The sequence below is a fragment of the Gorilla gorilla genome, chromosome 1 (assembly GCF_029281585.2).
Source record: "Gorilla gorilla gorilla isolate KB3781 chromosome 1, NHGRI_mGorGor1-v2.1_pri, whole genome shotgun sequence".
Taxonomy (NCBI): Eukaryota; Metazoa; Chordata; class Mammalia; order Primates; family Hominidae; genus Gorilla; species Gorilla gorilla.
Window position 1 is genome coordinate 56,523,012 of NC_073224.2, and position 288,358 is coordinate 56,811,369.

Sequence of the window (288,358 nt, forward strand, 5' to 3'; positions counted from 1 at the left end):
ACTCTCTGATCTCCTTGGAGCCTTTGCCTTGGCCACCTGTAGAGTCTTTAGGTTGATGCTTACATGTTGGTGGAGTTTCTAGACATTCTGCTTCTCCCTCTGATAGGTCACTACAGTTCTTAAAGTTGAAGGGGAGGCAGAGACTATTGGCAAAGGCAAGATACTGTGTGGATTTCAGAGTTCCTTGTCATTTGTTGTATTTTCAATCTGAACAGAAACCAAACTGAAGTCTCCAAATCCTAGGATTCGAGAGGGAGGCATTTTTGCAAGGAGTCTGTGATTCCCTATGTTTGTGGGGAAGCATTTTATGTGGAAAACCAAAAACCCATGGCCTGGTATATACAGAGCTTTCAGGAAATGGCAGCTGTAGGCCCATGACTGAGAAGTTTGGCTTCCCACAAAAGCTGGGCCTTGTGCTGAATGTGACTGATACTGATGGAGTTTCAGAAGGATTGCAGTGGAGACAAGTGTATGGTCAGAATTACATTTTTTAGCCAGATTATCAGAGTTTATTATGCATTTATATGGCCAAGAAGGCAGGCAGAAAGAGCAGTTGGGAAGCAATTTGTGATAGTGTAGGAGAGATTTTGGGGGCTATTGTGTTGATTGTAAAGATGGAATTGGTGATCAGGAGTAGGGTGGGGAGAGAGGGTACAGATTCATGCAACATTTGGAAGGTAAGAGGATTCTAGGCTGGCTTTCAGATTTCTGGCCCAAGTTACCAGGGGAATGGCAGTAATAACACTGAACTATCTGTAGAGAGAGGCTGGGGAGATGACGGCGAGGTCAGGTTTGGACAAACTGAGTGTGAGGAACCCATAGGGCAGCCATGTGTAGGGGTCCGGGCGGAGGTGGCCTCACGCACAGATCCTGGGCTCAGGGGAGCAGGTGGAAAACAGTGCTGTGCGGAGTATTTGCCGTTCAGTGAATCTGGGCAGGATGAGAAGCTGGGCCTCTACAACTAATTCTTGACTCAATTATTAAATTGGCTTGAATTTTCTGTTTAAAAATTTCTGGAACCCAATCCGGTACCTTTCGGAGAGGAAGCAGAGGAAGAGAAGGGTTTACGTTGTTGATTGGCAAAGTAATAAGAGACAGCCTGCCATTTCTTCTTTAAAAATGCGAACCTTTAAAAAAGCCCTCCATAGGAAGTGGTGGGTGAGGCGGGGAGGCGCGTGTGTGTCTGAGCTCCTCAGCATGGCATGTCCCCTGGGCTCCGGGACAGTTTCTTTATCTTCTTGGAGGCGATCGGCAGGTCTCTCTCTCTCTTTCTCAAGTGACTCAGCTGTCTCGGCATGTCGGCTTTCTGAGTTCTCTTGGTCCAGAGAATGATGCGTTATTCTGGGGAGAGCCCGTGAGCACATTAAAGAAAGACAGAAGATTAAAAACTGGCTGTTTTTGTTTTCCTTTCAGGCTCATTTTTACAAGGTTGCAATTCTTTAAAATGTTGTATTTTAGAAAAATAAAATAATTTCCTACGTACTGAAGCCTAGCTTGTAAATAAGTACCTCTCCTCCAGATATGGGGATAAATAGACTTCTCCACTCACACTGACAACTGTGTGAGGAAAAGCCTCGTGAGATGATGGAACTCCATTGATTTTTCATAAAAGTTTAATAAGATGATACAGGTCAAAAGCTTTGTAAAGTTTGCTATAAATTGTAGTGAGGAATTGAGCAAGATGTAATTGGATAAGAAAATGTGAATGAAACTTGTACAAGTGTGGCAGAGTTGATGGAGAATAATGAGAACAAGGCCCCTCTTGACCATCTCAGTGGTATTTTTCTAAACAGGTGTCTGACCCTTAAGTGCAGGCGCTTTGACTCCAGTCAGCACCTTATCACTGATGGGTTAATATATTGTTACCCATCGGTTTTTTTAATGTCATTAAAATTCATCAGATACAGTTTATGGGTGCAGATCATATAGGACAATCAGTGTGTTTGCTTTTCACTCAGTTTTCAGGTTGTGCTTGTGGTGATGTTGTCCAATGCCATGTTAAAGAATAGTGTAAATGCTCTTTTGTTAACCAGCTACTGTTCAATTTCTAGTACCTGTAATTGATGTAGTATTGATTTACTTTAGATTCTCTGAATAAATGCAAATACATTTCATTTTTATATGATACTATTTCTTTTTTAAACGATTGCTATGCTTTTCACTTTCGTAATGTATCTTTTTAAGATTTTCAAAAGTGTATTTTCTTGCAATGGCATTGAGAGTGATATCAATCCTAGCATTCCTTTTTTTCTTCTTATTAAAAAGTGATGCTGCTCTCTTTAAAGATTGTTGGATAGCGTCTGTCATTGATTTAAATTTTGTTGCTCAACAGTGTACACTCTACCTAATCGATGTCTTTATAATCAATTTAACATGAAATGTCATGCACCAACTAATAATATTTCTTACACACACAAACTAATGATATTTCTTACAACTGTTGTTTCTGAGGAGGTATGAAAAAGGTTTGTTAAAGCCAATTCCATGTGAATTTGTTTGCCATACTCTTTCTCGATTGTCACATAAACTTTCTCTTTCCCTTGTTGGTGAAATTTAGGATATCGTAATATGGATGATTTCAGAATCTGTTCTCTGATCTGCAAAAAGCAGCTAATTCCTATTCTAGTTTAAGAGACCCAGACTTAAGTGAGACTGAGAGGGAAAAATGACTCAGGCAAAAACATTTTCAAATAGCAGCCTTATAATTTAGGCTACCAGTAAATTACTAGGAAGTTGTGCAACTGCTATTTAATGGACATGAACTAATTATAGCCTAAGAGTGGTGAGTCTCATCCTGCGGATATACAATATAATTCCTTTTAGAGAAGCAATAACATATTGTTCATAACATGCCATATTAGCTTATATACCCAAAATTTCAAAGAGATTTCTCAAAAAGGGGTATGGCAAAGAATTAGCATGTAGCAATCTGAGCTTTGGACTTTGAACTATTCTTTGGTAGCTCTTTTGTAAATGGATTCACATAACTAAAAGTTCTGAGCCACAATTCTCTAGTCTCCAATATTTGTATCTATAACAACCACTTTTATTTACAAATGACAGCAATAATTACAATAGTCACCAATGATTAAGCCTTTTCTCTTTGCTAAGGGCCTGATACACCTTGGCTCACTTAGCCCTGCCAATAACCCTGAAAGAGTATTATTCCATTATTTTATAACCGATGGAAAAAATAGTAGCTCTGAGAGGTTAAGGAACTTGGCCAAGTTCACACAGTAAGTGGAGGAGTCTGGATTCAAACCCAGGTCAGTCCATGCAGTATCACTCATTTCAGCTTGGGATGGGTAATTGTAATTGTACCATTACTAGTTCAGGGGTGTGACAGTGACTTTTCCTGTGCCTTGTAACTTTCAAGGATTTTGGATGCTTTTGGAGGGATAGAAGGTTTCCTCTTAAGCTCCAAAAGTGATGTGTTTTGTAATCTTGATCAGAGATTGTCCTCAGAGCAGGAGTTTCACGCCATTGTGTCTCCTGGGTGCTGCTCCAGGTCTTGGAACCTGTGGACAGGTTCCAAGAGGAGAAAGGTTTCTAATGTCTCCCTAGTGGAAGGCATATGTATCTAGATATTGCATTTATGTCTCACAAAATCCAGGAAATACCTAGGAGTACAAATTTCTGAACCTGTTGGTTGATTTGAGATACTCTGGTAAAACTCAAGTCCTTTTGGCTCCTGTAAGAACTCAAGTTCTCCATAGTTCTTCTTGCTAAGAAACTTGTCCATTCTAGACATCGATCCTTTTCAGGAATTGAGATTCCTTTTTGCTGCTTTGGGTAGATCCTCACTTCTTTATGTGCTCAGTTACAGGTAGAAGAACCTTTCTCCAAGGAGTGCTCCCCTTCTACCAGGTCAGCTCCTCAGCCATCACCTGGACAGCTGCTGAATGTCACCTAGAGTTTATTCCTTCCTTTCAGAGTGTAACAGCCTTAGTATACTCCAGGGTGACTTGGGTGTAAAAGAATGCAAAGTGAATAATGTTATTATCAATAGGTGTCATGTAAACCTAGTGGTTTTTCTAGCTGATTTTTAAGCATGTCTGGAATTTTTCATGACTTTATTTATTATTTTAATTTTTGTAGAAATGGGGTCTTGCTTCATTGCCCTGGTTGGTCTCAAACTCCTGGCCTCAAGTGATCCTCCCGCCTTGGCCTCCTGGACTGCTGGGATTATAGGCATAAGCCACCACACCTGGCCTCATGATTTTTTTTTTTTTTGAAACAGGGTGTTACTCTGTCACCCAGACTGGAGTGCAGTGGCATAGTCATAGCTCACTGCAGTCTTGAACTTGGGCTCAAGCAAATCTCCCACCTCAGCCTCTGAGTAGCTGGGACTACAGGTGCATGCCACCATGCCTGGGGGATTTTTTTTTTTTAAATTTTTAATAGAGATGAGGTTCCTCCATGTTGCCCACGATGGTCTCAAACTCCTGAGCTCAAGCGATCCACCTGCCTCGGCCTCCCACAGTGCTGGGTCATGATTTTTAATTGTTTAAATTTTTAGATACTTTAATCCTTCATTCATTCATTCATTCAGCGTCTACTATGTGCCAATGAAGTTTTAGGCTCTGGGGACATGGCTGTGAATAAGACAGAGAAGCCTCCACGCTCATTGAGCTAACATTCTAATGATGGTGGAGTGACACAATAAATGTAGAAATAAAAGATCAGGTAGTAATATGAGCCATGCAGAGAAGTGTGACAGGTGAAACAATACCCAATGCTTCGGTAGCGCATTTAGACTGAAAGGCCAGGGGAGACCTCACTGACCTTTAAGCTGAGATATGAATGGCAAGAAACATCCAGCCATATGAAGACCTGGAGGATGAAATTTTAGGCAAGAAAGAGCCATGTCTCTCTTTTTCTTTTTCTTTCTTTTTCTTTTTCTTTTTTTTTGAGATGGAGTCTTTCTCTGTCTCCCAGGCTGGAGTGCAGTGGTGCAATCTTGGCTCACTGCAACCTCTGCCTTCCATGTTCAAGAGATTCTTCTGCCTCAGCCTCCCGAGTAGCTGGGACTACAGGTGCGTGCCACCATGCCCAGCTAATTTTTTTATTTTTAGTAAAGGCAGGGTTTCATCATATTGTCCAGGCTGGTCTCGAACTCCTGACCTTAGGTGATCCACCCACCTCGGCCTCCCAAAGTGCTGGGATGACAGGCGTGAGCCTCCGCACCAGGCCAGCCATGTCTCTTTAAGGAATGGAGAGAGGACAGGGAACTGGAACATGCTGGATGACGGGGAGCAGAATTTAATCGAGGTTCAGCTATTTGTGTAGGAATAATTCCCCACTCCTCTCATTGTATGTACTACAAATTGAGTACATCATGTTCACTTATTCCAGAAAAATGTAGTGAGTGTGTCTGCTATGTGCCCAGCACTGTTAAGTGCTGAGTGTATAGTAGTAAGAAAGATGGAGTCCCTGTCCCCAAGAAACCTCAGCCTGGGGAGGGGGCTTGAGAAGGAAGCAGACATTTACAATGAAGGGTGAGAGATGGTATGATAAGGAAAAGCGCAGTGGGCTGTAGGAAAATCATCTACCCTCATCAAGCGCTGGACTATTGAGAGAGGCGTCCTGGGGTAAGCAAAGCCTAATTTGAGACTTGAGGTACAAGTAGTAATTGGCCAGGCAAAGGATGAAAAGACAGCATTTTGGTGAGGAATCACCTAAGCTAGGGTCAGGATTTGAATGAGAGCAGAACTTATTATGGGGATTGCATAGTGCCCTGTGAATGGAGTAAAGGGGTGGGTTTTTACAAGATGTGTTAATTGCACTTAATAATGTAATACATGGATCCTTTTTTTTTGTTTTTGTTTTTGTTTTTTTTTGAGACAGAGCCTCACTCAGTCACCCAGGCTGGAGTGCAGTGGTGCCATCTCGGCTCACTGCAACCTCCACCTCCTGGGTTCAAGCGATTCTCGTGCCTCAGCCTCTTGAGTAGCTGGGACTACAGGTGTGTGCCACCAAGCCTTGTTAATTTTTGTATTTTTAGTAGAGACAAGGTTTCACCATGTTGGCCAGGCTGGTCTCGAACTCCTGACCTTCAGTGATCTTGGCCTCCCAAAGTCCCAGGATTATAGGCATGAGCCACTGTGCCCAGCCCATGAATCCATTTTTAAATTCCAGAAACAGTGTATCATCACGAGAGATTACAGAGCATAAAAGGAGGAAAGAAATTTAAAATATTTGTAGTTTTCATAGCAAACTTTTACTCTGGGGTAATTCTTGTATCCTAGTGACAGTTTTATAGGCTCACATTTTCTTCATGATAGAAGTCAATGTTCAGAAAGGAGAGTCTTCTTTAGTTTCTTGCTTGATCCTGGCATTTACTTTTGTAATACACCCCAGGTAAATCATGTGTCACTTGTTTTCAGTAACTGATACAGCACTTTTATAAACAAGTTATCTTGGTAACAAAGGATATAGCACCAGCAGGAAGGAAGGTCAAGAAGAGACGAGGGTAACTGGGGAAACATATAATGCCTGACCACGTTTTTTTTTTTTTCCTGGGGAGAAGTGTTTTGCCTCAGAAAAGTGTCACGTGGGCATCACTTTGTTCCATTTAATGTATGCATTGATGCTGAGATTTCGGAAGTACAGAGTTCTATTGTTTGTATCTGCCTGACACACACAATCATTGGAAAGTGAAAAAGGAAAGGAATCTGTTCATTGTATGTGAAGCAAAAATGCAACATCCTGACCCTGACGGGAAACTCAATTTTCGTGTTGTTCTTGTCAAGCATTTGAGTGCGTTGGAATACTCCAAGGGCCGAAGGCACACATTCGGTGTGGTGAATGGAATTAGGTTTAGTGAAACTGATTCATTGTGCAGTCTTGCTAGATTGGAAAACTATGGTATTTAGTCTTCTGTTAATATATGCAATACATTAACAGAGTAGCTGGCAGATCCTTTTTGAAAATATCGTCTCACAAGGACATGTTTTACAAATTTAAAGATGAATGCTTTGCAATGAATGTGCCTTTTCTTATATCATGAAAATTCAGTTGACTCTGAATGATTATCTGAATGGTTTGCAGTAAAAGTTGGAATTAAGGCAGAGTCTTCTGTTGATGAGCGTGAACTTTTGTGTACTAGAAGTAATTACTCGTTTATGTGTGTACAAAAAGACAAGTCTCCTTAGGAGACTGCATATAGAAATATCTGTTTCCCAATAAGAGTTCCAGAAAAATCCATTGATTTCTAATTTTCTATGAAGAGTCCAGATGAAAATTACCAAGTATTTTGTAGTCTTTATTTTAGTGTGTATTTTAAACTATTATTTATGAAAGATAAAACTGCAGTTTTGTATATATCTCTATATATCTAACTATATCTGCATATACCTGACTATACATAAAAGTGATACGGTACCATTTCAACTTAGAACTTTAAAAAGAAATGATTATAGCAGAATGGTGAAAAGAGGAGCCAGAAGTTCTGGGACACAAACGTTTTCTTTTGCACTCTGATTTCAGGAACTTATGTCAGAACTTCCTTCATTTGTACAAATAACCAACATAGTCAGGTGGTCCACAAAGTCTGGACCCAGGCAAATATACAGGATGGCATTAGGAACATCTTCAATCTTTACTAAGAATTGTATTATATGATTTGTTTCCTGACTTTATGGACAGCCTGTATAAACAGCTGCTTTGTGAAGGTGCTGTGCAAGAGAAGCACACAGCATGTTGCAGTATGCCTGCTCCTGCAACCCAAAGTCTGTGTCTTCACCTGCTCCCACCACTCTTCTGCCTGCCCGGGGCAGGTGCATGTACCCTTTCCAAAGTTTCTGAACTTGAAATTATTGGGCAAATACATCTTAGAAAGGGAAAATGATAATACAAAGTAGCAGATAATGAAAATGAAGGGACAGTCAGCTATAGGGGATCAGAGGCAGGGGGAAGTCATCACAGGCTTGGGTGAGTCAGGAAGGCTTCCTGGAGAAGGTGGGACTTAGACTGAGCATTTTGGGTCAAGTACAGATGATGAGGATGGGGTGGCCCTTCTGGGCAGAGAAAAACATATGCTCCTGTTTGATCGCCACTGAATGTAATTTGTGAACTTCTCTAAAGGTGCTCCAGGAATCGCAGGTGCTACCCAGCACTTCCTGTGCCTCATTTGTAAAATCGGGGATTGAGTCTAATCTCAGAGGCCCCTTGTAGCTCTGTGGTTAATTGTGATTTATAAGCAACAAGGCTTCCTGCCTCTGGTTACCTTCAAGAACAAACGACAAAAACCATTTGACACATTTTTTTCTTCAGTACCATCTTATTGCAAACCTCACATTTCTGATGCGAAGATCTTTGTCATTCTTCCCTTTGCCAGGGCGAATCTTCTTGTCCCTTCCCCGGGCCTTTTCTTTATCTGCTGATTGAGACTAAACTGATCATTTAGCACATGGCAGGAAGCCGTGGGTGCTGAATCATCATTTCTCGCCTAATCTATTCTCATGCAGCTGGCTCCCTTGCAGTCCTTCAGCCTAGATGAAGAGAGAAAAGGGGGTGAGAGAATTCAATTCCCAAGTCAGGCACTCGAAATGAGAAAAGGCTTTCCTGCCTGAGAGGTGTTCAGAGGAATCTGGTATGACAGATTTGAGCCAAAGCTGTGAAAAGAGTGAAAGACACCAGGACAGAGAAATCGGGGTGTTGCAGAGTGGTTGATTGGGTGCTTCTAAATTTCACAACGTGAAAAACACTGACAGTATAAAGCTATGTCTTAGAAATTTCAGAAGCAGGCTGTCACCTCTGCCTAGAACTGCATTACCCCTCCCTAAATAACACTAATTCTGAATTTTCTGAAGAATTAAACTTTTTTTTTTTTTTGAGACAAGGTCTCACTCTGTCACCCAGGCTGGAGTGCAGTGGCACAATCTTGGCTCACTGCAGCCTTGACCTCCTCAGGCTCAGGTGATCCTCCTGCCTCAGCCTCCCAGGTAGCTGGGACTATAGGCATGCGCCACCATGCCTGGCTAATTTTTGTATTTTTCGTAGAGATGAGGTTTCGCCATGGTGCCAGGCTGGAGAATTAAATTTTAACAATTGAATTCAAGGGAGTGTGAGTATTAGAATATTAGGGCCTTCTTAAGAAGGCTTGCTTTGAGGTCAGATCTCTGGCCCCAATGTCTTGTTCTCCCATTTTGTGTGTGTGTGTGTGTGCATGCGCACGCACACAGGAAACATGTGATTGCTCTTCAAACCATTTTCAAGTGAGTGGAACTCTTGTTAGACAGTCAAGATTTGTCATGAGGATACGGACTAAAACATTTTCCTGTTTTTATTGATACTGATACTGTTGCAATTGGTGCAACTCCAGTAATCTAATTTCTTGGTCAACTTTCATTGTGCTAAAAATAGTGAATGCTTAAGGCTGTCACATGGAAGATTTGAGATTTAGGTCTATCTCTAAATCCATCTTATATATTGGAAATCTCTCAGAGAGGACATACAATGTTATATACAACACACACACACACTCTCTCTCTCACACACACACTAATATGCCAACAAGGAGGAGAAGTTAGAGATACAGGGGATTCAGACATCTTATACAAAAAATCAAACTTGCCCAAGAGTTTCTTGGAGGACATTTTGGCCTGGACAGTGTAGAATCCTTTGGAAAGGTGGGTAGAAAATGCTTAAGCTACCATTGGAAAAACAACTGCTCTATAAATGTGCAGCTGTAACATTAAATTGGAGATCCCTGGGATACTTATAGAATCATAAATTCAGTAGCAATATTACTTTTAGGAGATTTGGATAAAGTAGTTTAAAATGAACTTAGGAGCCCGGTACGTAGTAGACAGTGGGAGGAGGATGACCAGGGAAGCATCTCGTTGCTTACTTATCAGGAGGCCTTGCATCCTCGTATTTCGTTTGAACACATATTTTATTGTGGAAACTTTAAAAAAGATTATATTTACTGAGAATAAGTTTTAAAAATACAAAACTTATCTTGATCTTTCTAGCTGTTGCTATGGTTTTGAGTAATACATCATTAAAGCTGTGGCACTCCAATGATGTATTAAAGTAATATATCATAACAATGCCATGGCTTTGATGATATATTAATGTAATACGTCGTTAAGGCGCCATTGGCCTCATGATGTATTACTCAAAACACTACCAATTGGTTAGATCAACACACAGAGACCCGTGTGTTAGGAACAGAAGAATGGCAAATGATTTTGGTCCAAAACACAATTGAACTTCTTAGAGATGTCTCACCCACAAAAGCAGTTCTGTTAAGATTGGATGGGCTTCAAAGGCTTGCTCAAGAATGGTGGGGTTGAATCACAGTGAAGGGCAACAAAGACGTCTGCTGTGACTGCATTAGCAACCTGTGCCTGGGGCCAAGTTTTCACGCGGGGGAAGAAGAACATGCCTATGTTTTACCTAGCAACAAACAATGTGGTTTACTTGCATGATTTCATTCAATCCCCACTGAAATACTATAAACAAACTCAATTTTAGAGATCAGGAAGCTGAGGTGCAGAGAAGTAAAGTGAGGTCTCATAGCTGATAACTAGTGGAGCCAGGACTTGAGTCTATGTCTGCCTAACTCTAGAGCTGGGTTGGGTGGGGTCATTCTAATTTTGTGCCCCCAATTTAGGAAATTATTTTTTCTATCTTTAAAGAAAAACTTGGGAGTGAGCTGGCTTCCTGTCTTCTTCTCCCATACCCTCCCTCATCCTCCATCCTTTTAGGTATACAATACGCAGAGAAGGTACTTGGAAAAGTAGATCTGGAAAAACATAGGCAATGCTAGACAGGTATTTGGCAGTTGTTTTTTGTTTTTTCTCAGGGTCCTACCAAATGCCTAAACAGTGGTTGAGGGAGGAGTGGCCCCTCGTAGGGGGGACTCTGCTGGTGACCAAAAGCATACCTTTGCTCCAAGCTCCCCTATTGTTCAATTGAAAGGCCTCCTCCCTAGCTTCCTTGCTTCCACTCTTGCTCCCACTACAAATCCATCCTCTACACAGTAGCCAGAGTGATTACTTAAAAATGTAAAATGTCATGTCATCATTTTTCCCTAGTTCTTTTCAGAAACTTCCCGCTGCACTTAGAATAAAATCCAAACTCATTACCCTGGCCTCCAAAGCCTGGACTTTCTTGTGGGGCTTCACTGGTCTTCTTTCTGCTCCTTGAACAGGCTCGTTGCTTCTGCACAAATCAATGGACTTTTGCACTAATCTATGAAATTGACCAGCTTTGTGTGGTTGTTTCTTTCTTGTCACTCAGGTGCCACTGAAATGCCACTTTTTCAGAGAGGCTGTCCCAGATCACCTGTTCACTCTTGACCACATTCCCTGCTGTTCTCGTCTTCTCACTCCCTAATATTTGACAGTTTATTTATCTGTTTATTGTCTTTCTCCTACAACTACCAGTGGAAAGTTTGGACCCTGCCCCTCATGTTCCTGGCTGTATCCCCAGGGCTTACCACAGCCTGGTACATAGGAGGGGCTCAATAAAGGTGACTAAAACCAAAGACTTATTTATTTAAAAAACAAAAGACTTGTTTATTGTGTGATTGACCATAGTGAAGATTCAAACATAAGGTGTTACAGAGCTAAAGAAAAATGAGATCGAAAACAATACAAAAGGAGTCTGAAAAAGACGTTTGACACATGTGTATAAAATAAGAAATGGGCCCTCTCCACAGGAATTAGAAGAGACTGAGAGCTGAACTAGGATTTAGTGAATGCCGAGGCAGACTTTGCAGGGCTCCTTCCATGCATGGCCCATTCTGAGCCTCCGGGGGAAGGGTGTGTGTGTGTCACATGGTTGTATGTGATTACATTTATTTTCACGTGGTCATATATTTGTGTGACATTTGGTGAGAAATTTTAACCATACCACTCCACTCTCATACTTCTTCCCATGTTGGGTGATTTGGGATAGCTGTGGGTATTTTGTACCCACAACCATCATGGGCATTTTGTATTTGTACTTTTATATATTTTTCTTAAACAAGATCCCTGAATTATACTAGTTTCAGGCTCCCCCCAGTTTAGATCCATTCCTGGTTGAAAGTATGTTATGGAAAGGTTAGAATGGGAAAAAGGAATATGGTTGCTAACATCTTGATCAATCTATATGGTAGAAACTTAATTAATTTTAAGTAACCATTTCATTTTACAGTGAAAAGGAATTATAGCTTATGACTTATTATAACTATTTCTTGTCAGAGAAAAAGCTCAAAGCCTGGAAAATATTGGGAGGTTTCTAGAACTTTCTTCCCCTTTACAACTCACATGTTCTTTACCTTATTTTCTGGGGGTCTTGTAAAGCAATTGACTTTTTAATCTTGGATAAATTAACTCACATTAAGATGTTATTGATTTAGTGTTTCCCTTCCCAGAGGAATTTGTGGTTAGGGAATACTCGAGGGATGGCAATGGAGTACGAGTAATTTAGGGCAACATGGTACTTAGAGGCAAGAAAAATTTAGACAGTCCTCAAATTAAGATAAGTCCTGACTGAACTGGCCCTTAATTACTAAATGAACTAATTAAGGCGATATTTGCTGAGTGTCTTCCCTATGCTAACTGTTGGGGATTCAATGGTGACCTAAATCAGAAGCCGCTCCTGTTCTCATGGAGTATCCAGTATAAACTACCCTCCCCACCCCTCATCTCCCCAAGAGAAAAACCAAAAACTGTGTGACACAGACCTAGGCAGAGCTTGGCAGGCAGAGCCCAGGCAGGACTTTACTGGACAGTGACCTGGGCTGGGCACCTTTGTGCAGGGCACAAACCCAGTAGGGTTGGCTCTGCCCACAGTCAGCTGTGGGAGACACAAAAATCAAATAATTGCTCACTCAGCCAAAGCTGGGAGGGAAAGGTATAAGGTCCCTACTAGCTTATGACCGAGATCCTTGCCTGGACAAGGGCATCAGCAAAGGGCTCCCTGAGAGGCTGCCCATGGCACGGAGACTTGAGAGATAAAGATGAGAGTCTGAGGAGAGTTCAAGGGGAGGATGTGGTTTGGAGGTGAGACCTGGGGAGTGTACCAGACAGAGGGAATAGCATGTGCAAAGGCCCAGAGGTGGGAGGGAGCACGACAAACTTGGAGGACTTCCAGAAAGCCTGTAGAGCTAGAGGGCACAGAGAGATCACGGAAGCTGGGGGAGAAGGCAGGGCCACAGCATGCAGTCCTGAGACTCTACTCAAGGGCTTCATCTGAGGGGCAAGGGAATATTTTTTGAAGGAATGGTGACATTCAGCAGACATCGAAAAGATAGATCTGGGCCAGGAGTGGTGGCTCATGTCTGTAATCTCAGCACTTTGGGAGGCCGAGATGGAAGGATTGCCTGAGGCCAGGAGTTTGAGACCAGCCTGGCCAATGTAGCAAGAACCCATCTCTAAAAAATAAAAAAAAATTTTAAAAAGACATTTCTGGCTTCAGTGTGGACATGTGGCAGTAGAGGTTGTGGGGAGACTAGTGGGAGGCTCTTACTGTATCATGGTTTGGGTGAGAACACTGGCTTGGACTAGGGCAGTGACACAGGCAACCCCTTCAGCTTTTTATGGTTACCTGTCACGGTCATTATGTGTATCCTGGACTCTTTTCGCAAACCAAACAAATCAATAAGACCTCATATAATAAAGTCTTCAAGATTATTTTCTTTTTTTGCTTGAGTTTTAAAGTATTTTCTTCATATTTCAGATATAAGTTCACTCAATCCATCTCACTACAAGAAACTCGTTTTTCCCTGATTGTCTTTTCACAAGACTCTTTTGATCTGTACTTACAGCATTCTAGTTTGTCATAGAAACTCTCTTTTTATTATTTACATTAAGTAAAACTTTCTATCTTCAGATGTATTAGTCATATAGTAAAATATAGCAAATTCCTCCAAAACTTAGTAGTTTAAAATAACAGTGAACATGCATAATATACAATTCTGTGGGTTAGGAACACAAATGGTTCTGGCTCCAGTTCTTTCAAAGTGATGTTGACCAGGCGTGGTGGCTCATACCTGTAATCCCAGCACTTTGGGGGCCTGAGGTGGGCAGATCACCTGAGGTCAAGAGTTTGAGACCAGCCTGGCCAACATGGCAAAACCCCGTCTCTACTGAAAATACAAAAATGAGCTGGGCGTGGTGGCAGACGCCTGTAATCCCAGCCACTTGGGAGGCTGAGGCAGGAGAATCATTTGAACCCTGGAGGCGGAGGTTATAGTGAGCTGAGATCACACCACTGCACTCCAGCCTGGGCGACAGAGTGAGACTCCATCTCAAAAAAAAAAAAAAAAAAAAAGTGATGTCAAGTACAGTTGAGGCCGCTGACATCCACAGATGTGGAGGGTCTGCTTCCAAGTAGCTCACTCACATGGTTGGCAATTCAGTGCTGGCTGTTGGCAAGAGGCCTCAACTTCCTGTCCTGTGGACCCCTCTATTTGTGTGTCCTCATGACATGGCACCTAGCTCCCCAGAGTGAGTGGCCCAAGAGAGAGCAAGGGAGAAGCTGCAATGTCTTTTCTTTTATGATCTGGCCTTGGAAATCACACTCCATCGTTTGTACGATACCTTACTGATGATGCAGGCCAGCCCTACTCAATGTGGGAAGAGACTATGGACTACTTGGAGCATGAGTACCAGGAGGCAAGAATCCCTGGGGGCCATCTTGAAGGCCGGCCACCATAAAAGGTGAGACACAAAATAATACATCCTCATATGCACATGGACAGATATCAAAGACCAATTAGATGACGTATCTTTCCTAATCTTAGGAATTACACTTCAATTTCTAAATTGTGTATAAAATACTCAATTTAGAAATAAATTAGTACTATAATTAGCACTATTTATAGTACTATAATTAGTATTATAAATTTAGTACTATAAAGTACTAAGTTCAGTACCAAAAGGTCATGTTTCACGTGTCATTCACAATTGCTAAAAGATGAAAAGAGAAAGCTTGACTTTCCAGTGTAAAAAAATGTGAAATTACAAAATTCTAGCGTGTAAAAATAAACCTATTTGGTTTTAATTAATAATGAATATCAATTACCTATAATTAAACAATATACATAATTAGAATTCTAATATTCTAGAATTAATAAGAATTCTAATATTCTAAATTATAGTGGATGAATATTGTTTGTACTTTTTGTGAGACCTATTTAAGACTTTAGAGATGGTGGTAGGGAAAAAAATTGTATGGTCCCTGAAGAGATTAAGCATAAACTCATAAAAAATAGAACATACCCACAAAAATTTTCCAATTTTTTTTTTAATTTAAAAGGCACAATACAATAGCAAAAGAATGATATCTCATGGTGTGTTGCTGAATGGATTGCACAGCCAATAGGTGCCAGTTCAAAAGAGGAAGGGATCCCTGTAGGCAGGTGGGCGATGAGCTCCTATGGAAGCAATGGACTCTGAGCTGTGTATCACAAGGCTGAAGAGAAGTCATCAATCAGTTAATCCAAGGATTAATCACCTATTATTCTCAAACATCAAGTTAGATGGGTATAAAATGATTCCTTCCTTCAAGATGCTTTCAGTTCAGTACTGAGGTAAATAAAAAAGAGGAGGCTTTCTGGGCAAATGGAGTAGTATGAGCTGCAGTACAGTGGAATGGGGGTTTCATGAGTGATGAGGGAGAATCAGGTAGTGAATTGACAACGGACTTTGAGATTTTTTCTGCAGATGCTGAAGAATCAGTTACATAATATGATCAATATATACTGTACTGTTTTTATAATATATATATATATACACAGACTCTTTATATGCATACACACACACAGACGCACACGCACACACTCTTTTAAGTGATCTCAGCAGGTGGTGACCTGCTGACCATAATGCTAACATATTTTATGTGTTGAGGAGAGTAGCATGAATAAATACAGGTCTGCCTGATTCCATGTATTCAGATGAGGGGCTGTTCAGGTAGAGGTGGTGGTGTGCAGGGTGGACCTAAGTAAGGAAGAACTGACAGCACAGACGGCAGGTGCAGCAACGCAAGTGAGGGAAAGAGGAGTGGATTCAAGAAACTATATGTAGAGCAGAACTGAGAAAAGCATACCTTTGAGCTAAATAGCATTAACAAAAAATTATCAAATCTTGATCCTGAAAACAGGATCAAGGCTCAATTGCCAGTGGCTTTTCCTTGTAGGCCACCATGGCCAACATTTCATTATTCTTGGGTTCAGTGTTTTCTCCAGCCATCGCTGGGAACACACAACTGGAATCCACTGGGCTGCCACCAAGGCCAGGCCTAGCCTTGTATAAGTATCATGGAGTGTTATGGACTGAGTGTTTGTGTCCGCCCTCCCATTTCTTTTTTGAAATATTATCCCCAAAGTGATAGTATTAGGATGTCGGGCCTTTGGGAGGTAGTTTAAGTCATGAGGGTGCAGCTTTCATGAATGGGATTAGTGCTCTTATAAAAGAAATCCCAGAGAGCTCTCTAGCCTCTTACTACCATATGAGGATACAATGAGAAGACGGCTTTCTGCAACCTGGAAGATGGCCCTCCCGGAACCCTACCATGAGGGCACCCTGATCTCAGATTTTCAGCCTCCAGAACTGTGAGAAATAAATTGTTGTTATTCGTAAGCCACTCAGTCTGTGGTACTTTGTTACAGCAGCCTGAATAGACCAAGGCATGGAGCCGTAGGAACAGCTGAGTGAAATGTATCAGTGGTATTTTCCTCTTGGGTTTTCCAGTTCCCTTTTGTGTCTGCCTTTGATTTTATTGATACCAAAAGATCGAACATTGAAAGGCGAAGGCTACAGCCTTTTTGGTCCCCAGGACTCCTGCAAGTCTTGACAGCCAGACACAGTTAGGGCTGCTGTTACATACTGTATTTGCTGTGGGTCACAGCCAACCTGTCCTGCAGCAAAGGGATGAGAGGTGTGTCCAGAACTAACAGATGCCTCTTCACTGTGCACTGCGCACACCACAGCCGCTCGTAAGGTGTCTCGTTGTAACTGTCACTTTCTGTTTCAGGTCTTGTTGGATGACTCTGAGTCTGTGGTAGGTGTGGCAAGGAAGTGTGGTGTCTCCTTAGGGTGGGCCCCAGGCAGAGCCCCCAAATCTCCCAAGATTTATGGACAGTTTGAGGAGGTGGCTGGCAGTGAACTTTCACAGTGAGAGAGTGAGCGGGTGCAGGGTGCCCACAGCCAGCGCTGACCCTGGGCTTGATGAATTAATGTGGTGAGCAGCGTCTCACTGAGCTCCTGGCCACTAAGTAGGGCATGTGATGGTGACGTCTGTGAGGAGATAAATGGGAACATCTTCCACTGAGGGATGAGGGTTCCTCCTGCCAGTCACGTTTCTGGGATGGTTGTGTTTGCATATGTGTTAGAAATTCACATTTGAGGCTGGGTGTAGTGGCTCACGCCTGTAATTCCAGCACTCTGGGAGGCCAAGGTGGGTGGATCACTTGAGGCCAGGAGTTCAAGACTAGCCTGGCCAATATGGTGAAACCCCATCTCTACTAAAAATACAAAAATTAGCCAGGTGTGGTGGTGGCTACCTGTAATCCCAGCTACTCGAGAGGGTGAGGTGGGAGGAATCACTTGAACCCGGGAGGAGGAGGCTGCAGTGAGCTGAGACTGTACCACTGCACTCCAGCCTGAGTGACAGAGTGAGACTCCATCTCCAAAAAAGAAAAAAAAATCACATTTGAGTGATAAGTAGTGAATATGCTGTTTCAGATGCAATGGACTGATGTGTACCTTGTTTATTGAATTTCCCTGTGACATACAGCAGTTTCTTGGGTAGTAAGAGACTATTTAGTGAGTGTTAACCACTGAAACAGGATCAGGATTTCTACGCCTGGAACTGCAGTTGTCTTATGGCTACAAGATGTTGAACAGCTATTAACAACTACGAACTAGGAACTTTCAGAGAACAGGCCATTTTCAATTTTTTCCATTTTGAACATATTTTAAATTGCTAATGTTTAAGAATTTGGTAAACTAGAAAGAAATCAAGAACGAGAGAAATAAAAGAAAAAATAAATTGGGCTGCTCACTTAAAGGTTTCTTCTGTCCTTATAATTCTTGCCTTATTATAGTAATTTATAAATATACAGACATCAAGCATTAGAGTAGCAGGTTTGAGTAAGGCTTTGTGTGGTCTCCTGCAGAGCAGCAGAATAGATGATGCAGAGCATAGATTCCTAAGCCTCAAGTCTTCTTGCAAAGCTTGGTCCTTCAAGTTTTGCAAGAAGAGTTGAGGCTTAGGAATCTATGCTCTGCATCATCTATTCCAAAGTTTTAATATCTGCAAAGACCCAAAATGTAAGAAAAGAAATAGGCACAAAAAGTATTCATGTCTTACATATATTTAAGACATATTTGTGTCTTACACAGAGGCAATGTTAGGATATTGAAAATTAGAATGATTGCCCCATGCAACAAACATTTCAAGGAGTTTCTGCTCTCTGCTCGACCCTGTACTAGGACTGGGTGGGAGCATAAGGAAACCACAAGCAAAATGATGAAAAATATTTATGGTAAGTGCTGCTGCTTGGGAGTCCACACCGTTGGGCAAAGGCTTAAAAAGGCACTATGGGCTCTGCTGGCTGTTGAAGAAATTACTAAGGTGCTTACATTTATAGAGAGTCTTGGATGAAATTAATAGAATAATTCAAACCAGCTCAAGGAAAAATGAGAATTTATTAGCTCATATAAAGTTTAAGATAACAGAAAAGCAATTAAGAAGGGTTCTGCATGGCTGGATCCAGGTGCTCTGTGTCCACAGGAATCTGTCTCTCATCACATAAGCTCTGCTTTCCTCTGTTTTGCTTTATTTTCAGGAAAATATCCACCCAGTGGTGGCAACAATGGTCAAAGCAGTTTCAGACATTTGTTCTAGTACTCCTGCACTTAGAGGGAAGGGGAGAGCCTTGGTCCAGGAGCACTAGCTGAAGTACTGGAGGATGTTCTTATTGGTCATGCTTGAGCCAGTGCCCCTCCTTGAAGCCATTGTGATAGTTCTGTTGTGCCCTGGCCAGCCCAAGGTCAAGGCCCACTTTTGGAACTGGGGGTCAAGGTCCAATTCCCAACCTGAAACATGGACTGAGGGGTGGAAGAAAAGCAGTTGCAGAAAGGAAAATGGGTCCTGTTACTAAAAGAAGGGGAAAGGAACACTGGGAAGGGAAAAAATAAAAGGTGTGCACCAGAAGGGAGGTCTTAGCGTGTTTTCTGTTGCTATAACAGAATGCCTGAGACTAGGTAATTTATAAAGGAGAGTTTACTGGGCTTATAGTTCTGGAGGCTGTAAAGTCCAAGAGCACAGCATTAGCATACCACATGGCAGAAAGGAAGAAGTCAGAGGCAGAACATAGGGACTATCTCACTTTATAACAACGTGCTCTTGAGATAACTAATCCAGTCCTGAAAGAGAGTGAGAGCTCACTTACTCTCATGAGAAATAATGCATTCCCTGGAGAGTAGCATTAATTCCTCTTAATGACCTAATCACCTCTTAAAGTCCCTACCTTTCCAACTGCCACACTGGGGACCACATTTTCAGCACATGCACTCTGAGGAACATACTCAAACCACAGTGGTGCTTGTGTTCACAGAGTCCCATCATCTCCTGTATGCCACACCGGCAGCCAGGGTCCAGACTGGCCTCAGGGCTAACATCCCCCCTGCAAGGCATCAGAGTGCATGTGGTTATTCATGTAAATGATCATGGTAAAAAAAATTCAAATAGAAAGTATAATAAAATGAGAAACAAAAGATGTGTCCCCCATCCTCTAACCACCAGTCCCAAGTCTTTAAATGACCAAAATGGTAAATAGTTCTAGAAAATTTCTCTTTGAAAACAATCATCCATCCATCCATCCATCCATCTTCAGCCCCCTTAGTAGCTGGGATTACAGACATGTGCCACCACTCCCCGCTAATTTTTGTATTTTTAGTAGAGACAGGGTTTCACTGTGCTGGCTAGGCTGGTCTTGAACTCCTGACCTCAGGTAATCCATCCGCCTCCGGCTCCCAAAGTGCTGGGATTACAGGCATGAGCCACCGCACCTGGCCTTTTTCTTTTTTTTTTTTTTTTGACTTGCATCACCTTTTTTTACACAAAATAGATTGCAGCCACATTGCACATTCATTCTCGCTATAAATCTGGCTTTAAAAAAATCCCTAGGGATTCAGTGTCATCGATATCATGATTTTCCTTTTATTGGCATCATGCCTCTATTGTAGTCAGAGTCCTCTCAAAGGACAAAAGCAGATGTAGCTCCTTTGGGTCAGCTGCACCCAGTGTGCTCCCGGCCTGCCTGCTGGAGGCGCAGCTACCATCATCATCTGGACGGCGACTGCTAGGGACTGTCAAAGCGGCAGCATGTCATCGCCTTCACCAGCCCTTCTCCAGCAGCACAACCAGTCCTCCCAGCTGGTCCTCTGGGGACCAGCCATCATAGCGATGTGGTGGCAATGTCCCCAGGCAGCTGACCATCCTGGGCTTCTCTTTGGGCAGGCCTGGGCCAGGGCCTTAGGGGATCTCTGTGTCTATGGTATAAATCTGAATGAGATCAGACACAATATTATCAATGATTGGCTTGGTAAGGTCGTCACTAAACGCCTGCCACCACAGCTTCTCAGCCTCGACCTCGGCGGGCACCTTGACTCCATAGACCTGCAGGGCCAGGTAGAGCACCACCACAGCTATGTGCTGGGCCTGGAAGGGGAGGCACAGCCCCCTGTGGTAGCTGTCCCGCAGCAGGGCCCAGGCAGTGACGGCAACGGGGGTCCGCTGCCAGCTGTGGCGGTTCAGCCAGTTCTTGAGGGAAACCAGGTAGTGGAGTAGGTACTTGTGTGGATGCTGGAAGGAGACCTGGAAGCGCAGAACTCTCAACATGAGAAGCTCACACTGCACAATGCTGTCCCGGAGCTCCCAGACGCGGGAGTCCAATTCCAGGGGCTCACCGCTTGGGTTGAAGTACCTGTTGGACACATTGATGATGTCATGAGCCTGCAGGTGCTGCTCTTCCACTTTGCCGGCCAAGTAAATGGAAGACATGGCAATCAGGTAAGGGTCATAGGCGTCCAGGATGGTCTCGCAGAAGAACTTATGGTAAATGGTGCAAGCAGTGGCAATGGGAATGGACCGCATCCCTAGCTTGACACCTGCCTCCATGATCAACCTCGCCACGCGCAAGTGCACCCTGGTTTCCGGCGCCGGCCGCTCCTCGGCGCCCTCTCCGGCGTCCTCCGTGCCTTCCATGAGGCCCCGCGGCTCGGGCGGAAGGAGAGCCGGTCCGGGGCGGAAGGAGAGCCGGGGCGGAAGGAGAGCCGGTCCGGGGCGCAGACTGGCGTTTTCCTTCCTTTCTTTTCTTTTCTTTTTTTTTTCACAAGTTGTATCATATTACGCATATTGCTCTCCAACATGAGGTTTCACTTAATAATATTCTTGGCATCTTTCCCTATCAGCACACAAAGTTAAAAAACAAAACAATAAAAACAGCTGCATAATATCCCATAAAATGGGCCAGGCACGGTGGCTCACGCCTGTAATCCCAACACTCTGGGAGGCTGATGCGGGTGGATCACTTGAGGCCAGGAATTTGAGACCACCCTGGCCAACATGGTGAAACCCTGTCTCTATTAAAAATACAAAAATTAGGCCGGGTGCAGTGGCTCACAGCTGTAATCCCAGCACTTTTGGGAGGCCGAGGCGGGCAGATCACGAGGTCAGAAAATCTAGACCATCCTGGCTAACACGGTGAAAACCCGTCTCTACTAAAAATACGAAAAATTAGCAGGGGGTGGTGGTGGGCGCCTGTAGTCCCAGCTAGTCAGGTTGCTGAGACAGGAGAATGGCGTGAACCCAGGAGGCGGAGCTTGCAGTGAGCTGAGATCGCGCCACTGCACTCCAGCCTGGGCGACAGAGCGAGACGCCGTCAAAAAAAAAAAAAAAAAGAAAAGAAAAATTAGCCAGACATGGCGGTGCATGCCTATAATCCCAGCTACTCAGAAGGATGAGACACAAAAATCCCTTGAATTTGGGAGGCAGAGGTTGCAATGAGCTGAGATCGCACCACTACACTCCAGCCTGGGTGACAGAGCAAGACTCTGTCTCAAAAAAAAAAAAAAAAAAATTTTTATAAAATGATATACTATAATTTATTTAACCACTTTTCTGTTAATGAGCATTCATGTTATATTCATGGTTGTTTTTCAAACAATTCTGTCCTGTCAATTTAGTTTATGGATATACTTGCAAAAGCACACTATGCTATGTGTACAGGAATATAACCACTGGTCCCAAGTCTTTAACATGACCAAAATGATATAAAGTTTCTCTTTGAAAATGTACAGGAATGTACACATAGCTTAGTGTGCTTTTGCAAGTATATCCATAAGCTAAATTCCCAGAAGTGAAACTGTGTGTTCAAGGATATGTTGCCGTCATGTGCTGCATAACAATGTTTTGGTCAATGACAATCCTCATATACAAGGGTGATCCCACAAGATTGTAATGGAGCTAAAAATATTCCTATTGCTGGGTGAAGTCACAGCTTTCAGAATGTAGCCCATGATAGACTCACACAAATCTAACATGAAAAAAGAAACAAACCACCATGAGCATCTTTCTGAAAAGAGTGATACCTCCTTAAGAACAGTCTCAGATCGGTCCTTCAGGAGGCATCCAGAAGAAGACATTGTTATCGTAGGAGACAACAGCTCCGTGGTGTTACTGCCCGCTGAAATTCATCTAGTGGGATAAGATATAAAGGTGGAAGACAGTGATATTGATGATCCTCACCCTGTGTTGGCATAGGCTAATGTGTGTGTTGGTGTATTCATTTTTAAACAAAAAATTTGGCCAGGCATGGTGGCTCACGCCTGTAATCCCAGCACTTTTGGAGGCCGAGGCAGGAGGATCGCTTGAGGACAGCAGCTCAAACCAGCCTGGGCAACAAAGTGAGACTCTGTCTTTACAAAATTTTTTTTAAAAAAATCAAGCAGGCATGGTGGCTCATGACTGTAGTCTTAGCTACTTGGGAGGCTGAGGTGAGAGGATTGCTTGAGCCTTGGAGTTTGAGGTTACAGTGAGCCTTGATTGTGCCACTTGCATTCCAGCCTGGATGACAGAGCAGACCCTGTAGCTAAAACAAAACAAAACAACAAAAAGTTTAAGAAGTAAAAAATAATTAACATTTCTAGAAACAGAAAAAAGTATATAGAATAAAGATATAGAGAAAGAAAATATTTTTGTATAGCTGTATAATTTGTTTGTGTTTTAAGCTAAGTGTTATTACAAAGAGTCAAATGTTTGAAAAAAAGTAAAATTTATAAAGTAAAAAAGTGATAGTAAGCTAAGGTTAATTTATTATTGAAGAAAGAACATTTAAAAAATCAATTTAGTGTAACGTAAGTATACAGTGTTTATAAAATGTACAGCAGTGTACAGTAATGTCCTAGGCCTTCACATTCACTCACCACTCACTCATTGACTCACCCAGAGTAACTTCCAGTCCTGCAATCTCCACTCCTGATAAGTGCCCTATGCTATACAGACGTACCATTTTTAATTTTTTTTTTTTAAATTTAGATGGAGTCTCACTGTGTCACCCAGGCTGGAGTGCAATGGCGCGATCTTGGCTCACTGTAACCTCCGCCTCCTGGATTCAAGTGATTCTCCTGCTTCAGCCTTCCGAGTAGCTGGGATTACAGGCAAGCGCCACCATGCCTGGCTAATTTTTGTATTTTTAGTAGAGATGGGGTTTCATCATGTTGGCCAGGCTGGTCTTGAACTCCTGACCTCAGGTGATCCACCTGCCTTGGCCTCCCAAAGTGCTGGGATTACAGGCATGAGCCACTGCGCCTGGCCTCCATTTTTAATCTTTTACACTGTATTTTTTACTGTATATTTTCTATTTTTAGATATACAAATACTTATAATTGCCTGCAATATTAATACAGTAACATGCTGCACAGGTCTGTAGCCTAAGAGGAATAAGTTATACAATACGGCCTATATGTATATAATATATAGTAAGCTGTATCATTTAGGCTTGTGTAAGTTCACTATGATGTTCATACAATGATGAAATCGCACAAGAATGTATCTCTCAGACATATCCTCGTTGTTATGTGAGCGTGACTGTATTTTAACTTTGGATACATATTAACAAGTTGACCTTTGAGAAGACCACCAATTTCCATTCATACAAACAGCATTAAAAGTACCAGTTTCCCCACACTCAGTCACTGCTGAATATCTTTAAACTTTACATTGTTGCTAATCTGATAGGTGAAAATGGTATTTCATTGTATTTATTTGCATTTTAAAATTACAAATGAAGTTGAGCTCCTATTAATATGTCTGGTCCATTTTGATTTCATTTTTGGTGAACTTAAAATCTGTTCTTTCTATCCACATTACAATATTAGCATTTGGATGACTACATCATGCATTTTGCCTATTAGAGTTCATTTAATCCTGATCATGTAATATTATATTTGTAGATTTACCAGTCGTTGAATCCTAGAACGGTAGAGCTCTAGATACACTTGAGATGATCCCATGATACGTTCTCATTTTCAGATGAAGGAACTGGGGTGTCTAGGGAAGCAAAATTAGCTGTCCAAGGTCACACAATTAGAGGCTGGGCCAATACCAGAACGCACACTGCCTGAGGTATTATGTAAGTCTGTTACTTTGCTGTTTACTAAAGCGGGAGGTCTGTCTTGGAAGTTTAAACCACTCGTCTTAATCTATTAGCATCCCAAGGAGCTACTTATAACTGTAACCGCTGACCCAATGAGCCAGCTTCTCCATCCAATGTTTCACTTAATGGTGTAGTTTGTTACAGTTCAGCAGTCCCAGAGACTGGACGTCTGTGCAACGTGTTAAAACTCCTCTTCAACTGCTGCAGTAAAACTTTCTGCATGGCAGTGCCCAATTCAGGGAACGGGAGTTTCTTATGCTCAGTCAACGCGAACTCAGGACAAATCAAGCGAGAAAAATCAGTAGTCTCATCTCTGCCATTACTTACAGTTTTTATGGATTGTTTAATATAATGAAATAGTCACAGGGAAGAAATTCAATACCTCCATATTACATTCTCATACTTTCAAAGAGCTTTTTCAAATTCCTCATGAAATGATACCCATTTAATTTCAGTCTTGGAATTAGGGTTTTATCTTTCTTACACTCCTTACGGGGCCCTTAAATAATTACTAAAATCCACATTAGTCATTAGGGAACTTTAAAGATGAGAATTGCTCTGTCACAGGCTTTAATCCAGGGAGCCCTAAGTGCAGGGGTCCCAGCCTTCACTGTCTCTACACTATCATGTTGGCTTTTCTTCCCTATGAAAACACTAAGACTCTTTATTATGCTTATAATTTAGGTACATCTATGTCTTCTCAAAATTTAGTTTTTAAGAAAATATTTAAAGACTATCTACCTGTTTTTTCTCGCTGTTGTTTGTTTGTTGTTATTGTTGTTGTTGTTTTGAGACAGGGTCTCTCTCTCCCAGGGTGGAGTGCAGTGGTGCCATCACAGCTCACTGCAACCTTGACCTTCTTGGGCTCAAGTGATCCTCCCACCTCAGCCCCCTGAATAGCTGGGACTACAGGCATGTGCCACCATGCCTGGCTAATTTTTGTATATTTTTTAGAGACAGGGTCTCACTGTGTTACTCAGACTGGTCTCAAACTCCAGGGCTCAAAGCAATCCTCCCACCTTGGCCTCCCAATGTGTTGGGATTATAGGTGTAAGCCACCGCACTGGGCTCAACTATAAAGTTATTGATAGAACTTCCCAAATGATGGAAAAGACATAAGATTTTGAAGAATCAAGAGAAACAAAAATAACTGGCAATGTAAGAGTTAAGCTACATGTTGCCACATCATCCATGTTAGGAAAGCAAAAAACTCCAAATAGATTAATAAAAATGAAAAATAAGTTTAAATTTTAAAATAGGGGATATGTATCTTCTAAATGCTGTAATTAATAGAAAATGCTTTAGTACATGGTCTTTAATTTTTTTCTTTTTCAGCCGAGTATATGCAGGTAACTGCAGTTCAGCTCTGAATCTGTGCTGAAGGACCCTAAGTGCACTATTTCTGTTTTCCGAGAGAGTTTAAAAAAAATTTCCCCCGCTTTTTCATTTCCAGATTATGTTCAGTTAATTATTAGAATGCTGAACATTCTGTCCTTAATACTCAAAAGTTCCTGACTTCTGGGTAGGCAAAGGGAAGCATAATGGATCCAAAGGAAATTCTTCCAGCCCTATTTTACTGGCCTTCTCTTCAAGTACATTCATAAGAAATTGTGTTTAAATAAATTGGATTGTACTTTCAATTTCAGCTAAATGCAATTTGGAAGTGGCTTATTAGATACTCATAAAAATGTTCCGGCTTTCCGAAGTTAACTTTCTGTGAAAATAATAGCAAAAAATGGGTTATGTTAACTATGTATTTGGGGAGAACTGATTTCTAACACAGAGGCTCAGGGAGGATGGAGCAAGGGGGTGCACACTACTGTCCTAGGGTGCTGCTTTTGACTGGGGTAGAGCAGCGAAGAGCCGACCTGGGAGTTGTGGGAATTTAGAATGTTTTGGCCTAAGAGAATGCTTAGTCAAGGTGCTGACAGGGTTGGTTTCCTTCTGAGGCCTCTCTCTTTGGATTGGAGATGGCCGCCTTCTTGCTGCTTCTTCACATGGTCATCCCTCTGTGCATGCACATCTCTCATGTCTCTCGTGTGTTCAAATTTCTTCTTATAAGAACACCAGTCAGAGTGAACTAGGGCCTGCCAAATGACCTTATTTAACCTTAACTACCTCTGTAAAGCCCCTAGCTCCAAATATAGTCATATTCTGCGATTTTGGAGGTTAGGGTTTCAACATACAAGTTTTGGGGCAACACAATTCAGCCCATAACAACAGTAAAAGTGATTTTACATGGTGTGTGTCTGATTTCAAAGCCTGTGGTCTTAACATTACAGTTACTACTTGTGTGTGTGTGAAGCTACTAAGGAGGTTGAAGGAAAGGAAATTTAAGCACATCTTTAATGATCGAGAAAGGTTTAGGCCAGGCATGATGACTCATGCCTGTAATCCTAGCACTTTGGGAGGCTGAGGCGGGCGGATCACCTGAGGTCAGGAGTTTGAGATCAGCCTGGCCAACATGGCGAAACCCCGTCTCTACTAAAAATACAAAAATTAGCCGGGTGTGGTGGCACATGCTTGTAATCCCAGCTACTTGGGAGGCTGAGGCAGGAGAATCGCTTGAACCTGGGAGGTGGAGGTTGCAGTGAGCCAAGACCGTGCCGTTGCACTACAGCCTGGGCAACAAGAGTGAAACTCCATCTCAAAGAAACAGGTTTAGCAAAGCAGCTCTCCATGTGAGTAGAGCTTTGAAGGATGGACATGCTTTTTTTCAATTTAAATTATAATTGTTTAAAAACTTAATACACATTTTTCTTTTTTTACTTTTTAACAATTTTTTCTTTTTATCACACTTTGTCCAAAACAAGGAAGAATTTTTCTTACTATAAAAGTAAATGTATTCTTTGTATAAAAATTAGAGAATTAGATAATAAAATGAAAAAAGACACTCAGAATTGTGCCATCAAGAGAAATCTCCTTTTAACAACTTGGCGTATATCTTTTAAAATCCAGTTTTCTTTATTTCAGATAGATTGATGGGTAGATAGATGGAGAAAGCAAGAAGGAAGAAGCAGGATTCTACCATTGTACTCACACATTCATTTTTGTTTCCTGGGTTTTTTATACTCAATGTAACATGATGGAAATAGACCATGGATTCTGAGGGGTGGGGAGGGCAGAGATATTTTTGGCAGAGGATTAGTTTGCACAGGATCATGGCCACAGAAGGATTGTAAGGTCTGACTCAGGAGGAGTGGTGCAATTTGGGCTGGCATTTAGGGTGAAGGGCCATAAATTCTAGACCATTGACTTGGTTGGTTTAATGCCCTACACAACACGGAGACAGATTTGTAGGGTTTTAAACTATCTGAGTTAGGGGTCTAGAATTTATTTGGTAGAAGAGATGAAACATAAAACTATTTTTGAACTTTCTAAAGCTCTGCTCTTTGTATAAAAATTAGAGAATTAGAAAATAATGTAAGGTTAATTTGTGATAGAATGCCTAGCGGATACGAATGTGAGGAGATTGAAGGGTTAAGAGCTTGCTAGAGAACTATTGTCTAGGGGAGAGGAATCAGGAATAAAACCTAGGTAGAGACAGTAGGAAGGCAAATGAGTCACAGACGAGGAAGAATTCATAGAGTAACTGGGTAACTGACTCATATGTATGATGGGGAAGGGAAAAATCATAGAGTAACTGGGTAACTGACTCGTATGTATGATGGGGAAGGGAAAAATCCGAGATGGGCGAGGGCAACAAATGACAGGCCAGCAATCGCTATGGGGAGGTTGGAGGAAGAATTGGCCCCTGGTGTAATAGGATAAGGTGTTGTCTTTGAGAGGTCAGTAACACATCCAGAAAAGAGGTGTCTGTCAGGCCATCACAAATATGAGTGTGTGGTAAAATGGCACATGTCTCTCAATTATCCATAAAAAGCCTCTCAAAGCCAATGGTGGACAATATACCAAAACCTTTAGTCCAGATCTTTGATTTTTGTTGCGCTTTGTAAGAGACTGCCTCTTACAGAGTGTCCATGCCACCCATCCAATTCACTTGACCCCAGTGAACCCAATAACTGGTCAAGTTTAACTGAAATCTATATTCATACTTGGTTCTGGACTATAATTTCATTTTCAGATCCCGTTTTTGGAATAAATAGATCATTTCATTCTTCTTGAAAGTAGTGAAGCAACTAAACCTCAATTACTTACCTAAATGAGAAAGAAATATTATTTGAGCAAAAAGAGAGTGTGGTTGTTAACTTGCTGGCCCTGCTTAAGCACCAGACGGTCCACATTCTGGAATGATCATGTCTATGACTTACTCTCCCTATTATAACACCCCTCAGCCAAATTTCTGCTTATGAAAATGGCATGAATCTTATCCCAAGTCATTAAAAAGATTTCATACTATAAACCCAATGTTTAATGAACCATTGTGAGATTTGAGATTATACTGGTGTCAACCAGGAAGATGTCATTAACTCTTTAAGTCTTTAGGGTCTGAACTAGCAAATGACAAGCTTTAAAATGCTACCACCATATCTCTGGAAAAAGATTCTCAAGGCTTTGTTTCCAGAAACACTGGCTGTGTGCAGCCAGTCCATTTACGGATTTGGCCACTGAATCTAAAACCAGAGTTATGCTTTCTGTTGATTCTTAAGACCCAATCTCATATACAAAAGGTTTCTTGAATCTATTTTTGTGTTTTCCAATGATCACTGCTCTCTGGTTTAATTCAATCCTCTTAACTCTTCTTGACCTTGACTGTTGCAATAGCAATAGCTTAACTGGTCTCTCTGCCTCTAGTCTCAGCCCACTTCATTCCATCCTCCACACTGCTGCCAGCATGATCTTTCTAAAACACAGCTCTCAACATGTCCCTTCCCTACTCAAAACCTCTAAAGACTCATATTGCTTGTAGAGGAGAATGCACAGTTTGTTAGTGTACCAGAGCAAAACTTTCTATGTCTTTAGTTACCTTTCCAACCTTGCCTCCAGCCACTCCCTTGTGGCTTTTCACACTTGTCATTCCTCCATGACTTTGTGCACACTGATTTCTGGGTCGGTGATGCCTTCCGCCTGGTGAATTTTTCATTCTTCAAAGTCCAGCTTGCATGTCGTTTCTGTGACTCTTTCTGTTTCCTCTTCCTCTCCCTTTCTGTGTTGGCTGAATGAATTCCTCTTTTATCTATGTTCCATTAGCTCTTTATTCACCTTATAATAATACTCCTTGTGTTGTGGTATATGGTTAGCTATTTACATGTCTTTTTCTCTGGCTAAGCTCTAAGCTCCTCAGGGGCAGGAACTATATTATATTTACCCCTTCACCTTTGATTTCATCTTTAATTTTATTTCCTTTTCGGAGACTTAAAATAAGAGTTGTTAGAAAAGGCAGGAGAATCATATCTTAAGTAAACCTCAATCTCTAGTTTGAAGTTTGTTAGTTACAAGGCAAACTGAACGAAAGGGTTGAGTTCTGCTTAACAGCAAGCACACATATTTATAATTCCCATCTTTCTATAAAACTGAGATTTTTTAAAGAATATTTAGAAAATGGGATATAATCTGAATTTTTTTCTCAACTCCAAAATCCCCTCTCCAACCATTCATTTAAAAATGTTATTATATTTTAAAAATAAAAATAAAATTTTATTGTATACATTTAAGTTATACAATATAATGTTATAAGATACAGGAAGATAGTAAAATGGCTACTGTAGTGAAGCAAATTAGCATATCCATCATCTCACAGTTACCTATATTTTGTGACAAGAGCAGATAAAATATATTCATTTAGTAAACATTTAATACAATACAATGTTATCATCCATAGTCCTCATGTTGTACATTAGATTTCTAGACCTCCGTATCCTACACATGTACTATTTTGTATCCTTTGACCTACATTTCCCCCATTTCCTCCAGTCACCCCAGTTAACCACTGTTTTATTATCTGTTTTTGCATACTTAACATTTAAAAAAAGATTCCACATATAAGTGAGATTATGCGGTATTTTTCCTTCTGTGTCTGGTTTACTTCACTTAGCATAATGTTTTGTAAGTTCATACACTTGGCAAATGGCAGGATCTCCTTCTTAAAAGCTGAATAATATTCCATTATAGATATGTAATACATATGTATTACATATATATACACACATATTACACACATACCCCACAGTTTCTTATTCATTCATCCATTGATGGACATTTTGCTAGTTTCCATATTTTGGCTTCTGTGAATAAAGCTGCAATGAACACGGGAGTGCAGGTACCTTGAAATGGTGGTGATTTCATTTCCTTTGGGACTATGCCCTGAAGTAGGATTGCTGGGTCATATGGTAGCTCTATTTGTACTTTCTTTAGGAATCCATACCATTTTCCACTATTTCCACCAATGACACTAGTCTACATTCCCATCAACAGCATGCAAGGATCGCTTTTCTCCACGCCCTTGCCAACACTTGTTACCTGTCGTCTTTTTGATAATAGCCATCCCAACAAATGTGAGCCCACCCTTCCTTTTAACTGTCATTTTAAATGTAGCCCAGTGGCCGGGTGCAGTGGTTCATGCCTATAATCCCAGCACTTTGGGAGGCTGAGGCGGGCAGATCACCTGAGGTTAAGAGTTCAAGACTAGCCTGGCCAATATGGTGAAACCCCGTCTCTACTAAAAATACAAATTAGCTGGGTGTGGTGGTGGGTGGCTGTAGTCCCAGCTACTTGGGATGCTGAGGCAAGAGAATCTCTTGAACCTGGGAGATGGAGGTTGCAGTGAGCCGAGATCGCATCACTGCACTCCAGACTGGGCGACAGAGCAAAGTAATTTAGTCTTTTGTCAATGATTGAGAATTTTGATAATATGTATTAAGAATCTTTAAAATGCTTCTACATCTTGATGTGATAATCTATAGTAATCTAAGGAATCAACTTTAAACACAGAAAAACTTTTTTTTCAAATTCACACAAAGTTTGAGCTGAGGTCTTGTGGCAGGCATGGAGGTGTCACACAAGAGGACCTGGTGAGGGAAGTGAGTTGGCCGGCAGCCTCCAGCTGCTGCACCTTTGGGATCCAGCACAACATTCAGGCCGAGGCCACATGGATGCTGGTAGCCATCAACCTGGCTGAGACTTTCTCAGAGCAGTTTGCTGCTCTTTGTATCCAGCCCTCTTTCCTCCCTTCTTTCCTTTCCCAAGCATCAGACCTTCATCATGCTCAAAGGCTCTCTTGGTTTATGCCAGCTCCCTCCCCTTCATCCTTCAAAGAAGTTTTCCCTGCTAATTCTCCTGCACTTCTAAATCCATCTTGGCCTCCACTTCCTAGAGGATGTGAACTAGCAGGCCTATAGGATGAATAGGATTTACACAGGTAAAGAGGGGGTTCTGAGAAGTCCATGTAGAGAGGAGCACATGATGACCTTGAGGGACTGAGAGATGCCAGTGTGTTGAAGTCGAGTGAGTGGAGGGAGGGCAGGTTTTGAATAAAGCTGGAAGAGGAGGCAAGACCACACCCCACAGGCAAGGATTTTTCACTTTATCCTATCAGCAAAATCTGTTAAGGATGTTCATTAGAGAAGATGATCAGACTTGCATTTTGAAAAGATTATCTGGGCACCCGTGTAGCAAAGGCACCATTTTGAGAGGCCAATGCAGTAGTCTAAGTCAGAGTGAATGGTAGCCTAGACTAGGTTGTTGGTGGGGAGATGAATCCATTTAGATATATTTGAGAGGTATTTATGAAATAAGATCCATGAGACTTGGTGATGAGTCAGAAATAAGGGGATGAGGGAGAGGAAGCTTAAAGGCTTCCATGTTTGGGCTTTCATAACTTAATAGGTGGATGTGCTATATGTTGAACTTGGGAACCCTTGAAGAGAACTGGGAGTAGAGGGAAGACTATGCCCATTGAATCTGAACAAACTGCATTTGAGGTGTTCAAGAGGTAACATTCAAGAAAGGAGTCAAGTAGGCATTTGGCGTTGGACCAGGACTGGTGAACAAAACATGCGCTTGCAAACGTAATTACAGTTTTTCCCATTGAAAGTAATGGCAAAAGTCACAATTATGTTTGCACCAACCTAATACACCTGTAGATCATTGGTGCTGCTGCAGAAGCTTGTGATCCAGGAGCCAGAGTCTTCTTTCCTGAGAGCTGGGGAGTGACTGAGAAGCTGGTAGAGGATAGCAGCTCCTCTGCAAGCAGGTGCGTGGCAGGGGTGAAGGACTAGCCCTGGAGGAATAGGTGTTTGTCTTTGATGTCTTTTTGTGGCTTGGCAAAAGGATGAATAAGTAAAGGTCTGAAAGTGACCATGAGGAACAGACACTCATACACACACACACGTGCGTACACACACACACACCCCAAAAGATTTATTTTAAGGAATTGCTCATGCACTTGGAGCTGGCAAATCCAAAATGTGTAGGGTAAGCCAACAAGCTCAGGCAGGAGTTGATATGACAGTCTTGAGGCAGAATTTCTTATTTTTCTGGGAAGCCTCCGTTTTTGCTGTTAAGGCCTTCCAACTGATCTGATGAGTCCCACCCACATGATTGAGGGTAATTTCTTTACATGAAGTCAATTGATTGTAGATGTTTACCACATCTACAAAATACCTTCACAGAAACACTTAGATCAATGTTACTAAGTACCTGGACACTACAGCCTAGCCAAGTTGACACATGAAACTAACCAACACAGGAACTGTGGTGGCTGTGGGGAGGTGGAACTCTTGACCTCAAGGTTCCAATGAAGACCAGTGGGAGGGGAGAACATTCTGCTAAGTTTGAGGATTCAGGGAGTGTGCCAGGTAAGGATTAACAGTTCCAGAAAGCCTAGTGGAAGGATCTGTGAACTCAGTGAAAACTGAAGGCTAGGGAAGGAAAAGGGGTTGCAATGGAACCTCCATTCCAAGCCATCACAATGGCTATGGAGAAAAAAGTGTGTCCAGGCTCCCCACTTCATCTTCATACCTGCAGGTGGGCTGAAGTCCAGCCTGCCTTCTCTGAGGCCTTGCCTGTCTTCAGGGGATTCTTCTCTGGCCATAGTGAAATGGAGAGTTCCCTGACCCCCCCTTGAAGGATGTGCAACAGGGGTGTGGCTCACTGTTCAGTTTCTGTGCATGCTCAAACCCCTTAGAGGAGAGGGAGCATGCAGATGGGCAGGTGCAGGAACTGGGGACAGCGCTTTTTGGACTCCGGCCCCATAATAGTGTCTAGAGGTGGATCGCTGTGACTCCCTAGTGGGCATGCTACAGTGCTCTTTTAGCTCTGCTGTCCACAGATGGCTTAAGTGTTAACCAGCTCAGTGACCTCTTGGCACCCAGGTTCTTGTCCAGCATCCAGGAAGAATCAGGTCACACATGGACTTGAAGGATATTGAATGCAGGGGTTTTACTCAGTGGTGGAGGTGGCTCTCAGTTGGATGGATGGGGAGCTGGAAAGGAGATGGAGTGGGAAGATGATCTTCCCTTGAAGTTTGGCCATCCAGTGGCTGATTTCCTCTCTGACTGTCCCCAGCAGAACTCCTCTCAACGTTCAGATGCTCCTTCTCTTCTCTCCTCTCAGCTGCACCATCTTGCCACTCTTCTGCTCTTCTGTTCATCTGCCTGTCTGCTTGTCTGCCCATGGAGCCTGGGGTTTGGGGTTTATATGAGTACAGGATAGGGGGATGTGGCAGGAGAAAAGGCAACTCCTGGGTGCAAAACAGGAATGCCTGTTCCCACTTAGGGCCATGGGTTTCCAGGCTTGAGGGTGGGGCTTTTGCCGAGGAACCGCCCTCTTCTACCCAGTATTTCCATGTCTCCGGTCCGTATCAATAGTGCCCCGTGCCATGCCACCCCCCATCTACCACTGCCCTCATCATGTCTATTAGGCTGGACTCATAATTCTGCAATGCTGATTTTCTAGCACAGACGGCTGTGTTTTTATATGGCATTCTAAATTGTTTATTAACTATTGCCAACTATGCTGTGATTCAGAAAGGAAATGGCTTTCAGGAGTGTGGAAGCCAATCAATCTAAGCAGGAATTGCCACCTGTGGGAATACAGAAGTAAAAATTGCCAATACTTTTGGTGGTATAAATGTTTATACTTGAAAAGCACAAACTTGCTTAGAAGGAATGAAGGTTTGCTCTATAATTTCTCAAGAACTAAATGTCACACAGAGTGGGGAATAAAAAAAGTCTATTAGCATGATAGATTTGGTGCAAATTTCTTGTCTTTAAACCCCAACTTTAATTTTTTTATTTATTTGTTTGTTTGTTTGTTTTTAGAAACAGGGTCCAAGCTAGTCTCAAACTCCTGAGCTCAAGTAATCCTTCTACTTCAGCCTCCTGAGTGCCAGTTTTCTTCTCTGTAAAATGGGTGGAGAATCACTCCTGCCTGGATTATTCTAGATTATTCTCAGGAATAGATCAAATTAACTGATAAAATTAATCCATTAGAAGAGTTTAAAATACTAGGCAAATGGGAGCAATGGTTGCTATTACAACAGTTCTTGCTACTTTTATTATTATTCTCCTTATTTTCATAGAATCAAAATGCAATTTGGAATTTTAATGTGACCTCAACATAAGGGAAAACAGAATGCATGGAGTAGTGCTTGGGTCTTTCCATATTAAAAATTGCTTATCATTGATTTAGATGTCTGATTTTTTAAATCAGTCTAATGTTTATTTAGATTTTCTCTCCACAGTTTGATTCTCACCCTGTTGGATTAAAGCCCAGGGTGGCCAGGCTTTTTGACGCGAGGGCCACACAGTGGTTTCTGATTGAGCCTCTGGGCCTCCCTGTCCCAAGGCTGCTCCTGTCTGCTGCAGACAAATTGCGCTGCCTCAGGATGTTGACCATTTGTCTGCCGATTCCTTTTATTCTCTCTTGGTTCAGGAGGCAGAATTTGTCTATCACTTCCAATTTGGGAGGCAAATTTCAGTCTTGGAATTATTTACCCTCCTCTAAATTCATTACACTGAAAGTTCACAGGAATTCAAACAGTAACATAAGTGTTAATATGGTTTCATTGGCCCCACAGTTACCTGAGCTGCTTGCAATCTTTAGCTGATGCTGCAGGCTCTTGGTGCTAAGAGCAAACCATGCATCCATCCACCCTAGCACCTGCTTACACACAATGTCTCGACACAGCAGTATGAAGAGCAGGCAGGAAGTTATCATTTGCATCATGCTTGATTTGATGTAACCATTTGGAATTTGTGATTTTTAGGGCAGAGATTGTCTTGAATTTTACTCTTAAAGCTTTACAAAGCAAATTAATTGTATTGGGTTAAACATTTTTGTCTTTATAGAATAAACCTTTTTTCCTCAAGCACTAGTAGATGACTATTTGGAAATCATTGATATGTTGATTCCATACCAGGTACTGGGTATACTATTTATGCAAGTAAGGTCATATAAGCTGCTTACTTGTTTTAAAATGTGTATGTTTCATCTTGTGAGTGAGATACAAGGCTCCGGTGTTTCAATGGTTCTTAGAGCATCTGCCCCTCTCCTTTACTCCCTTATCCTAGATTGTGGCCAAAGTGGCCTTTCCAAGATACAAACCTGATTCTCTTCTGGAAAAAAAATCGTTCAGGGTTGTTTCACCACCTTCAGGTGCCTCCAGCCTCTCAGTCCTCCTTGCTGCCCACTGTCTGCCTCAGTTTCCACCCTCCCCCCACAGGCACTTGCCTTCCAGTCTGGCTGAACAACCTGCAATTACAGAGGGATTTATGAGCTCTCAGAGCTGTGCCTGTGCTCCTGCAGCTCTCTACATAGGAAACATCTTTCCCTTCTGTGGCCTCTTCCTCCTGTGTTTCAAGGCACAACTCACATGCCATTTTTTTCAGGATGGTCTTTCTAGTTATGCACCTCATCCTGCCCCACCCTTTCTTTGGTCCCCCAAGAGCCTATCTATCCTGGCACCCATGGCTGCTATAATTGTTTTTTAATGAAGTTTCTCTCTCAGAGGGAGAAAGCCCAGCATCTATCACATGTTGTGACTCTTAACAGGTACTCAATAAATATTCCTTGAATAAATGGTTCTTAACTATTTACTAAACTGTTTTGTAAAAAAAAAAAGTGTCTCTTCTTAGCCTTCACTTATATGTCTCTGCTTGTTAAAGTGTAGTTTGAGAACCAGCAGCATCAGCATCACCTGGGAACCTGTGAAAAATGCAGAATGTTGGCCCCACCCCAGACCTGCTCATCAGAATCTGCATCTTAATAAGGTCTCCAGGTGATCTGTGCCCACCTTCAGGTTTGAAAAGCACCACTAGAGGTAACTAAAAGGAATGCAATTTTATTTTAGCCAGGCATGGTGGCTCACGCCTGTAATCCCAGCGCTTTGGGAGGCCGAGGCAGGTGGATCACTTGAGGTCAGGAGTTTGAGACCAGCCTGGCCAACATGGTGAAATCCCATCTCTGCTAAAAATACAAAAATTAGCCAGGCGTGGTGGCGAGCACTTATAGTTCCAGCTACTCAGGAGGCTGAGGCAGGAGAATGGCTTGAACCTGGGAGGCGGATGTTGCAGTGAGCTGAGATCGCACCATTGCATTCCAGCCTGGGCGTCGCAGCGAGACTCCATCTCAAAAAAAATAAAAACAATAATTTAGTCTTTTTTTTTTTTTTTTTTAAATACAGATTCTCATTCCATTTCCCAGGCTAGAGTACAGTGGCACGATCTCTGCTCACTGCAACCTCTGCCTCCCGGGTTCAGGCAATTCTCCTGTCTCAGCCTCCCAAGTGGCTAGGATTACAGGCGCTCACCACTACGACCAGCTAATTTTTGTGTTTTTAGTAGAGACGGGGTTTCAGCCATGTTGGCAAGACTGGTCTCGAAGTCCTGGCCTCAAGTGATCTGCCTGCTTCAGCCTCCCAAGGTGCTGGGATTATAGGCGTGCACCACAGCGACCGACCTAGTCATTCGATTTTTAATGCCTTTTCTGAATATTAAAGTAGTCTAAGGCAATTTTAAAAGTTTATTAAAACTCTAGTATGCTAATTTAAGGAGTAATTTGTAATGAAAAATACAAATTGTCATTTACATTTGATACTACTGCAGATACAGGAAATTTTTGCTCATAGAAGTGACATAAAGCCCGCGAGGATGAGTGAAGTATGCCTAATAACAAAATTCCCAGAATTTCTAGGATCTCCAGAATTTCCTCATAGAGGAGGGGGCTTAGGGAAGGCCATGTGTTTGGAAGAGCAGGTTGAACAATTGGCCTTGAAGTTGAATCTGTATGACAAGCATGCATTTTTGCTTAGATTATGTTACCAAGTTCGTATACAATTTTTCTAAACATGAATTTATCCACATCTTATATAGAAATGAGCAAATGTCAATTGCCCATAACAAAGAATGAGTTAACTTCCTCACCTCTTTTACTGTGAAACTCTACATCTGATTCATTAGCAGATCCTCTAGGCATTACCTTTGGAATGTACCCAGAATGTGACTGCTTTTTTCTATTTTTCTCATGATCACTCTACACCAAGCCACCTTTATCTCTTGCCTGAATTATTACACTAGCCTCCTCTTGTTTTCCTCCTTCCACCCGACTTCCCGACAGTCTCTTCCCTACTCAGTTGCCAGATCATGCCCTCCTCTGCCCAAAACCATCCAATGGCTTCCCCTCTTACACTAAAGGACACTGAGGCCCTTGCTGAGGACTACAAAGTCTTCCATGGCCTGGCCTCCAACCCCCTCCAACTTTATCCTCTTCTTTCCCCTTGTTTTCCTTCCTTCCTTCCTTCCTTCCTTCCTTCCTTCCTTCCTTCCTTCCTTCCTTCCTTCCTTCCTTCCTTCCTTTTTCCAAGTTGGAGTCTCGCTTTGTCGCCCAGGCTGGAGTGCAGTAGTGTGATCTCGGGTCACTGCAACTTCTGCCTCCTGGGTTCAAGTGATTCTCCTGCCTCAGACCCCCGAGTAGCTGGAGTTACAGGCACCCTCCACCACACCCAGCTAATTTTTGTATTTTTAATAGAGACGGGTTTCACCATGTTGGGCAGGCTGGTCTTGAACTCCTGACCTCAGGTGATCTGCCCGCCTTGGCCTCCCAAAGTGCCGAGATTACAGGCATGAGCCACTGCTCCTGGCCCCGCCTTACTGTCTTTCTCTTTTGTGCTTGCACACAGGCTTCCTGGACGTTTCTCAAGCCTGGCCAGCAATGCTTCTGCCTCAAGGCCTTTGCATGGATTCACTCCACTGCCAGAAAGCGTTCCAGATATCCTAATGGCCTATTTCCTCCTTCTTCAGGTTTCCCTCATATGGCAGAGAGTCCTTCCCTGGTCTCCTGCCACCCCTTTCACCTACCCCTCCACTGTCACTTTTTATCTCTTGATCCTGCTTTATATTTTATCATGGCAGTTATCACCATCATCTGATATAGTACTTAGTTATTTTATCTATTTTTCTATCTTTCCACTAAAATTCAAACTCCGTAAAGTAGGGGATTTGTCTTATTCACTGTTTTATCCCCAGTGCCCAGAACAGCCTTGCGTATAGTAATTGCTTAATAAATATTGGTTGAATAAAGCCATGAATGACAGCACAGAGGGTCAGTGTTGAGAGGACGTCACCGATGAAGATTAGTGGAGAATGGCTCAAGTCCATTGTCACCACATCAGATGTTACCTACAAGTGTTCAATTCTTTTTTTGTAAACCTGAATACCGGAGTTGCTAATAAATTGCAATATTGTCAGGTTAACAGCTCTTTCTGTCCTTATCAGTGTCATATAATACTCAGAAGACTATATGTTAGAGGCAAAGGGAAAGAAAGAAAAGGTCTTAAATAATCCCTAGTGCTTAGTCTCTGTGTGTCCTATCCTCCTCGTTTATTCTCTTTCCGGCCTAGTTTACCTTTTTATTTTATTTTATTTTATTTTATTTTATTTTTGAGATGGAGTCTTGCTCTTGTTGGCTAGGCTGAAGTGCAGTGGTACGATCTTGGCTCAATACAACCTCCGCCTCCTGTGTTCAAGTGATTCTCCTGCCTCAGCCTTCCCAGTAGCTGGGATTACAGGTGCCCGCCACCATGCCTGGCTAAGTTTTGTACTTTTAGTAGAGATGGGGTTTCACCATGTTGGCCAGGCTGGTCTCGAACTCCTGACCTCAGGTGAGGAGGTACCTCAGGAGCCTTGGCCTCCCAAAGTGTTGGGATTACAGGCATGAGCCACCACACCCAGCCCAGTTTATCTTTTTAAACAGTCTGTGCCACTTTGAATGGATAGGATATTCGCTTTAAATTGAAGGTTTTTAAAGTGACCCAACTATAGTCCCAAACTATTAGCCTAAATCAAAGATCTGCAAGCTTTTTCTGTAAAAGGTCAGATCGAAAATATTTCAGGCTTTGCAGGTAACATGTAGTTTTTGTGGTGACAACGCTGCCATTGTACTGTAAAAGCAGACACAGGCACTACTTAAACATACGGGTGTGGTTTTGTTACAATAGCTTACAAAAACAGGTCTGCTGGAGTTGGCACATGGGCCATGGTTAGCTGATCCCTGGCCTAAACCAAAGTCATACATCTCTAGACTCTGAACCCTTAGGGTACAACAGTGTCTAACATGTATGCTAGGTACAAAGAAATATCTGTCGAATAAGGAAATAAATAGACACACACTAAGAAATCCATTGGTAATTTTAGATACTGTTAGTCATGGTTGGAATGGTTGGTGCCGTGATCCTGCCATGGCCTGAGCATTCGGGCTTCCGGAAAGTGGCTGTGAAGAACCTGTAGCCAGAGAAGTAATGCTTCATCTCACCACTCCTAAGACACATTTCTCACTGTTTAACTTCATTCAAGTCAGGATATATCGTATACCTTTCAATGATATCAGAAACACGTTTCCTTTTCAGTGGTGCATAAGATAATGGTGTGTCTCACAATTGTTGGCATCTTAGATTTGAGGAAATAAGGTATTTCTCACTTGGATTTTCAGATTAACAAGTGACCAAACAAAATGTCCAACTAAGAAAGAACTATGCTGTCTGTGATGTCATAATCTCCAGGGCTGATGAAGGTAATAGTGTCTGGATCTAGGTGCAAAGGCTCTTGCTCACTTTATCTTTCAAGCAATATAGACTTTCATGGTGAACGGATAGACAATGAAAAGGAGGTTTCCATGTGTTGGACCTTAGTGGCTTTAAGAATTATTTTTCAAGTCGTATCTGCTTTATCCTAGATAATCAAGAATTTACTGGCCCAGAAATTATCAGCAAAAATATAATTTTAAATGATTACATTCTCTTTTAAAGTAGTTATAAGAAAGGTAAAGAGGAAGATTTTAATACGAATCTGATCTTTTCATTGTGACACGAAAAAGGAATCTTCCTTTTTCATGGTGACAGAGATCATTAATACTGCTTTTCAAATTATTTGCTTTCAAATACACATTAAAACAGGATAAAAGCACTTAAATATTTGATTCAATCTGAGAAATGTTTTTTGAGCATCCATTATGAGTAGGTATCAAGTTAAAAGAAGTTAAAGCTGGGAGCAGGTTTAGGATCCCTGGTGGAGTGCCTGGCTCCCTAAAACTTCATGATGGAAGAAACAGAGGACGTTCAGTAGACTTCTAATTCCCTTTTAATTCTCCCCATGTGCTGACACATTACACTACTGAGACGTGCATCTTATTTATGCTAGGAGATTTGTGACATATTTTGTAAGCTTGGCTCTGTCTCTCTCTCTCTGAAAGCAAAGTAATTCATTAGAAAATAAGGAGGGAGAACTCAGGGGTGAGAGAGGGAAGGAAGGATTACTGCTTTGGGGCATCTGGGCCAGGTCTTAATTTCCTGACCAAAGATGGGTAAATACCTGTTTACTTTCCTCTGACCAAGAACAGTAGATATCTGAAATTGTCTAAGCGAAGACACAGAGTAGGATTTGGCAACCTGGGAATGGGCAGGGTACTTAATTTGGGGGTCATAATAAACTGATTTCAGGATGGCTGGCAACACAGTGGAGGGCAGGGGAAGAGGAGAGCCTTCCCTGTTGCCCTCTCCTTCCTCTCACCCTCCATCCCTGGGAGTCGGATGGTTTCTCTGGGGTGTTCCCAGATATACAAGTGGCAGATGCCCCTCCTCCATGTTTATAAAGCCACTGTCACTCCCATCTTCCACACTCCCAACCAAGGGCTGAAGGAGGCCTTGACCACCTGAGCTGCTGATGCCACAACCCACCATCCCACCCCCGTGTAGGCACTGATGGGTTGGATGATTGGAGCTGTTTTCCATTCCCAAACACCTGATGGACGGACAGAAGGAAGGGCACATGGCTTTATTCTGTTTGGAGAGCTCAGATGCAAACAGGTTATTAATAACGGGTATTTTACTAACCGATAACAAAATTAGTAGTTTTTGGCTTTCCCTATTCCTATGTAATCACAATGAATTGTGTTCAAACATATAAAAATGTTTGTAGTCCCACGTTCCCCCTGAAGTCCCTTTCTTTTTCTTTTTCTTTTTTTTTGAGATGGAGTTTTGCTCTTGTTGCCCAGGCTGGAGTGCAGTGGCATGGTCTCAGCTCACCACAATATCTGCCTCCTGGGTTCAAGTGATTCTCCTGCCTCAGCCTCCGGAGTAGCTGGGATTACAGACATGTGCCACCACCCCCGGCTAATTTTGTATTTTTAGTAGAGACAGGATTTCTCCATGTTGGTCAGGCTGGTCTTGAACACCTGACTTCAGGTGATCTGCCCGCCTCGGCCTCCCAAAGTGCTGGGATTACAGGTGTGAGTCACCGCGTCCGGCCTGAAGTCCCTTTCTTGAGACTGCAACAGTGCGCCCCTACCATTGTGTTTTAGGTCCTCTCTCATATCTTTGCTTCTGCTCTGAGACTTTGTTGCATGTCACATTATATTTGGGAAAGTTTTCTGCTGTGCTTGAAACACAGGACATTGACATCTCTGTGGATTGTAAATCGAAGTGTAGATGGAAAACCCCTTCCTTTGACTCTGGTAGTTAATAGTATCCGGATCTGAAGTGCAAAGCTCCAACTGCACTTTATGAAAATAAACGCAAACATTCTGAGGATGCTTCAGTCGAGTTAAATATAAAGATATGTAATCATTTAATATCAGCTCCCAACACACTGATACCTTATCTAGCCACAGAGTTTTCCACAGGACGAGGTAATTAATACAAGGACAGTTTTAATCTTAGGAAAAAAATTATATTTCTTATTGTCCCCTGGTCGATCCTAGCTCACAGGTGTTTTTTTCTTTTTTTCTTTTTTTTTTTTTTGAGTTAGAGTTTCACTCTGTCATCCAGGCTGGAGTGCAGTGGCCCAGGTCCTGGCTCACTGCAACCTCCACCTCCCAGGTTCAAGTGATTCTCCTGCCTCAGCCTCCTGAGTAGCTGGGATTACAGGCACCCACCTCAATGCCTGGCTAATTTTTGTGTTTTTAGTAGAAACAGGGTTTCATCATGTTGGCCAGGCTGGTCTCAAACTCCTGACCTCAGGTGATCCACTTGCCTTGGCCTCTGAAAGTGCTGGGATTACAGGCATGAGCCACCGCACCTGGCTAGGGTGTTTCAATGTTGCAGCCTCATCATTACATTTCTTTCTTTCATTTTTTTTTTTTTAAGCCCTGCATGCTTTCAGCTCATTCTCTTGCCCCTTCTATGTCCTTGTCTTCTGGTCTTTTCTTTTATTTATTTATTTATTTATTTATTTTTTATTTTTATTATACTTTAAGTTTTAGGGTACATGTGCACAACGTGCAGGTTTGTTACATATGTATGCATGTGCCATGTTGGTGTGCTGCACCCATTAACTCGTCATTTAGCATTAGGTATATCTCCTAATGCTATCCCTCCCCGCTCCCCCCACCCCACAACAGTCCCTGGTATGTGATGTTCCCCTTCCTGTGTCCATGTGTTCTCATTGTTCAATTCCCACCTATGAGTGAGAATATGTGGTGCTTGGTTTTTTGTCCTTGTGATAGTTTGCTGAGAATGATGGTTTCCAGCTTCATCCATGTCCCTACAAAGGACATGAACTCATCATTTTTTATGGCTGCATAGTATTCCATGGTGTATATGTGCCACATTTTCTTAATCCAGTCTATCATTGTTGGACATTTGGGTTGGTTCCAAGTCTTTGCTATTGTGAATAGTGCCTCAATAAACATACGTGTGCATGTGTCTTTATAGCAGCATGATTTATAATCCTTTGGGTGTATACCCAGTAATGGGATGGCTGGGTCAAATGGTATTTCTAGTTCTAGATCCCTGAGGAATCGCCACACTGACTTCCACAATGGTTGGACTAGTTTACAGTCCCACCAACAGTGTAAAAGTGTTCCTATTTGTCCACATCCTCTCCAGCACCTGTTGTTTCCTGACTTTTTAATGATCGCCATTCTAACTTGTGCAAGGTGGTATCTCATTGTGGTTTTGATTTGCATTTCTCTGATGGCCAGTGATGATGAGCATTTTTTCATGTGTTTTTTGGCTGCATAAATGTCTTCTTTTGAAAAGTGTCTGTTCATATCCTTTGCCCACTTTTTGATGGGGTTGTTTGTTTTTTTTCTTATAAATTTGTTTGAGTTCATTGTAGATTCTGGATATTAGCCCTTTGTCAGATGAGTAGGTTGCAAAAATTTTCTCCCATTCTGTAGGTTGCCTGTTCACTCTGATGGTAGTTTCTTTTGCTGTGCAGAAGCTCTTTAGTTTAATTAGATCCCATTTGTCAATTTTGTCTTTTGTTGCCATTGCTTTTGGTGTTTTAGACATGAAGTCCTTGCCCATGCCGATGTCCTGAATGGTATTGCCTAGGTTTTCTTCTAGGGTTTTTATGGTTTTAGGTCTAACATTTAAGTCTTTAATCCATCTTGAATTTATTTTTGTATAAGGTATAAGGAAGGGATCCAGTTTCAACTTTCTACATATGGCTAGCCAGTTTTCCCAGCACCATTTATTAAATAGGGAATCCTTTCCCCATTGCTTGTTTTTGTCAGGTTTGTCAAAGATCAGATAGTATTAGATATGCGGCATTATTTCTGAGGGCTCTGTTCTGTTCCATTGGTCTATATCTCTGTTTTGGTACCAGTACCATGCTGTTTTGGTTACTGTAGCCTTGTAGTATAGTTTGAAGTCAGGTAGCGTGATGCCTCCAGCTTTGTTCTTTTGGCTTAGGATGGACTTGGCAATGTGGGCTCTTTTTTGGTTCCATATGAACTTTAAAGTAGTATTTTCCAATTCTGTGAAGAAAGTCATTGGTAGCTTGATGGGGATGGCATTGAATCTATAAATTACCTTGGGCAGTATGGCCATTTTCACAATATTGATTTTTCCTACCCATGAGCATGGAATGTTCTTCCATTTGTTTGTATCTTCTTTTATTTCATTGAGCAGTGGTTTGTAGTTCTCCTTGAAGAGGTCCTTCACATCCCTTGTAAGTTGGATTCCTAGGTATTTTATTCTCTTTGAAGCAATTGTGAATGGGAGTTCACTCATGATTTGGCTCTCTGTTTGTCTGTTATTGGTGTATAAGAATGCTTGTGATTTTTGTACATTGATTTTGTATCCTGAGACTTTGCTGAAGTTGCTTATCAGTTTAAGGAGATTTTGGGCTGAGACTATGGGGTTTTCTAGGTATACAATCATGTCATCTGCAATCAGGGACAATTTGACTTCCTCTTTTCCTAATTGAATGCCCTTTATTTCCTTCCCCTGCCTGATTGCCCTGGACAGAACTTCCAACACTATGTTGAATAGGAGTGGTGAGAGAGGGCATCCCTGTCTTGTGCCAGTTTTCAAAGGGAGTGCTTCCAGTTTTTGCCCATTCAGTATGATATTGGCTGTGGGTTTGTCATAGATAACTCTTATTATTTTGAGATACGTCCCATCAATACCTAATTTATTGAGAGTTTTTAGCATGAAGGTTGTTGAATTTTGTCAAAGGCCTTTTCTGCATCTATTGAGATAATCAGGTGGTTTTTGTCTTTGGTTCTGTTTATATGCTGGATTACGTTTATTGATTTTCGTATGTTGAACCAGCCTTGCATCCCAGGGATGAAGCCCACTTGATCACAGTGGATAAACTTTTTGATGTGTTGCTGGATTCGGTTTGCCAGTATTTTATTGAAGATTTTTGCATCAATGTTCATCAAGGATATTGGTCTAAAATTCTCTTTTTTTTGTTGTGTCTCTGCCAGGCTTTAGTATCAGGATGATGCTGGCCTCATAAAATGAGTTAGGGAGGATTCCCTCTTTTTCTATTGATTGGAATAGTTTCAGAAGGAATGGTACCCGTTCTTCCTTGTACCTCTGGTAGAATTCAGCTGTGAATCCATCTGGTCCTGGACTTTTTTTGGTGGGTAAGCTATTAATTATTGCCTCAATTTCAGAGCCTGTTATTGCTCTATTCAGAGATTCAATTTCTTCCTGGTTTAGTCTTGGGAGAGTGTATGTGTTGAGGAATTTATCCATTTCTTCTAGATTTTCTAGTTTATTTGCATAGAGGTGTTTATAGTATTCTCTGATGGTAGTTTGTATTTCTTTGGGATCGGTGGTGATATCCCCTTTATCATTTTTTATTGCATCTCTTTGATTCTTCTCTCTTTTCTTCTTTATTAGTCTTGCTAGCGGTCTGTCAATTTTGCTGATCTTTTCAAAAAACCAGCTCCTGGATTCATCGATTTTTTGAAGGGTTTTTTGTGTCTCTATCTCCTTCAGTTCTGCTCTGATCTTAGTTATTCTTGCTTTCTGCTAGCTTTTGAATGTGTTTGCTCTTGCTTCTCTAGTTCTTTTAATTGTGATGTTAGGGTTTCAATTTTAGATCTTTCCTGCTTTCTCTTGTGGGCATTTAGTGCTATAAATTTCCCTCTACACACTGCTTTGAATGTGTCCCAGAGATTCTGGTATGTTGTGTCTTTGTTCTCATTGGTTTCAAAGAACATCTGTATTTCTGCCTTCATTTTCTTATGTACCCAGTAGTCATTCAGGAGCAGGTTGTTCAGTTTCCATGTAGTTGAGCGGTTTTGAGTGAGTTTCTTAATCCTGAGTTCTAGTTTGATTGCACTGTGGTCTGAGAGACAGTTTGTTATGATTTCTGTTCTTTTACATTTGCTGAGGAGAGCTTTACTTCCAACTATGTGGTCAATTTTGGAATAGGTGTGGTGCGGTGCTGAAAAGAATGTATATTCTGTTGATTTGGGGTGGAGAGTTCTGTAGATGTCTATTAGGTCTGCTTGGTGCAGAGCTGAGCTCAATTCCTGGATATTCTTGTTAACTTTCTGTCTCGTTGATCTGTCTAATGTTGACAGTGGGGTGTTAAAGTCTCCCATTATTATTGTGTGGGAGTCTAAGTCTCTTTGTAGGTCACTAAGGACTTGCTTTATGAATCTGGATGCTCCTGTATTGGGTGCATATATATTTAGGATAGTTAGTTCTTCTTGTTGAATTGATCCCTTTACCATTATGTAATGGCCTTCTTTGTCTTTTTTGATCTTTGTTGGTTTAAAGTCTGTTTTATCAGAAACTAGGATTGCAACCCCTGCCTTTTTTTGTTTTCCATTTGCTTGGTATATCTTCCTGCATCCCTTTATTTTGAGCCTATTTGTGTCTTTGCACGTGAGATGGGTTTCCTGAATACAGCACACTGATGGGTCTTGACTCTTTATCCAGTTTGCCAGTCTGTGCCTTTTAATTGGAGCATTTAGCCCATTTACATTTAAGGTTAGTATTGTTATGTGTGAATTTGATCCTGTCATTATGATGTTAGCTGGTTATTTTGCTCATTAGTTGATGCAGTTTCTTCCTAGCCTTGATGGTCTTTACAATTTGGTGTGTTTTTGCAGTGGCTGGTACCGGCTGTTCCTTTCCATGTTTAGTGCTTCCTTCAGGAGCGCTTTTAGGGCAGGCCTGGTGGTGACAAAATCTCTCAGCATTTGCTTGTCTGTAAAGTATTTTATTTTTCCTTCACTTATGAGGCTTAGTTTGGCTGGATATGAAATTCTGGGTTGAAAATTCTTTTCTTTAAGAATGTTGAATATTGGCCCCCACTCTCTTCTGGCTTGTTGAGTTCCTGCCGAGAGATCTGCTGTTAGTCTGATGGGCTTCCCTTTGTGGGTAACCCGACCTTTCTCTCTGGCTGCCCTTAACATTTTTTCCTTCATTTCAACTTTGGTGAATCTGACAATTATGTGTCTTGGAGTTGCTCTTCTCGAGGAGTATCTTTGTGGCGTTCTCTGTATTTCCTGAATTTGAATGTTGGCCTGCCTTGCTAGATTGGGGAAGTTCTCCTGGATAATATCCTGCAGAGTGTTTTCCAACTTGGTTCCATTCTCCCCGTCACTTTCAGGTACACCAATCAGACATAGATTTGGTCTTTTCATATAGTCCCATATTTCTTGGAGGCTTTGTTCGTTTCTTTTTATTCTTTTTTCTCTAAACTTCCCTTATCGCTTCATTTCATTCATTTCGTCTTCCATCGCTGATACCCTTTCTTCCAGTTGATTGCATCAGTTACTGAGGCTTGTGCATTTGTCACGTAGTTTTTGTGCCATGGTTTTCAGCTCCATCAGGTCCTTTAAGGACTTCTCTGCATTGATTATTCTAGTTACCCATTCATCTAATTTTTTTTCAAAGTTTTTAACTTCTTTGCCATTGGTTCGAACTTCCTCCTTTAGCTCTGAGTAGTTTGATCTTCTGAAGCCTTCTTCTCTCAACTCATCAAAGTCATTCTCTGTCCAGCTTTGTTCCATTGCTGGTGAGGAGCTGCATTCCTTTGGAGGAGGAGAGGTGCTCTGATTTTTAGAGTTTCTGGTTTTTCTGCTCTGTTTTTTCCCCATCTTTGTGGTTTTATCTATCTTTGGTCTTTGATGATGGTGACGTACAGATGGGTTTTTGGTGTGGATGTCCTTTCTGTTTGTTAGTTTTCCTTCTAACAGTCAGGACCCTCAGCTGCAGGTCTGTTGGAGTTTACTGGAGGTCCACTCCAGACCCTGTTTGCCTGGGTATCAGCAGCGGTGGCTGCAGAACAGCATATATTGGTGAGCCGCAAATGCCGCTGCCTGATCATTCCTCTGGAAGTTTTGTCTCAGAGGATTACCTGGCCGTGTGAGGTGTCGGTCTGCCCCTACTGGGGGGTGCCTCCCAGTTAGGCTACTCGGGAGTCAGGTACCCACTTGAGGAGGCAGTCTGCCCGTTCTCAGATCTCAAGCTGCGTGCTGGGAGAAGCACTACTCTCTTCAAAGCTGTCAGACAGGGACATTTAAGTCTGTAGAGGTTATTGCTGCCTTTCGTTTGTCTGTGCCCTGCCCCCAGAGGTGGAGCCTACAGAGGCAGGCAGGCCTCCTTGAGCTGTGGTGGGCTCCACCCAGTTAGAGCTTCCCAGCTGCTTTGTTTACCTACTCAAGCCTGAGCAATGGCGGACGCCCCTCCCCCAGCCTTGCTGCCACCTTGCAGTTTGATCTCAGACTGCTGTGCTAGCAATGAGCAAGGCTCAGTGGGTGTAGGACCCTCTGAGCCAGGTGCGGGGTATAATCTCCTGGTGTGCCGTTTGTTAAGCCTGTTGGAAGAGCACAGTATTAGGGTGGGAGTGACCCGATTTTCCAGGTGCTGTCTGTCACCCCTTTCTTTGACTAGGAAAGGGAATTCCCTGATCCCTTGAGCTTCTCAGGTGAGGCAATGCCTCACCCTGCTTCGGCTCACGCACGGTGTGCTGCACCCACTGTCCTGCATCCACTGTCCTGCACCCACTGTCAGGCACTCCCCAGCGAGATGAACCCGGTACCTCGGTTGGAAATGCAGAAATCACCTGTCTTCTGCATTGCTCATGCTGGGAGCTGTAGACTGGAGCTGTTGCTATTCGGCTATCTTGGCTCCACCCCCTCCCACCCCCCTCCCCTGATGTGTCTTCTTTTCTCTATCTGTGGGTGGCCCTTGGCTTTCTGATTTTCGCTTCTCATGTCCCAGCAGTCATCTGTTATTCAGCCTTTTATGCCTTTGTAAGCAGCATCCACATTTAAATCTTGTACCTTCTGTAAAATTATCTTTGGCTAATAACACTTCAGGCACAAATATGACTGGATAAAGAGCCTGAATGTTAGTGTTGAAGACAAACAAGCTCCTCATTTGAGTTTCCTTTACATTAAAATGAAGCAAAGCAAAAACAGAAAAGAAGCACAAAAAGAAGAAAACACTGTCATGCCACTTTTACTTTTTGCTTAGTTTAGCCAAGATGATTATTTTTAAAGATGTGAAATAAACCCATGATAATGGTGTGTTTTATTGCCTTTTCTTTTACTGGTAGGTTGAGGAAAGGAAGGTTCTTCCCCAAAATCAGATGATGAAATGAAAAGGGAGAGGTGGAGTTTAACAATCCATCTCTTCTATGTGTTGTTTCCTAGATTCTGCCTTAATCCATTACATGCCTGTAATCCTTGCACTTTGGGAGACTGAGGCGGGAGGATCTCTTGAGCACAGGAGGTTGAGACCAGCCTGGGTAACACAGGGAGACCCTGTCTCTACAGAAAACAAAACAAAACAAAATGTTAGCTGTGCATGGTGGTGCACACCTGTGGTCCCATCTATTCAGGGGGCAAAGGTGGGAGAATTACTTGAGCCTGGGAGGTCAAGTCTGCAGTGAGCTATGATCATGCTATTGCACTCCAGTCTGAGCAACAGAGAAAGACCTTGTCTCAAAAAAAAAAAAAAAAAAAAAAAAAAAAGAGAGAGAGAGAGATGACAGGCTTTCTCTCTCTCCCCAGGTGGTTGTGCCACTTTAAGACTTCTTTAAGGGAAGTAGAGAGGATGAGTGAGCACTGATCGGGCATTGCCCAAGGAGCTTGGCTGGAATCCAGGCCACACAATAGTTGCAGGAACATTTGACACTCAAATAACACAAGGCCCCAAGGCAAGAGCAGAGGCGAAATAAAACCTGTTACAGCAACACTCAGGGGGAATGTAACACGTGTTTCCACACTTATTTATAGAAGCTTGTTTCACCTCTATGGCAGAGACCTTTTGGCAGTTTTAATTTACTTCTGGGGAAAATCTTTGGGACAAAATTTTTTAAACAGCCAGTACCTTGCTAACTGCACTGATGGCAAAGTAATGTGAGCAGAAATGATCGACACAACATGTTTTCTCTTCTAACATAATTGCTTTCTATTTGTGTAGTCTCTAATAATTAATGTATAGAGAACATGGCTTAAGTGATTTTGTGATAAAATAAACAGGGAAACTACTAATCAAACCAAGGTATAAAAATTAGTATAGCTCTTATAGTTACAACATAGTCAGGGCTAATAAGTGGTGGTTATGCCAATGTTTCCCGTTGAGGTGGTATAGAAAATAAAGGTCACCACCTCAAAATTCTCATTTATGTAAGACTCAAAGAATGTCTGTGTTGTCAATGCTCCCACGGCACTGAGCAGCTGACCCTTGTTTTAGATGTCTGTGGTTATAACTGTGCTTGTCTAGGCTCTTGTTAAGGTCAAGAAAATTTCTAGTTATTTGGTGTTGCAATTATTAGAAATGTATCTGTCACTATTGCTTCTTTTCTTTTTAATTTGTTATTATTATTTTTTTGAGACAGAGTCTCACTCTGTTGCCCAGGGTGGAGTGCAGTGGTGTGATCTTGGCTCACTGCAACCTCCGCCTGCTGGGTTCAAGTGATTCTCCTGCTTTAGTCTCCCAAGTATCTGGGATTACAGGCATGTGCCACCACACCTGGCTAATTTTTGTGTTTTTAGTAGAGATGGGGTCTTGCCATGTTGGCCAGGCTGGTCTCGAACTCCTGACCTCAGGTAATCTGCCCACCTCAGCCTCCCAAAGTTCTGGGATTACAGGCATGAACCACCATGCCCAGCCCGCTTCTTTTCGGTCCTAAAGAAAATGCTCAGTTGTTGGAGTGAATATTGACTCTACAGGACACCTTGGTGTGTGCTTTCAGGAAGACACTGTAGCTAAGTGGTTCAGGTTCTGAACTCCTGAGGTTTAGAATCAGAACTGTTTTTGAACCCTCACTCTGTCACTTTCTAGCTGCAGGACTTTGAACAAGTTATGTATGTCTGTAAGTTTCAGTTTTCATAGTCATAAGAAGGGGTCGTTATGAGGATTAAATGAAATCATGTTTGCATATTAAGGTAAATGCTAAGCTTTGGAAATAAAGAGACCCCAAGATATAGTGGCTTAAATAAGAGAGCAGTTTATTTCTCTGTCACCTGAGGCTGGTCTGTGGACACTACCAGGCCATTCAGGGACCCAAGGTTACAGCTTTCTTGTTGCTCTTCAATCACTGGTCATCTTGGATTGCTGTCTGCACCTCGGGTCCAGCCAGGGAAAGGGCTAGGCGCCAACGACTAAGGAAAGTGACTCGTTTTTACTGATGGAGAAGACTGAGAAGGTATGCTTGTCACTTCAGCTCACATCCCATTGCCACAGCCCCATCTTACTCACTTGGTCGTGCCTCACTACAAAGGAAGCTGGAAAATATAGTCTTCAGCTGGGCAGCTGTGTGTCCAGGAAAAAAGGAGAGGATACATTTTGGGGAGATAACTGTCTGCCATAGCATATTGCACTCAAAACTCAGCACGTAGTGCTTAAACATAGATGCTGTTATTTTCATGAAATCTCTCTAGTATGTGTTCTTTGGGTCATTTCCTCAACTAGATCATTGCTTGGAACAATTAATATTTCTCAAGTGAGAAATATTGGATACGGAACACATTGTTTTTATTCAACTAATTAATACAAATAAAATTAATAAAAATATTAAGGCATTTTTATGGATGTTCTGGGTTTCTCCAGTGCAACTTTTTCTTTTCTTTTCTCTTCTTCTTTTTTTTTTTTTTTTTTGAGATGGAGTCTTGCACTGTTGCCCAGGCTGGAGTGCAGTGGCGCGATCTCGGCTCACTGCAATCTCTGCCTGCTGGGTTCAAGCAATTCTCCTGTCTCAGCCTCTCCGGTAGCTGGGACTACAGGTGCATGCCACCATGCCTGGCTAATTTTTGTATTTTTAGTATAGACAAGGTTTCACCATATTGGTCAGGCTGGTCTCAAACTCTTGATCCTAGGTAATCCACCCTCCTCAGCCTCCCAAAGTGCTAGGATTACAGGCATGAGCCACTGTGCCCAGCCCAGTGCAACTTTTTCAATTGGCTGTCTTTCATCAGATGGTGGGGTGAGCTGTGAGGAAGGGCTGGGAGGACAAGAACCAGCAATGTTCCTAGGTGACATCATCTAACCAGAGAATGTTTTTGACCCTCACACAGAGGAGGTATATGCATGTGGGAACCAGCACCTTGACCATGAGCTTCTTCCCACTACATATCAGATACTGGAGAAGCAGAGGCAAAGATAGGAATACAATTTTTCCAAAAGGTAGACACATTTTCAGAATGCTAACTCTTTCCTGTTTGTAAACATGAATTGGTCTAACTTGTTTGGCAGGCTGTGATTTTTCTCCTGTGTCATAAATAAATACCAAAACAAGCTTTGTGAATTTCTCTCTTATATACTTAGGTCTCTGGAGTTGGTTGGATTGTGCCTCTCAGTATCTCGCCATTCTAGCAGACTCTAATAGCACAAGCAAATCTTCCCTGCGGGGAGAAGTGAGGAAAGAGGACCTTCCTGAAGGTTTAGACCTGTCTGTTTTGTTGGCCCTGCTGGAATCTTGGACTGTCAGTTCTGGAGGGTCATTAAACATTACCCAGCCACTCCATGTAGGAGTCACATCCCCAACACTGTTGTCAGGTTCAGCCTTAGGTGGCGCAGTTCCTAGGAGATCACCAGCCTTTAATATAGTTAGTTCCATTTTTGGACAGCTTTGACCATTAAGCTTTCTTTTTCCACATTGTGTCAAAATCTTCCCCTTCAAAATATTTACCTGCCTTACTACTATGGGTTTCTACTCTCTGAGCCACAAAGCACAGTTCTAATCCCCTTCGCAGCTCTTTCTTCTGATGTTGTGTAATGATGCTAAACACTTCATATGAATGGCGTGATGCCACTTTCACTGTCTAGTTTTTGGATGAACAACATACTTAGAGTGGGAGCTGACATGCAGTCACACATGTGAATCACCCCTGAAGCAAACATAAAATATGTTTGTGATACAGGGTGAGATAGAAGAGCATATTGGATGGACACTGGATTATCCCAGTCTGGGCCCCATGAAGATGTACATGGTCAAGTCAAGGAGACCACTGGGGAGCAATAGGGTCCACAACTCGGGAAACTTCGATTCTTTTGTGGAAATCATGTGCTGTGCCTGCTCTATGCCAGGCACTTGGCCAGTGGTTTATAAATGACTGAGTCACTGCTCTTGACCTTTCGCTCACAGTTTAGAAGGGCCACCCTGGGAAACAAACACAATGAGACCAGAGCATAATGAACATCAGACATCTGGGGGCCCCAGAGATAGGGGTGTACTGGATGGGGAGGGGCAGCCTCCTTGCCTTGGCTTCTCTAAGCCTGGTTTTTTTTGGCTAGACCATTGGAGAACAGTGAACAGGAAGGAGCAGGCTGTGCTCATGGTGTGGTTGATACACCAGTGGGCCTGGAAAGGAGGCTGGAAGGGGAGGCTGGGAAGGCAGGCAGAGGCTGGGAAGGTAGGCAGAGGCTGTGCCAGGAAAGACCTGGATGCCATAGTAGGAGTTGACTTTTTCCTGAAAATACCAGGCATTGGAGGACTGTAAGTGAGAGAATGACATTATCAGCTTTGAATTAGGGAGATGGCTGTGGGTGCTCTATGGAGTGAGGTTTGGGGTATGTTCAGATTGATAGCAGATCAGCCCGGAGGCTAGTGCATAATTCAAGGCAAGAAATGCCAAAGGCCTGCTCCAAATCTGCAAGGAAGGAAGGGGGAGACTGATTGGGGAGAAAAATAGGAAAAGTTACTGGTAGGGCTTGGATACTGAGGCCATGTGGGAAGAAGGAGAGGTGAGGAAGAACAGCCTGTGACGGCTTCCATGCAGGAGATGTCCATGGTGGCAGGGGAGCTGGAGGGACTTCAATTCCTGTTACTAAAGTACTGAGAGGCCCCAGCCCAGGCATAGCTCCCTGGGCTGGGCTTCACCCTCTGAGGGGTAGGGTGCCCAAGCCCACCGAGGACAGGGGGCTGCTGCTGGGTCAGGTGAGACGAGAGAGTGGGCGTGCTCTGCAAAGTAAAAGTTAGACATGAATCAGGCATCCACACCTCGTCTCCTTGGAAGGACAACTCCTGTCTCTCCTTGGCTGTGACTAACATGATCCTAAGAACAGTCTGGGATCTGATCTAGTGTCTATGGAGCCTGGACCAGGATCCCCAGTGCCTTCTGGGGCCGACTCAGGTCTGATCTGTGCTCCCATCAACTCAGGAAGGGCATGGAGACTCCAGTGCTTTCAAGCCTCCTCCCTTCTTGACAGTTTAGTTTCAAACTCACTCAAGGGAATACTCAGCAATTAGTCTAATTTCATCCCCCTTTGCCCCTTTCTCTCTTTTCCAGCAACAAACATACAATGTTTCTTAGATTGGTTCTTAGCTTTTCTACAAACAAAACCACAATCACAGTCTGTTAGTCACCGAATTATTAATTCCTAACTTAACATAAAACAAATGCCTACATGAAACAGCAATAAAGCATTGCAAGAATATTTATTTTGAGTGACTAAACTATACACTTCCTGTTCAGTGTTAAGGAAAATTGGTCTTTATTATTCCAGGGAAATGTCAAAATCACTAAGTATTGTAGCATTTTGACCCGCGTTATGTTGAACAAACTTTCCACATGTTTCTCATAAAAATATACATCAGAGATGGCTTCAAACTGAACGTCAAACTTTGTTAAAAGTACGAATCTCTTCAAAGTTATTTTGAATATCAGATATAACAATCAAATGCATATCAGCATGGGCCGGTTTTTCTTAGAGGCTGCCTCATGCTGATGGATTTAGCATCTCAGTGCGTGGAAGGGAGGCCTCTGCACTCATCAGAATGAGCCCTGCCAATTGCCAGGTTGGGCTTTGGAGAAACACTCTCTCCACCAATTTTTTTTTTTTAAGTATATAACCGCTTATAAAAACATTTTTTAAAATCCATGTGCTTTATCTTGCTTGAGCTGTGTGATGATTACCTGGATGTATACATATGTAAATATTTCTCAAATTCTACACTGTTCTGTATGATAATTATAGTTCATTTAAATATGACTATGTATTTTCATATTTCATGGAATGTCAGCAAGAATAATTTTAAAAGTTCTTTCTAGTTAGAGGTTGAAAAGGGGGATGTGTTCTGTAGCCCGCTATTTAGTTGCTTAAAAATCTTAGTTTTGGCCGGGGACAGTGGCTCATGCCTGTCATCCTGGCACTTTGGGAGGCCAAGGCAGAAGGATCACTTGAGCCCAGGAGTTCGAGACCAACCTGGGCAATATAAGAAGACCTCATTTCTACAAAAAATAAAAAATTAGCTGAGTGTGGTGGTGCATGCCTGTGGTTCCAGCTACTCGGGAGGTGGAGGTGGGAGAATTGCTTGAGCTTTGGAGGCAGAGGTTGATGAACTGAGATCGTGCCACTGCACTCCAGCCTGGGCAAAAATAAAAATAAAAATAAAATAAGTTTAAGTTTCACACTCACTAGACTCTAAGTGCAGTATTTTGGGTTGGACTCCGTGGTATCTTTTTGTAGGATCCTAAGAAAAATTGGCCTCTGCTTGGGAAAGAATGAGCACTTCCTGCTTATCTTGGCCCGGAGTAGGGATGGGAAGGGTGGAGTGTGAAGTGGGAGACTGGACCGTAATGTTTCCTAAACATTGTTAAGTGTTTTGTGGCTCTTACACTATTTTGTAATAGAGGTTTTATTAATTTTGAAAATGGATTTCATAGTTATTTTATTGCCTTAAACATCTGCAAAGCCACAATGGTACTGAAGGAGGCTAATTTCTAGAACATGGGCATCTTACTTTTTAGGCTTAACATCCATAAAGTATAAAGGCTTTCTGTTTGGGTTATTGATAAATATCTATATACTTTGAGGTAACCTGATGTCTGATTTTCTCCAATATCTTTGCCTTTTTTTTTTTTTTTTGACGGAGTTTTGCTCTTGTTGCCCAGGCTGGAGTGCAATGGCGCGATCTCAGCTCACCGCAACCTCCGCCTCCCAAGTTCAAGGGATTCTCCTGCCTCAGCCTCCCAAATAGCTGAAACTACAGGCATGTGCCACCATGCCCGGTTAATTTTGTATTTTTAGTAGAGACGAGGTTTCTCCATGTTGGTCAGGCTGGTCTTGAACTCCCAACCTCAGGTGATCTGCCCGCCTCGGCCTCCCAAAGTGCTGGGATTACAGGCGTGAGCCACCACGCCCGGCCTATCTTTGCCTTTTGAAGCAAATCTGAAGTGTCCTCCTGGTTTAGAGACAGAATGGTGTAGTGTTTAAGAGTGTTGATTCTGGAGTCAAACTGCCTAGGTTCAAATTCCCGCTACTGCTCTGACTAGTGTTTCGAATCCTTTTGTGCAAGGGGCTTTAATACGAGAATAATAATACCTCCTGGATCTGTTCTGAGGACCAAGTGAATTAAGAAAGCACTTGGGAAAGTTATCAGGACAACATAAGCTCTACAAAAAAGTGAGATGCTATTAAGATTTTTCTGCTTATTGATTATAACAGTAGATGATATAAAATACTTTGTTTCACGTGTAGAGATGATGCGCAGATTGAATTTAATGCTTCAGGTATCCATGGAAGGACAGTCAACCACTCTAGAAGTTATCTAAAGGGAAAAGTATCTATTCCTGTGGAATTCTTTTGATTTCACTCCTAGTCAAGTCTCTTACTTAGAAGCTTTAGTATCCGATAGAATGAGGACAACATAAAAACTTTTAAAAATTATCAGGCTGGGCATATCAATATTTATTGAAATACTGAAAAAAAAATTCCATTTTGTTGAGAAGTTCCTGGCAAGAACTGACATGACAATATGTATTTCATTGATACAGTAAGAAAACATCAACAAGTAACTGACTTCACACTCTAAACATTGCATGGATTCAAGTCCAAGGCAGCTGCAGATCTGTGATACAAATAATCAGACATTAGAGATTGTCTGTTTACAAACATAGAGCAACTATAATAAACCAAGTTAAGCCAAAAACCTTTATATTTGAGTCTGCTTTTACCGGTAAATCCTGTAATTGATAAGGCAGTTGCTAAGTAAATGCCAGGTTACAAATCGGCTAACAATCAACATTAGAGAAACTTCACTTGTCAACCTTGGGTGAACAGATGCTGGCTGTGACGCTTTCTTGCTTATCAGCTCCTGTCGTTGGTGTGATCAGCAGTGTGGATGTAACCCGCTGTGTTGCCCGTCTTTCTAATCATTCTCATGATTTAATCTACCAGGTTAACAACATACCAATATGTGACATTTTTTAGGTTTAATTTTCAGTGGGGAGTACTGTATCTTTAAAATAAGAGAACATAGATTTTAAGAGTCAATGTAGCCAGGTATGCTGGCATGCACCCCTAGTCCCAGCTACCGGGGAGGCTGAGGCGGGAGGAATGCTTGAGCCCAGGAGTTCAAGGCCAGCCTGGGCAACATGTGAGATCAAGATCCCGCCTCTTAAAATAAAAAATAAAATAAATCAACATATTTGTTTTTTTGGCAATGTTAAAGACCCTCCAAATAGTTATAGTCAAATCTTATAATTGTCTCCATCCACATTACACATGCATGATAGAACCATTTCATTAACTGTTGACAACACCATTCCTCTCCATGTATCTTCTAGCCAACTTGTTTTTCAGCTGGGGAGGGCAATGATGCTGCTGTTCTCTGTAATGCTTTGGGTATGAGCTCTGATCGGCGATTTTGCATTGTCCTTTGAGCCATGAAGATAACACGGGTGACTGAGACTGCACATGAGTCAACGCCCAGCTTACCTAATGTGTACCCTTCATGTGGATGAGTATTAGAGGTGATTAATAAACATAATAAAATAATCCTCTTTGTACACACAGAAGTAATAACTAATATCTTTGGTATACAATTTACAATGCTTGGAAAGGAAAACCAGGTAAGACTCCACCTTGTTAAGTTTACTTGAAAACCAGAGGAAGCTGCAAGTCACATAATTTACAATAGATATTAAATAAACTACAGTAGGAATGATGAAGATTTACAGACATTTAATCAAGTGAATGATTTTAATTCATTAAGACTCTTCTATGTCCCTGAACTAAGTTCCACTAACTTGAAGACATGCTACAGTAAACACATATATTTGGTTTCTTCAGTCTTGGCTATATCTTATACAAAGGTGAAACCAAGAAACAATAAATTAGCATCATAATTGTCTACAGTTGAAAGTATGATATACAATATAAATACACTACTCAAAAGCCAGAAACATTTATGAAAAAATTAAGGGACTAGGAGATACTTTTATTTTTTACAGTTTCTACAAAGTGATTGTGCCGCCGATAATCTCAAAAAAATTAAAGTCTAAATGAGATTCCCGTTTTTGATTTTAGTGTCTCACGACATAGAATAATTAAGTACTGTTAAAAATAATTACCAATCAGAAAAATAACATTAAGGAAATTACCGCTTTTGCTATTTTGTTATATCACAGATCCCCCTGCCCCTCAGGACCTAAAGAATGTAAACACTATATCTTATTTGACTTTAAAGTATTAATACTTTATTTTAAACAAATGTTGATCCACATCTGCACAGCTACCTTTTAAAATTGTGAAATAAGGCAAGACTTTCATACCTGTGGCATCGCATGTTAATAATACTGATAATAGTCATTTGAAGAATTTGCGATTCTTTGTCCTCCCATATTTGTTCTACAGCAGACTTTGGTCTATGACTTAGAAAGGTCAGTATCACTCTCTTCCTTTCCCCTTTGGGGAAGATTTGAATTACTTTAATATCTTTCCAGGACACATGTAAAAATCACCATTTCCATCCCAACTTTTGAGGATGTTCAATTGCAGCAAGAATGAACCTTGAGTCAATACATCACCTCATCCTTTCCTTTCTCTTTGCATAGATTAACATGCGTCAATTTTGTTTCCAACTACTTAGAACTGTGACTATTTGACATCCTAGCAAAACGTGTTTAATGTTTTATTTTTAAATGAACTACAAACTTGGATGATGAAAAAGACTGATGTATAGTAACAAGACTTCCTGCCAGAAATTTTTTATGAAATCCAACAATGCCAAAGCCACATTTCAGCAACAGTAGCAGAAATAAGGTCTAAGTTGCTTTAGCTATGGAGCATTTGCTTTGAAAGTTTGTAGTCATTTCCCTTAATATTAATTAACACTTATATAAGATGAGGGATACTGCCTGCATTTTCTTAACATCATGAACACGTGACAAAACAACCCTCAGAACATATTTAAAATGGCAAGCTAACATAGTAATAGAATTTCCTATTAGCTGTTTGCAGGTCTAAGACACAGACACTCAAAATTAGGCTGTTCATGATTTGGTGGAGCTACTACTGGGTGTGGCTGAACACAGGTCCTTAGTACAGATTCGGTGACCACAGGGCAGAGGTGCTGGGGCCTTCAAAGGAAGAGGGAGGGGCTATTGTAGGTACAGCTGATGCATTCTTGAGAATTGTTTCAGTTCAGCTTTACCATGGAGGAATCCTGTAAGCTCAAATCCCCCGCTGTATAAGCCTAATTAATAAGATTAGTTCCTAAATTTCTTCATAGAGGAGATCAGTTTAAATATACAAGAACTGTTCTGTCCGTTTTTCTTCTGACCGTGTTGGTATCCATCTGTGAGTTCAATCCACTCCATTACAATGTCTTTTATATGGAATCCTCTGGGGCTGTGAAGCCTTTGATTCACAGTTTGCAATACAAATACCCTGATACATCATTTATTTGCTATTAAGTATTTGATTATTATGCCTTTTAAAATTCAATATCTTTAAAGCAAGTTTTTAATTAGTGTTGCTTGGAGCAGTTCAGAGTACTTTTTTTCTTCCTGTTCTTCTTCCCCCTCCCCACTCCCCCAATCTCTTTTTGTTTTGAAAGCAGAGCTCCTAGGGGTTGTAACTTATGCTCTTTTGGCATGCAACATTTCAATGAGAAGGTTATTATAGGGCACATCCCCGTTCAGGTGCTTGTAGTAGAGGTATTCTTCAGCCTGCATACTGATGGCCCGGATTTCGGGTAGTCGAAGAAGTAGCTGTCCAAATTTCTCTGTCTGCTGCGGGTAGTTACACATTGTGTAGTCCAGCAGGGCGGCATTGACTTGTTCCTGGACACCTTCTACCAGCTGGAAGTTTTCAAGGTTTTTGACATCTGCATTAAAAAAAAAAAAAAAGCAACATTTCAATAGCATTTCAATTCCTGTTTACTAAAGCAATGTGTTCAATTAATGGATGTATTTTCCTTTTGACATAAACATACTTTACATGCTGCTGAATATTCAGTAAACCCCACTCACCAAGCTTCCTGGGAAAAGGATCACAAAAGAGCTTTAGAAGAATGTCTTGTTGAAATTCTGCATATACCTCAAATCAATTAGACACCAATGGATTTTGAGCAAGGTCAACTCTTTTCATATCTTACAAAAGGAAAGGTTTGAGGATTCCTAAAGTAGAGGGATCTTAATATATTGCCAGCAAATGAGTCCCTGGAGAAAGACCTATCTTAACCCAGTATATTACACAATTCATATAATTCTGTATTAATTTTTCTGACCCAAGGTGAAATCTGTGTCCAGGGTATGATGTAGTTAATTCTAATAAAAAGTGACAGGATTCTTGTTTCTGTTTGACATTTTCTAAATGATTCTGAAAGTCTTTGACTTGTCTAGCCTATGCTAATGAACCATCTGGTACACTCCAGTGACTGCCAACAGAATATTCGCTACTGGGAACTCTCTAAAATATATATCTTGGTGACTAATGATCTTTATCAAATGAGAGCCTTGTCCTTTAGGCAGAACACAAGCCAGGATGGTCGGTGCCCTTTAACCTGCATGTGGTTTCTAAAGTCTGATACTCTGTGTTTCTTTTTTTCTTCTGGTCACTCATGTAGAGAAGATGAGCAAAGGCATTTCATTCCGCCTAACTCCTGATGACTATGCAGTTGTTTTTAGACATCTGCCCTAAAGGTCCTTATAAATACTGAATAAGAGAGAAAGCCAGAATAAAAAAAGACAGACTGACATACAAACACACACACAGACAATAGGCAAGGGAAAATGGTATGCTGGAATTTCTCTTCTGGGGTTGATTTATGTTAACAGTATGACTTTTATATGATGTGTACATAGAAGCCTCTGGAAAAAATAGACAGATACGTGTGTGTGTTTACATACACCCATGCTCAGAAAGTAAACAGATGCAGCCACCCTGCCCTGCTTTATTTTCTAATTGGACAAAAATAAATAAGAAAGAGAATATGGAGAAAACCACACAGTACTATGACTAAAAGGATAAAGATACTAAACTCGGTTCAAGTAATTCATACCCACTATATACTGTTTTGGGCATTATATACTGTTGAACTTAACCTACATATGTGTACATGTCCATCTTGTTATTTCTAAATGGCTTTACACTGGGCTGTCATACATTCGCTGTTGAAGTGTGTTCAGGACGATTTCAGTGTTTACATTTGGGCCATAGCTTTGCATTAAACATGCTTCCCCTTTCCATCCCCAAGTCTCTGACCCAAATTAAAAACAGTGAGGAATTAGTACTGAAATAGTTATGTAGTGAGTTGGTACCACATCTCTTTCAAAGTGAGATGGGAGACTCAAACATATTTGATTATTCATTGATGAGTTGTACAAACAGATAAATACTACACAATAAGGAGCTCTGAGTCTTCCGGTGGCATTTAAATTGGCAACCACATTGGTGTGCTCTGGACATTTTACTCATGCGGCACTTTACAGTTAGTAAAGCATATTCCACCTGTCTTATTTAATATATTTTAAAAATGATTTTAAGTTACTTAAAAATATTTATAAGTATGACTGTGTATCCAGAGTCATACTTGGTTCAAAATTACAAAATATAAACAATCAGAAATACCTTCAATATGTCCTACCTTGGTATGTGATAGAAAAATCTACATTTGTTTTGCATTATAGTGATTAAAACATGACTATTAGAAATTTGAAATGCAGTATTATTTTACGCTACAGTGAAAAATACTCTCACCAGCAAGCAAAGCTAGTAACAGTCAGAGATTAATAGAGAGGATGTAGAAATTTGCATAGAATGAATGTAAAATGTAAGAAAAATGAAGAATACCCTTTTTAGAAAGTTGTTTGAAACTTTCCTTTTTTGATAATTGTATTTTTTTGAGAACCAGTTTTAACATTCTGTGATAAACTATGCTGCTCTGTTAAGGAAAAACAAAAAGAAAGAAAACTACCAACAAACATAAAACAAAGGCTAGATCATAAGTTTTGGTTTATCCACTTACTATTATAGAATGATAATTTAGAGTCTTCAGCTCAGCATTCAATGGTTAACTTCTTTCTTTTTTTTATTTTGAGACAGAGTCTTGCTCTGTTGCCAGGCTGTAGTGCAGTGGTGCCATCTCGGCTCTCTGCAACCTCCACCTCCTGAGTTCAAGCAATCCTCCTGCCTCAGCCTCCTGAGTAGCTGGGATTACAGACTTGTGTCACCACGCCCAGCTAATTTTTATATTTTTAGTAGAGATGGGGTTTCACCATGTTGACTAGGGTGGTCTCGAATTCCTGACTTCCAGTGATCCACCCACCTTGGCCTCCCAAAGTGCTGGGATTACAGGCGTGAGCTACTGTGTCCAGCCTCGATGGTTAATTTCTATGAATACTGGTCCAAACTGACACCCTTTTCCCCCAAAACTTTGGAAATATGTGCAATTTTCCTTCTGGCAGGAAAATATATAGGTGTCTCATATTTTGGCTAAATATACTATTTTTTGCTAAAGCTGATCAGAATTGAATCCGCACGCCTGAATTAATTATCCCATTAAGCTATTCTGATGAATGTTATCATGAAATAATAAAACATATGCTGCTAATTGTCCCAAAGATTCTTACTTGCCGAATGTCTATTTTGTTTCTACATCTATACACATGGCAATGATCCTGAAGAAGTTCTGAGTGAATTCCTCTCATTTACTGACCATGCCATTCCAGGATCATTGCTCTGCTGCCTGCCTTGATGCTGGCTTCTGTCTATTTAACTGTCCGTTTCCCTATGCAGACCGTAAGCTCCTGGGGATAAGGGATATGCTTTAGTTCAGCCATCCCCAGGGAATACACCGGTAACTCCTTGCTTCACATTATTGGTGCATTTGTCCAAGATTGATACAATTGTGAATTTGACCTGTTAAATTATTTCACAAGACAATTTCCTTTCTTTTTCTAACTAGAAACTGATTTTCAAAAATTTGGCATATATGTAACGGATCTCTCCCTGAAATAAAATACTGTACTTTACATGTAATAGTGTTTTCTATTCAGAAAGTCCTCTGATGAATCCTTTTGAGATCTGAATAATCAAGTTCTAATTTACATGTTTTGCAAATGAGGATTTTCACTGGTCAGTTTTGTGTTAAGGGAAACGTGCTTATGTTCTCATTTGGATTGGAATCAGTCCCTGGGATGCTGCAGACTGGACCTGACAGACAGGTAGACCCTGGATTTTCCACTTGTAATTGAGGTAGTTCACAGACAGTTCACCAGGACCTAAAAGCAATGGAAGAGATTAAGTGCCAAAATACAAATGATACCACCTCCCAGAAGACCTGGAATTTTCACTCATTTATGTGGTTCACTTGTATTTACTTTTTAGGAAGAGTTTAGAAACTTAACTGTGTTTCCTCAGTATTCATGGAATTAGTTTTGATGAAAATGCATACTTTTTCATGAAAATTAAAACATGCATCCCACATAAATAGAAATTTAAATTCTCAGAACTTGGGGATGGAAAGGGGAAGCATGTTTAATGCAAAGCTATGGCCCAAATGTAAACACTGAAATTGTCCTGATTTCCATTTTCTCTGGAATGTCCCTCCAATAAAAATCAAGTCCTATTCCATCTTAAGTAATGAATAGTAGCTGGCAACTTGGGAGTCTGAACTCATCTATAGCAGGAGTCTCTAACAACAGAAATATACAAGTGAATTGATATTAAATTATATGAAAAAAACCAAAATCTAGACAAATGATTACATGTTCTGGAGTTCCCAGAAATACATGTTTTTGAAATTTGCTGTTTGGTTCTCATATTAAATAGCATTGTCCCACATCTGGATTTTAGCAAAAAACCCCCAGCTGGAGGAAAAGAGATGGCTATGAGATAAAAATTTCCACCAGTTCTTCTGTGGCATTTTAGGCTGTATTGCAAAGGCTCCTGCATTTGGCACTCTGTGCGTTCCTTTGAAATTTATATAAGCTTCATTTTCATACAATTTAAAAACACCAGTTAATAAACCCTATCATTACAAATTCTGAGTTGGAAATAGTATGTAAACAGACAGAGGCATCCCCAACCCTTTCTCTATAGCCTTTAAATTTTGATGACTGGCAAGAGCATTTTGTGCTTCTCCTCTTAGTATCAATCTCTTATCATCTATTCTACTTTATTCACTCAGGGACTAATTACCAACTTTTTATATGAAGCAGCATTACGATAAGCTCACAGTGGGGTGCTCAGATTTTTTCCATCCTTATTGGAAAGTAAACCCTTAGGTCTTCTTGAATATATTATAGTACTGACTTTTCAGTCACACACAACATTCAGGCTCTCTCTGAAGAGGAAGATACTCATCTCTGCCTCCCTGGTAGCTGCCATAATGGTGCAGCCTATAAACCGTGTCATTCAACACACTTTTTCAGAAATGGGTCCTCGGCTGAGCCAGGGGGCTGGGGGCTGTGAGGCTCAAATGGAGTGTGTTGACTTTTGCTGATAAGGTAATTATCTTTGTTAATTTTTCAAAAGTGGGAAAAAATTCCTTAGTCTTTTTTGTCTTTTTAAAGATTTTAAATATTTTTTATTTTTTTAAAATTACTAATATTATTGTCTGATTTTTTTTTTTAATAAATAGGGACAGAGTCTCGTTCTGTCACCCAGGCAGAAATGCAGTGGTGACATCATAGCTCACTGTAGCCTTGAACTCCTGGGCTTGAGCGATCCTCTGGCCTCAGCTACTCCCGGTCCCAGTAACTGGGAGTTATGTGGGATTAATTACAGGTGCGAGCTGGCTTATCTAATCTTTTAAAGGACACAAAGGTGGAAAAAAGAGGTACCGTTTTGCACATAGAAAATACTTCTTTTCCTTGAGGTCTTTAGAGAGATGACAATCTATAAACTGTCACACGATTTGCCCTCAGAAGGCCCTTTCCTCTAGAAAAGGAGAAAGAAAATAGATTTTCTGTAAGGAGCTAATGTTCAAAATTATTTTTTAAAGGGCTAAATATGGATAATCTGCATAACTGATTTTGTAAGAACTTCTGGAAGTTGCAGAACATGTTCGTTCTTTTCATATGAACAAAGTTCACTTTTAAAAAGAAATCAGGGCTGTTTAGGGATTGGGGAGGGGAGGGCAGGATAATTTTGGTGCTGACACCTAAACTTAGATTCTATCTCCAGTTTCCAGCAAAATCTGAAACTCAAGATTTTAAATTCATTCCCATAAGTCCCTTAGAATAATATAGGTGTGTACACACACACACATGCACACACACTAACCCAAGAGTTATTTTTACCAACTAGAATGTATAATTTTGTGCTTTCATAGGCAAATTAATAATAAGAAAATGCAGCCCTTGGCAGGAGCTGTCTACAAAAATGGAGGATTGCTTCAGCCCAGGAGTTTGAGACCAGCCTAGGCACCACAGCAAGACCCTTGTCTCCCCCCAAAAATAAAAATAAAAAGTTGGCTGGACGTGGTGGTGTGTGCCTGTAGTCTCAGCTACTTGAGAGCTGAAGTAGGAGCATCATTTGAGCCCAGGAGTTCAAGGTTGCAGTAGGCTGTAATTGTGCCACTGCACTCCAGCCTGGGCAACAGAGTGAGACCCTGTCTCTCTCAAAAAAAAAAAGTAGTATAAAGTGTATATACTATGTATGTACACAGAAATAACAGGCCCTTACAACTGATTGGTGCTTTGTAGTTTACAAAATATTCTTAACGTGCTTTATTTATTATTTCATACCTTCGTGTATACACAATGTATACACATTCATTCATTCATTCAGTCTTAACAGCTCTGGTCTGCGTGTTGGAGATATGGAAATAAAAGGCACAGTCTCTGTGTACAGTAGCTCAATTAATGTGATACAGATAAGCAGTGCCCTTACAGGATGGGCAGTTAACACAGGGTTCAAGAGAAAAGAGGGGTCCCTGGGGAAGGTGACACCTGAGGAGTTTTGAAAGATGAGTTAGAATGAGCTGAGCAACGCATGGAAGAGAATGCACATCCTAGCAGACAGTGGCCTATATACAAACCCTAGAGAAGGAAAGAACAGAGAGGTCTTTGGTACACTGTTAAACAGCTCAGCCTTTGTGGAGAAGGAATAGGTGGGCAAGATAAAGATGGGCCCTAAGGTTTAAGACTGTGAAGAGTGCTGCATGTCAGATGGTCTGGATTTTGTTCCGAAAGCAAGGCAGAAACACTGAATGGTTTTAGGAAAGAGGGAAATGGTTAGCTTTCTGATTTAAAAAAAGCATTCTGCCAGAAGTGTGTAGAAGGGACTAGTGTGTGCAGAAGGGTGAGGGGAGAGCAGGCTCATGGAGGGAGACCAGCCAGGAGCCTGCTGCAGGAACACAGATGAGAAATATGGCGGCCAAGGAGGTGGGGAGGGACTTGAAAGGCATCAAGATGGTTGATGCAACAGGGTTTGCTGGCCTTGGGTTAATAAAAAGTAGGAGAGACAGAGAGAAAGAGTGAGGGTCCTGGATGGCTTCCAGTTGTCTGTTAAGGGAAGAAGGTGGTGGCCGTCACCAAGGCAAGAGGAGCAGCAGATTTGAGAAGCAATATTTAAGGAGTCTAGGTATGGCCATGTTGAATTTAAGGGGCACATGGAATATTGGGTGAAGATGTCCAGGAAATGGCCAGACATAAAGGTCTAGACCTCCAGAGAAAGGCTTGGGCTGGAGGTATAGATTTGGGACTTATCAGTGTACAGCTGATGGGTGATGGGTGAAATCCCAGGAGTTAGTGAGAGTATGTAGAAAACTGGCCTAGGAGTGGGATTCAGGATAAGCTAAATTGTAAAGGATTCTATCCTAGAAGGTGTTATAGGTATTATGAAATTAAGAATCAGAGGGATTAAATGGCTTTCCCAGGATCTCAAAGTTAGTAAGAATGAGGGAGGAAATACTGTTTACCAAACACCAATTAATGTGACAAGTGTCTTTAACATATGTTTTCTCATTTAATCCTCTTAAGAATCTTATGGGGAAGTTATTATTAATATCATTTTCCCAATGGAAAAACGGAGGCTTAAAGGGGTTGAGAAACTCATCTAGGATTTTAATGCTAGTAAGAAGATCTTGAATTTATGACCAGGCCTGTCTCACTCTAAAGTCCTTGTATGCTTTACCATGAGACTTCCCTCTGGCGGAGCAGGAATCTGAACCCTGCAGGGCTCATTATTTTAAAGTCCTGGAGTTTTTTTTCCCCTATTATGTCAATGCCTGCAAGTTTCTGTCACTTGCTGGAGTTGGAGAATGGGAAGTGCTGGTTAGTCAAGCAGTTCCGTTTCTAAAGGGTCTCATGATATGCGAATGAATGGTTTTCAGATAATTTGAATGAAATAATATACATTTGACCTTTAAATTGGCATGTAACACAACTTAATGTTTGAGATTTTGAAGGAAATTTAACATCTTAAATGCCACAAATCACTATTATAAATAATAGTCTCACGATGGAGACTGAGCACAGTCTAGTGTTATGGGGCACCTTTGTGGGGACTTCTCTGGACAAGCCCCACCCCAACCCCTTCCAATTGTATTGTACAGGTGCCAAGGCTAAGAAATAAGAATTTCTCCACTTTTGACTTTTTTTGTATACATGGTTTAGAAAAAAAGGTCCCACGGATCAAAAATGTTTGAAAACCACTTGATTTTGTGGTACAATACCAATGTTCAAAGGGAATGGTGGGCTACTCTGGTCTCTGTCACACTGAAGACATTATGCTAAGTGAAATAAGCCAGTCACAAAAAGAAAACACTTATGAGTCCACTTATAAGAGGTACCTAGAGGCACCTGTGTCAAATGAATTTGTCTTGTGTCAAATTCATAGGCGCAGAAAATAGAATGGTGGTTGGCAGGAATGAGGAACAGAGGTTGTTGTTTGATGGGTATAGAGTTTCAGTTTGTCAGATAAGAATTTTGGATATTGGTTGTATAACAATGCAAATGAACTTAACACTACTGAACTGTATATGTTTAAATGGTTATGAAGAAAATGTATGTCTGCACAAAAACATGCATAGGGATGTTTATAGCAGTTTTACTCATAATTGCCCAAACTTGAAAGTAACCAAAATGTCCTTTAGTATGTAAATGGTTAGACTGTGGTGTATCCAGACCATGAAATATTACACAACACTAAAAAGAAACGAGCTGTTGGCCCATGAAAAGACATGGAGGAAACGTAAATGTATATTACTAAATGAAAGAAGCCACTTTGAAAAGGCTCTATATTGTATGATTCCAACTGTGTGACATTCTGGAAAAGACAAAACTATGGAGACAATAAAAAGATGGGTGGTTGCCAGTAGTTGGTAGAAGGAGGGATGACTGGGCAGAGCACAGAGGACTTCTAGGGCAGTGACACTACTCTGTATGATACTGTAATGGTGGATACATGTCATTACGTGTGTCCAAATCCATAGAATGTACAACATCAACAGCGAGCCCTACCTACCTAATGTGAACAGCGGACTTTGGGTGATAAAGATGTGTCAATGTAGTGGCATTCATTGTAAAGGTTTCACTCCAGTGTGGAATGCTGACAGTAGGGGAGGCTTGTGCTGGTAGGGGAATGCTGACAGTAGGTGGGCAGGAGTTATGTGGGGAGTCTCTGTACCTTTTGCTCAATTTTGTGGTGAACTTAAAACTACTACAGGGCTGGGCACAGTGGCTCACGCCTGTAATCCCAGCACTTTGGGAGGTGGGCAGATCACCTGAGGTCAGGAGTTTGAGACCAGGCTGGTCAACATGGTGAAACCCTGTCTCTACTAAAAATATAAAAATTAGCTGGGTGTGGTGGTGCATGCCTGTAATCCCAGCTACTCGGGAGGCTGAGGCAGGAGAATCACTTGAATCCGGGAGTTGGAGGTTGCAGTGAACTGAGATTGTGCCATTGCACTCCAGCCTGGGTGACAAGAGTGAGACTCCGTCTAAAAAAAAAAAAAAAAAAAAAAAACTGCTCTAAAAAATAAAGTTGGCCAGGTGCGGTGACTCATGCCTGTAATCCTAGCACTTTGAGAGGCCAAGGTGGGTGGATCACTTGAGGTCAGGAGTTTAAGACCAGCCTGGCCAACATGTGGAAACTCCATCTCTTCTAAAAATACAAAATTTAGCCGGGTGTGGTGGCTGGCACCTGTAATCCCAGCTACTCAGGAGGCTGAGACAGGAGAATCACTTGAACCCACGAGGCGGAGGTTGCAGTGAGCTGAGATCGTGCCACTGCACTCAAGCCTGGACAACAGAGCAAGACTCTGTCTCAAAAAAAAAAAAAAAGTCTATTAAAATCTATGGAAAAGTGGTTAAGATGGTAAATTTTACATTGTGCATATTTTACTATAATTAATGTTTTAAATGTAATGTATATGTCAGTTTTTAAACATAGTATAGTGAATACCTATGAATCCACCACTCATCAGGAAGACCAGAACATGGTCAGAGCCCTTCAGGCTATCTGTGTGTTCCTCCCAAGAACGAATTCCTGATGCCCCAGAGATGACCATAATCCAGAATTCTGTATTTCCGCTAGGCCGTTCTTGCACTGCTATAAAGAAATACCTAAGACTGGGTAATTTATAAAGAAAAGAGGTTTAATTGGCTCATGAACCTGCAGGCTTTACAGGAAGCATGGTGTTGGCATCTGCTCAGCTTCTGGGGGGGTCTCAAGAAGATTAAAATCATGGTGGCGGGTGAGGTCGGGGCAGGCACATCACATGGTGAAGGCAGGAGCCAGAGAGAGAGAGTATGTGTAGGGAGGTGATACACGTTTCTAAATTACCAGATCTGGCAAGAACTCACTATCACCAAGACAACACCAGGCCCTGAGGGACCTGGTGTTTTGGGTCATGACCCCATGATCCAAAGACATCCTACCAGGCCCCACCTCCAGCATCGGGGATTACAGTTCGACATGAGATTTGGGCAGGGACAAGGATCCAAACAATATCACCTGTTTTCTTACATCCCTAAATGATGTGCTCTTATTATTGCTTGTTCATGACTGACCTTACATTATGCATACATTTGTCTAATTTTAAAAACTGCCAAGCTGGGTGCAGTGGCTCACGCTTGTAATCCCAGCACTTTGGCAGGCCAAGGCTGGAGGATCTCTTGAGCCCAGGAGTTCAAGACCAGCCTGGCCAACATGGAGAAACCCTGTCTCTACAAAAATACAAAAATTAGTGAGTGTGGTGGTCTGCACCTATAGTCTCAGCTACTTGGGAGGCTGAGGTGGGAGAATCACTTGACCCCAGGAAGTTGGGGCTGCAGTGAAGCAAGATAGTGCCACTGCACTCCAGCCTGGGAAACAGAGTGAGATCTTGTCTCAAAAAAAAAAAAAACAAAAACCAAAATTGCCCGTCACCCCCACTAGAATGCTAGAATGAAAGCCGTGTAGGCAGAGACTTGGTCTTATGTGCAGCTGTATTCCTAGTGCCTGGCCAGTGCTCAGCACAGAGGAGATCCTCAGGAAATATGAGAATAAACTTTTTTGTTTAAATTCTTGCCCTAAACCAACATTTTTCTTTTTTTCTTTTCTTTCTTCTTTTTTTTTTTTTTTGCCTTTGACATGCTGCTATTCTTCCATATCAAATTCATGGCCAACTTTATTTTTATTTTGTGTAGAATTGTTTTATAACAGCAAGTGAAAAGCACAAACTCCATTATAGATTGTACTTTCTTGGGAAATGGATTCAAAGAGGACTTTTTGGCTGGGTGCTTTGGCTTGCAGTGCCAAGCCTGCTTGTTTTTCTCAAATCCTTTGGACTTTTCCATGTGTTGAACATTTTATTTCAGTGTGTTCAATGCTTTCACCAGCTCACTCAGTGACCCATGTGGAAGACTGCAGCATATAACTTTATTTGGTTCTATACATATGACTGTTTACTATTTACTAGATGTCTCTACCTGATAGCTAGGGGGCATCTCAAACTCACAGTGTCTAAAATGTAGCTCAATCTGTCTGGTTTTCTAAACCTGCTCCTTCTCCTGCTTTTCTTATACCAATGATTGGACTAAGAATCCATCCCGTTACCCAATATCTACCTGGGATTTCAAGCCTGAGACCCAGATTCATTCATGACTCCTCCCTCTCCTCTTCTTTTCCAATCCAGCCATCACCGAGTTGCTGCCTCTGCTTTCTAATTGCGTCTTGCATCTGTCCTTTATTCTCCATTGCTGCAACCGTAACTCGCCTCTGTTCCTTATAACTGATTCCTCCAATATTGTCCCCGCCTCCAAATGCATTTTCCTCACAACAGCATGAGTGATAACTTTAAATGTGAATCCAATTATGTCCTCTAGTACCCTCTGCTTAAAATCATTCAATGGCCCCCCACTACCCTGGGTTAAAGATTAAAGACATTTATCTGGCCTGTTTATCTATCCCGTTTTATTTCACCCCACCCACCAACTTCTTTCAGTTTCTTGAATGTGCCTGGGCCAGTACCTGGAACTTTCTTCCCCTAACCTTTATTTGGATAATTTTGACCAATCTCCTGGGCCTCAGCGCAGATATCATTATGTCCAGGAAGACTCCTTGAAGTCCTCTCTGCTGTGAGTCTACAGCACACTCTACTTGTCCATCATGCAGGGCATTGGGTATTACATGGTAATTTCACTGTCAATTATGAGGACAGGGATATGTCTATCTTGTCAATTATAACCTTTCCCAGGCCTAGCATAATGTCTGGACAAAGGAGGAGCTCAGTTCACATTTGTCGAATAAGAGAATCTTTTTTCTCACTTGTTTCACACGCCAGTCTTCTTGCTTGCTTGGCTGTGGAACATCTTCCACATATTTGCAATCGCATCTTCCCAGGCAAGCTTTTCTGGATTCTCCGGTTACTGGTTTATGCCTTGCCTCTCCTGCTAGATTGCATTCTCTCAGAAGGCAGAGATTCTGACTTATGTTTCTTATTTCCCACACCACACAGGTATAGCACCACACACATAAAAGACAACCAATGCATTTATTATTGAATTGGCTAATTTGTATTCAGTGCCCATGAATACAAAGCATATGCAAATTAATTCAATAAAAATATATTGAGCACTTTCTATGTATCAATACCCCCAGCTATTAGACTCTTAAGCAACTTTAAAGTTCCTCACCTTGTTAAATTCCCAACCAATTTCAAATATAACAAAGCTCTTTTCCTATAATGTATCTCTAGAAAAAGTGTAATTTGATTCAAGGTTGAAGTAATTGAGCTCAATGAGTAGAAGGAAAAACATTTGATATGTTTGATGTTGTGAAGTGGTAATCTGAGTATTTTCAGGAAACCTGTATTTTGGGGCTGTGTGCTGTGTTAGGGACCACATCACGGGCACAGAGCACTTCCATTTTCCCTCTGTATACACATTTGCAATTTGCTTTCTAGAATTCTTAGGGATAAAAATGAGGACAGAATGCTATACTAAAGGGGTTTATGAAACAGATCGTACATTGTATCAACTTCTGCCTATCAGATGATAGTGAAAACTACATTAAAATATACGGAAAATCAAAGAAAAATAAGGCCTCTGGCTGGAAATCAATGGGATATTCTGAGCCAGGAAACAGAATTTAAAGGGATATAGGATGAGGCAATTTCCTAGTTTGCCCCTAAACCTCAAATAAAGTTGTATTTAAAATAGATTTAACAATAAGGCCAAATACATACGGTGTTTGATAAAATAGGTAGCATGCAGAATTTCAAGCTTGAGACACAATTGCAGCTTGCCTTGGAGGTCTTAGTCCTTATCCTGCTAAAGACCGTCTGCTCCCAAAGCATAGGAAACATCCACATTCGTAAAGAGCAGCCCTCCCTCAGAGAAAACCTCTTCACTTTTTTTTTTTTTTTGTACTCACGTCCTGAAACAGTTTTTGAGCATCACTTTGTATTTGATTTCCATTCAGAAACTTCGGTGGTTTTTGCAAAGTTTTATTCTCTTAGAATAAGATATGAGGTTCAGTTTGTTCAGGTGGCAAGTCAAGACTATGAATAAGCCAACGTTATCATATGAAAGAGAATTAAACAGGCAGATCCAAGTGGGGATATATTAAGCCAAATTTAAGCTCCAGTTGTTGAATTTAGCCCATACTAGATGTCTGGTTTGCCTCGGGATAAATTCAGCTTTCCAGCTAATCGAATGAGGAAAACTGCCTCAGGTATGATAAAATTTACAAGAGAGCGCTGTGGAACAGTTCTTGTTAAAAATATTAGCTTAAAGGCATTCTTATCGTCTTTGGGATGAAGACTGTATTTGCATTTAATTATTTGATTTCAAACTTTTATGAACTTGGATCAAATATTAGCTTAGCCAATTAAAATATTATTTTGTGTGAGTGAGGCTAAGAGCCCGATTCAGCTCCACTTTCTCAGCTTTGGTAGTGCTCGACATGTTTCTTACTGACTTTTGGAGAGATTATTTCAAAGAGAATCTTTAAAAAGGTAAATTTGAGAATGTAATGTGCATTTAGGGGACAAGGTGCTATCTTCAGAATAAACTGTTGACTGGAAACACTTCTCCATGTCAGAGCATTAGTCTAGAAGACAAAAGATGTAGTCTTCTAGATATTTCTACTCACACAATCAATACTCCTTCATAATTCAGCATTTTAAAGAAATCCTCTTCGTGTAAACTATTCATGATACTCCATGGACACAGTGCAGTTGGGATTGCCAGCAGCAGCTTCCTGTTTCTAGGCTTTGTTCCCTGCAGAAGGCAGGCTAGAGCCCATTGTTTTCTATCCCCTAGGTCTTAGAGGGTAGCAAGGGATACCAGCTCATGCAGAAAAGGGACATGGATGACAGTGAGGAGGGTGCCATGGGGAAAATAAGTTTACATGAAACTAAAGAGCAGCAGAACACTCTTAAAAAAATCTTCTCAGACCAGGCATGGTGGCTTATGCCTCTAATCCCAGCACTTTGGGAGGCTGAGGCGGGAGGATTACCTGAGGTCAGGAGTTCGAGACCAGCTTGGGCAACATGGTGAAACCCCGTCTCTACTAAAAATACAAAAATTAGCCAGGTGCTGGTGGCTCGCACCTGTAATTCCAGCTACTTGGAAGGCTAGGGCATGAGAATCACTTAAACCTGGGAGGTGGAGGTTGCAGTGAGCCGAGATGGCACCATTGCACTCCAGCCTAGAGGACAGAGCGAGACTCTGTCTCAAAAATAATAATAATAATAATAAATAATTTAAAAAACTTTTCAAAATGAAAATGTTGAACAAAAGCATTCAACAATCTCTACAAAATAACCAGTTTATTTGGTATAATGTATATTACTCAGCAGTTGACTGGGCAGGACACTTCATAAAACGTTTGCTTGAACTTAGTGCTCAAGCACGAAGGCAAAGTTATGATAGGACTGTCTGCTGCCAGAAAGACACAGGTGAGGTCTCTACTGTCCCGTTGTGCTCTCACCCAACCCCAGTATCCCTGGGTGATGTGGCCCTGGGTGACATCTTTGCAATGAGTTGGTTTCATACCTCCTGTGGAGGGGTAGGATTAGATGTGAATGAAGGGAAACATCTGGAGAACCTCTGATTCCCTGGGCCTCAATTCTCATCTTGTTAATTTAAACAGAAATTGGAAACCAAGATATGACTATAATATATTTGTTGTTTGAAAGAACAAGTATTCATAATTTTAAAAGAATCAAATACATGGCCAGACACAGTGAGTGGCTCACACCCATAATCCTAGCACTTTGGGAAGCTGAGGCAGGAAGATCGCTTGAGGCCAGGAGTTGGAGACCAGTCTGATATAGTGAGATCCCATTTTGACAAAAAATTTAAAAATTAAAAAAAAAATTAGCTGGGTGTGGTGGCATGCAGCTTCTCAGGAGTCTGAGGCGGGGGGATTGCTTAAGCCCAGGAGTTTGAGGCTGCAATGAACTGTGATCGGGCCATTCTAGCCTGGGTGACAAAGACCCTGTCCCTATTAGGAAAAAAAAAAAAAAAGAATCAAACATACTAAGGTCAGGTCAATACCAGAATGCAGAATAGGATAGGGAATTTTGCTTTCCTAACAGCAAGAAATACACTATATGGCAGCACCACGATGTTCTACAGTGTTGGCTGATGGTTCACTAAGTAAGACTCAGCAACTTGAACTCTATGCTACTTCGGAAATTGTATTTGGGTTTATTTTGGATAAGAAGTTTAAAGAATGCCTTTCTGTGGAGGTTGCAGAGAGCTGAGATCACGCCACTGCACTCCAGCCTGGGTGACATAATGAGACTCTGTCTCAAAAAAGAATGCCTTCCTGTTTTAGCCTTTGAGTATGTAACTGATGAAAAATAAATTCTATCTAAAGTCAGCAACAGAATCAGAAATTCAAGGAATGAAGAGTATTATTAATGTATCACCAATTTTAACATCCAATTTTTAAATGTTGAAGATGTTTTAGAGGTATTTTATAAAATGCAGGCTACTTGTGAATTGTAATTTCTGAGAATAATACTTTATATTTATGTCATTCTTTGAGTTTTTATTAAACCCCTTGCATCTACTTTATCTCACTCCCGCCAACACCTTTGGCAGGTCTGGTACTATCCTTTCTGAGACAGATACACAAAACAGATTAATTGGATTGGAAAAAAACTAGGTATTTTAATATTATATCTGATGCTTCCAACTCCTTTTTAATTGTGCCCCACTGTGTTAACATGTTACTTTAAATAAAGCATTAGACTGAGGTTACTAAAATTGCATTTCTTTAAGTATATATAAATTGAGCTTTTTGTTGCCAAGTTGAAATGTCCTGAATTAGTGAAGTTTATTGTACTTGGTACATTCTATTTCTATTTGTGCTAAAAGTAATACATCACAATCAGTAAAATTCTTGCAATTTTATGCCCATATGAGAACTGTTACTATCTACATTCATTCTAAATATCCAATATTTTATGAGTTTGTAGAGTTAAATTAAAGCTACTCTTTAAGAGCTAGATATACTTGTTACTTATTATTACATCATTTCCCTTAGCTATTAAAATTCTGCTCAGTAAGATCGGAGGTTGAAACGAAGGGGGAAAAATCATGCAGTGGATCAACACTGATTCTGAATTATTTGCTTGAAAAATGAAAAGAGAGGGTCTCTGGAGTTGAGAACTACAAGGGAAGGGAAACTAGTTACCTAACAAGATCATTAAAGCCAAATACTTATCCATTTTTGGACAAAACAATAATTCATTCAATTGCTCAGGGATATGTATTTGTTTATGAAAGACAGAAAATCCATATTTCCAATTTGTTTTGTATTTGTGTAACCATGTGGCAGAGAAAATAACAAGAAAGATTATTCTAAGAACTTTTGGAGCTTGAAACATTTTGCAAAAGAAGCTATCCTATTTTTTTTTTCAGTGTTATGATAGATTTTGCTAAGACAGTGATAATAGTAAGATATCTTATTATCTGATCATATTGGTTTCGTAAGTGCTATGCTCAATTCTAAGGCTTGCATGGAAGGAAACTAAGAATATGTGGTGACCATTCCCTTTCACACCCAGAAATCATTAATTCAAGTGTGGAAAATTGTTTGGTTTTTGCAGCTTAATTATAGTCAACTCCTGATTATTTAGCAGAATTATTGATACTTGCATTTCCACAGCTCCAAAGAATGAAAAAGGAAGTGATTTTAAATCCGTGAACACTGCACTGGCCGTAAGACATTGAAATTAGTAAATTGCTCTAAGTTTCAGTTTCCTCATCTTTTAAATGTGTTTTAATAGGAATTACCACAAGGTAGGACAGTGCCTGGCTTATAAAGTATCATCTGTTTCATCTTTCTGCAATGATGACTTAATTGAACAAGAAATATCTCTTCCACCTTTGAAGTCCACCCAGTGCTATTATAAGGAAAGGTCAGATATGATTTATGCCAAGCCTAATGTATCAGTCAGCATATACAGAGAGCGGCTCTGTTAAGATGTCGGCAATATAGATGCTCCAACTTACGATGGGGTTATGTCTCAATAAGCCCATTGTAAGTTGAAAATATTATCACAAATTCATTTACTACACCTAACCTTCTGAACATCATAGCTTAGCCTAGCCTGCCTTAAATGTTTTCAGAACGCTTACATTAGCCCACAGTTGGACAAAATCATCTAGCCAAAAACTTATTTTATAATAAAGTGTTGAGTATCTCATGTAATTTATTGAATACTGTACTGAAACTAAAAAACAGAATGGGCCAGGCGCGGTGGCTCACACCTGTAATCCCAGCACTTTGGGAGGCCGAGGCGGGTGGATCACGAGGTCAGGAGTTCAAGACCAGCCTGGCCAAGATGGTGAAACTCCCTCTCTACTAAAAATACAAAAATTAGCCGGGTGTGGTGGGGGGGTGCCTGTAATCCCAGCTACTTGGGAGGCTGAGGCAGGAGAATTGCTTGAACCCGGGAGGCAGAGGTTGCAGTGAGCAGAGATGGCGCCACTGCACTCCAGCCTGGGTGACAGAGTGAGACTCCGTCTCAGAAAAACCAGAATGGTTGTATGGGTACTTGAAGTATGGTTTCTACTGGATGTGGATTGCTTTGCACCATCGTGAAGTCAAAAAGTTGTTTCAGTAGTCATAATATTCTGAGTTGCTCTGACCTCTCCCCTGAGGGAGGATGCAGGTTTGCTGACGTTCCCACAACTCTAGGTGCCACTCCTATGCCCCCTACAGAAGCTTTCCGTGGAGTTTACCCTATAGAACTATTACTGTCTTATGGGGATTTTCAAAACTGAAGTGTTAAGGAGGTAAAACAAAACCCTAGACTCTTCACATGAGCCCCATGGTGGCTCAGTAAATATACCCACAGCAAGTTCAGAGGCAGCCCACGACCACTCATAGTTCTCTAAGTTTCAGTTGGTAATAAAGCTTTCATCTTGGGAAGTAGTGGATTTAAATAACTGGTGAAAATTTGATTTTTGGGCCGGGCGCGGTGGCTCACCTCTGTAATCCCAGCACTTGGGGAGACTAAGCGGGTGGATCACTTGAGGTTAGGAGTTTGAGACCAGCCTGGCCAACATGGCGGAACCCCATCTCTACTAAAAATACAAAAATTAGCTGGGCATGGTGGCTGGCATCTGCAATCCCAGCTACTTGGGAGGCTGAGGCAGGAGAATCGCTTGAACCCAAAAGGCGGAGGTTGCAGTGAGCCAAGATCACACCATTGCACTCCGGCCTGGGTGACAGAGTGAGACTGTCCAAAAAAAAAAAAAAGTTTTTATTTTTATATTATCTGTGGATTCAGCATTGTCGTTAATCCTCCATTAACAGAAGGAAATCAGGAATAGCTTTTTAAGTTCCAAAATAGTGAAATACATCACAAATAGCAAACTGGTAGTCGATCTGGCAGTTGCCAAAGCCAATGATGACTTTACAACATCTCACTTCTACATGAGGCTTTTCAAGATTTTAAAGCAAACACTTCTTTAAGGCATTAGACACATCTCTAAAAACCAATTCTTGAAAGGCCTGTCTTTCTCCAAGTCTACTGTATAATTATTACAGTAAGATTTATAATTTATATAATTATAGAGTTGCTTCATTTTATCTCTATCTTTTATGCTTCATTTTAAACTTAATGAATGTGCCATTTGGATGCGGAAAGGTTTTTTAAAGAAAAAATGCATAAATGTTAGATTGTGTGCACAGAACCACTGTTTATCTGATGTGATTATTATGGATTGCACGCCTGTATCAAAACATTTAATGCTATCTCAGGATTATCAATCTTAATCCCACTTCTGCATTGGTTGGTGGTGGAAGTGGGATAAGAGCCTAGTACTTACTCTCACTGTTCAGATGACCTTAAGAAGTCCACTGGATTCTAAAGTTTTGCCCTCACAAGCTGCACTTCCATCCTCCTGAAGCTTTATTGAATCTTAGTCCCGGAGTTGTAAACATAGATATTCCTAAATCTCAGTTCACAAAGGGGAACCACCCCTCCTTGGAGGCTGGAATGCATAGAAACCTTGTTGGGTAGGTAAAATAAAAGCATCTTTTTAAGCTTCTGAGAGAGCTTCCAGCCACTAAGGCAGGTGCCAGAAGAGGAGACGTGGGTAGATAGCAGTCAACATGAACTGGACATTAGTGTGTGAACAAGCAGCTTACTGACTTGTCCATCATTATCTCTAGAAGACCCTTCCTAAATGTTTTGCTGAAACTCTCATAATGCCTTTCTTTTTAAAAATTTACTTATTTATTTATTTTTAAAGATAGGGGTCTCACTATGTTGCCCAGGTCAGATTCAAACTCTTGGCCTTGGGTGTTCCTCCCGCCTCAGCCTCTGCAGTAGCTGGGGCTACAGGCATGTGCCACTGCGTCTGGCTCTCCACAGCTCCTTTAATGACCAGTTTATCTACTTGCAAGTGGTGGACAGTGGTGGGGCCACCAGAGACCACCACCATCTCTCTGGTACTTGAGTATCACCCCATTGCTCTCTGGTGACTCATCAGGGCTGGTGATTATTGTTATCAACTGAACCCAATGCACAGCCACAGGTTCCCTCCCACGCTGCAAGACTTTGCATGTTTTGGTCTAGAGGCAGTTAAGAGAGGATGTCAAGTGTGAGCCCAGCTATCAGTAAGTAGGAAGTCTAGCACAGGAAATAACACCATCTGTGAGGCTGGCAATAGCACACTCCCACAAAAGTACTCTTAATCATGCTTACACACACACACAACTTCAGGACTGCTGAAACAACCCTGAAAGGTACATATATTGAGGAGCTGGAGGAAGCAAGAGCAGACAGGGAACCCCTGTGGAAGGAAAGATACTTCTGGAAATAATGTGGTGAAAGTGAAAAATATATTTGTAAAACAAAAATATCCAAAATTATTTTTCTTACCATAATTTGCATAAATAACACACCAATTTAAGAATGCAACTGGATCACAAAATAACATTTATGTCAGTGCAATTTTAGAATCCTCTTTTTGACATATGAACTGATTTTGTTCTTTTTTCTTAATTAGAAAATTCAAATCTTACATGATTAGGGAATGAAATAATTATAATCATAATTGTCTTTGCTTTCATCTGTGTTTGATTTTCTATCTACTTCTCTTTCCTTTTCTTTTCCCTCCATCCCTCTATCTCCCCCTCCATACCTTTCCTCCTTCCTTTTATTTTTTCTTACTTAAAGTAAGAAACAAAGTAAGTACTTGCTCATACATTATTGTCTCATTCTTAGTACATTTTCAATTCCTGCTTAAAATGCATTCTTTCACTATACCTGTTTTAAAAAATGTATTAAACAGCTACTAGATGTATAGATGTCTAACCAGCAACCTCTCTGGCAGGGAGCCGTAAGGTTGATGGCATAATTACTGTCATTCTGGATTTCCCCATCATTTTGACCCTATAGGGCTTGGAACAGCTGGGTTGGAAAGCCCCTACTGTGCATAATATCCTGTTCTGGGTTTTCTGCCAGAGCTCGTACCCTCTGTTGACTGCACATCACAGCAGTGCAGGGATGCTGCGACATTCTCAGAGCCAACATTCTCCTATGTGGCTCAGGGGAAGCACCAGCTTATTTGGTATTAGGGTTCAGTATGTCACGGAAGGATTTCTTTTTAACTATGTGAAAAAAGCATGTGGAAAGAATGTACTTTTAACAGGAGCATGAGTGCTACCTTGAGGAAAGTGTTAGCTGAATTCACAGAGAATCTGTAATCATCCAAATGCTATTCCACTCTACTTAGACTTCCATTTCTTGTAAGGACAACTACTCTAAAGTAGGCTTTAGATAAGTACTACTGCATATAAGTAACATGCAAAACACCAGCCAGGAAAGTAGCAAAAGGAATAAATGAAAGCAAGAATGTAATTAAGATTGGCAATGCATGAATTATTTTCACTGTTTTAATTGTCAGGGACACTGGCAAATAGAAAGGCTAACCTTGCAGATGTCATTGCTACCTGGTTTGCTGGGGAAAAGAGGATCTTCCTCTTGGGCTGTGGTGCAAGAGAGAGCCTGTTGCCAGTTTCTCAGCATCCTCTGATGAAACCAGCAAAGACTAATTAATCTTTTCACAGTCCTTGCAGAGCATACCTTTTGGAGCATTAAACTCTCAATGTAGTGACCATAGCTGAATGGCAGTTCATTCTGTTGTTAGAATGTCAAAGGCAAATGCAAAATTCTCACATAATTTTTGGGTGCATAGAAAAACAAAATAGAAAAAAAAAATCCACAAACTTGGGAAAACTATGAAAAAAATGGGATATTTGAAAATTTTATCATTTAAATATTCCTCCCTTCCCCCTAAAACAAAACAGATGCCCAAAAATCAAACCACTTGTTCAAATTCATCAGTATTTTAAAATGGTATTTTGGGGAAGTTAACCTGGTACTCAAGGTTTTAGTTTGTTTCCTGTTTGTTACTGTAATATTTCAAAACACATTTTTGTAGTTTCTTAACATTCTTATATGAACATAAAAATTATCAGGCACGTTTTTGCCTTCTTGCTAAATATATTATCTCTAAAGATAAAAAATAACTGGAGTTTGGACTTGGATCATAACAGTAACATATGGAAAACCTTTATGTAGATCATAACTATCAGAAAGTAATGAACTAATTACTTAAATATATAGATCTGAATACATTCATTGCACATGTTAAGATTGGGAATTCCATGGGATTTATGATTTGTACATGGTTCAGATTCAGGACTTGCTAGGATTTGCTTTGGAAATCTCTTTATGTTGCCCAAATTGATGCTGAAATGCTAGCGAACTTCTGAGGCCTTGAGAGTCCCCCCCTCCCAGACTATCAGTGCATACATTCTCTTTTTCAGCAGTCTCAATTTACATGCACTAATTGGTAGCTAATGTGCTCCCAAAGGCAAATAAAGGTATTTGTTGCTTTAAAATCCTAAGTCTTTTTCTTTTTCCAACATGTGCTTGGAAAGAGAATAAAACTTTGCATATGTATGTCTGGGACTCCTGGATCTGATTAAGACCCTGGTAATATTACTCTGTATTCACACAGTTCTTAGGGTCCTCATTGCTTGGCTGGGTGTTGAGCGCATGACTATTGCAGCATGCACTTCAGCCAGTGGTGACTTTCTGCTTACGCAGTCAATCTAGTAAATACTAATTCAGTATTTCCTCCCACTATCCTGATGACCTTAAGAAGACAAATGCAAAAGAAAACCAGAAACAAAAACCACGTAGGAATCGCATTAAATACCTTTATATTCACTTTGGAAATGCTGTGCTCATTTTGAAACATGATAATGCCTCCTGTCCATGCCCTTTGAGAGATTTTATAGGGTCTCTGTGCTTCCATGTAGAATATACTATTTTATAATTTTTCTATAGTTGATTTTTCTAATGCAGTCTGGGAAAAAAACAGTTGAGTGTTGTACACCTTCCATGGTGAGCATCTAACAAGGTGTGCTCTTGCAGCGGGGGGCTCTTTACTTGATGTACACAGTAATGAAAGCTCACTATTGATTTTTCTGTAGCTGCTTGTAACTATTATAGTTGATACATCAATAGAAAAGGAAAGCACAATGTTTCATGGGAGGCAGAAAATCAGAGAATACATGATGCTCTGACAGTAAATCATGGCATAATCTTAAGAATTGATAGATGGTTCCTGCTAACTTGAAACCCACGGCTTTCTCTAAAAAGACAGTCCTATAATCGCCCAATATGTCCTAACAGACTGACTGCCCAGAACGATGCTAAAAGACACAAGACAATGTTTCATCTTCTAAAGAAGGCTTTTTTTCCCCTTCCAGTGGGATGAGTGAAAGACATTTCAGCTAGATGGTTTGCAGTCAAGGAGACCATTTTCCTCCCAGCCCCACCTTTCTAGAATTGAAATGCCTTACACTCCAAGAAAGCTCAGAGAGCAGGTCATTTCTGAGAACAGCAAACAACAGGGAGGAAAAACAAACAAATGAACCAACCAAAAAATCAACTACCTTCAATTCTTAACTCCCACAGGTCCTGGAATGAAACAGAGCACTCTTGCGGAACCTGGGCGTTGCTAGTGAAGAGGCGACTAGGCTGAAAGGACTTGCACTGCAGCGGTTTCTGACTTCTAAGAGTACCCAGAGTCCTATGACTCATGGGTGATGTTCTTCTTATGTGATTAGAGACATGGTTGGAAAATGCCTGGGGCATTAGGAAGGCCTGCATTCTGCCTTTCCAGAGCCTTTTTAGAAATCTTAAATCAATAGTGAAGACTTCTAAACTGGTGTGATATCTTATGATCTCTCTTCTCTCTCCCAACCCTCTACTCATCTTCACTGAATATTTTTTTTGACATTTAAATACACAGGGTTAACTCTAAAACAATTATACCTACACAGAACTTTTAGTGTTTAAGCCATTTTACAAGCGTCTCGTAATTAGCCCATTAATTACTGGAGCTTTGAGCATTGTTTGAAGCTCTTCCCCATCAAATCTATGAATTATTTAACAAGAAGCTCTAATTCTAAGTGGTACTGATAATCATCCAGAGTCTTACTGTTGTAGCATAGAGGCATTAAATATAGATGATAGTTACTAGAGTTCAAGATTGTTTTTGTCTTTACACCATGTTGATGCTATAAAAACAAGTTAGTGATGGATAAACTGGTTTACCTATTAACTCCTTGAATGAATAGTACAATTTCATATTTCCTCCACTAAATGTCTACCAAGGATGACACAAGATGGTTTAGGTTCATAAGTTTTAATTTGATTTTGGTTTCCTTTTATGTGTCATTCTGGGGATTTCATGAATTGACATAACAAAACAAGAAGTATAGGAGAGAGTGCTCCTTCAAATTGCTCCACTTGGCTTCTAAGCAATTAATGTTTATCCATCCAACCAACCATCCATCCATCCATCCATCCATTATATGCTGCTTGAACACCTATTGCAAAGCTTTGGAGTTATACGCTTTACATAAGTGATATAAACTCTGGAATGAATGACTTGGATATTATCATTACTGCATGGAGGTAACTACAAAATGCCATAGGGGATTCAAGCAAATATCTTCAAAGAAGCAATATTTAGTGAGACCCTAAATGATGAATAGTAGTTCATATGTAGAAATATTGGTTAAATCATTATAGGCACAGATACCTACTGTATGGTTAGTCTTGTGCTAAGTACAGTTGGGATATAAAAGCAATGCAGGATGAGTTCCCTGTTGATGAGGAGCCCACAATATGTGCACTCCCGGCATCGTGATGCACACACACTGCTGGCGTATGGTTTTCTGAGTATGTGCTATTACCTCCTACAATTGGCCTCAGGTGCTACTGCTGACAGCTGTCAGGTTCCTTTGTGCATGGGCCTTTCCTTGGTCTCACCCCAATATGCTGCGTGTTGAGGGGAATACGTGGATGTGACAACATAGCTGTGGGTTGCTTCCAAGTACTAGTGAGTCAGTGGCCAACAGACTAATGTAATGGGTCACAATCAGAATGAAAAAGAGGCTGTTAGCCTCGGCAGCAGTCAAGTAATCCCAGGACCTAGGAAGGGCAAGGCATAACTACACAGTAGCCAGTGCAGAAGATACACAGTGAATCAAAGCCAACTGTTGTGGGAAACACCTTTGGCCACACATCAGTTATTGCGACCCACACTCATCAGCCATGGCCACTCTTTTGAATATGTGTGCCAGTAAACAGCACGAAGAAGTGCAAAGTAGACTCTGTCTAAAAGTGTACTGCGTGCGGCCGGGCGAGGTGGCTCATGCCTGTAATCCCAGCCCTTTGGGAGGCCAAGGCAGATGGATCACCTGAGGTCAGGAGTTTGAGACCAGTCTGGCCAACATGGTGAAACCCGGTCTCTACTAAAAATACAAAAATTAGTTGGGCATGGTGGCAGGTGCCTGTAATCCCAGCTACTCAGGAGGTCGAGGCAGGAGAATTGCTTGAACCCAAGAGTTGTTGATTGTTTTAAGCTGAGATTGTGCCACTGCACTCCAGCGTGGTGACAGAGCGAGACTTGGTTTCAAAGGAAAAAAAAAAAAAAAGTACCTCATGCCAAAGACTGGGCTAGGAGTTGGAGACAAAAAGATGAAGAAGAAAAAACCTCCACCCTTATAAGGACAGGAAATGCTCATAGGATCCTTCACGTTTCCATTTGTCTGGAGATCAATTTTTAAATCTCATTTGTGTATATTATTTAGCTACTAAAATATATTAAAGAAAAGAGAAAATCATCCACATAGAAATGATTTTAGTGAATTTGAAGTTTACCAGGGAGATTTTTATTTAAAAGTTTTTTTCCCTCAAATTTGCGCTTCACTTAACTTCTTTATTTTTGACTAATTTTCCCCTACATATCCTTATGTATGTATCCTCTCTGGCCCCCTGGCCTGGGGAAAGCCTCCAGACTTACTGCAAGTCTTGTCTAGAGTCTGAGTTTGTGAGATTATTGGAGGGGAGAGTGGGCGAGTTGCTGGCAGGTGACCCCCAGGAGGGGGCTGCCTGGGGCTGGTGTCTTCTCCCAGCTGCTGCTTCCAGTGGGCCTGGGCCCAGGATTGGACTCCTGCTGGCAGCCCGAGTGCCTCCCTGCTAGGCCATGCTGCAGTAGGCCCTAACTGCGTCTTTCTTGGCCTAACTGGCCAAGAAAAGCCTGTCCCCAAGAACAGGAGAGCCATGGCTGCCCTCCGAGGGAATGCTGTGGCCGGCTTCCTTTGGATGCTGCCGCTGTGGAGTCGGGGCGGCGGCTGACAAGCCCAACGGACAGGTTGCAAAAGCGTCCACTACAATCTGGTCTTCCTCTTGGACACCTCCTCCAGCGTGGGCAAGGAGGACTTTGAGAAGGTGCAGCAGTGGGTAGTCAACCTGGTGGATACCTTCGAGGCGGGCCCCGACTGCATGGGGACCGTGCGCTCCAGCGACCTGCCCAACGTGGCCTTCGAACTGGGCGTTTTCGGCTCGCAGGAGGAGGTCAAGGTGGCCGCCCGGTGCATCGCCTACCACAGGGCAACACCAACACCGGCGAAGCGCTGCACCACATCACAGCCCGCAGCTTCTCCCCGCGCCGGCCACCGCTCCGGGGACTGCGCCTACAAGCAGGTGGCCATACTGCTCACCAATGGCTGCAGCCAGGACCTGGTGCTGGACGCCAGGACCTGGTGCTGGACGCCACGGCGGCTGCCCACCGTGCGGGCATCCGCGCCGGCATCTGCGTCTTCACCGTGGACGTGGGAGAGGCGCTCAGGGAGGAGCTGGAGGAGATCGCCTCGGAGCCCAAGTCCACCCACGTCTTCCACGTGTCCGACTTCAACTCAATCGACAAGATCCAGGGCAAGCTGCGGCGCTGCCTGTGCGAAAATGTGCTCTGCCCTAGCGTTCGTGTAGAGGAGATCGCTTTAAGCACACCAATGGAGGAACCAAGGAAATCACAGAAACGGCAAAAGCAGCAGCAATTTTAAGGATGAAGAAACAGATCAAATTGTCCCTTGCCTCAAAGAGCTCTCCGTGTACTGGAGGAGGCAGCCCCATAAACAGATAAGCTGCCTGCATCTCGCCCAGACCCATACAGACTCCGAGAGGAACTAAGGTGGCCTGGGGGAGTCAGCAAACCTCCATGTAGGCCGAGCTTTGCTGGATTAGGAGAGGAGCGCACAGTAGGCGCCTGGCACAGCAGATGCAGCCAGCGAACCTGGGCCATTGCTAAGGTCTCCTGACACCACGTGGTCCAGCGGCCTCGCTGGCTTCAGCGAGGTGCCCCCTCTATTTTTTTGCGTGAAACAATTGCTTCTTTATCTCACAGTACCTTGCATCACAGCCCACTTTTTTTCGGAAACATTTTTTATTTTCCTCACCAGCCCTTATTTATTTTGGGTAATTTATCTTTTCTTTTGGTGCCCTTTGCTGCCACCCAGTTAATTCCTTGTTGTTCCAAGTTTTGTTGTGTTCAACTCTTTTATTGGTTTCAGTGAATAAAAACAAAGTGGAACCAGAAAAAAAAAAAGATACAAGGATAAGGATACATACATAAGGATACATTTTCCGTTCTCTATCCTTATGTATCCTTACAAGGGAATATGAGTCATATTATGTAATTTTTTGATAAGTAAATTATTATGTAAATTTTTGATCAGTAAAAACTTATTTAGCCTTTGCAACTTTATAGCAGACAAATGTGTAATTTCCAAATAAATTTTTGAAAGTACTAAGAATATTTGGGGTAATTTGTTCATTAATTTTGACTTCCAGCCCCAGTTTGAGAAGCATAGGTCTGAAAACCATGATTCCCAGAGAGCTAGAGAAAGGGCCTAACCTAGTAATTTGCTATTTAATAATTATTTCTGATTTAATTTTATTTAATGTTTAAAATGCACGAAGACCTTTTTTATTACTTGGAAAGATCTTAAATATGTCTTCAGTTGCTGTACAAAAGCTCCAGTACTTTCTAGGACAGAGATAAAGAATTCCAGGTGGTTTCCATGATACCTACTGATGGCTATTTATACAGCCTGTTACAATCACAACTGTATCACATTAAAAAACCGACTATCCTGTGTTGGCCTCCACAGAAAATTTCTGACAGTGGTTACAGCTAAACAAGTAGAGCAACAGAATCCACTGAGTAGGGTTACAGGAAGTAAAACTATCATTTTTCTTCTTTATATTTGGAGTGCTGTAGACAGATCAGATTCACCTAGAATCTGAGGCCAATTGTAGCAGGTAGATGAATTTCTTCATCTACCAATGCAAAACTCACAGGTGAACTTCTGCAAGTGAATGGCAAATTAGAAACTCAAGAATCTCATGGTTGATATTTAGTAACCTTGTTAATATTTACTAATCTTGTTTCTTGTACTTAGTAGTCTTTAATATTTAGGAATCCTATAATTTTATTTCATTTATATTTTAATTTTTATTAAAGGGAAGAGATTATATATGAGGTATCTTCAATAAATTTTTGATAAGTAAAATTTTTGAAGAGTAAAATTGTATTTGGTAATGAATCTTTAGTAAAGCTTATATTCATTTATCTGGTGTACTTATATCTGTGTACAGCGTTCTTCTAATATATGAATTTTTCCTTATGTTCAGGCATAAACTGACTGCCCTTCTTGCAGTTACTTTCATTATTAGGGACATCAAAGTATCAAGGCACCTAGAAACCTGCAACATGATAGCCTATAGGTGTGGTAGCATGCACCTGTAGTCCCAGCTACTCAGGAGGCTGAGGCTGATTGCCTGAGCTCAGGGGTTCAAGGCTGCAGTGAGCTATGGCCATTGCCACTGCACTCCAGCCTGGACAACAGAGCAAGACCCTGCCTTTAAAAAATAATCAAACAAACCTGCAACATAAGAACATAGTGTAACCCGACCTTCTAATTTTTTAGAAAGAAACTGGAATTCATATTTTATGTGGATTCTCTTGATTTTAAATGTTGAGTCACCTTTATAACACACACACACACACACACACACACAAATTCTATCAATGGCCTACCAGTTTATGACATTTGCCTAGGTATATTTCACACAGGAATTGGTGAACCACCTGCTTCATACTCATCTGAGAAACTTAAAAAAAAAATTGCCATTACTCTGGAAATTCCAATTTGGTCGTTCTAAAAAATTTTTTTTTTTTTTTTTTGAGACAGTCGTGCTCTGTCACCTAGGCCGGAGTACAGTGTCTCAGTCTCAGCTCACTGCAACATCCGCCTCCCGGGTTCAGGCGATTCTCCTGCCTCAGCCTCCTGAGTAGCTGGGACTACAGACACGTGACACCACGCCCAGCTGATTTTTGTATTTTTAGTAGAGATGGGGTTTCACCATATTGGTCAGGCTGGTCTTGAACTCCTGACCTTGTGATCCGCCTGCCTCAGCCTCCCAAAGTGCTGGGATTACAGGTGTGAGCCACTGCACCCGCCCAGTTCTGAATATTTTTAAGCCACCTCCCTCAACCCCCAGATGATTCTGATGAGCAACGAGGTTTAAACACTAGGAGTGCTACAGCATCATATAAAGAGGTGGTTAAAATGCAGATTCCTGGGCCCTGTCCTTAGCAATTCCTATTTAGTAGGTCTCAGAGAGGTCTTAGGAATCTGCTAGTTTCATAAGGACCTGGGTAAGACTTACTCGCGCTCAATTTCCTTATCTGTAAAATGAGCAAATTTCACCTCATACCGTAATTGGTGAAGGAATTAAATGAGATAACAATGTATCTAAAAAGGCCTTGGACAGCATCTAGTACACAAGAGTTTCTTAATAAACAGTTAACATCTTCAATATAAGACTATGTTAAGTGTTTGAGGCTGGGTAAGATGTTTTAAAATGGTATTTTGATCATGGCAAATGTAATAAAAATTGGAAACAATGTAATGGGTTAATAGAAGAGGGAAATTCTTTCCCAAATGGCAGATTTGGTAGAGTCTTTCCATAGAGGAAGAGTTTGTCTGAGCTTGAAAGACTGGGAGTTGTTTTGAATGGCATTTCAAGAAGAGAGGCAGAACACAAACTAGCCCCAAAGTAGTAAGATATAGAATAGGCTCCAGGAAGATCAAATTGCTCAGTTTGTTGGGCAACAGTGTGCTGACATGGGCAAGGAGAATGGTGAGACATAAACTTGGAAAGGCAGACCGGAGACCCACGGCACAAGGCTTTAGGAGATCCTGGCCTTGAGTGTTGTTCTGTATGTGTGTGTGTGTGTGTGTGAGAGAGAGAGAGAGAGAGAGAAACAGTGGTGGGATGATGGTGGCGGTGGTGGTTGGTGGTGATGGGAGGATTCAAACATTTCAGGCTCTTTGGAAACAGAAGAGTTATGCTGTGCTTCTAGTCAAAATATTGCAGTGAATTCTCATTTTGGTGCACTCTTCCTGTTACAAACATATCAATGACAGAAAAATACAAAGGGAGAGAAAAGGTCATAGCTAGGCTCAAACAATGTCAACATCTCTGTCACAAACAGAGCAGAAACGCAGAGCAGTGGCCAGGATTTAAACGGTGAACAGTAGCTGGGCATGGTGGCTCATGCCTGTAATCCCAGCACTTTGGGAGGCCAAGGTGGGTGGATCACGAGGTCAGGAGTTTGAAACCAGCCTGACCAACATGGTGAAACCTGTCTCTACTAAAAACACAAAAATTAGCCGGGCCTGGTGGTGCGCGCCTGTAATCCCAGCTACTCGGGAGGCTGAGACAGGAGAATCGCTTGAACTCGGGAGGCGGAGGTTGCAGGAGCCGAGATCGCACCACTGCACTCCAGCCTGGGCAACAGAGTGAGACTCCATCTCAAAAAAAAAAAAAAAGTTATGAACAATAGCTGGAGTCCAGTGAACAGTAGCTGGAGTCCAGCTTCTGAAGGGTGTTGGGGCCTAAAGTGTGGCAACCATGCATGTGGCAACCAGAGCTAGGTCTTGCTTAAAGTAAAGCATGGCGCAGGGCTGGGGCAGGAGTTCCACACTTCCACTCCTTTTGTAAAAGGAGGCTATCAGAAGGAATGAAAGAAGGGGGGGAAAAAAAAAACAAACTAATCCTAATTTACTGCCCAAGCTATAGATTTGGTAAGCTGTGGAACTAGGCAAGGTAGCAGGGCAAAAATATATCCCTGGACTGGGAGTTAAAGCAGGGCCCCCACTGCCTCTGTGACTGGATCTAAAGTATCTTCAGTATGACCACAGTGCAGAAGGCTAAACACCATATAGGACTTGCCTCTGGACTCAGGATCTCATAGAGTCAGACAGAAGCTAATACAGAAATGCTAAATACAGAGGAGTGAGCACAGTGTGTGTAGCAAAGAAAACACAAGACAGGAGAAAGACGGAAACAAGAGCAGCCACCAAAAGTCTTACTCAAAGTAAGTCTGCAACTAATAATGTGAAAAACCACACACACAGACACACACACACACACACTTTTTACATACAGCATATACAGCAAGATATATATTGCTAAGGAAAAAGTCAGCAAAAATAAAACATCAACTCACTCCAGAAGAAATTATTTCTATGGAAGAATCTGACAAAAACCTCAAAATTAGTTTGCTTGAGGTGTTTAAGAGAGAAATAGAGATATTATTCATCTAAAAAGAAAGATATCAGTGCCATAAGACAAGGCAAGAAGAAAAAAATCTTAATAAATTGATTAATTAAAAAGGAAAAAATGAAAAAAATTAAAAGATACGTAATGAAACAATAGAAGCCAAATTTAAACATTAATGGGAAAACTGGTCTATTAGAAATCTTTAAAGCAAGACAGACATGGTGGCATGCACTTGCAGTCCCAGCTATGTGGGAGGCAGAGGTGGGAGGATTGCTTGAGCCCAGAAGTTTGAGGCTGCAGTAAGCCATGATCGTGCCATAGCATTCTAGGCTGGGTGACAGAGTGAGACCCTGTCTCTAAAAATAATAATAATAATAATAATATTTTTTTAAAAAAAGAAGTCTTTAGGCTGGGCGCAGTGGCTCACGCCTATAATCCCAGCACTTTGGGAGGCCGAGGCGGGTAGATCATGAGGTCAGGAGTTCGAGACCAACCTGGCCAAAATGGGAAACCCCATCTCTATAAAAATACAAAAATTAGCCGGGCGTGGTGGCAGGCACCTGTAATATCAGCTACTCAGGAGGCTGAGGCAGGAGAATCACTTGAACCCGGGAGGCAGAGGTCGCAGCGAGCCGAGATCGTGTCACTGCCCTCTAGCCTGGGCAACAGAGCAAGGCTCCATCTTAAAAAAAAAAAAAAAAAAAAGAAGAAATCTTTAAAACAAAAAAAAATTATTCAAATACAAAACTAAGTTGATGGTATATGTGCTAGACTGGATATAGTTGAAGAGGGAATTATGCAAAAAGCAGCACAGTGAGATAAAAGGGGGAAAAAAGCTTAAAAACTAGAAGACACAGTAGACTGTGAGGCTCCAACATATGCCTGATAGGAGTTAGCAGAGGCATTTGCATAGAAGTGACATATGAAAAGAGAATAGCAGAATTCTTCAGTGCCCTCTAATTGGATGTGCACTTCCGGTATGCTCAGACACCTTGTAGTAAAAGTATATAAGACATTGGCAATAAAGAAAAACCTTAAAAACTATCAAAAAGAAAAGACAGTAGACTTCCAAAAGACTTCCCAAGTGTTAAGAGACTATATTGTCAACTTCAAGTTTTATATTCATCTAAACTATCTTCCAAGAAGTGGCCAAATTTAAAACATTTCCTACATACAAAAACTGGGATGGTTTATTAGTAAATAGATCAAACTCATCTCTTAAAAAATAGATTATAAACATGTTTGCCATATGACCCAACAAGTGCATTCTTGGGCATTTATCCAAGAGAAATGAAAACTTATATTTACATAAAAACCCATACATGATATTCATAGCAGCTTATTTGTAGTATCCCAAAACTGAATGTATACAACTCAAATGTCTTTCAATAAGTGAAGGGTTAAGCAAACTGTGGTATATCCATACCAAAGAACACTACACAATCATAAAAATGAACAAACTATTGATACACTTATGGATGAATCCTAGGGGAATATTGCTGAGTGAAAGATGCCAATTCCAAAAGGTTACATACTATATACTTATATAACATTCTTGAAATATCAAAATTACAGAGATGGAGAAGAGATTAGTGATTGTCAGGTGTTAAGAATGGAGGGAGGGGAGGGTGCTATAAAAGGGCTAGCACAAAGGAAACTTGTGGTGATGAAAAAGTTCTGTATCATGATTATGTTGGTAGTAACATGAACCTACATGTGATAACATTGCCAGAACCCACCCCCCCAACACATACAAACACACAAACGAGTGCATTTAAACTGGTGAAATACGCAAACTGAATAATTGGTAAACTCTACAGACTATACCAATGCCATTTTCCTGGTTTTGTTTGTTTGTTTGTTTAGAGATGGAGTTATCTCTTGTTGCCCAGGCTGGAGTGCAATGGCATGATCTCAGCTCACTGCAACCTCCACCTCCCAGGTTCAAGCAATTCTCCTGCCTCAGCCTTCCAAGTAGCTGGGATTATAGGCATGTGCCACTATGCCCGGCTAATTTTTGTATTTTTAGTAAAGACAGGGTTTCTCCATGTTGGTCAGGCTGGTCTCAAACTCCCGACCTCGGGTGATCCATGCACCTTGGCCTCCCAAAGTGCTGGGATTATAGGCGTTAGCCACTGCACCCTGCCTTTCCTGATTTTTATATTGAGGATAGTTATGCGAGATGTTGCCATTGAAGAAATTGGATGAAGGGTACTTGGGACTCCCCTATATGTATCTTAACATCCAACTTCCTGTAGATTTAAAATGATCTCAAATTTAAAAGTTTAAAGGGATTGTAGGCTAGATTAAAGAAAAGCCAAATAAAATATAGACAACTGCTGCTTACAGGAAAACCACCTAAATCACAGAAACACAAGAAACCCCACTAAATCAACTGAACAGGAGAAAACAAGGAGAATGGGAAAAAAGATGTCAATGTTAATTTTAAAAAGCTGATAAAACATTCTTAATATCAGACAAAGCAGATTTAAAAGATCAAAACATTAAAAGAAAATAAGTGGCGAGGTGTGGTGGTGCTTGCCTGTGATCCCAGCACTTTGGGAGGCTGAGGCGAGAGGGTCACTTGAGCTCAGGAGTTTGAGACCAGCCTGGGCAACATAGTGAGACCTTGTCTCTATAAAAAGAAAAGAAAAGAAAGAAAGAAAATAAGAAGCACACGATAATAATAAAAGAAATAATCTACACAGAAGATATAACAAATTTATCAATAATGATATAAAGAAATAAATATTGACATCTAAAATTGAGACTGTGTCATATATGCCATATTAAAATTAACTAAATATCACATCAAAAGAAAGTTTCAGTAATATGCATAACCTCATAGTGAAATCATCTTATAATCCAAAAACAAAAAGATAATCAAAACCTCCATTTGTTTGGAAATTTTAAAACCCATTGTGAAATAAATCTCGATTACAATCGAGATGACAAAATATTTAGCACTGGACATAGGGCTACCAGATAGGGCTACTGGTGTTGTGTACCACACAACTCTTAGGGATGCATTGATATATACTATAGTGTGAGTGGTGCCCCCTAGAGTTCTGTACAGTGACTTGCATAAACCCACAGCAGCCTTGAATGTCCGTCTCCAACATCAAAACTTCCACAAATACAACTATGGCTGTGCCAAGAGGCAACTTTCTAATACTAAATGCTTTCATCAAATGAGAAACAAAACAAAACAAAACAAAAGAACAATGAAAATGTATGGCTGAAAATTAGATGAACAAAATTGTCAACTGACGAAGCTAGAACCAGAACAATAAAATAACAAAAGATAAGAGAATAATTTGTTGAAATAAAAGGCAAAGAAAAAATAGCTGTTGGATCTCTCTCCAAGATCAATAGCTTCTTCTCTTTTTTCTATTAAAAAGAAGACTACTAAAATAGACAACACTTTTCATATCAAGTCATTCGACTTTAGAATGATTCCTATAAAAGACTGAAATAAGGCAAGAGTACCTGTTATCACACCAAGTCAATATTGTCTAACCAACAAAATAAGATCAGAAATGGAATCCAGAAAAGCAAAAGATAAATATGTATTTATTTTTAGACTAAGAATGTCTACACGGAAGGTTGAAGATAAATTACAGAAAAGCCATTTCAAATAATAAGGGCATTTAGTAGATTTGTTAAATAAAAATGCAATATAAAAATATCCAGCCACATGGATATTAACTACAGAAAAGGTTTGCATTATAAAAACCAACTCTATATAATAGCTAGAATAAATTAGTAACAAATGATGTACAATACCTCTGTGGAGAAAATTGCATGACTTTATTGAAGGACATCAGAGTACACCTGACTAAAGGAAAGATGAACTATGTTCATGAACGGGAAAGTCTCAATACTCCCAAGAAAATAATTTTTCTCCAAATTAATCTCTAAATACAATGCAATTTTACTCAAGACCCCACTGGGTTCTTTGTGGAACAACAGCAAGCCAAACCTAAAATTCATGTGGAAAAGCAAAAGCCTAAGACTAATGAAGACTATTTTGAAATAAAAGGTGGAGGGACTACTCAAGCAGATATCAAGATTTATTATAAAAATGCATAAAACATGTGAGATTAGCACTGAGATAATCAAATAGGCCAAAGGAACAAAGTAGAAAGTCCAGAAAGAGACCCACACATATACAGATCTTGAATACATAAGAGAGGTGGCATTAAAAACAGTGGGAAAGCAAGCGATTCAGTAAGCAGTGTGGGAAAAACTGACTACCCTTAAGAAAAATAAAATAAAAACTATATCTCCCCCTCACACCATACACAAAATTAAATTCTGGACATTAAAGATTCATATTAAGAAAAGCAAGGCCTTAATACACTTGGAAAAAAATTAAAGGAGAATGTACTTTAAGACCTCCAAGGTTAGGAAGGATTTCTTAAGAAAATTTAAAAAGCAAAAATTATATGGAAAAATATTGATAAACAGGTACTTCAAAGAAACAGAAAGATGTTCAATATCACTGGTAATCAGAAATACAAATTAAAACAGAATAATGACAGCATCTGTATTATAGTGCTGGTGATGACATGGAAAAATAGAAGCTCTCATTTATTACGCCTAGAAATGTAATTTGGTACAGCTACTTTGGAGAACACTTTGACAATTTCTAGAGTTGCAAGTAATTGTCCAACAATAGAGTGATTGTCCAACAATATATTACAGGAAGACATGGAGGAAAATGTTCTTTTAACATTGTTTGTAATAAATATCCACCAATCAGAGAATGAATCAATAAACTGTGGGGTACATTATATAATGAAATACCATGGATCAGTGAAAATCAAAATAGAATCTAAAATACATAAGTTGGAGGAAAAATGGCACATCAAGCTGTTTTTAAATCCTAAAAACCCTATTCTTTTGTAAGACAAGAATAAGTTTCTTAGCTACCTCTTTGAGAGAGGAATTTCCTTGAAGTTATAATTAGAAATGATACTGTTACAGTATCATGGACCCCAATCCCTTTTGATATGGGCTGTCCTGGACAAATGCCAGCACATGTGGTTATCCAATTTGTCCCATAATTTCTTGTAGCAAGTAACAACAATAACCTTTTTAAAAAAAATTAGAAGAAATTGCTAATTACTACACTATCCTGTCTATATCAGAAACATACTAAGAAATTCATATGACACTTTTATTTTGGTATTCTTAAAATACTTAAAAACGTACACAAATTCATGTTTTAATCTTCATTTCTTCTTCTTTCACTCCATTGAGTTTGATGCTGGCAATATTAGGAAAGGCAGAATCTGTTAATAATCTAGGCTAATAATCTGGTAATGATTTTCAATCAATTATCAAATTCTGTTCACAGTAAATATTTGTAAGAGGATAGGAATTTAGACAGCAGATGTTTCTTCATATTAAAAGTAAAATCTGGGCCAGGTGTGGTGGCTCACGCCTGTAATCCCAGCACTTTGGGAGGCCAAGGTGGGCAGATCACTTCAGGTCAGGAGTTCGAGACCAGCTTGGCCAACATATGGTGAAACCTCGTCTCTACCAAAAACATAAAAAAAAAAAAAAAAATTAGCCAGGTGTGGTGGTGTGCACCTGTAACAGCAGCTATTCGGGAGGCTGAGGCAGGAGAACTGCTTGAACCTGGGAGACAGAGGTTGCAGAGAGCCGAGATTGTGCTACTACACTCCAGCCTAGGTAACAGAGCAAGACTCTGTCTCAAAAATAAATAAATAAATAAATAAATAAATAAAATAAAATAAAATAAAATAAAATCTGGCCAGGCACAGTGGCTCATGCCTGTAATCCCAGCACTTTGGGTGGCTGAGGCTGGCAGACTGCTTGAACCAGGGAGGCTGAGGCTGCAGTGAGCCATGATCACACCACTGCATTCCAGCCTGGGTAACAGAGTGAGGCTCTGTCTCAAAAAAAGAGAAAGAAAAGAAAATCTGCTTAGAGTCAGTAGGCCAGCGTAAGGGATTAAATACCCTATAATTTCAGCAGTGCTTCTGACCGTGGTGATAAAAGCTGTGATACTTCTTGAAACCAATCAGTAGAAAGCAGCTCTGACTGAAACCATGGCATGTTGATGAGGGGGAATTATTAAGCATTTAAGAAGGTAGGATTGTTACTCAGCCCTTGTACTTTCAAGTAGGATCTAGAAGGATCAGATTTAGAATGGGTTATCTTCATCATAAATGACAAGCACTGGTATAGTGCCTTCTGATCTACATACTTAATGAACCAGAAAAGTAGCAGTGAATAGTGGAGAAAACCTAGACTTTGATGTCTAAAGTGTGCAAATCCCAGTTCTATCACTTACTAGCTGAGCAATTTTGTATAGTTGTTTGACTTCTCTGATCTTAGGGAAAGACAGTAAAACAGGAATGGTAAATGATACTTTCATCGGAGGCTTGCTTATGAAGATTAGAAACAGCAGGTATAATGTACTCTGCTCATACAGGACAATAAGATGTAGCTATTATAATTGAACATACTGAGTATTGTTTTTTAATATGAACCGTATTCCAGGCATGATGTTAAGTGAAATCCTTATCTGTGCTCTTTCTTGTGTGTGTTCAAATCGCCTGAACCCAGGAAGCGGAGGTTGCAGTGAGCAGAGATTGCACCACTGCACTCCAGCCTGGGTGACAGAGTGAGATTCCATCTCCAAAAAAAAAAAAAAAAAGAAAGAAAAAAGTGAAGAGTTTCCTAGCATAGGCATTCCCAGAGGGCAGGTGTGAGCCTAGCCATTCCACTTTCTCATCATCTAGGGCCTGCACCAACCTAGGAAGAGGCCTAATTGTTTATTATTAGACCTTGGCTTGATTTTGGGATTTATGATAGATGAATTAAAGTGAAGTGGCTTGAGTCTGCTTACTCTGACATATTCCAAAACATCAAGGATAATAATTATGCTTTTGGTTAGTAGATCAAAGATTTCAAACTATGGCTTGGTACTGAATTAATGTATCAGTTATTGCTGACGTGAGAAAGATCTTTTTCACAGTATCTGTATACCAAAGATTGTATCTGAGAAGAGGCATTTCCCGATAAGCAGCCTTCATTTCTATGACTTTCACAGATGTTTTGAGTAATAATCACTTATTAGTACTATGTGCCAGGCATTATGGTAAGTTCTTCCTAATAATTATTGCATGTAACCATCACAATCATGCTTCAGGTAGATCATTATTATTTCAAGTTTACAGATGGAAAAAAGTGAGGTGATACACGTTCCTAAGGATACAATAGAACAAGAATCTGTATTCAAGTTTGCAGTCATCACCATTAGGCCATATCACCTCAATAGTAAGAAACTTGTCATGAACGCCTCTCTTTTTCCTCATTCATGCATTCTTCTTCTTCTTTTTTTTTTTTTTTTTTTTGGAGATGAAGTTTTGCTCTGTTGCCCAGGCTGGAGAGCAGGGGCGCAATCTTGGCTTGCGGCAACCTCCACCTCCCAGGTTCAAGCGATTCTCCTGTCTCAGCCTCCCGAGTAGTTGGGATTACAGGCATATGCCACCACACCTGGCTAATTTTTGTATTTTTAGTAGAGACGGGGTTTCACCATGTTGGCTAGGCTGGTCTTGAACTCCCGACCTCAGGTGATCCACCTGCCTCGGCCTCCCAAAGTGCTGGGATTACAGGAGTGAGCTGCCGCACCTGGCCTCATGCTTTATTATTTCAGGCCCCAAGTCAAAAGACTTCCTTGCCTGTGAGTGACGACAGCAGATCTGGAATCAGTGGCCCTGGCTTGGAGCATGGGCTCTCTCAGATGCCTAGCTGCGTGGTCATGAGCACGTTAGCCATGCTGAGTCCAGTCACATTTTGTATTATAAAATCACTAAACTTTCAATGTTGTGTTATGTGTAAAGGATAATGTTATAAGAATAGGGTACTTTGTAAATAAAATGTTCTCCACAGAAAACAGAATGACGGCTGCAGGGGCTGAGCAGTGGGTGAATTGGGGATTTACTGTTTCATAAGCACAGTTTTAATTTTGGAAGACAGGAAGTTCTAGAGACAAATGGTGGTAACAGTTGCAATGTGTGTGGACTTAATGCCACTAAACTGCATACTTAAAAATTGTTAAAATGGTAAATCTCATGTTATGTAGATTTTATCACAATTTTAAAAATTAAAAATTAAATAAATCTGCACTTAAAAATTCCTACATAGATGTTAGCAGTATTAACACTACTATAATAATTACTTTCTCTTAGGATAAATGGTACAGAGAAAGGATTATTTCAGGTGTGCTATCAATTCTTATATATACAGTCATGTGTTGCTTAATGACAAGGATACATTCTGAGAAGTGCACTGATAGGTGATTTCGTTGTGCGATCATCACAGAGTGTACTTACACAAACTTACTACACACCCGGGATATGTGGTAAAGCCTATTGCTCCTAGGCTACAAACCTATACAGTGTGTCACTGTACTGAATATCGAAGGCAGTTGTAACACAGCGAGTTACATAGAAAACAAGGTACAGTAAAAGTACAGTCTACGAGATAAAAAATAGCACGCCTGTATGGAGCACTTATCATAGGTGGAGACTGCAGGACTGGAAGTTGCTCTGGGTGAGTCAGTGAGTGAGTGGTGAGTGAATGGGAAGGTACAGGACATTCCTGTAGACTACTGCAGACTTTATAAACAGTGTACACATAGGCTACATTAAATTTATAAAAAATATTTTTCTTTCTTCAGTAATAAATTAACCATAGCTTACTGTACCTTTGTTACTTTATAAACTTTTCAATTTAAGCTTTTTGACTCTTTGTAATAACACAGCTTAAAACACAAATACATTGTACAGCTGTACGAAAATTTTCTTTATATGCTTATTCGATAAGCTTTTTTCTATTTTTAAATTTATTTATTTACTTTTTAAACTTTTTTTGTTAAAGAGGAAGACACAAACACATATATTAGCCTCTAAGCCTATACAAGGTCAGGATCATCAATATCACTGTCTTCCACCTCCATATCTTGTCCCATTGGAAGGTCTTCAGGGGCAAGAACACACATAGAGCTGTCATCTCCTATAACAATACCTTCTTCTGGATACCCCCAGAGGGACCCGCCTGAGGCTACTTTATAGTAAGTTTTCTTTTATATACATAGGTATAAAGAATATGCTCTAAAATAACTTCAAAGTATATAGTAGGGTAAATACTAGGCAATAGGAATTTTTCACCTCCATTATAGTCTTCTATCATATATATGACCATATATATATATGTATATATGTACATATATACACATGTATGTGTGTGTGTGTGTATATATATATAGTCCATCAGTGACCAAAACATCATTATATAACGCTTGACTGTATAACCAAGATAGGACAAAATGAATATGATCATTCCTGCTGAGGGATTAGGCAGAATTGTCCAATTTGAGTCCAGCATGGCCACTCAGGACACACTGACCTTTATGGATGGCACAGAGCTCCATGTACCGAGAGTAAAGTGGAGAGAGTCAAAGTGTGAGTGACTGTAGGAGAGATTCTGCCCTCCAAAGTTCAGGGTACCCAGCATGCAGCATGCACAGCTGAGTCCTAACGCAGCAAAAGGCAATGTACATTCCCCACGTTTCTGGGAAATCACTTTTACACTTCACAATGAAAATTTTAGATTTAGTTGAAAAGGATGGCCAAGAAATAGTAGGTCTAATTTTGAAACAAATGCAAAAGCACTATTTCTGTAATATGGAAATCCATATCTGTGCTCTTTTCCTGAGTGTGGAGTTCAAAAATTTCAGTTCAAATCCTGACTCTACATGACTGTGTACAAGTCACTTAACCTCCATTAGCTTAAATTTTCTTACTCAGAAATAAGACGTGTTTGTACTCAGCAACAGCATAGGTTCTTTTCCATGCTGATGTTCTGGGACTCAGTTCCTCCAGGGCTGAGGCCACATTGGTGCTGTCCAAAATCTGGGTAACTTGGGATGTGGGTGTTAGGGACAGTGCCCCCTGCTAAGGCTCCTGGAGGTGATCCCATGCAGTTTCCCAACTCCTTTCAGAGGAGTTGAACAGAGTGGTTGACACAGCTAAAGCAGCGAGAAACATCAACCAAGAGCACATGGCATTCTTACTTGATTTTTCTTGCTGGTTATTCCTAGCTTGCCTGGCCAATATGTCTCTGAAAAATCATCTCCTTTCAGAGGAGTTGGGAAACTGAAGAGGCATGAAGCCTCTGATTGCTGTGAGATTTATGTAACATGGGGGTTGACAAAGGCTTTCTGATTGATAAAATGTAATCAAGGAGAATAGCATGTGTGTGGAACATGCATTAGTTCAGTGAAAACAAGGAACAGAAAGAAAGACAAGAGATGCATGCAGCGTTGCTGATGGCATGGCATGTTTTGGACTCTTCGCTGGTGTACCACGCCTTATTCAGAACAGTGTCCTGGGGATCCAAAATGCAGCTCTGTATCATAGGAGTTTCCTTCTCTTTGGAAAGACTATATATTGCCAGTTCTTGCCGGGCACATTGGCTCACACCTGTAATCCCAGCACTTTGGGAGGCCAAGGCGGGCAGATCACTTCAGGTCAGGAGTTTGAGACCAGCCTGGCCAACATGGTGAAATCCCGTTTCTACTAAAAATACAAAAATTAGCCGGGGGTGGTAGCAGGCACTTGTAATCCTAGCTACTCAGGCGGCTGAGGCAGGAGAATCACTCAAACCCAGGAGGCGGAGGTTGCGGTGAGCCAAAATTGCACCACTGCACTCCAGCTGGAGAGAGTGAGACTCCATCTCAAACAAAAAAAAGACTCTATGTTGTCATTTCATAGCTTGCCTAGTACAATGGTTCTGCATAGTGGCCACTCAATATATTTTGTGTGATTTAATGTTTCAATACTGATGAGAGGCCTTGTACTTCTATTTGTTCTTATCTCCTGGCTTTGGATTGGTCTGTTTGAAATTTAACCTTCTTAACCAAACACAGCCACAACTCAAGATAAGACTTATCAGATTTTTATCAGTAAACTAGAAAGAAGATCTAATGCAAGACTCATATGTGAGTCACTGATTTGGTCCATTGTAGAACAGACCTAAGGCCCTGGGGTGTCCAGAGTCCACTAGAGTGCAGCATCTGGGCTAACCACATTAACCAACTACCCTCTTCTGAGCTGGTACGAAGACAGCCACTCTATTCTGAGATTTGAACAGAGTGGCTGACACAGCTAAAGCAGTGAGAAACATCAACCAAGAGCACATGGCATTCTTACTTGATTTTTCTTGCTGGTTATTCCTAGCTTGCCTGGCCAATATGTCTCTGAAAAATCATCTCACTAAATAGCAGTAGTTAGCAAAATGACAAGATTAGCATTAACAGCTAAAATATGACAAATATTTTTAGGCATAAGGTGTTCAGAAATATGCTTAAATAAATGCTATTTAGGCAATTATATTCTTGTGCCAGCAAATAACAAATGATAATCACTTCTTTCATGGCTGTAAGTTCATATTGATTAAGTTCAAACTTAGAACTCCAAAATGAATTACATCTGGTCATTGCTAAACTGCTTTGCTCACTGGAAGAAAAAAAAAAAAATCCACAACACCTATTATACTGCATTTAATTAAGACAAGCATCAACTTTATGTGCCATTATTTGCTTCTGCCAAATCTCTATGGTGTAAATATTGAACAGTGGCATCTCTTGAATGCTAATCAATCCTTTCTGAATTTCAAATGATTACATAAATTTTAGGAAATGCTTATTTGCCAGCATTACCCTCAGGTGCATATGTATCAGCAAGGCATTAGTATGAAGATATGTGCAGTTATTTGACAAGTGTCTAGTGAATGTTTTTCTAAATTAGAATATTACATATGAAAAGGTAAACACTGAGAATGAATGCTAATTGTACGAAGAACCCTGGGATATTTCTTTTGCTTATCTGACTTCATGAAGAACAATTTAACCAATGCTCTTGGGTAAAGATGTGAGGTAAATGTTCTGCTTCACTAGGCTTTGCAGTCCAGCCAGTGGCAGTGTGTGTGTGGGTGAGTATGTAATCATATTTAGAGGAAGCCAGCAATAAAGCAAATATTGTGACCAGCTTCAGGAACGAGAATTGCCACATAATAGGAAAATCAAGTTTTGCTGTTTCAAAACCAACTTTTATGCAGCTACCAAGTAAAAAGAATTTTATGATGTTTAGACTATAATGCTTATTTCAGAATTAATAAGCATAAATTTTGATGCACAATTGGACATTTTTTACTAGTTTTCCACCCTTCTGAAGCTCTTACAGCACTTCCAGTGATGAGGTAGTCAACTAAGGGATAAGAACAGGCACTGCTATTTCACTTTCTAGAGCAGCTGTAGATTTGCCATATAGCAAATGGTACACCTGGTACTGTCACCTTCTGACTTACAGTGAATGAATCGTTCATCTTGCTTTAGGCACTGCAAACACAATTTAAATCAGTGATCAAATTTCTCTGTTGGATTTTTTTCTTCTTCTTCTTCTTCTTCCTAGTTAGTTCCTGCAAGCAGATCTCTGTTGGATTTGTAAGCCTCTTTTATTAACTGGATGTAATGTTGCAAAAAAGCAAAATGGGAATTCATTTTTCCCTTTGTTTCAGTTGCTTTACTTATTAATAGATTTGTGCTCTCTTTTTCACCTCCCACACAATAGGAACACCTAATTTGGTGGCAGAAAAACAACACAACACAACACAAACTCAACAAGTTGCTGTGCCTCTTCTAGAGAAGTGGACAAAAAAGTACTCTCCTTTTGTAAGCCCTTTGAATTCTCTTCTCCAAAACTGTGTCTACAATATTTCCAGGCTTCTCCAGAAGTGCTGAGGGAAGGGAGCACTCGGACTCCAACAGTGCCCCCCATACACTTCCTTTCTGGGGGGTTCATCGCTTAGCAAAGGCAAAATGCAGGCATCCTGAGCACAGCCCAGGTCAGAACAATTTTTCTTTTTCAAAAAGACAACCCCACAATGGCCAATCATCAGGTGATCCTGCAAAACTGTTTTCTCTCCACAGGAAGTGGCAGAAAAACCCCTTCATGATTTACACCACAATGTCACACTGACATCAGGACTCCGATTAGCTAATGGAACTGCAGTTAAAGCAACGAGTTCACACCCTCCACTGCACAATTAGAACATCCTTGCCAGGGGTAGCAAACAACTGAGCAGTTAGGGTGAAGAGGCTATGCACGGTGAAGTCTTTTCCTTTTATAAGAGAGCACATGCCAACCTTGCTGGTAGATTCAGAATAGTACTTCCTATCGGACAAAAAGGAAGGGTCCTCTTTTAAAGAAAAATAGACAAGGAGAAAGATGTTCTGATTGAAGTGCGGTGGTTTTCTGGGCTACGTTAACACGGGAGCCTTTTGTATGCCTCACTTAATGGCTGAATGTTTGCTATTCCTACAAATCTCTGTTGTCTCTTAAGTGAGATGTGAGATCAGTAGTTGCTCTGCAGTTCTTGGCTTATTTATAAAGCCTTCATTTTCAAATGAAGTGTGTGTGTGTATGTATGTGTGTGTATATATTCAGAGAGAGAGAGAGTCTCAAAAGTGATGAGACAGAGTTCCCATATATGATGGCTTGTGCTGGAGTTACAAGCTCTGTGCGGAGGTCCTGACTGGGCCTGGGGTATGGGGCCAGTCTCCCTATTTGCATTTTGCCTTACCAACCACTCTATAGGGAGCTTTGACAGCAAACCTCTGCCAGGTTCTGATATTGAATGCCAGAGGACAAATGGCACACACTTAAGTAAAGGGAAAAGAAGCATTAGATATTTCTTTAAATGTCAAAGCAGAAGAAATAATGGACAAAATTCAAATAAGAAAAAAATTCCTATATCAGAAACTAAAGACTATTGGAAAACTAACCACTGCAAATAAATTTCCCTATCTAAAAGACTTTTATCCAAATCTTTCAGCTAGTAAACATTGTATTTACTATTAACAATGTCAGTGTCATATTGCAAGAGCAGAGTTATGGTTGAACCCTTCAGGAAAGCGGACAGTTGTACTTGAAAACAGAATGTACAAACTTACTACACTCCTCTCTGCCTGCCCACCACCCCCACTCCACCCCGCCCTGCCCCAGGGAGCTCGTCCACCTAAATCTTAGAGATGCAATTGGCTACTTTAGGATTTTTAATGCCAGTGACTGCCAGAGGGGAAAAGAATGACTATTTGTTTTGTTATTATTTTTCCTTTTACCATCACAAGCAGTTAAAATACATCCTAAAATAGACATATGTATAACGAAAGCTATGATCATTTGGCTTTCCTAATGTCTAGTGAATGGTCCAAAGAAAACATCACACCTAAGAGGTGACAAATCAGCTACAAGGAGGAAGTCTTTAAGAAAGAGGTACCAAAGCTGTGAGGCAAATGCATTCTGGGAGCTTGCTGGAGCTCTGAAACCCAGAGTTCACATAGAGAAAAACAAAACTTACAATATCCAGTTGACCCTTGCACAACACAGGTTTGAACTGCGTGGGTCCACATCTTATGCAGACTTTTCTCAGCCGAACACAGATAAGAACACAGTATTCACAGATACAAAACCTGCCTGTATGGAGGACCAATGTTTTGTATGCTCGGGTTCTGCAGGGCCGACTGCGCGACTTGAGTGTGTGCAGATTTTGGTATAAACAGGGGTCCTGGAACTGATTCCCTGCATATACTGAGGGATGACGGTATTTAGAAACTGAGTGAATTAAGAGCTATATAATTACTTAGCATATTCAATAAAAATTGGAAATTCAGGTGAAGTATTTCTCTGCTTCTACCAATAGATATTGCTTTTCTTTTTGTCCACATTCTTCAGTTGACTGTCGTAATTTCTTATATCATTTTGCCTTAATAAATAAATAGTGTCTTAGTAAGTACAGTCCTCCCTTGGTATACAAGGGGGTTCAGTTTCAGGACCCCTGCCTATACTCAAATCTGCAAATACTCAAGTCCTGCCATCTACCCCGTGAAACCTTCAGATCTGAAAAGTCAGCCCTCTGTATATGTGGATTTTGCATCTGATGGATACTATATATATATATATATATATATATATTTTTTTTTTTTTTTTTTTTTTTTTTTTGAGACAGAGTCTTTCTGTGAAGCCCAGGCTGGAGTGCAATGGCACAATCTCAGCTCACTGCAACCTCCGCCCCCTGGGTTGAAGTGATTCTCCTGCCTCAGCCTCCAAAATAGCTGGGATTACAGGTGCCCACCACCACACCTGGGTAATTTTTGTATTTTTAGTAGAGACGAGGTTTCACCATGTTGACCAGGCTGGTTTCAAACTCTTGACCTCAGGTGATCCACCCGCCCTGGCCTCCCAAAGTGCTGGGATTACAGGCATGAGCCACTGCACCCGGCCTTTTGGATACTGTATTTTGGACTTGCATTTGTACACAGAACCTGCAGATACAGAGGGCTGACTGTATTTACTGAAAAAAAAATTTCGAGCAGAAGTGGACCCACACAGTTCAAATCTGTGTCTTCAAAGGTCTTCTTTACACAGTATTTTTAATATGCTCACTGATGAGATCAAATGTCTCCGAAGAGGAAAGTAGGCTGAATCACAAAAAGTACTGACTGTCATTTGGGGTTATTAGTTCTAGACCTGGATCTGAACCTAAAATGTTGGATAAATCATCTAGTTTTGTTTTTTTAATTACAAAACTGGAGGAGAATGTTCTCTTAGGTCTCTTCATTCTGTAAGAGAGAAACTAAGTGATTTATTCACCTGAGGACATTTTATTATTAACATTACCGAAGAAAAGCATTACTACCACTTCCTTCTATGGCTCATTTTGGTGTTTGACACTGTTAGTGTTACAACTTCAAATAGAACCTAAATGCTGATCATCAGTAACTAATTTCATTTATTATTTTATTTGCAAAGAGGAGGGACTCAGTTTAGTCTCTACATTACTTATACTAATCCCCTTCATAGGCCAGGCACAGTGGCTCATGCCTATAATCCCAGCACTTTGGGAGGCTGAGGCAGGCAAATCACTTGAGGATTTCAGCCTGGGCAACATAGCGAGACCTCGTCTGTACTGAAAATTTAAAAAAAAAAAATCCCCTTCATAATGTGAAGACTTATCTCCCTACTTTCTAAAGGGGAAAAGAAGATGCCAAATCCTCTAATAGGTATCCATAGAATCTGTTTTCTAGTCTCTCTTTCTTCAAATTTTGTGCTTGCATTTTTTTTAGCTAATTATTTTCAATTCCCATTATTTTTTTCTTTTTAATCTAGAAGTTGGGAGGAAAGGCATTCTTTCATTCATGAATGCAATATTTATTAAAAGCCTATATGCCAGGCAGTACACGAGGAGTAAAACATACACTGTGTTCATGGACCTTACAGTTTATTAATTTGACAGATGAAAGAACTTTGCTTCACTAAGAAAACAAGAACATTTCACTTAGCAAATAAAAAAAGAAAACCAGAACAACCATAGAGCCCTGCCCCCAACTTTGTTTGGGGTCAGACTTATACAGTTTAAAGTAGCCACAACAAAGAGAAAAATGTTCTGCTCTGCCTTAGAAATACTGTTTTTTTCCTTCCAAATTATGATTTTAAAGGTCTTTCAAGGGAGGGCCAGATGTTGTGACTCATGGCTGCAATCCCAGCACTTTGAGAGGCCAAGGAGGGAGGATTGCTTGAGGCCAGGAGTTTGAGACCAGCCTGGGCAACATAGTGAGACCCTGTCTCTATAAAAAAATTAAAAAATTAGCCAGGCTATGAGTGTGACCTGTAGCCCCAGCTACTCAGGAGGCTGAGGCGAGAGGATCATTTGAGCCTAGGAGTTAGAAGCTGCAGAAAGTTATGATCATGCCACTACACTCCAGCCTGGGCAACAGAGCAGGACCCTGTCTCTAAAATTAAGAAGAATAAATAATAAAATAAAGTTCTTTCAAGCCTTGAAGGTCTTACCCATCCATTTTGAAAATCCCTTTCAACTTGTGTTCAAGTCACATTGTTTATTAATAAACAATACTGTTTATTCTGAGACATTATAATACTGGCTTAGATGACCTTTTATAATTTAAGATAATGTTCTTAATTTTTTTAAGATAAAGAAATCGTGACTAGACACTACAGAATGCCTGAACTGAACCTGTGGATGAAACAAGCAACTCTTCAATCAGTTTTGTTCTTGAATTATGCCCATTGCTTCTCTGCAGATGAGGATCAGGTGACAGGCTGGTGAGGACATTTAGCAGGCAGTAGCTTTTCTGTCTGGGCCAGCTGAGTCATTCCCTGAGGCAACCATAACTCATCTTCCCTGGGGTGTTTGTCTCCATGAGGACAAAACTTACCTGGGATGTGTATAATCAAATGTCACATTCAAAATTTGGAAATTTAGTATGAAGCAAAGAGCTATCATGATGAACAAATATATTTTCTCCATTCATTTTGCTGGAAACAGGATTGTATCAATGCCAAGAAAGAATTGTACAACATTGTCTTAACTACTATTACTTAACATGGGCTGAAAGCCTATCATCTTGCATTTGCTTGGAACAGAAATGCATTTGCCCCCTGGTTTTAGTCAGTAATATTCTTTCTAATTTTTCTTCATGTTAGCTTTCCCAAAGAGCTTATGAATAAACATCTCCTCTCATAAACTGGGAGAATGCAAACTGATAACAGAAATAATTTAATTTTGAGGAGATATTTATTAGAGAGTTCTTTGGAAAAACTGGTCTCTGAAAAATAACCTGTATTTGAATACGGCTTTTAGCTAAACCACCTCCTATTACCTATCACGAGTTGCTTCGGTAAAGGCTTTGCTTTAAGTTTCAAACTATTTGTTTATTTTTATTTTTTAATTTTCTAAGGCAGGATCTTAATCCGTTGCCCAGGCTGGAGTGAAGTAGTATGATCTTGGCTGATCCTCCCACCTCATCCTCCCAAGTAGCTGAAACCACAGGTGTCTGCCACCACACCTGGCTAATTATTTTGTAGAGATGGGGTCTCACTATGTTGCCCAGGCTGGTCTCAAACCCCTGGGGCTCAATCAGTTCTCTCACCTTGGCCTCCAAAGTGCTGAGATTACAGGTGTGAGCCACCATACCTGGCCCATTTATTTATTTTTATCAGTAAACATTTTTTAAGTCCCTACTATGTACCAAGCATTGTGCTAGAAATGTAAAGAAAACATTAAAACTAACAACTAACAGAGATTGGGCCTACAGAATCTATTATGTTATACACAGAGAAATGTGCTGAGAGGGCATTTTTGACTTATTTCCTTTCTTGACCAGCTTACCCAACTGATGTCTGCTCATGGATACAATCTGAGGGGGGAAACGTCAGAGAGCAAACTAGAAGGACTTGAGTCCACTGTACTTTTCTTTTGAGTCCTGTCATGAGCTTTTTGTGTCAGCAGTAACAAACTTTAGTGAAGAATGACTTTTAGATTAGAAAGTGGATGACTGCTATTGGGACCCGCTTTGAATCAACTGATCAGTTACTGTTCCTGTAGATGTTTCTATTCCAGCTAGACAACCAGAAACCCCAAACACACCCTAGACTTTTCCCTCTCAACTCTGCCACATCTTGTGCCTTGAAACCTATAACTGGTTTATATCCTTCATCTCAGTCCAACCACATGGAGTATTAAAACCACCTCTAGGCCAGGCGTGGTGGCTCACGCCTGTAATCCCAGCACTTTGAGAGGCCAAGGCAGGTGGATCACCTGAGGTCAGGAGTTCGAGACCAGCCTGGCTAACATGGAGAAACCCCGTCTCTACTAAAAATACAAAAAAATTAGCCGGGTGTGGTGGCAGGCACCTGTAATCCCAGCTACTCAGGAGGCTGAGGCAGGAGAATCACTTGAACCCAGGAGGCGGAGGTTGTGGTGAGCTGAGATCATGCCATTGCACTCCCGCCTGGGCACCAAGAGTGAAACTCCGTTTCAAAAAAAAAACCACCTCTAAAAATAAATCACAGCATGCCAGGAATAAAAGCAAAAAAAAAAAAAAAATTAAATAAGTAAAATAAAAATAAAACCTCTGAAAACAGGGTTTCTAGCACTGTTCTTGGTCCAGTCCACTTTCCATGCTGCTACCAGAAAGGCAAATTGACTTAAGTTATTCACTGCATCCCCATCCCCTTAAGAACACTGCTATACTTCCTAATTGTCTAGAGAATGAAAGCCATGGCACTTACTTCTTCTTGCCACTATAGCCCCAGTGCCTTCTTCAGTGCCGGACACATAGTAAGCACTCAATGAGTATGTGTTGAATGCATCTGTGGCTTTCATGTCCATGTCCAGGCTCCTGTCTATGTCTCCAGCCACATCTGCTGCTTCCCTCAAGCCGTATCCATCAACTAACAGTTCCCCAAACTCATTTTGCTCTCTCTTGCCTTTAAGCTTTCACACTGGCAGTGCTTCTAGCTTGGAACGCTGCACCCGCTTGGGACCACACCCCACCTTCTCTCACCAAATCTATCTGGAAAACACTGTTTCATCTCTCACAGGAGAATACTGCTGCAGTCATCTCTCAGAACAGACCCTGGACTCTGACTAGTCCACAAAATCTTCATTTTTCTCCAGGACCAAAGAGTCTCAAGGCTGGGCTGAGACAAAAACATAGCAGGCTTCAGACTCAGGGGACTCGAGGCTCAGGAGGAGCATCTGGGACAGCGGGTACCAGCTTAGGACTTGGCCTTAACTTTCAAGAGTGACTCTGGTATGATTTCACCCTTAATCACAGGTAAAACCAGCATTTGGGGCTAGCTGAGGCACCTAAAGTTAATTATCTATATACCTCAATAAAGGTGAAATTCAAAAAATTGATTAGCCACTGTTTCTATAGAGTAAAAAGTTTTTCCACTCATAAATTAGAAACTACTTGAATTTTACTACTGGTTACTTTTCTCCTGCTTCTCTAAAAAAATAGACTCTCGGCCAGAATTCTATTTGCCTCTGATCTGAAAGCCATGCTTTCCTTTCTTCCTTAAGCAACAAATAGACATGGATTTAATGGACATTTAGGCCAGCTATTCACTGGTGTAGTGGGCTCCTGAAACAATCAAAGTGCTCATTAAACATCAGAGTGTATGACTAAAGTTCTGGTAAATACATGGCCCAGTTGTTCAGGAAGATAATTTTTGAGGTTCAAAAGTTCAAAGCATCTCAGATTTAGCCCAACCCCCTCCTTATAGTATTAGCAGAGAATATAATAATTTTGGAAAATGATGAAGGAAAGTTAAAAGTGCTGAAAACTAAAGATGGCTCATGGTTAATATGTACATCTTCAAATGTAATACATTTCTTCAAGTAATTTAAAATACCATTGAAATGAGATGACCCTCTAAATATTTTATCACTAAGATGCTATACGGTTTCTTATACATATATTACCACATTTTCCATTTAATTAGTGATCAAATGCACTAGTTTAAAAGACTAAGATCTTAACATAAACCAGAATAATTTGTGCGATTATAGCAAGCAGGCCTATGCTTGCTATCTTCCTTTTTAACATTCTAAACACTGTTCTCGGGTAAAAGATGCAGACTTACTTGAACAGAACTTTCCTTTTTATTGTGGTTAATACAGAAACCACACAGGATCCAGTCTTGGCATTGTAAACCTTTGAACGTTACATCCATGAAATTCTATTGTCCGTTTAAATTTTCAGTAACATTTCTTTTTGCTGTATTTATCACATTTTCCAAAATATGAAAATGCTCTTTTTATTTTAAATGTTGACTATACATGAAAAATTAACTCTGGTTCTATTACTTCAAACTACCCTTTATTAGCAACAGTTGTGCAGTCCTGTCAAGAAGAATTTTAAAAATAAAGTACCAAATTTGGAGAGTAGACACATCTGTTTTACTTTGCAGTTTGTTTTATTGTTTTATTCCTTAGAATATGAATTCACAACTATCTTATAACTGAAGACTAAAGAAAAAACATATGTTGGTAAATCTGATTTCTGCATTTTTTTCATTCAAGGGAAGTTGCCTCCCTCAGCTGTCTGCCAATAAGTAATAAATGGACTTGGCAAAAAGTTTATTTAAGTTGGCTTTATTAAGCCAACAAAATACAGAAATCAAGTAAGGGACAGACAGGAAAATCTGTTCCTTTGAAGTCAATAAAAATCCATCTCCTTAATCCTTTTTTTATTCCAAGCAGTGGTGATTTTTCTCAACTGACTCACTGAGAACCTTGATTTAGCTAATCTGTCTTACTTAGTTATCTTTCTTTTCCAAAGCTTTCCTAAAGAATCATCCTTTCCCCTTGACAACTGTCATCTTTTGTACTTGCATAGTGGTGCATCTGGTTATAAACATTCTCTAGTTAATCCCGATAGAGATTTAAATACAGGTTTTTAATTACGATTCATATTTTAGAAGAATAAAAACAGAAGTAAGTAGCAAGTTGAAACGAAAGGTACATAGAAATTATCAATGGGAGAAAGATGGCTAAAATTTGATACCATACATCTTTCCTAAGCTGTCTGTTTTAAACCTTTGTCATAGCTTTATTTGGTTATTGCTTATCTGTATATTATGGAAGAAAAACTAGGACTCATTTGAATGAGTCAATTGAATAACTCATTTTCCATTCCCCAACCTATCCACTGAAGGGCTATGCATCATGCAGAAATATATATGAAAATATATTCACGTTTGAAGATTTCATAATTTGACAGGAAGGGCATTATATTGATAGAACAAAAACATACATGGACCACAAGATATTTGAACTTCAACATCATTTAGCAATCGTTGGTTGAGCACAGCATGAGAAAAGGATTTCTTACCTAAACTAAAGAGCACCAAGAATTTCAGACATACGAACTCTCGTTGATCAAACTGGAGAGAACGAAGTTTTGCCACTAACTCCTGTGCATGACTCATGAGGTTGTTGAGGGTGGCTCCAGCTTGTGATGCTATTATGGAATAGTCCACCTGCAATACAGAATCACAGTTTTAAGGACTATCAGAATCAGCAATATATATTTCACCTGAGTCGTAAGAACTATGGGTAAAATCAGATTGCAATACAGGTTTTTAAAATAGAATAGAGATGTGGGGTCTCACTATTTGACCAGACTGGTCTTGAACTCCTGAGCTGAAGTGATCCTCTGGCCTTGGCCTCCCAAAGTGCTGGGATTGCAGGCCCAAGCCACTGTGCCTGGCCACAATACAGATTGATAACAGAAGAGATTTTCCCCATGAAAGTGGTTTGAGGCACATTCCATGATTCTAAAATGCATCAGAATTACTATGTCTGATAAATATAATCACTTTTGATAAGCTTTGTAGGAAACAGGTTTTGGCTACCTAAATTTTTCAAGTATATATGCCTTTTTTATATTATGAAATTACATCATCACATAAGATAAAAAATTTTAACTCTCATGAATAAGGTGAAAGAAAAACATACTGTCCATGAAAAGTGAATCCAGGAGAGTGTTCTATGTATATACAATATTAACTAGTGCATGAGGAAAATAAAGGCAGATATATTTCTACTTGTATTATGAGACTACATTTTAAAGTAATCATAGTTCAAGATTGGATGTTTGTGGATGATGAAAGAATCCCATTTAAATTATTCTTTATAGAACAGCATAAGTGTTAATTTAAAAATTTAAAATAAATACAAATAAATTATTCTTTAGTTTTCTGTTTCCTAAAAAGCATGACATAAAACTGCTATTCTCAGATGATTACATTAGATTACATCAGATTAATGTGTTTCTCTCTAAAGACAGCAATAACTTTATTTAGGAGAATAATTCCGTTGTCTGGGAGCAAAAAAAGAAAAGGCTTATTTCCCTTTTCATTAAAAAAAAAAAGTGCTGGCCGGGCACGGTGGCTCATGCCTGTAATCCCAGCACTTTGGGAGGCCGAGGTGGGCGGATCGCTTGAGGCCAGGAGTTCGAGGCCAGCCTGGCCCAACATGGTGAAACCCCATCTCTACTAAAAATACAAAAATTGGCTGGGCGTGGTGGCATGTGCCTGTAATCCCAGCTACTGGGGAGGCTGAGGCAGGAGAATTGCTTGAACCTGGGAGGTGGAGGTTGCAGTGAGCCAAGATCGTGCCATTGCACTCCAGCCTGGGGGAAGAAGCCAGACTCCGTCTCAAAAAAAAAAGTGTTGCTAGGCACCAATCTTAGATTATTCATGGGGACATAAGAAGTTCAATTTATAACAAGTTAAGATGTTGGGATGGCTGTCAGTGATAGCACTGGCTTTGCTGCTGCGATTACAGCATAATGGGAAAGCCCAGTTGGTACCTGATGCTCCCATCCTTTTTTTACTGGAGAGCTCTCAGGCAACCAGATACTCTTTTAGGTGCATTTAATATTTGCAGCAGCAGCAAATTTGTCTGGGAGGCAGGTCCTCATCTGCCACTCACCCAGAGCAGACTGTATTAAATTTTTATATTTATTGACATTTCATTACCATAATTGACTGCACTTGCTTCTCTAGGAGAAGGCACAGGGCTGCCTCCTAAGCAGGAGAACTAGTCCCTTGAGTAGAATTTGCAATTAAAAACAAGGCAGAATGGATTTTTTTTATTGTGTAAATATGATGAGTTGAATTTTCAGCTTTAACTAGAGAATACTGGGTGTACAGAAACCTTTTTCAAGAGTGAGAAAAATTATGAGTCAGTGGAAAGATGACCCCCAAAGGTGTCAATCAGTTTATATAGAGTCAACTATGCATGAAAAAGCCACAGTTAATGTGTGTTAGAGGAAAGCTCTTGCATCATGTACAGCACTGTCTACCTGCTTTAGCCAGGTGCTGGCATCTACGCACTAAATTTAAACATCAAGTGTTGTAAGAACTCCTGTGGTTTCTGTTTCAGAATGTGTGAAAGAAGGGTCAGTACCTGGGCAACCTGAACCCTGAGCTGGAAGGAGGCAGGACATGCTGTTGAACTCTGTGGGGCACATTGGGATTATTTGCAGAGCACACAAAGTGACGTCTCAACTATCATTTTGCCAGTTCTCTTACAGGGGAACTTTCTACTTCAAGGAAAGTCCTTACTTTAAAAAGGTGCCTATGCTATAAATTCTTTAAAAACTGCACATAGTCAACTACTTCAGATAATAATAATACAAATTTTACTGAGACTAATGGGATAGATGAGTGAATGAGAGCAGGAAGGCCTGATGGTACAACAGTGGTGGCAAAAGCCTGAGACTAGGTAAGAGACCCGAGCCAATGCTGCCTCTTACAAACAAAGAGCCTTGGACAAGTACGTATAAATCTCCATCCCTTGGTGTCCTTATCTTTAAGTAAGGCAGTTAAGTTAGGTGATGATAATAAGGTACCTCTCACTTCTATGATTATCAAGAATCATAGATGGGACAAGATTAACAATTTAAGCTTGGAATCAACAGAATGCACTGTAGCTGTAGCTTAATATATACAAAGTATATTGTAGTAAATACCACTAGTTAAGATCCGGGTGCAGTGGCTCACTCCTGTAATCCCAGTGCTTTGGGAGGCCGAGGTGGGTGGATCACCTGAGGTCGGGACTTCAAGACCAGCCTGGCCAACATGGTGAAACCCCATCTGTGCTAAAAATACAGAAATTAGCTGGGTGTGGTGGCGCGTGCCTGTAATCCCAGCTACTCAGGAGGCTGAGGCAGGAGAATCGCTTGAACCCAGGAGGCAGATGTTGCAGTGAACTGAGATTGCACCACTGCACTCCAACCTGGGCAACAGGGTGAAACTGTCTCAAAAAAAAAAAAAAAAGAAAAAGAAAAGAAAAAGGCAAGGCGCGGCGGCTCACGCCTCTAATCCCAGCACTTTGGGAGGCCGAGACGGGTGGATCACCTGAGGTCGGGAGTTCGAGACCAGCCTGGCCAACATGGTGAAACCCCATCTCTACTAAAAATACAAAAATTAGCCAGGCGTGGTGGCAAGTGCCTGTAATCCCAGCTACTTGGGAGGCTGAGGCTGGAGAATCGTTTGAACCCAGGAGGCGGAGGTTGCAGTGAGCCGAGACTGCGCCATTGCACTCCAGCCTGGGGGACGAGAGCAAGACTTCTCTCAAAAAAAAAGAAAAGAAAAAAAAATCACTAGTTAAGGCCTGAATCAGGAAGACCATACTAAAATGAAACACAAATATGTTGGTATTAATTTTCCATTATTAAGATGGAGTTAATTAAATACTGTTGTGTATAGTTCTAACAGGTGTATAATAATAAGTTCAAATACTAGAATTTCATATGTGAAAATGTAGTACACTATAACAGAAAGGAATCTAATTTGTTTCATAGGATTATATATTTAGTGAGAGACCTTTAGTGAGATGGACCTCAAAAAATCAATTGGTTTACCAACAAATTTATAACTATACATTTATTTACATGCTAATTTGAAAGCTCAAACATGCTTATTAAATGGGGGCTTAGAAAACATTTCTTTCAAGGATATTTATCAAATTGCACAGCTCTAAAGAAGGATAGGTGATTTATTCTTGAAACAACATTCAGATCTCCAACTTCCTTACATTTTATTACAAACATAATTATATTTTCATTGTTGAATGCAGAGTTTGTGCTCATTTCAGGAGCAGCTGGCCTTGTCTTTTATGTACTTAGTAAAATTAATTTTTTGCTCTCTTACATGTAATCTTTGTGTCATTAAATTCAAGGGAGATATTGAAGAAATACTCTAAACTGATGTCCCCTTTAGATAAATTTCACTCATGAAAAAATAGAAACAGTTTTAGCTAAATTGCTTTTAATTCTAATCACTGAAATTTTGATGACTTGTATAAGATGCCTGTCATTTTAATATGATACACAATAATAGAAGATAATAAGTTGCCAGTAGACCTTTCCCTTAGGATGATGTTACAGTGGCTGTTAATTAGCAACAATATGCAAATACTAAAACCTGACCCCACTTCAAAGTACATTATTATTTTATACATACATAGATATATGTGTGCATATGTGCGTGTGTAGTTTTTAAAATATTGGATAGGAAATAATTCTTTTCATAACTAAGTTGCGACTATATAGAACGTTTGAAGTGCTTAATATTATTGATAATCATAATTTCCTTTTTGCTTAACAAGGCTATTTAATATACATTTATGTAGATGCCTGATTCAAAGATGCAATTAAAACATAATAGCTAACTTACAGGGTTAAGTGAAACACTGAATCCTCATTTCAATATACAATGTACTGGTGTCCTGGGCTGCTCTTGCAGCTCTTTTAGTTTCTCTAGTTCTGAATGAACTATGAACAGACATAGTTCAATTCTGCAAACATTTATTAAGCAAACTTGTGAGCCACTGGGCTTAAGAGAAAGGCTGTGCTATTTTATTTTTCTTCTCTTTTCAAGCTCCAAGGAGCAATTTCCTGGATAGTCACTCATTTTATAAAATCCAGGCTAGTCTTTTTCTTTTTTCTCTGCTATGACAAATCCACCACATTATTTACAGTGAGCTGTGTTTAGTAAGAAAAAGCCAGAAGATTGGGCTATGGAACACCTGGGGTCTTGCATTCCTCTGTCTGTCCAAAGGGTCACTATAAAGCAATGTGTAGACATGACATACATGCTTTCAAGGTGAAACAAAATCACTGTCTGGTGTTCCCTTTGTGTTGGGACTTCATTCCTGATATTGTGGACTAAGGCACATTTAATATTGCTATTTGCCAATCTCAAAATACTCAGTATAAACATTTTCATTTGTTTCAGAAGTAATCATTTTCTCAACAGGGCAGTTGAGAAAATACTATAAGTAAACCTGGAAATCTATAATGAGTGAATTGTATTTCTTCTGGCTGAGGCTGGAAAAGGTGGCGAGTTTAGTTAAAGTTTCATCTAGTAATTGCTTGTCACTGTTCCTCTGACCTAGAAGGATTTTAAGCAATGGTGTCTTCCTCAACTTACAAAGGAGAGTACAATCAAATATCCTCACTTTAGGGGTAAGGCACTTCCTTATAGAAGCTGAATCACCTGGACAGCTTAGAACACCCATCTTATTCTCTTTGCACTTCCTCCTCTGAAATTTCCCCACACTTTCTCTGACCCTGTGTAATGGGGCTTACCTGTGAAAGTACACAGTGAAAAGCACTATTGCAAAGGAGAGTCATTACAGTCATTAATTAGGTGGATGAATTACGCCTCTTATCACTATTGGCTGCAGAGCTGTGTCTAATGTTTTTCCCCTTACATCTTTGATTTCCCTTCATTCATCAGGCCATCAGAAGCATTTGTTTTAACTAAATTAAAAAATGTATTTGTCTCCTACAAGTGAGTACCAAGCTGCCTTTAGGGGAATTTTGCATGCTGTATTGGGGTAATACCATTTACTTTTTTCCCATGATATCAACAACATGGCCTCAATACAGTGCTTCATGGAAACACACTTCTAGCAGTGTTTGAAAGTTCACATTCCACACAAATCCATGATAGCAGGTCAATATGTCTCTGGGGCAGGCGAGTTATTTTATTTAGAAAAATGAGAAAAATCCTCTTTTAAGATACATGTTTTCCCCCAAAGATTGGAAGAGAATTCAACAAAAAGTTGATTCAAGTGGTGGCATTATGAATGATCTTTTCATAGTTTTAGTTTTTTCTTAATATTAGAATAATTTCATAACACTAAGCAACAATCACATTAAAATTGCTTGTGAATAACTTAAATCTACTGTAACAATGTGCTTACAATGCCATATAGAAAATTCCCCCCAAAACAAACTACTAACTAACTAAACCACAAAAAAAGCATATCCATTTAGTCTCAATAAAAAAGGAAATGAATTTGTTTTGCTTGGAATTTCCGTAGAGTCTGTCATGCACTGGAATTACACATGAAGACCATATTAAACGCCGGCGTGAAGGCAAGCTCTGCAGCATCATCTGTGAGTTAATCAGATAAACGGTATGGCATGTTGGTAAAGAACAGAAACTCTGGCACTAGTTGGCCTCGATCTGACCATCTGTTCTACCACTTACTAGATGGGTCTTGACCTTGAATCAACCACTTCATCTCTCTTTGCCTTGGTTCCTCATCTGCCAAAGAGGGATAATAGTCCTTTCTTCGTGGGGTTGTTGACTCCATAAATGTCACCCTTGCACTGGCCTAGTTTTGATGACTTCTAATTTTTGTGTCAGCATTTCACAGAATACTTCCTGTAATTCCTACTGCAATTCTCTCTGGTAGATAACATCATAGTTGCCACTGGACAGGCGAGGACACTGAACCTCAAAAGGTAAAGCAACTTGCTAAATATGACATAGTCAGGAAGTTTTGGAATGGAGACACGAAAACAGGTTTTTCCAATTCTAAATTACACTTGTATGTGTGAATTTTACACACACACACCAGAGAGCACATGGTCTGCACTAGAAAAGAAAATATACTCTAACCACAGCTCAATTGTTATTGGATTATAAACATAACAGGAAGCAGTTCTTTTTTTTGCCTCCTTCAAATACTTTCATATCATATATATGTGTGTGTATACATATGTATATATATATGTACATATGTAGATATATTTGTGTGTATGTGTGTGTATATATATATATCTCCTAGCTTCCACCTCTTTTCTATTTTTTATTTTTTTTGAGATGGTATCTTGCTCTGTTGCCAAGGCTGGAGTGCAGTGGCACGATCTTGGCTCACTGTAGCCTCTGCCTCCCGGGTTCAAGCGATTCTCCTGCCTCAGCCTCTGAAGTAGCTGGGACCACAGGCACATGCCACCATGCCTGGCTAATTTTTTTTTTTTTGTATTTTTAGTGGAGATGGGGCTTCACCATGTTGGGCCAGGCTGGTCTCGAACTCCTGACCTCAAGTGACCCGCCCGCCTCAGCCTCCCAAAGCGCTGGGATTACAGGCGTGAGCCACTGTGCCCGGCCTCTTTTCTTTTCTATAAATCCTCTTTTCCTCTAGCATATTGCTTTACTCTTATACTTAATATATTCCTTTCCTTCCACTCATCATTGTTTTAACTGCCTTCTTAAAATTTGTGTACACTAAGTAATGTTGTTGTAGCAAAAATCTAATTTTCCCATTTTTACACTCAGGGAAGTATTTATAATTCTCAAAAAAATTATACTTAATTTGTTTTAATCAAGCAACCAGGAGAGATACAATAGTTCTCATTTAGTTCATTCAGGTAATATTTATCATGTACCCAACATATTCAGCTTTGTGCTAGGTACTGTGAGGATATAAAAGAAGTACATGTACATGACCCTGCTTTAAGATATCTGTCTCATTCTGATAGAGAGGTTATAGGCTTTTGAAGTCTTCCTTTGCAGCACTTTTGCTTCCATCCGATGAAACGCAGGCAGCACAGAGATAAATTCAAAACGTTTTGTCTAGATATTCCGCAAAAGAAAATAAAGATGTCTACCATAATTGCCATAAATGAGAACGTCTGATTACAATTAATCATTACTAGGGTAGTCACTGGACTGGATGAAAAAAGTGAAGGGAGGGGTTCTGACAGACCTGTGGCACACTTTAAAGGGTGGGGAGGGGAGCTGGAAGAATCCAGGCTGCAGGAAACATATAAGGAAATAACTATTTCTCCACCACGGAGTTCCTCATTCAGTTCTGATGACAAAACACAAAGCACCAGTAATTGATCCAAAAAACTATAATACCATCCATTCCTTGATTGTTCTTGGTTTTGAAAATCAGACAGCAAGAAATGCACTTTTCTCTATTTTTTAAATAGTAATTACCCTCACCCACAGGCAGCACTTAAGGCAAAATGAAATGTGAAATTAGAAATATTTCTAAAGAGCAGGAATGGAAATGCTTTGAGAAAAAGAACGGCACAAACCCATTTCATTTCTGAAACTCAGAAGGAAATGAAATCAAATTAATTAGTGGGCCCAGTCTTGTACTTCCAATGCAGCTCCTAGTTCGGTGAAGGTGGGAGGCACACCCAATGATTAGACTCTGAAAATGGGTACATTTTCTCCAAAGACTTGGGTCCCAGAATGAAAATGCCAAAAAAAATTTGAAAGCACAGGAAGTCAAACCCATTGAGACTTTATTTTCTCCTCTGCAACGCTTTTCTCCTGAGAGGTGCAGATAGCAAGGACCAGATAGTGATGGAGATGCTTGAATTGACCCAATTTGCAAAAACTCTGAAATAGTGCTTGCTTTTAATTTGATTGGGAAATTTTGATTTATTAATAATACAGCAAATGATGTGGAGACAGCCCTTCATTTCCAAATAGCACTGCTGTGGTTTCACAGCACATAAACATTTATGGCTGGACATAAAAGATCATGGTGCCTGAGTACTGAAGTCACCGTTGCTGAACAGTGCAGTGGGACCCTGAATAGGTATGACCCAAAGGATTGAAGGAATCACTGTGTCCCACACATTTATTTAAATAGCACATCAGTTGTAGAACGGAGGGTTAAGAAACTGGAGAGACTTGCCTAAATTCCTGTAAAGTTGCAGTTAGGTCTATTAAGTAGACTCTCTCCGAAGACATTCACAAAGCTGTCTCTCCTCCTTTAAGACTTTGCTCAAATGTTACATTTCCAATAAAGCCAAACCAACCATTCCTATTTCACAGTGCAACTTATGGGTCACACTGCAACACACGTCTGTGGATGAGTGCTGATTTTCTTTTCATTGGTTCTTTCCTTTTTTTTTTTTCTTTTCTTTTATTCAGTAGCACTTTGACCTTTAACATATTACAGGCTTGTTTCTTAGGATTATTGTTTAATGTCAGCTTCTCCCTGCTACAACATTAAGTTCCGCAGGGGCAGGAACCCTTTTATTTTGTTCACTAATATACACCAAAGCCCCCAAAAAGTAACTAGCACAGAGTAGGATGCTCAATAAATATTTGTTGATCGAACAAACATCTGTTCAGAAAGGTGTAGGACCTAACAGTAATTTTTTTCTCTCTATCTTTCATTTGAATGACTGGATCTTGAAAACTGAAATTCCCCTCCCTTCTCATTTGCCTTTATACCAACTATTTCAATTATTCATGACATCCAAATCCATCTCGTTCACCAATATTGTTCCAAAATAGTAAGGACTCCACAAGTTATAAGGTTTTAAAACAGCTGACAAACAAGTGTCTTGGGTTAAAGCAGAAGCTCGAGGAAAAAGAAAACCTGGGTACTAATCATTACATTTGATTTACCAGTTCTTCGGACCCTTGTAAGCAGGACTTTCAGTCCCAGCAGACTGGAAGCAGCAGAATGTTCATGATTATGTTTGCTTTTACAAGTTTAACTATAATCATCAGAGCAGGAACAGAGTGCACCAAGTCATCTTTTCTAAATTATTGGCAGCCAATCTCTCCCTTTCAAAGCACAAGAGTGCTTCTGACCTAGTTAAATTCCGGCCATTCTGAACATGCTTAATAAAAAGATGCTTTTTTTTTTTTTTTGGTCTCTACACTCACTTGTTGCCCGGTAACCAGGAAGATGGATCCTTCCTTTCCATGTACCACTTGTCGGTAAATGTGGTCGAGGATTAAGAGCTCACTCCAGCAGTTCTGAAGCAGCTTCATTTGGTCATCAACCTGCAAAAGAAATAGAAACAAACAAACAAAAAAAAAATGACACTGTTATTCACTATTTTTTTGTTTTTGTGTAATTTTCAACATAAGAGGACTACATATAAACAAGAAAGTCTCCACCCATGGTCACTGAAGCGCAGGTGCCCAGAATTCACATCACTGCTCCTGAAAATCAGGATTTTCATTCGGACAAATAGTTTTTTTTAGGACACATGTAGGTACTTAAGCTAAGTATTTATAATCAATGAACTGCTAGGAGAATGCACTCCATTAAATTGGTCTACCTAACATTAATAGAGCTATTAGAGTTAGGTCCAGGTGCCTCAGGTTGTCCTGAGTAGGCTCCATTAGAATGACCCCAGATTGCCTATGCTTATGTATCTAAAAGTGAATACAGTACATTAAAGTGAAGCTGAAATAGTACATAGATATTAGCAAACTGCCAAGCCAAAAGAATTCATATAAAAGAAAATTAGCATTACAGCCCATATGACTTTTGGAGACAAAGACACACAGCCCGTTTTGTAACCAGTGTTAACTGAAAGTCCGATTGTGCTGGACTGAAGAGAACACTCACCAAGCATGATGTCGGTGCTAACTGGAATTTCTTTTATAATTTGGACAATTTTGCCACAAACTCTCTAAACTTCAGTTTTCTGATCTGAAAAACGGGCCCAAGAACAGTAAGTATCTTCCTGACAAGGTTGCTATGAGGATTACAATGAAAAGTGCTACATTATAACAGGGATCTTATGCACGTTCCACCTTCCCCTCCAGGGAACTGCATTCTTCAATGACAAATGCACATCTGTCTCATGTCCAGTCCTCATATTTAAATATGGACAGCATATTTATCCATTTCTATAGCTATTTGTATCAGTTTACTTTTTGTTTTGTGATGTTTACCAGACAAAAACCTTGGTGTACCCAAATGCAATGACCATGTTTAGACATACACTATACATTACTGAAAAAGCAACTGCCATTTATATGTTGTGTAATATTTTTAAGAGTTTTTGTGTATTTTAGATTTGACATGCAAAACATCCTTTGAAGTTAGCAGAACTGGTACCCATTTTTTCAGATGAGAAAACAGGGTGTCAGAGAGGTTCAGGGGTATGTCTAAAGACTTATGGGCTAGGCACAATGGCTCATGCCTGTAATCCTAGCACTTTGGGAGGCTGAGGTGGGCAGATGACTTGAGGTCAGGAGTTTGAGACCATCCTGGCCAACATGGTGAAACCCTGTCTCTACTAAAAATACAAAAATTAGCTGGGCGTCGTTGTGCACACCTGTAATCCCAGATACTTGGGAGGCTGAGGCAGGAGAATCACTGGAATCCGGGAGGCAGAGATTGCAGTGAGCAGAGATCATGCCACTGCACTCCAGCCTGGGTGACAGAGCAAGATTCCATCTCAAAATAAGAATTCTCATTCTCCCTCTCACAATCTAGGCTGTCTCCAAATTATATCAAGAGGCTCTAGAATTTTATAAAACGAATACATTTAATTCACTTTATCAAATTCATTTTTATGTGGCCATTCCATAAGACTCTGAATAGCTGTCACTGATATATTAGTAGTGATAAGAGTTTCTGGCTAACTTTATTTCCACAAGGTCAGGACACAGTGAGCTCAAGAAAGCACCAAACGTAGAGCAAAAACAAGGATTTGAGGCACAGTTCCACACTTTCTAGCTATGAGAGCTTGGCCAAGCTACTTAATTCTCCAGCCTTATATTTTCTCAGCTAAAAATATATGGGGCAAGTCTTGTGAAGATGCAATGAGATAATGGATGGGAAAGCCCTTTGTGAAGTGTAAAGCAACACACAAATGCAGAAATAACAACTAACAGAAGGCTCCCAACTGGAGGATCATGTAAGTGCTGTTTAGAAGAGAAAAAGAAATTACTAAGAGAAATTGAAGCTATAATCAAGCTCTGTGATCAGGAAAAGGCACCCCCCAGCACATCTCCATCAGAAATGTTTCAAACCAGTAAGTATGTTCTGACCAAAACAGTTACATTCATTAAGTAAATAGCTATTGTTGAGAGCCAATTCTTTGGTGGTTATAAGTGCCAGGCCCTAGCATATAAGGGTGGACAAGATAAATGCAGTCACTGCCTTTTTGAAAATGATTCTGGTGCGGGAGAATGTTCACCCAAACAGTATTTAGTGGTTTAGTGGATAGTGAGAGTTCACATTTTTCTTTGAAGGAAAGTCTCCAGAATGGCATGTGGTTTTACAATCCAGGTGGTGGGCAGCAGCTTATGCAGATCTGCCCAAATGTTCCCTGCCAACAGCTGCCCCAAGGAGCTGTGGCCTAACGTCCTAGCAATATGCATGTCATTGCACGCACAGCAGATTCCAGGAACTGATCCTCTCAGGTGCTAAGGAGTGATTTCAAAGCCAGGTGCACTTTGCTCTCTCTGGGTTTATTATATTCTCATACACTATCAGCATCTTATTTCAGATTTATTAGTCTATGATGGTAATTTGGTTTTGTTATGTTGTTCTTCTGTGATGTGAAGTATTAGTTGTTTATTTAGCACTTATTTCAGGGAAGCCCAAAATACTTTACTTTGAAATTGGCTCCCTAGAAACAATTACCATACATGTTAATGTTGCATCAAATTTCTAAGTGGATGGGGGACTGTAGAATCCCCAAAGTCTATTTATGGACACCTAAAAAGGATTCCAGCTTAAGAACCTATTTATACAACAAGAAAATTTATTATTCCCATTTTGCAGGTGGAAAAATGGAAGAACTGAGACTATCTGCTGGCCATGAACAAAAGGAGAAAAGGTGGGTGAAAATTAAGAGAAGTATGTCAGCCAGGTGTGGTGGCTCACAGCCATAATCCCAACACTTTGGGAGGCCGAGGTGGGAGGATCACTTGAGTGCAGGAGTTCAAGACCAGACTGGGCAACATAGGGAGATTACAGAAAAATGTAAAAATTAGCCAAGTGTGGTGGCACACACCTGCTACTCTGGAGGCTGAGGTGGGAGGGCTGCTCGAACCCAGGAGGTTGAGGCTGAAGTAAGACATGACTGCGCCACTGCATTCCAGGCTGGGTGACACAGCAAGACCCTGACACACACACACACACACACACACACACACACACGTATGTCTTCTAGAACCATCTCATCAAGGGGTCTTCCTCTTCATTTGCATTTGATGGTTCCTGTCCTTCATATACAACTTGACAGAAATAGTTATGGTAACAAGACCTTGCCACAATTAAGGCATACTAAAACTGTAAGACAACAATCTGAGGCCAGGTGCCATGTCTTATGCCTGTAATCCCAGCACTTTGGGAGGCCGAGGCAGGCGGATCCCTTGAGGCCAGAAATTCGAGACCAGTCTGGCCAACATGGTGAAACCCCGTCTCTTAAAAAACTAGCCGGGTCTGGTGGCAGGCGCCTGTAATCCCAGCTACTCGGGAGGCTGAGACAGGAGAATTGCTTGAACCCAGAGGGCAGAGGTTGCAGTGAGCCGAGATCGTGTCACTGCACTTCAGCCTGGGTGACAGAACAAGACTCTGTCTCAAAACAAACAAAAAAGTCTGACTTTTCCTAGATTTCTTTTCTTTTAGGATGCTGAGGACACACTTCAAAATCTGCATATCCTCTGTTCCTCTGCTTCTCTAAAAATTGCAGGAATAGGTGAAATTGAGCCTGTCTGTTTTCTGTAATTAGTACTTCATTTTTGTTTTATATTCTGTGCTGTTCACATTATCCTGTCTTCCTTTGTGTCTAACACTGCATCTCCTATAATCTCCCTGCTTTCGCAAAGTATTATAATTGTTTGCTTATTGTTCTGCCTTCCCTGAGGGCAGGGACGGATTCTGAAGCTACAGCTCCCAAGTGTCTTCCCTGGTGCCTGGCAAAAAAAAAAAAGCCACTTAATAAATGCTTGCTAAATGAAGGAACAAATGACTGAATTACTTTCACTTCTGCAGTTTTCTGTGTATCTTGTGCACCTAGCCCACAACATAAGTAAACAACTCTTTCATTGTTTGTAGAATTAATGACAATCTTTACAGGGCAGTGACTACCTCAGCAACTTGCATCTGACCCTTCTCACACGTGCCCTGCAGGTCTGCACCCACAGCTGGCCCTTGGTAAAGACTTGACTGATTGTTAATTTTAACACCCAACCGTCCCCCCCACCACTCGAGCAATTGATTCCTTGTTTTAATACTCTCCGAGGAGGTTTTCTATGCCAACATTCCATTTCATTATTTTCCATAATTGATTACGTGGTATTTTATATTATCTTGAAATTGGTGAGTGTGCAGCTTCACGGTGCTTTGGATGACATAGTTTTTACGCAGCTCTATGAATAAAAAAATAGGGTAAATGTGATGCCTGGCTTGTTCCCTTGTTCTCAACAATTGAGCAATGTTGACAATTTTGAAGATTTTTTATTTTTTAAGAAAAACAGAGTTATGGGGGTGTGGGTAGAAAAAGGAAGGGAAGAAAAATAATCTACTTCTTTTAAGAAAATTCTCCAGGTATTAATGCTGTCAATAAACAATTTAGAGTGGCATCTAGGCAGTTCTGGGAAGAAGACCAAATAAGTTTAAGTTCCACATTATATAGCAAAACCTCTCACTAGTGGTTAGCAATACCACCTCATATAATCTTGTGTTATCAGCTACAATAAAAGGAAGGGCTTATCTCAGAAACCTAGTTACTTATCAGAGAAACTATTTATATTGATATTATAGATGAGAGTGTGAAGGAATACAAGTCCCATATTGTTATAAAGCACAACTTCCCATAACCCAGAAAGTTAATCATTAGAAACTTGTACTTTTTCATAAGAAGACTGAATCTAGGCCGGGCATGGTGGCTCACGCCTGTAATCCCAGCACTTTGGGAGGCCAAGGCAGGCAGATCACAAGGTCAGGAGTTCGAGACCAGCCTGGCCAACATAGTGAAACCCCGTCTCTACTAAAAATACAAAAAATTAGCTGGGCATGGTGGCGGGTGCCTGTAATCCCGGCTATTTAGGAGGCTGAGGCAGGAGAATCACTGGAACCCAGGAGGCAGAGGTTGCAATGAGCCGAGATGGCACCACTGCACTCCAGCCTGGGCCATACAGCAAGACTCAGTCTCAAAAAAAAAAAAAAAAAAAAAAAAGAGTGAATCTGTCCAACAATTAGAAGAAAAATGTGTAGATCTTTGTCAAGCCCACATTTAGCCTATCAAAACCTTTTTGTGGCTCCCTCCCATTTCCCTTTTAATAGTCCAGCAAGTGAGCTGTTATTTTACTTTCTTTATTGCAGAGGCTTTTTAAAATTGACGTCATAGATCCTTGACCTCCTGGGCTCAAGCAATTCTCCCTTCTCAGCCTCTTGAGTAGCTAGGACCACCAGAACTCCCAACCATGCCGGCTAATTTTTTTTCTTTTTTGTAGAGACGAGGTCTCACTATGTTGCCCAGCCTGGTTTTGAACTCCTAGACTCAAGGTATCCTCCTGCCTTGGTGTTCCAAAGTGCTGGGATTATGGGTATGAGCCCCGGAGCCTGGCCAGTGATTAAACTTTAAGAAAGAGATTTTTAAAGAAAACATTCTACAATATGGACTGGCAGTTTTAAGTAGATATGAACTAATTTCTTATTTCTGATCGTTAATTTTGGTGTGTCAGGTCTTGTGTTAGAAACTTGAGGGAAAACAGATTATTAAAATACAATCCCTGCTTTCATAAAACTCACACTCCAATGAGAGGAGACAGAAGTGTGAATCCATTATTATAATGTCATATGCACAAGGAAAACGGGAGTAGTTTATACCATTCCATTTCTTGGGGAGGCTTCCTAGGGGTCAGAGAAGGATGTGCTGAAGCAGGTTTTAACTTGTAGGATCACTTTTTTTTTCTCTCTCTCTCAGTGTTTCCTGTTAGAATGCTCTTGGAACAAAGTATAATGTAGGAAAAAAATGAGGCTGGGCAAGGTGGCCCACATGCCCGTAATCCCAACAACTTGGGAGGCTGAGATAGGAGGATCACTTGCATCCAGGAATTCAAGACCAACCTGGGCAACATAGTAAGATCCTATCTCTACAAAAAAATAAAATAAAAAGCCAGGCATGGTGGCACACGCATATGGTTCAAGCTACTCAGGAGGCTGAGGCTGGAGGATCACTTGAGCCCAGGAGGTAAAGATTGCAGTAAGCCATGACCATGCCACTGCACTCAGTCTGGGCAACAGAGCAAAACCCTGTTTCAAAAAAGAAAAAAAAGGCCAGGCATGGTGGTTCACACCTGTAATGCCAGCATTTTGGGAGGCCGAGGCAGGCAGACTACTTGAGGTCAGGAATTCGAGACCAGCCTGGCCAACATGGTGAAATTCCATCTCTACTAAAAATACAAAAATTAGCCAGACATAGTGGCACGTGCCTGTAATTCCAGCTACTCGGGAGGCTGAGACAGGAGAATTGCTTGAACCCGGAAGGCGGAGGTTGCAGTGAGCCGAGATCGCGCCACTGCGCTCCAGCCTGGGTGACAGAGTGAGACTCTGTCTCAAAAAAAATAGAAAAGGAAAGAAAATGATTTTGAAGATGCTTCAGAATCATTACAAATTAAGTCCAGCTATTATTCCTTCTTTTTTTCTTTCTGGCAAAAAGAAAAAAAAAATCCCTAAAGATGAATTTCCATCTCTTTTTGTAACAATGATGACATTTATAGAAGTTTGTTCTGAAGATGGGAGAGAAAAATTAAAACCCAAACAAATCAAAATCAACTTACCATATCTTAATGAGAACCTGCTCTGGGCAGGACAGACACACAACTGCATTAATCCTTTACTGTTTTCATAAAAAACACTGATGATTATCTGCAACCTCTATAATAAACTGCTACAAAGTCCAAGAAAAAATGATTTCACATTAACAATGATTAAACAAGCACTAAAAACACTACTGTACAAGAGAACTAAGAGCCAGTAAAACGCCCTAGTCAATTGTTGCAATACTCAATAGATTTATAACCAGAAGTTCTTCCCTGCTCAGTGATAACTGGGGGTGATTCCAATGTGCTTTCTAATTGTGCTGCTGCTGTTCCATAATACAAAGTCCTATCTATCAACACTTCCTTGGATAACTGAGCTATGCTGGCCCCTTTCCATGTTTCTCCAATGCAGCACAAAGGACCTCCCCCTAACCTCCTTTTGCCAGATCTGGACTCTCTCTTTTCTATTCCCACCAAACCCCAGTTTTCATTCATTTCATCTCCCATGTACGTCACGCCCAATAGTCCCCCAGAATCTTGACCTACACCATCTCCATACTTCTCCCTCTTGTTCTGTTTTATCATATACAGTTACTACAACTATCTCTTTTGGTCACACTGTTCCTTTGGACGATCACCTCTTCCAAATTCCCTAGACTTCTCTTCGAAAATCTTCACTAAACCAGATCTCCCTAATCAGTGTATGCTGGGAATAGATAATCCGTGTGCCTACTTCTCCTCTAGCCTAGGTTGGCCTGCGGCAGCCAGAAACTGAGGGCAGTTGCCTCAGACTGCGAGCAACCCGCTTTGTTGATACTGCTGTGACATGTAAATATATTTTTTTAAATATGAGCCATATAATGAAAAAGATGGAGAAGTTTTTCTTTAAATGTCCTTTCCCATGTCAACTTCAGCTCTTATTACATCCTAGTTCTTTGGTAAGCATTTCCTCTTTGCTGTAGGCATATTGCTTATGACTCGTTACTTCTACTACCACTATTGGGAAACCCTTACATTGTACTCTCAGGCACTGTCCTAAAAGCTTTACATGCAGGCCAGGCACGGTGGCTCACATCTGTAATTACAGCACTTTGGGAGGCCAAGGCGGGTGGATCAGGTCAGGAGTTTGAGACCGGCCTGGCCAACATGGTGAAATCCCCTCTCTACCAAAAATACAAAAAATTAGCCCGGCGTGGTGGCATGTGCCTGTAATCCCAGCTACTTGGGAGGCTGAGGCGGGAGAATTGCTTGAACCTGGGAAGCAGAGGTTGCAGTGAGCCAAGACCACTCCATTGCACTCCAGCCTGGGTGACAGAGTGAGACTCCAACTCAAAAAAAAAAAAAAAAAAAAAAAGAGTTTTACATGCATGAACTCATTTAATCTTCACAACAACTCAATGAAGCAGAACTTATTATAATCCTCATTTTACCAATGAGGAAACTGAGGTAGAAAAGTTAAGTAACTTTCCAAATGTCACACAGCAAATAAGCAGCAGAGCCAATATCTGAAGAGTTCATGGTCCTAGCAACAAGGCATATAGCATTATACCTTACCTAAAATATCCATCAATGCATTGAGAAACCATTCTAAAAGGCGCCTCCTTCAGGAAGTCTTCCCTGATCAACTCCATCCCATACTATCATTCCTATATTCATGTAACCTTTTGTAATATGTTAACCTGCATTAATGGATTTGGATTGTGCAAAATTCTTAGAGTAAGCAGTTCAAAACTTGAGTGCATATAGACTGAAAATTAAATTGTACAAAATAAGCTTTCATTGTCTTGGGGCCAGATTTTGGGAACTTCATAAATTGGGAATGGGAGTAAAATTGGAAGTAAAGCAGAGGTAGGGGTGGAGGTTAGTGGCTGTCATTCAGCTGACATCCTTAACCTCCACGGAAGCAGGGCCTCCTCGGTCCTGCCCAACATTCACATGTTTAGGTGTAAAGTGAACGAGTAGAGCAGCAGTCGGGAAATGAACATGATAGCTGTCAGCAGAAGGGGGAGACAGAAAACAAAACAGGCTGGTCCTCTGCTTCTTGAACAGCTCAGTCCAGAGTCACTCAGTACAGGAAGTCAGAGGCCTAGACTTCAGAAACCGCTAAAGGAACCACTCTGTAACCTAGGGTCCAACAGTGAGCATTCGCAACCATGACAAGTCACTGGGAACAGGCTTATCAAATCCTCTGTTTAAAAAGTCATGGAATGGTGCGATTTGTATTAGAGAGTCTTTATCAAATTTTAAAAATTCTTTCAAAGTGCAATGTTTCCAAAGTTAAGTTTCATTCATCCAGAACATCCATCCGCATGGTATACACAGTATACCTAGTCCCCAGGGATGTTAAATGTAACACTACTTTATATAAAGATATGCTAGTGTCACTTATTAAATGTCAGGTTTTTCATCCCCAGGGATGTTAAATGTAACACTACTTTATATAAAGATATGCTAGTGTCACTTATTAAATGTCAGGTTTTTCATTTATATAACTGTGAGGTAATTACATAAGTGAGAGACATCTTTGAGGTTTACAGTATTGTATGCAAATGTTAAACAGCACTGTGAAGAAACATATAATCACCAGGGTATATAATGTAATTTAGTCTGCTCCTTTTGCATAGAATTATAGCTACATTCTCAGAATTTGTCAAACCAAAGGACAAAGTTTGGCCAGCTTTTATTCTTCCTCTTAACCACGTTTCAAAAAGCTTCTTGTTGAAATATCAATTAATTACAAACTAATGATAAGTTCATCATATCTCGGGACTCAGGAATTTTGTCACCGCAGTCCTGGTAGACTTTCCTGTTTCTTAAGTTTCCATATATAGCCACATATAATTTATATGATCTGATTAAGGTGAGCACTAACAGGTAATGGGACTATTTTTGCAAGTGGCTTATGGAATCAATCACATTCCACTGCTTCAAAGTCAAAGCATGTACACATGTTAAGATAGAGGAGGAAAAGGAGGTCTCTGCCACTCCTGGGTTAGCTTTCCCATACTTCCCTGAAGAGTTGTGCTCAACATAGTGATTCAGCTAGTGCAGTAGGGTGACTCTTTCATGAAGTTGCAAAGTAAAGAACATAGCAGTTCGTGTATTGACAAACTTCATAGCCCACCTAGCCCCTGATTTTTTGACACTGGTATGAAAAAGGATGATTTGTACAAGGGCATGTTTAACCTAGGAATCATTTATCTTCTCAGATTGTGGATATACTCCAATCAACAATAAAGCGAACAACATAGATTAGTGCTGGGGACTCTCAAGACTTGAATGAATATAACACCTAGTTGTTATCCTCAAGGAACTTATAAATGAATTGGACCAACAAGACATAGCCCTGCAAAATACTTAGTGCGTCAGGAAGCATACAAAGTATCACACTCTGTGGAACCAATAATTCAACAGTAAATATCTGTATGTATGCATATATAGATATGGATAATGTCACATCCTTAAGAAAAGATTTGGAAGCAGTTTATATGTGAGACGAATAAACTCACATATAAGATGAATGGGATAAATGAAGACATGAGGATAAGGGAAATAAAGGCAGGAAAATAAGTCAAAGCCAAGGATCAGGATCAGCCCCAAAATAAGCTCCATAAGGGTTGTTTCAGTTGTTGGAAATGAGCCACAATTTGGTTCCTTGCAGCCAGAGCACCCTTACTGACATGATTTCTATTTGTACCTGAGATAACAATCAAAGCAGTTATTTGCAAAACAGCTTCTCCTACTACTGGACTCCTGAGCAAAATTTGTGGGTTTTTCCAAGACAGAGAATTCCGGATTATGTAAACAGGGCTCTAACAATATCCCCACAGTAGATACAATATTTAGCCTCACAGAGAGTGTTCCTTTGAATGCCCTCAGTGTACGCTGATGGCAATGTTAAGAAGAGCCAAGACGATTTGGTCCTAGAGCACAACTTTCTAATGGTCTGTTTTATTACAAAGATAAACCAAGACAACACAGAAATGGAGAGAATGCATATATTTTAGGCTCCATTATAGCAGATGCCAGGGCTGCTAAACACTATAAGGAAATGCATAGCTTTGGAGCTCAGAGACCTGGGCACCCATCTTGGTATTCTCACTAACCAGGTAACTTTGGGCAAAGAACTAAAACTTAACAGACACCCTATTAAAAACACCACATAGCAGACATCCTGTTAAAAATACTTAAACTGAAATCCAAATAAATAAATAAAGGCAAAATATGAAAGGTACTAAATGAAGTACGAAGGAAAATATTTCAGGTGATGCAAAATGTTCATGAACTAGAAAAGAAATATTTTAAAGTAGATTAATGAGAAATATTTTCCAGTGCCTTCTCTTTCTGGGTATTGTTTCATTTATGACCACTACCTGTTTCCTGTTCTCCAGTTTAGAAATCTCTTATGTATAATTAAAGCAATGTTCTCACATGTCTAACCTGGCAGATAATATTCAAGTAATGAAAACAGAATCCTTCTCAGCTTGATATATTTTCCTCTGGGTTGCTTGGAATGTCAAGAAGGCAGTTGTGAATATGATGGTCATTTTTCTAATAGCATAATGAGGTTATGTTTGTAATTCTCATTTTCCAGACACCGCCTTAAAGGCAACAATGCCATCAGCCAAAAAAGAATTCCAGGTGTGGCCAGGCGCGGTGGCTCATGCCTGTAATCTCAGCACTTTGGGAGGCCGAGGTGGGTGGATCACGAGGTCAGGAGATCAAGATCATCCTGGCTAACACGGTGAAACTCTGTCTCTACTAAAAATACAAAAATTAGCCGGGCATGGTGGCACGTGCCTGTAGTCCCAGCTATTTGGGAGGCTGAGGCAGGAGAATCACTTGAACCTGGGAGGCAGAGGTTGCAGTGAGCTGAGATAGCGCCACTGCACTCCAGCCCGGGCAACAGAGCAAGATTCCATCTCAAAAAATAAAATAAAATAAAAGAATTCCAGGTGTGCAGCAGACCCCTCATCTGGATATCAGTGATTATGGCATAAATTAAGGAAGATTTTGGTTGCCCTCCAGCTTGTAAAATAGAGGCACAATGAAGGTCCTTGGCATAGTAGGGTTAAGAAGAAAGGGAGAAGGTGAGGGATATTCCAGAGGGCATGCTCCGTGGCTCCCTTGAGGTCATTTAATGCAACTTCTTCCTCTATAGGTTGCTTTACAAAGCCAGGAAAAAAAAAAAAAGGCTTATAGAGGCTAAAATGTCCTTGGGTCCTTTTTGGCTGGCTGCTTCCATCAGGCAGTTGGCCAAAGAAAGGAGAAAAGAATTCGAGTGGCCTAAATATTACTCACCAAAAGTACAACCGAAATTAGGGCAGAGGTAAAGGAGAGGTCCCTAAGGACTGTTCAGTGATGGGAATTCTCTGGGTACAAAGGCTCCTGGGAGAATTCCTCTGCTCAGTTCCCCAGGGACAAGTAGAGGACTTGTCCCTTCACACAATTTAAATTTCCCCTTAATGTCACAGTGCTAAGTGTACAGTCAGTCTATGCCTTCAGAGATTCCCAGAAATGGATTCATAGAAAGTAGTAGCAATTGAAGATGGAGCTCCAACAGTCGAAGTTTGGCCCTAAACTACAGAAAGATTAAGTCTAGGTAAACAAAACAATTTTTGCTTTGTTAAAAATTTCTTAATAGTGTGGAATATTTAGTGGGAAATATTTATGCCAGTGCCCTAAACATAGCATGCTAACAGTAATAGGTCCTATCTAATTTTCTGTCTTTGACACTGTGAATGGTCTCCCCTTTCATTACCTGGACTGGGGACACCCCCATCCTGTTACATGCTGAATCACACCCTGGTACTAGGCTCACAGCAGGTGCTTAATTAATATTTGCTGAATCAATGCTGAAAGTATCTGATAGCTACATTTCGTTCAACTACATCATTTTATAGAAGAGGAAACTCAGGCTAGGCGGGCTGTGGTTTATATAAGGCTACTCAGGTGCCAGAAACAGGATGGGAATCCAGGTGTTCTGAATCCAAGCCCAGTGCTCTTTCACTATGCCTCTTTCATATAAGAATAAAGAACAATCTTCCTATTTTTTTTCTGTAAGTTATTTTTTAAAATATAATATTGCCCAGTTTCTTTCCTGCAAAGAAATACATTAATGGTAATTTGATTTCTCTATTTCAAATGTAAAGAAATTTGTGATTTGGGAAATGAAGTCCTTTGGAAGTTTACAAAATACAAAACCATAGATACCAAATGATAGAACCTTGGAATTATCTGGACATAAAATCTAGATAGACACTCCTTCCGATTTGGGGGAAAGACAAGAGAAAGTGATTCTGGTTGGGAGATGAACTGAGGCCTAGCATTTATTCTGGGTCTCAGTCCCAGAAGACTCAGAGGTGAAGTTGTCAGTGGCCCCTCTTACAATTGCTTACAGCTCGGCAGGGTGGAGTATAGGCACCCACTCCCACTAGATAGCTTAAATCTCAAAAGGAGGGACATGGAAACATCATTTACAACATTGTAAGGCATAAGTTTTGACCAATATTTTAGTTTCCTTGTCCTGGCCGGTTAAACAGGGGAAAACATTCTACACAAGCTGCAAGGTAATGATTTTGAAATCAGAATCACATTAGCTAGATTTTTAGCAAAAGCACACCTAGCTCTTTTGCACTGTCTGAAGAGGGTGTGTCTTATGGCATATTTCTTATTACCTCTACTTTCATATTCTTCCTATTCTAGATTAAAGGAGAAGCATATGCAGGCTATGATACTATACTGCCTCTCCCATTCCTACCCAACATACACACCGCCTACACACTCCCTTCCTAAGATGTCAGCATTGCCCTGTTGAATCTGTCCCCATGAGGCAAGGACTCTGTAGGTCAGTCCCAAGACAATCCCTTTATGTCTTCCATATTTCTAGATAGCCTTTCCTTTACTCACTGTTAGTAATCTCTACAACTATTGGGTTTATATCTGAATATAATGATGAAAGATAACATATCAAGATCTGTAAGAAGTTATGCATAGCACAGCCATCCTGATACACAAAATATAAGTTCCCCAAAGGTGGCTGAGAAGTGAAAGATAAAGTATTGAATTTCTTTTTCCCCAATTATTCTCATCATAAAATGGGAGAAATACTCTTTGTATTAAAGGAATGCATTTCTAACAGAGGTGAGTGACAAAGGGAGTTCTTTTGTCTCCCTTGTAAGAAGGGAGAAAGACAGAACTGTATCCCTTCCCATTGCCTTTGGATTTCACACAGTAGGAATAATATTCTGGAGAGGAGGAGTGGCAATAAAAAGAAAAAAAAGAAGAAATAATATTCTGACAAAGGTTTATTTTAAAAAAAGAAGTAATACCCAATTTAAGTGTTGATCTTGTGTGTGTTTTATTTGAAATATGAATCACACAGAAAACGGGTTTGATATTTATAGAAAGAAATTGTTTACATTTTCCATGAGCATGCACTGTTCTTTGAGGGAAAGCATTTTTCAGAGAAAGAAGAACTGTGTTTCTAGAGGTATTCTCATGGCTTCTCACACACATGCTTACTCATGCATGCAGGTCATGCTTCGCTTAATGATGGGGACATGTTCTGAGAAATGCATCATTAGGTGATTTCATCCTTGTGTGAACAGCAGAGAGTGAACCTACACAAACCTAGATGGTAGCACCTACCATGAACGTAGGCTATATGGAATAGTCTATCGCTCCTGGGCTACAAACCTGTACAGCATGTTACTATTCTACACTACAATACTTATAATGGTAAGTATTTGTGTAACTAGAAAATGGGCAGTAAAAATACATTATTATAATATGTTGGGACCACCATCATATATGCGGTCCATCATTTATGAAGCATTGTTATGCTGTGCACGATGTACTGTGTGTTTGGTTGTTCAATGACATGCTGCTTCTACAGAGTGACTGAGTTGGTTGGCTGTTTTGCTGGAGCGGGCTGGTTGACTCATGTCAAACAAGAAGGTAATTCAGCCAACTCATTAAATCAGTTAATTTTTTAATTGAACTGACCAACAGTTTCTGCTTGTGTAGACAGATACAGGCCTAGAGAAGGGTTGTTACCACGTATCAGTCATACATACATACCACAGTCTGTTTTCCATAGCTGATCATACAACTCATACCCTGTTGTGTTTGAGTGTCAGGAAGGCAGCACAGGCCGGGCACAGTGGCTCACCCCTGTAATCTCAGCACTTTGGGAGGCTGACATAGGTAGATCACCTGAGGTCAGGAGTTCAAGACCAGCCTGGCCAACATGGTGAAACCCCATCTCTATTCAAAATACAAAAATTAGTCAGGCATGGTGGTGCACACCTGTAGTCCTAGCTACTCAGGAGGCTGAGGCAGGAGAATCACTTGAACCCCAGAGGCAGAGGTTGCCATGAGCTAAGATAGTGCACTCCAGCCTGGGCGACAGACTCCACCTCAAAAACAAACAAACAAACAAAATAAAGCAGCATTGTGGTATGGGTGTAGATTGATAACTAGAATAACAAAAATGCAGTAACATGAGAGTAAATTTTCAAAATTAGTCTGTCACATGTCCTTGTCTTAATGATGTTGGCCATTACACACAAGTTAGAGAACCAAAGCATTTCCAGGCCCATCTAGTAGTACTTTTCCTATTATTTCTTTATGTCTCATTAGACTTTTCACTGCCAAAAAATTTTTTAAAAAATATTACTTGCTGGCCGGGCGCGGGGGCTCACACCTGTAATCCCAGCACTTTGGGAGGCCAAGGCGGGCAGATCACAAGGTCAGGAGATCGACACCATCCTGGCTAACGTGGTAAAACCCTGTCTCTACTAAAATACAAAAAATTAGCTGGGCATGGTGGCGGGTGCCTGTAGTCCCAGCTACTCAGGAGGCTGAGGCAGGAGGATGGCGTGAACCCAGGAGGTGGAGCTTGGAGTGAGCTGAGATGGCACCACTGCACTCCAGCCTGGGCGAGAGTGTGAGACTCCATCTCAAAAAAAAAAAAAAAATTACTTGGTGATGGTTAAGGACCTTTACTTAGAAGATACCAAGTAGTAATCATAACCCACTCGTAGGAGACAGTATCTAACAACATTCACCAATGGACATCCAGCCAGGTGCTCAAGGTCAGGTGAATTTGTGCAGCATTGTTCTGTATTTGTTCCCTGAAGTCTCATGCCACTTTATCTGAAGTGCCTGTGCATTTCTCACTAGGCTGAACACAGCAGTTCAAATTGAGGACTCTGGGCATCTCATTGCTATTTCAATTACTCAAAAAGAGCTCAGCCAGGCATGATGGCACATGCCTATAGTCCCAGCTACTCAGGAGGCTGATGTGGGAGGGTTGCTTGATGATAGGAGTTTGAGGATGCAGTGAGCTATGAGTATACCACTGCACTCCAGCCCGGGAAACATAGTGAGATCTTTTTTTTTTTTTTCTTTTTATTAAAAAGGAGGTCAGATGGAGCCTGATTGAAGGGTAAACTATACCCTCTTCCTCATTGTGACCATCTGCCTTCACAAAGGCTGGGGACAGAATTATATCCTAAGATTTGGAATCTTACAAATATGTCCAGTCTTCTTGTTATGTTTAACATATTCCTTTATGTTCTTTTCTATCTATGAGAACTCTAGAAGAACACTACTTTTTCTGAAAGTTATTTTGGTGCCTGGTGTCTAAAAAGGCTATTTTTTCATCTGAAGAACAGTCATATTTTGACATTCAAAGTGGCATTTGGCCGGGCGCGGTGGCTCACGCCTGTAATCCCAGCACTTTGGGAGGCCGAGGCGGGCAGATCACAAGGTCAGGAGATCGACACCATCCTGGCTAGCACAGCGAAACCCCGTCTCTACTAAAAATACAAAAAATAAGTCAGGCGTGGTGGCAGGCGCCTGTAGTCCCAGCTACTCGGGAGGCTGAGGCAGGAGAATGGCGTGAACCCAGGAGGCAGAGCTTGCAGTGAGCCGAGATCGAACCACTGCACTCCAGCCTGGGCGACAGAGCGAGACTCCTTCTCAAAAAAAAAAAAAAAAAAGTGGCATTTAACAGATGTGTATTTTAGAAATACCCATCCAGGCTGGGCGTGGTGGCTCACATCTGTAATCCTAGTACTTTTGGAGGTTGCAAAAAATGGACTGCTTGAGTCCAGCAGTTCAAGACCAGCCTGGGCAACATGGTGAAACTCCATCTCTACTAAAAACACAAAAATCAGGCAGGTGTGGTAGCCCGCACCTGTAACCCCAGCTACTCTGGAGGCTGAGACACGAGACTCACTTAAACCCCTTGCTTAAAGGTTGCAGTGAACAGAGATGGCGTCACTGCACTCCAGCCTGGGCAACAGATCAACACTCTGTCTCCAAAAAAAGAAAAAAAAAAACAATTTTTTTTTTTTGAGACAGCGTCTCACTCTGTTGCCCAGGCTGGAGTGCAGTGGCGTGATCTTGGTTCACTGCAACCTCCGCCTCCCGGGTTCAAGTGATTCTCCTGCCTCGGCCTCCCGAGTAGCTGGGACTACAGGCATGTGCCGCCACGACCAGCTAATTTTTGTATTTTTATTTTTGTATTTTTAGTAGAGACGGAGTTTCACCATATTGGCCAGGCTGGTCTTGAACTCCTAACCTCGTGATCCGCCTGCCTCAGCCTCCCAAAGTGCTGGGATTACAGGCGTGGGCCACTGTGCCCGGCCAAGAAATTTTTAAAAATTTAGAAATACCCATCCAAAGAATGAGGTTAATTCAATTTTGCGAAAGTTTGGGCTAGATACTTGCCTCAGACTCGAGCTTCAAACTCTTCCTCGAGGCAAAATTTGACTTAAAATCTAGGAAAAGGAAGTCTAGGAGGAGTCTATAGACTACGAAGCCACCTGCTCATGTGCACAGCATTGTGCTTAGATTGGAAGAGATTCAAGGATGAACAGGAAACACTTTTCAACGAGCTTATAACCAAGCGTAATGAAAATATCGAGTCTTGGGGGCTTTGGAGGCTGCTGTTTTCTCAATATTCATAGTTTCTCTGGAAAACCGTGTCTCAAAGTTAGAAGGGATCTGAGTCTGCTTTTATCCAGTTTGCATCTGGAATCTATACATCTTTTAAAAATTGGAAATATTTGGCTTGTTGGCTTGTTTCCACCTCATTTCTAGAATTATTTTGGCCCATTTCTTCAAGGAATTAGTACCCACGTGTGTGTTTTATGAGCCGGATTCACCAAGCCCTACTTCCTCAGTGTTTCTGCAATTAAATGACCACATATATACATCAATAGCATTGAGTTTTGACAAAAAGGAACATAGGGAAGACTCTTGAGTCCTGAAGATTGCACTGAGCAGGTATCTTTTCATTAAGAAATGACCTATGTTGGCCGGGTGTGGTGGCTCATGCCTGTAATCCCAGCACTTTGGGAGACTGAGGTGGGTGGATCACAAGGTCAGGTGTTCAAGACCAGCCTGACCAACATGGTGAAATCCCTAAAACTACAAGGAAGTCTAATTGTACTAAAAATACAAAATACAAAAATTAGCTGGGTGTGGTGGCATGTGCCTGTAATCCCAGCTACTCAGGAGGCTGAGGCAGGAGAATCGCTTGAACCTGGGAGGCGGAGGTTGCAGTGAGCCAAGATTGTGCCACTGCACTCCAGCCTGGGCGACAGAGTGAGACTCCATCTCAAAAAAAAAAAAAAAAAAAAAAAAAAAGACCTGTCTTTTAGTAATATCAGTGTTACACTTTAAAGCAAGTCATCTGCCTGTATTCAGATAAATGTGATCCATACTTTTGAGCACACGATTCATAAAAACTACAGAAGAAAAAGAATAAACCCATGGTAGAAAAGCAACTTATTTATTTTAAAACCTTTTTTTTTTTCTGACTAACTGATATACCAGCCCGAGAGCCTAACACCAGAAACCAAAAGGGCCACCCAAATTAGGATGTAAAAACATCCACCTTTTGCCCTGGATGGCACCCCAGCTAGAATTCTCAGGCCCAGAAAGCTATCTCTCTCTCTCCATTCACACGTGAGCTAACCAGTTCATGGAGGGAAGCGCCAATGAGCTATCAGATCAATATGGTGAAGTATGGAGATTGATTTCATCCCGGAGTAAGTGCATTAACGAGCTCCTCTGTGTGACCTTTGCCTAGTGGTACAAATTAGACTCCACCGCAGACCACATACTTAAATGGGATCCTTCAGTATTTGCTCGCTTTTAATAAAGCACACTGCAGACAGACCTCAAAGATGACTACAAAAACTTATAGTGCGTCTTTTTATACAGGGAAGGAGGTCTTGTAGAGTTACTATATTATGTCTGAAATTATATAGCATTAAATAGACAAGATAGCATAAATGCAAACTTTCAAAGTAAAGCATATTCTTTTAAGAAGCGGGCTTTTTGTTTTTTACTAAAGGTGTTGAATATGTGTCTATGCAGGAAACCCTACTAATGGCTTCATTTAATTCTCTCAAAAAAGTTCAGAGAGATACAACTGTGCTCAAGATCCATGTTTCTCAAACTTGAACACACTTAGAGTTCACCTGGGGGTCCTGTTAAAATACACAGTGATCCAGCAGTTCGGGGGACTGTGATTCTACATGTCTAACAAGCTGACTAATGAAACCAATGCTGGTGGTTCATGTACCACACTTTGAATAAAAAGCTCTAGAAAATTCTAGCAAACCAATGCTCCCCACTCCACATGTGCACATCAGTCCTCCACACACACTCACACACCAAAATGTTAGACACAGGAATATGGGATGAGAACAATAACTAAGATGGCAAAGGGGGCCAGGTGCAGTGGCTCACGCCTGTAATCCCAGCACTTCGGGAGGCTGAGGCGAGTGGATCACGAGGTCAGGAGATCGAGACCATCCTCACCAACATGGTGAAACCCCGTCTCTATTAAAAATACAAAAATTAGCTGGGCATGGTGGTGTGCACCTGTAGTCCCAGCTACTCAGGAGGCTGAGGCAGGAGAATCGCTTGAACCCGGGAGGTGGAGGTTGCAGTGAGCCGAGATCGTGCCACTGCACTCCCGCCTGGGTGACAGAGCAAGACTCTGTCTCAAAAAAAAAAAAAAAAAAAAAAAAAAAAGATGGCAAAGGGTAAGGAGGTGCAAAATCAGACAGGTCTGGTACAGAAACAGGCACCAGTGGCCAGCAGATCAGTGTGAACTCGGGCAAATAACTAAACCCCCTGAGCTTTAGTTTATTCTGGCTGCAGTCAAATTCTAATTAATATAGACTCCCCTTGTTGTAAGGGTTTATTGAGCTAATACATGAATAGAACTTAAGGCTTGAGCTCAATAAATAGTAGTCACTGTTAGAGTGCATCACTCTTCTATAAAAGTCAGTCTAGTCCCTAACCCTAGCTTGATCAAATATTACAAAGCAAATAATAATTTAATGCAAATACTGGAGTTGCTGCACGTTAAAGCAACAACTCCAGTCTTTTATTTGGACATGGTCTCCCCGTTAATTCTCTTAATTGTCTCGGGGCCAAGCAGAAAGAGACCATAGCTGCTGGGGAGACCCAGAGGGATATTGATCTCAGAAGAATGAATGCAATGGCACCTACTTTAAAAGCCAGTCAATGTGGTCAAGGCTCAGGATGGCACCAGAACACAGGTTAAGACAATGCTGAAGTTCTTGGAATTTCCATCGCACTCCAGGGTGATTTACTGTGTACGTGAATGTGAATATGTGTTAGGGAGGGGGCAGAGGCTGACACTCAGGGAAACCTGTGTCTGTTTGTCAGTTACCTAGAGACATCTGTGCTGTCCTCAAACTGGCCCTGGTCTCACTCATGCCCCCTACCTCCAGGAGTACAGTCTCACAGCCACTGGGAGAGAAATCCCAGGACACTGAGAAGGGTTTTTGTTCCCCTGGATGTCCCTGATCTTACTTACTGATTTGAAAATTCAAGGTTGGAAAATGTATTCATTTGGCATCAATCTTTAATCCCAATGAAAGAGTAGACACCCACAGGAGTGATAGTATTTAAATCAGTGGCTTTACAAGTATGGTCCAGGGAGTCAAAAGGTTACAACTATTTTTCCAATTACACCAAGATGTTATTTGCCCTTTTCACCCTCCACTTCTCAGGAGTGTGCAGAGGCTACAGGATGTAATGACATCATCACTCTGGTGACAAATGGAATGTGTATTTGTGGATGCTTGATTTGTAACCATTTCTCTGTTTTTAACTCCCAATACATTATATAAACTAAAGGTCTCCATAGTCCTCATTTTCAGAAGTGCAAAGCGTCCTGAGACCAAAAGGTGTGGGAACTACTGCTTTAAATCAACACAAGTCATTTGCATATAATCATAAATGAATTTCTGACAAGTAAAAAATTTTGTGGTGTAACTACCAAATTCAAAACTCTGTGCTAGAGTTTGTGAGAGGAAACAGTGACAAGAAAGAGGTTGGAAAGAGTTGAGGGGGTAGACATATAACTAACACAAACCAGGCTAGGAGTGAGTGTGCAATTGCGATCATCATACATCCCATCCCAGATTTTGCCAGATAATCCCCATTTCAAATAGTCCCCATGTCAAATACGTCCAGGCCTACATTTAGACTAGTCAAATCAATGGCTTTGAGTTTGGCAGGTGGGATGAGATGGAGAGGAAGACAGTGATGATGAGATACCTGGTTGAGGAATTCTAATTTTTTCTGCATATGCAATAGAAAGTTGTGAGTGATATGATCAAACCAGACAACCCAGGATAATAACTGCAGAGAACGTGTTGTTTGACAGTGCAAGAAAGAAAAAGGGCCAGGTGCAGTGGCTCACGCCTGTAATCCCAGCACTTTGGGAGGCTGAGGAGGATGGATCCCTTGAGCCCAGGAGTTCAAGACCAGCCTGGGCAACATGGCAAAACCCCATCTCTACTAAAAATACAAGAAGTAGCTGGGCTTGGTGGCACATGCCTATAGTCTCAGCTACTCAGGAGGCTGAGGCACAAGAGTAGCTTGAACCTGGGGGTGCAGGCTGCAGTGAGCCGAGGTGGTGCCACTGCACTCCATCCTGGGCGACAGAGTGAGATTCCTTCCCAAAAGAAAGAAAGAAAGTTGTACAAAGTTGCAGGCCAGGTGTGGTGGCTCATGCTTGTAATCCCAGCATTTTGGGAGGCTGAGGCGGATCACTTGAGGACAGGAGTTCGAGACCAGTCTGCCCAACGTGGTGAAACCCAGTCTCTACTCGGGAGGCTGTAACATGAGAATCTCTTGAACCCAGGAGGTGGAGGTTGCAGTGAGCCGAGATGGTGCCACTGCACTCCAGCCTGGGTGACAGTGCAAGACTCTGTCTCAAAAAACAAAACAAAACAAAACAAAACAAAACCCAAAGTTGCAGAACTAAATGAGGCTTATTGGAGGTGATGATAATTTATGTTTCAGCAAGCAATTCACGATGCTGCTGTGGAGTTTGCGAGAGAAAGTATGGCATAATTGTGTTTGTGGGAGAAATCACTAAGAATGTGTGGATGAGAAAGTAAGGAAACCAATAAGAGAAAACTAGAAAAAAATATTATTTAAGGTTGGGTAGAGGGAGAGGAGCTAGTGAAGAAACCTAGCAAGGTGCACTCAGAAAGGAGTACTGAGTAGTGACCAAGAAGTCTGGGCCAGAAGGAATTTCAAGGATGGCCAAGGATTAAAATGGGGAGAGAGGATGAGGGCCAAGAAGATGTGGCTAAGGTCCTTGATGATGTTTAAGATTCACAAGAGGCATTTCCCATGGAGAAGTGCAAATGCAGTGAGCTTGCTGCCCGGCTTTAGCACTGCAGTCCTACAGTATTGGCTGTGGTAACACCAAAAAGAGGTGGAGAAAAGGGCAAAGGTGTCATGATGAGAAAAGGTAGGATGGTGACAGACAGGGAGACCCATGTAATGTGGTGTTCTGTGTTATTTTCAGGAGGGGAGCTTTGCACATACATGTGGACTGATGAGAGCCAGTGGAAGTGGAAAGATTTAAATAACAAGGGGCTGGGCGGTCAGGCGTGGTGGCTCACGCCTGTACTCCCAGCACTTTGGGAGGCCAACGTGGGCAGATCACCTGAGGTCGGGAGTTCAAGACCAGCCTGACCAACATGGAGAAACCCCGTCACTACTAAAAATACAAAATTAACTGGGCGTGGTGGCACATGCCTGTAATCCCAGCTACTCAGGAGGAAGAGGCAGGAGAATCACTTGAACCCGGGAGGTGGAGGTTGCAGTGAGCCAAGATCGCGCCACTGCACTCCAGCCTGGGCAACAAGAGCAAGTGGGATGAGATGGAGAGGAGTTTTTTATTGTTTCAATAAAAAAACAAAAACAAAAACAAACAAAAAAAAAAACAAGGGGCTGGGCACCATGGCTCACGCCTCTAATGCCAACACTTTGGGAGGCCAAGGTGGGAGGACTGCTTGAGGCTAGGAGTTCAAGACCAGCCTGGGCCACATGTGAGACTCCATCTCTAATTACAATAAACAAACAAAATTAAAACGTTAGCAAGGGGCCAGGCATGGTGGTTCATACGTGTAATCCCAGCATTTTGTGAGGCCCAGGTGGGCAGATCACCTGCGATCAGGAGTTCAAGACTGGCCTGGCCAACATGGTGAAACTCCGTCTCTACAAAAATATAAAAATTAGCTGAGCATGATGGTGGGTGCCTGTAGTCCCAGCTACTCAGGAGGCTGAGGTGGGAGAATTGTTTGAACCCAGGAGGCGGAGGTTGCAGTGATCCGAGATCACACCATTGCACTCCAGCCTGGGAGACAGAGCAAGACTCCATCTCAAAAAATATATAAAAATAAAAATAAAAAAATAAAATGTTACTAAGGGATGAAACAACAGATAAAAGGGAAATAAAGCTGGGCGTGGTGGCTCATGCCTGTAATCCCAGCACTTTGAGAGGCCGAGGCAGGCAGATCACCAGGTCAAGAGATCGAGACCATCCTAGCTAACACGGTGAAACTCCGTCTCTACTGAAAATACAAAAAAATTAGCCAGGTGTGGTGGTGCGTGCCTGTAGTCCCAGCTACTTGGGAGGCTGAGGCAGGAGAATGGCCTGAACCCAGGAGGCGGAGGTTGCAGTGAGCTAAGATCACACCACTGTACTCCAGCATGGGAGACAGAGCGAGACTCCGTCTCAAAAAAAAAAAAAAAAAAAAAAAGGGAAATAAAGTGGATGGAGAGTACAAGCAGGAGAATTACAAAAGAAAGGACCTGACAAACTCCATGAGGAAAGATGGCTATTGAACTGAAAGGACAAACTTAAACCTTTCTTGAGAATAAGCTTTAAGAGGAAGGGTGTGTGTGTGTGTGTTGGTGAAGAAGGGTGTATGTGTTGAAGGGAGAGGGACATTTGTGGGTGTATGAATATTGGAAGAGGAAGAGTATGCATGGGCTGCAACAAGGCAGATTAAAGGTCAAAGCTGAAAGGCAGAAACCACCTGAATAAAGACCCTTCAGCTAATTGAGAAACTAAAATTTGTCTACCTGATATTGTCCCCAATTTTTTATTTTTATTTTTGAGGAGTCTCACTCTATATCCCAGGCTGGAGTGCAGTGGCACCATCTCGGCTCATGGCAACCTCCACCTCCCAGGTTCAAGTGATTTTCCTGCCTCAGCCTTCTGAGTAGCTGGTATTACAGGCATGTGCCACCATTCCCAGCTAATTTTTGTATTTTTAGTAGAGAAGGGGTTTCACCATGTAGGTCAGGCTGGTCTTGAACTCCGTACCTCAGTTGATCTAGCCGCCTTGGCCTCCCAAAGTGCTGGAATTAGAGGCGTGAGCCACCTTGCCCGGCCTTGTCCCCAATTTTAGCCCAGGTCAGGATTGCAGAGAAAAAGAGGACTCACATTTGTTGAGATTTTACTCTGCTTAGGGAACTTCTATCACTGCACTCAACATATTGTAGTCTATTAGCTGAGTCTTTTATTTCTAAAAAAGTTTCTGGAAGTCAGGCCGGCGCGATGGCTCATGCCTGCAATCCCAGCACTTTGGAGTGCTGAGGTGGGAGGATCACCTGAGGTTGGCAGTTCAAGACCAGCCTGACCAACATGGAGAAACCCCGTCTCTAATAAAAATACAAAATTAGCTGGGTATGGTGGCGCATGCCTGTAATCCCAGCTACTCGGGAAGCTGAGGCAGGAGAATCGCTTGAACCCAGGAGGCAGAGGTTGCGATGAGCTGAGATTGTGCCACTGCACTCCAGCCTGGGCAACAAGAGCAAAACTCCGTCTCAAAATAAAAAAAAAAAGTTTCCGGAACTCATTCTCTCCCCACCCTCTTACCTCTCCATTAATAACAGACTTAATTGTTTGGCATAAATAAGGCTTCTTTGACATAGTAATTAAAGGAAGGCAGAAAGTCTTAACAACAGTAAGTGAATCATACTGGACTCTTGGAGTTGGTCACATTTTCTCCACCCTAACTCAAACCAGCGTTTCAGCATCTTTTATCACGTAGTTAGCCTGATAATCTCCAAACGACTCACGAGTAAAAACACCACCCCCATCTCACCACCCTCTATTCTAGAATGGACAGAGGTGACTATGGACCAAACAGCTCTTACATTAGGCGCAAAGAAAATGAGCACCACACAGACTTAAAAAAATTGTCTCCTAGCATCCTATATAAGTATAGAGATATCAAATGCACATAGATCAACACATTTGTTAGTTTGAATGATAAATTGTGTTGGTCTTTTGCAGATGTTTCTTATCTATTGAGTTTCTGAAATGTAATTTTTGTTTTGGAAATGCTGAGATACATGTTCAGGAACAGCATTCGAACACATTCCCCACAAAAATCGCACTGGGATTCACAGTTTTGTACATGTGTATCCCCCTCTTTAAGGGCAGAGACCATTTCTTTCTTTTCTTTTTTTTTTTTTTGAGATAGGTCTTCATTCTGTTGTGCTCTAGACACCATCTCTAATCCATCTCTTTGTATCCAGATATTCTAGCACACTGCACTCTACAAATATTTAATTTTTTAGATAACCACGTAAGTTATACATTACCCCTATTTTTAGAGGAGAGTGAAGTTACATGCTGAGCTTATGGGAAGCAAATGGAAGGGGATTTGAAGCCAAGTGTGACTCCAAGGCCTGCCTAATTTCCACATCAGGAGGCCTCTATGGTGATGATAAGAGGGAAGTAACTGTATAGCCAGTGCCTTGTGCCAAGCCCAAGTATTTGTTGAATCAATCAAATACAGCACCAGGGGCTTTTAAGCATCAATAAAGGAAGGAGGAAATTGACTTTTCTTGAATATATACTATCTACCAAGGACTTAATTTGTGTTAAGTCATTTAATCCCCAGTAAAATACCTGAAAGAGGTAATGCCATGTTTTACAGATGAGGACACTGAGCCTAAAACGAGCTAAGTAAATAATCTACAAGTAAAAAAGGGTACATACGTGTCACTTCTGATCCTCCTCCTCCTATCTCCACTAGACAGAAGCATTAGTCCCCCATTGGCAGTAACCCACCCTGGAGCCTCCTGAGGGTAGAGCCCCGGATACTTCTGCCTGTCTCTCATCTTCAAGTTTCAACAAGTCATTTAATCTGGAACAATCAGATCTGGTACAAACGGCTCACAATGCGGCACTATGATTGAGTTCTTAATGTATTAGACTGTAGCAGTATTCAACCATAGCATTATTTAGTGGCTGGAAAACCTGATCCTCCTTTGATAAATGTATTTGTGTTCCTGTTACATTTTGTATTTATGGATACAGTATGCTTTGATACCACATTTTTGTTATGCCAGAAATGTTTACTGTTCTTGTATTATCGAATCAATGAATTAGGGAGAGGTTACTACAAAGGGATTAATGCATTTTTAATGAAAATGCATGATAAAACTTGTTATTCATTACAAATAATGGCAGATCTATGAGATTTACACGGGTAAGAGCTTTGTGAGTTTATCTGAAAGCATACATAATGGGTCTCATTTAGCTTTAATATGGAAAAAATTATTCTTAGAGATTCTAGTAAGTGTGAAAATCCATTGTTTATTCAGATGATTTACACCCTTCTCTGTGATCAGTTCACCTATATAAAGTTACTAACTATAAATTTACCTCTAAAAATTATTATTTTTCCCTAAATCATTATTGTTCTTTTTTTCCCTTGATTCCAAGCTTCAGAAAGGAATACAATTAAGATAATCCCTGAGCATATGTGGGAAATGTACTTGAACTCACCATATGCCAGTTGGGAAAACTGGTATGATCTCCTGAAGGCTTAAACAGAAGGAGAGCAGAAACATTCCATTGCTAAGATTAGGCTAGCTTGCCAGATTATAAGTGCTTTTTAATTACATGAGTGCAATTGTCTTAAATAAATGCTCTTAGTCACTAAAATAGATATACAATAAATATGATCCTCAAAAGCAGGGATTTTGTCTATGCTCTTCATGTTGAATCTCTAAGTCCTATAATGTTACCTGGCATACAGCTAATACTTGATAAGTATTTACTGAATGAAAGAAGGAATCTTAAGAATATCTGACCTACCCTATAGTATTTAAACTGTACTTTATTATTATTATTATTATTTTGAGATGGAGTTTCGCTCTTGTTGCCCAGGCTGGAATGCAATGGTGCAATCTCAGCTCACTGCAACCTCCACCTCCCAGGTTCAAGCGATTCTCCTGCCTCAGCCTCCCAAGTAGCTGGGATTACAGGCATGAGCCACCATGCCTGGCTAATTTTGTATTTTAGTAGAGACGGGGTTTCTCCATGTTTGTCATGCTGGTCTTGAACTCCCGGCCTCAGGTGATCCACCCGCCTCAGCCTCCCAAAGTGTTGGGGTTACAGGCATGAGCCACTGTGCCTGGCAATACTGTACATTGCTATACAATATTGCTGTACAATACTGTACAATACTATACATATATATACTTCAACTGTGTAAATGTAAGGCAATCTGGAGAGTTCATATTGCTTAGTAGGTCTTTACGACACACACATGGCGAAGCCTTTCATTATCTAATGACAATGAGGAGGCTGTACAGGAATCCATAAAATGCATAAAAATTCTTATCTCACCATTTGAAATGGTTTTTAAAATGTACACATATATGTAATGTATGGATTACTTATTACTTGTGTGATAAGAACTTTAGAGGCAACATCAAATGAGCATTGTATTGAAAATTACTTGGACAGCAAATGATGACATTTGATACTTAAGAAAAGCCAGTTGGAGTTAACTTTTTAGGATGAAATGAATTGATTTGAATTTCAGAAATAAATAAGCTGAGTATTATAAATTTTTCTTTAAATTATTTTTCTTCTTCTGTGCCTACCACATTTGTAGGTAAACCCAGAAAAATAAAGTTGCTTATACAATAGTGACAGTGAAGTCTCAAAACTACTTTACATTGTTGATAGTTTGATATCTGTAACCCATTGTCTTGCTTAACCTTACTATTAGAAATGTGAGTTCTGAAAAACTTCCATAGAAAAACTGTGACATTTTTATCTTTAAATAAAGATAAGTGTTATGATTTTTAAAAATCAGAATTTCAGTCCAAAATCTTCTAGACTGAAAAACTCAGAGACATATAGTCTTAGTTTCTTAGGGCATATGTTGGAAGGGTCATCTTAGTTCCAGAAAAAAAATTAAATGCTTTTCAGGTAGGTTGCATGCCTTTTTAGATTAAAAACATTAATAAATACGTAAGACCTTTGTAGATGCACAGCAGGTGTTTTGAGGGCTTTACACTGAAAAGCTGGCAACTAATTATAAAAGCCTGACTGGACTAATCAATTATTCAGATCAACATTTGATGCCTATTATATACAGAAACATGGGAATTATATCTCCCTTAATTAATATACTAAAATCATGAGTTTAAAACATTCTAATGTGAAATGTGAAGACATATAAGTCTTAATACTAAGACTCATTCCAAATAATAAGTATTTGTAATTTGTTGCCTCTCATTCAAGAATTAAATTCCTATTGACCCTACATTAGTCACACAAAAGACATTTTTTTCAGTTTGACTCATATGTTTGTAATTTGTTTTATATTCTTAAAATGAAAAACGTAAACCAAATAATTGATACAAAGTACTCTGTACAAAGACACCAATGGCCAGATGATGCAAAACACCTAATGTGATGTTCTTCTCATAACAGCAGCAACAAAATATATTTTTTGTTCTTCAAGGAACTTTTAGAATTGTATACAAAAATATGATCATAATTTTTAGAATGTAAACCTATTCATCTTTTAAATAGTGCATCTGTTTTATCCAAGTCTGTTTTAAGCATCTTTCCCCTAATCAGGAGATTTTTTCTAGAGTAATGAAAACAAAAATTTCCTCTTACAAACAAGCTTTTGGGAAGCAGTTGCCTGTCAAATAGATACTGCTTCTTCCCTCCAATGAGAATGCTGTCTCTGGCATTTGGGGTTGGTGTGGAGGGGAGGACGGGGTTGTAGCAAGTTCTTAAATAGATTCAAACCATACGAAAACCAGAAATAGATGCAACCAGACACCTGCTGACAAACAGTGACAAATCCCACTGACACTGCGGTGACCCCCTGTTAGCTGAGATTTAATTAAGGGGCATAATTAAGTCAGTAGAACAGAACACTAATGAGTGGTTTTTTTTTTTAATATGGGTAATTACACGTAAAAATAAAAAGTGTTATGGAGACCTAAATATATCATTAAAATGAACAGTATAGAATAACAAACAGAGTGCTAAGTATGCCTCTTCTATTGCTGTTAAGAAAAAAAAAAGGTAGACTATGTTTCAGGTTGAATAATACTCAGGCAAGTTTATGTTGGCTTCATGCTGGGAACATTTGTTATTCTAATTTTGCAACAATAAGCGACTATGTGTATTGAGATCCTGTTTTCAATGCAGATTCCATTGCCTTTGAAGTCTTTCTGCATTTAGCATTTTGTCCAACTGCAAATGAGCAATTAAGAGGCTGTTTGCAAGTATTTGGCTTCCTATGGATCAGCTTATGGAGGTGTCCATCTGAGCTGGGAGACTTTGACAGATGTGGAAGACAGGCGGGCATTATTTACTAATTCGGAATGAGCTTTCATTTTAACCAGTTACATGGTATGCTTTGATTTGATGTCTGCTTTAGGCATTGATATAACCCACAGGACTGTGGTCTACTGACTGGGAAATACCACAGAGGAAGGGAAATAGGACTGAAATAAAGTTGGTAACTTTTCAAACATGAAAATGAGGCATTTAGATCACAAGCTGAAATGACGAAAACAACTACATTTTATTCTGTGATTGAAAAGCATGCCTGTGTGGTTTGGGACCTGCCCTTCTGTTGGGGTATTTTAGCTATGGTACCCTCAGCTGGTGGACTGAAGTCCTTGGCAGGCTTTTATCCATTTATCCAAGCAACAAGTGGAAAAACAGATTCTTTTGACGGCTAATGCTCCTCATTCAACTCAATGTAATTGGTGATTCTGAATCTTTCCTCTAAGAAAGTTATTAAATATCTTCTTGCAGGTACTAAACATGCCTCTCCAGTCTTCTTGCTTCTGGTCTAACCTCTACTTTGCAATATTCCAGAGGAAAAGAAAAGGACATCTGTGTAATCATTATTAACAGGGGCCAATGGCCAGATGCTGCATGTTTCTACTGAGGGCAATATGAATAGGGATTGTGATAAGGATCCCTTGTAAATATATGTGAAAAGTATTTGCAATTTGTTGCCTCTCATCCAAGAATGAAATTCCTATTGATACTCAGATATTATCTGATCATTTGTCCAATATTAACTTCTTGTAGTTAAATGCCAGTGTATCTGTGATGATAATGGAAAGTTTCTCCAGGTGAAGAATTTTTTGACAAAGCTATTTGAGATAAAATGTCCACAGATAGGATTTTGATATTTCATACAGTGGTGTGAGAATTCACCAAACACAAGGGTAACGGAACACAAAAGACCTGGAAAGAAAAATCGCCTTTTGTTTAGATAGTGAGTTTACAGAGCTCATTTTTCCTTAATGCTTGCCATAAAATAAGCATTCTCCCTCTGACAAAGCTAGTATCACAATTACCAGGAACTATAAAATCAAAGATTTTATATATATATATATATATCTCAAACCAGAGTTAATAATTTCAAAATACTATAAATCAAAGCATATTAGAATCCAAATATTTTCATGAATATTAAGTCTATGAACATTAAGAGGCTGAGGCAAATGATTTTTGCAGTCTTAGACTCTATAGTACAACTTTGAGAGGCCACACAAGGTTAATTCGGGTGACTGGTTCCATTAATCTAGTGACCAGTTCTATTCGATTGTAACATTTGAGCCATTAGACATATTTCTTGGTAGCATTGCCTGATGGTTCTTGTTAGGCAAATTAATCATGGATCTCTGTGTAAAGCACCTTTTTCCAACTGTCTGTTCTCCTTCTTTCTCCAAATCACCTCAAACTTTTTGGAAATAATAAAGAAAAATAGAGTAAGCCATTTGCTAAAAGCCTGGGAGTGCAAAACAGTAATAAAGTCAAAAGCTATTTGATAGTATCTAGCTTTTATGTAAGCAACTTTTTGAAACCCAAATGACTAAATTTTGGATTGAGCCTGTCTTCCCAAAATGACACATATGTTTGATTCCTAACATCCCTTTCACCATTTTTTTTTTTTTTAACAAGGCCACCCTTATCAAGTCATGTATGAATGAACAGAAGTGTCTTTCATTCCCCACTTGCCTCACGGTTCAAAAGGAACTACTAAAATAGCAGCAACAAAAATCCAACAGCCTGCCAGCGGGCTTGCACCGGTCCCATTCCTAAAGGCATGCAAAAGGTTGGAGAGCTCAGCAAAATTTTTATGTACGGGAGCAGGCCCAAGGAAAACTCACACGCCATAACCAATTGTGGACAGAGGATCATCTATCAGCAGACAAATGCAGGAACTCCAGAATGTCTCTCCTCAAATGAAATAATATATCTTTGAAAGCCAATGCCCGTTTTAGGCCCAAGGCCCATATATCAAGCCTGAGAGGCTTGTGGAATCGCTCCAGGGCCATTAACCTTCCACCTGTTTCCCCTTGTCCTTCAGGATGAGACCCTGCCCTTGATTTTACTCCCTTCCCCTGTTCATCTTCCGACAGAGTGTAAATGTAAAGCAGCGGGCCTGTGAAATAATTCAAAGGCAATGGACCAGGGGCATGGTTACAAATCTCTGCCACTGGCACTGTGACTTATGCAGGCAGTTTGTCACACATGAGCCAGGTGACCTCAGTGACATAACAGAGAAAAATATCGCCAGAGATCAAAGATGGGATTCGGAGCACTCTAAGTAACTCTGCTCCATAGAGTGAGCAGGTTATATGGTATCCAAGGATTTCCCCTTGTATCAACAACATTTGTTCTGGTGAAACAGAAAAGGTAGCCCAGAGACTCCCTAATTGAAATCATTTCTGTCAAGTAGAATTGGGGCCATTTCTGTAACATGAGGATTAGAATTTCTGTTTTCTTGATCATGCCTTATAGTTGCTATGAATGCCAGGAATAGGCAACATAAATCCATCTAATTCAACTTTAATACAGAGAAATTAATAGAAATTGAAAAACATAAAAGTAAGTCCATGAAGAATTTGTCAGCCTGAGTACTTAAAAGCTATTATTGTAAAGGTAAAAGGAAAGTTTTACTATCGCTTATAAATTTGCTAGGTCAAAGAAGTGGTTAAGTAAATTTTTTGAGGCTTACACTATTCACTAAAATGAATTTCACATGTTTATTATGTATTATGTATAACATTAAAGTAAGGTAGTAAATAAAGGATCTAATGAGAGCACACGCATGAAGTTACTTTAAAGAAGTCCAAGACATTCTCCAGATCATATTAGAACTTAAGAAAATGTAGAATGACCCATAAATGGCTAAAAAAAGTAGAGGGGTATATTGGAAGAAAATTAATAGTTGAAATAGTCTTAACTATGAAAGAATTAATTTCTAGTTTGTATTTGTTACTTAAAGTATGATTTTCCTCAGTTGTTCTGTGCATTCAAGTATTCTCTGTTGGGTCTAGAAAATGAACAAGACTTTAACATAGTCCTCCCTAGGCCCATTGTCTTTTCTGTAGCATTAAATTTTGAATTTTTCATAAATTAAAATAACTAAAAACAATCAGTCTTGATTCACTGGTTGAGACAGGCAAGTGCACCTTAGTTCATTCCTTTCCTGTTCTAAAGCAAGGTAGCTGGGATGTAGGTAACTTCCCTTGAGATGCCATACATAACACACACGAGTATCTCTTTCCAAGTGCTATTGAAGTCTTTAGTGGACCAACTCATGTGTTTTTGCCTTCTCCAAGTGTGCTGGTATCAATGCCAAATTTCTAACATGTGGATATGTTAGAAAATAAAAACAATCAACTTTGTTTAATAATCAGAAAGTTCTGATGCCCACGTTTGGAGCAATTTGAAACGCTTGCTTGAATCTTCACAGAAACGTGAGGATACTAACTTTCTTTAACTAGCTTCTTTACCTGGGACTATCACTAGGCTTCAATGGGTCCATGAAGCCCTGGGATTGCATGCAAAATTTCTGTTTTATGCATTTTTCTGGGAAAATTAGTACAAGCTATCATCAGATACTCAAATAATGTTAACAGTGACTGCTAGAGAACAGAATTCAAAGCCCTAAACTAGAATCAAAAACTGCGAGAGCCCTAAAGGTCATCCAGACTGACATACCATCTTGCAAATGAGAAAAAGAAGTCCGAGGAAGAGGGAACCGCACAACTATTAAGTTGATGCAAAATTAATTGCCGGTTTGTTTGTGTTTTTGTTTCTGTTTGAGACCAAGTCTTGCTCTGTCACCCAGGCTGGAGTGCAGTAGCACTATCTTGGCTCACTGCAACCTCCGCCTCCCAGGTTCAAGCGATTCTCCTGCCTCAGCCTCCCGAGTAGCTGGGATTACAGGCACCCACCACCATGCCTGGCTAATTTTTGTATTTTTAGCAGAGACGAGGTTTCACTATGTTGGCCAGGCTGGTCTTGAACTCCTGACCTTAGGTGATCCACCCGCCTTGGCCTCCCAATGTGCTGGGATTACAGGCTTGAGCCACCCAACCCAACCTAATTGTGGTTTTAATGGCAAAAACTGCAATTAATTTTGCACTAACCTAATACAATTTATTAAACATTAGCTAGTGAAAATGAGTTACTGAAACGCCAGAATTTGCTTCTTAATTCAGGACCTCTTCCTCTACGTGTGATACCAATCTTTCCTTTGGCTGTTGTTTAAAAGTCAGATTTTGTTGTATGACCCTTAAAATAATTTTTCTGTGATGCCGAAACCTAATTATGAGAAATACATATGTTTTTAAAACATAAAACATTTTATAATTCTGGCCTTAGGCATCTGTTGGTATGAATAAATGTTTAAAAGACTTTCATTTGTAGATTAAAATTTATGTTTTATAAAAACGGCACTAAAGTAGTAGATATTATGCCTTAAACGCTTGTTAGGTTTTTTCTTGAAAAAGGATAGTTTGTATACACGTCACATGACATGGTCTACGTAACTTTTAAGTAGCTTTGTTGTATCAAATTCATTTTAAGTACATTTTAAACTTCTCTATAATTAATATTTAATTTATACAAATTAATCCATTATCTCTAACAGTGAGTTAGTGGATGTTCCTTTGTAATATTTATGAAAATCTCAAACCAAGATCATGCAATGCCACCTATTACCAAAAAATATGTTTCTACTTAATGTTTATTTTGAATTCTCCAAACCTCCAAATTGTTAACAAAAATGCTAAGCAAGTCATGCTGTTCATTTAAATGGCAACTCTGTACCTACTCAACAGTAAAAACACTAAATCTGAAAAGATGTCAGCTGCTTTTGAATTCTCAAATCAAGTAAGGTATTTACTATTCTCAGTAAGCTACCTAAATTAGTCACTCCTTTTAGAAGTACAGGACAAAAAATGAAAAAGATACTATAATACTAAGTTAACCTAAAATTTTTAATCCACTAATGCTCTGCGATTTAAAACAAATAAGATACGGTTAGCCTGCAGACAAAAAAAAAAAAAAAAATTCCTGGGCATGAATCACTGCTTACATTCTTTTCCATCCACAAACAATTTCATTTGGGAAAGTTGCCACATAGTATCGACAGTGACAACAAATGGCATTGTCCCGTGAACATCTGTTTCCGACTCCCACACTGATACTGCAGGCTGGGTACTTAGGACTTAGTTGGTCTTCACAAGTTGCTGAGCCACAAAGGAACTGGAAATCACTGGTACGTTGAGGTTTTATTATTGGAACACAGGAAAACTTTATCATCATGCTGGGAAGTTCTGTATCTTTTGAAATATTGGAACCGGGGTTATGTTAGCACATTAAACCATGCGGAAGACTACTTCTGAAGAAAGGGGAGGAAAAAAACTGTTTCTTGTCTATTATGTCCTTGGGTTGAGGTTCCCACTCAATCTTCATATAACTTCCTCACCCACCCTCAACCGAAAATTGTTTTGTTTTTAAAAGATGTTATTGAGTTTAGCTTCTTGTTAAAATCGAGAGAACAGAATACCAAAGGAATTCTAAGCAAAACATGATAAATAAACACTATTGTTTCTTAACAAAAAAAAAAAAAAGAAAAGAAAAGAAAACAGAAGAGCTTTTATATACACTTTTATTTTTTCTAAATTCAAACTACCATGCTTCACATTTTCTGAAAGCCTGGCAATATAAGGCTCGTAAAGACTCTTGACTAGAACATCCTCACCTCAGCCCACAGTGTTAAAAGGAGGAGGGCAAAGAGCTGCTGGGAGAAAAGCCAGTATGAGTGGATAAGTGGAGAGGTGGCGACAAGACACAGATGTGCGACTTTAGCCTTTGCTGCTCAACTTGTGCTACAACGGTAAATGGTTTATGCACGTCTTTCAAGAACCCTTCAAGTGCACGCAACAGATTACTACTCTGTTTTACACCTCTTCTCTGTGTGGCACTTAGTTTTAATGAAAGTCTAATTCTAAACTACTTGCATGCTGCAACTATTTGCATGCTCCAAATTAATTTGCATATTGCTGAAGCAAAGAGGCTTCCTTTTTTGGCGCTTAGTTTTAACAAAAGCAGTAATAGAAGTGAATGTTATTCACAATGGTAATTCTGAATCAACCTATATTAAAACTACTGGCATGCTTCAAATTAATTTGCATATTGCTGAAGCAAAAAAGCCTTTTTTTGCAAAGCGGCTTTCCTTTTTCCACTTATATTAATGGAAATGTTCAGTGGGATATGCAGTCAATGTCTGACTTATGTATACTTGGTAAATGGTTCATTCTAAAAAATATATATTGGAACATATTATATAAAACACTGTTTACTTCGCTTGGCATCACACAAAATAGGCACTCAAAAAAATATTTGTTAAAGAGATCACCAAATGAAATTACCACAGAGCTGTCTGGCTGAAGATAGGACAATAATAAATTCCTACTGGAGAGAAATAATTCTAAGACTTCTTTTTCCTAGAGAACGATCTTTCACCAGAATACACATATAGTTTATAAATAAGTAGTACATGTCTTTAAAAAGAATTATTACTAAATTCCATATCTTCATAATTTCACGTGTAAACCCCTAAAAATGTAACTATTTAAAAAATAATCATTCAGTCTATCATGACTACTTATGGGAAAATATATCCATATTTGGAGAAGTTTTTTTTTTTAATTCCAGTCCATAGTGATTTTAAAAAAAATTAAAGTGTTTGAGATTTGTGTTTCTCTCATGTTTTTTTTCTTTTCTTTCTTTCTTTCTTTTTTTTTTCTTTTTTTGAGATGGAGTCTTGCCCTGTCGCCCAGACTGGAGTGCAGTGGTGTGATCTCAGCTCACTGCAAGCTCCACCTCCCGGGTTCACGCCATTCTCCTGCCTCAGCCTCCTGAGTAGCTGGGACTACAGGCACCCGCCACCACACCTGGCTAATTTTTTGCATTTTTAGTAGAGACGGAGTTTCACCGTGTTAGCCAGGATGGTCTCGATCTCCTGACCTTGTGATCTGCCCGCCTCGGCCTCCCAAAGCGCTGGGATTACAGACATGACCCACCGCACCCAGCCCTTTTTCTTCTTTCTTTCTCTGTTTTTTTTCTTTTTTTTTTTTCTTTTCTTTTAGATTAAAGACACGGTCTTGCTATGTTGGTCTTGAATCCTCCCACCTCAGCCTCCCAAAGTGCTAGGATTTCAGGTGTGAGCCATTGTGCCTGGCCTCTCCCACTTTTAACTACAGTCTTACAATCAGTTCTCAAATAACTGCACTCATAATTCGTTATCAAAAAAACATTAATAAACAGGCAATCAAAAATTAGAACTAGATTTGTAATATTCATGCCCATGAATCATTTCATTACTAATAGACTATTTTTTTTTATGCTTTTTAGCATACTTTTATTATGTCACTGATTCCTCACGAGGACCAAGTATAGCCATTTTCATCCAAATCAGTCTTGAAGAAAAATTCAAGAGGAATTCTTTAAGATTGAGTTGATTCAAATGGCACCATCTCTGCAAAGTTTTCCCTGGTGCCCCCTCCACAGACAGAAAAGCTCTGCCCTGTGTTCTTATAACAGCTATCATCTCTGTTACACACCCATTGCCCATTCTAATTACAGGTTCAAAAGTCTGTCTCCCAGCAGTGCGAGGCTAGTAAGCAAGGACTGGGTATCTTAACCGACTTCGTATCCCTGCTGCTTAGCAAAGTGCCTGGCATATTGAGGCACTCCATATATGTTCGCTATATTAATCAAGAAACTGTGGCTCAGAGAAGATGTGTGTGCATATGTGTGTGTGTGGTGTGTGTGTTTCAGTGGGGCCTACGTATCTGTGATTCTGTATCTTCTACATCCGTGGATTCAACCATGGATCAAAAGTATTTGGGGAAAAAAAATTGTGTCTGTACTAAACATGTACAGACTTTTTTGTCATTATTCCCTAAACAATACAGTATAACAACTACTTATACTCTCTTAGGTATTATAATTTTAAGATGATTTAAAGTACATGGGAGGTTATATGTAAATACTATGCCATTTTTATACCAGAGACTTGAACATTCTCAGATGTTAATATCTGTGGAAGGTCCTGGAACCAATCCCCCACAGATATCAAGGGACAGCAGTATGTGTGCATATATATATATATATATATATATATATAGAAAGGGGAATATATATATATATATATATAGAAAGGGGAATATATATATATATATGTAAACGCTTTGACCAAAGTCATAGAGCACATTAGTGGCTCAGGTGAAACTGAAACCTGACTTTTGGTTCCGGGCTGTTCACGATGCACTAGTTCTTCCAGTTTTAACTATGTTAACTGATCCTCTGTAGATGCAAACTAATAGTAACCAAATAAGTTAACAAAAAGGCAAGCAATCAACACTGATTTTCGTAAGGAAGTAAAGATAAAATTCTTCATCACATCTTGTGTCACCTAGAGGAAACATCAGCCTGCCAATTTTACAAACATGCTGGTAAAAGAATTTCCTTGGCAAATTGACAGCATGGAAATGTCCTTTCTAAAAATCAATTAACCCTCTAAATTCACGGGCTTGCTAGAAACATTTCCTATGCCACGGAATACAAGGCTCATGGAGATGCTCTTCCCCTTTCTATTTCTGGACATCTTCTTTTGTTCATACTTGCTAATAATAGTAGCAGAGATGGAGGTGCTATTTATAGTCCTGAAAGCAGCATGACTCCGTGCACACTTTATTCATTTATATTTCCTGTGTTTATTGTAACCTTACCTTTTTAGTAATTAAAAGTGTTCATCCAAGATTTTATTTAGCAACAAATCAGTTGTAAATAGCTTTTCTTTTAATACATGAGAGCCTATATATAGGCTCACTCAAATATTTTACTCCCACTTCCTTAGTAACTAAAAACAGATTTCAATGGTGGGTAGGGGTATACAACGGTGTTTTCTTTCCAAGTTTTATACAAGATCTAATTATTTGGCCTTCAGGTGTTTTGATTAACAGGGTGTCACATTATGAGGTAAATCATGCATTCTCAAATCATTCAAATTTTGTCTTAGATACTGAAGCAAAATTGCTATTATAGCCAACCCACCATGAATTTATTAATCAACAGACTATAACTTTAAATTTATCTGATTGCTATATAATATGGTTAGAATATATAATAATTAAAAATGTTTCCTCTGCTCCATAAAAAATTGCTTGCTGGAATACAAGTTCTCTAAAAATGATCCCACCTAGAAGTTCCCTTTGAAACCAATAGGGTTTCCCAGTATTAGAATCACCCAAAAACAGAAAAATTAATTTTCCTAGATTTACTCCTGGTATTCCTTTACCTCGATTTATATAAATGAGTTAGGCCCTACCCCTTTGTAAGCAATTCCTTGTGAAGAGTCATACCAAACATGAATCAATTTCCTCACTAGATCTAAGACAACAAAAGTGCATATTTTGTCAGCTTGAACCAGCATTCCATATCTATCTGTTCTTTATCACATAGTATAGATTGTTTTCATCAGAAAGTAAAGCTCAAGGTAGTTTGTGTGCGTCTATTTTAAAACTGATCAATTTTTAAGACTTTCCAATAAAAAAATCTGCTAAATATTATAATTGGTTCTGTCTCTGAGCAGAGAAATACTGAGTAACACAGGCAGTGCTGGATCCTGTAGACCCACCGAATATCGGCTCTGCTCTTCATCACAACCTCAAAATCCACTAGAATTGAGACAATTAGGGTTTTAATCTAAAATAGCCTAGTTAGAGAAGTAATTAGCAGTTAATTAGAGCATTCGATCTCAAAAGCTCTCTTTTAATAAATGTATTTTTTACTCCTCTGCTCTAAACCTGATCAAACCAAAAGATTCAGCAAAAGTGGGAGCAATTATGTAAACATTTATTCAGTTATTCTCAATATGGGACAATTTAACTTCTAGATTTGCCTTATACTCAAGTGTAATGAAACAACAGATTTGGGGCACTGTTGTTGTTTTAAGTGCCATTTCAATGTGTTTTTACCTAGGGTTTTGTTTCGATAAAGTTGATGCTACATAAACACCTCTTAGCTCAGAAACCATTGTGAAACATTACAGCTGTGCAGCAGAGTGTTTTCAGGTCTAAACTAATTATTGATGTGTTAGTTATTTTTCTCTACCTCCTAAGGCGAAATGAGACAGGGCTGAAAGCTGTGGAAAAACCTAGAGCAAAAGCATATGAAATAATATTTTGTGGATATTAATTCCTCTCTTTGAAAGTGTTTGGTCTGGTACATTTGATTTAGAAATCAAAGAACATTAATCAAAATAGTCCTACAAATGATTTGACCTAATCTCAAATTCTCGTTAGGCAGCCATCTGGGTAAATAATTTCAAACCAAAGAAGTCAATTGCTCTAAAAAGAACGTCTTGTAAAAGGATGTATATACCTGGAAAAATAGGTAGCTTTGCTCCCATTTCAAAAGATAAATTCATTTTTACTCTCTCTTATAAAGTATTGCCAACACGTTTCTAGTATTCCCTGCAGATTCTTCCAGAATTCTCCCTTTAACCTGAGAGCCTGCACATATAAACTGAAACTCTGCTATGCATCCTAACTGCTCAGGTACATACACAGGCGTGGCACATTGACACAGAGCAAAAGCCAGCCACTTAAACCAGCTCTAAATCAGGTTTGTGTATATATTTGGTGGGGGGGATGGGGCTGGGGGGTTGGAACAGATTTTTGATTAAACGTTATTATGCAGGAACAGTGAGTGATTTTTTTTTTTTTTTTTTTTTTTTTGAGACAGAGTCTCACTCTGTCACCTAGGCTGGAGTGCAGTGGTGCAATCTCGGCTTACCGTAGCCTGGACCTCCTCAGCTCAAGCGATCATCCTGCCTCAGCCTCCCAAGTAACTAAAACCTCAGATGCATGCAACTATACCTGGCTAATTTTTAAATTTTTTGTAGAGACAGGGTCACTATGCTCCTTGTCTTAGGCTCAAGTGATCCTCCTAAGTCGGCATCCCAAAGTGCTGGGATTACAGGTGTGAGCCACAGCACCTGGCTGATCATTTCATTTAAAGTATATATTCTTGACTTGTAGATGATTTAAAAATAAAAATCCTCAGACACTCCCAAATATGACTGGCTTATAAGATTTGCTAGGCTATCTTCTCTGTGTGCCTTAACTATTCCTCAAACCAAAAGACCGAGAAAGCCGAAGCCCACAGCAAATGCACAAAGGGGCTCTGCCATCCATTCATTTAACTAACATATACTGACAGCTTATTATGAACAGGAAAGTAGATGCCTGGGAAAAATTACCTAAAACCAACTGTGTACAAAACTACTACCCTGTACAATTTATATCAGTCAAACTACCTCACAAATGAAAAGTACTTAAGAATGTCACTTTATTTTTTGGGCAAAATTAGAAGTGAATAAAGATGACTTAAAAAAAAAAAAAACTTTCCCTTAGCCTTCCAAATTTATGTTGAACTTACAACTCTGGAGAGCAAACTTTTCATAAAAATATCTCTAACATCCTATTTTAAAGCCAAATAGAGTTCATCTTAGAGATAACTATTCATGGACACATGTGTAATATTGAGACATAATTAGAGATTATGTTTTCCAGTGTTCCTCTTAATTAGTCACTTAATAATTCTAATCTTTTTACTTTGGCATGAAGGGCAAGACTGGGTAAATAAAATCAAATAGGAAATGTAAGATAATTTAGTAGTTTTTAATGTGATTCCTTTTACGAATAGAAAAATTAAATTTCTGCAGTATGAGGACCTCCAAAACCTTTATGACATACTTTATAATCTTACCATAGGAAACCCCACAGTTTCCTAATTAAATAATAGTAAAACTTGTATCTATATGCAATACTATATTGCTATTGTAGAATATGAATTTTTTGGCCAAGTGTGGTGGCTCACGCCTGTAATCCCAGCACTTTGGAAGGCTGAGGTGGGTGGATCATTTGAGGTTTGAGACTGGCCTGACCAATATGGTGAAACTCCGTCTCTACTAAAAATACAAAAATTAGCCAAGCGTGGTGGTGCATGCCTATAATCCGTGTTACTCAGGAGGCGGAGGCAGGAGAATTGCTTGAACTCAGGAGGAGGAGGTTGCAGTGAGCTGAGATCATGCCATTGCACTCCAGCCTGGGTGACAAGAGCAAAACTCCATCTCAAAATTAAAAAAAAAAGAATATGAATTGTTTATAAATCCTTCATCAGAACTAAAAGAGAACTTACAGCATTTTCCATTTAAATTTGTTTGATATACATATTAAAAATTTCTTAGAGTAAGGAGAGTGAAATTGAACTAATGGGACTATGCCTGGTATCAGCTAGTCTAGGTGAGCTTAGGAGAAGGTGGAATGCTTAAGACTGAATAACCACAGAGTGTCTAATGAGGCTATAAATGCTGAACTTAGCTCAGAGAAAAATTACTTCTTTAGTCTCCAGGCATGACTTTCTTGATAGTCCCTGGGTCAATGAGAAATTATTTTTAGAAAGAAAAACTCACTACAGATGTCTGGGGTTAATATTTATTTTCAGTCAGTTTGGGTAGTATAGACTTAAATCATATTTTATCAAATTTTAAAATATCATCATCTGTGTAGATTTCTATCTTTATTTCTACCTCCTCCTAGCCCAAATGATATTCTACACAAGAAATACCTTAGCAGAACTGCAAATCGGAAGCAGATTTACCTGAAACTAATGAGCTTCAGCTTCAGCAGCCTTTACTTGCACAGAAAATTCCATGGCTTTTTGAGGGACTCAAGCAATGTGTATGCTCCAGGTCTAATGTTTTTGTAAAATGTGCAAAAGAAAGAGATTTTTGTGGTCTTTTTCACTGAGCGCTTCCTAAATTGTATAAAATTTAGGGTCCGCAAAGCTGGGATTAATCTCTGCTGCAAGGGACCACTGACTTGGGCTAATAAGTAAACTGGCAAGAAGCCTTTTCAACTTCAAAGATATCAGACAAAATATTATCAATTTTTTTTTTCAAATGACTAGAAGTAAATTAAGTAAGTTTCGAAGTAGTGGGAAACTAAGTCCTGTTGGAATATTGGGAGACTGAAGAATTATAATAGATGAAACACTCATTGCTATTAGCAGGGTTATTGATTCTGATATGTATGACATATTTATGCTCATCTGTAATTTTGTAGATAAATCCCTGGATTTGTTTTCTAATCCAAACCCTGACACTGCTCTGCCCCAGGAGGAGAGAAGCCTTGGAAAGACTATAGCTTGGATTCTTGTGCTACTATAGAAAAGAAAGTTGAAAGAGTTCTTTAAAAAGCAACAAAGATCATTAAAGAATTGAAGATAAAGCGTACAAAAAATATTTTAAAAAACTAGCAAGTTTACCCTCATAAAAAGGACAACAGAGGAAAACAAATTGGGTCTATGCCAAGGCACTGATGCTAACATCGGATGAAATTCATCTATAGGTTTCATACTGAAGGAGAAAAATACCTTTAAAGGTAATATTTCACACTTTAAATACAAGGAGTGCAAAGTTTCCTGAGCTCAGAGCCAACCTCAGAATCAGGAACTTCAAGGGAGGAAGCACTAAATGTTCTCAGCCATTATTTCTCTGCATACGTAGCCAACTGAATTTGCTCACTGGTGTCTGCATAGGCGCTTAGTCTTTTTTGTGTGTTTTTAAACATTTATTTTAGGTTCGAGGGTACATGTGAAGGTTTGTTACCTAGGTGAACTCTTGTCATGGGGGTCTGTTGTACAGATTATTTCATCACCCAGGTATTAAGTCCAGCACCCCGTAGTTATCTTTTCTGCTGTCTCCCTCCTCCCACCCTCCAGCCCCAAGCAGACTCGTGTCTGTTGTTCCCTTGTGTTCATGAGTTCTCATCATTTAGCTCCCACTTTTTTTTTTGAGACAGAGTTTCACTCTTGTTGCCCAGGCTGGAATGCAATGGCACAATCACGGCTCACAGCAACCTCCACCTCCCAGGTTCAAGCAATTGTCCTGCCTCAGCCTCGTGAGTAGCTGGGATTACAGGCACCCACCACCCCGCCAGGCTAATTTTGTATTTTTAGTAGAGACGGGGTTTCTCCACGTTGGTTAGGCTGGTCTCGAACTCCCGACCTCAAGTGATCTCCCCACCTTGGCCTCCCAAAGTGCTGGGATTACAGGCGTGAGCCACCGCGCTCAGCCAGCTCCCACTTATAAGTAAGAATATGCGGTATTTGGTTTCCTGTTCCTGCATTCATTTGCTAAGGATAATGGCCTCCAGCCCCACCCATGTTCCTGCAAAAGACATGATCTCGTTCTTTTTTATGGCTGCATAGATAGGTGATCAGTCTTAGTTATACCCCTCTGTCTTAATTACTGAAATAAATTTAGATTCCCTAATGTCTAAATTTTTTAGGTTTTCACATAGCTGCAATTCAGCAAGTCATCATGTAAAGGGTTATGATGAAGCAAGGGGTAGCCACGTGTTCCATCTCTATTTACAGGTCCACAGGGAATGACACATGATGCAGAAGGAAGGATTTAAGTTGTACATAAAAGAATGTCTTGACTACTGCCAAACAGGGGCCAGGCATGGTGGCTCACGCCTGTAATCCCGAGGCCGAGGCGGGCAGATCACTGGAGGTCAGAAGTTCGAGACCAGCCTGACCAACATGGTGAAACCCTGTCTCTACTAAAAATACAAAAATTAGCTGGGCATGGTAGTGGGCGCCTGTAATTCCTGCTACTCAGGAGGCTGGGGCAGGAGGATCACTTGACCCCAGGAGGCAGAGGTTGCTGTGAGCCGAGATCGTGCCATTGCACTCCAGCCTGGGTGACAGAGTGAGACTCCCTCTCAAAAAAAAAAAAAAAAAAAGATAATTAATTAAATAGATGGCAGGGAACGTATAGAGGATCCCCACCCCTGAGAAATCTTTGGGAAGAGCTTGAATTTATATCTGTGTGGAGTGGTCTAGCTGTGCCTTCTTGAATAAAAATAAGGATTAGAATAAATGAATAATTCCCAAAGATGACATCTGAAAACTGGCTCTGGCACCTGGATCTATCTGTTTAGGGAAGTTTTAGAACATGTGCAGGATTTTCCCCTAGATGGTCTGGTTCCCCTTCTCCACAAATGGCTCCCAAAGGCTTAAGCCAAAAACCTGAGTCCTGCGTGCCTCATCTTCTCTCAAAGTCTTTTTGGCAAATTCTATCAGCTTTACCTCAACATATATCCTGGGTCCATCAACTTCTCCCCCATCTCCATTCTCCTGCCCTGATCTAAGCCACCATCTCTCCATCTCTCCCCTGGGGTGATGGACCTCTTGTATACTCTCTTGCTTCCCTTCAACTTTTTTCCCATCTGCAGCCAGTGCAATAGTTTTTCTACTGAGAATTCGATGAAATCACTCCATTGCTTAAAATCCTCCTATGGCTTCCTATTCCAAACAATAAAATCCAAGCCCTCCAGGAGCTGGACCTTGTCAAACTGTTTGACATTTTCAAGAGCCCTATTTCCCCCACAATCATTGATTTTTAGGTAGTGACCTTCCTTTATTTTCTTGAAAATATTAAGCTAGCTTCTACCTCAGGATTTTTGCATATGCTGTTCCTGTGCCGGTAGTGCTGTGTGTCCAGATTTATCAAGGCTGTTTTCTTTCTTGTTATTTGGATTTCAGCTGAAATGTCAGCTCTTCACATTGGTCTTCTCTGAACCCCTCTAAGTGCTCCCTCCCTCCTCACTTGTTTCTTCCCACTTCTAGAACAGGGCTTGACACATACTGGATACTTAATTAATGTATGTTGAATTAATAAATATATGAATGGATGAGCAATTCATCAGGTCTGGGGTAGAATTTGGGAATATGTAATTTTAAAAAGCTAGTGTGGAATCACTTTAGGCACACTGGGCTAGATTGCCCCCTCGATGTGTGCATATACTGGAAGGATGATTTGGTGTCACTAAAATAATAACTATGAAATAATCAGCAATAAATCAGTTCAAGGTTAAAAAGAAAAACTTGGCTGGGCATGGTGGCTCACGCCTGTAATCCCAACATTTTGGGAGGCCGAGGTGGTGGATCACCTGAGGTCAGGAGTTAGAGACCAGCCTGGCTAACATGGTGAAACCCTGTCTCTCCTAAAAATACAAAAGTTAACTGCATGTGGTGGTGCACACCTGTAGTGCCAGCTTCTCAGGAAGCTGAGGCTAGAGAATCGCTTGAACCCAGGCAGAGTTTGCAGTGAGCCAAGATCACACCACTGCATTCCAGCCTGTGTGACAGAGTGAGACTCTGTCTCAAAACAATAAAAAAATTAAAATTAAAAAAGAAAAAGAAAACTTTCCGGTCAAAAAGAATGTTATACTGAAGAAATCTGAAGGCTGGGCTTGGTGGATCAAGCCTGTAACCCCAACACTTCGGGAGGCTGAGGCAGAAGAATTGCTTGAGCCTAGGAGTTTGAGACCAGCCTGGGCAACATAGCTAGGCCCCATATCTACAATAAATAAATAAATAATTTTTAAAACATTACATTTGTTTAAATTAAATATGAAACAAGGACCAGGACCTCAAATACATACATGTCATCAATAACCAAAATTTACCTAGAGGAAAAAGGTCTGTTGGAGACAATAACAAAAATAACGAAGCACATAAAAGATACCAACTCCTTTAGTACAAGTTTAGATAGTAAATTAAAAACAAAACAATATTTAAATGCACTTTAAGCTAAATGCTAGTGATTAAGGAAAATCCTATACCAGGACCGAAATCATGACATTATGTGGTGGGCATATGTCCCTGGTACATTTTCAATCCTTCTGGCCCCCTATGCTTAAGTTTTTCTAGTGGCTCTCCTTTGCTTTGAATAAAATCCATATTAGAACCATATGTATAAATGACCTGCTCACCTGTCCAGCTTTACCCCTTGCCCCTTCCCTATCCTTGTCTTTCCAGCCATAGGAATTACTTGAAGTTTCCAAGAAGTGCTATGCCAATGTCTCTGTATTTTTATACGAGCTGTTCTCTCCTAGTGATGCCGCCCTGAACCCTCCCCTTACTCCCACCTTGTTATCTATGGGAATTAAGTTGTCCTTTCCAGTTCAAACATTATCTTAAACATTGGTGTATACAGAGCTGGGGTTATTAGTGTGCTGTCATAACCAAGTACTTGCAGAAGATTTCAGGGTCAGAGTTTGCCATTGTGTTTAGTGCCGCATCAATGTCAGGAGGGGTTCTACTTTAATTGAGAAAACTGCTGTGAAGACTTGTAAAGTGAAGACAGCTCTCGTCTTCTTTTTTTTTTTTTTTTTTTTTTTTTTTTTTTTGAGATGGAGTCTCGCTCTGTCGCCCAGGCTGGAGCGCGATGGTGCGATCTTGGCTCACTGTAACCTCCACCTCCCAGGTTCAAGCAATTCTCCTGCCTCAGACTCCTGAGTTGCTGGGATTACAGGCATAAGCCACCATACCCAGCTACTTTTTGTATTTTTAGTAGAGACGGGGTTTTGCCATGTTGGCCAGGCTGGTCTTGAACTCCTGAACTCAGGTGATCCTCCTGCCTCAGCCTCCCAAAGTGCTGGGATTACAGCACTTGCTTCTGTCATGTCTCCAGCAATTTAGCATAGGGATTGACACACAGTACAAACTTGATAAATGTTTGATGAATGTGTGAGTGAATAAATGAATATGTGAATAAAATTTGAATTTGGCCTGATCCTAGGTCAGGACTACCCATTTATGGCTGAAATGTTTTAGGGGCAGCTTTAAGAGTGTGATTCAACAATAAAGAAAAATACTACACCCCAGTAAAATGCAGGTGTAATGCGGTTTGATCCTTTCAAAAGCTAAAAATCTCAGTTGGACCCTTCCAAATATGACTGAAATGAAGTTATGTTTACTAGATTATAACACTTCATTGAAAAAATCATAAAAGCAATTCTCAATGGTCAAATAAAACTCCTTCAATAACACTCATCAGCAGGAATACCAACAGATGAGTGCAACATAGTAATGCTTTTGGGCCGGGCGGGGTGGCTCACACCTGTAATTACAGCACTTTGGGAGGCCAAGGTGGGTGGATCACGAGGTCAGGAGTTCGAGACCAGCCTGACCAACATGGTGAAACCCCGTCTCTACTAAAAGTACAAAAATTAGGCCGGGTGCGGTGGCTCACATCTGTAATCCCAGCACTTTGCGAGGCCGAGGGAGGTGGATCATGAGGTCAGGAGCTCGAGACCAGCCTGACCAACATGGTGAAACACTGTCTCCACTAAAAAAAACAAAAATTAGCTGGGTGTGGTGGCATGCACCTGTAATCCCAGCTACTCAGGAGGGTGAGGCAGGAGAATTGATTGAACCTGGGAGGCAGCGGTTGCAGTGAGCCGAGATTGCGACACTGCACTCCAGCCTGGGTGACAGAACGAGACTCCATCTCAAAAAAAAAAAAAAAAAAAACACGCCAAAGTGAACCAGGGCCATTGTTTACACTGCAGGTATCTGATGTTACTTGAACCAAGTGTTAATAGCAATATTGCTGTTATTGCACTCAGGTGTCTTCCCCCCACCTTAATTTACGTGCCAAACAGATCCATAATTTTTTTCTCCAAAGCTGGAGCAAGAATCAATTAAAGTACATAATAATGTGTTAACTAGCTAACATTAAGGGGCATTTCAAGCCTCTGAGTTTTTAGCAGTAGAGCTTTTCTTTCATTTGTTCTGTAAGATCTATAATTGAAAGAATACCATGAGAGATGCCTTTCATCAGCTCCGCGAGTTACATTTCCTGCTTTGATAACTGTACAAGGAAAATCTAAGGCACTTCAAGCTCCCCAATTACGTTTGATTAGCTAGTCAAAATAATATAACAGCTTTTCATCACCCAATGGAAAACTTTTGAAGAATTCTGTTGCCAACACTTCTGCACAAACACTAACCTATATCACTATTTTATAAGGGGAAATGTAATATTTAGTAAGTTTTTTAAAAATTAGGCAACAAGTAAAGCCTCTTATTCATCACAACTTTAGATCAAAAGGGCACACAACTGTGCTGATAAGATGTGTGGTAAAGAAGCATTTGTAGCAGTTTCAGAGTCCACAGGATACAGTGATCAAAATGAAACAACAGCCCTTAGAATGAGCCAACATTTCAGAGAATGTGTGTGAAAACAGGATATGCACTCAAAACACTGTGATACAGACACAGACACACACACACACACACACACACACACACACACACACACACACACACACACACACACACACACACACAAAATCTGCCAGGGAGAATTATTTGGGACCCCGAACTTGTGCATGCAGATAATTGTTTTTAGCAAATGAATATGAGTGTGCCTGTACGAAAATAAGGAACACTAATTAAGAAGTCATTTAAAACATTATTCTGGGAATTTTCAGGTTATTGACAATATCTATGGAATGTTGCTTAAAAGTAAAGCAAAGATGTCTACATATTGCCTTTACCATTGAGAAATCTGTATCCGTCCTTTATGTCTTGAGCACATCAATTCAACATGTATCCAGTGTCTACCATGGGTCATTCCCATAAAAATATGTTTTTAATTTAAATGAAGTAATTATCCTGCTCTCTCAGGTAAAACATGCTATAAACAGGGCATTTAGACATGTGACAGTCAATTCATTGGAGGTGGTTCTGTTATAGAATTTAATAACGAACACTACTAAACCATTGATGAAAGGCCAGTTACATCTGTGCTCCCAAAAATGAAAGACAGAGACCAGGACCTTAAGATCTCAGGTTGCATTCCATCTTTGCGAGGCTCTTATTGCACAATAAAGGACAGACTTTAGACCTATTGGCCAATTATTCAATCTGTCATGTGAAGAAATGGTATTCTTACAGAATTAGAAGTTGGATCAAGTTTGGTTGTAAAGTTAATCCTGGGTCGGACGCAGTGGCTCACGCCTGGAATCCCAGCACTTTGGGAGGCGGAGGTGGGCGGATCACCTGAGGTCGGGAGTTCAAGACCAGCCTGACCAATATGGAGAAATCTTGTCTCTACTAAAAATACAAAATTAGCCAGGCATGGTGGTATACGCCTGTAATTCCAACTACTTTGGAGGCTGAAGCAGGAGAATCGCTTGAACCCGGGAGGCAGAGGTTGCAGTGAGCCAAGATCACGCCATTACACTCCAGCCTGGGCAACAAGAGCAAAACTCTGTCTCCAAAAAAAAAAAAAAGAGTTAATCCCGAATGTTGTGCACTCTGAGTGACATTGACATTTCCAAATTCAAAATAATGTGGTTTTCTGTTAGTTTTCTGAGAGAAATGATCAGGCAGCATTTCAACAAGTCCTGGGTACTTCAGACTTAACTTTTTTTTTTTTTTTTTGAGACGGAGTTTTGCTCTGTTGGCCAGGCTAGAGCACAGTGGCGCAATCTTGGCTCACCGCAACCTTCGCCTCCTGGGTTCAACCAATTATCCTGCCTCAGCCTCCCGAGTAGCTGGGATTACAGGTGCCCGCCGCCATGCCAGGCTAATTTTTGTATTTTTTTTTTTTTTAGTAGAGATGGGGTTTCACCATCTTGGCCAGGATGGTCTCGAACTCCTGACCTCGTGATCCACCTGCCTTGGCCTCCCAAAGTGTTGGGATTACAGGCATGAGTCATCGCACCCAGCCCAGACTTAGTTATTCTTGTCAAAGCTTTTGGCTATTCCTTCCCAGGACACATACTTGAAGAATTCATAGAATTTGTCCTGGTAGGTCAAGAATATAGCATGTGAAAATTATTTCCAAGTAGGAAGTTAAAGGTGAGGAAGACACTAGTGACCATCTGTGGGACTGTGTGGATACATGGTTAAAAGACTGAAGTAGAACAGCCTTGTCATGGACAGAAACCCTTACACATATTTGAAAAGCAGGGATTTTCAAATTGCTTTTGCATTGACTTCGTGGGATCCATGCATACTCACCTTGCTAAGCCTGCAGCCTCAGTAACCTCTCCTGCCCATACCCATCCAAGCTGAGCAGCTACTCCCTCTGCACTCACCCTTGGAAAATGCCACTGTGTGGAAGTCACCTGGTACAGTGGAAGGACAGATAGAAATCCTATTATCATTAACTGCAGCCCATCTCTGGGGTCTATTTAACCGTTTCTCTTGCCTGCTCCACCCATTCTCAGACTTGTAGGGAACGAGTTGCCTTCCTTGCTGAACCACATTTCACCTGAAGGGTAAATGAAGATGCAGCTGAGGACAAGGTAATGCCTAAGGGTGCTTCCTGAGGTATAAGGAGGAAAGGAAAAAGAGTTAATGAAGTAAGAAAAGAAAAAGCGAATTGGGACAGAAGAAAAGTGGACAAGGAGGAGAGAGGAGAAGATAAAGAAAATGATGTGCAAGGTTAGTGTCCCCCATGAAGCCAGCCAGGGCACCCATGCCACTGGCTGCCTGATGCTAGTATGGAGAGGACACAGGTGTAGAGGGGAGTTAAGTTTTAAGTATCAGATATTCAAGAAATACCTAACTGCTGGGTTAGGTGACGCGGTTTATGTCATTTTTGTTGTTCTTGGCTGTGGGTGGTTTTCTTGGGTTAGAGCTTAATGTCTTTAACGTGAAGGGTAGTTTAAATGGCCAATTTCCATGGAGCCATTCTGCAAATGGATGTTGAACTCTCAAAGATTTGTATGATCTACTTCCCAAGCTGTAGAAGAATAGGTCAAAGCAAAATCATTCTTTATTTATCCTGGAAAATAAAAAAGATCTATTTTACCATATAGGTTCAGAGGGCAAAGTCCTTCAAAAGTGTGTTGAGGGATGTCACATATGAGTCATGTTTTCTGTGTGTGTGTATGTGTTTAACTCATTCTGTGACTTTGTATGACAGTGTGCAGACAGGGAACAGGGGGCTCAGGCTTAGTGGGCTCTACCTCCCCAACACTGAGGAAGTAACACTGGCAGCCTTTCCATAAGATCTGTGAGCAATCTGTGTGCCTTCTGGAAAAGCATAAGTACTGGCATAAGCAGGGACCCTAATTATTCTCAGCAAACAAGCATGTGGCTACTTCTAGGCAGACAAGCTGACAAAATTGCTTCTACCGATTGTTCAGTAGGAACCGGTGCCGAGCACTGGGAGGTTGGGAGATAAGGTAAGCCTACCCAGGTATTCACAAGCTGGGGAGGACCTCACTGCTAATGCATACCTGACTGCCTCATTCTGTGCCCCTCCAATTATATATAGCCTGGTTTTGCAAAATGAGGCTGAAGTCTCTGCAACCAACAACAAGACCCTGTTCCTGTTCTGATGGGGACATACTGAATTATTTTGTCTTCAGTTTCCTACGATGGTCTCCTCTAATTATTATTATTATTATTTTTAAGACAAAGTCTCACTCTGCCGCCCAGGCTGGAGTGCAGTAGTGCGATCTTGGCTTACTGCAACCTCCGCCTCCTGAGGCCAAGTGATTCTCCTACCTCAGCCTCCCAAGTAGCTGGGATTATAGGCAAGTGCCAGCACGCCGGGCTAATTTTCATAATTTTTGTAGAGAAGGGGTTTCACCATGTTGGCCAGGCTGGTCTCGAACTCCTGACCTCAGGTGATCCTCCCACCTCGGCCTCCTAAAGTGCTGGGATCACAGGCATGAGCCACCGCACCTGTCTGGGCCTCCTCTAATATAAAAAAAAAAAAAACAAAAAACAAAACCCAGCCCAGCGCGGTGGTTCATGCTTGTAACCCCAGCACTCGGGGAGGCCGAGGCAGGTGGATCACCTGAGGTAAAGAGTTTGAGACCAGCCTAGCCAACATGGTGAAACCCCGTCTCTACTAAAAATACAAAAATTAGCAGGGCGTGGTGGCGTGTGCCTGATCTCAGCTACTCGGGAGGTTGACGCAGGAGAATCGCTTGAACCCGGAAGGCGGAGGCTGCAGTGAGCTGAGATCGCGACACTGCATTCCAGCCTGGGCAACAGAGTGCGACTCTGTCTCAAAAACAAAAACAAAAACAAAAAACAAAAAAACAAAAAACCAACATAACAAATGTATGTATCTTTGGGTAAACTTATGAAAAAAACACTCTCTTTGGTAAAAAATAATACAAGTCCTTTAAGACCTGTTGGAATATGGTAAAGAGGTGAGCATATTGATAATGGCAATTATCAATTATAAAGTACTTTAAATATCCTGCTCTTGCAGGTGCAACATGCTGTAAACAGGGCATTTAGACAGGTGATAGTCAATTCATAGGAGATGGTTCTGTTGTAGGCTTTAAAAAACAACACTACTGAACCATTGATGAAAGGCCAGTTACATCCATGCTCCCAAAATGAAAGACAGAGACCAGGAACAAAAAAATGTATATGGAAGTTCTTTGTAAACAGTAAAGTACTTTACTGAAAGTACAATTTGGCTAAGCATGGTGGCTCACATCTGTAATCCCAGCACTTTGGGAGGCCAAGGCGGGTGGATCATCTGAGGTCAGGAGTTTGAGACCAGCCTGGCTGACATGGTGAAACCTTGTTTCTACTAATAATACGAAAATTAGCTAGGCATGGTGGTGCATGCCTGTAATCCCAGCTACTCGGGAGGCTGAGGCAGGAGAATTGCTGGAACCCAGGAGGTGGAGGTTGCAGTGAGCCGAGATTGTGCCATTGCACCCCAGCCCAGGCAACAAGAGTGAAACTCCATCTCAAAAAAAGAAAAAAGGAAAAAAAAAGTACAATTATGGCCAGGCGCAGTGGCTCATGCCCATAATCCCAGCACTTTGGGAGGCCGAGGCAGGCAGATCACCCTGAGGTCAGGAGTTTTGAGACCAGCCTGGCCAACATGGCGAAACCCCATCTCTACTAAAAATACAAAAATTAGATGGGTGTTGTGGTGCGTGCCTGTAATCCCAGCTACTCGGGAGGCTGAAGCAGGCGAATCACTTGAATGCAGGAGGCGGAGGTTGCCATGAGCCAAGATCGTGCCACTGCACTCCAGACTGGGCGACAGAGTGAGACCCTGTCTCAAAAAAAAAAAAAAAAAAAAGAAAGAAAAGAAAAGAAATTGATTTAGCAAACTTTTACTAATCAATTAACTTGACATCTCTATGAGTCATTATGACTGATGGACGTATCCTCTACAGAGAACATGTTATACGAGAGCGATGGTCTTTTACTCCCACTCTGACCAAATGACCATACACTGTACTCTCATCACTGGACTGTCCTAAAGATCAAACTAGAAAATGGCCTGAAAGCACCTAGCACTAGAGTAGGTGCTTAGTGGGTACCCAAGAAAAGTTACTTCTCTTCTCCTTTACCATATGACCTAGAGCAGAGCAAGGAAAATGCTCACGTCTGTACCATTTTCCAACGGGTCTTAAAGGACTTGTATTACTGAAAAGAATGGTTTTTCATAAATTGACCCAAAGATATGTAAATTCATTATGTTTTCTTTTGTGTAATTAGAGAAGGTCATCATAGGAAACTGAATACAAAATAATTCAGTACATCCTCATCAGAACAGGAACAAGGGCTTGCTCTTGGCTGCCGAGGCTTAAGCCTCAGTTTGCAAAACCAGACTATATCGAACTGGAGGGACACAGAATGAGGCAGTCAGGTATGCGGTAGCAGTGTGGTCCTACTCTCACTGTTCAGATTCAGACACCTGACGATGGCCAAGCTAGTTAAACATGGATTTCTTGGGTGTGCCTCGCTATTCTCATGTTCTCCCCACGGTTCCAGTAGATAACATACAGGTTAATACGAACAGGACACTCATAAGACATGTGAACAAGCAGACCCAGTGTGAAGTTATGATCATCACTACTCTCTTACCAAATATCCCAGCGCCCCATGGAGGATATGTTTCCATGGAAACTATTAGTGCTCAACTATGCTGAAACCATAAGTTTCAGGGAGCTTAAACTGAGTTTACAGTTTGTAAACGTATACTCAACGAATAAAGCAAATTTACTTCTTTTTCAAAGTAACAAAAAAAAAATCTAAGGACAAAAACAGATCAGGATTGGCAGGGACTGGGGTGGGGAGAGGAGTTTATTACAAAGGGACACAAGAGAATTTTAAAGTGTGAAAGAGCTGTTTTATTATTTGTACATTAAAAACAGTAAATTTTAGGAAGAGTAAATTTTATCTTAGTAGACGTAACTAATGCATGGGAGTTTTGAAGTGACTGGTGTACTTTCAAGATATCCCAGTGAAGAACAATACACATCCCCACAGTAAGTGGGCATGTTCCACTGCCCCACAGTGAGTTGGCCATAGCACAAACAGGCATTGACTGAGAAGAGCTGATTCTTTCAGTGAATTGTGAGCAAGAAGAAAGCTCAGAAGAAAGCAAGAAGAAAGATAATGGCTTTCTGAGTCTACAATAGACACATGCAATATACGTATATAAGCAAGAAAGGCTGAAATAACATAAATTCTCATCCAACACTATCAGCCACACCAAAGCCTTCTGTTTCAGGTCTGCTTGGAAAAAGATATAAAAGCAGATGCTTAACACCTGAAGAGACCTTAGAGCCCATGAATCAAACCTGCTGATTCCAACATTCTCTCCAAATTCACAAAGACAGAACAGTTTCATATCTACCTTCAGCGGAAGAAAAACCAGTTTTATCATTTCCTTGTAAACTATGCAGGTTCGATTTATTTCATTCTGGCAACTTTGTGATGAGTATGAGAACTGGCAATAGATGGCTTAATGTGCCTTGAGATCAAATTTTGATTGGAAAATTTTCATTGAAAAATTTGACTGGAAAACAAACTTTAATGTTTATTTTCTTTGTGTCATCCTTGTGCTTCCCAGATTAGCTACTTTGCATCCAGAGAAGTGAAAACAAAGGTAAGTAAAGTGGCTATTGCTCTGTGACATCACATGGCAATGAGGAGTGCTGGTGTTGGACCCATGATTCCCGACCCCAACTCTCAGGAGAAGGCAAAGGACAGCCATATGGCAAGTAAATGTGGTAGACACCGAGCAGGATCCTCTCTCTCAGTTTCTCTTTCTCTCCCATAGAAAAGTAGGGCTGGCTGGGCACAGTGATTCACGCCTGTAAACTTTGGGATGCCAAGGCTAGTGGATCACCTGAGGTCAGGAGTTTGAGACCAGCCTGACCAACATGGAGAAACCCCATCTCTACTAAAAAATACAAAAATAAGCCAGGCGTGGTGGCAGGCGCTATAATCCCAGCTACTCGGGAGGCTGAGGCAGGAGAATCACTTGAACCTGGGAGGCAGAGGTTGCAGTGAGCTGAGATCGCACCATTGCGCTCCAGCCTGGGCAACAAGAGCGAAACTCCGTCACAAAAAAAACAACGTAGGGCTGAAAGGCACAGTGGGTTATGCCTTAATTCCAGCACTTTGGGAGGCCAAGGTGGGAGGACTGCTTGAACCCAGGAGTTCCAGACCAGCCTGGGCAACGTCGCAAGATCCCATCTCCACAAAAAATAAAAAATTAGCTAGCGTGGGTTGCATGCGCCTGTAGTCCCAGCTATTTGGGAAGCTAAAGTGGGAAGATGGCTTGAGGCCACAAGGTCAAGGCTGCAGTGAGCTATGATCATGCCACTGCACTCCAGCCTGGGCAACAGTGAGAGACCTTGTCTTAAAAAAAAAAAAAAAGTAGGACTAAGTAAATTTACTAAAGAATATAGCTTAAAATTGGGGCAGATTCAATAAAGTCTAAGATTATAGGCCTGCATTGGGAAAGGTAACTGTGATTTAGGAAAAAGGATCTAGAATGTTAAAAATAAATAAATAACGCTGCTCAGATAGCTTCCATAATTGGCTAGAGAAAAAAGAAGGTTTGCTCCTCCCCTTGTGCCCTCGCTTTAGATAAAGCTATACTTAAAAACCAACTTCAGCATGGCTAAATTCCTTTGGCACAAACTCCCTGAGTCTCTGAGACCTATTTTCCACAGAAATGCTAGTTGGGAGTTTCAGTCAGGATTAATTTAGATTTTTTTTAATACGTACATGTATCAGAATCATTCACCGAGGGGAAGTTCTTATATATCCATTCCCAGAATTCTCTTAAGACATCTGGTCTCATTAGAAGATCAAATAGATCCTCCAGATTCATTAGTTGTTTAACAAAGTGGGAATTATTTTCTCACTGCTCTTGTGTTTGTGAGATATTCAAGACACAGGTGAAAAAAAAAATAACTGAAAAAAAAAAAGCCAATCTTCTTGACTCACAAGAACAGCTCTTTCAGCAGAATACAGAAGTCTCGAATTAGCTCTTAATTTCTAAAAACACAAGGAAACAGTCAAGAGCATACGTCACTTAACAGATTTGGTTTAAAGATCAGAAAATTTTATTAGTGGCTCACCTATCACCCGGTTACAATCCTGTGTTCTCTTTTTTTATGGACAGTTTCATGAATGCGTGTGTCATCTCTGTGCAGGGGGTCATGCTAATCTCTGTATCTTTCCAATTTTATTGTATATGCTGCCAAAGTGAGCTCCCTGCATTCTTTTTCTGCTATCTCGACAAGCATACGTAACAAGAAACCCATACTGAACATGCCTAGCTTCTAGTAGAGCACAGGATATAATCTTTTTTGGTCGCTTTAACTGCAGAGCACAGCCCATATGCCGTCACTGAACCAGATTCACCCGGAGAGTAAACTATCCGCAGAGGGTAGGGCACTAGAGAATGCTTCAGAAACTCTTTCAAGGCCCAGAAGTGCTGAATCCACTGTACTGAATGATACCCCAGTGGCCTGAAAGAATTATTGTAGCTTTTTAAAGTGACTCATTCACTCCCAGGGGGTCATCTGGACTCAGGGAAAATCTGTCTAACTGATTATTAGTGATTTGGTAATTGGATGGTAGTGATGGGCTTCTGATAACCTAGAGATTTGCTTTAGCTTCACTGGCAAAGGACTGTTTTCTTTGGAGTCAAAGATTACACTGCCTCTTTGTGTGTGTGTGTGTGTGTGTGTGTGTGTGTGTGTGTGTGTGTGTGTGTGTGTGCTGGGGGGGGATGAGGGAATGCATACAAGAGGACTGCTTCTTTGAACCTGAATCTACCAGTCCCAGTTCTGCCATTCAGTAGCTGGATAATCTTGGGCAGATTACATTCCCTTCTGCCTCAGTTTCTTCATATGTAAAAAGAGGTAGGGTCAAATGATCTCAGTGATGTCTTCTAGCTCTGAAAAACCTTGTGATTTCTAGGCAATGAGTATCTTTTGATGCACATCTGTTGTCGCAAAAGCTACAAGTTTCAGAGTATTAATTTCATCTTTCTCAAGCCATTATTTTGGATGAAGACCAGAATTGTCCTTTACAAGTGTGTTAAAAAAACAAAGCAGCTCACTTATATGTGTCCTCTAGCCCTTTTCCCTTTCATCTTCCAGCTCTGAAATTCCACGGTTTCTGTGAGAGTTGGGGAGTTGTAATTTCTTCTTTTTCATTCCAATCTTTTGAATGAAAACCAGAATACCTTTTTTTGCACCTTGTAGATGTATAGAAAAACAAAACAACCTACCAAATTTCCTGGCCCTTCTGTTCCCTTAACTAGTAAACAAATGAAATTCTCTTTTTTTCCTATGTGGTAGAGAGTGTAATTTGTCCTGAGAGAGTGAGCAAGAGGTAGGCCGGGTGCGGTGGCTCATGCCTATAATCCCAGCACTTTGGGAGGCCGAGGCAGGCGGATCACAAGGTCAGGAGACCAAGACCATCCTGGCTAACACGGTGAAACACCGTCTCTACTAAAAATACAAAAAATTAGCCGGCGTGGTGGCGGGCACCTGTAGTCCCAGCTACTCAGGAGGCTGAGGCAGGAGAATGGCGTGAACCCAAGAGGCGGAGCTTGCAATGAGCCGAGATCGCACCACTGCACTCCAACCTGGGCGACAAAGCAAGACTCCGTCTCAAAAAAAAAAAAAAAAAAAAAAAGAGAGTGAGCAAGAGGTCATTTCAAAATTGCCTAATTAGAAGCAAATATGTGAGTTTTCATCTTTGGGTTTTAGAGGTATAAAAAATCTGTCCGATAAGTATATCACTTGATAGGTAATTTGCTGTGCAGTTACCAAGAAAAGGACAGATATTTAATGAATAAAACAGGCACAATGGCTCCTGTCTGTAATCCCAGCACTTCAGGAGGCCAAGGCAGGAGGATTGCTTGAGCCTAGGAGTTTGAGACTAGCCTGGGCAGCAGAGTGAGACCCCTGTCTCTACAAAAATAATTAAAATCAAATTGAATAAAAAAGAGCATTTATCTTCCCAAATGGTATTTTAAAATTACAACCTTTACAGAAAGATAGGGTGGGGACTCAGGCTGTGGGTTTCAAGGATGTCTTATAGGCCACGCCAGGAGGAAGAGACCTTTTTCCGGAGTTATTATCCTTAATTGTAGCAGGTAGGCAACGCCAATGGATGGCTGATAAAACCTCCTCTAGAGCAGCAAGGTTTCCTGAATTGCAGGTCATGCCTCATTACTGGGCCGTGAAATCAATTTAGTGAGTCGTGACCAGAATTTTTTTAAAAACATAAAATAAATTAGACTAAAGTAGAATAGATAGAAAATATCAGAGTGCGTGGCTTGTAGGTTATGTACTATCTGGTGAAACTTTGGTTTAGTTGTGTGTATGTGTTTGTATGTTTGTGCATCTCTGTGTGTGTGCGCCCGTGTGATGTGTTTGGTACACTATGTCCTGCCGTAAAATACATTTCCTACTGTGGGTCATGATTAAAAAAATTGAAAGCCACAGCCCTAGAGATGTCTCAATCCTGGCTTCAAATGAGTTGGTTTGCTTTCTGACAAAGTAAATTTATAAATGAAAGGAAAAGGAATTCTTCCAAATGTCAATAGTCGCCTCCCAACTCTCTACTGAAACTATCCTTAAGTTTTTCTGAATTCTACTCTTTGTTCACTGAAAAATACTTGAATCACTCCTGGTCAAAGTAAGCCCAAGGCAAACTGTGAAGTGGGTCAAAATTATCTTTCTCTTCTGGGAACATCTCCCACCCCTTGTAGACGACCCTCGTGTTTGTACTTTTTTCCCTTTTCCTTTTTTCGTATTCTATGAAAGACTGATAAATGCATTAAACAACACCATAATTGATTGAAAAATGCTTTTATATGCCCCATTCTCAAAGATATTTATGTTTTAGCCAAATATTTAACCTCATGCTATATAAAGAAGCTCACTGTAAAATTTATCCGCAGAGGAGGGAAAAGAGAGGAATAGTGGAAAAAGCAAGTTTTCCCAGCCTTCTTAATGCCTTACAGCTGCTAGCTGTATTTACTTCATCATGTTTCCTTTTTTACATGAAAATAATATGCATTATTTCTTTCCTTGTTGATTTGTAAAATATATTTTTATTCTCTGCGGCTGTCTTTATTTTTTAAAATAATTATTTATGAAACTGTCTTATTATAAACTCTGAGAGGAAACATGTTCTTTTATTCAACATTGTATTTACCTTATACCCAACTTACCCCCTGGCCAATTTTAGGTCCTTAATTAGTACTGATTAATAACTGTTAATTGTAATAAAATCATACTACTCTATAACACATGTAATAGTTTTTGCCAATGTTAACCTAAGAGACTATAATTCCATGTTTTTGATCCTAAATATAAAAATTATGTAGATTCTGCACATTTTTCATAAAACAACAGTGATAACATCAATTTATTTATTTATTTATTTTTGAGATGGAGTTTCGCTCTTGTCACCCAGGCTGGAGTGCAATGGCAAGATCTTGGCTCACCGCAACCTCCGCCTCCCAGGTTCAAGCGATTCTGTCTCAGCCTCCCTAGAAGCTGGGATTACAGGCATGTGCCACCAAGTCTGGCTAATTTTTTTGTATTTTTAGTAGAGACGGGGTTTCTCCATATTGGTCAGGCTGGTCTCGTACTCCTGACCTCAGGTGATCCACCTGCCTCGGCCTCCCAAAGTGCTGGGATTACAGGCATGAGCCACTGCACCTGGCCCCAATAATATCAATTTAAAACAGCACCACACTTTACTGAGTATGCAGTATATGCCAGACTCCCGGTACTGGGTGCTTTATCCACATATTCTCATTTTCCTTTGAAAACCTCCTCAATATAAGTAGTTACATCTGTGCTCCCAATACTCCTCCACAAACACCACATATACAAGTTATACATGAGAAAAACCAAGGCTCAGAGTCTAACAACCTGCCTATGAAGACATAATTATTAAGCAGTTCATTTGATTGTAAAAAGTCTGTGTTTTCCTCATTTTTACATTACCTAACCTTTCGACAGTATCTAAAATTATCATTTTAATTTTCATTTTCAAATACTTTACCTGTTCTATTAAGGACACAGTTTTGAATGTAAGAATATCAGGAAAGTGTTTGCATGGTTTGTTTTTTCATGAAAAATGTTCTGATTATCATAGAGTGGTTACAAACCCTAACACACACTCGGAAAATATCTGGCCTAATTGTGCTAACGCAGTGCGTTCTGCTTGCCCTTTGCAGCCTGAGGTATCCTTCTGCCATTTTTAAGTGTAGCAATAAAGGACGTGGAAATCAAGAGCTGGATGTGTCCACAGTCTTAACAGCGTGCTGATGGAATTTTATCAACTTATTTAGGTCTGTTCAGGTAACTTTTTTGCTTCCATGTACAAAGAACAGTGCTTAATGTAGACTGCTATGAAAGCATTATTTTCCATTTGCATGTGGCTTCCACATTCCCCAGACCATCTAGTTACACAGATGATTTTTAACAGTAACTCTTAAAATTAAAAGTCGGCTTTGCATTTTCCTTCTCTCAGAAATTTTACAATCAATCTCCTGTCCTAGGTAATCACAAGTCACAGATATTTAGCAGCCACATCTCTCCCCGTGACAGCAAAAGGAAGAAATTGATTTTGTGACAAAATATACTTGGAAATCAAATTCAAGACTCACTTTTAAAATAGAAATGAAACCACTGACTACCAAATGTGTTTTGGTAGCCCCTCTTAGATTCCAAACTTCTAAATAACTTTCCCACATTAATTCAGACTTAAGTTTCAGGAAATAAAATAATTATTAATTTAAACATAGATCCCTATACAAACAAGTACTATGTTTACAATGCACCAGTCCACTAAAATCAACAAGACATAGATTATGAGAACTACAACCCAAACCAAGTAAACTAGCACTCACCATTTGCCCATTCCCCATCCAGTGACAGTAAACATCCTATTGGAATCTGCTACGAAAACAAAGGCTTTACCAACCTAATGTCAAGGCAAACAGTAGTAAATACCTACTTGATACTACTAACCAGTGGTATCATTTTCATTCCTTAGAGTCTAAACACTACTAAATGTTGGCATTTTTTCCTTCAAAAGAAACCTTCAAGATGACACCATTATAATATAGCTCTTTACGTGGTAATTTTCAAGAAAAATAGTTTACTAGGCGCTATTTCACATTGACTTGAAATGTTTTAAGCCACAAACCATCTGAATTAAAAGGAATACAGATATTCTACTATTTAGAAAAAAAAAGCCCGAGTTTCCTATACTTTATGTTAAATGCCATCCCCCCCAAACTAAGCGCTACACAAAATCAAAGCCCCATAAATTTAAGCTGCCATAGTCCTGAAGTCAAGGTAATAAAATTACGTCTACTCTGTAAATCATACAAAGTAGAAAATTAAGGAACACATATTTTCAGCACCAAGAATGTATTAATTAGGAACATAGTTAGGTCTCTCTTAAAAGGGGTGCTGTAAGTTGTAATAGCTGGTGGCATACCTTAAGTTCTCTGAAGAAGATACTACTCCTGGCCCACTCGACAATGGAGAAGAGAGTTTGATCTGCCATTTTGCACATAAGCCCAAAGGTGCTCAGCTTTTCATGCTTGCTTCGGTTAGCCTGCTCTTGCTGCAAATAGGCCATGATTTTAGCCTGGACTTGAGGCTCATCTGGCTCACACTTCAAAAGTTCCAGTATCAGATGTGGGATGCTTGCTGGAGAGCTCGTCTGGTAACTATCCATATATGAATAGCCCATTATGGACTCGGGTGAGCTGGTATAGGGGTCTGGGTACTCAGACTTGATGGCCCGGCTAGGAAAGTGGCCATATGTTTGGTAACCTTGCAGGCTGCCGTGAGGGGGCATTGTCATGCTAATGGGGGATGTTACAAAGGGACTTCTGTCGTAGTCTGTAGGAGGCAAGGCAGCATGGTTCAGAGGTAGGCCTTTGGAGGCAGAGTGGATGTTTTGAATTGCAGAGGAAATGGTCAGGTCAGAGGGCATAGCTTGGATCACCTGAGACATGGCTTCTAGCTTAAGTCCATTGGCTCTGATGAGGGCTTTTTTCTGTTGCTTCAGGGCCCTGTCTCTCTTGTACATTGGCCCAAACTTATTCCTTCCTCCACGCATTCGGTCGGCCCTTACAGCTGTTGAGGGTGGTGTGGGGGGAAGGAAGGAAAGGTATAAATAAGGTGCAAATTATTAGCATTCTTCAGATATTTAGAAATGTAAATCGACAAGAAGTGGTATGTGTGTGGTTGTTTTCGTTACAATAGCCCACAAAGATTTCCCAAAAAACCATGTCCTCTTTATTTATGAATTCCTTCCTCCAAGTGTGTGTCGTCATCAAAAAAATATTTTGGCCACATAGGGACATATTAACCCTTTTGTGGATGGAGGATAGTTCATAATTTTTGTTAGACATAGAAATATTTCACATAGGCGTGGTGCGGTGGCTCACACCTGTAATCCCTGCACTTTGGGAGGCCAAGGCGGGTGGATCACCTGAGGTCAGGAGTTCAAGACCAGCCTGGCCAACATGATGAAACCCCATCTCTACTAAAGACACAAAAAATTAGCCAGGCGTAGTGGTGGGTGCCTGTAATCCCAGTTATTCAGGAGGCTGAGACAGGAGAATCGCTTGAACCCGGGAGGTGGAGGTTGCAGTGAGCCAAGATCGCACCACTGCACTCCAGCCTGGGCAACAAGAGCGAAACTCCTGTCTCAAAAAAAAAAAAAGAAAAGAAATACTTCACATTGCTAAGAAAGAGTATCAGTCGTTCTACTAAGAGTATATGCTTTTATTATGCCAGTTCCTTATGGAAACCCAAACTGCTTTGGGGTTTTCTTTTGTGGGGGTGTGGAACTGAGTTACCCAATTTTGGATTAAATTGTGAATACTTTCCCACAAGATACCTTCCTCCCTGAAAGCCATTTTGGCCAACTTGTTGCAATAACAAAAGGGGTGGGGACATGTTCTTCTTGGAAAATCATTTTCACCTGGACTTGATGAGCCCACATCAGATGACCACCAGTTACTGCTTTTAATTTAAGTAGAATTGGACATAATTAAAACAAATTCATTTCAGAAGCTGTCAAGAGAGTCTTCTGCCACAGTGATGTGTGGAGTCTGCGGCCATGACTAATAAGTTAGTTAGCAGTTCCCTCTAAGTCCATAGTGGCCAATGGCAATTAGACAGAAACTAGAGACCTCTGATAGTTTGTGACATATTGAACTTGCTGGAGGTTAAGTTTTTGAGCTTTTTATCTTAGGATTAGTATCACATTAAAAATTTATTGTAAATTCTAGGTATACAGAATATTGCACAAGATTATAAAGAGTTTTCCAGCTGGATGATAATTTATTGAATATTCAGTTGTTTCATATCACTCCTAAGGAAGCATGAGCATGTACCACAACTGATTTACAATTGTGAAAGCTTAACTTAAAAAAAAAAAAGAAAGTTTAATTATTTAAGGTAAAGAAATGCAGCCTTATTATTTTTGTCAAAAAGGAATTAAATGGCATCATGCAAAATCACAACATTTACTTATCTTCTGAGTCTCTTACTGTAGTAAGCATCTACCACAATATTTTGCTATTTGGGAAATAATAGTGATTGGTAATAAGAAAATTAATAAGCATCAATTATTTCTTTTCATGATCTCTTAAAAATGATACTGACATTAACAGTCCTCATAATAACCAAAGTGGCTACCTCTATTTGGAAGAAGCGTGTTAGCTATTCAGCAGATTTATATGATTTTTTTTTTTTAGTATTTCTATCAAGTATGAGTTCCATATAACAGAAAAGTTCCAAATAAAAATAGCCTGTGCCTCATTGATCAAATAAAATGCACTCTTGTATCTAGCACCATCGGTGATATGTATCCCTGTTATTGCTTTATTTGCAATATATTTAATCCATGGAAAGCAAGTAGGTCAGAGGCTAGAAAGCAGCAACATACCATAGTAGTCCATGAACTACAAATTATTTACAGCAGTCACATATTAACTTTACTGCCTGCCAATCTGTACATTGTAGTATAGGGTCTGCTCTTTCAACAAAGTTCAAGTGTGGCTTTTCAGGAGCCACTTTCTTGTTCTTTTCAGACCTTTGCTAATGATTTAATAGTTCATTATTTTTCATGTTTCTTGATTCTCAATTTTTTATTTTGCAGCCTCAGTCATTATCTTTTTATAAAATATATTTCTACACTATCAAAGATAATATCCTACATGAGAAACTCCTTTTCACCATTAAAGGCTTTAACTCTTAAGAATCATGAAATTAGTAGTTAACACTTATGACAAGCACACCTCTTTTAAAAAGAATTGAAATCAAACTTTTCCTAGGGTATCTTGATTTAAAAACTCAAAGAATATTTTACTTTTAATAGTTTTACAAATTATTCTTATTTTCAGTTGGATTGCTTTAGTCTTATTTTCATAACCTGATCTTTTTCCCTTTTTTGTGTCTAATGCATCTGCTCCCCAGACTAAAAAAAAGGGGGTGGGCAGGGGAAAGACAACTAATATTTTAAATTTTTTTCCTAGTAGATTTCACCATGATTAAATGAGACTCAGACTATTCTGCAGATGAAACATAGAAAGATCTTACAGTATTGTTGGTAGTGTTAAAATGCTGGGAAAATAATGTTACCATGCTATAAGTACAATGTTGTTTTAAAGTCCATGTCCTTGGAGAGTTTTAATAGGCAGTAGTCTTTAGAAGAATCTTACCTTCTAGCTTCATTCCAACACTTAGACATTTTTGAAAACGACAGTAAGGACAACGCTTTCTCTGTGTTTTGTCAATTTGGCAGTTCTGGTTTTCTATACATGTGTACCTTTTATTATTTTGGACTGTTCGCTTAAAAAATCCCTATAAGACAGAGAAAATAGTGAGACATATTATAAATCTAACACCCGTCTTTTCCATTGTTTCATTTTAAGAAAATCACCAGTAAATCCTTTCATTGCACTATTTGAGCCCTTATGTGGTTCTGTGGTTTATTTTACATTTCAGCAACATCAACCTTCCCAAACTGTGCCAGGCCATGGTGCAGATTTTTCTGGCATCAGTTTTATTCTTGAAGAATTACGTCAAATCCTGGGGAGATTTGGCTACACATCATTTTATCGCAACAGTCAGAAAAAATACACTCTATATAGATAAATTTTTTTAAAATCTATTTTCCTATTATCCCATATGTTCCTGATAGAGGTACTCATGAAGTCCTGGCATTGTTTTTAAGTAGTCTGATATAATTTCAGTGATAAACCATTGCAAAATGCCAGTGGAAAAAACTGAATAGCAAAACACCTCAGAATTTTTTTTTTTTTTAACAAATGTCAACACTGGATAGTTAAAAGCAAAAGGATTTAAAGAGTAAAATGGGAAAATGCTCATAATTCCACTGGAATACATTCAAGTATGGGAACTGTTCTTAAAAAGGCAAAACTAATGGAAGGAAAAAGCATGTATCACAGATAGCTGAATTGTAGCACACAGGGTATGAGCTTTCCTTATATTTTATATAAAAGAATTAATCAAAAATAAAATGTGTAGCTTTATAATATAATAAGAGATTTACCAGGATAGTACTCATATTTAACCCACTTGCCACAAAGAGAAACATTCTTACTTTGTTATAGAGAATGGAGGGATTTTCCTGGTGGTGGTTTGAGTAATTGTACTGAGTTTTCCACTTAAAAACAAAAACAAACAAACAAAAAAAACTTTGAAAAATAGTGAATATTGAATTTACTGGGAATGTATTAAAAAGTCCTGAGATAAATTCTTAAAGTATAATTTATATTTTTGGTAACAATATAGCATATTTTACATATTAAAATCCATGCACTTAAATAGGTCATATGATATATTTATAAAAATTATTATATTAAAAACTAAAATCTGATTTCTTGGTCTTTATGATATAAATTTCAAAAAATCCTTAAAATTATTTTGGAATAAATCAAGATGAAATCACACAGTTGGGAATTTAGGCTTTTATGTCTGTGGATAAAAAATGTTTAGACTTATAGCACAGAAATACTCTGAAGTTAAAATGTATTTGGGAAATACTTTGTCATATTCCCTTTCAAGAACAACGATGCTTTAAATATATATAAGTCAAGCAAAATCAATATTTAGGACTGTTAGAAATGGAAGTCTTTCTACAGCTATATCACTTTACTACAATAAAGTATTTTAGAACCATGAGACTGGCAAAGTTTTCTAAACAGCATAAATTTCTTTGCCTTTTGAAGTAAATCAGACACACACTTCTAAGAATCATCTCCCTAAGACTCTCTCTTTCTCCCTCTTTTTCATTTTTAGTTGAGTCTTTAAAAAGGGAGCCTAAATTTAGCTTAAAAGAAGTAATCCACTGGTTTATTTTGGTGTTGGACATTATATTTTTCAGGTAGCAATGTGTGAGCAAACCTTGCAGCTTTCACAGGTGAGGAGCCCATAATGGTACCCAGACACTTTATCTCCACACACGGGACAAAGCTCTTCCAGATCTTCATCATAGGAGTAATTCACCATTTTAAATTGAGACACTGAAACAAAAAGAGAAATGGATACACATATTCAATTAATTTACATGTAGGTGTTAATCCTGCAACAAAAAGCATTTTGGTGATTGCTGGGCAAATATCACATGGTAAAATATAAAATAAAAACAATTTTTAGCAAGGTCTTACTGAACTATTTTTACAAGTAAAACATCTTTTGTCATCAATAAGCATGGACCTCATATAATTCCATGTGCCACAAACAATTCCAACTTCTTTTGTTAACATTTTAAACTGACCGCTTTTAAACACAAGTCTCATAACTCCACAAAGCAACAAATAGAGACATGAATTGCATAAGGTAACAGTTTAGAATTTCTTTTAAATCCCTATGAAGTTAAATTCCAAAATGTCACCTTCGCCTAAGGTAGAGAAACAAGCGCAGGCTTTATTCCCTCCCTCTTGAAGTGGTTTGCTGCAAGTGCACCTTGCTTACAGGGACAGCAGCACCAATTTGCAAACTCTGTCCGACAGAGAAACTGAAGCCCCAGAAACCCGCTTCTCAGCAGCAGCCCACTTTAACTAAACAGCCTGAGGCTCCCAACTTTCAGATCTGTTAGATAATCGAAACATTCAGTTCCGTATTGACAGTACGTTTCTATTCTGGATACTTTCATCTCCTCACGTTTGAAAATCTGTGAAAATAAAAAGAAGGAAAAAGAAAATAGAGGACGCCCGTACGGGGAAAAATACCAGAAGAGTAAAAGACACACAGAAGGGTTTTGGTTTCAAAGTATTGAAGCCCTGTAATGAACCTCACATGTTTCCGATCATCATAGCAAAATATAAACACCTCGAGATCGCCCTATTAAAGTTAAACAGAAATCAGGCCGCCACGACGCGCGGCGCGGCTCACTGCCGGGATCGGGTAACCGCCTTGCTCCGGACGCAGACCCACGAAGGCGTCTTCGCAGCTAAAAAGATGACAAACTATGCACAGGAAGGGCAGTGACCAGGAGACCCCAGGAAGTGCCTGATCCGGTATTTCCCGGAGACTCCACATCCACACAGGTCAAGTATGGGAGCGCGGGGCGCGGGTGGGCGGGCACCCGCAGGTCTGCGCAGCCCGGACCCTGCCCGCACTCCCCCGGGCACTCTTCGGCAAAACCCGTGGGCGCACCAGGCTCTCGCCTAGGCTCTACCTCCTGCTACCCAACGGCGCACAAACACGGAGCCAAGTTTGTTTTAAGTTAATCAGTGGCGTTTGCAGGGGGTGGGGCAGGTGGGGGATGGAAACCCACGGCCGGGCAGAAGTTTCCTCTGATTTGTTTACCAAAAAGGAAAGAGAAATAGCCCCCACCCCATCGCCAAAGTCCTCCGCCACAGTATCGCCGCAGTGATGACTTGTTCTTTTGAAAATAAAGTTATTTTTTTTCTCTTTGGTTCCCGAGCTCTTCGGTCGGAAAGGGCCGTCAGGGGGGTCACTTGCAGCACTTTGCGGCTAAGGACTGCGCGCAGACCCGCGGAGTTGACGCGTCTCTTCCCGGGCCACAGAGCCCTAGGTTGGCCCACAGGGGAGTGAGTTAGCCAGAGTTTGGGAACCTTCCGAGAAAAGAGGCTCCAGAGGAGGCAGGAGCCTGCCTTCGTGAAATATTAATAAAGGAATGCTGGGCGAGGTCCTCCCAGCGGTGCCAGCCTGAATCCCAGCCCCAAGAGACCCCCACTAGGGTCTTAGGAACCTGGGGGTTTGGGAAGGGCCGAGGGTTCAGAAATTCCTTTATAGCCCCTAGACGTTGATAGCTCTCCTAACAATCGCGATGACAGTCTTGAGGCATGTTTTAGGAACAAGGCGAAAAGCGCACTTTCCCAACTGTGATCTTTTCTACCTCCCCTTCCCCCAACAAAGTAAACTCTAACTTTACACCAAAGGGGCACAGATAGGCAACTGCTTTCAGAGGGACTCCGTGCCTGCCTCGGGGACCCGACATCGAAGAAAGACCGAGGCATGAGGTAGAGACCCTCTTGAAAAAACCCAAAGACAGAGGCTGAGTAGGGAGACGCTGCTGTGTGAGGCCTGGGCACCTTTCAGAGTTTCCCAGATGCTCTGGTGCAGCCGAAGTAGGCGTTTGGGGAGGCGAACCCATCGGGGCAAAGAAGCGCCCACACTCTTCCCCAGTTTCGGTCTAGAGAAAAGAACGGACGGCGGTGCCTTGGAAAGCTAGGGCCTCAGAGAGGCGCACAAAGTTCCCTCAAAGTTGGGCGCGCTGCTCTGTCCCGGGGCCATGTAGTGGATCGTCTTTCTGGGCTCCTACGGAGGCGTCCCAGGTGGGAACCAGAGCAAGCAGGAGAATGGGATCCCCATCCCCAGGGGCTCCTCCCGACAGGCAGGCCTCTAGTCTCCGACGAAGCCTTGCCCCGGCGCTTCCCATGCTAATTTCGAACCATGGGCTGAGTGAGTGGCGACTTCTGAGCCTAGGCACCAAAGAAAAACTACTTCTCTGGTTTGGGGGCACTAGGTAGTGTGTCCAGAAGACCCCTCTCGAACTTTCCAAAGAAAACGTTACCAATAACATTTCTCTCTCCGCTCTCAAAATAAGCCTTTGGCTTCTCGCGCCAGAACGAGAAGCAGAAACTTTCCTTTTGGAGCCAAGAATCGTGCCGGCCTCACCCAGTGACCCCAAGGGTAGGCCCTCTCCGGAGCTGCCGGCTGAGGTCCCCCAACCCAGCCCCCCAGCGCCACTTCCCCGATGCCCCACACTAAACTGGAATTCCAGGTGCCCGGAAGAAAGGCTTCTTTGGACCAACCGGGTTCCCATAGCAGCCAGACCCACAGGTCAGCCTCCGGGGCTTCAGCTCTAGGGGACTCTCACAGCCCTACCTAGAGGCTTGGAGAGACCCCAGGATGACCGATGGGGTAACGGATCACAACCCGCACGGCGCACGCCCTCCAGCTACGTATTTTCCCCTCCGCGGTAGGGCGACTACAGGTCCCCCGGCCTGAGCGCCCGGGCGCGCCGCCCACTCAGCACCGCAGAATGCACCAGCCCTGAACTCTGCTCTCAACACCTCCCAGCCCTTTCAAGTTCGCGCAAGGGGATGGCAGGAAGCGTTCCGGGATCACAGGCCCGCCGGCCCGCACATCCTGCACCCTGGAAGGGGCGAGGATGGAAGAGCACCGGTGACTTTTCCTAGCATTGTTCCCTCCCTGGCCCAGAGCAAATGAGATAAACTTCTGAAGGGCTTAATACAAGCCAGATCTAGGGTTGCTATTTTGGAATGAGGAGAAAATGTAGCCAGCAGGATTTGTTTTTTTGTTGGCAATCAAGAGCTGGGAAAACGAATGGGACCTCCATATTTTCAGATCTCAGATTTTAAAAGGGGGCAATAAACGAACCGCTGTCCCCCCACCCCCAACTCACTCAGCACTACGCGTACAGGGGATGGGGTTGGGGTAACTTGTTCCCTTCAGTTCTGCCAGCAATGTTGAATTGTCCAAATCCGAGCTGGCTGCGGGTGTCCGCCTGGGCTTTTGGTGTGGTCACATGTATTCTAATAGCGCTAAGACAATCCTTTCGGAGGTCACCTCTTTCTGTAGTTGACTTTCCTAGACTGGGTCGCCTGCCTCCACACAAGAGTACTGGTTGAAGTACAGTACACACCAATTCCAATGACAGAGAACCTGTTCGGGTGTCCAGTGAGACATTCCATTTCTTAGAATGATCTTATTATTCTAAAGTACCTTTAGCCTGAAGCTGCCCTGCTTGGGTTGCCATTGAGCTGGAAGCCTCTCTTTCCTTAATTAGAAGCGGCCAATTAGACGTTGCTTGGAAAAACCTCTGCCCCGCATTGTTCAAGAGCCATAAACTTTTATGCCTGCACCTGGGGAGGGGGATCGACTCCCGCGGCTGCGAGCGCCCAGCGGGGCTACTCCCGCGCCCGCGCGGGGCGGGAGGCTGAAGCCTGCAGGGCGAGCCCGGGGGTGGGGAAGCAGCGGGAGCCGGAGCGCCGCGCGGCGCCTCCTTACCTTGCATGTTTTCCGGCATCTGGCCCTGTTCCCCATGCGATCGAGCCAGTCCCAGGGCTTCCGTCTCCACTTTGGGCAGCATGACAAGGCGACCGCGGGCGGGGATGGGGGATCCGTGTCGGTCCGGAAGCCCAGCACCTGGACACGGGCAGCACAGATTCAACTCCGGCGAAGAGAAGGAAGGGGCGACCGGGGTGCCTGCTAACCCAACCCTCTCGCCTCGCCGGAGCGTGCCTCCGCCTCCTCGGGGCTGCCGGGCAGGACCTCTGAGCCCTGTCCGGTCTCGCAGCTCCGGAGCCGCCCCCAAGCTGCGAGGAGGAGGTCAGGGTTAAAAAAGGAGGCGAGGAAGACAGCGTCCCGGCCCTCTGGTTCGGCTCCGCAAGGGCGCAGGCGGCGGCGGTGGTGGCGAGGACGCAGCTGCCCGGGGCGCGGAGCCGTGAACCGCCGAGCTCCCGGCGGGCAGCGGAGGCGACCGCGGGGCTGCTATTGCCGCCCCGGCTGTGCCGCTGCCACTGCTCCCGGACGGCTCGGGCGACTCCTTCCCCTCCCTCCACCGCCCTCTGGCTCAGGATCGGCAGGGGTCTCTCTCCTCTTTCTCTCGCCTCCCTTCTCTCTCCCCTCCTCTCCGCCCCTTCCCCCTATCTCTTTCTGCCTCCCTCTCGCTCACTATCGCAAGTGTGGAGTTGTGAAGTTCCAACCTCCCTCTCCTGCCTGGTCCACTCCCCGCGCGGGACCGAGAACGGCCCTTCCCAGCCCCGAGGGTGACGGTGCTGGGAAGGACAGGGGGGAAGACGAGGGGGAGAAGGAGGTAAGTAGGGCCAGGGGTCGGGGGAAGGCTGGGTTGAGGGGTGAAGACAGTGAATGCGGACGCGGGTTCCGGACTCAGGTCGGACACTAGCCGCCAGCCAATAAGGATGAGGCTCAGGCTCCAGTCCCCTGGCCTGCCCCAACCTCTTCACCCCGCCTCACCCCCTCCCACCCCACCCTGGCCCGGGGCGGGGGGATGTAAATGCAGCCGGGTCTTACAGCTAGTCAGAAGCGACCTCTGTCTGAGCGTGGCGGCGAAGGAGAAGCAGCCAGAGCGGCAATTTCCTCGATCTGAGGGGAAGCAAGAAGAAGGGATGGGGGCGCGGGTGGGCGTGTGCCCTTGCTAGTGTGTCGGATGAGGAGATGAAGGGGAGTTAAACACCCATTTAAACCACTGAAAGGAGAAAATTTAGCTGAGCGTTCTTACATGCACAGTTGGTCTCCGGTCAAGGGTCCTCCAGCTTCAACTCCCCAGGGCACTGAGACCCCGAAGAGGCGACACGTGGGCCCCGGCGCCCTGAAGGGGCCGAGGGTCCGCTCAGTGAGAGGCGGGCCACAAGCCAAGAGCTCACTCATAGAATTAGAGGAAGGGGCAGCGACTCCTCTTTCCCCAGTCTGCTCCCTAGTCCCTTCGTTCACTTTTAAAAGACCCTCGACTGGAGCCCAAGATCATCTAAGCGACAGACTTTCCAGTTTTAGTGACCTGCGTTTCCACACGGAATACAAGGATCAGTCCAGGCTGTACTTTTTCATTCTGTTGTCTGATGGGACCATCCACTTGAGGCCGAGGCCCAGCATTTAAAAAATGTTTTAAAGAACCATCTGCTATGCAAGCTCTTCGACCACCAGCCCAGCCGCATCTTCAAAGTTTTCAGATCTCCTCCCAACAAGATGAAAAACATTCTTTCCAGCCTCCTGACTGCATGCGAAATGCCTCATATTTAGGGTCTGCTGTGCAACGAAGTAATTATCAGAGTCCACCCACAAGGGGGTGAATTTGAATCTCAAAAGATCTAAGTTTATTCTATTTGAATGGTATAGAGATTACACATTGAAACTGCCCAATCCGGTATTTGGTGAATTGGAAATTATTCCAATCTTTGCAGTGCATAATGTATATAAAATGGGTTGTTCATCACCCACCCACACCTGGCAATTCAGGTACTACTGACTCTTGATTGATTTGACATTTTGCTCTTCAATATATATTCAGGATCAAAGTTATTTAGACTTCAGCTTTAGTAGCAACTTCAGGTTTCATGGAAACATTTAAACTTATGAAGGCCTGTCCATTAGTTTGTATGGAGAAGTGGGCTGAAGTTGCCAAAAGCTCCAATTTTTGTGATAGTATCAAGTATCACTGTCACTACATTTCAGTATTCCTAGTTGTTTTAAGTACCACTGAGAACTAAGAAAATAAAGAAAGGGAGTCAGTTTCAGGGCTCACTGCAGTGGTTGCCCTGCTTTGCTCGTGAACTTTGAAAATCAGTTTATTTCAAAGCCTTAATTAAGAAGAACCTCCTCCCACAGCAATGCGAAGAATTTATGGGGGCACTTATGATACAGCACCTTTCCCAGACCCTAGCCTGGCAAGGATGCAGGACTCCAAACCCTTGGTCCTAAGAGGAAACCTCCAACCCCTAGTGTGTGGTGGTGATTTCACCTTTGCTTGGTGAAGCCGGGGGAAGTTAGGAGAGTTGAAAGAAGTTGAAAGAGGGTCTGACAGGACCTTGAAATTGTAGTTATCAAGAAACCCTGCCTTGGCTTGAGGCTGAAACTGAGGCTGAGGCTGACCTAGTGAGACAAGCTTTGTGACCATGCTCATAACGCCAGCTGCCAGGGCCAGAAGGGACTTGCTTAGGCCACACTAGCGACTTCTTTGTCCATGCCAGTCTACCCTCCCACCACATCCCCGAAAGATGGAGAGTGGTGGTGGCAAAAGGCCAGCTGGCACTCATTTATCTCTCCACAGGTGGACTTTCCAGGAAAGAAAAATCCTCACAAAATGGGAGGGGTGCGGGAGGGAATAGTGGCTGGGGACTGGGTTTTAAAAATCCATGCTTTAAAAAATTAACGGAGGAGTTTGTATCACGGAGGAAGCCCTTTCCTTTGCTTTGAAAGTCTAGTCCAGGCCAAAACCTAAGCGTAGCAGCGAAATGGAGGGGGACTGAAAGAGCAGAAAGTCTCGAGCGAGAGAAAACGACCTTTCCTAAGAACCAAGGGAACTCCTAGCTCAGAAGCCTAAGCCCTCGGCGCTCCTGGCCTTTAACTCGACGATGGGAAATGCTCCCTGGGGGCAGCCCTATTTCAGATCCCCTGGAAGGATGTCAAGATCCCCGCCAGCAGTGGACGAGGCAAGGAATCTTCCACTGGAATTGATTCTTGCCAGAGACCCGAGGGCACACAAACCTTCCTCAGGTCGCTCCGCAAGGGATTTAAGGAAGCAGCTAGGTCTCCATCCAAGAGGCAGAGGCAGGGGCGGCGGCACCAGGCTTCCAGCGTCAAGCTCATTACTGCCCTCCAAGTGCACCCTTTCTTCTCCCTCAGAACTCCCTCCTCCCTCTGAGCACTCACTCTGGTCCTTTGACCCTTCAATTCTGCTGGGCAAGGGACCCCTGTTGAAGCCGGGGACCCGCTAGCTCAGTGACCTTGGACGGGTCTGGGCGTCCCCCAGAAAGCCCTCTCCGAAAGGAAGCTGTGGGAGGAGGAACCCGAGTTCGCGGTGTCTAAGATGGGTTATTTGGGAATGGTTCTGGGTTCCCGAGGCCGCAATATGAAGACAGCCAAGTGGCTGCGGGAAGGGAAAGCAGGTGAGATGTAAGTAGGTGGAACGGGGTCTGTGTGGTCTAAACGCCGGCGCCAGCGGTGGTCTGCACTGACCCATAAATACACCTACCGCAGGTGGACAGACGCATCTCATCCTCCACCGGGGACATCTTAGCAACTGCCACTGTACCTCTTAGTGGAAGCACACTTAGGAACCCACCCCGTACTTACCGCTGCGGGAATTGTAACTGGTGGCGGAGACCAGAGACTAGAACCCGGCAGGCCTGGGAGTCTGTGGTGGGACCGGGGGACAGCTCTGCTCAACTACCTTGCGCGTTCTCAATTTCTTTGCACTCCCTCTGCCAACTTCTGGCAAACTTCTCTCCTTTTCCCCCACCTCCCCTCCACCTCCTTCTTTCCGACGAGACAGGTCTCCAGGGCTCGCCCTTCCCGGTTCTGACTTTGTCTTAAAGTGTTGATTGACGGTTGCAATTACGAAGGATGATGGCTCGGGGAGGCTCCCGCAGCCTTGATGAGCCCGAAAAGCGCAGTCCTAGCATATTTTATCCACGCTCGGCGTTACGGGGCCGTGCGCGCCCCATTCACCCAGCTGGCTGGAGCCGAGGAGGCCTCGCACTCCCCACTCGCGAGGATGCAACTGCCTGCCCTCCTCCCCACCTCCTCCTTCCCGTGGTTCAGCACCGCATTTCGGAGCGTGAGCTGGGAGCAATCAACTCGACCTGACCTGGAAAGTGTTGGTCAGCCCCCCGCGCGCTTGACCTGTGCGGGCTGCAGCGGGAAAAAATATCGGGATTTTCAGGAGCTGTTCAGGTTTCCTGGGCTCGCAAAAGGTGTGGCAGACACACCTTTCCCCGCGCGCCTGGGTAGATGACCCAGCCAAACTTGCACAAAACTTGCAATACCTTCCTCCTTCGAAACAATTTCTCCCGTCTTCTCTTCCATTCCCACTTTTTGGTGCTTTTTAAGAAACCAGGACAATTACTTTTTTCGTCCCACATATCTACCTTTTAGACCCCGAAAGAAGTCTAGATTTTTTTCAGATCTCCATTACTAGGCCAGGATAGCCCGAGGGGGAAGAGGAGCAAGTTTTTCAGCCTACGGGAGCTCCGGGTCTGCCTAATTTTTCCGCCCCTCCCAGCCGAAAAACCCATCAGAAGCTGCTTTTGCCTTTCTCTGAAAAGTTTAGCCAGAACTCCAGTTTCATTCCCCGGCTCAGAGGGCTGGGCTACCCGCCCACGCCCGTAGGCTCCACCCGCCCTCATCCCGAGCTCTTTGTATTAGAAACAGACGGGTTAAATTTCAGTACAGCCATAGGAATTACCAGGGAGCGTCATGTTGATCGAAGCTTTAAAAAAGCAAACCTGAATAGGTGAGCAGTCGTGCCTTGTTAAAAAAAAAAAAAAAAAAAAAGCCTTTCTGCTGCACGTGTGAATAACTACTTAAGACATCAACATCAGCCCCTAGAGCAGGATGGCGATTGATTCACAATCACTATGAGAGTATCTCGATCTGGCGTGGCGCGGTTTTTATCGCGGAGGAAAACGAAAGCCGAAGCAATTATCTGGGTAATCCAACCTACCCCCCACCCGCCCCTCCGGGCAACCTCCCACCCTTGCCCCAGAGGAAAGGAGGGCTTTTTGGAGAGTTTGGCCTGGATATCGGAATCTACGGCTCTTTGTATAAAAAGAGTTCACTGAAGAACCTTTTCACTTATTTTCTTTGCAGCACGTTGTCCCAACCCAGGGGTCCTGGAGCGCCCCGCCAGGGTATAGTCGGTGCCCTTAGAAGAATGTAACAGGGAGATCCGGTCTTAAGAAAGGAGTGGGGCAGGGGAAATAATCTCGGGTAGGTGGTCTAGTCTAATCTATCTCTTCCTCTCTGTAATTGAAATGGAAATTTGAGCCAGCTAGAGTTCAAAACTATTGAGACTCCATCCATTGGAATCAATTCTGTCCAGCCTCGGGGCCAACAGAACGACGATCCCGGCGCTAGTAGGCCACAAAGCACCTTGTGAAACTAGCTGAACACTTGCAGTTGCATCCTTTACACCCTCTCCTCCGCTTCAACCTGGGTCAGGAACAAAATCCTTAGCACGAGATTATTCTAGGTTGCCATTTAAATGTATCCGCCGATACTGGAAACTTCTTGATGGAAGGGGTAACATCCTGCATTGCTTCAGAATTCCTCGGCTTTTGCAGCGAGGGGATGGATCCAACCAAACTTCTTCCTTCAGAAAAGCCCCTGCCTGAGCTTCTGATTCTTAAGGTCAAAGACTGCCGGGACCGCAGAGGTGCGGAGTCCAGCAATTTGGGTCTCACTTGGTCAGCAAAGAAAATGGGAGCTTGGAAAGGCAAGACTTAACAGTGGTACCGTCACACTCAAGCATGGGGCGTGGAACTAGGGAAAGTGTTATGGTCTGGGCAGTTACAGAGGTTGCACAATTAGAAGGGCGTGGGCTTTTCCAACATGGAGATAACTTTCGCGATTAAGAGATAGTGTACAGTGTGTGCCAAGGCTTGAGAGAGATTCACTTGTTTTCTCCAGAGTTTCTTGTCTGGAAACTGGGAAGTTGATTCCAGGACCCAGCAGTGGATTCCGACCAATTTTCTTTCCATTCCTGTAGAGGCCGCTGGAGCAGGTGGAGCTTGCAGAGGGCCGGGAAGCAGAGGCTGCAGGCATCCAAACCCTGAGCAAGGAATCCAGCACTTACCGTGAGAAATGCTAGCATGGGTGTGGGACTAGCATATCTCACTGCAAGAGGCACAGCTGGGTTTGTCAAAAGTGCTTTTTTTTTTTAATTGACACCTAAATTGTCTTTCCCTATCCCCTCCTCTCATGGTACAACAGTATGTTTGTTTATGCTATCTAATTCAGTCACTCAGTTTGAGTGATTTCCCTGCCCTCCTCATACTCACTGACTCTATAACAAGTACATGCTCTGAATTTCCTCTCAGTTCCTTCTCACCATCTGTTGGTAACCCTGTGAGTTGCTACTATACACCACAAATTCACAAGCTAAACTTCATCCAAACTCCAGAGATCCTTTCCAGGAAACTCCAGAGTAGGGGACCAGAAGTGCCTTCGTCCCACCCCACTCAGACCTCAGTCCTCCCAGATGTGATTTCCACTCTGCTTTCCATACACCACTCCCTGTGCCACCCTTCTGAATTCTAGAAGGATCCAAATATGGTTTCTACTGTGGAATGGAAATGAAGATTAAAAAGCCACTTACAAATATGTTTCTTAAGCTCGAAATGTCTCTTGGAGGAAAGTCTGCATAGACCAACATTGTATTAAATCATAATTCCTTTATATCAACAAGAACAAGTGGTTACCACTTTGGAGAAAGAGTATGTATTTCAGAATATTTCTTGGGTTCTATTTACAGTTCATTCTCTTGACAAGCTGAGTAAATTGCTTGACCTCTGATTCCATTTTTTAATCAGTAAAATTGGGTTAACAAAGTAAACTTTATAGTTAAATGAGACAGTGCCAGGAAAGAAATATATTATGCTGGATATATATATATATATATATATATATATATATATATATATCAGTTCCCCTTTGTCTTTCCCCTTAGCTTCACTCAAACTCATCATTCTGTAAGAAAACTAAAAAGGGAATCACTAACCATTCTAGGATCACCTTCCAGTGGGATGTGCTTGCTAACTTGATTGTCTTGCAGGGCTTGACAAAGTCCTTGGGGACAATTACATTATCACCAGATAAAACTGCTCATATAAGTGCTCATGGTCATCTGCATTCAGGTTATTTGGTGTTTAAAAGTTAAACTCCAAATATCTTTTCTTACTTATCAACCACACAAAAACATACACAACAGCTTCCCAAAAGACTAAAGAAGAGACAAACTTTATCAACTTGCCTGGTCAGTTCCAGTTCACATGGTTTTCTCAAGCTTGATCTCTCAAGATCATATTGGTCATATTTCAACTCTTCCCCAGGGCCTCCCCAGAGCACAATGCCCTCCTGAAGTTCCTTGAAGCCAACTGGATTTTTCCAAGAAGTCTGTTCCAATAAGGTGAAGCGTGAGGAAGTGCAACTCAAAGAACTAGTTCTATCCTAAGGTAGACTCTAGAGCTGTGGAGTGCAGTTGTCTTGCCTGCCTAGTGCATCCCTGGGGGTGGGGATTGGGTTGGGCCTGTAGGTGGAAGTCTGACAATGTGCCCTTCTCTAGCTCAACTTATGTTCAAGGCTGAATCCAAGATAATCCTAGACATTGTGTCTGGTAGAGGGGTCAAGTAAAGGAGAGAAGCATTAACAAGCCTCTGTTCTCCCTTCCTCTATAAATCTCTCTTGGTTTGTTAGAAGAGGTGTTAAAGATGCCAGGTGTGGTGGCTCACACTTGTAATCCCAGCACTTTGGGAGGCTGAGGTGGGTGGATCACCTGAGGTCAGGATTTCGGGACCAGCTTGGCTAACATGGTGAAACCCCATTTCTACTAAAAATACAAAAAATTAGCCAGGCGTGGTGGTGTACACCTGTAATCCCAGCTGCCTGGGAGGCTGAAGCAGGAGAATCTCTTGAACCCAGAAGGCTGAGGCTGCAGTGAGCCAAGATCGTGCCATTGCACTCCAGCTTGGGCAACAAGAGCGAAACTCTGCCTCAAAAAAAAAAAAAAAAGGTGTTAAAGAAAAAGAAATCCTTTTTTTGTTTTGTTTTGTTTTGTTTTTTTGAGATAGGGTCTCACTTTGTTGCCCAGGCTGGAGTTCAATGGTACAATCACAGCATCCTCAACCTCCCTGGCTCAAGTGATCTTCCTACCTCAACCCCCAAGCCCTAGTCACTGGGACTACAGGCACATGCCACCACACCTACACCCAGCTAATTATTTATTTTTTTATTTTTTTATTTTTTGTAGAGACTGGGTCTCACTATGTTGCCTAGGCTGGTCTGGATCTCCTGGGCCCAAGTGATCCTCCATCCTCAGTCTCCCAAAGTGTTGGGATTACCAGTTTGAGACACTGTGCCTGGCCCAAGAACTCTTTTAACTCTGGTCACTACCTGTGGATCCAGGCCAGAAAAGAGGAATCTGAGAAGCACTGTTTTGGAGATGGACTCGGGCATCGAAAGAAGGGAGGCTGTAGAGTTTAGCTTCATAGAAGAAACTGGCAGCCTAAGCCCCAACTATGAGAATCAGAACATGGGCTTGTGTGGCTGGCATTCTAAATAAAGCTCGCTGGAGGTTAGGGTGACATAATGGCTATCACACTTTCCGCTGATGAAACGTCTACTTTCAGAGATCCTTATGAGCACAGAGCTTGCTGGAGGTTATCACTGAAATAAAATCAGACTCAGAGTGTTCAGGGGACCAGATAGCAAGACTCACATTACAGACTCAATACAGTGTTTGCACTGTGTATCATGTACCCCTAAGTATGCAGACATAACCTTCTGTGGATAATATGCAATATTATACTGAGTGCATAAAATATTCTGCAAATGCAGTTAATTTGAAGAATTATGGAAATTTAATATGAATCAAAGCATAATATTGGGCACATTGTGGGAGTGGTCAATAAATATTTGTTTTATGTATAACATATTTCCTACCACACAGATATGGCTCTTTTCTTGATATAGGTAAGTATAAAAAGCCTCTAAAGTTAGTACTGCATATTATTCAATAGAATCATCCCACCTGGGAGAAAGAAGTAAACCGAGACCAGAAACCAAGAGTCTGGCCAGTGTCCCAGAGTTAGTTAACTTTAAGGGAACAATCTAGTTATAACCTGAGTGTGCTGCTTTTACACTACAATGAATGATTATCTTGCAGGTAGGCAGAAGGAACAACTTTATCTTAATTCTGCTTTTCTATACAAGCACAGACATCTATACAAAACTTTCATGTAACCATCAGTGTGCATACAAGATGTAGCCCCTAGTTAAAAACCATGGAGACAGCTTTTTAAACAAAAGGAGGCTCATTTCCTAGTACAACACAACTGAATTAAATATAGAATTGTAAACCCTGACTGATGTCTACATACACCGGGCTCGGTTTTGTGAACCACTCAACACAGCCCAACTTGCAATTTGCCATCTGAAAGCTACCCTCGAGACCCTCAGACACTCTCTACAGCTGCACCCGTGGGTTCTTCCCAGTGGGGCTACCCTGGGCAATCAGAAAGACCCATTCAAGGGGCATCTCTCCCTCAGGAATCGGGTCAGGCCCTTCAATCCAACAGTTCAGTCCGAAGGCTCCTCACCGCCCTCTCTTCCTCTCCCTCAGCCCTTTGGATGGCTCCGTCCAGCCATTCACCCTGGGAACGACCGTTAGCACCCTCGTGGAGGCTACGAGGTAAACAGATTGTCTCCCGGTGCCACAGCCGCCTCAGGGTCACTAAGATGTTGCAGGTGCGGACACCTCACAACCACCTGCGGGGCTGCAATACCAGGAGGCGGAGGGGATGTGCTTGGGTTGGGAAGGGGCGGGTGGCTGCGAACAAGATCCTGAAAGAGGTCTCTTTTACCGGCAAATTGACTGGAATTTTGTTATCCCGGAATCCGGCGCCCGGAAGTGCCTGCACAGGTTTAGGATGTTGGTGTAGTCTCGCTGAGGCCAGGGGAGAGCCTTCTTCGGTACTTTTCTTGAGGTTTAGTCCCCAGCAGCCCCTTATGGGCTGGACCGACAGTCCTCCGGTTCCCAGCCCTCTGCGGTGGGACCGATTCCAGAGCTGCAGGTGTTCTCTGTTTACGCTCAGAGTGTACCCGCCTCGGTCCCTTGCGATGTGAGTTGCGCGTGCGATGGGTGGAAACACAGTTCTTCCAGGGTTGCAGAGAAAAGTGCAACAGCGTCTCTTTCCCCTACCTTACCCTCTTTAATTCACCCATGGGGTCTGGGGGAGACTGTGGGGGATCGGCGTGTGTGGTCTCCCGACCCAGCTCAACTCTATTTTGGCAGCGGCCAGCTGGGGCTGCGCGCAGCAGGAGCCCAAGACCGCCCGCGCGGGCGCGAGCCCTCGAGCGCGCGTCCCCCGTGCGCGCGCAGTCCGCGTCTCCGGCCCGAGCGCGCTCTAGCTGCGGCCCCGGACGCGGAACCGGAGCTGCGCGGAGCTGCCGGGAAGGACTCCTTGCCTGCGCACCGCGGCGGTTCTGCCCGACGAAAAAGATGCGAAATGGTTGTGTGCTTCTCTCTCATCTTTCTTGTGCCTGTATTTTCTGTGTTATCTGCAGAACAATTGATTGTGTGTTACACCCTGCTTGCCTTCCCCATGTTTTCTTTTTCGTAAGTATAGAACATTTTTGGTAAACATTTCCTCAAGTGATATACTTTAGGGTGTAGTTGGCCCATAAAAAAAGCAATCACTGCATTCTGTGGAGTCAGCTGACTAGGAAGGAAAAAAGAGGAAAAACTCAAGCCTTGATTTTCTTTCTTGTTATAATGGAGCTGAGACTCAGAGAGCTCATGACAGGCCCCTGCAAATTCGGAGGGAAATTCCAGTCTGAAAGCCTAGGCAAATGCTGCCAGAAAAGGCACAGGTCCTTCAAAAACTGGGGAAAGGCAGAAGGGCCTGACTTCCAACAGACAAATAATTACAGACCACTGGGAATCACTTCCCTTTAGTCCTTTACTTTTAGAATTAATTGAATGTAGTCTTGCTATAAAATTCACAAGTTTGTAACTATTTTTTAAATGAATAGTAGCTTTATTTACTTATTTCTGTTTGTAAAAACAAAATATACTAATTGTTGCGAGAAACAGTAGCTCTTAACTTCAAATCCTTTACTAATGATGGTCTAGTTTTTTTGGTTTTTTTTTTTTTTTTTTTTTTTTTTGGAGGTGGGGGCATGACTTTCATTCCCCAGGAAAATAAAATGAAAATTTTTTACGGTATAAGCAGAGAATAAGACACCATACTTTTGTGTGGGTTGAAAAGTAACAAATACTTGACAGCTATCTGTTAAAGTTTGATCAATGATCACTCAATATGATTAACTTGTTTCAGATTGTTCAAATTTTAGCTTATTATTTCTGATTAAAAATTATCAGAAAATATTAAAGTTGAAATTGATAAAGTATAAATTATATTTTCTGGCTGGTTAGGGTATTAGAATGACACCAGTAAACACTAGATATAATGAATAATATTCATATGTTGAAATATCCATTTGCTTTTTTTGAACTGCAAGAAAGATAAATGTGCGATATATATACATAGGCTTATTATGTGCTTTTAATAAACATAATAGGAAAATCCATGACTTAAAATGCAAAATCCATCAACAAGATTAAATTATATGTATGTAGTAGCAAAATAAATAGATGATCAATAGAGAAACTCCTACTTACCAATAGGTGTAAGTCCGTGCTTTAAAGACTCTTGTAAATCCCCAGTATCTGAATTAGAAGACATTCTTCGTGAAATTATAGGCAGTTCTTTGGCTTAAAGCAGAAATCATTGAGCAAAAGAAAAGTGCAGCTTGTCAAATTTCGTGGCCTTGGGAAGGACACATCAGACTACAGTAACCCTTAGTGAAAGTTAAGAAAAAGCAAAGGAAAAAAAAAATCCAGAATTCATGAAGTTACAAGCAAGTCTTTCCCTGGACTCTGTACTTTTTCCAACATTAGTGACCTGCTGTAAACCATGTATCCAGTTTCATGATGGTTTCTAATCAGAAGAATGGAAACTTTTGATAGGCTTTGACTCATCACATGACTCTATGCAGGTTGATAAGAGGACCCTGTTATAAAGTGACAGCAAAAGAGATAAGAATTCTTGCCAGATAATGGCAAAGAAATGATTAACTCAGAAGTGGAGAGGTGCTATGCAGCACAGAGAGTGGAAAGTTGTAAAACTGAGGGGTCAGAAGATCAGACTTAGTGGATAAAACTGCAAACCAGCTAACTAACTTAGGCTAACTAAACTTTGGCTTGTGACATACCCCTTGATGTCATCACCTCTTTGCATAGAGGAGAACAGACATAGCTCTTCTGACCTCTGTAAATACATTTTAAATGATAACATTGGCAGACATTAATTCTTTAAGTGATGACTACAAATGTGATCGACACTCTGAAATACTACAGGTAGCATTTCCAAGCTTATGGTTATTTATTTATTCATGTTGTGGTCAACCAACTTTTTTATCGGGCCTATTCATTAGATGAGGAGTTAACCTTAGCTTGTTTCTACATTGGTCATATGGCTAAAACATAATCTATCTCTTTATCCCCAAAAAGTAAAACTTATGCTTTGAGATTAATGCTGGCAAAATGGTGAATATGTAACACATTTTTCATAGTTATAAAGTTATTATTCTTAGGCTGGGCATGGTGGCTCACACCTGTAATCCCAGCACTTTGGGAAGCCAAGGCAGGCGGATCACCTGAGGTCAGGAGTTCGAGACCAGCCTGGCCAACATGGTGAAACCTCCATCTCTACTAAAAATGCAAAAATTAGCTGGGTGTGATGGTGCACCTCTGTAATCCCAGCTACTTGGGAGGCTGAGGTGGGAGAATTGCTTGAACCTGGGAGGCAGAGGTTGCAATGAGACGCTGTTGCACTTCTCTCTGCAACCCTGGAAGAACACAATCCAAGATCATGCCACCACACTCCAGCCTGGGCAACAGAGTGAGACTCCGTCTTCAAAAACAACAATAACAACAAAATAACAATTTTTTTTTTTTTTTGAGATGGGGTCTCGCTCTGTCGCCCAGGCTGGAGTGCAGTGGCACGATCTCGGCTCACTGCAGCCTCTGTCTCCCGGGTTCAAGCAATTCTCCCGCCTCAGCCTTCTGAGTAGCTGGGATTGCAGGGGCACACCACCATGCCCGGCTAATTTTTGCATTTTTAGTTGAGATGGGGTTTCACCGTGTTGGCCAGGCTGGTCTCAAACTTCTGACCTCAGATGATCTACCTGGCCTCCCAAAGTGCTGGAATTATAGGCGTGAGCCACCGCACCCGGCCAAAACCCTCAATTTTAATATTGACACTCCTTTTAAACTAAGTAAATGCAGGTTGTGTGTATGGGTACAGATAATTTTTAACTCAATATATAAACATTTGTTGTAACAAAACTTCATATATCAGATGATAGATTTAGTAGTCTTTGTCTAAAGATTCACATTACAGAATTTATGGTCTATTAATTTATTTAGAGATGGGATCTCACTCTGTCACCCAGGCTGGAATGGAGTGGTACAGTCATAGCTCACTGCAACCTCAGACTCATGGACTTAAGCAATCCTCCTGCCTCAGCCTCCTGAGTAACTAGGACTACAGATGTGTACCACCACACCCAGCTAATTTTTTAAATGTTTTGTAGAGACAGTGTGTTGCTGTATTGCCCAGGTTGGTCTCCTGGTCTCAAGCAATCCTCCTGCCTCAGCCTCCCCAAGTGCTGGGATTACAGGTGTGAGCTACCTGTAAACCCAGGCCAGTCCTTTTTTTTTTTTTTTTTATGACAGAGTCTTGCTCCATTGCCCCGGCTGGACTGCAGTGGCATAATCTTGGCTCACTGCAACCTCCGCCTCCCAGGTTCAAGCGATCCTCCTGCCTCAGCCCCCCTAGTAGCTGGGATTACAGGTACGTGCCACCATGCCCAGCTAATTTTTGTATTTTTAGTAGAGACAGGGTTTTGCCATGTTGGCCAGGCTGGTCTCGAACTCCTGACCTCAGGTGATTCACCCGCCTCGGCCTCCCAAAGTGCTGGGATTACAGGCATGAGCCACCACACCCGGCCCTTTTTTTTTCTCTTTTGTTTTTTAATCAGATTACTGTTAGTTATTTCCCCTCTTGCCTCACTTCATGTCAGTTGAAATGTTGGAATACAGCATCCGAAAGTGCTGTCCACTGCCTTTCAGCTGTGCTGCTGGCTCTGAACTTTGCCCAAGGTGAACTTGCCTTTATCAGATTGGGGTGGCTTGGGGTCTGGGTGACCCCTGAAGTCAGAATCAGAAGTGGCCACATTCGTGACTTGTGGTCTTCTGAGTATAAGAAATGTCCCCAGTTGGATATCCTCACAGCCTCATGAAAGTAAGATTTTATTGAGTAGACCTGCTCTTGGAAGGTGGGTAGTTTCCAAGTAGCACTGGTACACACCAAGTGAAATAACTGGTAATCCTGGCTGTCAGCGGAGCCAGGTCAACATGCTGGTATACGTGCTGTTTTTTCCTTTGAGCTTTAAGTTCTTATGTACACATAACCAATCCAACCTACTTTTCATTAACACCATGTTAGGTATTATTTTCTTAGATTGATATTTTTCTTTTAAAGAAAAAAAATCATAGGGTGGATTTTAAAATATTATTATTGAAACCAATGATTTCTTCTTTGATTTTAGATGGAAACCCAGAAGGGACCTTCCATCTTCTCTCTCTCTTTCTCTCTCTCTCTTTTTCTCCCTCTCCTCTCCTCTCCTCTCCCCTCCTCCCCTCCCCTCGCCCCTCCCCTCCCTTCCCCCTCTCCTTCCTTCCTTCCTTTCTTCCTTCCTTTCCTTCTTTCCTTCTTTCTCTTTTCTTTCTTCTTTCTTTCTTGACAGGGTCTCACTCTGTCACCCAGGCTGGAGTGCAGTGGCACGATCTCGGTTCACTGCAACCTCCACCTCCCAGGTTCAAGTGATTCTTCTATGGCAGCCTCCCAAGTAGCTGGGATTACAGGCACCCACCACCATGCCCAGCTAATTTTTGTATTTTTAGTAAAGATGGGGTTTCACCATGTTGGCCAGGATGGTCTCAAACTCCTGACCTCAGGTGATCCACCCACCTCGACCTCCCAGAGTGCTGGGATTACAGGTGTGAGCCACGAGGCCCAGCTAATTTTTGTATTTTTTTGTAGGGACGGTATATCACCATGTTGCCCAGGCTGGTCTCGAACTCCTGGGCTCAAGCGATCCTTCTGCCTTGGCCTTCCAAGTATATGGAACATATATTTCTATGGACGTATTTTGCATCTGTAACTGCTTTGAAATATGTAGGTCTTCTTTTACACCTGCCAAAGTGTTGGATACACATTTCCTGAGGCCTTTCATATCATTCAGTCCATAAAATTACATTGTCCATCGGATCCTCTCAATGCACTGGTTGTAGCTCTAACAGTTTTCCTGAGGAAACCAGTCAGTTTGGGTTGCTGAATGCAGCCTATATAAGCACAAATTATGAGATCATGGTAAGAATGAAGGCAGGGTAGCAGGGTGGTTAAGAGCCTAGGATTTGAGGTCAGAAAGCTCAGGGCTTCCATTTGTACTTTGCCTCCTTCTTGGTGGCAAAGTAATGCTTGGCTTTTTTAAGCCTTGAATTCCTCATAAGTAAAAATGACAAAAATGATGAAATCCAGTAGTTTTTGTGGTAAGATGTAAATGAGAAATAAAGTACTCAGTATCATGTCAGAGAAAGAAAGTACTCAACGTGTCATCAAAAGTGAATATGGAGGTTGGGCGCAGTGGCTCACACCTGTAATCCCAGCACTTTGGGAGGCTGAGGCAGGTGGATCACTTGACATCAGGAGTTCAAGACCAGCCTGGCCAACATGGTGAAACCCTGTCTCTACTAAAAATACAAAAAATTAACCGGGAAAGGTGGTACACGCCTGTAATCCCAGCTACTCCGGAGGCTGAGGCAGGACAATTGCTTGAACCCAGGAGACGGAGGTTGCAGTGAGCCAAGATCGTGCCACTGCACTCCAGCCTGGGTGACAAAGTGACACTCCATCTCAAAAAAACAAACCAAAAAAAAAAGTGATTATGGGCTATGTGACTTGGGATCTTAAGTGAAAGACACATCTTCCTTAGTGGAATTTTAGAAGACATACTAAAGTTTCTGTTTTTGGGTTTCGTTTCTGACACCAGTTCTATCCTAGTCACATACACTATTAGAGACCTTATAGGAGACCTTTTAGAAGACCTCATAGGATTCATATAATTAAACAGCATCATAAAGTGATTTGTGGCTGGGCACGGTGGCTTAACACCTGAAATCCCAGCACTTTGAAAGGCTGAAGCAAGAGGATCACTTGAGGGCACGAGTTTGAGACCAGCCTGCGCAATATAGTGACATTCTATCTCTTAAATAATAAATGAAATAATAAATAATGAGGAATAAGGAATAAATAATTATTAATAATAATAAATCCAAAAATAAAGTGATTTGCTTTTTTCTCGTCCTTATTGTACATGGTTAACAAAGCATGTAACAGCACAAAGATTGAATTTCATGCTATACTGTCTGCCTCTAATCAGACATAATTATTTTTAAGAATGTACAAAAAATTGGGGGTGGTAGTATTACCAGCTTGCCTAATAACTCCTAACAGAATCTTTAAAAGACACTATTTGCGATTTGTCACTCTCTTGCTTTCCTACAAAACTCACTGGCTTGTTGAGGAAACATTATATTAATGAGTTACTTTGGTCCTTTGAAGCTTATCCATCAGGCTGATTGAATAGAAATACGTACTCAGTACTTTGTGAGAAATGAACATATTTTTCTGAAAGTGAGGCTAGAGTAATGTTCACATGTGGTACAAATAACAGATGCTTGGGACTCAGCCTCAGTGACAGTTAACAAGCAATTTATGTTCTGGCCATGCTGGGGGGAGGACACAAAACAAATCACACCCTCAGTTTTTGTATTTATTTTTTCTCAATCAAGGTATCATCTGACCCTTTCCATTTGGCAAGTGTGGGCATTTTCCATTACAACATTCTGTTTTAAACACCTTCACTACCCCATTGAACTCATTCGATACCACAACATGGAATACTTATAATGACTCACATTTACAAGAATATGTTTATAATGATAAAAAATATTTGCTAACAGATTTCAGAAAGGATTCGTAAATTATTGACAGATAGCTAATGACTCTAAGGCATCTTTGCCAAAATCCAAAAAGTATTCAACAATGTCACCTGAACCCATATTGCATGATGATGTTAAAGTTTAGTTAATGAATTACAGTCACTGTAAACTTCCTGACAACATTATTCCAAGACATTATGACATATCTATTAGGAATTGATATTCCTGCAAAATTGGATTTATCATTAACCCCTTGCATGAACAAACTAGAAAGGCCCTTTCAGTATGTTTATAATATGGGTTTATTAACAACAAACACCTTAAAATTTTCATCATTCAAATAGACTGATTGCATCAGATATGGAGGAGTTTTTAACAGAAGTCTTATAAGTACTGAACCAGTTAGTTACTGCCAAACCATTGCTTAATAGTGCATTTTTGCTTGTACCCTTTGCTAACATAGGCATTTGTCACTGATTTTGTACAGAACCTGAGCTAGGGTTGGCACTTTTTATTTTTTATCAACTTTCTTAATGATCCTCTCCTCTGCCAAATTATATAAGATGATGGAACGGTACATTTTGGAAAGGAGTGACTAAGTAAAGATTTCTTCTCATTCTTTTAAATAACTGTGAGAAATGTGGCACCTGGCAGGAAAGATAAGTGACTTTTACACAATACGATTATGGCCAGGTAAATATTACTCACTTTTTATAACACTAATAATTAAACAGAGCCTTAGTCAATCTTTTGGCAATTGAATGTTTAAGACTTTACTCTCTTGTAGGCTTGTGCTGAGTTCCCCACGTTTATCACAATCTATGATCTGTGTCTGATGGCTCATAGTTCATATCTTTACTTAGAGTACAAGAAATAAACTCAATATCATTTTGTTTCAATTTAAGGCCTTTAAAGACATTTAAGCAAACAACTAAATGATCTAAATTGTTTTTAAAAGAGGAAACTGTAGCATATCCAAAGTGATTTCCCTAGGAATCACAGCATAATTATTATTAAAACACAAAGCTACAAAATAGATCTCAGGCATTTTTTTTTTGAGACAAAGTCTCGTTTTGTTGTCCAGGCTACAGTGCAGCCGCACAATCTTGGCTCACTGCAACCTCCACCTCCTGGGTTCAACCTATTCCCCTGCCTCAGTTTCCCAAGTAGCTGGGACTGCAGGCACATGTCACCATACCCGGCTAATTTTTGTATTTTTCATAGAGATAGGGTTTTGCCATGTTGGCCAAGCTGGTCTCAAACTCCTGACCTCAGGTTATCCACCTGCCTTGGCCTCCCAAAGTGCTGGGATTACAGGCATGAGCCACCACACCCAGCCATCTCAGGCAATCTTAATTCATGAAATTGGATGTTATATATTACCTAATAGTCTGGCAGACTACATAAATAAAACAATCATTCAAATAATAGATTTTCCTCTAGACTGAAATATTTTATATGGGTGAAACTTACATGGGGCTATATAACTCAATTTTGATTTATGTTTCAGTGATTTTAATCGACTTTTTTTTTTGCCCTCTCAGTCTTTTGTGAAATAAGATAATACAAATAATATTATTTTTAATTAAAAAAAAAGGTATCTGGGCATGATGGCTCACACCTGTAATCCCAGCACTTTGGGAGGCTTAGGCAGGAGAATAACTTGAGCCCAAGAGTTCAAGACCAGCCTAAACAACATAATGAGACTTCATCTCTATAAAAAATAAACAAAATTAGCTATATGGTGGCACACACCATGTTGGCCAGGCTGGTCTCAAACTCTTGACCTCAAGTAATCCACCGGCCTCGGCTCCCAAAGTGCTGGATAACAGGCGTGAGCCAACACGCCCAGCCAATTAACTCTTTCCTTTTTGGTTTTATCCTTTCTTTCTTAAATATAATAGAACATATAACATATCTGCATTTATGCTATTTTGACTAATCACAGATCTACAGGTGTGTGGCACAGGTGTGTGCCAGGGTTTTACATGGTAAAACCCTGGCTCTACTAAAAATACAAAAATTAGCTAGGTGTGGTGGCGTGCACCCATAATCCCAGCCATTTGGGAGGCTGAGGCACAAGAATTGCTTGAACACAGGAGGTGGATGTGGCCACTGCACTCCAGCCTGGGTGACAAAGCGTCTCAAAAAAAAAAAAAAGAAAAGAAAAAGAAAGAGTTAATTAAAGACACTGGGGATACTTAAAAAGGTCACTTTATACTATATGAAATTGTAAAACCAAAAAGAGTTTCAAAAACATAGGCTCACTTTCTACCTTTTTTATTTCCATGAATCTGACAACTTATACCCTCAAGCATTATTTTGATACTAAATATTAGCATTTTAGATTTTCCTGATCCGTTTGCACTTTTCAGAAGGTCACGACCTATCCACTTTTTCTATATTTACCTAATAATTTTTTTAAAAAGAGGCTTATGTGGTGGCTCATGCCTGTAATCCTAGCACTTTGGGAGGCCGAGGCGGGCAGATCACCTGAGTCGGAAGTTTGAGACCAGCCTGACCAACATGGAGAAATCTCATCTCTACTAAAAGTACAAAATTAGCTGAGCGTGGTGGCACATGCCTGTAATCCCAGCTACTTGGGAGGCTGAGGCAGGAGAATCACTTGAACCCGGGAGGCAGAGGTTGCGGTGAGCCAAGATCGTGCCATTGCACTCCAGCCTGGGAAACAAGAGTGAAACTCTGTCTCAAAAAAAAAAAAAAAAAAAAAAAAATTGTGCCTTTTTGCTTTAAGACCATTTAGTATAATCTCAAGCTTTAAGATCATACTAAATGATCTTAAAACTTTATTTTACTTATACTAATATTAGGATACATTAGAATTGGAACAGCTCTGTAAATAGAAATGTGATTTTTGACTACATTTTCAAGCCTTCTTTACATCTGTACACTCACATATTATTTCTACACTTTTTTATCTTCATTTTTTCTTTTTGCCTTTTTAAAAAATAGAGATGAGGGTCTCACTATGTTGCCCAGGCTGGTCTCGAACTCCTGGCCTCAAGTGATCCTCCCATCTCAGCCTCCCAAAGTGCTAAAATTACAGGCATGAGCCACTGTGCCTGGCCATTTCTACACTTATTGAGCACATAATTATGCCAGACACTCTTTTAAGTGCTTTACATACGTTCTATCACTTAGTTTTAAAAAAATTTATTTACCTCTATTTTATATATGAGAAAAATTAATGCTTGAAAATTTTAAGTAATTTGACCAATGCTACACAGATGGTATATGATTGATAGAGCTGGACTCAAATACATGTCTGACTTCAATGCTATTATGTTGCTTGAAATGCTATTATAATGCTTGACAAATTATTTTGTGAATTTAATGATATGTATGCCTGGAACATGGCAGCCAATACATTTGCTATCAATATTAATATTGCTGGTATACACTGGAGAAACTCAAAGAACTGTAAACAGAGTTGGTAATGCACTGTGTCCTTATATATGTCCTTCAGTAAACATATGCATAATGCCCCAAATGAAACTCATTCATTTTCTTTTTTTTTTCTTTTTGAGACGGGGTCTCCCTCTTGTTGCCCAGGCTGGAGGGCAATAGCACAATTTCAGCTCACTGCAACCTCTGCCTCCCAGGTTCAAATGATTGTCCTGCCTCAGCCTCCCGAGTAACTAGAATTACAGGCTCCTGCCACCACAACCAGCTAATTTTTTGTATTTTTAGTAGAGACAGGGTTTCACCATGTTGGGCAGGCTGGTCTCGAACTTTTGACCTCAGGTGATCCACCTGCCTTAGGCTCCGAAAGTGCTCCGATTACAGGTGTGAGCCACCATGCCTGGCCAGATATTTTTCATTTTGAATGCCACTTAAAAAAAAAAGAATAATAGGCCGAGCACAGTGCCTCATGTCTGTAATCTCAGCACTTTGGGAGGCTGAGGTGGGAAGATCACTTGAGCCCAAGAGTTTGAGGCTACAGTGAGCTACAGTGAGTACAGTGATTATGCCACTGTACTCCAGCCTGGGGGACATTGAGACCTTGTGCTGGAACAAAAAAAAGAGTGAAATATCAGGATTCATATTCTAGAAGGAAAAAAAGTGAAGTATTCATGGGAAGAATTTATTGTTGCATGAGCAATCAAGCAACTATATGAGTGAAAGAATCAAGCAAAAAAGGAGAAAATAAAGTATAAATTTATGATCACATTTATGCATTTATATAAAAGTCTGTATGCAAAAAAAGAGAGATTAAAACAATTTAGTGGACAAGCAAAAGGAAAGATACATGAATCACCTGTAATCCTGACATTCTGAGATCATGTTTTAAAGTATTTTCTTCTAGGAGATATCTATGTATTTAAATATTTAAATATTGGCTGGTCGTGTAATTCCAGCACTTTGGGAGGCCAAAGCAGGACGACCACTTGAACCCAGGAATTCAAGAGCAGCCTGAACAGCAAAATGAGACCCCATTTCTACAAAAACTAAAAAAATTAACCAGGTGTGATGGCATGAACCTGTGGTCCCAGCTAGGCAGGGGCCTAAGGCAGGAAGATTTTTTGAGCCTGGGAGGTTGAGGCTGCAGTGAGCCCTGTTCTCTCCACTGCATTCTAGCCTAGGTGACAGAGTGAGATGTTGTCTCAAAACAAAAAACAAAAGCAAAACCCCAAATTAAATGTAGACAAAACTATAACATATTGTGTATATTGTTTTATATCCCGCTGTTTAAAACAGTTACCGTGGCTGGGTTGGATGGCTCATGTCTCTAATCCTAGCACTTTGGGAAGCCGAGGCAGGAGGATCACTTGAGCCCAGAAGTTTGAGACCAGCCTGGGCAACAGAGAGAGAGCTCCTCTCTGTTAAAGAAATTTTAGGCTGAGCACGCTGGTTCACACCTGTAATCCCAGTACTTTGGGAGGCCAAAGCAGGCAGATCATTTGAGGTCAGGAGTTTGAGACCAGCCTAGCCAACATGGTGAAACCCTGTCTCTATTAAAAATACAAAAATTAGCCAGGTGTGGTGGTGCACACCTGTAGGCCCAGCTACTCAGGAGGCTGTGGTTGGGAGAATTGCTTGAGCCCAGGAGTTCGAGGCTATAGTGAGCTATGATTGTGCTACTGCACCCTAGCCTAGGTGACAGAGTGAGACTCCGTCTCAGAAAAAAAAAAAAAAAAAAAAGAAAAAAAAAAAGGGACAAGAAAAGCAAAGAGTTTTAAAGTTAAATTATTTCCCCAAGGTCCACTGGCTAGGAGGGACTGGGGCTGAGATTCATGGGTCTATCTAGTCCTAGAGCTCGAGTGCTCATCACTCTGCTGTACTCTCTTCTTTATTGAGCTGGGACCAGATCTGGCTTCAGGGTTTGTCAAATAAGGTCAGTGTGTCCTGTCACTCACCATGGTAAATTACATAGCCAGTTTGGCTCCTAGTCTTTTCGCCTTTTATAGTTTGGCAGATGGTTATTGACATTCTTGTAGTACTATACGGTGATCTCAGACAAATCCTGTAGTAGGAAACCAAATCAAAAAGGTCAGAATGTCCTTTGAGAGTCAGTAGAAAGAACCTGGTTTCTGTGTACCAAGCTAAAGACATGAAGTGGTCATGCCCTTTTTCCTCCCCAGTTGTGAGGCTTAGGCTGTCTGAGAGTTACATCCATCATCTCTTTGCTTCTGAATCATCAGTGAACAGAAAATTGAGGACAATCAGTAGACACAGGGGACAAGGGGTGGGATTTTCTATAATAAATGGTGGAAAGGAAGTACAGTGTCCATTAAACAGGCAGGTGACATTAGCCAGGTACATGACAACACTGAAACCTATTTTATTTTTAAATAAGAGATGTGAATCCTGAAACTCCAACAGTTGACAAGCTAAAAGTTAAAATGCTTAAGAATATATTTTGTACAATCCCAAATTTATAGGCTTCAAGAGAACCACAACCTAGAGTGCCAGGAGCAAACTACTTTAAAGACATGAGCTTTTTCTTTTTTCTTTTTTAGAGGCAAGGTCTCACTTTGTTACCCAGACTGGAATGCAGTAGCGTGATCACAGCTCACTGCAGCCTCGAATTCCTGGCCTCGAGCAATCCCCTTGCCTCAGCCTCCTACTGCAAGCAAGCAAACAACACATCTGGCTACTTTTTTTTATTTTTGTACAGATGGTGGGGGGGTCTCACTATGTTGCCCAGGCTGGTCTTGAACCCCTGGCCTCAAGTTATGCTCTTGCCTTGGCCTCCCAAATTGCTGGGATTACAGGTGAGAGCCACTGCACCTGGCCAATGTGCACTTTTTAACTGAGATGCCCAAGCTTTCTAATCACAGTTCTAGTAAAATGGCCATGACTAGTCCATTTTGGTAGAGGAATTAGAGCAGAATGACAAATAACTGCACATTCTTGCTGGTCCTGATCTGCATTTCTTTGTTCTGATATGATGAAATTTTAATTTTTATAAAGTGGTTGCCCAACTGGAGGGAGGTTTAAGGAATGCTTTCCCTTTAGTTAGTTAATTAAAAGTAAACACACTTTTGCATTCTTTCCCAAATCCAGTCTCAGTACTGCGGTTAGTTAGGCTTGTCTGCAGCTAATCATTGTATCAGATTTGGGGTGTCAGTTAATGGGCTAATTATTTGAACAATTGACACTGAATTTCTTTTCATAGTAACGCCTAAGGTAAGCTCCATACCTTTATGATAAAGGATGGATGCCAGATTTGACTTCTGATTTGGCTATCTGATGAACTAGAGGCATTTAACAAAAAAATTAATGTGACTTTGGTCTACACCATCTTTGAATAAAGTCCTCAGTTTTGTATTCAGTGCAGCACTAAATATTCTTTACACAGTTTATTGAGAGATTATTTTAAAAAATCAGCCTTTATGTAAGTAAAAGGAGAGGTTATTCTTTCTTTCTTTCTTTCTTTCTTTCTTTCTTTCTTTCTTTCTTTCTCTCTCTCTCTCTCTCTCTCTTTCTTTTTTCTGAGATGGAGTTTTGCTCTTGTCACTCAGGCTGGAGTGCAATGGTGCAATCTCCGCCTTTGGGATTGAAGCAATTCTCCTGCCTCAGCCTCCTGAGTAGCTGGGATTACAGGTGCCTGCCACCATGCCTGGCTAGTTTCTGTATTTTTAGTAGAGACGGGGGTTTCACCATGTTGGCCAGGCTAGTTTCAAACTCCTGATCTTAGGTAATCCGCCCACCTCGGCCTCCCAAATTTCTGAGATTACAGGCGTGAGCCACTGTGCCCAGGCAGGTTATTCCTTCTCTCTTTCTTCCCTCCTTCCTTCCCTCCCTCTCCTCCTCTCTTTCTTCCTTCCTTCCTTCCTTCCTTCCTTCCTTCCTTCCTTCCTTCCTTCCTTCCTTCCTTCCTTTCCTTTCCGTTTCTTCCTTTCTTCCTTTCTTTCTTCCTTTCTTCCTTTTCTTTCCTTTCTTTTTGATGGAGTCTCACTCTGTCGCCCAGGCTGGAGTGCAGTGGCAGAATCATAGCCCACTATAGCCTTGAACTCCTGGGCTCAAGCAATCCTCTCACCTCAACCTCCCAAGTAGCTGGGATTACAGGTGCATGCCACCACACCCAGCTACTTTTTGCATTTTTAGTAGAAACGGGGTTTCACCATGTTGGCCAGACTGGTGTTGAACTCCCAATCTCAAATGGTCCACCTACCTCAGCCTCCCAAAGTGCTGAGATTACAGGTGTGAGCCACCTCGCCTGGACAGGTTATTTTTTCAATTAAAACAATAGATTAAGTGCTCACTCCAGCAGCACATATACCAAAATTGGAACAATACAGAGAAGATCAGCATGGCTTCTGCACAAGGATGACATACAACTTCATGAAGCGTTCCATATTTTAAAAATTAAAAGAAACACACACACACACACACACACACACACACACACACACACACACACACACAAAACCCCCAATAGATTAAAATATATCCTGAATCTGGCCAGGTGTGGTGGCACACACCTGTAATCCTATCACTCTGGGGGGCTGGAGCAGGCCGATTGCTTGAGCTCAGAAATTCTAGACCAGCCCGGGCAACATGATGAAACTCCTTCTCTTTTTTTGTTAAAATTTTTTAGTTTAAAATGTATATTTAAATTTTTAAAAAATATATATCTTGAATCCATCATTAAGCAGCTCATGTTCTCTCTCTGTCTTACTCTGCAGGCATATCATTAGGTTATTTTCCTCTTGAAGACATCAATTTTGTTTTGGTTTTCTTTTTGAGACAGGTCCTCACTCCTGTTGCCCAGTTTGGAGTGCAGTGGTGCAATCTTGGCTCAACCTCTGAGTTCAGGTAATCCTCCCACCTCAGCCTGCCTGGTAGCTGGGCTACAGGCGCGCACCACCATGTCTGACTAATTTTTGTATTTTTTTGTAGAGATCGAGTTTCACCATGTTCCCCAGGCTGGTCTCAATCTCTTGAACTCAGATGATCTGCCTGCCTCTGCCTCCCAAAGTGCTGCAATTATCCTCATGAACCAATCTGCTCAGTCGCCCTTGGTTTTCTTATGTTTCAAGTAACAGAAAGCCCAGACAACTGTCTTCAACAATAAGAAAAATATACTCTCCCTCACTCAATAAGAGGTTTAAAAGTGGGGCAGCCCCAGTGCTGCTTAATCCATGGCTCAGTGACCTCATCAGGGCCCTATTTCTTTCTGTCGCTGCCGTTGTCAACATGTTGACTTATCCTCTGATAGCTTTCGTTGTTGCGGCGTGGCTGCAGCAATTCTAGGAATCACATTGGAACAACAACAACAACAAAAACAATATCCAATGCAAGAAATTAGGGTATTCGGTATTCTGTTTTATCTTTTTTCTTTTTTTCTTTCTTTCTTTCTTTTTTTTTTTTTTTGAGACAGAGTCTTGCTCTGTCACCAGGCTGGAGTGCAGTAGCACACTCTCGGCTCACTGCAACCTCCGCCTCCCAGGTTCAAACGATTCCCCTGTCTCAGCCTCGTGAGTAGCTGGGTCTACAGGCATGCACCACCATGCCCAACTAATTTTTTGTATTTTAGTAGAGGTGGGGTTTCACCATGTTGGCCAGGATGGTCTTGATCTCCTGACCTCGTGATCCACTCACAGCCTCCCAAAGTGCTGGGATTACAGGCATGAACCACCGTGTCTGGCCCTCTTTTTACAGTCCAGAAAAGAAATACTCCAAATAAACCCCCTGGAAGATTCCTTTTTTTTTTTTTTTTTTGAGATGGAGGCTTGCTCTGTCACCCAGGCTAGAGTGCAGTGGCACAATCTCAGCTCATTGCAACCTCTGCCTCCCAGGTTCAAGCAATTCTCCTGCCTCAGACTCCTGAGTAGCTGGGATTACAGGTGTCTGCCACCATGCCTGGCTGATTTTTTTGTATTTTTAGGAGAGTTGGGGGTTCACCATGTTGGCCAGGCTGGTTTCAAACTCCTGACCTCAAGTGATCCACCTGCCTTGGCCTCCCAAAGTGTTAGGATTACAGCGGTGAGTCACCACGCCCAGCCAGATTCCTCTCTATGTCATTGATGAGATACTAGTCACATGCTCACCCCATAAACCAGTCACTGGGAAGGGGAATGGAATGGCCATTAGAATATTCAGGACTTATCCCTGAGCTGAGCTCACTATAGGGTTACTTTTCTTTTCCCTTTTTTTTTTTTTTTGAGACGGAGTCTTGCTTTGTTGCCCAGGCTGGAGTGCAGTGGTGCAATCTTGGCTCACTGCAGCCTCCGCCTCCTGGGTTCAAGCTATTCTCCTGTCTCAGCCTCGTGAGTAGCTGGGACTACAGGCACACGCCACTATGCCTAGATAATTTTTGTATTTTTAGTAGAGGGGTTAGGCCATATTGGTCAGGCTGGTCTCAAACTCCTGACCTCAGATGATCCACCCCCCACCTCAGCCTCCCAAGGTGCTGGGATTACAGGCATGAGCCACCACGCCTGCCTGGCCTTATAGGGTTACTTTTCTAGAGAGGAAAAATTGGGTGTCTGTTGGCAAGGAAGAAAGAGAGTAGGTTGGGGTAAGCAATCAATACTGTGTGCCATGTCCCTTAAATATTTTTCTCTTGCCCTCGGTAACACCTATGACATTTTAGCAATCATTAATTTCACATAAGTAGGCAGGACAGAGTTTGCAGAGTTGGAATGGGACAGTCTGTTTGTGGAGGACTTAACATCCTGAGGCAGAAAGGAGGCTTACATGCAATGAGGCAAGAGAAATGTATGTGGATCATTGAGGTGGGTTAACTTGAGTTCACACCTATCAACGAACCACCATTTCTTAACCAACTGTGTTAAAATATGATGTGCAACAGGCGAAATCTCTGGTAACCAGAAATAAACCTGAAGCCATACAAAAAGCTTAGAAAGCCTGTATTTCCCTAGGATTTTATGCCAGCAATACAGAAGCTGTAAAAACTGCCACCAACTGACCAGGGCACCATAATGACCTGGGCAGTCATTATCATAATGCACAGAGAAATTGCAGAAAGGAAACAAAATTGGTGGCTGGGTATGGTGGCTCATGCCTATAATCCCAGCACTTTGGGAAGTCAAGGCAGGAGGATCACTTGCATGCAGGAGTTTAAGACCAGCCTGGGCAACGTAACAAGATTCTGTCTCTACAAAGAAAAGAAGAAAAATTAGCCAGGTGTAGTGGCGATCGCCTGTGGTTCCAGCTACTTGGGAGGCTGAGGTGGTAGGATGGCTTGAGCCTGGGAGATGGAGGCACAGTGAGCTGTGATTGGGCCACTGTACTCTGCCTGTGTGACAGGGTGAGACCTTGTCTCAAAAACAAAAATAAAAACAAAAAAAAAAGAAAAAAGAAAGATAAAAGAAAACTGGGCTTGTCAGAACATTCACAGAGAGCTGGCAGAAAGTAGAATAAAAATGTATGTGGTCCTTATATATAGATATTATCTCATTTGAATATTCCAGTCCTATCTTCTGTCTCACTAATAATAATAGCAAATGTTGGCCAGGCTCGGTGGCTCACGCCTATAATCCTAGCACTTTGGGAGGCTGAGGCGGGTGGATCACGAGGTCAGGAGATCAAGACAATCCTGGCCAACATGGTGAAACCCTGTCTCTACTAAAAATACAAAAATTAGCTGGGCGTGGTGGTGTGCGCCTGTAGTCCAAGCTACTCAGGAGGCTGAGACAGGAGAATCACTTGAACCCAGGAGGCGGAGGTTGCAGTGAGTCAGGATCACACCATTGCACACCAGCTTGGGTGACAGAGTGAGACTCTGTCTCAAAAAAAAAAGCAAACATTTAAATAGGAATTACTGGGGACCTGACACTGTCCTACACACTTTATATTAACTAATTTGTTCAACAACACTGTAAGGTACTACTATTATCATCACTCCCATTTTAAAAATGAAGGAAGAACTGAGGAACGGCCAGTCGTAGTTGCTTACGCCTGTTATCCCAGCAGTTTGGGAGGCCGAGGTGGGCAGATCACTTGAGGTCAGGAGTTCGAGACCAACCTGGCCAACATTGTGAAACCCCATCTCTACTAAAAATACAAAAATTAGCCGAGCATGGTGGTGCGTGCCTGTGGTCCCAGCTATTAGGGAGGCTGAGGCATGAGAATCGCTTGAACCCAGGAGACAGAGACTGCGGTGAGCTGAGATCATGCCACTGCACTCCAGCCTAGGCAACAGGGCAAGACCCTGTCTCAAAAAAAAAAAAAAAAAAGAATTGAGGCACAGAGAGATTGTGAAGAGATCGTAAGTGGAAGAAACGGAGACTCCATTATTTATTTTTTGCCCCTAGCCACTATTCCCTATGGCTTCTTTTAGGAAGCTTGAGCCTGTCAAAGATGCCACTTTGATAAGCTTTTGCCTTAACAAGTTACTTCACTTAACTCTAGTAAAGAATGTTATACTATATGAGCATGTTAAATAATTCTTTGACCATTAGTTTTCTTACTAGTTTTTTTTAATGATTGTTTTGTGTTTAACAACATTCTCTAAGTTTAAATAGAAAATTCAAGCAAGACTTCAGTTAACACCACTGACAAACATAGAGCTAGAAATCATACATTATTTGTGTGTGTGTGTATGTTACGGGGGACTTTCTACTGTGACAATAAATAATCTTAGAGGCAATGATAATTATATTTGAATGTGCAAGTCACTATTTTTCTAGAATACCTTTAAACACATAATTAGGTCTTTTATTCTTATATTCTTTTTTTTTTTTTGAGACGGAGTCTGGCTCTGCCACCTAGGCTGGAGTGCAGTGGTACAATCTCGGCTCACTGCAAGCTCCTCCTCCCGGGTTCACACCATTCTGCTGCCTCAGCCTCCCGAGTAGCTGGGACTACAGGCGCCCGCCACCACACCCAGCTAATTTTGTTTTGTATTTTTAGTAGAGACGGGGTTTCACCGTGTTATCCAGGATGGTCTCGATCTCCTGACCTTGTGATCCGCCCGCCTCGGCCTCCCAAAGTGCTGGGATTACAGGCATGAGCCACCGCACCTGGCCTTTACTCTTATATTCTAAAAATGTTTAATTAGAAAAGGTCTGTTCATCAGTGGATGAATGAACAAAATATGGCCTATATACACAATGGAATATTATCCAGCCATTAAAAAGAGTGAAGTTGGCCGTGTGTGGTGGCTCATGCCTGTAATCCCAGCACTTTGGGAGGCTGAGGTGGGCAGATTGCCTGAGGTCAGGAGTTCGAGACCAGCCTGGCCAACAAGGAGAAACCCTCTCTCTACTAAAAATACAAAAATTAGCCAGGCATAGTGGTGGGCGCCTGTAATTCCAGCTACTCGGGAGGCTGAGGTTGGAGAATTGCTTGAACCCAGGAGGTTGAGGTTGCAGTGAGCAGAGATCACACCACTGCACTCCAGCCTGGGTGACAGAGCGAGACTCCATCTCAAAAAAAAAAAAAAAAAGAGTGAAGTTGTGTTATTTGCAGCAACATGGATGGAACTAGAGGTCATTATGTTAAGTGAAATAAGGCAGGCATAGGGAGACAAATATCTCATGTTCTCACTCATACAAGGGAGCTAAAAAAGTAGCTCTTATAAAGATAGAGAGTAGTTTGGTGGTTACCAGAGGCTGGGAAGGGTAGCAGGGAGAGGGGGATGAAGAGAGGTCGATTAATGGGTACAAATACACACTTAAAAGAAATAAGACCTGGTGTTCGATAGATCAGTAGAGTAACTACAGTTAACAGTAATTGACTGCACATTTTATGTTTGTTTTTGTTTCTGTTTGAGACAGGGTCTCCCTCTGTCACACAGGCTGCAGTCCAATGGCACAATCAGGCCTCACTGCAGCCTCAACTTGCTGCACTCAAGCAATTTTCCAGCCTCAGCCTCCTGAATAGCTGGGTCTACAGGTGTGCACCACCAAGCCTGGCTAATTTCTGTATTTTTTTGTAGAGGAGTTTCACCATGTTGCCCAGGCTGGTCTCAAACTCCTGGGCTCAAGTGATCTGCCCTCCTCGGCCTCTCAAAGTGCTGGGATAACAGGGGTGAGCCATCACACCTGGCCAGGATAGAATAATTAAAATAGCTGGAAGAGAATAACTTGAATGCTCCTAGTTAAGGTGATGAATATCCCAATTATCCTGATTTGATTGTGTAAATGTATTAAGTTATCCCATGTACTCCGAAATATGAATCTCTAATATGTATCAATTAAAAAATAGTGCTCAGGCCAGGTGTGGTGGCTTATGCCTGTAATCTCAGCACTTTGGGAGGCCAAGGAGAGTGGATCATTTGAGGTCAGGAGTTCAAGACCAGCCTGGCCAACATCGCGAAACTCCATCTCTACTAAAAATACAAAAATTAGCCAGGTGTGGTGGTGCACACCTGTAATTCCAGCTACTTGGGAGGCTGAGGCATGAGAATCACTTGAACTTGGGAGGTGGAGGTTGCAATGAGCCAAGATTCTACCACTGCACACCAGCCTGGGTGGTGAAGTGAGACTCTGTCTCAGAAAAAAAAAAAAAAAATAGTTCTCATATACTAAAAGCTGGAACAATACAGAGCAGATTAGCATGGCCCCTGTGCAAGGATGACACACAAATTTGTGAAGTGTCTCATATTTATTAAATTTTTTTTAATATACATTTTTAAAAATAAAAAAATAGGTAGACAGCAGTGGCTCACACCTGTAATTCCACTACCTTGGGAGGTTGAGGCAGGAGGATTGCTTAAAGCCAGGAGTTTGAGACCAGCCTGGGTAATATAAAGAGACCCCATATCTAAAAAAAAAATTTTTTTTAATTAGCCAGGTGTGGTGGCACATGCCTGTAGTACCAACTACCCAGGAGGCTGAGGCAGGAGGATTGCTTGAGCCCAGGAGTTTGAGGCTGCAGTGAGCTATAATTGTGCCACTGCACTCCAACCTGGGTGACAGAGCAAGACCCTATCTCAAAAAAAAAAAAAAAAGATAAATAAATAAAATGACCGTCAAATTGAAAAAATAAATAAATAAAATACCCCCCAAAACACACAAAAGGTCAACCTCAATTTTTAAGTGATCTAGCAATACAATGGAGCTATGGCATGGGACTCATGGTAGCTATTTCAACAACTGGAAATAATTCAGATAATCTTTTGCAAATGTAATTAAATACATAATTTGCTTTATTTGATGGATTTGTTTTTAAAAATTTAGATGTAAGCCAAATTTAGCAAAATAAAAACATCCTATTTACTGTTCAATGCAAGCTTGTATTCCTTGTGTAAAATGGAAAATCCTTCTGCAGTGTTGATATCTACTTTCTGATTGATTTGTCTTAAAGTTTGCAACTTTGAATCCTTTCTCCTCTTTTCTCCTCTCATTTTTTATCCCTCTCCAACTTTTTTTGTGTGTTTGCTCACTTACTTGAACAAAGTGCATATCCAAATAAGTTACCTAAGATTGATTGCCATAAATCTGAAGCCTTTGGGCCATATTTTTAAAATTATTAGGCTGGGTGCGGTGGCTCACACCTATAATCCCAGCACTTTGGGAGGCAGTGGTGGGTGGATCACCTGAGGTCAGGAGTTCAAGACCAGCCTGGGGAACATGGTGAAAACCCATCTCTACTAAAAATACCAAAATTAGCTGGGCACGGTGGGGCATCTCTGTAATCCCAGCTACTCAGGAGGCTGAGGCAGGAGAATTCCTTGAGCCTGGGAGGCAGAGGTTTCAGTGAGCCAAGATTGCACCATTACACTCCAGCCTGGGTGACAGAGCGAGACTCCATCTCAAAAAAAAAAAAAAAAAAAAAAAAAAAAAAAAAAAAAAAAAAAATCTCAAACTGCAACAAAAGCAAATCTGCAGTCACATCTTACTTCCTTGCTCTCAGGGTATTTGGTCCCCACTGTGTCTGTTATCCAGAATATCTAGCTGGACTCCCAGCAGCTACAGAAAATTTTAGCGTTGGGCTGATTTTTTTTTTTAAGTCCATTATCCACTATCCAGGATTACTACAGTCAAATGAATAGACATTCATTGATAACCTACTGTGTCCTTCCAGAGCTGTCCTAGATTTTGTGGGAGACACAAAGAATCAGAATGACAGAGCAGTGGGACTTTGGAGCTGAAAGGGTCATCATAGTTTCAGTTCAGCCTCCTTGATTTAAAGAACCTGATAACCAAAGGTATGTAGGGCCTCACTGAAAAGCCCACATGTGGTCACAGAGCCAGGAGTGGAGCCTGCAGCTCTGGACTCTCACATGGTTATTTATTACCTGATTACAGGAACATACTTAGGTGTTTGCTTCATGGCATGCACTGTGTAGGGCACTGGAGGTTCAGAAATAAAAGCCTTCCGGGAGAAAGGTAAGGACTTTCCCTTCTGGGGAAAACAGGAGGCAAGTGAAATCAGTGCAGTGGGGTTTTTTTTATTGTTGTCATTTTACGGTTTTTATTTTTATCTTTTGAGATGGAGCCTTGCTCTGTCGCCCAGGCGGGAGTGCAGTGGTGCGATCTCGGCTCACTGCAACCTCCATCTCCCAGGTTCAAGCGATTCTCCCACATCAGCCTCCAGAGTAGCTGGGATTATAGGCGTGTGCCACCATGCCTGGCTAGTTTTTGTATTTTTAGTAGATACGGGGTGTCATCATGTTCACCAGGCTGGTCTCAAACTCCTGACTTCAAGTGATCCGCCCACCTCGGCCTCCCAAAGTGCTTGGATTATAGGTCTTAGCCACCACACCCAGCCTATTTTGTTTTTGAGACAGAGTCTTGTTCTGTCACCCAGGCTGGAGTACGGTTGCGTGATCACAGCTCACTGTGACCTCAACCTCCCAGGTTCAAGTGATCTCCTACTTCAGCCTCCCAAGTAGCTGGGACTACAGGCGTGTGCCACCACATCCAGCTACTTTTTGTATTTTTAGTAGAGACGGGTTTCTGTCACAAGCTGAGGCCAAGTCTGCGAAATCAGTGACACTCCCCAAGGCACCCCCCCAAAAAATCCCAAGATACACTGTCCTCCTTTACCAGACCACTCTCTATATTTCATTTTATGCTGTGTCAACTTGATATCAAAAAAGGACTGTAAAAATATTCTTTACAAAAGAAACAAACAAACAAACAAACAAACATGAGTTTTGCCATGTTGGCCAGGCTGGTCTCAAACTCCTGTGCTCAAATGATTGACCCATCTTGGCCTCCCAAAGTGCTGGGATTACAGGCATGAACCACTGTGCCTGGCCTTATGAGGATAAACTCAGGCGGCTGTGGAGGCCCAGGAAGTGCACCAAACACAAATTCAAGGTGGGGATGAGGCAAGGAAGCCTTCTGGGAGTAAGTAATGCAAGACCTGAGTCTTGTGGGATGGGTGAAAACAGGAAAAAGCCAAGTGAGGAATGGTGTGTTACTTATTACTGAGAGGGGAATAATATACCCATATGCAAATTAAGTTGCAATAAAATAATAGAGGTGGTATACCAAGGCCATATATAGCTAACTTCCAAATGAATTGAAAACCAGTCATTTTTCATGGAATTCAGAAGAGGAATATGTGGACAGATTAAAAACATGGGCAGAACAGATGCTCCAAGTTGTTCGGTTACATGGTTTTGTTTTTTGTTTTCTGTCACAGTAAGTCCTGTGGTGAGGGGAAGAACCCACTTTGGAGGTAGAAGATAGGAATCCCAGTTTTTCTGTGTACTGGACAATATAGCCTGTCTGTACACCAAGTATAATAATGCTGAGCTCACGGGACGGATGGTGGTGATGATTAAATGAGATGCCGAAGTTCTGAGTGCTCCATTACGACCCATCAGCTGTGATGTGTCATCCATATGTCATTAGCATATAACCATATAAACCCATCTTTAATCAGAGCACTGGACTGTAAACACCCCCTCTGGTGTTTTCTTCTCAATAATCTAAGACTGTGTAGTAAGGAGAGATTATGAGGGAATCTGTCAAGGAACCAAACACATTTGCTCTAGGAGAAAATGGCCAGTTCCTCATGACCAAGGAAATGCTGGGGCTATTCTATATCTATATCTGTATTTTAATTTAATTTAATTTAATTTTTTTAGAGATGGGGCTCTTGCTATGTTGACCAGGCTGGTCTTGAACTCCTGACCTCAAGCAATCCTCCCATCTTGGCCTCCCAAAGTGCTGGTATTTAGGCATTAACCATGATGCTCAGCCCTATATCTATATCTTCTTAGAGACAGGGGTCTCACTCCGTCACCCAGCCTGTAGTGCAGTGGTGTAGTCATAACTCACTGTAGTCGCTACTTCCTAGGCTCAAGAGATCTTCCTGTCTCGGCCTCTCGAAGTGCTGGGATTATAGGCATGAGCCGCTGCACTCAGCCCTATAGTATATATTAATTAACTTTGTCTCTACTTGTGTTTTGTGTGTTTAGATCACATTGTCCCCTGCATGTCCACAAAGAAGTTACATTCCTAGTATCAAACAGGAAAGAGAGTGCTAGTTTGGAGTTGAAGAGCTCTCTCTCACTCTCTGTGTGTGTGTGTGTGTGTGTGTGTGTACAAATAGTGCCTGGGTTCAGGAGGCTGGCTCTGGAGGGCTGCTGCATTGATTTAAGCTAAGCTTTGTTGGATGACCTTGGGCAAGTTACTTAACTGCTCCGTGCCTCAATTTCTTTGCAAAATAAGGATAGTAATTGTACCTATGTCCTAGAGTTGTGAGGATCAAGCGAGTTAATTTTATCAAAAGCCTAGCACATAGTATCAGTGAATGTTAGTCATTACTTTCTCCCCGTTGTTTGCACACTACTTATGTATCCTAAGGTGAACGTTTTTTTTTACTAGAGCTAGAAAACTATTGATTGAAATTGATTTAAGCAATCGTTTATTTATTTTAAACCTACATATGTTTTAATAGGAAAAAAAAAACCCTAATATTTGCTTGGGAAGAATCGTGGCAAAGACAATTTTGGTAAAGACCGTTTAGCAGTTCTTGTCTTGATATCAAGTTGATACAGCATAAAATGAAATATAGAGAGTGGGCTGGTGACAGAGGGCAGTGTATACTGGGATTTTTTTTTAGAGTCTTGGAGAGTGTCACTGACTTCACAGACTTGCTTGCCCTCAGCTTGTGAGAAGTAGGTGTGGTTGGCAAAGCATAGTAGGCATCCTCATGTACTCTGGGCTATACATGTATCTCTCATCTACAAACACTGAAGTTATATCTTCTTTTTTTTTTTTTTTTTTTTTTGAGATGGAGTCTCGCTCTGTCGCTTAGGCTGGAGTGCAGTGGTGCTATCTCGGCTCCCTGCAACCTCCCCATCCCGGGTTCAAGCGATTCTCCTGCCTCAGCCTCCTAAGTAGTTGGGATTACAGGTCCACGCCATGACATCTGGCTCATTTTTGTATTTTTAGTAAAGATGGGGTTTCACCATATTGGTCACACTGGTCTCGAACTCCTGATCTCGTGATCCACCCGCCTCAGCCTCCCAAAGTGCTGGGATTACAGATGTGAGCCACTGAGCCCAGCCTGAAGTTTTATTTTCTTTCTCTTTTCTTTTTTTTTTTTTTTGAATGGAATCTCGCTCTGTTGCCCAGGCGGGAGTGCAGTGGCATGATCTCAGCTAACCACAAACTCCACCCCCCAGGTTCAAGTGATTCTCTTGCCTCAGCCTCCCGAGTAGCTGGGACTACAGGTGCATGCCACCATGCCTGGCTAATTTTTGTATTTTTAGTAGAGATGAGATTTCACCATGTTGGCCAGGCTGGTCTCGAACTCCTGACCTCGTGATCCACCAGCCTTGGCCTCCCAAAGTGCTAGGATTACAAGGGTGAGCCACTGCACCCGGCTTGCCCGGCCTGAAGTTATATTTTCTATAGAAAGTACCCATCCATTAATTATTTGATCAGTGAAGGCATGTGAGATTTGTCTAAGTGTAAAAGTGGAAGGCGAAAGGCAACCAGTCTGCAGGAAATGCTTGCACATGTGAAACGACTTAGGAGACTAAAATTATTTTCCTAAAGAGTGGGTTTCAAAGTAGTTTGATAACAAATGAGGTGTTTTGTATGCATCTTATCTGACATCAGTAAAAGCATTATCAAAAGTTGGCCCAGTTTAGGGATTCAAAGTACTTTGTACCTCATCTTAATCCTCAGTTTGATAGCTGTCATTGTTCTAGAAGATGGCTGGACAATTTTTTTTTATTTTTGAGACAGGGTCTCACTCTGTCACCCAGGCTGGAGTGCAATGGCACCATCTGGTCTCACTGCAACTTCCAGCTCCTGGTTTCAAGCGATCCTCCCACCTCAGCCTCCCAAACAGCTGGGACTACAGACACATGCCACTATGCCTGGCTAATTTTCGTAGTTTTAGTAGAGACAGTGTTTTGCCATGTTGCCCAGGCTGCTCTTGAACTCCTGGCCTCAAGTGATCCGCCTGCTTTGGCCCCCCAAAGTGCTAGGATTACAGGCATGAGCCACCGTGCCACACCAAGTTGGACAATTTTGAATTGCTACAATGATCTGTGTTAGTCCTAAAGTCACTAAGAAGCACAAGAGACCTATTGTGCTGACAACTTTTAAAGTTTTATGGTAATTGCTATTATGTTAACACTTTCAAAATACTTCATTACATATAATGTGCTTCAAGTGAAGCTTCTTTAAAAAATAGTGTTTAAAATCATTTCTAAACCGGGTTCTAAATATCTAGTCTCATTTGAATTTGCAATAAATTGGCAAGCTTGAAAGTAAATTTCATTTGTTATACCCAGAGACTGAGAAATAGAATTCAAAAGCTTGTTTGAATTCTTTTCACAGTGATATTTTTTCCTCTATTCAACTTCAGTTACCTCATGTGTAACTGATTGCAATTATAAATCTGCCTTATCAGATCTCTGAAAGGATGATAGAGAAAAATGATTCTAAAGCCCTTTATGGAATATTTAATACTTTTCTACATCCAAAATAAAATGTTTTATGCTTTATAACTTTAGAGAATTTTTCTTTATAGCTCTTGTAATCTACATTAAATATTTTCCTCTTCTTGGCTTACCTTAAGATCTGTCTCTATGGCTAGCATGTGCCCCCCCTCCCCCCCACATGTGTGTTAAAAACATTTAATATACTCTCTTGGAATTTTACAGTTTTATGACTTTGCAAAATAGCTAGTGTTTAATTTTTATCATTGGTTTTCTTTTCTATTTTTAATTTGGGAATGAAAACCTTACCTAATGTTGCTCTGGATGACTTGATTTGGTTTATGTATATTTTACACATTTTCTACTCAGATGTGTTCTAGGGAGCCTGAAGAATATTCTTCAGATGGCCAGGATTTCAAAACCTCCCTTCCATTGGCTTATACTCCTCATTGTACTATGCAGAAAAGACAAATATTATTACCTCCACTTAATGAGTAGAAAAACTCAGGCGTGAGTGGTGATGTTGTAAAAGTCAGAGTAACAAATCAACAACAGAGCTGAGATTGAGTGGGTGATGACCTCACAGGGGAATGGCCATCCTCAGCTATCTCTGCCCCGGCATCTGGGTAGGCCTCTCCAAAGGCGTCGCCTCCCGGAGAAGGCTTGCCTTCACCATACTGCAGGAAAAGCTCGTACCCTGAAATTGATTTGGCTGAGTTTTTACACTGGCTTAATGTTAAGAACTTGGTTATTTCTTGCCATTTCATCTCTGAAAACCAGCAGGTGTAGATTCTCCCCTAATGGCTTTCAAAGAGCAAACAACTCCCATCAAATCTTTTTTGCCAAAACTGTCACATTAAAACAAAATTCTCTTGCAGCAACAACACATTTAAACAGTTCAACGTTTCTCAGTGGAAACATGTTTGTATCTCTGCCTCAAATCTTCTAAAATCTTGTTCAAGATATTGCTGAGTATCAGGCTTTTGGGAAAGTCCACTATGATTTGTTAAAGAGACCTTCATCGTCCCAGAGTCCCCAAATCATTTTATCAGGAGATTTGCAAGGTTTTCCATTTAGTTGCACCAGGTTTAAGATTTCTTCTTTTTCTTTTTCTATTGTTAAGAGAAACCACAGAAAAGAGAAGACCATTGTGCCTGCCCTATGTCTTCAGGACCTGAATGAATCTTTTGGCATTTGGGACTGGCTAACAACAAGGCCCATTTTCTCCCTGAGATATGGCCAAGTTGGTCCCAATTTTTGTTGCCTGTCCAGAAGAGAAAGAAAGCCCATCACATGGCACATCCAGCTGCCTGTGGTTTTTTTCTTTTCCCTTCCTTCCTTCCTTCCCTACTTCCTTCCTTCCTCCCTCCCTCCCTCCCTCCATCCCTCCCTCCCTTCCTTCCTTCCTTCCTTTTTACTTTTATTTCTTTCTTTCTTCCTTTCTTTTCCTTGAGACTCTGTTGCCCAGGCCAGAGTGCAGTGGCAAGAACATGGCTCACTGCATACAGCCTTGATCTCCTGGGCTCAACGAATCCTCCCACCTCTGTCTCCTGAGTAGCTGGGACTACAGGTGTGTGCCACCATGACTGGCTAGTTTTTGCATTTTTTTTTTTTTATAGAGATGAGGTTTTACCATGTTGCCCAGGCTAGTCTCAAACTCCTGGGCTCAAGTGATCCCCCCATCTCAGCCTCCCAAAGTCCTAGGATTACAAGCATGAGCCACTGCTCCCAGCCTGCCTGGGTTTCCATCTCTACAATATCTTGATTTTGACCTGAGTAGTCAAAAAACTGACAGATAAAATATCCAGAATTTTTAAGCCACCGTCTCTACTAAAAATACCATTGTGCATAAAAAGAAAAATCCTAGCATTTTAGAAAAATGGGCATAGGGCTGGGTGCAGTGGCTCATGCCTATAATCCCAGCACTTTGCAAGGCCAAGGTGGCTGGATCACTTGGAGCCAGGAGTTTGAGAGCAGCCTGGCCAACACGGGGAAACCCCACCTCTACTAAAAATACAAAAATTAGCTGGGTGAGGGAGTGCACCGCTGTAATTCCAGCTACTCAGGAGGCTGAGGCACAAGAATTGCTTAAACCCGGGAAGGGAAGCTGCAATGAGCCGAAATTGTGCCACTGTACTCCAGCCTGGGTGACAGAGTGAGACTCTGTCTCAAAAAAAATAAATAAAAGACTGGGCGTGGTGGCTCACGCCTGTAATCCCAGCATTTTGGGAGGCCGAGGCGGGCAGATCATGAGGTCAAGAGATGGAGACCATCCTGACCAACATGCTGAAACCCCATCTCTACTAAAAATACAAAAATTAGCTGGGTGTTGTGGTGGACACCTGTAGTCCCAGGTACTCGGGAGGCTAAGGCAGGAGAATCACTTGAACCCAGGAGGCGGAGGTTGCAGTGCGCCAAGATCGTGCCACTGCACTCCAGCCTGGTGACAGAGTGAGACTCCGTCTCAAAATAAATAAATAAATAAATAAATAAATAAATAAATAAATAAATAAAACATAAATTAAAAAAAAAGAAAAATAGGTATAATAGTATAAAATTTTTTAAGATCAAAGCATTCTTGTAATTTTAGAAACAGAAAAGTGTATTAGGCTTAATTAAAATTGCTCATAAAATTATTATTTCTGATTTATTTTAAAATGAAAGGCTAGAAAGTATAATCCAGGACAAAAAAAAATCCTGAATTTTTTTAAATCTCTCTACTATTCTCTCATATTTTTGACAAAATATCAATAGCTCCCTGCACTTTCCTCCTCCACATGTTTCTGGGTTTATTTATTTATTTATTATTTTTGAGACAGAGTTTCGCTCCTGTTGCCCAGGCTGGAGTGCAATGGCGCGATCTCGGCTCACTGCAACCTCCGCCTCCTGGGTTCAAGCGATTCTCCTGCCTCAGCCTCCCTAGTAGGTGGAATTACAGGCGCCTGCCACCACGCCTAGCTAATTTTTTTTTTTTTTTTTTTTTTTTGAGACAGAATTTTGCTCTTGTCGCCCAGGCTGGAGTGCAATGGCAGCAATCTCGGCTCACTGCAACCTCTGCCTCCCAGGTTCAAGTGATTCTCCTGCCTCAGCCTCCCAAATAGCTGGGATTACAGGCATGCACCACCACGCCCAGCTAATTTTGTATTTTTAGTAGAGACGGGGTTTCTCCATGTTGTTCAGGCTTGTCTCAAACTCCCGACCTCAAATGATTCACCCGCCTTCATCTCCCAAAGTGCTGGGATTACAGGCGTGAGCCACCGCGCTAGCCATAATTTGTTGTCTTTTTAGAAGAGACAGGGTTTCACCATGTTGGCCAGGCTGGTTTGGAACTCCTGACCTCCTCAGGTGATCCACCCGCCTCAGCCTCCCAAAGTGCTGGGATTACAGGCGTGACACCATGCCTGGCTTGATTATTTTTTTTTTTTTTGAGACAGAGTCCCTCTTTGTTGCCTAGGCTAGAGTGTAGTGGTGCGATCTTGGATCACTGCAACATCCGCCTCCTAAGTTCAAGTGATTCTCCTGCCTCAGCCTCCCGAATAGCTGGGTTTACAGGCACGCGCCACCATGCCCGGCTAATTTTGTATTTTTAGTAGAGACGGGGTTTCTCCATGTTGGTTAGGCTGGTCTCGAGCTCCCAACCTCAGGTGATCTGCCCTCCTTGGCCTCCCAAAGTGGTGGGATTACAGGTGTGAGCCACCGCACCTGGCCAGCTTTTTTTTTTTTTTTTTTTTTTTTTAATGATAGCATTTGGTAGCCTTGTGATATTTTAGTGCCAAAAGTAAGCAAGAGAGAGAAGGTGAAATCCAAGAAAGATAGGTGTTCAATTTATTAGACTTGATAATCAAGCTGCTGATATTTAAGTATTTATTCTTTGGTATTGTTCATATTTATTGAGTAATTTGTTTGTTTTTTGTTTTTGCTTTTTTTTTGAGACAGACTCTCACTGTGTCACCCAGGCTGGAGTGCAGTGGTGTGATCTTGGCTCACTGCAACCACCACCTCCTGGGTTCAAGCGATTCTCCTGCCTCAGCCTCCCAAGTAGCTGGGATTACAGGCACCCACCACCACACCCGGATTATTTTTTTGTATTTTAGTAGAGACAGAGCTAAACCCTGTCTCTACTAAGTTGGCCAGGCTGGTCTTGAACTCCTGACCTCAGGTGATCTGCCCGCGTCGGCCTTCCAAAGTGCTGGGATTACAGGCATAAGCCACTGTGCCTGGCCCAAGTACTCTAATTGTGCAAGATGCTGTAAGCAAAATGGAAACTAAGATGCACTCATGCCACAGGAGCATCTTTGAGAGCATTACCCTCACCTGACCATCAATCCTTATAGTTTATCACCACCACAAAGCATCACAGTAAGAATCTCTGTGTTTGAAGAATTTTTTTTTTTTTTTTTTAGACGGAGTCTCACTTTTTTGCCCAGACTTATTTATTTGATTTTGAGACAGGGTCTTGCTCTGTCACCCAGGTTTGAGTGCAGTGGTGCGATCTTGGCTCACTGCAGCTTCAACCTCCCAGCTCGAGCAATCCTCCTACCTTAGCCTCCGGAGTACTTGGGACTACAGGCGTGCACCACCACACTCAGCTAATTTTGGTGTTTTTTGTACACATGGGGTCTCACTATGTTGCTCAGGCTGGTCTTGAACTTCTGGGATCAAGTGATTCTCCCACCTTGGCTTCCCAAAGTGCTGGGATTACAGGCTCAAACCACCACGCCTGATCCTGATGCTGTAATTTTATTTCCCAAACTAATATTACATCTAAAGTCACTCAATACCAGCCATTTGGATTCTCTGAAGCCCATTGGTAATACAGTAGTGGCTTGTATAATCATATTGTTGTCTCCCACATAACCACATAACTAACCCTTGCTCTTCCTATCCTCAGGACTACATTCAGTATGTGTCATACAAGAGGTGCTCAGTAACTGTGCATTCGATGAACATCTCGCAGGCTGGGCTGGTTTAGACACAGCTAGTCGGAGCATAAGCTGAGTGATCAGTCTACTATATTTAAAAATATAACTTGCATCTAGTCCTATGAACATATCCCTATCTAAATATTTGTTACACTGATTCTTGTTTTTTTGTTTGTTTGTTTGTTTGTTTTTGAGAAAGTCTTGCTCTGTCGCCCAGGCTGGAGTGCAGTGGTTTGATCTTGGCTTACTGCAACCTCTGCCTCCCAGGCTCAAGTGATTCTTGTTCCTCAGCCTCCGGAGTAGCTGAGATTACAAGCATGTGCCACCACACCTGGCTAATTTTTGTATTTTTAGTAGAGATGAGGTTTTACCATGCTGACCAGGCTGGTCTCAAGCTCCTGGCCTCAAGTGATCTGCCCACCTAGGCCTCCCGAAGTGCTAGAATTACAGGCATGCACCACAATGCCTGGCCTATACTGTTTCTTTAAATGTGAATGATTCCCTTTGATTAATGGTTAACTGAAAAATAAAAATTTAAAATATGATTTAAAATTTAAAATATGATTAAAATGAGTAAACTTGAGGGGATTTAATCTCTTTTAAAATATATAGCCAGGCACAGTTGTGTGAGTGCATATGAGGCAGGGTGATCACTTGAGGGCAGGAGTTTGAGACCATCCTGGGCAACATAGTAGGACCCAATCTCTCAAAACAATTTTTTTTTTTGAGACAGTCTCGCTCTGTTGCCCAGGCTGGAGTGCAGTGGCACGATCTCGACTCACTGCAACCTCTGCCCCCTGGGTTTAAGCAATTCTCCTGCCTCAGCCTCCTGAGTAGCTGAGATTACAGGTGTCCACCACCACGCTCTGCTTTTTGTATTTTTGTAGAGATGGGGTTTCACCATGTTGGCCAGGCTGGTCTCCAGCTCCTGACCTCACGTGATCCACCCACCTCGGCCTCCCAAAGTGCTGGGATTACAGGAGTGAGCCACCACACCTGATCTCTACAAAACAATTCTTAAAATTAGCTGAGGGTGGTGGTGGGCACCTGTAGTCCCAGCTACTTAGGAGGCTGAGGTGGGAGGATTGCTTGAGCCCAGGAGTTTGAAGCTACAGTGAGCTATGATTACACCTGCGAATAACCATGTACTCCAGCCTGAGCAACACAGCAAGACCCTGTCTCTAAAAAAAAAATATTTTTCCACCGGATGCGGTGGTTCACGCCTATAATCCTAGCAAATTTGGGAGGCTGAGGTGGGTGGATTACCCGGGGTTGGGAGTTCAAGACCAGCCTGGCCAACATAGTGAAACCCTATCTCTACTAAGAATACAAGAAATTAGCCGGGTACAGTGGTATGCGCCTATGATCCCAGCTACTCTGGAGGCTGAGGCAGGAGAATCACTTGAACCAGGGAGGCAGAGGTTGTGGTGAGCTGAGATCATGCCACTGCACTCCAGCCTGGGCTACAGAGCGAACTTGGTCTCAAAACAAACAAACAAAAAAATCAAATAAATAAATAAATATAGAATTGTGTTGCTGGGGGCACAGTAGGTGGGTCTTGTTTTATTCTCCCTAGGTCTACCCATCCTTGGGATAATTTACACATTAACATTTCTAGATCTCAAGCAGCTGAACCTATGGGAGGAAGGATGAGAACCTTGAATGTAACTGTGACTTTTGTCCTGGGGAGTTGAATCAAGAAAGCTTTTGCTTCAACTTCCCGTCTTAATTTGGGGCAAGGTTTAGAGGCTAGTGGAATAATGAGAGCTGAGCTGTCTGTGAGATTCCCCCCTCTAAAAAAAAAATCAATCAGACACATTGTTTGCCCCTTTGGGCTTGATAGACATGTTGTAATAAGGTCCTGAACTGTTCACTACCTCTTTATGTACTTTCTGTCTAAAGGCTTGTTACTATTGTGACCTATATTCATGGAACCACAAACAATGGGTTTAACCATTAACTTTCAAACCGCCTTTAAATGAATTCTTTTATAAGATGAGAATTATATAGGCTTCCACTGGTTGCTTAGAGGAAACAAGAAAAGGACTCAGTTGAACTCGGTTATTAAGGACCTGGGAGTTGATGGTTAGGATGCCCCTAGACCAAGCAGATAATTTGCCTTGACCTGACTATGTCAGATAACACTGTTTAGTTGACATTCCAGTGTCCCTGAAAAACATAATGCATTCCTAAGTCGGTTTGGCTGAAAATAAAGTTAAATTGTGGCAATTCCTTGTACTCATTGAGGAAAATCTCAATCTGTCTCAATACTTGGTGTCTATTAAGTCATCATTTGATGTTAGGTACCTATTTCCAGGACCCTTACCAGAGGTCCTTGAGAAAGTTACAAGCTACAAAGGATACATTATTTTCTCAAGTGATAGAAAGGACTAAAGAGAGTAACCGAAACCCTGCCCACTTAGATTCATAATTACTTTGATGAATTTTCTCTTCCATTTTTTTAATTGAGTGACAATCAGAAGAAAAAAAAGTAGCTTTCTAGTAAGCTCTACAATCTAGATAATGCCTGGGTGCTTAAATAATTTTAAAAAGATTTAATGTAAAATAAAAGGATTATCTCATTGGAGTAGTGAACTGACTCTTACTTGGATTGCTTTATGAAACGCTATCAGTCGGCTGGGCGCAATGGCTAACATAGTAGCCAATTTGGGGTCTTTCATAGTTACTAATTTTTATTTTTTCATGGAGTTTAATTTCTGCATCCTGTTTTGAGTCACTTGAACTCATGGCATAGCGTCAATTTTTTTCTTTAATGTTAGAAAAGCCTTTTTCTGTTTTTCTAATACATAAATTATTTTTCAGTGTCTATATAGGCTGGCTTAACCTACTGAGCTCAGTCTTCAGATCAAGAAATAGAAACACAGTGAGACTAAGTGATAGGTTCGGCACCATCTAGAAGTTAGCAAAAGCCACAGTCTATTGGTTTCAAACCTGACTTTACTCTCTGAGTCATGAGGCTTTTCCCCAGTAATTGTTTTCAGAGCTAAATCTCTGATTCACAAATACGTGAGCTGCTTTTGATTAAATTATTTAATATACTTCATTACTGTTTTGTCAACTTTATTGTCTGTGCCTCTCATGTAGCAATTAAGTATATAATGTGCCATTTTGTTATTCTTTTGTATTCTTATTTATTCTTGTATATTTAAAATTGAATTCCTTAAGAAAGCCTCTGCTATTTGTGAATTTCAGGAGCAAAGGGTCCATGGCTTGTAATTCTTTGCAGCCTCTTGAATGCATAGTTCCTCATACACAGTTGTGCTGAAATTTGAACTGGTCTCATTTGTTGTTTGGGAAAACCTGGGTTTTTGTTTGTTTTGTTTTTTCAGACAAGTTCCCAGTTTGTCACTCAGGCTGAAGTGCAGTGGCGAGATCATGGCTCACTGCAACCTTGACTTCCTCGGCTCAAGTGATCCTCCCACCTCAGCCCTCTGAGTAGCTGAAACCATAGGCAGCACCATCATGCTCAGCTAATTTTTAATTTTTTTGTAGAGACGGGTGTCACTATGTTGCCTAGGCTGGTCTTGAAGTCCTGGGCTCAAGTGATCCTCCTGCCTCAGCCTCTCAAAGTGCTGGGATTACAGGCATGAGCCATCACACCTGGCCAAAATTGGTATGATTTTAAGTGAAAAATTTAGAACAGATGAATGAATTCACCTGATTGTCTTAAACACTTCAGGGTGGATTTCATGTTTAGGAGTAGAAAATAAAAATGAAGGCTGGGCGCGGTGGCTTACGCCTGTAATCCCAGCACTTTGGGAGGCCTAGGTGAGCGGATCACAAGGTCAGGAGATAGAGACCATCCTGGCCAACATGGTGAAACCCCGTCTCTACTAAAAATACAAAAATTAGCTGGGCGTGGTGGTGCATGCCTGTAGTCCCAGCTACTCAGGAGGCTAAGGTAGGAGAATCGCTTGAACCAGGGAGTCGGAGGTTGCAGTGAGCCGAGATCGTGCCGCTGCACTCCAGCCTAGGCGACAGAGCGAGACTCCGTCTCAAAAAACAAGAAAAGAAAAATGAAATAAAGAGAAGGAAAAATATCCAGAAATCTGATTCATTTGGCAAGTTTTCTGGTTATTATATGAAGTTGAGCAGTTACAGTAGTGAAGAGTGTGTTATGAACTGCTACCTTCAACTTTGCTTCAGTTAAGCTTCCTACACATGGAATTTCCATCCCCAACTGAAATGACTATGTGTTTGCTACTTAAACATTTAGTTCATTTTGTCTTTTTCCTGCTGTATCTGCTGGGGGGACTATGGGTTGAGAAATGGAATTAGGATCTTCTCCTTTGGGTCATTTACTGCTATAGGTTGAGCATCTGTAATCCAAAAATAAAAAATCCGAAATGCTCCAAAATCCAAAACTTTGTAAGTGCCAACTTGACACTCAAAAGAAATGCTCATTGGAGAATTTTGGATTTCAGATTTTCAGATTAGGAATGCTTAACTAGTAAGTATATAATGCAAATATTCCAAAATCTGAAATAAATCCAAACATTTTGAAACACTCCTGGTCCCAAGCATTTCAGGTAAGAGATACTCAACCCATACTTCCACCAGCAAAAACACTGTTATTAATAAAAAATACAAGGCTGGATGGAGTGGCTCCTGCCTGTAATCCCAACACTTTCGGAGGCTGAGGCAGGCAGATCACTTGAGCCCAGGAGTTCAAGACCAGTCTGGGCAACATGGTGAAACCCTATCTTTACAGAAAATACAGAAATTAGTTGGGCATGGTGGTGCATGTCTGTGGTCCCAGCTACTCAGAAGGCTGAGGTGGCAGGATTGCTTGAGCTTGGGAGGCTGAGGCTGCAGTGGGCCATGATGGCACCACTGTACTCCAGCCTGGGAGACAGAGTGAGACCCTGTCTCAAGAAAACAAAAACAAACAAACAAAAAACCTATACCACATTCTGGAAAGACCTGACTTCCTCTCATCACATGGCTTTATCTATCTTAGGGCTGACCCTGAGGGAATAAATCATAGTTAAAAATTCTGTCCTAAACAAAATTCTGAGGAAATTGAGGGTAGGTCAAGCTTCATCTCTGCTTTCAGCTTCCTCTGTCCCCCATTCTCTCTCAAATGTTGTGCTTTTCAGAATGTGAAGCTCTGGCCCTAGAACCAGACTGCCTGATTACTAGCTGTGTGGTCTCAGGTAAATTGCTTAGCATCTCTGAGCTTCTGTTTCCTCATGTGTAAAATGACATAATAGCAATACAGGTTGAGTAGTCTTTATCTGAAATGCTTTGGACCAGAAGTGTTTCAGATTTCAGATTTTTAAAAAAGTTTTGGAATATTTGTGTGTGTGTATATATATATATATATATAATGAAATATCTTGGGGACAAGATTAAAGTCTAAACACAAAGTGTAGTTATGTTTCATATACACCTTATACACATAGCCTGAAAGTAATTTTATACAATATTTTAAATAATTTTATTCATTAAACAAAGTTTTGTCTGTGTTTTGACTACAACCTCATCACATGAACTCAGTTGTAGAATTTTCCACTTGTAGCATGACACTGGCACTCAAAAAGTTTCAAATTGGCCAGGCATGGTGGCTCATGCCTGTAATCCCAGCACTTTGGGAGGTCAAGGTGGGTGGATCACTTGAAGTCAGGAGTTTGAGACCAGCCTGGCCAACATGGTGAAACCCCATCTCTACTAAAAATACAAAAATTAGGCTGGACGTGGCGGCTTACACCTGTTATTCCAGCACTTTGGGAGGCCACAGCATGCAGATCACCTGAGGTCTGGAATTCGAGACCAGCCTGGCCAACATGGAGAAACCCCATCTCTACTAAAAATACAAAATAGCTGGGCATGATGGCACATGCCTGTAGTCCCAGCTACTCAGGAGGCTGAGGCAGGAGAATCACTTGAACCTGGGAGGCGGAGGTTGCAGTGAGCCGAGATCTCACCATTGTACTCCAGCCTGGGCAACAAGAGTGAAACTCTATCTCAAAAAAAAAAAAAAAATTAGCTGGGCATGGTGGCAGGCACCTGTAATCCCAGCTACTTGGGAGGTTGAGGCAGGAGAACTGCTTGAACCCAGGAGGCAGAGGTTGCAGTGAGCCGAAATCCAGCCATTGCACTTCAGCCTGGGTGACAAGAGCAACACTCTGTCTCAAAAAAAAAAGTTTCAAATTTGGGTGCATTTTGGATTTTTGGATTAGGGGTGCTCTAGCTGTACTTACCTTACAGGAATATTGTGAAGCCGTGAAAATTACTTGATTTAACACTTGTGTAACTATGTCTGGCATAGAACAATGATCAAGAAGCATTCACTCTCATAGTTATCAGTAATAATAACAATATTATAAAGAGTACTCTGACTTGGTCGGCCATCCCCAGCAGTCTGTACCCAGTAAAAATCTGCCTTCATAGCTTTGCCTACAGACTAAAATCATAATGACAACTCATGTGTTGTACCCTTGACTTTTAAAAAGTGGGAATTATTCTTTAACTTCTGCAACAGGCATTGCGGTAGATGTGTGAGAAAATGTCTAGGTTTTCCTGCATCTCTTGACTATAAAGTCACTTTTCTGACCGGGCGCAGTGGCTCACGCCTGTAATCCTAGCACTTTGGGGGGCCAAGGCGGGTGGATCACAATGTCAGGAGTTTGAGACTAGCTTGGCCAACATGGTGAAATTCCAACTCTACTAAAAATACAAAAATTAGCTGGGCATGGTGGAGGGCGCCTGTAATCCCAGCTACTCAGGAGGCTGAGGCAGGAGAATCACTTGAACCCGGGAGGCAGAGGTTGCAATGAGCCAAGATCATGCCACCATTGCACTCCAGCCTGGGCAACAAGAGTGAAACTCCGTCTTAATAAATAAATAAAGTCATTTTATATTACTTTGATGCTAACTAGGCAACTAAGGAGCCATATTTCAGTGATGCATCAATTAATACTAGCAGTGAAATACTTCAAAACATGTTTTTTCACAGGGCACTATGGCTCATGCTTGCAGTCCTAGCACTGGGAGGCCAAGGTGGGAAGACTGCTTGAGCCCAGGAGTTTGAGACCAATCTGGGCGACAGTGAGATCCTGTCTCTACACAAAATTTTTAAAAAGGCCAGTCATGGTGGCTCATGCCTGTAATCCAACACTGTTGGAGGCTGAAGTGGGCAGATCACTTAAGGTCAGGAGTTTGAGACCAGCCTGGCCAAGATGGTAAAACCTCCATCTCTACTAAAAATATAAAAATTAGCCAGGTGTGGTGGTGGGCACCTGTAGTCCCAGCTATTTGAGAGGCTGAGCCAGGAGAATTGCTTGAACCCAGGAGGCAGAGATTACAGTGAACTGAGGTCATGCCACTGCACTGCAGCCTGGGCAACAGAGCAAGATGCTGTCTACAAAAACAAATTAATTGGGCACACTGGTCCATGTGTGTAGTCCCAGCTACTCCAGAGGCTGATGGGAGGATTGCTTGAGCCCAGGAGATTGAGGCTGCAGTGAGCCATGACTGCGCTACTGCACTCCAGCCTGGTCAACAGTGTGAAACCCTGTCTCTGAAAAAAAAAATTTTTTTTCTTTTTATAAACAGAATTTTTTTTCTTTTAATGGAGAGGGTATCTCACTATTTTGGCCAGGTTGGTCTTGAACTCCCGGCCTCAAGTATTCCTCCCACCTTGGACTTCCAAAGTGCTAGAATTATAGGCATAAACCAGCATGCCCAGCTATAAATAATTTTTTTATTTTTGAGATGGAGTTTCACTGTTGTTGCCCAGGCTGGAGTGCAATGGCACGATCTCAGCTCACCGCAACCTCCGCCTCCTGGGTTCAAGCGATTCTCCTGCCTCAGCCTCCTGAGTAGCTGGGATTATAGGCATGTGCCACCACCCCAGCTAATTTTGTGTTTTTAGTGGAGATGGGGTTTCTCCATGTTGGTCAGGCTGGTCTTGAACTCCCGACCTCAGGTGATCCACCCGCCTCGGCCTCCCAAAGTGCTGGGATTACAGGCGTGAGCCACCGCGCCCAGCCAATAATTTGTTTTTTTTAAAGAACCAATTGATTCCATAAGTATTCTGTAGAGTGTCTCCTGTGGGTTTTTTTGTTGTTTTTTGTTTGTTTGTTTGTTTTGTTGTTGTTGTTGTTGTTTTTGTGAGACAGAGTCTTGCTCTGTCTCCCAGGCTGGAGTACAATGGACAATCTCGGCTCACTGCAATCTCCGCCTCCCGGGTTCAAGCAATCAATTCTCCTGGCTCAGCCTCCCGAGTAGCTGGGATTACAGGCACGCACCACCAGTCCCGGCTAATTTTTGTATTTTTAGTAGAGACAGGGTTTTGCCATGTTGGCCAGGCTGGTCTTGAACTCCTGACCTCAGGTGATCTGCCTGCCTTGGCCTCCCAAAGTGCAGGGATTACAGGTGTGAGCCACTGTGCTCAGCCTCTGGTGTGTTTATCACTGTGCCAAGTGCTGTGAGTAATGGGTATGACAGATAAGTCCTACCCTTTTTTTTTTTTTTTTTTTGAGACAGGGTCTCACTCTGTCACCCAGGCTGGAGTGCAGTGGCACAGTCATGGTTCAGTGCAGCCTCACCCCTCCGAGGCTCAAGTCATCCTCCCACCTCAGCTTCCTGAGTAGCAGGGACTACAGGCACGTGCCATTGTGTTCAGCTAATTTTTTTAAAAGTAATTTTTTGGGGCTGGGCACGGTGGCTCATGTCTGTAATCCCAGCACTTTGGGAGGCCGAGGCAGGTGGATCACCTGAGGTTGGGAGTTTGAGACAAGCCTGACCACCATAGAGAAACCCTGTCTCTACTAAAAATACAAAATTAGCCGGGCGTGGTGGCGCATGCCTGTAATACCAGCTACTTGGGAGGCTGAGGCAGGAGAACACTTGAACCTGGGAAGCAGAGGTTGCGGTGAGCCGAGATTGCGCCACTGCACTCCAGCCTGGGCAACAAGAGGGAAACTCCATCTCAAAATAAATAAATAAATAAATAAATATAAATTAAAAAATAAAAATACTTTTTTGTAGAGACAGGGTCTCCCTCTGTTGCCCAGGCTGGTCTTAAACTCCCTGGGCTTAAGGGATCCACCTGCCTTGGCCTCCCAAAGTGCTAAAATTACAGACATGAGCCATTGTGCCCGGCCAGTGAGGTTGTTTTAATATGTATATGTTTAATAAAGATAATTTTTTTAGTTCTGGAGATGAGAAGCTCAAGTGTGAAAAGATAACAAGTACTCAATCTAGCAATGAATAAAAATCTTTAAATGTGTACTGTCCAATACGATAGCCATTAGCTATTTAAATTTAAAGTAGGGCAGGGTGGGCCTGGTGGCTCAGGCCTATAATCCCGGCATTTTAGGAGGTCAGGTAGGGGATCACTTGAGGCCAGGAAGTGGAGACCAGCCCAGGCAACAAAGCAAGACCCCCATCTCTGCAAAAATAAAGAATGAAAAATTAGCTAGGAATGATGGTGCATGCCTATAGTCCCAGCTACCTGGAAGGCTGAGGCAGGAGGATCACTTAAGCCCACAAACTGAGGCTGCGGTGAGCCATGATTGCACCACTGCACTCCATCCAGCCTGGTTGACAGAGCAAGATCCTGTCTCAAAAATAAATAAATAGGCTGGGTGCACTGGCTTATGCCTGTAATCCCAGCACTTTGGGAGGCCAAGGTGGGCGGATCACGAGGTCAAGAGATGGAGACCTTTCTGGCCAACATGGTGAAACCTCGTCTCTACTAAAAATACAAAAATTAGCCGGGCATTTTGGTGGGTGCCTATAATCCCAGCTACTCGGGAGGCTGAGACATGAGAATCTCTTGAGCCCGGGAAGCAGAGGTTGCGGTGAGCTGAGATGGAGACACTGTACTTCAGCCTGGGTGACAGAGTGAGACTTTGTCTCAAAAAAAAAAGACAGAGCCTTGTTATGTTGCCCAGACTAGCTTGCAGTGAATATTTATAAGCACAATCATAACACACCACAGCCTTAAACTCTTTTTTGTTGTTGGTGTTGTTGTTTTGTTTTGTTTTGAGATGGAGTCTTGCTCTGTCACCCAGACTGGAGTGCAGTGGCAGGATCTTGGCTCACTGCAACCTCAGCCTCCTGGGTTCCTGCAATTCTTCTGCCTCAGCCTCCCAAGTAGCTGGGACTACAGGAGCCCCCCACCACGCCCAGCTAATTTTTGTATTTTTAGTAGAGACAGAGTTTCACCATATTGGTCAGGCTTGTCTCAAACTCCTGACCTCAGGTGTTCCACCTGCCTCAGCCCCACGAAGTACTGGAATTACAGGCATGAACCACCACACCCAGCTACAGCCTTAAACTCTTGAGCTCAAGTGAGGCTCCCGCCTCAGCCTCCTCAATAGCTAACTCTTATTCGTTACTTTTTTTAAATTTCATTTTATTTTATCTTGAGACAGGGTCTGTCTTTGTTGCTCAGGCTTGAGTGCAGTGGTGAGATCTCAGCTCACTGCAACCTCTGCCTCTCAGGCTCAAGCCACCCTCTCATGTCAACCTCCTGAGTAGCTGGGACTACAGGCGAATGCCACCACACCCAGCTCATTTTTGTATTTTCTGTAGAGACGAGGTTTTGCCATGTTGTCCAGGATGGTCTCAAACTCCTGAGCTCAAATGATCCACCCACCTTGGCTTCCCAAAGTGCTGAGATTACAGGCATGAGCCACCATGTCTGGCCATTTGTTATTCTTTTTTTTTTTTTTTTTGAGATGGAGTCTCAAAGCCTGGTGCCTGCCACCACACCCAGCTAATTTTTGTAGTTTTAGTAGAGACAGGGTTTCACCATATTGGCCAGGCTGGTCTTGAACTCCTGACCTCAAGTGATCCACCTGCCTCGGCCTCCCAAAGTGGACATTTATTATTCTTAAACATTAAGATGAGATACTGATAACACTCCTTGTTTTGAGATTTATCTGATTTTCTTCTAATCTTGAACTTTTTATTATCTAGAAATTTAAATATTTTATTTGATTTCATTTTCTGTCATTTCTATTTTCTTCTATTTCATCAGATCCGAGGAACTTATTATCATCATATGTGTTTGGTTTTCTGCTAATTTTTTTTTTTTTTAGACAGAGTCTTGCACTATTGCCCAGGCTGGAGTGCAGTGGCATGACCTCAGTTCACTGCAACCTCTGCCTCCCGGGTTAAAGCAATTCTCCTGCCTCAGCCTCCCCAGTAACTGGGATTACAGGCGCCCACCACTATGTCTGGCTAATTTTGTATTTTCGGTAGAAACAGAGTTTCACTATGTTGGTCAGACTGGTCTCAAACTCCTGACATCAGGTGATCTGCCCATCTTGTCCTCCCAAAGTGCTGGGATTACAGGTGTGAGCCACTGTGTCCAGCTTGGTTTTCTGCTAATTTTTAAGGATTTAAAACTATTTTAAGTATCCTATTTTGGTGTCTGATTTTTCGTAGTAAGATAAATCATTGTCTTTTCTCCTATCCACCGAATTATCTAGTTATCTTAATGCCATTTGAAGATAATAGTTCTTTTTCTTTTTTAAAAAAGCAAACACCTTTATTTACTTATTTGAGACAGGGTTTCACTCTGTTGCCCAGGCTGGAGTGCAGTGGTGCGATCTTGGCTCACTGCAACCTCTGCCTCCCGGGCTCAAGCAATTCTTGTGCCTCAGCCTCCCAAGTAGCTGGGATTACAGGCACGTGCCATTCACGCCCAGCTAATTTTTGTATTTTTAGTAGAGGGGGTTTTGCCATGTTGACCAGGCTGTTCTCGAACTCTTGACCTCAAGTGATCTGCCTGCCTTGGCTTGCCAAAGTGCTGGGATTACAGGCATGAGCCACCATGCCCGGCCAGTAATCCTTATTTTTAGTGAAAACCTAGGAAGTAAGTAATTGTGATTATCTATTAGATGTGGAGCCCAGGACAAAGGACAAAGCTGTAGAGATAATATCAGACTTTTTTTAGTACAGCCAGGAGGCACAGCTGGGCCAGGTAAGATCTTATATGTCTCCAGGCCTTATCACAGCCATGTGTTTAGAGCGTGTGCCACATGCGGCCCAGGATGGCTTTGAATGCGGCCCAACACAAATTCATAAACTTTCTTAAAATTTTATGAGTTTTTTTGCAATTTTTTTGTTTTTTTAGCTCATCACCTATCGTTAGTGTATTTTATGTGTGGCTCAAGACAATTCTTCTTCCAATGTGGCCCAGGGAAGCCAAAAGATTGGACACCCCTGGTTTAGAGCCTAAAATCTAATGGCTCTAAAATATAAGTTCATAAGCCAAACAATTATTAGAAATATTACAGAAGTAATAGTTTATGGCCTTAAAATATTTAGTAGTTACAGTACTTGACCTATCTGACTAATAAAGTGACTAAATGTCTACATTAAGTTTTGAAGATTTAAAACATTTTATTAATAACAAAATTAGCTTTACTAACGATTATTAAAGATGTCTATGAAAAGAGTCAAACTCTGTAAAATATTTGAAGAAATTTATTGCAAGCCAAATATGAGTGACGATGGCCCATGACACAGCCCTCAGGAGATCCTGAGAACATGTGCCCCAATCTTCCTTTTTCTGTTGTTTTACGATAATTTATTTTTCAAACGCTACCTTCTGTTATGCAACTGTTATATTCAGTAATGAACTGTGATTTAGACATCTCTTTTCAGTCATTAGAGCCAGTGGTGTCCAGGAATTTTCACTGTCTTGAAAGAGTCCACGTTTTACAGCAAAGCTTGGCATCCTTATTCTCTGTCACAAGGTAATTGTGGGTAGTGCACAGGAGTTTAGTTTTACTTGAAAGCTATAAATCCTATCTTAGTAAATAAAATAAAACTGGCTAATGATCACCAACCATATTTTCTTTTCTTCTAAGGAATGGGCTCGAACAAGAAGAGGGGTTTTCTCACAACTGCACTAAAACAGCTTTTAAGCAGAAAGTGGACTTACGTCAACCAAGACAGGTTCTCCTCATTAAACAAACACCTTCCTCAATTGAATCCTTTTATGTTACAATTGTTTCCACATCTATAGAGCTTCATGAGAGATTATACCAAAAATATATTTGTGGCATGTTGCGGTGGCTCACGCCTGTAATCCCAACACTTTGGGAGGCCAAGGTGGGCGGATCACCTGAGGCCAGGAGTTCGAGACCGGCCTGGCCAACATGACGATACCCTGTCTCTACTAAAAATACAAAAAAATTAGCTGGGCGTGGTGGCGGATGCCTGTAATCCCAGCTACTCAGGAGGGTGAGGCAGGAGAATCACTTGAACCTGGAAGGTGGAGGTTGCCGAGATTGTGCCACTGCACTCCAGCCTGTGCAACAAGAGCGAAACTCCATCTAAAAAATATATATATATTTGTTTGTACAAAAATAGTGTAAAATAGTGTAAAAGTACTTATTTTCTAGAACCACCAAGAGCTGGCTTTCATTAAAGCTTGTCAGGGCAGGTTGGTGTCAGAGGAAATTTGCCCTAGTGCTGATCATTTGTCCTCCATATACAGTTCCAATAATCTGTTTGTAGAACATGGTAAACCAGCTGGATGTGGTGTTGAGGGAAGGCTAGCCTGGGTAGCTGTAGGTCATTTAATCACCTAGTGAAGCTAGAATTAGTGTGTTTAGATCTCAGTTGGGAAGCTTTGTTTGGAGATAAGTCTGGATTAGCCATAGTGAATTGATGTGATCCAGCTTTTTGGCTCTGTTCGAGTTCAGCTGAAGCATAAAGGGATGGTCTTCATGGTCTCCTGTGCTTATCTACCTTTTTTTTTTTCTTTTTTTAAGAGATGGGGGTCTTGCTATGTTCCCTAGGCTGTACTTGAATTCCTGGGCTCAGGCAATTCTTCTACTTCAGCATCCTGAGGAGCTGGGAGGACAGGTGTACACCACTGCACTTGTCCAGCTTACTTACTTTTCTTTTCTTTCTTTTTTTTTTGAGACAGTCTTGCTCTGTCACCCAGGCTGGAGTGCAGTGGTGCAATCTCGGCTCACAGCAACCTCTGCCTCCTGTGTTCAAATGATTCTTATGCCTCAGGCTCTGAATTAGTTGGGATTACAGGTGCCTGCCACCATGCCTGGCTAATTTTTTTGTATTTTCAGTAGAGATGGGGTCTTGCCATGTTGGTCAGGCTGGTCTTGAACTCCTAGGCTCAAGTGATCCGCCTGCCTCGGCCTCCCAACGTGCTGGGATTACAGGCATGAGCCTCTGCCCAGCCGCTTTCCTACTTTTCTTATAGTGGAAATACCATGGACTCAGGTAGATGCCATTTAGTCAAAAGTGCCAAGAATTTAGTGAGCTACATCTCTTTGCATGAAACTGTGACCTCCTTTGAGAGGAGAACAGAGCCCCTGTGTTTTAGATGTTTACAATTCAGCTGGAGAGACAAGACTTACACATATGAAAATTTAACTAGCAGTAAAAACTAGTTTATAAACTGGAACCAAATGCTGGAACAGTGAGAGTTCAGAGAACAGGGAGGGGCATCACTGTGGATTGGAGGAATCAGTAGCAGCTTCCTAGGTGAGGCTGGACACAACGGGTTCTTAAAAGATAAATGAGTGGGGAGGAGGGAAGAATGGAGAGCATTCAGGTGAGAAGTAGTCTAAAGAAGCATAAAGGAAGCCAGGGCCCGGTGCTGTGGCTCACGCCTGTAATCCCAGCGCATTGGGAGGCCAAGACGGGTGGATCACCTGAGGTGAGCAGTTCAAGACCAGCCTGACCAACAAGGAGAAACCCCGTTTCTACTAAAAATACAAAATTAGCCAGGCGTGGTGGCACACGCCTGTAATCCCAGCTACTCGGGAGGCTGAGGCAGGAGAATCGCTTGAACCCGAGAGGTGGAGGTTGCGGTGAGCCGAGATCATGCCATTGCACTCTAGCCTGGGGCAACAAGAGCAAAACTCCATCTCAAAAAAAAAAAAAAAAAGAAGAAGCATAAAGGAGGCCAGGCATGGTGGCTCATGCCTGAAACCCAGTGCTTTGAGAGGCCAAGGTGGAGTGATCACTTGAGGCCAGGAGTTTGAGACCAGCCTGGGCAACATAGCAGGACCCATCTCTATAAAAAAAATAAAATAAAATAAAAAATTAGCTGGGTGTGGTGGTGTGCACCTGCAGTCCTAGCTGCTCAAGAGGCCTAGGTGGGAGGATCACTTGAGCCCAAGAGTTCAAGGCTGCAGTGAGCTAAGATCACTGCACCCCAACCTGGGCAACAGAGTGAGACCCTGTCTACAAAAATAAAAATAGAGAAAATAAAGGGACATGGAAGAATAAAATGTGCTGAAGGAGCATCAATTTAGCTAAGATAGGCTGGTGCAGAGAAGATTAGAGGGAGGAAATTTGAGTCTAACTACAAATAGCCTTAAATACCAGACTTTTTCCCTGAGTAACGAAAGGAAAACTAAGTTTATTCACTCATTAATCTTATTCAACAGCTCTTTGAAATTGAAAGCTAGATATCATTTTAGATTCATTGGAACTTTGCCCTGTTTTTTTCTTGAGCGGGATAACAGTGAGAGGTTCATTTGGATTTTTAAGAACACAAGAAAGGTGAAACACAGAGGACTTTTAGGGCAGTGAAACTACTGCGTATGATGCTATACAGGTGGATACCTGTTACGTTTGTCCAAACCCACAGAATGTACAACACCAAGAGTGAACACTGGTATAAACTATGTTTGCGTAATAATGATATGTCAATGTTGGTTCATTGATTGTAACAAATGTACCACTCTGGTGGGGGATATTAATGATGGGAAAGCTGTGCAGGTGTGAGGGAAAAAGGTATATGAGAAATCTCTGTACTTACTCAATTTTGCTGTGAACCTAAAGCTGCTCTTAAAAAAAAAAAGCCTTTTAATCAATTGATGAACCAACATTGATGCATCATTATTACACAAACATAGGTTATACCAGGGTTCACTCTTGGTGTTGTACATTCTGTGGGTTTGGACAAATGTGACAGGTATCCACCTGTATAACATCATGTACTAACAAAGTAATTTCACTGCCCTAAAAGAGACAGTAAAAATAGCCTGTAACCCCAGCACCTTGGGAAGTCAAGGCTGGCAGATTGCTTGCATCCAGGAGTTCGAGACCAGCTTGGGCAACATAGCGAGACTCTGTCTCTACAAAAAAATAAAAATAAAATAGTCTGGTGCAGTGGCTTATGCCTGTAGTCCCCACTACTCAGAGGCTGAGGTGGGAGGATCACTTGAGCCTAGGAAGTTGAGGCTGCAGTGAGCGGTGGTCACACTACCGCACTTGGCCTGGGTGACAGAGCGAGGCCCTGTCAGAAAGAAAAGAAAAGAGGAAAGGAAAGGAAAGGAGGGAAGAGAGAGAAAGAAAGAGAGAAGAAAGAAAGAAAGAGAAAGAAAGAAAAAGAAAGAAAACCCGAGAAACTAATAGATCTATATAGGTTTCTCTCTCTTAAAAATTTAAATTAAAATTTAAATTACACAGGTCTACACAGGTAGGCCCATGTGTAGTGGGAAAACGGGAGCTTGGATGGCTGGAGGGGTTGTCCACCAGCTGAAGACAGGCTGTGATTCCCCCTACTACTGTAACACGACTCTGACCCCTTGAGGACTGCTTTTGAGGACTAAAAATTGCCCTCAATTGTGAACCACTGGTCTAGACATGCACTGTCCAGTATGGTAGCCACTAAATACATGTGGCTATTTAAACAAATTTAAATTAAGATTAAAACCTCACTTTCTCTGTCACACTAGACACATTTCAAGTGCTCAAATAGCCACATGAGGGGACAGGGCAGCTATGGGCTATTCCATCATGCCAGAAAGTTCTGTTTGTTGGACAATGCTGGTCTGCACTGACTTCGATTTGTTTCTCAGGAAGATCACAACTTAAATAAACCAGATACCTGTACAAAGAAAAAAATTGAGATAACCAAGGTGAACTTTTATTTTATTTTAATTTTTTTGAGACAAGGTCTTGCTCTGTCGCCCATGCTGGAGTGCAATGGTGGGATCATGGCTCACTGCAACTTCAGTCTCCTGAGTAGCTGGGACTATAGGCATGTGCCACCATGCCTGGCTAATTTTTACATGTTTAAAAATTTTTGTGTAGAGTCAGGGATTTACCATGTTGCCCAGGCTGGTCTCCAACTCCTGGCCTCAAGCGATCTTCTCACAATGGCCTCCCAAAGTGCTGGAATTACAGGTGTGAGCCACTATACAGGTGTGGCCTAATTTTTTAATCTGTAATTTAAAAGCTTATCTCTGCTTTTTTTTTTTTTTTTTTTTTTTGAGACAGGGTCTTGCTCTGTTGCCCAGGCTGGAGTGCAGTGGCATGATCTCGGCTCACTGCAATCTCCACCTCCCAGTTTCAAGCCATTCTCCTGCAGGTGTGCACCATCATGCCCGGCTAATTTTTTTTGTGGGTTTTTTTTTTGTTTTTTTTTTTTGTATTTTTGGTAGAGATGGGGTTTTACCATGATGTTGCCCAGCCTGGTCTTGAACTCCTGGGCTCAAGTGATCCACCCACCTCGGCCTCCCAAAATGCTGGGATTATAGATGTGAGCCACTGCGCCTGGCCTAAAAGCTCATCTCTGCTTCTTTAAAACCGTACTCTTAGAAATAATTTGACTAGGCAGGGCGCAGTGGCTCACGCCTGTAATCCCAGCAGTTTGGGAGGCAGAGATGGGTGGATCACGAGGTCAGGAGATTGAAACACGGTGAAACCCCGTCTCTACTAAAAATACAAAAAAAAAAAAAATAAAAATTATCCGGGCCTGTGGGCAGGTGCCTGTAGTCCTAGCTACTCAGGAGGCTGAGGCAGAAGAATGGCGTGAGCCCGGGAGGCGGAGCTTGCAGTGAGCAGAGATCACGCCACTGCACTCCAGCCTGGGCGACAGAGTGAGACCCTGTCCAAAAAAAAAAAAAAAAAGAAGAAGAAATAATTTGACTAGTGGTAGCCTAAAAATCGTATTTCTGTTATTTGTTAACTGGGTTGTCATCTTTCAAATATACCTTAAAATATATCATCTCAGCCATGATGTGTCCTTCACTCACCAAGTTCTATTTGTCAAATAGTCACATATGTCAGTGTTTTACTCTGCAAAGCAAGTTACAGTGCTTCTATTTCCTGCCACCTGGGCACTTACAGTTCAACATTTGGCAAGCTGATGCAGAGGTCCCTGGAAACCCAACAGCTGGAGGCAGCAGGTTAGATCTCAGTCAGGATGAGGTTTTCCTTACATTTTTGGTGTTAGTTTTTGGTTCACCTCCACTCTCTCCCTGGTTGAGAAAATTCAGGCGCACAGTTCAGGGACTCAAGGGGTTTGTAATGACACCTAAGAGGTGGCAAAGGACTGCATTTGTTTATTTTGTCTATCTGTTCTGTGTCACAAAGTTCTCTCATCTCAGACTTCTTATAAACATTTTGACATTCTGTTGAATTTTTCCAAATTTCTTCCATCTGGGAAAGTGGAGTATTTTTGAGACAACTGTGACCATCTTGTCCACCTTCAAACTCTGAATAGTCAGTTGCTAACCAGAGAAAAAAGTATAACATACACTTGCTGAGTTGAGTCATGCAGATTTTCTGTTTTGAAAGAACATTAACAAACAAAGTGGACATTGATACTAATGGAATACAAAGAGAAGTGATTATTTCTGTCGCCAGCTGTCAAAATTATTTTTGTTGTTTATGAAGTCTCAATCCTCCAGGGACTGTTCCATAATCATGCAATATGTTCAAGAGGAAAAGCCCGCATGCTCACACATGGGCTGCCAGCCAGTGTTCTCCCGTGGGCCTCAGATCTGCAAAGGCTATTGAAGCTAAATTACATCACCTGTGGCCAGCAGGACCCTATTGTCCTGCAGAGGCTTGACACATTGTTTTCCTATGGTACCCCTAAGCCATTGGAACTTGGAGTCTATAATGCCTTCTTTTGATCAAATGTCTTATTTCTAAGATTCTGGGACATCATAAAGAAAGGAGTTCTTTCAGGAACTATTTAAAGTTGAGTTTCAAGGTGAATACTACATCTCATGATGTTATGTTTATTGTACACCTCTCGTAAGGACACTAGCACTTTTAGGGAAACTCAGCTAATGGATTCAGATAGGATTAATTCTTACATTTTTGGTTCTCTCTCTTTCCTGCTCTTTTTTTTTTTCTCTCTACATTCAATGTTTATTATTATTATTATTTTGCTTTATTTTTTTGAGACAGGGTCTCACTCTGTTGCCCAGGCTAGAGTGCAGTGGAGTGATCTCGGCTCACTGCAACCTTTGCCTCCCGGCTTCAAGCGATTCTCCTGCCTCAGTCTCCTGAGTAGCTGGGACTACAGGCACGTGCCACCAGGCCTGGCTAATTTTTTGTATTTTTAGTAGAGACAGGGTTTCGCCATGTTGGCCAGGCTGGTCTCGAATTCCTGACCTCAAGTGATCTGCCCGCCTTGGCTTCCCAAAGTGCTGGGATTACAGGTGTGAGCCACCACACCCGGCCTTGAAAATTCCCCCAATTATTGAGGAAGGAGAAAAAATCTTTTGCTCACTGTCAGTAGAAAAGAAGCTGCTTCTAGCCAGATTTACACATACAAAGTAAAGTCAAGAATTTAAGGAACTGAAAGATTAACGTTCTCTTGAAACAGATATTTGAGGTCAAAGTGTTTTTTTTTTTTTTGCATCTGAATTCTCTGGTTAATTGCCACAACACTTGCTTTTAACTTGCTTATGGGGGATTTAACCCATTGAAATGGAGCAGCCGGGCGCGGTGGCTGACGCCAGTAATCCCAGCACTTTGGGAGGCTGAGGCAGGAGTTTGAGATCAGCCTGGCCAACATGGTGAAGCCCCGTCTCTACTAAAGATACAAAAAAATTAGCCAGGCGTGGTTGTGGGCACCTGTAATTCCAGCTCTTTGAGAGGTTGAGGCAGGAGAATCGCTTGAAACCGGGAGGCGGAGGTTGCAGTGAGCTGAGATCGCGCCATTGCACTCCAGCCTGGGCAGCAAGAGCAAAACTCCGTCTCAAAAAAAAAAAAAAAAAGAAGCAATTGAGAAATGGTCTTCAGACTTCAGGCACTGTGGGCCGGCTGCCTCGGGTTACTCAGGTCCTGCATTTGCTCATTAGATCACAAATATTTATTGGGCACCCACCTCCTGCCAGGCACTGTCTGAGACCTGGTCCTGCAACAGGGAACTAGACAAACTAGGTGCTTGCTGTCATGGGATTTATATTCAAGTGGGATAGAGAGCAAAAAGAAAGAATTAAGATTTTTAGAAGCGTGTGGTTATTATCAGATGGGTGGTTACATCACTGTGGAAGGCAGGGAGTCTGGGGGCGTGTGGATCTTGCTTTAGAAGGAGTGGTCAGGGAAGGCCCCTCCAGGGAGCTTCAGTGAGAAGCAGCTGGCTATGTAAATATGTGGGGAAAACTGGGTTTCAGGCAGAGGGAACACTAAGTGTAAAAGATCCTGATTCCGGAAAGGTTGGCTGTGTCATCTACTGGATTTCCTCGATTTTACTCAATCTCCTGTTTGTTAATCTAGGCAGATACTATATACAATTATCTGGGGAGTAGCCGTTATTAGCCATAGTCCTTGGAGATGAAAAAGGACTTTGCCTTCTTCCATTACTCTGCATAGATGTCAGTCTCATCTAAGAGATGGTGGGAGGGGAAAGCTTTTAAGAGGGCCTGACAGCCTTAAGGAGCACAGTTTGATTTTCCTTGAGTGTGCTAATGTTAGCACAAATACTGGCTGTGCTGCCAGCATATTTCCACACACGTGGCTACAGGGATGATGGAGGTAGTCATTTATTGATTTGAGTTAGTTGCAACATTGTTTCCTTTTAACTAGAAAACTCATGTTCTGACAATTTCTTTCCGGGAGTTCCCTAGGGAGGGAATTTTTATGAGAATTATCTTCTGTCTTGATTTCTCACAGGTTGATGCTCAGGAAAGCAGTCAAATTGACTAGGTGGTTCACATTCTGCACTGGGTAATTTTAAATGGGACTAATGAACAAACAAAATAGATTTTTTAATTTTAATGTTTATTATTATTATTATTATTATTTGAGATGGAGTCTCGCTCTGTCTCCCAGGCTAGAGTGCAGTGGCGCGATCTTGGCTCACTGCAACCTCCGCCTCCCAGGTTCAAGTGATTCTCCTGCCTCAGCCTCCCTAGTAGCTGGTACTACAGGCGCATGCCGCCACACCCGGCCAATTTTTTGTATTTTTAGTAGAGACGGGGTTTCATCATGTTAGGCAGGATGGTCTCGATCTCCTGACCTCGTGGGCCACCTGCCTCAGCCTCCCAAAGTGCTAGGATTACAGGCGTGAGCCACCGCGCCGGCCTACAAAATATATTTTTTTAAAAAAACAGATCACTTATTTCTAACTAACCCTTGGGAATGCTCAGATTTCTAGGCTTTGTTTTATTTATTTATTTTTTAAGTTAATTTTTTTTTTTTTTTTTTTTTTTTGAGATGGAGTCTCCCTCGGCTCACTGCAACCTCTGCCTCCTGGGTTCCAGAGATTCCTGTGTCTCAGCCTCAGGAGTAGTTGGGATTACAGGCGTAAACCACCGTGCCTGGCTTTGGATTTCCAGCCTTTGAATGGATCATTTTGCATACTCATAGCGTTGAAGAATATTAAATTTGCCTCATGCATGCAGACTTTTTCTTCTTTGCATTTGTATGAATACTTTCAATAATACCTAGCAGTAAAGGGCCCTCAATAAAATAAACATCAGCTGAATAAATTAATGGTAGAAAAATCTAAAAGACAGCCTTCCTCTAACTCCTCCTCTATGTAATTTTCTCCTTCAAGAAAGACAACCCTGAGAGAATTCTGACCGACTCACAGAGGTGGCCTACTATAGACTGCTTTTCTCCTTTTTTTCTTTCTTTCTTTTTTTTTTTGAGATGGAGTCTCACTCGGTCGCCCAGGCTGGAGTGCAGTGGCGCAATCTTGGCTCACTGCAACCTCCGCCTCCTGGGTTCAAGCAATTCTCTGCCTCAGCCCCCGAGCAGCTGGGATTACAGGTGTCTGCGACCATGTTTTTTCTTTTCTTTTTTTTTTTTTAATCTCCTTTCAAGAAAACCTCTTTTCTACTTTTACTATAGAAGGACAAATGAGCTGAGTGGTAAAGAACGTTTGTTCTTATATTTAAGTTATGGGTGAAAATTCACCAAATCAGGAGTGAATAAAATTGTTTGCCCTCTTGGATATTTGATTTCATTAGAAATGTCAATCCTTAGCATTATTTTAATTTTTTTCTTTCATTTTTTTTTATCAGGAAGAACTGAAGCATTATTTTATTTTATCTATTTATTTTTGAGAGGGGTCTTGCTTTTTGCCCAGGCTGGAGTGCAGTGGCATGAACATGGCTTACTGCAGCTTTGAGCTCCTGGGCTCAAGTGATCCTCCCACCTCAGCCTCCTGAGTAGCTGGGACGATAAGTATGTGCCATGGTGCCTGCCTATTTTTTTTTTTTTTAAGAGGCAGGGTCTTTCTATGCTGCCCAGGCTGGCCTCAAACTCCTGGGCTCAATTGATCCTCCTGCCTCAACCTCCCAAAGGGCTGGGATTACAGGCGTCAGCCACAGTGCCTGGTCTGAAGTGTTATTTTAAATGATCATAAACAACGAAAATTAAATGACATATAAAGCAAAAAGCGGAGCACCAGGAACATAGATCTTCATGTTAGTTTTTTGACATTTTTTTCCTCCCTTAACTTGGTTTATCCCTTTATAATCTGGCTAAAATCTTCACTCATGTCTTCTCCCTGGCCCTTGCTGCCTTCCTTTGTCGAGGCTTGAACCATGGAAGCTTCTCACCATTCCCTGTCCCCTTCCTGACTCCTGGCTCTTCCCTCTTTCAGGAACGCCCTTTCTCCCTTCTTCACTCAGGAATCCTGCTCATTCTTCAAGATCTTAAAGCTCCCTCATCCCTCCTTGGCAGAGTTCATTTATTATTCTGAGCTCTGGTAGCATTTTGCTCATATCCTATAACATTCACGATTTTATTTTCTCCTCCATCTTTCCCTCCACTTTTACAAGTTCCATGTGAACTCTCCTGTATACTGCAAAATGCCTGCTTAGCTTCTCTACTGCAAAATGCCTGCTCAGCTTCTCTACTTGAATATCTAATAGCCCCCCCCCCCCACTTCACATGCCCAAAACTGATCTCAGGACCACCCACTCCTCCCCACCTCAATTCTATCCACTCACAGACTTCTCTACTTGGGTTGATGCCAACCTCATCCTTTCAGTCGGTGACATCCTTCTCATTCTCTTCCCCTTATAACTCACACTAATCTGTCAGGACATCCTGATGACTCTACCTTCCAAATACACCTGGAATCTGAGTACTTACCATCAATTCTGGTACATATTACCATCATCTTCCATCTGTTTTTTAAAAATTTTTATTTTAAATTTATTACCAATTTATTATCAGGAAAACAACTGAATGGATTCTTAAATATACATCTATATATCTACATCTCTATATATGACAGAACATGTCATTCTTCTGCTCAGCAGGGGCTCCCATTTCACCTAGTAAAAGCCAAGGCTTTCACAATGGTCTGTATCTACAGGGACCTACTTAATTTTTGCCTCTCCTTCACCCTACCTTTAACTCTCTCATCTCATCTTGTACTCCTTGCCATCTTTCTTATTCAAGCCACTGTCCGCTTGGCTGCTCTTTGGCTGGACATCCTCCTGCTCCAGGTCCTTTGCGTTGGCTATTCCGTACCTAGATGATTGCATGATTTGCTCTTTCACCTCCTTTAACTCTTTGCTCAGATAGCACCTTGTCAAGGAGGCTTACCCTTACCACCCTATTTAAACTTGCGACCCATTCCCCTACACTTCCAATCCTCCTTACCCTATGCTGTTTTGTCCTTTAGCATCTGTCACTGTCAAACATTCTATAGCATTTTACTGGGCACTGTGGCTCATGACTGTAATTCTGTACTTTGGGAGGCTGCGGTGGGAGCATTGCTTGAGCCTTGGAGTTTGAGGCTTCAGTGAGCTATAATCACACCACTGCACTCCAGCCTCAGTAACAGAGCAAGACCCTGACTCCAAAAACAAAACGAAACAAAACAAGAAACAACTGTAGCATTTATTTCTCCCTCTGTTGCCCAGGCTGGAGTGCAGCAGTGCGATCTCAGCTCACTGCAACTTCCCCCTCTCGGATTCAAGTGATTCTCCTGCCTCAAGTCTCCTGAGTAGCTGGGATTACAGGCGCATACCACCATACCCAGCTAATTTTTGTATTTTTGGTAGAGACGGGGTTTCACTATGTTGGCCAGGTTGGTCTCGAACTCCTGACCTTGTGATCCGCCTGCCTCGGCCTCCTAAAGTGCTGGGATTACAGGTGTGAGCCACTGTGCCTGGCGCATTTCTTTCTTTCTTTCTTTCTTTTTTTTTTCTGAGACAGAGTCTCACTCTGTTATCCAGTATGGAGTGCAGTGGCACAATGTCAGCTCACTGCAACCTCCACCTCCCAGGCTCGAGCGATCCTCCCACTTCAACCTCCCCAGTAATTGGGACTACAGGTGCGACCATGCCTGGCTAATTCTTTCTTTTTTTTGAGACAGAGTTGCTCTGTTGCTCAAACTGGAGTGCAGTGGGGCAATCTTGGCTCACTGCAACCTCTGCCTCTTGGGTTCAAGAGATTCTCATGCTCCCGCCTCCCAAATAGCTGGGATTACAGGTGTGTGCCATCAATTTTTTTGTATTTTTGGTAGAGACAGGGTTTCACCATGTTGCCCAGGCTGGTCTTGAACTCCTGAGCTCAGGCCATCCATCTGCCTTGGCCTCCCAAAGAGTTGGGATTATAGGCATGAGCCACTGTGCCCAGCCAACTATAGCTTTTCTATTGGGTTGGTACAAAAGTAATTGCAGTTTTTGCAATTTTTTTTTTTTTTTTTGAGATGGGGGTCTCACTCTGTCATCCAGGCTGGAGAGCAGTGGCGTGATCTTAGCTCACTGCAACCTCCTCCCAGGTTCAAGCGATTCTCCTGCCTCAGCCTCCCAACTAGCTGGGATTACAGGGGTGTATCACCACACCCAGCTAATTTTTGTATTCTTAGTAGAGATGGGGTTTCACCATGTTGGCCAGGCTAGTCTCGAACTCTGACCTCAGGTGATCCACCCACCTCGGCCTCCCAAAGTACTGGGATTGCAGGTGTGAGCCACCATGCCTGGCTGTTTTTTGCAAATTTTAATGGCAGAAACTGCTATTACTTTTGCACCAACCTAATATATACATTATGTTCGTGGCCTTTCTTCCATTATATTATAAGCTCCACAAGAACAGGGATCTTTGACTGTTTTATTGACTGCTGTACCCCCAGTGTCTGGAACAGTGCCTGGCATATAGTAAGCACTCAAATTTTGGTTGACTGAATTAAGGAATTTGACAGTGATTTCTGTAGCTACTCTATGTCCTCTTACGTGACCAAAATGAACATTTAGCACCTGTGGGTGCCAGTCACAAGGACTATACTAGTAAGCAAAGATGAAAGCTTCCTGCCCTAAAAATACCTTTTATTAAGCATTTCTATATGGCAGGCACTACACTAAGGGCTTTATGGGGTTTTCTTTTTTTGTTTTTGTTTTTTTTGAGACAGAGTCTTGCTCTGTTGCCCAGGCTAGAGTGCAGTGGTGCGATCTCTGCTCACTGCAACCTCCACCTCCCGGGTTCAAGCGATTCTCCTGCCTCAGCCTTCTGAGTAGCTGGGATTACAGGCGCCAGCCACCACGCCGAGCTAATTTTTGTATCTTTCGTAGAGACGGGGTTTCACCATCTTGGCCGGGCTGGCCTCGGACTCCTGACCTCATGATCCATCTGCCTCGGCCTCCCAAAGTGCCAGGATCACAGCTGTGAGCCACCGCGCCCAGCCTTTTTTTTTTTTTTTTTTTTTTTTTTTTTTTTTAACACAGAGTTTCACTCTTGTTGCCCAGGCTGGAGTGCAATGGCAAGACCTTGGCTCACTGCAACCTCTGCCTCCCAGGTTCAAGTGATTCTCCTGCCTCAGCCTCCTGAGTAGCTGGGATTACAGGTGCCTGCTACCACCCCTGGCTAACTTTTTGTATTTTTAGTAGAGACAGGGTTTCACCATGTTGGCTAGGCTGGTCTCGAATTCCTGACCTCAGGTGATCCACCTGCTTCAGCCTCCCAAAGTGCTGGGATTACAGGCGTGAGCCACCACGCTCGGCTCGGCCATGGATCATATTTTGTTTAAACCTTGCAATTACCCTAAGAGGTAGGTACTAGTATCACTTTGCAGATGATGAAACTGAAGTGCTGAGAGGCTGAGTAACTTGTCCAAAGTCACAGAGCAAGTAAGTGGCAAAGCTAGGATTTGAACCCAGGCAGTATGATTTCACAGTACTGTAAGTTAGTATATTGCCTCAAGGTAGTTACAGTGTGATGAGGGAGCCAGAGTTCAAATAAATAATCACTCCACAAACACATATTTGTTTTAGTTAATTAATTAATTAATTTTTGAGGTGGAGTTTTGCTCTTGTTGTCCAGACTGGAGTGCAATGGCGCGATTTTGGCTCACTGCAACCTCCGCCTCCCGGGTTCAAGTGATTCTCCGGCCTCAGCCCTCTGAGTAGCTGAGATTACAGACATGTACCACCATGCCTGGCTAATTTTTGTATTTTTAGTAGAGACGGGGTTTCACCATGTTGGTCAGGCTGGCCTCAAACTCCTGACATTAGGTGATCCACCCACCTCGGCCTTCCAAAGTGCTGGGATTACAGGCGTGAGCCACCGCGCCTGGCCACAAACACATTTAATTGCAAACTGGGCTTTGTACTGTGGAAGAAAAGAAGAACACCCTGAGAATTGATATGACTTTTTTTCTTGAGGGCCTGACACCTAGTAGGCTTTCAGTAAATGGTGATTGAATGAATAATGTTCTCCTGAGACAGGAACCACAGCTTTAGAAGGAGGTTAACCATTATGTGGAGAACTATTTGAAATGTGCTAATCTAGAGTGAATTTACACATCTGAAAGAGATGATATGACTTCCGAGGCCTAGGACTTCCAAAAGTCTGAACAACTGCTCACTGCAACCTCCGCAGGGGTTGTAAAATAATCAGGGAACAACCCAGGGAACCTTGTAAAATAATCATGGACTGAGAGCCACATAGTGATCATTTTTTGATGATGAAGATGGTGATGATGATGATAATAAGATTCATTTTGCAACCACACCTTCAAAAGGCATCTGTTTTCTATCTTTTGTAATTTAGGGCCATTTATTTTATTTATTTATTTTTTGAGATGGAGTTTTGCTCTTGTTGCCCAGGCTGGAGTGCAACGGCGTGATCTCGGCTCACTGCAACCTCTGCCTCCCGGGTTCAAGCGATTCTTCTGCCTCAGCCTCCTGAGTAGCTGGGATTACAGGTGCCTGCCACCATGCCTTGCTATTTTTTGTTTTTTTCAGTAGAGATGGGGTTTTGCCATGTTGGCCAGGCTGGTCTCGAACTCCTGACCTCAGGTGATCCTCCCACCTTGGCCTCCCAAAGTGCTGGGATTATAGGCGTGAGCCACTGCGTGGGCCATTTATTTTAAAAGGCCCATATTTAAAGTTAAAATCTCCTCTTCTTTTTTCTGATAGGCTCATGTTTATACCACAGGCATTTTCAGTTTTCTATAAAGGTGTATTTTAAGTTTCATATGTGTCTTTCTCTCCTTCACTAAATTGCAAGCTGCTAGAGGCCAGATGCTAGTCTGTGCATCCGGGTATTCCATACCTCAGAGTTCTGTATAGAGTCAGGTTCAGCACATGCTTGTTTGGCTTAATCAATTTTGCTCATCTCCCCTAGACAATTTTTGTTTTCCAAATATAGATGGATTACAGATGTAGTGGCTCGTGCCTATAATCCCAGCACTCTGGGAGGCTGAAGCAGGAGGATCTCTTGAGTTCAGGAGTTCAAGATCAGCCTGGTCAACATAGTGAGACCCCATCTCTACAAAAAACAAACCAACCAAGACAAATATAGACAAGCCACAGAACCCTTTTCTTGTGAGGGAAGATGTAGAATCTATTCTTTTAGAAATAAGGTTTGAGGTCTGGTGCAGTGGCTCACACCTGTAATCCCAACACTTTGGGAGGCTGAAACAAGAGGATTGCTTGAGACCAGACTGGGCAACATAGTGAGACCTTGTCTCTACAAAAAAAATAAAAACAATTAGCTGGGCATGGTGGCATGGACCTGTAGTCCCAGCTGCTTGGGAGGATTGCTTGAGCCTGGGATGTTGAGGCTGTAAGTGAGCCATGGTTGCGCCTCTGTGCTCTAGCCTGGGTGACAGAGCGAGACCCTGTCTCAATTAAAAAAGAAAACGAGGTTTGAGAATGTGTATAGGGAGTAGAAAAAGCCAAGAATTAAAAAAATAAAAAAAAAAGGACTAAACAAATTAAAAGATAATTAATTTAGGAGGGAAACTGCAAAATACTTAATGATGTGGAAATAAAATTCTGGCAATAGTTAAATTATTTTGCTATATAAGTTTTAAAGGTTAGTGAAACTGCTAACTTAATATGAACATAGTGTTTCCACATAAAATGTTTAAAATGGAATCTTCTAATGTAGGTCCCATGAAACAACTCACTTAGAATATTGATTTTTCTGCCAAGCACAGTGGCTAACGCCTGTAATCCCAGCACTTTGGGAGGCTGAGGCGGGTAGATCACGAGGTCAAGAGATCGAGACCATCTTGGCCAACATGATGAAATCATGTCTCTACTAAAAATACAAAAATTAGCTGGGTGTGGTGGCGCACTAGTCCCAGCTACCCGGGAGGCTGAGGTGGGAGAATGGCTTGAACCCGGTTGTGGTGAGCTGAGATCGCACCACTGCACTCCAGCTTGGCGACAGAGTGAGACTCCGTCTCAAAAAAAATAAAAAAGAATATTGATTTTCTGAAATATTTGTGGTTATTTCTATTGCCTACAGTTTCCAAAAATTTAGCAAAACTTATTTTAGATGTTATTGGCTTTTAAAAATAAAACAAAAAACCAAAAATAAACAACAAACAAACAGAGATAAGGTCTTGCACTGTCACCGAGGCTGTAGGGCAGTGGTGCAATCCTAGCTCACTGCAGCCTTGAACGCCTGGGCTCAAGCTATCCTCATGCCTTGGCCTCCCAAAGTGTTAGGATTACAGGTGTGAGCCTCTGTGCCCAGCTAACCCTTATTTTTACATTTTCAGTTACCAAGTCGAATATATACATAAAATGCCAAAAACAAAAATGCTTGAATTTTCTAGTAAATCTCTCTCTTTTTTTTTTTTTTTTTGAGATGGAGGCTTGCTCTCTTGCTCAGGCTGGAGTGCAATGGCACAATCTCCACTTACTGCAACCTCTGCTTCCTGGGTTCAAGCGATTATCCTGCCTCAGCCTCCTGAGCAGCTGGGGTACAGGCATGCACCACCACACCCGGTTAATTTTTGTATTTTTAGTAGAGACAGCACAGCATTTCACCATGTTGGCCGGGCTGGTCTTGAACTGACCTCAGGTGATCCACTCGCCTAGGCCTCCCAAAGTGCTGGGATTACAGACGTGAGCTACTGTGCCCAGCCACTTTATTCTACTCATTTATGAAACTATTACCATTATATAACCTATGTTTTGCACAGTCTGGTTGGCATGAATTCAAATTAGATTATATTAGCATATTATGATAAAAATTTACCTATTCCTATTTTTTGCAAGATGTTAAAAATTTCTGTGCAGAAATAACTAAAAAGAAAAAGAAAAAGAAAAAGACCTTATAAGCCTCACAAATATTAGGTCAAAAATGGTCCATTCAGGAATTCTAGTAATTTCTGTTGATAAAATGAAAAAAGAATTCGACATCTTGTACATGTAGCAGTAATGATTCTGAAGTAATATGGCTTAAATTTTGAAAATCAAATGGGCCAGGCCAATGTATTCAAATAAGTACCCTTTCCTCAAAAATGATTATCTTGGGAGAAGCTTACTTAATGCAATGATGCTGTCAGTGCTCAAACTATTTTTGGAACCCATCTTTTGATACTGCTTTCAAAGCCCCAGGCAAACCCTTCTGTATAGCTTCATTGGTGTGGTAGACTCTGACAGGTGCTGCTCAGATACATCTTCAAGAAAAGGCTGGTCATCCAGCTGCCAGGGGTGGAGTTCCATTCTCTGATAGCTCCAGTGGTGGACTTGGTCAGAGCCAGCCTCAGCTTTGGAGTTGGGGTCAAACTTTTGGAATGGTTTCCAGACAATGACTAAACAAGGCCTATGTGGTCCAGTGTTCTTCCCCAAGGTGGGGTTCCTTTAAGGGGCCTTCTTTGCTTCATTCTCCCTGATGAGCTGGCAGAGAGAATGTCAGGTGCACATCTCAGCCTGACATCTCCTTCTGCCTATCTGGCTTCTTCTCCATTTTCTTCACAGGTGTTACTCTCCAGTACATTTTATTTATTTATTTATTGATTATTTATTGACCCTTTGTCCCCAGGCTGGAGTACAGTGGCACAATCTCAGCTCACTACAACCTCTGTCTCCCAGGTTCAAGTGATTCTTATGTCTCAGCCTCCTGAGTAGCTGGGATTACAGGTGCATGCCACCACACTGGGCTAATTTTTGTATTTTTAGTAGAGATGAGGTTTCGCCATGTTGGCCAGGCTGATCTTGAACTCCTGGTCTCAAGGGATTGCCCGCCTCCCAGAGTGCTGGGATTACAGGTGTGAGCCACTGCGCCTGGCCCCCAATAAATTTTTTGTACTTTTTTTTTTTTTTGAGAGGGAGTCTTGCTCTGTCGCCCAGGCTGGAGTATAGTGGCATGATCTCGGCTCACTGAAACCTCTGCCTCCTGGGTTCAAGTGATTGTCCTGCCTCAGCCTCCCTAGTAGGTGGGATTACGGGTGCCCGCCACCATGCCCAGCTAATTTTTGTATTTTAGTAGAGACTGAGTTTCACCATGTTGTCCAGGCTGGTCTCAAACTCCTAACCTCAGGTGATCTGCCCAATTTGGCCTGCCAAAGTGCTGGGGTTACAGGTGTGAGCCACCATGCCTGGCCAAAAATTTGATCTTTATCCTTAAGACAAAAGGGACTCAGGAAGCCCATTTTAAAAAGTTAGATTATATCTATGATTTAGAAAAACCATTCTGGATGCAATATAGAGAATAGATTGTGAGGAGATGGGGAAGAAAGGAGAGTAGTTAAGAAACTGTGGCAAAATGTCAGGTAACAGAAGATGTCAGCTTGGACTAGAATAGTGACACTTGGAGTCAGGCATGGTGACACCCATGTGTAGTCCCAGCTACTTGGAAGGCTGAGTCAGGAGGATCACTTGAGCCCACAAAGCTCCACTTTGGGAGGCCAAGGCAGGTGGATCACTTGAGATCAGGAGTTCGAGACCAGCCTGGCCAACATCGTGGAACCCCATCTCTACTAAAAATACAAAATTAGCCAGGTGTGGTGGTACACGCCTGTAATCCCAGCTACTCGGGAGGCTGAGACAGGAGAATCACCTGAAACCAGGAGGCAGAGGCTGCAGTGAGCCGAGATTGTGCCACTGTCCTCCAGCCTGGTCAAGACAGAGCAAGACTGTCTCACCAAAAAAGAGAAAATATAGTGTCAGTTGGGATGAGGCTAAGTGGACATGAAGCCAGCCAGATAGTCTAATATGTGCTACTCTTTTTTTTTTTTTTTGAGATGGAGTTTTGATCTTGTTGCCCAAGCTAGAGTGCAATGGCGCGATCTCGGCTCACCACAACTTCTGCCTCCCAGGTTCAAGTGATTCTCCTGCCTCAGCCTCCTGAGTAGCTCGGATTATAAGCATGTGCCACAATGCCTGGCTATTTTTGTATTTTTAGTAGAGATGGGATTTCTCCATGTTGGTCAGGCTGATCTCGAACTCCTGACCTCAGACGATCCGCCTACCTTGGCCGCCCAAACTGCTGGGATTACAGGCGTGAGCCACCGTGCCCAGCTTTTGTGCTACTCTTAAAAATAGCAATTATTGGCCCAGCGCGGTGGCTCATGCCTATAATTCCAGCACTTTGGAAGGCCAAGGCAGGCGGATCACTTGAGGTCAGGAGTCAGACCAGCCTGACCAACATGGTGAAACCTCGTCTGTACTAAAAAAAATACAGAATTAGCCGGGTGTGGTGGCCTATGCCTGTAATCCCAGGTACTTGGGAGGCTGAGGCAGGAAAATCACTTGAACCCAGGAGACGGAGGTTGCGATGAGCCGAGATCATGCCATTGCACTCCAGCCTGGGCAACAAGAGCAAAACTCCATCTAAAAAAAAAAAAAGAAAAAAAAAAGTAAAATATATCATATGTTACATGATGACAAGTGTTCAAGAGAAAAATAAAGCCAAGGTGAGGCTAGGGCCTCTGGGCATGTATTGTTAGATAGGGTGGCCAGGGAAGGCCTCATTTAGGAAAGTAACCTGTGAATAAACAAGGAGAGGCTTGGGTAGCTTGCAGTAGGTGTCATTATCTGGCACCTGATAAGCACATTATGAGTTTGATTTGAGGTCATCATGGAGAAAGTCAATTTGTCCCTGTCAAATTGAGAGGTGGTACTTGTCTTATCTTAGACCACAGAGAGAAAAATCTAATCTTTACTAAAGATTTTGACCTAAAGTCTAACTTCTGCCTTTCTAAGAATTTCTTCCACTGTACAGAGGGAAGCCAACCTGATGGGTAGCATAAGAGAATAAGCATGTCTGGCATGGGGCAGTGGCTCATGCCTATAATTCCAACACTTTGCAAGGCTGAGGCGGTGGATCACATGAGGTCAGGAGTTCGAGAGCAGCCTGGCCAATATGGTGAAACCCCATCTCTACCAAAAATACAAAAGAAAAAAAAATATTGCCGGGTATGGTGGTGGGCACCTGTAATCCCAGCTACTCAGGAGGTTGAGGCAGGAGAATCACTTGAACCCGGGAGGTGGAGGTTGCAGTGAGCCAAGATCATGCCATTGCACTTCAGCCGGGGTGACAAGAGCAAAACTCCATCTCGAGAAAAAAAAAAAAAAAAAAAAGAGAATGAGCATGTCTAGAATGCAAAGTAACCTAGTCAGAGAATGTTAAAACCACAAGGGAATCTCAGAGATCATGTACCTCACTCCCCACCCATTTTACAGAGGAAGAAACTGTAGGATTAACTTAGGTGAGTCTTATGATAATTTAATGGCTAACTTGGTCTCAAATCTTTCTATTTTGAGTTTACTGATCGCTCCATTAGACCATACGGTCTCCCTAAGTGATGAGGATGAGGAGAGAATACTTTCATTACAGACTTCTCAATGCCCACTATTACCGGATCAGCCTTTGTTTTACTTCCCTGTGAGTTGATCATGCCCAGGAAGAGACATGAATGGAGTTAGAGGAAATTCTGACATGTTGCTCATGGAATCATTTCCCATTCTCCGAAACTTCTTGCCCAAGGTAGGCTTCTTCAAGTAAGTCAAAGAGTAGCAAAGTTCATTCTAATTAGCTCTCTGAACATGACATCTTCTGAGTTGTCTCATTGGTAGCTTCTAATGGCCACAAAAAGAAAACGGTGATCAGGTGGGGCGATGTGGCTCACGCCTATAATCCCAGCACTTTGGGAGACTGAGGCAGGAGGCTCGCTTGAGCCTAGAAGTTCAAGACCAGCCTGGTCAAGATGGAGAAACCCTGTCTCTACTAAAAATACAAAAATTAGCTGGATGTAGTGGCATGTGCCTGTAATCCCAGCTAGTCAAAAGGCTGGGGCACGGGAATCACTTGAACTCAGGAGGCAGAGGTTGCAGAGAGCCAAGATCACGCCACTGCACTCCAGCTTAGACAACAGAGTTTCAGTCTCAACAAAACAAAACAAAAGGGAGATCAACAGAAGAAAGGGAATTCTGATACTCAGATTATGCATATGTACATAGTGGTTTGGATGGGACCTTGGAAAATTCTGCTGATTCCTGTGGAAGTTTTTTTTTTTTTTTTTTTTTTTGAGAAAGGGTCTCATTCTGTCACCCAGACTGGAGTGCAGTGGCGTGGTCCTGGCTTGCCACAATCTCTGCCTCCCAGGCTCAAGCGAGTCTTTTGCCTCAGCCTCCTCAGTAGCTGGGATTACAGGTGCGTGCCACTATTGCCTGGCTAATTTTTGTATTTTTATCAGAGATGGAGTTTCACCATGCTGGCCAGGCTGGTCTCGATCTCCTGACCTCAGATGATCCACCCGCCACGCCCTCCCAAAGTGCTGAGATTACAGGTGTGAGCCACCACACCCAGCCTTTAGTATTTCTTTTTTGATGGCATGTTATTACAGATCATCTACAAAATGTAAATTGAAAAAATACGAGTGGGTTGGAGTCGGGGTGTTATTATGTGCCCCAGATATTTCTCCTAAAACAACCACTGCCAAATACAATCTAGTATTTCTTGCTATGTAAAGTTTTTAATAATTGGTTTCAGTGACACGATAATACACTTGAAAATCTTCATATCTTTCTTTAGGTAGGAAGACACTTTGAAGAACTTGACGAGCTATATAGGCATGATGTGTTGAGTCCTATCTGTTCTTTCCAGGGGATGTAGACAGGTTGAGGTTGGAATGGGCCATAGTCAGGAACCAGTTCATGAGTAGGCAACACCACCAAGAAGCAGAATCGAAACACAAAGTCAGAGTCACAAAGAGTGATGGCTTGGGCAAATGGAGATTCAAAATCATGTGCCAAAAATCCAGATGGAGTTGTGTGGGCAGCATTCTGCTGCAGCAGTGTCTCTGTTAAAGGCCGGTGGCAGAGCCCCTGTGGTTTGCATGGAGAAGGGAAGAAAGGAGAGATGCTTCCTTGGTTTTAAAGCCCAAATGTATTATCATCTGATTAGTGAAGCCTTTCTGGATTCCCTTAGAGATGTGGTCACTCCTGTCTTGGAGCTACCAAGGCAATTGTATTTCTCCTGTGATATCTCATAGCTCTTTACTATCTTGTGATATCATCACTTTTGTTGCAGTCTTTACAAAATGCCTAGGACAGTGCCTTGCGCATAACATGTGCACCAGAAATGTTTATTGATCTGAATACATAAGCCCTAATGCAGACAGACTATGAAAAATGGAAATGCTAATAAGACCTACCACATGGGGTTACTGTGAGGATAACATAAAATAATCTTCATAAAGTGCTTTGCTCAGGACTTGGCACACAGACACTTATTTAATATTAGCTATTATTCAATTATTTATTAAATTGAAACAATAAATGAGAATTAATTAATTAATTAATTTAAGACAAAGTCTCGCTCTGTCACCCAGGCTGGAGTGTAATGGCGTGATCTCAGCTCAGTGCAACCTCTGTCTCCCGGCTGCAAGTAATTCTCTTGCCCTAGCCTCCCAAGTAGCTGGGATTACAGGTGCCTGCCACTACGCCCAGCTAATTTTTTTATATTTTCAGTAGAGACGGGGTTTTGCCATGCTGGCCAGGCTGCTCTTGAACTGACCTCAGGTGATCCACTGGCCTCGGCCTCCCAAAGTTCTGGAATTATAGGCATGAGCCACCTCACCCGGCTGAGAATTTATTATTTATTTATCACATCAGACAGGTGTCTGATGTGATAGACACCTATCACACAGGTGTCTGATGTGATAAATATGTAGACATCATAACAAGGTTTGAGGGAGGCACAGCTCACACATGCGTGTAAATAATTAACACACTTATAAACTACAAAAGGAAAGAAGACAAAAAATAATTAAAAAAAGAAATGAACTATAAAAGGATTATTATAAATGAGAACTTAAATACTTGTTTCTGTCAATTGGTCTTTTAGTTTTTCTTTTTTTTTTTTTGAGATGGGATCTTGCTCTGTCACCCAGGCTGGAGTGCAATGGCACGAACATGGCTCACTGAAGCCTCAACCTCCTAGGCTCAAGTGATCCTTTCCACTTCAGCCTCCTGAGTAGCTGGGATTACAGTCATGCACCACTACGCCCGGCTAATTTTTAAAAGGTTTATTTGTTGGGACAGGGTCTCGCTATGTTGCCTAGGCTGTTCTTTGACTCCTGAACTCAAACATTCCTCCTGCCTCAGCCTCCCAAAGTGCTGGGATTACAGATGTGAGCCACCACACCTAGCCTGGTCATTTGGCTTTTAACAATTATTATAAGAACTTTGGAATAAGCTTCGTGTAGCAAAATATGATATTTTTAATGTCCAGAGAAAACTGTGTTTTAAAATATTTCTTATTTACTGATAACTGATATTGAGCTAAAGACCAAAGTTGGATTGATTTGAAACAAAAAGACTTCGAATATTTAGAATCCACAGAGGCCCCAGTCAGATTAAGAATGAAGATAATTAGGGCGCAGTGGCTCGTTACTGTAATCCCAGCACTTTGGGAGGCTGAGGTGGGCAGACTGCTTGAGTCCAGGAGTTCAAGACCAACCTGGGCAAAGTGGCAAAACACTATCTCTACAAAAAGTTGCAATTAAGTGGGCTTACTGGCACATGCCTGTAGTCCCAGCTACTTGGGAGGCTGAGGTGGGAGGATCATCTGAGCCTGGGGAGTTCGAGGCTGCAGTGAGCAGTAATCATGCCACTGAGTTTCAGCCTGGGCGACAGAGACTGTATTGTGTCTGGAATTGGTGGGTTCTTGGTCTCACTGACTTCAAGAATGAAGCTGCGGACCCTCGCGGTGAGTGTTACAGTTCTTAAAGGAAGCGTGTCCAGAGTTTGTTCCTTCTGATGTTCGGATGTGTTTGGAGTTTCTTCCTTCTGGTGGGTTCGTGGTCTCGCTGGCTTCAGGAGTGAAGCTGCAGACCTTCGCTGTGAGTGTTACAGCTCATAAAGGCAGTGTGGACCCAAAGAGTGAGCAGCAGCAAGATTTATTGCAAAAAGTGAAAGAACAAAGCTTCCACGGCGTGGAACAAGACCCCAGCAGGTTCCCACTGCTGGCTCGGGCAGCCTGCTTTTATTCTCTTATCTGCCCCCACCCACATCCTGCTGATTGATCCATTTTACAGAGAGCAGAGTGGTCTGTTTTGACAGGGCTCTGATTGGTGCATTTACAAGCCCTGAGCTAGACACAAAGGTTCTCCAAGTCCCCACCAGAGTAGCTAGATACAGAGTGTCGATTGGTGCATTCACAAACCCTTAGCTAGACACAGGGTGCTGATTGGTGTGTTTACAAACCTTGAGCTAGATACAGAATGCCGATTGGTGTATTTACAATCCCTTAGCTAGACATAAAGATTCTCCAAGTCCCCACCAGACTCAGGAGCCCAGCTGGCTTCACCCAGTGGTTCCCGCACTGGGGCCGCAGGTGGAGCTGCCTGCCAGTCCCGCTCCATGAGCCTGCACTCCTCAGCCCTCGGGTGGTTGATGGGACTGGGCGCCGTGAAGCAGGGGGCGGAGCCTGTTGGGGAGGCTCCGGCCGCGCAGAAGCCCATGGCGGGGTGGGGGAGGCTCAGGCTTGGTGGGCTGCAGGTCCCGAGCCCTGCCCCGCGAGGAGGCAGCTAAGGCCCGGCAAGAAGTCGAGCACAGCAGCTGCTGGCCCAGGTGCTAAGCCCCTCACTGCCCCGGGCCGGCAGGGCCAGCCGTCCTCTCCGAGTGCGGGGCCTGCCGAGTCCACGCCCACCCAGAACTCGCGCTGGCCAGTAAGCGCCGCGCGCAGCCCCGGTTCCCGCCCGCGCCTCTCCCTCCACCCCTCTTCGCAAGCTGAAGGAGCCGGCTCCGGCCTTGGCCATCCCAGAAAGGGGCTCCCACAGTGCAGCGGCGGGCTGAAGGACTTCTCAATCGCCGCCAGAGTGGGCGCCAAGGCCGAGGAGGCGCCGAGAGCGAGCAAGGGCTGTGAGGGCTGCCAGCAAGCTGTCACCTCTATCACAAAAAAAAAAAAAAAAAAAAAAAAAAAGAAAACAAGAATAAAGGTAATTAAGACCAACTTGTGGGTTGGGTGTGGTGGCTGATGCCTATCAGCCTGGGTAACATAGGGAGACTTCTGCCTGTACTTTAAATAAACAGAAACCCTTGTGTTTATCATTCAGGACTTACATGGAAAGATCCTTGAAAATCTCAAGCAACTCTTCTGAAGAAACCGTATTTTTCTACAGAAATTAGGTAATCTTTTTTAATGGATAGAAGTTGCCCAATATGTACGACATGTTTGACGCCATGAATCAATGGCATAGTGTAGGGAAAACAGGGCAAACAGGGATTTATGCCTTTGTGCTCTCTCTTACAACCATTATGTTGTTCTGCATTATTTCAAGGGTTGGCAAACGTTTTCTGTAAAGGACCAGATGGTAAATACTCTGGGCTTTGTGGTCAAGGGTCTCTACTGTAACTACTCAGCTGTGTCACTGTAGTGTGAAAGCAGCCATAGGCAATATGTAAACGAATGGCATGGCTGTGTTCTAGTAAAGCTTTATTTATAAAACTGGTTGTAGTTAGCAGACCAATGGTCTGCAATATCAAAGGACATGTCATATTATACCCTTCGTATTCTGATTTCATTCTCCTATATTTTCTTTTACTTTCTTTTTCTTTTTTTCTTTTTTTTTTTTTTTGAGACAGTTGCCCAGGCTGGAGTGCAGGGGTGCGATCTCAGCTCACTTCAATCTCTGCCTCCTGGGTTCAAACGATTCCTGTGCTTCAGCCTCCTGAGTATCTGGGATTACAGGCACCTGCCACCATGCCCAGCTAATTTCTGTATTTTTAGTAGAGACAAGAATTCTCTATGTTGGCCAGGCTGGTCTCGAGCTCCTGGCCTCAAGTGATCCGCCTGCCTCAGCCTTCCAAAGTGCTGGGATTACAGGTATGAGTCACCACGACTGGCCTCATTCTCCTATATTTTCTTTTCTTTTTTGTGTCACAGGGTCTTGCTCTGTCACCCAGGCTAGAGTGTAGTGGTGGGATCTCTGCTCACTGCAACCTTCGCCTCCTGGGTTCAAGCGATCTTCTACCTTAGCCTCTCGAGTAGCTGGGATTACAGGCGTGTGCCACCATGCCCAGCTAATTTTTTGTATTTTTGTGGTAGAGATGAGGTTTTGCCACGTTGCCCAGGCTAGTCTCAAACTCCTGGCCTCAAGCAATCTGCCCGCCTCGGCCTCCCAGAATGCTGGGATTACAGGTGTGAGCCACTGCACCCAGCCAGATTCTCCTATGTTTTCATTTCCCAAATGTGTTATGCTGGTTTTGCTTTGCATGCTTCTGGAAAGTATCCCTCCACTTCTTCCTACCTGTGAACTCGTGTGCATCTGCAAAAAAAAAAACAAAAAGAAACCCCAAACAAAAACAAAACAAAACTAATCCTTACAGTGAAGCCTTCCCAGATTTACTTCCGGGAAGAATTAAGTGCTTTTTTTTTGGCCTGCTTGTTTCTTTTCCCACAGAAACTCTATTATAGCACTTCCATTATTAGACACTTATAGTATAGCATTTTCTTCTTGGTATTGTAATTTTTAAATGTTTGTTGTCCTTTCCTTGTCCCCTTTCCAGTGGGCAGTGAATCCCCTGAAAATGGAAAGTTTTTTGGTTCTGTTATATTTGTATTATTAGAGCTAGCTCAGTGCCTGACGCACAGTAGGAGTTTAATAAATGCTTACAAAGATGATGCAGAAAGCATGCTCTAGAATGAGCCTGAGAATACTAATCCCTTGAGTTATGTATACCTACCATAACATTAAATTTAATTCATTTTGAAAGTAAAGTAATAACTTTGGAGAGGTTTTTAGTTTTTATGGCATCAAATAAAGGAGTTTGACCAGGTTTTCTGTGTTCTATTCATCTACCTGTGTAGATACTAGTGTCAGCCATCTAGGTAGTTTCAATTTTTTTTTTTCCCTAGACAGAGTCTTGCTCTGTCTCCCAGGCTGGAGTGTGGCGGTGCGATCTTGGCTCACTGCAACTAGGTAGGTTCTATTTTTAAGAAACCAGTAATAATATAGAGAAGAAGGAGTATTTTCTCAGTCATTTGGAACTGCTATAACAAAGTTCCATAAACTGGATGTCTTATAAACAATGGAAATTTATTTCTCACACTCTGGAGCCTGGAAGTCCCAGATCAGGATGTCAGCATGGTTGGTTGTAGACTGCTGTCTTCTCATTGAATTGTCATCTGTCAGAAAGAAAGTAAGCTTGCTGGCCACTTCTTTTAAGGGCACTAATCCCATTCATGAGGGCTCCACCCTCATGACCTGATCACCTTCCAAAGGCTCCACCTTGTCCAAACACCATCACATTGGGAATTAGGTTTCAATGTACGAATTTTTGGAGGACACAAACATTCAGTCCCTAACATATAGATAATGGCCACCTATATTTGGCCTTGTCATACAACCTGCCATAGAATGCCATTCATGACAGGTGAAATACTGCTTTATTTTGCCTGTTTTCACACTATATATAAGCAGAATCATACAAATATGCGTTTTTTTTGTTTGTTTGTTTTTTTTAAAGACAGAGTCTGGCTCTGTCGCCCAGGCTGGAGTGATCTCAGCTCACTGCAACTTCCATCTCCCAGGTTCAAGCGATTCTCCTGCCTCAGCCTCCCAAGTAGCTGGGATTACAGGCACCTGCCACCAAACCCGTCTAATTTTTGTATTTTTAGTAGAGATCGGGTTTCACCATGTTGGCCAGGCCGGTCTCAAACTCCTGACCTTAGGTGATCCACCTGCTTCGGCCTCCCAAAGTGCTGGGATTACAGGCATGAGCCACTGTGCCCGGCCATACAATATATATTTATTTGTGACTTTTCTCATTCAATATTATGTTATTTAGGTTTATCTATAATGAAACATGCAGCTATTTTTTACTCATTTATTGTTAGTGTTTTTTAAAACCATTGAATGGTGTTCCACTTTTGGATCACACCACACCCTTAAGGATCTGGGGCATGTTTAGGAGATGTAACTTTTCAGGTGGATGAGTCAGGGAGGGGGAAGCGTCTAAAGGATTTTTCTGATGATTGTGGTGCTGTTGACTGAGATCAGGAGAGGATTAGTTCTCTGGGGAGGAGGATGAATTTAGGTTAAAGAAGGAGTGGTCAGCTGACTAGGAATAGACCTTAGAATGCTGGCCTGTGTTAAAGACTCAGCTGAGATTAGGGGCCCCAGTGTGGACAGAGCTGGGACTTTCTTTGGAAGAACTGCATTTGAAAGTGTGCGGTGCAGGAGCGGGACTGGGTGCGGGTTGGAGACTTGCAGCACACTCAGCAGACAGGTTGATGAAGGAAGCATGGAGGGCAGAGTGTAGGTTTCTTTTTATGGACCAGGCCTGGAATTGTTTGTTGTTCATAACTTTAGTCCACATTACACTGTGAGAGCTCTGCGACATGATCTTACTGAACCACGAAGGCATCACAGCTTCATTTTCAGGTTTTAGGGACATTTACGGGGGATTTACACTTTTGTAATGGCCAAGGAAAGTATCCCAGCCATGAGAAAGGCTTGCTTTGGAGATCAGAATAGCTGTTTGGTTGGCTTTTTGAGTTTCCTAAAAAGAAGAAAAGATCCCCTAAGACTCTGTCAACAAATATTAATATTTATCAATTCCTTAAACTGGCAGTGTGACTTAAACCTAAGTACTGTCCTCCCAGCTTCAATCCTGAGAAACGTGGGAATGCCCACTCTACCATGTTCAAACTGGAATATACATGCTGAGTCTCATTCCCATTGGGAAATATCCAAAGTTACTGTGACCCAACTATATTTTGAGCAATGTTGGTGATTTTTTTTTTGGAGCACAAAGCAAGCAATAAATCTGTCACCCTGAAAAAAATCAGGTTATGACCTAACGGAAGGAGCAAATTGTGACTTTAGGTAAAAAAGAGTGACCTACCAGGGAGGGTAATTTATCATGATAACAAAATTGCTGGTGCTTTCCCGGCCCACCAGGAAGAAGGGCTGCAGTAAGCAAATTCAAGAGATGCAAGTCCGAATATTTTTAACTGATCAATATTTCCAGGGTTCACAAGCAGCCAAAACACTGTCATTGTTCAGAGTGAGTACATTGCTCACCTGATTTGTAAAAGGAAAAAAAAAACAGAGAGCTTTAATTATTCTCTTTAAAGAAACGTCATCACTTAACAACAGGCATTCTTTGTAGGATGAAAATAAACATCTCCTGGGATTTAAGTGAGAATTTTTGATTTTTTTTTTTTTGTAGGGAAGTAGGAGATTATGTTACTTGGAAATGCTTAAGGAAGTTGATTATTGGGGTTTAATGTGCTTCACCCACTCTTATGTTGGAACTGTTCCTCCTGGAGAGAAAACCAAGCAAATAATATAGGGAATTATTAATAAAATAATTACTTAGGCAAAACTAGGGAGACAGTAGGGCTATCTTCCATTTACCCCTTCAGATCTTTATCCTTCCTACTCCATCCACCCTGCTCAGTGCCCCCGAGACCACTTCCCAGGACTCCCCTGTCCCCTGGCTTTTGGTTGGGTTCAGTCAATGGGCGGCCCCTGCTGGAGAGCAGAGGGAAGAGGGGTTGGGGCATTACTCCTCCATCTCCCTCCCTGTAGAGTAGCTGCAGCAGACTTTGTCTCTCTTCTGAAGGTTACAGTTCCTGTAGCGTGATCTTTTCTGCACAGTCTTTTCTCTCTCTGGATTCCAGTAACATTTCCCTTCCCTTGACCCTTTAGTGCTAGGGGTGGTAGATGTGCCCCACTGTTACTACCTCAGGATACTGTACCGGCATGCTGCGTTGTCTGCTTAATCCTTTACTGACCCACAACTTGAGTTGCACTTTTTTTTTTTTTCTTTTTGAGATGGTATCTCGCTCTGTCATCCAGGGTGGAGTGCAGTGGCGTGATCTCGGCTCACTGCAACCTCTGCCTCCCGGGTTCAAGCGATTCTTCTGCCTCAGCTTTCTGAGTAGCTGGGACTACAGGCGCGCGTCACCATGCCCAGATATTTTTTATATTTTTAGTAGAGGCGGGGTTTCACCATATTGGCCAGGCTGGTCTCAAACTCCTGACCTTGTGATCCACCCACCTTGGCCTCCCAAAGTGCTGGGATTACAGGTGTGAGCCGCCGCGCCCGGCTTGAGTAGCACTTTCTATAGACCTCAACATCATCATGGCCTTTCAGGGATTCTGAATAACTAGGATGCTTCAATAGGCTTTCCTCTCCTTAAACAGTCGTGGCAAATGATGGTCAGCCATCACATGAAAAATATAACGTTTATGTTATGTAGCTATACCTCTATTGGCTCCTCAATATTGATAGCCACATGGTACACTCAAGCTTTGGATTATTATAAAACTATAATTTTTATCTGTAGATTTAGCTGACAAGTACAAACGTGATAAACCCTATCCAGTTTTATGTCATCGTTGCTTCCTAATAAAGTTGAAGGCTAGGTAAAGCACTCAGTTTCTGGGCATTAATGCTATTATCTCTCTCAGCCACCATTGCCGTATGGCTCTACTTATTTTCACTTCAACAGCCTACACATTCAGCCTTCCTCCCAACAAACTTGGCAGGCTCATCCCATTTCTCAGAAGAGATTTAATAGCAGTGAGTTCACGTACTACGAAGACTTCATTACTTTTATTAGCTCTCCATGCTCTCTGCTTACTGGTGCACTGAGAGGTATTACTGAATAATCTATAGTTGTCAGTAATATAAATGTGCCCTAGCCTAGTACAGCTTTAATTCTACTTATTTTATTTTCTTATTAGGACATTTTGGAAGGATTTAGTTAGATTTCCTTGTGTAGAGGAATTTGCTGCAGAGTAATGTTAGTTGATGTCTAACTTATGAATAAAGCGGGAACACCTAATTTTCATATGCCTGGGCACCTGATGGAATGCATTTATAATGTCAAGTAGCATGCTGATTCCTGTTGTGTTTCAGCTATGGCAAACTTTTAGAAAGAAAAGACATTATTTGCTACTCCTTTTGGTTATATTCTTGACCTTAAACAAGTTACATTCTTCATGCATCTATTTTCTCACCTATAATGTGTGTATATGTTTAATTGTATCCTGAATATCTTTCTACAAGATACTATAACCAAAACTACTGACTAGTATTTTGTAAAATATTTGGTTTTACAAAATATTTGGTATACTATTATAATAGAGGTGTATAAGTACTAAAAGAACATGGAAGAGGTGACATAGATTGGAAGTAACTGAACGTAGAATGTATTTGATTTATTTGATTAAAACAAATACTGATAAAGCAGAACACCCAACATCAATTGCACATAACCTTTCATTTCTTTTCTTTTTCTTTTTTTTTTTAGAGACAGGGTATCACTTATGTTGCCCAGGCTGGTCTCAAACTCCTGCCTCAAGTGATCCTCCCACCTTGGACTCCCAAAGTGCTGGGATTACAAGTGTGAGCTGCCTTGCCCAACCCACATAATCTTCCAATAGCCTTAGCCTTTAGTATTACTTGAATAAAGCAGAAAAGAAAGGAAATGAATATTTGTGTCAGGTACTGAACTAAGCACTTTACAAACATTGTGTCATTTTGATATTTAAATTTACTTTCAATTTTTATTTCTTAACAAACCCTAATGATGAAACCTAACATCATTCATTTAGGTATTACACAAATCTCTCATATATTTTAAACAGAGTAGTATATATTTATATATAGTTGATATATATTTGATATATATATTTGATATATATGTATTTGATATATATATTTGATATATATATACATATACGAGGCATATATATATTTATATATATAAGTATAAATATATATATATATATGTATAAATATATATATATATATATGAGACAGACTCTCACTCTGTTGCCCAGGCTGTAGTAGAGTGGCACAGTCATGGCTCACTGCAGCCTCCACTGCCTGGGCTCAAGTGATCCTCCCATCTCAGCCTCCTGAGTTTAAGATAAAACTCATAAGCCACTCTCAGATTCTGGCACAGTAGATAATTACCTTCCCTCCTTCACTCCCTAATCTTTTTTTTTTTAGACAAAGTCTCGCTCTGTCACCCAGGCTAGAGTGCAGTGGCACAATCTCGTGCTCACTGCAACCTCCACCTCCCCGGTTCAAGTGATTCCCCTGCCTCAGCCTCTCAAGTAGCTGGGATTATAGGTGGCCACCACTATGCCCCGCTAATTTTGTGTTTTTAGTAGAGATGGGGTTTCACCATGTTGGCCAGGCGGGTGACGAACTCCTGACTTCAGGTGATCCACCCACCTTGTCCTCCCAAAGTGCTGAGATTATAGGCATGAGCCACCATGCCCGGGTCATTCACTCCCTAATCCTAACAAGCTCCAGTGTGTTTATCATTAAATTATCTCTCCATGGGGCGCGGTGGCTCATGCCTGTAATCCTAACACTTTGGGAGGCCGTGAGGGGGTAGATCGCTTGAGACCAGGAGTTCGAGACCAGCCTAAGCAACCCAGTGAGACCCCCATCTGTACAAAAAATAAAAATAAAAAAGTGTCTCCTCTTGAATCTATTCACTTGTCAATATCTTCACTAGCACCACACTAGACCAAATTCCTAGTGCTCTTGCCTGCACTGAGACAGAAGCTCACTGCAGATGCTTGAGTCAGTCAGAAAGGTTTTATAAAATTCAGATCTGATCATATCAGCCAGCAAATCAAAGTCCTTCAAGTAACTTTCTTCTTTTTTTTTTTTTTGAGTCAGGGTCTGTCTTTGTTACCCAGGCTGGAGTGCAGTGGTGTGATCTCGGCTCACTGCAGCCTCCACCTCTCAGGCTCAAGCCATCCTCCCACCTCAGCCTCCCAAGTAGATGGTGCTACAGGTGCTCACCACCATGCCTCTCTAATTTCTGTATTTTTTGGTAGTGTCAGGGTTTTGCCATGTTGCTCAGGCTGATCTTGAACTCTTGGGCTCAAGCGATACTACTGCCTTGGCCTCCCAAAGTGCTGGAATTACTGTCGTGAGCCACTGCACCTGGCCAGGCTTGTGACTTCTGACCCCTGTTTTCTTCTTCAGCCAGTCTCTTATTTGTTTTCAGCGCTTTTGTGATTTTGGCCTTATTTCAGTCCCTCAAATATACCAAACTCCCTCCTACCATTGGGCTTTTGCACATGTAGTTTCCTCTTACTGGAATGCTCTCCTGTATTCAGTCACTTGCTATATTCCAGCCTTTTTTTTTTTTGAGACGGAGTCTCTCTGTGTCACCCAGGTTGGAGGGCAGCCCAGGCTGGAGGGCAGTGGTGCGATCTTGACTCACTGCAACCTCCATCTCCTTGGTTCAAGAGATTCTCCTGCCTCAGCCTCTCGAGTAGCCAGGATTACAGGAGCGCACCACCATGTCCGGCTAATTTTGTATTTTTAATAGAGATGGGGTTTTACCATGTTGGCCAGGCTGGTCTCCTGACCTCAAGTAATCCACTCACCTCAGCCTCCCAAAGTGCTGGGATTACTGGCATGAGCCACGGCTCCTGTTTTTGCTTTCTATTTTACCTTCAGATACACAGTTGTGGCATGCAGAAGCTCAATAAATATTTGCTATGAATATATATATATATATATACCCACACACATATATATACATATATACATACACACATACACACACACACACACACATATATATGTAGGTAATAGCTATTACCAAATTCCTTTTTTTTTTTTTTTTTGTGATGGTGTCTTGCTCTGTCACCCAGGCTGGAGTGCATTGGTGCCATCTTGGCTCACTGCAACCTTTGCCTCCCAGGTTCAAGTGATTCTCCTGCCTCAGCCTCCCAAGTAGCTAAGACCACTGCCAGCTAATTTTGTATTTTTAGTAGAGATGGGGTTTCACCATGTTGGCCAGGCTGGTCTCGAACTCCTGACCTCAGGGGGTCCACTCACCTTGACCTCCCAAAGTGCTGGGGTTACAGGTGTGAGCCACTGCGCCTGGTCCCAAATTTAATTTTTTTGTTTGCCTTTTAATTTTGTAGCAAAATATAAAAATGTTGTGCCAAAATTAAAATTTTGTTTGCCGTTTAATATGCACTGGTATTTAAACATTTTACATAGTTAAATCTATCAATCATTCCATTATGGCTTCTTTTATTGGCATCATGCTTCAAAAGCCCTCTGTCACTTGAAGAAAATATAAATTTTTATGTATTTTTAATGATATAGCTCTTTCTTTGGAAAATATTAAATTTTTAACTATCTGGAATGGATTTGAGGGCAAGATGACAGGTAGTGAAGCTTTTGTTCTCCATATAGTAGCCACTTGTCCCAAAATACTTTATTACTTTATTGAATGCTCCATCATTCCTCCAAAGACTTAAAATGCCCCTTGTTTAAAAAATATTTTTGGGAGGGGTCTCTCATTGTTCTGAGCCTCCCCCCCAAGTCTCTGTACAGGGGAGCTGTTTTCTTTCTTCTTTATTGCTTATTAAACTTTTTGTTCCTTAAAACCAAATATATATATATATATATATATATATATATATATATATATATATATATAATTTTTTTTTTTTTTCTGAGACAGGGTCTTGCTCTGTCATCCACGCTGGAGTACAGTGGCATAAACACTGCAAGGGGCTCAAGTAATCCTTCATGTCAGCCTCCTGAGATGATGGACTATAGGCACATGCCACCGTACCCAGCTAATTTTTTCATTTTTTGTAGAGATGGGATCTTCCTATGTTGCCAGGATGGTCTTGAACTTGGAGCCTCAAGGGATCCTCCTACTTTGGCCTCCCAATGTAAGCCACCACATCCAGCCACAGATTTTTTTAAAATTTAATTTTCTTTTATTTATCTGTCATTGTGGTGATGCATCATTTTAATAATGGTGGCTTTATAAAGCATTTTAATGTATGATTATATCAGTTATCTCTGGCTATAATTATGCTTCATAACAACCACCCAAAATGCAATAGCTAACAGGGTTCCAGGAGATAGTTAAAATCTAATGCTGTAAGGCATTTATTATATATAATGAATTAACTATGTACTATCTTAGGAGAATTGAGAAAATAGACACAAATGATTTTTCTATAGGACTTATTTTCCTCATGGAAACCACATTAAGGAAGTATGGCTTAAAACAAACATTTATTTAGCTCATGAATCTGTAGTTGTGATTTAAGCTGAGCACTTTTTATAGTTTTAGCTGCACTCATTTTCATGTCTGGTGGTCTGCTGGCTGTGGGCTGGGGTGATGTGTGCGACTGGGTCCTATATGTTTCATCCTTTAGTGGGCTAGCCCAGACATGTTCACACAGTGAAGTGCAGAAGGCAAAACAGGAAGCAAATGCACAAGCACTTTGTGAAGCCTCTGCTTGCAGCAAGTTTTCTAATGTCTCACTGGTCAAAACAAATCACATGGCTAACTTCAGCCCTGAGGGCCTGAGAAATATACTCCACCTTCTCATGGAAGGAGCTGTGGAATCATATTGCAGAAAAGGTGAATGCAGGGTGGATTAGAGAATTGGGGCCATGGTAGTCTTCCATTATTTTTCTTTAAAATTCTTTACTGGCTCGTTCCGCAAACTTGTTCTATTTTAGAATTACTTTGTCAAGACAAAAAATCCCCATTGGTTTTGCATGAAGAGAAAATGTAAGTCAGCTCCTTCCATGTCCCTGCAAAGGACATGATCTCACTGCTTTTTATGGCTGTATAGTGTTCCATGGTGTATATATACACATTTTCTTTATTCAGTCTATTATTGATGGGCGTTTAGGTTGATTCCATCTCTTTGCTGTTGTGAATAGTGCTGCAATGAACTTATGTGCGCATGTGTCTTTTTTTTTTTTTTTTTTTTTTGAGATGGCGTCTCGCTCTGTCACCAAGGCTGGAGTGCAGTGATGCAATCTCGGCTCACTACAACCTCCACCTCCTGGTTCAAGTGATTCTCCTGCCTCAGCCTTCTGAGTAGCTGGGACTACAGGCATGTGCCACCACGCTTGGGTAATTTTTTGTATTTTTAGTAGAGACAGGGTTTCACCGGGTTAGCCAAGATGGTCTGGATCTCCTGACCTCATGATCTGCCTGCTTCGGCCTCCCAAAGTGTTGGGATTACAGGCATGAGCCACCGCACCCGACCTGCATGTGTCTTTATAATAGATGATTTATATTCCTTTGGGTGTATACTCAGTAATGGGATTGCTGGGTCGAATGGTATTTCTGTCTCTAGGTCTTTGAGGAATTGCCACACTGTCTTCCAGAAGGGTTGAACTAATACTCCCACCAACAGTGCAAAAGTGTTCCCTTTTCTCCATAACTTCACCAGTATCTATTATTTTTTGATCTTTTAATAACAGACCATTATCCTTAACAAATTAATGCAGGAACAGAAAACCAAATACCGCATGTTCTCATTTATAAGTGGAAGCTAAATTATGGGAACACATGGACACATCGAGGGGAACAACACATGCGGGGGCTTACCGGAGGGTGCAAGGTAGAAGGAGGGAGAGGATCAGGGAAAATAACTAATGGATACTAGGCTTAATACCTGAGTGATGAAATAATTTGTACAACAAAACCTTATGATGCATGCTTACTTGTGTAACAAACAAACCTGTACATCCTGCACATGTACCCATGAACTTAAAATAAGTTTTTTTAAAAGAAAATGTAAGTCAGATGCTCAGCTAGATGCTTTTACATATTCATTTCATTTAATCTTTCAGCAAATGAAAGTAGCTGTCATCATTCACACTTTTTTTCTTTTTTTTTTTTTTTTGAGACAGAGTCTTGTGCTTGTTGCCAGGCTGGAGTACAGTGGTGTGATCTCGGCTCACTGCAACCTCTGCCTCCTGGGTTCCAGTGATTCTCCTGCTTCAGCCACCCAAGTAGCTGGGACTACAGGTGCGTGCTGCCACATCTGGCTAATTTTTGTATTTTTTAGTAGAGACAGGGTTTCACCATATTGACCAGGTTGGTCTCGAACTCCTGACCTCGTGATCCACCCGCCTCGGCCTCCCTCCCAAAGTGCTGGGATTACAGGTGTGAGCCACTGCGCCGGGCCTCATCACCCACATTTTATAGGTAAGGAAATTGAGGTCCAGATAGATTAAATAACTGTTTATCAGATAACAAGGTAGAGAATCTGGACTCAAACTTATTTCTTGCTTCATTTTATACTTCTCCTTCCACTGTTCCCTGACTGCTTCCTCTGATGATTGCTGAGAGGATCAAGCCATGATAATGGCCACGAATGAACCTGGAAGACTAATGTGAGCTGCTACCCAGTGATTTTGAAGTTCCCTAAATATCCATGTTTCTGTAAATAGAGCTCATGAAGGTTTTAATTTGTAGAAGAATCTCTGTATATCCTTCCTGTTTTATCCACAGTTTGGCATAGATAACATAATTAACATGATTGACTGAAGGAGATTAAATAATCACAAGAGAAGCATAGTTGAGGTTTATTTTGGAGGCACTAACTTTTACAGCTCTATTGTGTTATAATCTATTCAATTTTCTGGTAATTTAGAAAAACAGCTATTTATAAGGAGATTAGCTATGTCTTCAGGCTGCCAAAACATTCCTTTGGGAGGCTTTGATTGGGGTTCAGAAATGACGTAAAAGAGGTGAGGCCTGACTCCCTGAGCTGCTGGGAGTGACGGCACGGGTAATGTCAGATGCTGTCTCATATTAAAAGAAAAACCTCAGACAAATTAAATTTAACAGTATAATTGTGCAAAGAGCATGTCATGGATCAGGCAGCCTCCCGGACCAGAGTAGGCTCAGAGAGACTCCAGCATAGCCGTGTGGTGGAAGATGATGTATAGACAGAGAAAGAAAAGTGACACACAGAAAACAGAAGTGAGGTATGCAAACAGCTGAATTGGTTACAGCTCAGCATTTGCCTGGTTTGAAGAGTTGGCTGCCTTTGGCCAAAACTTGGTGATTGGCACAAGAGTAGGTTGCAGTCTGTTTACACATCTAGTTAGGTTACAGTTCACGCTAATGGAGACCTCTTTAG

The 288,358-nt window shown here is 41.7% G+C and overlaps 2 protein-coding genes and 4 non-coding genes across 9 annotated transcripts; 2 read left to right on the forward strand and 4 right to left on the reverse strand.

Annotated features, from left to right (window-relative positions):
* Positions 1–20,462: 20,462 nt before the first annotated feature.
* On the reverse strand, positions 20,463–21,151 carry LOC109029187 (cyclin-Q-like). Its single transcript, XM_019039011.4, has one exon. The coding sequence runs from the start codon at positions 21,124–21,126 to the stop codon at positions 20,482–20,484; it is 645 nt and encodes a 214-aa protein (XP_018894556.3). The 5' UTR covers positions 21,127–21,151; the 3' UTR covers positions 20,463–20,481.
* A 36,277-nt stretch (positions 21,152–57,428) lies between these two features.
* NR5A2 (nuclear receptor subfamily 5 group A member 2) lies at positions 57,429–207,116 on the reverse strand. Of its 4 annotated transcripts, none has more exons than XM_004028108.5 (8): positions 206,857–207,116; positions 194,949–195,086; positions 190,851–190,969; positions 189,143–189,284; positions 185,899–186,545; positions 123,366–123,485; positions 113,750–113,897; positions 57,431–60,873 (listed from the first exon to the last, which is right to left on the reverse strand). In XM_004028108.5, the coding sequence occupies exons 1-8, from the start codon at positions 206,918–206,920 to the stop codon at positions 60,626–60,628; spliced, it is 1,626 nt and encodes a 541-aa protein (XP_004028157.1). In that variant the 5' UTR covers positions 206,921–207,116; the 3' UTR covers positions 57,431–60,625. The 4 variants fall into 4 exon arrangements, with proteins under 4 accessions (XP_004028158.1, XP_004028157.1, XP_055223757.1 ...); XM_055367782.2 differs by lacking the exon at positions 206,857–207,116 and adding an exon at positions 195,647–195,770; XM_055367778.2 differs by lacking the exon at positions 206,857–207,116 and adding an exon at positions 195,616–195,770.
* LOC115932250 (U6 spliceosomal RNA) lies at positions 180,525–180,629 on the reverse strand. Its single transcript, XR_010133015.1, has one exon. It is a non-coding gene; the product is annotated as a U6 spliceosomal RNA (small nuclear RNA).
* A 12,910-nt stretch (positions 207,117–220,026) lies between the features above and the next one.
* On the forward strand, positions 220,027–220,133 carry LOC115932140 (U6 spliceosomal RNA). The gene has a single exon (XR_004068469.1). It is a non-coding gene; the product is annotated as a U6 spliceosomal RNA (small nuclear RNA).
* Positions 220,134–226,244: 6,111 nt separating this feature from the next.
* LOC115932192 (U6 spliceosomal RNA) lies at positions 226,245–226,348 on the forward strand. The gene has a single exon (XR_004068514.2). It is a non-coding gene; the product is annotated as a U6 spliceosomal RNA (small nuclear RNA).
* A 46,741-nt stretch (positions 226,349–273,089) lies between these two features.
* LOC115932567 (small nucleolar RNA U13) lies at positions 273,090–273,191 on the reverse strand. Its single transcript, XR_004068835.1, has one exon. It is a non-coding gene; the product is annotated as a small nucleolar RNA U13 (small nucleolar RNA).
* Between the last annotated feature and the right edge of the window lie 15,167 nt (positions 273,192–288,358).

Coding starts and splice junctions, on each gene's coding strand:
- LOC109029187 (XM_019039011.4), bottom strand. CDS start 21,126: ATGGAGGCAGGTGTCAAGCTAGGGATGCGGTCCATTCCCATTGCCACT.
- NR5A2 (XM_004028108.5), bottom strand. CDS start 206,920: ATGTCTTCTAATTCAGATACTGGGGATTTACAAGAGTCTTTAAAGCAC. Junction 189,285..190,850: donor TCACCTGTGAAAGCTGCAAG/GTTTGCTCACAC, acceptor TCTGTCTTATAG/GGATTTTTTAAGCGAACAGT. Junction 60,874..113,749: donor CTTGGTGCTCTTTAGTTTAG/GTAAGAAATCCT, acceptor TTTTTAATGCAG/ATGTCAAAAACCTTGAAAAC.